The sequence below is a fragment of the Lates calcarifer genome, linkage group LG14 (assembly GCF_001640805.2).
Source record: "Lates calcarifer isolate ASB-BC8 linkage group LG14, TLL_Latcal_v3, whole genome shotgun sequence".
In the NCBI taxonomy this organism is placed as follows: domain Eukaryota; kingdom Metazoa; phylum Chordata; class Actinopteri; family Centropomidae; genus Lates; species Lates calcarifer.
This window is the reverse complement of record NC_066846.1, coordinates 7513010-7788910: the sequence shown is the minus strand read 5'-3', so window position 1 is coordinate 7788910 and position 275901 is coordinate 7513010. Positions and strand designations below refer to the sequence as shown.

Sequence of the window (275901 nt, the reverse complement as noted above, 5' to 3'; positions counted from 1 at the left end):
GTGTATACACATGGTGGCTGCCAAGGAAACTCTCAGATACACACACATACACACACTTGTCGACACAATGTATGTCTATAGCCAAACACACATAAATACATACAGGGTACATAGAGGCCACTAGATAGAAATACAGATGAGGTGATTTTATACTCTCTGGCCTTTCAATAAACGTATCTGTGTGTGTATTAATGCCTCACATCAGTGTGCCAGTCAGGCTATCTGTGTGTGTGTTTGCTTGCCTGTATCTGTGTGTGTGTGTGTGTGTTCGTGAGGGTCAGTCTGGGCAGCAGTCCAGACTGCTAAGAAGAAAAGGAGTGAGTTTCATCACAGGAGGTGGGTCTGGGCGCTGTGCCAATCAGCCTCACACACACACACACACACACACACACACACAGACAAACAGAGCCTGAGGCAGTGGCCCTGTGCTGTTGATGCCCGCAGGCAGGCCTGACCACTCGCTGCCCCCGCAGACACACCGAGGACACAGAGAGAGCTGGGGAGGGGAGGATAGAGCGAGACGAGAGGGGAGGGAAACAGAGGGAAGAACTGCGGGGGAGAGCAGAGAGAGGACAAGCTGATAAGGTGGAGACTGAGAGAGACACGGAAACAGAGGCTGATAATGATAGATGGAGGAAAACAGAGGGAGAAAGAGAGAATGAGGTGTCAGGAGAGGAGGGAAGATTGGGGAAGGGGAAAAGATGGCTAAAACAAATGGAAAAAAGGGAAATGGGATGATTGGGGTGGGATATAAGTAGGTGTGTTTGTTGTGGAAGGTGCAGCGAGGGGTCCAGACATGTGGAGGAGGGGGCGGTTGGTGGGGTGGGGGGGTGGGGTTGAGGGGAAGAATAGGGAGAAAAGGAGTGGAAAAGCAGTGGAAAGTGTTTTTGAAAAAGGAAAGGGGGGCCATAGACTGACAAGGGGTTTAGGGATAGTGGAAAAGGGATAAGATAAAGGAGTGCAGGCAGGAGACGTGTGTGTGTGAGAGTGTGTGTGTGTGTGTGCTTGAGAGGCAGAGAGGGGAGAAGAAAGGGTGAGACAAAGTGTGCTATACGTTAGTGGTTTGACAACATACTTTGCACCCTTTAATTGAACTGATGGAGAGATGAGAGAACTTGTATGCAAAAAAAAGAGAGACAGATGAGGCAGGAAATTAGGAAGAAAAAGAAACAGGAGGAGGATGGGATGTTAAGAGCCTGACAGAGTGGAAAAATAGAGATATTGGAAGCACAGAAATAATTTATAAAAAGAGCTGGATGTAAGAGACACGTCTTCATTGCATAAACATTTTGTAAAAATCCAACATCCACAGAGTCGTCGAGAAACACCCGACAGGCTTAGAGAACTGTATACCTTTTCACAAAAGTGAGCACTGTGTACACATGCATTGCAAATTATGGTAGCATCATGTTTTATGAATGATTGTCGCTTGCAAATTGCACATAAATTTGCAAGTGCTGCAGGTCTACTCTCCTCATGATGCACGGGTCGCTAGTATTGAGTTCGTTTTGATTCATGAAACGTGTCAAAATTAACGAGTTAGAAAATGATCTCGTGTTGCAAATTCTGCAAAATGGGAAAGAGGACCTGTCAGACGAAGAAGCATGGTCACTGGCTCAAACTCACAGAGTGAATATCCATCTGAAATTATTACAGTATAAATGAATAAGCAGACATATATCACTTCATCTTAGTTGCATTATTTGACTCTAATATTCCAGACACACGCATTAAGTGAAAATTGTAAGGATTCGTGTGCTTTAAAAATAATCTCTTAGTAACAGCCCTGGGGGGAAGAAATTACAGATACGTAAAGCTGCTAGTATCAAAATATTTACATTATCAGTGGATCAAATAATTATGTTTAATGTGAATGAGGTGGCTCGTAGTGAGGAACCTGAACCCACTGTTTAAATGTCTTTCAGTGTATTTTGGTTTTAAAGCCCACAACTTGACTTCCACGGCTCTAACCAGTGTCATTTTCGTCAGTAGGAGGCAGCCATTTTAAGCAAAAAAGCTTTAAAAATCGACTGTACACTACTTGCTCAGCACCAGACACACACACACACACACACACACGCATTAGCGACTAGCTGGGGAACATAGCAGTTAGTGACTAAAGAGCAAGATATTTCCCTGAGAAATCTGTGAAGATTAAACAGGTAAAAGAGAGTGAATATTGGACTTGCATTTGCCAGGTGGGCAGGAACATGACATGAAGCAAAACACTGTGTTGATGGGTAATGGAAAAACAATAGTGACAAGGCACTAACTTCTATATATCATATACTGTATACTGGAGGGTGTTTTGATTGTAATTTTTTGTAATGTCTGAGCGTGTGCCTCAGTAATTTTGGGCAAAATTCAACATATAAACAATATAAATAAGCTTCATAAAGGCACCACGGATCAGTAAACACAGGAAAAATAGTGAAAAAAGACAGCAAGAGAAATGTTTGGCATGAGGAGGTTTGAACTCCCAACAAGGTCATCACTGTTATCTTAACAGCACTGAGTGTCAAGTGTAGCTTTTGTTTTGTTGTTGCTCTGCTGTTGCTTTCACTCCTCTTCTCTCCAGTACAGGCAGGCAGAGAGGGGTGTGAGAGATACAGCGAGACAGGCAGGCTGAGAGAGAGAGACAGAAAGAGTGAGACAGAGGAAGAGAAAGAAAGAACGTCTGTGTTGGTGCCAGATTGAGGTATAGGGTTTCCTGAGACTTGTTTTCCTGACTTAGCCATTCTGTAAGCCCTCCATCTACTTCCCCTGAATATCCCTTGTTACACACACGCACACACACACACACACAAACACACACACTCATACGCACACGCACACACACACCTCGCCTCTCCTCAAATCACACTACATATCGCAGGAGATAGAGGCTTTTGGAAAACTGAGCCCAGTTCCCTTGGGCTAAACTTGTGCTCCGGTTACACCACCACGTTCCAGAGCGCAATTCCTCAGTGTTGGGCTGAGTTTACTTAGGCAGACGCCTCTCTCCTCAAAATGCTGCACAATCACCCCCAGAGCACTTAATCTCTGTTATTGGAACTCTGCCCCATCAGTCCCCTTCCATCTAAATATTATTGGAGGCAGAGATAATAAAAAGTTGCAATAAATATGTGAAATAACACTGGGAGAGAACAGCAAGTCCACTTCCTTAGCAGTTTACACTTGAAATGAATGTGTTAATATGTGAAGTGTGGATATGTAACCACTGGCTCAAAGGAATTGCTTATAAAAGTAAGGTTCTCCCCTCAGAATCCAATGTAAAGTGTTAAATGTAGTGTTTTGATGTGACTGACATTGAAAAGTCAATAAAAGGTTACTGTACTTCAGAGCAAGGACGCGTTTTATCTTGAAGCCATTAAAGATCCATCAGCTTGGCCATCATGTTAAATTGTCTGTGGTCCATTTATGGTTGATCTGATTGCTCGCTCTAAAAGATGGCTGAGAGTCAAAAGATGCATCATCTTTATGCAGCAGTCACATGGCTTTCACTGGAAAAGCAACAACTGGAACTGCAGGAACAATAACTGTAGACACAAAAAATGTGCTGCAAAGAACACAGTGTTATGTAATAAACCACAACTCATCTTAAGGCAACATATTTCTATACTTATGTGTTACTTCATAGCACTCTAAATGAGTGGTTCCCAACCATTTAGGCTTGCGGCAAACAAAACAATATGTTTATGATTTGTTCCCACAGTGGATTCATTTTGAAAAACAATCAAATATTTTACAAGAAGATAACATAGAGAAAAGCCTTAAAATAATCACAATTAATGTAGCAGACTGAACCCTTTAGGGATATTTCCCTAATTCCTAACCCGCATATCATCTTGTGATCCCTCAGCTTTATTCTGGAGCTGTTTCTTGAATATAAGATTGGTAGCAATTGATCTAAATGACTGTACGCAAAAATATAATAAAGTCATTGTCTTGTGAGTCACAACTAAGTCCCAAGTCTTGGCTATGAACTCCCAACTCAAGTGCAAAGTCCAAGTCTTAAACTTTGTGCCAATGATGTTGTTTGAACTCTCACCACTTTCAGGGAACTGAGTAGTTAAATTTGTCTGGGTGTGCAAGACCTTACAGATAACCCTTTTCCACCAACATGGAACAGGTTCTGTTGCAAGCTGAAAAGTTGGTTTCCGGCTGGTACCAAAAAATAGTAATAGTTTCCAAGTGTGAAGTATGACGGCATCAGTGGGCATGTCATTCTATAGGTTGGACAGAGTTACAGTGTGCAACGTCCTCTGGTGATCATGCATCCTTGATTACAATGGCTTTGCTCAAAACTGGTGGAAATATGGGCTGGTTTGCTAGAGAACACAAAGGTTCCAAGAGTCTTTAACAGAGCTGTAAGTATTAAACACTGGTCCACAATAGGTGCACCAGTAGTTCTAGTGGCACCTAAAGGACCCAACACTCTTAAGGCCCCATCAAATCAGCAATGAATTCCTGTACGATATATGTCTGACAGTTCATATTTCCAGATTTCAGATGTACAAATGCTGTTATTGCTGCAAAAACAAGACCTAAATTGCAATAAATTGGAATCATCCTTTAAGAAGTCCACGTAGATGTACTAGAACAGAAATACTTTGGATAATTAGTTTCAGTCCTCGCTGTCTGTGGTGTATGTGATATGTTTCACACTACATACTGTTGGTAGCAGGAGGGAGCCAGACATCACTGTGCAGTAGTGTGCATTAGGAATCCAGAAGCCACAAGTACAAGTTGGTTTTCCTTCTCTCTTGTCTTCCCCTCCTCACCCCCCAAGCCAAACCACTCTTTCTGATACCTCAGCCTCTGTCCAAATGATTCATTCAACCATCCACCCACTAAAGAAACACTGAAACAAAGAGCGAACGCAACATAAAACAGCCTATACTTTTCCGACCACATGCCTTCGCGCACAAGCGAGCAAACCCCCACACACACATATTGTATCATGCACCCGCTTGCATGCCCACAATATGAAACAAAAAGAAAGACACATATTTACTCATCCAGATACACAGCAAATACACACATACCAAAGTACACACAATTGTGTTCATCATATTTCACATCATTCCATCTCCATTCGTCTTTTCCTGCACCGAAGCCCAAAGGCAACACCATTCCTGCCACCACAGGTCCCGGACCACTTCCAGAGCCGACCTGGGATGACATCATTCCTCTGTCCCCCCCCTCGCTCTCCGTCTCTCCCCCCTCTGCACCCATCCTACTCCAACAAAGGGCTGAGTTCCAACACAAATCATCCAACCCTGTCCTTAATGACAGGGTAGAGCTAAGTGATGCCAGGGGGCAGGAGAGCTGGAGGTACTTTGGTCTGGGATGCTGCCCGTTCAGGATTCCTCCCTGAAACATGTGGTTTGTTCTCTCTCTCTCTCTGAATGGAGCAGGAAAGAAGGGATGGATGGATGAGGGGAGCAGGGAGCAGGGAAAAGGGAGACCACAAAGTAAGCTCATTGCCCAAAGGGAGAGATCATTTGTAGCTCAGGTGGGATATGATTCTGCTTTCATCTCGGGGTGGCTTTCTTCTGTAAATGGCATTAAATAGCAGAAGTATACCCTTTGGACAGAATATGAGGATGAGGTTTACGCGTGCAATTCAATCGTTTTTGCAAATTTCCTACTGACATCAGTGCATATGGGTGCTATTTAATCCTGTGGTTAGGTTTAGGGTTATGCACATGACATGACCAAGGTTTATTTTTGACCCTCCATTGCACGTACAGCTGAGGCAAACAAATGTAGGAAATAATGAAGTTCTTGAGCAGTTGTGGAAAGAAAATCCTTTCCAATGTTTTAAAGCTATTGAAAAGGATACAACATTACCATTTCCACAATCTTAACTTAAAATTGATGGTGCTGTTCTCAGTGGCTAAGATATCATGAAAACAATCAGAAATTGTGTTTGAGTCTTTTGAGGGGAAGGTCAACTTACATCTCAAGTCATTAAGAACAAGTCCAAGTAAGGTCAGAAGTCTTGTGACAGATGACAAGTCCAAGCCAAGTAATTTGATTCCAAATCAAGTCCAAATTAAGTCTAAATTCTTAAATACAGTGTCAAGTCTGTCATAGTAAGTTTCAAGTCAAGTCTCAAGTCATGTGAGACAAACCCATGTGAATTTCAATGTTGTGAGAGCAAGTCTCAAGTCTAGTCCAATCCAAGTAACTTGAGTCCAAGTCAAGTCCAAAGGTTTGTGATTAAGGTTAGTATTAAATCAAATCTGTCACACAAAGTCTCAAGTCAAATCTACGTTACTTAAGAACAAGTCAAGGTCAAGTCACAAGTTACTGGTGACAAGACACAAGTAATTTGAACAAGTCCGAGTCAGACTTTAAGTCTTGTGTCTCAAGTCTTGTAATGGTGACAGCCTCAAGTTAAGCCTCAAGTCCTCATGAACAGACTTTAAATCTCATTTCCTGACAGACGAGTAATGCAGACCATTTTGGGATTTTACAAACCTGACACTCAAATGTTTTGACATTCAAGTTGCAGATGTGGCCAAGTCTTTAGGGAACGAAGTCTCACAGCAGTCAGGTCCAAGTTAAGTCCTCATTTTTGTGACTTGAATTTATTTGCCTCATTTTCCCAGATCTGTGAGCAATAATGTGAAACATATCAGTAAGTTTTGTTTTTAGATATTCCACAGAAGTTACTGAAATAACTTTGCATGTTAGTCATCAGCAAAAAAAATCCAAAAGTCGTTCCAAAATACAAGTGATTCCTCATGGATTTTCCTCTTAAGAGCCTTAAGGATTTTTTGACTACGTGACGCAGGTAAATGCATTGAACAGATACAGTAGTTTCCCCGCCTAGGCAAAAATACAGATTACCAGCCTTGCTCATAATCAGGACAATCACGTTGTGTCAAATCTGCTCTAGCGCTCAGAGAGATCCTGGTCTCTGTTTGATATTAGCCACATGTGAGCTCCCCTGCCTGGTGCTGTGCTGTAAACCTGTCATTGTTCTGGGTCAGCTCCCTAAGGATGTCCTTAAGGCCCTCCGCCACACACACAAACACACTGCAACAGGATTCCTCCTCTTCCTCCTCCTCCTCCTCCTCCTCCTCCTCCTCGTTGGGGAGTGGGCCAAAAGCGGACAGCCTGTGTTCCGTCAAGGCGTCCAAAATTCCATGACTTTCCCAGAATTCCCGTCCCGAGCCAAGTCATATATTCTGTTGTCATCCACAAGGCCCTAATGAAAACCCACGAGGAACACAGAGGGAGATTGTGTCAGCTCACCCACACGCCATTTACACTAAAAGGAAAATACACACCACTGTAGATGCTAATTATCTATTAAAACAATTCCATTCTATACAGCTGCTGATGTGCCATAGGATATATGTTTGACTTACTGAATTAATTTTCTCTGCGTGTAAACCACTAATAACAGGATACAGTTCATCTTGAAGCATTAAAATAGCAGGGCATTGTGAGTATTTTCAACACTGTGAATCACTCAGCCCACTTGCACATAGAGTCCAACTAAAACAAGACTCTGTATGTCACATTAGATCATAATATTACACATTTCTATCAGTCTTTATTGCATTACACGCTGTTAAACAGCTCTGTGAAACTGCATACCTTCTGTATTGTTCACTACAATATAATTTTTAAATGCTGTCTCGGGGTTAAACTGTTTATTTTGATAAAGTCCCTCAGACTGAGGGGGAGTAAAGCGCCGTGCCAGGAAATATGAATGAAAACTGGCCCACCGGGTATAAAAAAGCGGTTTAAAAGAGCTTTCCATGGTTTTTTAATGTAAGCGATGGCTTTGATAGGCCGCAGACTTATTTTCACGAATGAACGTGTCAAGTATTAAGGTGCCTTATAAATCACTCTCCCTCACTTTCTGCGCCCCTCTTTTCTTAGCCTTTCTGAGAGGTTTGGAAGAACAGCATGATTGCCTACAGCAGCTGGCCCTCTTTGTCAGTAGCTTTGCCTAAATCAACAGTTCCCCTGCTGTTTTAGTGCATAAGAAATTTTTAAGATTATAATGGGACTGTAAAACGGAAACCTGCTATATAACGTGATTGACGGCAGAGGCTCGCACAGGCTCAGACAGCGGTGCTGTAATGGTGTATGTTTAGGATATGTGACAATAATATTTCAATCAGTGTGTACGTATGCGTGTGTGTGGTTGTCTGTTAATCAAACAGTTCTGAGTTAAATGCAATTGTGGTTTTCAACATTTTGGTTCCATAGAATCAGTGGAACATGGGACAACACGTTAAAAGAGGAAAAGATGGGTCTGCATGATGAGGTCTGTCCATAACAAAGATTTTCCTCTCCATTGAAAAAAAAAAAGAAGATGGAGGAAATAATAACTTTTTTCCAACCTTAAACTCCAACTAATTGCTTAAACATTTCCTCTACAGATCCATATGTGGACACGGGCCAAGAGACAGGATTTTGGCACATGTGAGAATTTCCTACTCATCTCATTCAGAGGTGTTGCTTAATCACATTCACTGCCGTGAAGAGAGAAGGCCCCATTGAGTTTAAGCAGTAGAGACACTTGTTCTTCCTTTTATTTTAGCATGTTTCTGTCAGCTTTTTTATGTTCTTGTTTACTGAATGTAGTTGTATCTCTTCCCACTGACGACACATCTGGTGATTTAAGTTCTCACCTTGCTGCTGTTATATGATAACTAGTGGGGTGTAACGATTGTCTTAAGGCACGGTTCGGTTCAAACTGTGATTTTTTGAAGCATGGTTCAGTGGTTCAGTGGTTCAGTTCATATCTCCTTTGTGGAGGAGGGGGCAAAATTCAGTCTTAGTTTCAGTCTCGGTTTCAGAATTATTACATCCCTAATGTTAATGTGAGAATGCTAACTTAAGGGATCCCCAAAGTTAAGCAAGGATTTCTCAACACCAGTCTCATTTAAAGAAAGAAATGAGAATTGCGCTAATTACTACAATATTGTGAAAATTACTATGTTACGAATGTTAACTCTTAATTACTAGATGAATGTTTCAGCTAAAAACAGACTCTAAGAGGCAGAAACCACATGACATGTTTTCACACATGCTTTGCTGGGTGGCCAAGTTACTAGACATACTGTTTATAACTTAAACTTCCTGTGAGAATCTAATTTACACACACAAATAGTAGACAAACCATCATTGCATCATCTGCCCTTTACCATTGGCTCTCTGTGCACGCGGCTTCAACTACGAACCAACACGCCACAGCAATGAGCTGCAATGCCTTCACGACTGGGCAGCATAGATGCAACCTAAAACAAACCATAATTATCTATTTGTGGTCCTGCTTTGGGCAAATATGAACATAATACAAAAGTGTGCACACACAACGAGTTCCAGTAAGTTCCACAACCACAGTTTAGTCTCTAGGGTGATACTGGGTTCCTCTTAGCTGAACTTCTTTGCTTTTTTTCCCTGAATGACACATGCGCACACATGCACGCTCAGCTCACGCACGCACTAACTGTAACACTAGCTCACTCCAGACCACACTGTCACTGGGGCAGCTTGCCTCGCCTGCCTGCTGCGAGCCTGGCCGGTGCCTTTTTTCCTAGACGCTGCTTCAGACTTATACTATCTGTTTCCACAGCCGTGCGCCTGCTGACCCAAGAATGTGGACAGTGCTCTGGTACATTGTTTTACAAGGCTAAGCAGTGTATTTGAGATGTGAAATGTAGACTCTTGCTTGTTTGGTGGGAGAAAACCAACGGTGCGTGTGTTTGCTCTTGTGTGCGTGTGTGCTGAATTTGTTTTTGAGTGATAATCTGCGATATTCTTGTTATTTTCACTTTTGGTGACGTCTTTGATCAAACAGACAGAGTGCAGATTATGGCGCTGAGTAGATCTTGTACCCCTGCATATGTATTCCAGAGAAATTATAAAAATTAAAGTTCACCTATTCTCTATGGAATTAGGTTTTGAAGGATCCAGTTTTAGACCTTGAAGGGGAACTCCACCAATTTTACACATCAAAGTCTGTTTTCTGGTTTTGGAGTGTACTATTACATATGCATAATAATAAAAACTTGTATAAATCCTGACGTCACTCCACTGGGAGCTGCACAAAATCAAATGAATTGCCTTGAGTAATGTCACTTGAGTGACCACAAGTTTGAAAGTGAAAAAAACTAGGAGTGAGGTTACCAGACCTCTGTTGCCTGCTCCTCATATCTGTTCGAGGATAGCGGCTCAAGGCTATATTAGCCACTGCTAGCATAACACACAGCTGTGTATAGTCAAGTGCACTGAGGTAAGTTGAATTTTGGGTAATGCAGGCGCCATGTTTTGACTAGGAAGAATGCCTACAATTGTGTTTACTCAGAAATATTATGCAGGAAGTCCCTTTGTTATCTATCCTTTGTAAAAACTCAATTATACTTAAAAAGGCTACGCAGCACTTTTGTAAATGATGCAGCTTTTTGTACATTGTTAAACCACTGATCCCAGCAGAAACCCAGAATCAAGACTATCAGGGCTGCAACTACTGGTTATTTTCTAAATTAATGAGTTAATTATTCTTATTAATTATTTCAGCTTTAGTCTTAATTTCTTCCTCTGGCATGATTTTTACACTCCTGTTATTTTGGTATTTGTAGCATAAATTCAGATTCAACTTTTGCTCCTCCTTTATTTGGCAGGTGCATATCTGTGTTCTTTTGCACAATAATCTGATTGTAGCCATCTGGATGTTTTTTATTTTGTACTTGCTCATGCTTATAATGTGGACATACTGATGTTGGAGTTATTTTTTTTATTAGCTATGGGCTGTATTTTATGTTCATGCTGACAGCCTCATGAGTTCACTGCACCTTAATGTGGGATATCCTTTCTTTCTTTGATGGGTAGCATACGCCTCATTAATTAATTGTGTACTGACAAATAAACAACAACAACAAAAAAGAAATCCCCCTTGCTGTAAATGAATACCACAGGTCTCTGTTTCCAATTACTGAGTGTGTCCTCAAGAGGCTCTTTGGAGCTCTCCAACGTTCTTGTTTTTGTTAACTTGTTACTTTCTGTTTCTATTTTCCACACTCGACACAGTGCGAGCGAGGCGCCTGCTCGTATTTTACATGCCATCCCGCCCCTTCCCGAACGCTCTCTGCTGTTTCCCCAACCCGGTGGCCTGTCTGTCAACTCTTGTTCCCATGGTAATTACTTAGGAACCCTTGGTCCAATTATCTGCTGCTCTTGAACACACGCCTAACAAACTGCTCTGAGCGACGATGTGCCACCACTCTCCAAAACCTCTTCAATAGCCTAGAGAGATTTGTGTGATGGGTTAATAGTAGGATAGTAAAAGTGCTGCGGAGGCGACATTGTTGAGTTCATAGTGCACTGTGACCCTATTGGGTGTTTTATAGTGATGGGTGTCTATCTACATATTCGGCTGAATGGGACAAGGGCCACATAAAGAGAGGCAGACAACACAGAACCATAAAAGCCTGGTACAGACTTGAGGCCTGACGCAAGGAGAAAGTGCATGTGCGACATGGAGTGTCACACTGATTCAAACTCTGATTCATGGCAAGACAAGACTGAAAAGCTGCGGGCCATGCTGCACAACCTGTTACACACTTTGCCAGGCAAAGTAACAGAGATTGAGTGTCTCTCTATTCTGTGTGTAGGTGACGTGTCCCCTCAAGAATGCGGTTCTCTTCCTCTCGCCGTTCACTTCAATTTCCCCTCTGGTTGCTTACTTCACTCACACAGCCGAGGAGCTGTCGCTTGAGGAATCTGGAAAACACCAGCGGGGAATGAGAGGAATTTCTGCTTTTCGTTTTTCCCTTAACCACCCCCTCACCCCTTGCTCTCTTTACTTTGGACGCCTCTGCACAGCCGGGCTCTTGAGTTTTCTCTTGTTTCTGAATGCAGCCCAACAATAACAACCTCTCATAAACAATGGGGCTTGTTGATTGGGGGGTTGAGAAGGAGAGTGGCCGTTGCTGGCCCGTGCAGTCGGTTTTGCTGGCAGCGGGCCTCACGAATGGTCCTAAAAGTCCGAAAGTACAGGCTACATCGAGGACTGTGAAAGATTTAAGGGCAACTTTAAAAATGCACCATCTCTGAAGGACCATAAACACATGCTTTAGTTCTTTCTTAATCTATCTTTCCTCCAAAAGGACTTTGATGGACCAAACTCTGAAAGGGGATGCTGGTCAATGTCAGGAAACCACAAAAGTACAGGGAAAAAAATGGTAGTTTTGGAATTCTCTGCTTTTACAGCACCCGTGGAATCGTAAAGGGAGTCTGGATCACATCGAGTAGGATTTTGAACAAGACGACCATGGAGCTCTGCCCCGTCCTTTCAGCCCATGGGCAAAACACAGCTCGAGTCACATGCCATTTAAAAAGTCGAGCAACAGTTAAACCCTGTGTCTGTGACGGGAAAATGATAATTCAGAGTGATGTGTCCTGGAATAACTCTGTTTCTACTGTTTCCATTTTGGAAGATGATGCTGCACATTGCTGGACATTGTCCCTCATCTGCTGAACCGTTTTTATGACTCTCGCATCAACTAAATCAAAATAAAATGTCAGAAGAGATTCTTCTGAATGGGGTGGGTAAACAAACCACTGTATTTTATTATAATTTCCTACAGGCTGCATACCAGAGCAAGGCTTCTGGAAATACAAGTTTTTTTCCAAAATATCTAAGATGCACAAACAAAACAATACACACAATGGTTTCTGTGTTCACAGGCAGGCATGGGGTGCCCCCTTGTGGACAAGTGACGACCAGCCTCTCGTGTTATTTGAAATTTTTGGACATTAAGCTCAGTGAGCTGGTGTTAGAGAGCACATTTGCTGCCATATAACATATAATTATTCCCCACTAAAGCAAAAAAAAAAAAAAAAAAAAAAAAGTCAAGAAGTCTTTAGGGAAATCTTGTTTAAGCTTTAAAACTTTACATTTTATTTATAGGATAAGGAATCACTTAACAGCCATAATTAAACACATTGTGGAAATTGTTCATTCACTCACACTCGCAACAAGCACTCATCAAAAAAGGCGTGCTCTGACAGCATCAGAGGTCAAAGGTCACTGCTCTTCATTTGCCTGTAGACTTGAACGGATCAGACCATATCTTCACACCTTTGGGGAAAAAAGAGATATTAAAACAGTGTCAGCAAGAGAAGATGATGTTAGAGAGCTGATAATGGCAGTTTTTCTCACCACATATTTTTCAACATTATGTGAAATTAAATCAGTATTGGACAGTGCAATGGGTTCCAGAAAGTTTACATTCAGGATATTTTGGATTGAACTTGGACAGAATAAAATATGATGAATATAATTAATATTATCCTGTCTGATACTCAGTAAATAAACTAATCAAGATATGTTGTCCATCTGTGTAGGACAGACGTGCTTAAGACATCCTGTAAATTATAAACTTTTAAAATCTCCATTAAAAGGTGCTATTAATAAGTTTTTGCTATCCTTACAAAGCCAACATTAGCATTAACAGCAATTTACTTACCAAGAGCTTCAGCCATTGTTGCATTTACAAGAGTTTTGAATACATCCTCTGAGCAGCGCTACTTCTTCATCCTCTCATGCTGGACTGAGGACAGACTGGACGCTCTAGTGACTCATTATCACAAAGTTTTATTACGAGACGGAAGGGGCTGGGGCGAGCTGCTTAGCATGCTAACTTCAGAAGAAGAAAAGTGTTAGGAATCGAAGCAAAACGAGAGTTGATATTGGTGTTGCTTTCCACCACTTGAAGCTCTTGGTGAATAAAGAAATGAAGTTTGATGTTTAACCTGCAACATTTCCTTTGGACTAATAAGTAAACAGTTGTTAACGCCATTGCTTTCAATGTAACGATAGCAAACACTTACATATTGCACCTTTAATATCAGTCAGTTAGAAAGTCCAATACATACTGACAGATTGCAAAAGCCCAGCACACTGTCTTGCTTATTGCTAGTACGTTCATTTAGGACGTTTCAGCCTACGTTACCTTCATAAAGTACATAATATACCTGTCATGTAGATAGACATAAATAAATGAACTGTAAATATACTACAGAAACAAAAATCAGCTCCCTGTTCAAATATACTACGTCCTCTTACCCACGGGCTGAACATCTGCCTGGTTGATTCCTGCCCGGTTTATCTTCTGGACTTGTCCTGGCAAAGAGAAAACAGCACAGTACATTTAGTAAAGGACTTTTGCGGTCACACTCAATGTCATAAACAGAGTGATTTTCACATTGCAGCTGGTTAGTGTCAGCCTTTATTGTTCTCTTTTGTCTGCACTGTCAGTAACACTAGAAGATGTTTATCCACAATTTTACTGTAGGTCCTGGACTGTAGCTTTCCATCTGTGCTGGCCAGAAATGGCTAGACATATGCTGAAACCACAACTATTTAGTTTAATGTATTTTCCTGGCATCATTTTTTATCTTTGTCTTAGATAGTTTTACTGCATATTTATGGTTTCGGAAGAGTGGAGAGGAAACCTCTCGGTGTGCGAGGTGGACACTACTTTTAACTTTGGCCACATTTAGCAAACAGTTGGTGTACCTTTTTAAAACGTATAATTCGTGAAGAGCTTTCCTTGAATATAAAAACCACATCATCTTTCAAAATTAATGCGAAAAGACTGAGAAAGTCTCATTAAACAGACGCTAGTTAACTAAGAAATGTGCCAACGCTTAACAACGTGTTAGCCAAAGTCTCCTAGCTTAAACAACTAGCTTAATTTGTCTTTGCCAAGTAAAGCAGCACGGACTAATTATTAGCACAATGCTCAAGTCTACATACGCAGCAATATATCAAATGACAGTAGGCTGGGCATTGTTAACAGACTGATAGAGTAACTGAGACTAAATGAAAGCTTTAAGCTACTTACTGTACTCGTCTTTATGCGTGAGCGGGTAGAAAAATATGGGGTAAAACGCAGCGGCAACAGCCGTTATAAAACCTCCAAATACTAATGCAATTCTCACGTTTTTCGACATTTTTGTTTTATATGTGAGGATACGCTTTCACCTCCAAAGGTGCACAGTGTTTACAATGATTGTTTCCGGCGTAAAGGTCACCGCCGGTTTTGTTTTTTAACTACTTTGGTCACTCTGGGCTTCCGTACTGAAACGTCAGAATCACATGCTACAGCACAATAATAATAAGGAAGTAGGTGTTTAGAGGCATTTTTCTTCTTCTTTACGGGGTAAAAAAAGATGAGATTTTCAACTGGTTTTGTGTTTATTTTTTGTTGCTGTTACACATATGGAGTAACAGGCGAAAACAAGCCAATACAGACATTTGTAATTCCTCACAGTCACATGGATGTGGGCTGGGTGTACACTATTCAGGTAGGTTTCTCTGCTTGCCTTTCTAATAAGGTGTTGAAGTTCTCAAGCATATATTATACAGACTACAGTTTAAACAGTTTCATTTCACCAAACTACTAAAAATCATATAATGTGGACAAATATGTTAATTTTCTGCATAAATATGAATCTGAATATGTTTATGTATCCATAGGAGAGTATGCACGCCTATGCAGCCAATGTGTACACCACTGTGACAGAGGAGCTGTCAAAGGGTAAAGACCGCAGGTTCATCGCTGTGGAGCAGGAGTTTTTTCGCCTGTGGTGGGACACTGTGGCCACAGACTCCCATAAGAAACAAGTGAGGAGGTCTATTGGGTCACTACTCTGTACTGACAATCAAATAATGCCAGATAGTCTCAGTAATAGTCTCTGAACTATGGGATTTAATGGTATTTTTTAATAAAATATGGGGATATGCAGGAGACAGACTACAAAAATAGTAGTCAAAATCAAAGCAGCAGAGACAAATATCCTGGTTTTAATCCCTGATTTAATCCCTGCACTTCATGATTAAAATCAGTGGACCCTTCACATTCACAGTAAATAATAAACATGTTATGATTTGGCTGATTTTCTAGGTGCGACAGCTTGTAAAAGAAGGCAGATTAGAGTTCATCATCGGGGGCCAAGTGATGCATGATGAGGCCGTGACTGATCTAGACGATGAGATATTGCAAATGACAGGTGGTACCAATCATTACCTGTCTGTGTAACTTGCGACTCTGGTGAGTACTCACTGTATGTAGTAACCCAGAACCTCCCTGCTGTTTCAGAGGGACACGGCTTCCTCTACGAGACGTTCGGGGTTCGTCCTCAGTTCTCCTGGCACGTGGATCCATTTGGAGCTTCCTCTACTACGCCGGTCCTGTTTGCCCTGGCAGGTTTCAATGCCCACCTCATCTCACGGATTGACTATGACCTCAAAGACACCATGCAGAAAAAGAAGGTATTAGTTGGTGCCTAAGTCTACATACAAATACGATGGAAAGATCTTGCTTTCTGTAAGTCAGTGGAGGAAATAAGTAAGAAATTCATGAAATAATCTATTTTTTGTACAGAACCTACAGTTTGTATGGAGAGGTTCTCCCTCTCTAAAAGAAAAGCAGCAGATCTTCACTCACACTATGGACCAGTTTAGCTATTGCACCCCATCCCACCTGCCATTCTCAAACAGGTAGACCATGTTTAGTCGTCACTGGTTCACATAATGCTCCCTTTTCTGTGTCTGAGGTATTACTGAATAGAAAAACTGCCAATTGTCACCAGAAGCGTTTTGTTCGCAGCTCTGGTTTCTACTGGAACGGAGTTGCCTTGTTCCCAGACCCACCCAAAGATGGAGTCTACCCCAACATGAGCCTGCCTGTCACTAAGGAGACAGTACACGCCTATGCCCAGACCATGGTGGAGAACATCAAGCAGAGGGCAGCATGGTTTAGGACTAACCACGTGCTCTGGCCATGGGTGAGTAAAGAAATTGTCTTCAAGGTTCGTTTTGTCTGAGATTCTTACACTCTTACTTCTTACATGTTCATTTGTTCCTCTTGTTTCAGGGCTGTGACAAACAGTTTTACAACTCATCTGTACAATTCAACAACATGGATCCTTTAATGAAGTACATCAACCAGAACAGCAAAGAGTTTGGGGTGACGGTCCAGTATGCCAGTCTAAGTGAATACTTCCAAGCCATCTACCAATCAAATCTTGTTTGGGAGGTTCGAGGGAGTGAAGATTTTCTGCCATATTCCACTGGTAAGAATCTTTATCTTAAGCATCACCTTCTCACCTCATCTGCTGTGGCTAATATGTTTTATTTCCTAGAACCATACCAGGCATGGACGGGGTTTTATGCCTCTAGAAACGTTTTGAAAGGAGTGGCACGGCAAGCTAGCTCCCAGCTGCACGCGGCTGAAACTCTTTTCACCCGGTACCGAATCAGCTTCCCTGATGGACCCGTAGCTAAAGACTGGGCCCTGGACAAACTGAGAGCGCTTCGCTGGGCTGTCTCTGAGGTAAACTGTCAATCTATTGGACTCCTTTATCACAAAGGGTCAACGTGAAATAAAGCAAATGACGTTAAAGCCACAAACAATTCCAACACCACCAAATGCTACTTGCCGTATGTCTTTAGGTGCAGCACCATGATGGTATCACTGGCACAGAGTCTCCCAAGGTGGCGGACATGTACCTGCAGCATCTCGTGCAGGCCATGATGGGGGTGGAGGAACTTCTCGCTGCTCTGTTTCTGCTTCCTCACAACCTCGACATCCCCAGCATCCTCGGCACCCGCCACCACAGAAAAGGCAGCATTTCCCCAATAATAAATAATCGTTGTTTTCACATGTCTGCTTGTGTGTGGATTAAAGAAACAAGATACCACATATTAAATAGTTAAATGCTAACACTTGCATCAAGATTAATCTCAAACAAGGTCACCATTTAAATAAATTGATGATTAATCTCCTTATGTCAGGTGTTCATCAGACTCTGGAGCAACATGTCATCGTTTACAACCCTTTAGCGTGGAACATCACCACTATCATCAACGTCACAGTAAACTTCCCCAATGCAGCCGTCTTTGATGATGATGGACAGCCTGTGCCAGCACAAGTATTATTATTTTCTTTTTTTGAAAATCTGATAGTAAGAAATGTTTGAAAGCTTAAAGCTCAACTGTGCTAACAATTAGCATCGATTTAATTTACACTATAATAATATCTTTCTGTGTCTGTGACAGATCCAGAGATCAGCACAGTCTAATGTGACCTATGATCTTTTCATCGTGGTGGACCTGGGAGGTCTTCAGCATAGAAAATACTCATTTAAGTTCTCTGACAACCCGTGCTCTGGGAGGTCCAAGTACAGCCGGACTTACAAAGCTAAAGGGGTTCTGTTTGAGAGACGCCGCGTCCAGGACCGGGCACGAACTGGGAGGAAGCTCCTGCCAGTTCTGAATGAATGTTACAAGCTCATGTTTGACCAGGATACAAATCTGCTGCACAGCATCACTTATCTGTAAGATCTGACATATCATCACACTTATTCCCTACCTTTTGTGATTCAGAAATACTGAAATTGTAACTCTCTGACCTTTGACCTCTCTGTCATCCCCGGTAGTGAGGAAAAAAGGAGAGTAAGGATGACTCAGGATTTCTGGGAGTACCACGCAAATGGAGATGTGAAAACAGGGCCCATTTCTGATAACTACATCTTCAGCGCCAACGGTTCAGCTGTGCGGGCCTATAAAGCTGTGGAGATGGAGATTATCCCCGGGAAGATTGTGTCTGAGATCAGGCAGTACTTCTACAGGTGAGTTAAAGGCACTTTTTCTTTTAATTAATACATTTTTATCTCAATTTTCAGCCCTAAATGTCACATTCACTCTTATAATTTAACATGGTGCGTGTTTTTAGAGAGGAAAGAGATGAAGACTATGCTTACTCAATCACCACCCGCATCCCAGAATGCTTTGGGACCAGACTGCGGTGTCACAGGCTGGAGCAGACCTATTCTCTGGGGCCCCTCCGTCTCAACACAGAGGTCGTCCTCAGGACCAGCACTGCCCTGAAGAACAACAGGACCCTGCACACAGATGACAATGGCTACCAGATGATGAAGAGGCCATACAGGAAGTTCACTAATAACACTTTAGCAAGAGTAAGTCCTCAGATAAAGCGGATTCTTGAGATTTAGGCTAGAGGGCATTTCCATGACTTAGATTCTGTGATTTGTCCTGTGATATGGAAAGTAATCCATATTAACATGTGTTTCACAGAACTACTTCCCCATGGTTCGGACAGCCTACATTGAGGATGACCTCAGCAGGCTGGTGTTAGTCAGCGACAGAGCCCACGGTGTGTCCAGCCAGGCCAACGGACAACTGGAGGTACAGCAAGCCAAAAGACAAGCACACAGTCGGTCGCAGAGACATATTAACATCCTGTGTTTTTCCCCCTCGAGGTCATGCTCCATCGACGTCTTTGGAACAACTTGGCCTGGAACCTCGGCTACAACCTGACCCTCAATGACAGTTCGGTTGTGAGGCCCACCCTGTGGATGTTGCTGGGCTCCATCAGTGCCACCTCCAGGCTTTACCAGAGGGAGGCAGTAGAGCTGCAGCACAGGCCTGTCATCATGCCCATAGACCAACCCCGTGAGTTCTCGATTTTATGTCTTTTTTTTGGGGGGGGGATTAGTTCACCAGTGCAAAATACAGAATATACAAGAGTTACACACTCTTAATGCACTTTCATGACCAATCTTTCATACACTCAGAGAGGCCCTGGCAGGAAAAAGAGCCCAGAGGAAGTTCCCCGGTGCGTTCAGTTGTTCTGCCGCCAAACCTCCACCTGCTCAGCCTCAACATCCCCGGATGGAACTACAGCTCCAATCACAACGTTCACCTTAATCACGTACACTCAGGTGAGCAGGGAGAAAATCCTGGGCGCATGATAATCTGTAGGTTTGACATTTGTTTGTCCTTGTAATCTATTTTTTATATGACATTGTTCTAGGTAAGGGTCTGCGCTCAGAGCCGGACTATGATCGCGTCCTGCTGAGAATCATACATCTGTTTGAAGAGGGAGAAGACCCTGAGCTTTCAAAGCCAGTCACCATAAACTTAAAGGTGCCGATAAAACAACACAAAAACTTAAACTCTTACACATTGAAACCCTTGGATTTTCCTCATTTTAAAATAGATTTTACTTACATCTTTTTTTCTTCAATGGTGGTTTCCTGTATGGGCAGGATGTTCTGCAGGGCATTGGGGAAGTAAAAGTGCTGGAGGAGCGTTCTCTCACAGGAACCTGGGATATCACCAGTCTGCAGAGGTGGAAGTGGAAGACGGCAGATAACTCAGAAACAAGTGAGAAGTGGCTCCAAACATTGGATCTATTTTCTGATTGTGCTCAGTCATGGTAATACACTACATTTTACTGTCACACACATTTCACATTGTCTGCCTTTTTCCTTCTTTTAGAGAACAAAAGGTGTTGGAGATGTGGAGATAAAGATTTTACCGTCACCATCTCGCCCAAAGAGATCAGGACTTTCTTCATTCACTTCAGCCCCAAGAACTTTTAGGCTGAACTGTCTTTTGTCTTCTGTGAAGATAGCCAATCTTTAGACATGATATGACAAAGCTTTTTAAGATTTGATCCTCTTAATTAACGCTCTTTTTGCACATTATGTTGATTTGTTACGAGGCACTGATCTGTTGATTCTCTCTGAATAAAGCGATTGTTCAAACGTCTGTCGGATGTCTGACTTCACTCACAGAGGACAACCAACGCTGCAGTAAAGTTTATCTGATGGGGCCAGTTGCATTAAATTATGGAGAAAAAAACATATTTATTCCAGTGACGGCTGCTGAAAAATTTCTCCTACTTTCAGTCATAGATGTCTACAAGGCAAACGACTCTAACTTTCTATCCAGGTATTCTACAGGCTTCATTCCTAACACACATGAAATATGCCAAAAATGAGGACTCATCCTGTCTGTAACATCCGCATGGTGATACATTTGGCTGCACTGCCACAACAACAAGGTGACAGTGATCATCTTTGCAGGAGTTAAAGATTTTCGTTTTACTGGAAAAGATAGTCTACCAACATGGCCGCTAGGGGGCTTCACACCCTCCATATTCACTCTGCAGCGGACAAACCAAAAGGCAACACCCGATTAGAGCAAAACCTCGGTCCTGTCTGTGCATCACTGCAGCAGTTATTGAGAAAAAGAAGTTAGAAATAGAAGAAATAGAAATAGCAGACTAATGGGCTGTTAGTGTTTGCATGCACGCGCCATGATCGCCGGGGAAGGAGACGACGTTCTCTGCAATTTAGATCAAGATGAGCGGTAGCAGCGTGAGTCCTGTTTTCTTTCAGAATGTGCTCTTTTATCAGCTGCAGGGATTCTGAATGATATATTTTTAAAGCAGTGTGATGCATTTTGCTGCATGCACGTTTACGTTTTACATCTCAGTCTGAGCACTGTCCCTAATTTACGTCGTTTAATACAACGAACAAAGTCTTTGTTATTGATGGAGATGCAGGATGCCGAGGAGGAGGCGTTGCTATGTGTTGCTAGGATACTAGACAGGGAGGGTGCTGGTGTCTATAGGGCTCCCCTGAGGTGCTGAAGGATTTTTAGTTCAGGCCTGTTGGATGCTGTATCTGTATTCTACCTGTGACACTGTCTCTGTGTTTGTGTTTGAACAGAAAAGAGAGAGGGAGCAGAAGAGGAAGCTGCAGCACTTTCTGAGTGACCTGGCTTTGCTTGGATCGTTACAGGTCTGACCACACTGGCAGTGAACGCAGGGGAGGTTAAAAACACAGTGTGCCAAGCAGTGTTGTGCAAAATGTGCTGTTTTCCTTACAGGGCTTTAAATACTTCCAGCCTTGGCTCAGAGGGAAAGAGGAGCTGCTGCTGACAGTCGTCAATGAGGATCTGGTTGGTTCCTGAAGACAGAATGTGTTTGTGTATAGATCAGTGTATGGAGAATATTCTGTGCCTCTTCCTCACCTGTCCATTGTCCCGCAGGGTTGGCGTTCCCCGGGCTTCGCTGTGTCCAGAGCCTCCTCATACACCTCCACCAGCAGCTGCAACAGCAGCGACGTCTCCCCCAGCAGCAGCTCCCCGAGCCTGGACAGCCGGAGCAGCTCTCCCCTGCCCGGCGAAGCTCCGGCCTCGCGAGACCCCCAGTCACGAGGGCCCAAGATGCAGCCACAGACTTCCAGGTGACTCATGCTACTGTGTTTGTGATTGTGTTTCTCTGAATTTCACTGGTTGACCTCTTTCTGTGTTCTTAGGGCCCCCAGCAGTGAGGAGCATCTTCTCCCAGCATCCCCCAGTGAAAGGGAGATAGCAGTTCCTGTAAGTGCTTCATCCAGTCTTAACTTAATTACAGGCAGTCAGAGAACTGGCCAAAGTGTTGGACACATTTTCCACTCTCCTCCTAACTTCAAACTTTAATATTAACTCGCTCACTCAACCTCCACTTTGTCCCCTTCCACAGGAGGTGAACTGCACTCTGTTTTTACTGGCTGGCTACGTCAAGTACGGGCGCCCCTACGCCTGGATACGCTCCAATCACGAGCGCCTGGTCAACATTGGAGGCACTGACTCGATGGTCAGGGACACGCCCATGAAACTCAAGTCCATCGCAGACTGGCAGACACGAGGTATGGAAACAATGTGAGGAATCCAAACAGGAGAAAGTTATTGTTTCACTGCACAGATTCAATAATTACACCAGTTTCCATGCACTAAATCAGATGCAGATGTCCTCGCTTGAGTTTAACCTTCTCAGGGACTACTGTTCAGTGCGGATTAGGTTTGTGGAAAAAAGCTTTAGGTGCTTTAGTTTTAAAAATTACTGAAGTCTGCTGGATTTAAAAATGCCTTTCTGTCCTTTTTTTCTTCAGGCATTCGTGTCTGGGACATCGTCAGTGAGCTGGTGTGCCTGTGCACTGTTCCCTCTCCTTCAAACCCCTTTGCCCTGGACATGCGTTACATCAATAGTCTTCCCCTGCCTGACCAGTTCCTCGTCACAGGTGCTCTCCTCAACTTTCCTGGAAACATATGTGGTGTACGGGAACCGGGATGAACTGCACTATGACAAAGGTATAATGGAAAATCATGGAGCGCAGCAGGTGGTGTCACTACTAAACTACAGCACATCATTTGGTTTTAATGCACTATTAATGTTAATACTACTGCAGCCAGCAGGTGGTGCTGTTTAGCTACATAACCAGTTGCTACATCTCAACTTGGAGCTCATGTTTTTGATGATTTCAGTTGTAGAGGAGGTGAAGCCTCTGAGGCGTCTCCATGTCCAGTCCCTGCTGGAGTTACAGCGACACAGAGAGACCTCCAGGTCGGGCAGCAGTCCGACAGCGCGGGGCTCTTCAGGAGAGGAGTGACCCTGATTGTTCGTATATGATCTGCATCAGGATGACATATCCTCAGTGCACTTTTATTAACTTCTTTTTGTAGAAAAACAGACACCAAATAGATTTACATGGGTGAAACCTCACACAGAAGGATTGCCTGTAGTTGAATTCTGTTTTATTTTAATGATTTTTTGTGCTTCGGTGTGTTTAATGATTGCAATGACTAGACTTGGGTGACTCACCATGAGTGTTTATGTAACCTGTACGAACAAAATGCCCAAGGAGAGCTCTTGCAGTGTCACGTACTCGCTGTTTGTTTCAAGGCTGCACTCTCTAGCCAGAGCTGCCTCTGCATCTTCTACTACAGTTGGAAGGTAGTCACATGTATCAGATGTTGTGGAAATGTGAAAACGCTGGACAAAACGACCCTGGGAAATGAGTCACATGACTGAGATTAAAAAATCCCAGGACCTCTCTGAGTGTCTTGCCCTGCCACCCTCCTCCCGCTCAAACCCTTCAATCTCAATCTCTTCCTCTCCCACACACACACACTCGCAGTTAAAGACAGGAATTCTGTTTTCATCAGGCCAAATATAACATTTTAAAACTTGAGTGTTCAATCCTGGAAACAGAATCATTTATCAGGGTCAGAGCTGCAGAAGTTAACCAACAACATGTAAAGACAACAAACAAAAACATAAAATCTTGTATAAAAAAAGTTTTAATAATTCATAAAATACATATTTAATTAAATATGTTCAATGACAAAACAGTACATTGATAAAATACATCTTAAAGCAGGCACTTTAACCCCCTTTTCTGAGATGGGGGTTCTGCCGTTTGTAAAAGATACATTGAGGGTACAAAAAGTTAAAATAAAAACCAAGTGGCACATCGGTCAAAAAACACAGGCACCTTTTCTGTTAAAAGGGTGACTTCTCTAGCTTAGTTTTGGTCAGAAAACACAAATGAGAACTGAATGGTGGGCCCAGGGTGCAGCTCTAACCCTCAAGTCTCTCATTTGTAAACCTTGGACAGAAATGGCCTTCATGAGAGCACATTATGCAATTCTGCACATATCAATGCCGATAACCGTCACTTTAAGAGGACTTAAGTAGTCAGGGCGACCTTTTATGGCTTTGATAATGCGAACGAGTCGAGGCTTCGAGACTTAAAAGCACATTGTAGCGTCTTGCTGATGAGGCCGCTCCAAATGCAAAGTCATGGCTGGACATGGTGAGGAATTTGGAGCTTTTTAAGAAGATTCTCCATCTCAGATTTCCCCCCATTGGAATGCAGGTGCACGGCCGCACATTCCTCACAGAGGCTCCATACTGGGAACACAGCGTTCCCAGTGTTCGGGACGCAAACAAACCCTGCGAGTCATGGCTGACCGAATGGGTTCTTTCCACATAGATGCAAATTATTTATCGTTGTGGAACAGGCAGGGTCTGTTTGTTTTTTGCAGGATGTTGCTGTAGTGCGTGAGGGGAGGATTCTCTTGACCCTGCAAGTTCTGCAGAGGTCTTTTTATTATTTATAATGCAGGTGCTGGGCCTGTCTTACAGTTCATAAGAGCAAATGGCCTCTTAAAATGCAGTCAGACATGGTAAAACTTATGGTTTCATGAGTAGGAATTAAACTGTGATGTGTTCACGTGTCAAATTTTACAGCTGGAAATTTGGAAAGTGCTCAGAAATTATCAATGGAGACAGTATTACTTTTCTATGACATGGCAGCATTTTTCTCTGTATCTTGACATCTACAGGATGTAATCTTGCAAACTCCCACAATAGCTATTAAAAGTTTGGTTTTGTCCATCCAATTTAAAAAAATGAAGAGAAACATACTCTCTAGTGCCACATAGGTAAAAAAACAAATAAAATCATCATGACCTGTCACAAATGTCAGTTAAATAAAAATCAGCCTTCAAAAACATCAAGACTCTCGTTGTCTTTTTCCAGTTTTGCCTGTGGATCATTTGACAGCATCACTGTTGGTTTAACTGTCTCTTTCCAACAGACCAAACCCCCTCAGTGGCCTCTGTATCGAGCAGACTCCTTAAAAACAAACAAGCCAACCGAGAACAGTCATGATGAGGTGAATCAAATCTGCTCCTCCCAGCGGCAGCCACTCACAAGTCCTCACATCCTTCACTGACAGGTGAACAAAGAAAGCCGTCAACGGCATCTCACGCCGCTTCGGAGCACCGCGCTCTGCAAAGAAAGCCGTCAGACGGCTTTGGCGCGTCACGAACCTTCAAGTCCACACACTCACTGATTATGGCAACATCCTTTCACAAGCAGAGTCCTCACACAGTTACGTCCAAATACAGACTTTCCCCACTTCCCAGTTGCGTCCCCTTTGTCCTTCCCTCTGTCTTGTCATCACTCCCTCCCTCCCTTCAGTGCTGTCATCCTTGAGGTTGTCATTAGATTAACATGGTCCCGTAGTTGAGGGGGTTTAAACCTGGGGGCGGGGCGTTCAGTTCCAGCTGTCGGAGGCAGATCCTCTCCTGGTGATGGCCCTCAGGGGGCTGCGAGACACAGAGCCTCTCTTCTTCCAGCGAACTGAGGAGGAGACACACAGTGATAGGTCAGAGATGTTAGCTTGGCAGCTGCAAACTAAAAAGAACACTGGTGTTTAAATATTAATTATGAACAGTCGGCCAACCTCGACTCTAGAGTGTCCTAGAGAGGCTATTCATTTACTACCAACTACTCCAGCACAGTTCTCTTAACTTCACTGTTTCTGTAATTACTGCTCTCTCACCTTTGCCCAGACTGGCAGGCAGGGTGGAGCTCTTCGCGTTGGCAGGAGAGTTGGACGACTCCTCTACCCGTTTCCCCTTCACCTCCCCTGGCAGCGTGGCCGAGCCGTCCTGCTGCCAGTCGCTCAGCGCCCGCTGGAAGGAGTGAGCCAGACAGGCCGTCATGTCCCGTGCCCTCTCCGCCCGGCTGCACCAGAACACCCGGCATTGCAGCTGCTGCCCGTGATGCTTGCAGATGTAGAGGAAGACGTTGGGCCGGTTGGCGTCAGCAGCGCAGTACGCAATGTCCTGCAGGTACGTCTTGGTGAGCTGCCTGCCCGTGCTCAGCTCCTTGACCTCGACGTATCTCGGGCGCACCACCAGGGCGTGATCTTTGCTCAGCTTCTTCCCGTTGGCAATGCCTTCCAGCAGGTGGCTGATGGCGTCCTGGGCCTGCTCCCGATCCAGGGAGAAGATTTTCTCCGTGCCCAGGTAGTGGACTTTGAAGAGAGGGTCACCGTGGGACAAAGACTCCGTGCGGTCGCGGCGGAAGCGGCGACGCAATGCAGCAGGGGAGTTCTTGAGGGTCTGCATGAGGTGGAAAGTGCTGAGAGACATGATGTGTTTCAGGTTGGGTTTGGAGGAGATTTTCGCTGAGGTGTAACTGCTGCTGGTCAACTGGTCCTCTTCAGAGCTTCTCCCACTCTTCCACCTTTCTTCTATAAATGGAGCGTAGTTGCATCCACTGCTTTTATCTGAAATGAGGCAGATAAAGACAGTGATGTTAGCGGGTCGGTTTCAAAGACGCATTAATAATGAAGCCAGACAGATGCTTAAGCTTTGTTCAGAGTTAAATAAAGTGAAGGAGAGATTACATCCAGGACATGGATTGTTTTGACATCAAGGATTTTCTTAGGAATGAAGAAACTCCTGATTGACACACATTTTGTGCAACTTCATGCTTACAACTGCTTGAAGCGTTGGGGAAAAAAAAAAAAACACACAGTCAGCACAACTTGTACCACAGCATAGAAAAAACAAAGGCCACCAAACAGGATCAGTTACTAAAGTGACGCATTCAGTGAGGAATATTCATTCACCAGAGACACCAGGCATTAAATATTTACAGTCAGGTTTGGTTTGGGCTTTGTCCTCAAAGCAGTGAACCCTTAAGAGACATACAAACACACTGACGAACTGGAAGCACTCCAAAATAAATGGAAGGTTATTGTAGTACACAGGTGATACAAAAGCGATCAGACAGGTACACAGTCTTCTTTAACCTCTAACCTCTTTAACCCAACACCGAGTATTAAAAACAACACTCATAACACCATACTATTATATCCTGGACTTAAAGACTTCTGTGACCTCGCCAGCTCAAGTCTTATGCAACCATATCTGGCCCCCCCATTGTCTCCCATCCTACAAAACTCACAGAACTGCCTGCTCTCCATTGTTTTGCGCTTTATTTTTTCCCCTTTCTCTTTTCTTGGCCATTCTTTCAACATCCTAGCTCCCTCCTCAGAAGCGACTCAGACAGAGAACCGCCGACTGTTCCAAGGTGGTGGCCATTGTTAGTGCAGGAAACAGCTTTGCATTCCCTCTCCTAAATATTTCTCCCTGCAAAACAATGGCGTGCCTCTGTGAGTGTGTCACATCACGAAAAAGAAGCAGAGCCCAGTACGATCCTGGACATAGACGTGTACCTGTGTAGGACAGGAACATGCAAAACACTGAAACAACAAATAAATAGGTACATATTTTCATTAAACCACAGCTACTGTACAAAACTGGTTCTAATTTACATCCAGGTTACGCCTCACGTGCATCAAATTCTCTGTGTATCCTAAAATACACAACTATCCCTCTGTTTTCTGACTGGTACAAAGAGCTGTCAGATCCAAATGCTTCATCCTGTTGTATTCTAGAGCATTTTTCACATTTCTGCTTATATTTCGATTCTTGGCCATAACTTTATTCAAAATATGTTGCAATAAAAAAAATAAAAAATGAGAGGTTATGTTATGGACTCATTCTACATGTGAAGATGAATCCTACTTAACATGAGGAGTAGAGTTCACCTAATCTCCTAACCTTCCCCATACAAAATAGCAATGTGTAGAGGAATGGCAAACAATATTTGGAAAGCTTGAGTTTTGTCCAAGCAATGTGCTCCTTCCTTTTTGCCGAATTAACTACTATAGTGTAGTGATTGTTTAACACAACTCAAACATATGATGTTCAACATATAATCGCAGGAATAAGCGAGAGAACATGAAATTGATAGATTTTTAAGCGTGGTTCGGCGTGCTCCGGAGCGAAATCCTCACTTCGGGGCAAAAAAGCTGCTTAACTTTGTCCTAAACCATTTACATTTCTCAGCAGACACTTCAAAGAGGAATAAAACAACTATCAAAGAACAGTATTTAAACTAGAACGGAATTTTAAGTGTGCTATTCAAATTATCTTCTGTACTTTTCCAAAACACGTCTTACCTGGGCACAGTTTCATGCAAACGATGTCCTCGTGCGGCTCAGGTGAATTGCAGAGTGCCGTGCTCTTTTTTTCAAATACTCCTGGGTCAGGTGGAAGTATCCTGCACGTTCACACAAAACTCAGGTTGTTCTCTGGAGCTCAGTGTCCCCCATACGCAAATAAACGACAAGTCACGCGGAGACAGTTTATGTACTAGACTAAATCATGCTCGCTCGCGCTCTCTCTCTCTCTCTCTGTCTCTCTCTCTGTGTTCGGCGTGTTAGGTTGAGTGAATCACAGAGCCCGTGGGAGAACCGTTTTAAACAGCGTAGGCGCGAGCTCGTCACACAGCGTGGACGAGCACTTGCGTCTGAGCAGTGAGGAGGCTGGGTGGTGTGCGCAGAGGGAGGTCTGCAGGGGAGGGAGGAGGGAGTTACTGTATATGGCAGGATGGGTAACAATTGACCTGACTTTGTTTCACTTACTGGCATTGTTTTAAGGATACCTCGCGTTCTGTTTATATAAATATACCTGTATATATTTGACCCTTTACCACAGTTTCTCCCGTGTGTGTCTCTTGGTTTCTTTGTAAAAGTTTGAGACTCATCTGGGGGCTGCAGTTTGTAATGACTGGATCAACAGCTAAAAAGCAGTTTAAAGTAAAGATTTAAAGAAAGTTAGGTTTAACACCAGTAATTTGTCACCATATATTCATATAAATAATTTATTGATTTTTGAGCTGAAAAGTATTTTTATCATGGATGAATCTGTTGCTTATTTTTCAACTAATCACCTAATTGTTTAATATTATCGAATTTTAGCAAGATGATATTTTCAAATGTTTTGTTTTGTCCAACCAAAGGTCCAAATCCAACCTACATATTCAACTTTTGGCCACTTTTGCTTTTTAAATAGACAAAATTAATACTGATAATACATTATGTCTTTGAATCTGCATGGCCAGTTAAAATGTTTGAAATGTAGGTGTTAAGTGACATCATTTCACAAGCCCAAGTTTCACATTCACAGTATTTAAGCATATGTGCAATACCATACTGAGAAAACATCTGAAACCCACTACCTCTCATTACCGTCGCATTGCGTCACAGCCTGTCTCTAATGGGGTTCGTTGGCCTCACTGGTTCAGATCTGCTTTGAGTGTTTATTCTGGGGGCATTTTGAACAGTGGCAGAGGAAAACTTTAAACGGTTCCATGTGTGTATGCGTCTGTGCGTCTCTACGTGTGTGTGTGTGTGTGTGTGTGTGTGGCTGGGTGTGCCTGACGTGGGGAAACAGTAGGGCCCCTGTTTCTTCTGGGTTTGGCCCAACAACAGTTAAGTTCTGGACGTCACACTCGCCTCAGTGCCTAGCAGGACACACTGGAACTATTCTTGGGGCACCAGTGACATAATGGACCATCTCAGACAGGCACCCACCCTCCCTACGTATCTCACAACAGGCAACAAGAACAGAGTCAGCATCCAAACTGTGGCATAAGCAGGGGTGCAGCTGCAGTTCTGGAGCTTATAAGAGCATGTTGTGGCATATTGAAATATAGCTGGTGAGAACCATTCAGCAAGTGCACACTTTGAGGTCTTAAAATGCCCATTTGATTGGTAAAGACTGTGGACGTCAAAGCACTGTTCAGAAGATATACCAATATTCATATAATGCAGAAAAGTGCTGGATACTGTACAGGTTTAATCCACCTCAAGATGTGTTTTCACTATTTTAAGACGTCAGTGATGCAGTTTGTATTTCCAATCCTACTTGGTTGTCTAGCCTTGCTAGCAGAGTGGCTCGAGGGATAACAGTATCAAGTAACTTCATAATGATTCGGTGGATAGCCATGACATTTTATACAGACATTTATGGTCCCCAGAGGATGAATCCTACTGACTTTGCTGTTCCCTTGACTTTTCCTGTAGTGCATGTTGACATTTATGGTTCAGAGTTATATCTTGGCAAATGCCCAATGGACGGCCATGAAATTAAATTTTTCACCCTCATGAAACCTTCCACTCATTCAGTGAAATATTTCAATATGTACCTGAATTGGCACCAAATACTGTACAAATATTTATGTAATTCCCATCAGCCTCAGTTGTATCTTGTGTTTGGTGCTAATTAGCACACTTTTGCATGCTAACGTGCCAAACTAAGATGGTGAGCATGGTGTGGCACCAAACTGTTTTGTGGTAGTACTTCCAGGAAATGATAATGTTCGTTGGTGCTTTGTTCTCTGCTGTCTTACAGTGATATTTCCTTTAAACATTAGTGAATTAGCAATGTCATTGTAAGCATGCTGATATTAGCATTTAGCTCAAAGCACCACCGTGCCCAAACACAAAACTACAGAGCTACAACTGCAGCAGCAGATTTTTGATGTTAAAAATATCACAGCAGCTTCCCTCAGAATCAAAGAGCAAAATCTCCACAATTAGCAGCAAGACATTATTATTATCAGTGGGTGTGGCTGATACAGACACACCCAATTGCTCAGAAACTAATTGGCTGCTATTAATTCAAATGTCCTGACTGCTACTTCAGACTGAAACCAACAAGTTTACAACCCTCTGCACAGGTAATTAAAAGTCAAAACAAACAAACAAAGACACTCTGAGTACAGCAGGCAGTGTGAAGGAAAGTGGGAGGTCCAAGCAATTTCACTTCATGACAAAACAGCTCCTTGAATGGTAAACGTCAACGCAGTTCACAGCTGAGGAGCTGGGAGGATATTTGAGGATTTTGAGGAAAAAAATCAGAGTGTACCTATAACAAGACAAGCAAGTAGCTGAGAGAGGGGGAATTAAAAGCTTGTTGATAAGATTCATTTTCAGTTTATCCTGAAGATAGACAGTAACTGACTCAGACTGGAGGGCTACTCCAACTCCACTGAACCGAGTCTCAAAGACCAGAGGCCTGCTCCAAGAAGCAGGTTTACTGAGTTATCTGATACACACTGTTGCTTAGAATAGTTGCCATTTTATGTACAAGGTTGTGACCTTTATTCTGAGAAGACAAACAGGGATGTAACACTGCTATTGTTGGAGGCAAGGCAAACAGAAAATTTAGGAAGTAAACTGACACTATATAAGCTGCCATGTATTCATGGTAGTGTTTTACACCCAGTTCTCTTTTCCTAAACTGCTGTAAATCAGATGTCACAGGCACTTACTGATGTGTATCTACAGTAGCTGGGCATGTCAACAATGAAGGCAGCATTCCAGTTTGATATATCTGAGTTCTATTGAGGCAAAAAGAACTTTACAATCTGTCCCTGGAGCCGTAACATCCAGTGCTATAAAAAGAATACTGCGAACTTGTACCTTCATTTGATAATTGTCAGAGCTGCCAATCGTTTTGAGCCACACTGGCACGAGGCTCTGTGAGGCTCAACAATGTTACTCAGATGGTCCGTTCAACAGTTTTGGTCCAGACTCAAACAACTATGGATTCCTATGAAATTTTGTACACACATTTCTGATCCCCAGAGGATGAATCCTAATGAGGGTCCTTTTGCCAAGCTCATCATTTCTGGTCATACCAGTTTTTGTTGTTGTTTACCAGAACACTACACACACCCATACGGTATGTGCCAGCAGAGCATCTACCTGTAAGGGAAGTTCGATGGGGCGTGGAGATATGAAAACAGGAATAGTGACTGTAGATTTATGGGTTGCACTGCACTGTTCTCAAATATTTACTACAAAAGATAACATGATAGTAGTGTGTCCTGTGTAACAAGTGTGTTAAAGCACCATCCGATACAAGTTTTGTAATTGCAGCAGAGGTGTGTTGTATAACTCTATCTGTCAATCTCAAGCTGTTATATGTTTTGATTTGGAGCATTGCAGTGCTTTTCCATAGCAAAGTAGAGCGGAAAGCAGTAACAAATTCTCTGTTTATGTCAAAATATATGCTGTGTTTCTGTGACGTGAAGGGTTATAGGCCTCACACTTGTCACGAATACAAGTTTGCATTGATCAGAAATGTGACATAACTAAAGTTATGAAGAATACAAATACAGGATGTTTGCTATCTTGGGAAGCGGCAAGAGCGTAAGTCAGCACGTACAACGCCATTGCTGATTAGCATACTTCCATGGGTTTGACCCAATCAAGTGACAATAGCTGCTCTCCCAGTGAAGTGAGGTGATTAAATCAGGAGGTGTGTAGATCCAAGTCTTTATCCACTCTCTGGTTACACCTTCCAGAACAAGTACAACAGGCCTCTGGTTTCATAGAAGGAAATGGCTCAGTTATTCAAAAGAAAAGTCATCAGTGGGGGTTTATTGTATCTGCTGGCCTCATAGTCAGTTTTCCTGTTATTCCCCTAAATTCAAAGGAATCAAATCGAAGGAAATGACTTACGCACAAGAAAGAGAAGATATGGGAGGCTTCCACATTTGATAACTAGGAAACTCAAAAGTACCCAATAAATTGTGAAGTTGTTTTATTGTTATGTAAAAACCCGCTTAATCTCACACACATGCGTCCCATTTTTTGGCTAAAGCCAAAGCTTTGATGCCTCATTGCAGAAGAGCTTTAAGGGAGAGGCAATTTCCTCAGGATGTTGCTACAGTAGCTTATGTGCTTCTGTGTGTTTGGAGTTTGCGGTACATGCACATCACAAGCTGCTGTTTTTTTGTGGAAATACAGGAATTTGTGGAGCTGATGTACAGCCCCTTGTTTGTTTACTGTTTGTGGTCAGGGAACATAAGAGAGTATTGTCTTGGTTAACAACACAGGGACAATAGTTGATTAAAAAAGAATTAAATTCTTGTGTAAGAGTGCCATTAGCATTTCTTACAGTTTATTTTCAGGACTTGTGCATAGATAATAAAACATCACCATAATATCTCAACAAATATTGACTGGATTGCAATAAAAAATGGTTGTAACAGACATTTATAGTCCCCAGAAGATGAATCCCGATAACTTGGGTCCTCCCCTGACTTTCCGTGAAATGTGAACGCACAGTATTTTTAACCCTCACACAGGTTCTTTGTTGTCTCTGCCATCCATCTCATATGAATCATAATGTTAGCATGCTAACATGCTAAAATATTATAACACAGTAAACCTTACGCTTGCTATATACCAGCATGTTAGCATTACCATTGTGGACATGTTTGTGTGCTAGCTTTAGCATTTAGCTCAAAGCACCACTGTGTCTTAGCCTTGCTGTTAGTAGGGTTGTGGACTCCAAACCTAAGCTGCTAGCACTGCCATGGACTCTTAGTCTTGTTTCTATTTGTTGACCCTTTTAGTGCAGTTTTCTCTGGAAATCCCTGGCTCCAATTTAATCTCTCCTTAGCTTCATCAACAACAACAAACAAACTGGGGCATATTTAGAAAGTTTATGTTTCAAAGTTTAATATGCTCTATTTCAGAAAGTGCTGATCTGTGTGCTTACCTGAGCAAATATGCAAGACAGCTTAACATTTGCACTGTAGCCTTAGGGCTACAGTGCAAACCCTATTACACTTGAAGACAATTCAAAAGTAATGCTTGTTTACAGAAGCAACAGGTTTACACGTCAGTCGGTGTTGTCTGTAAACTTGGTTGACCTCAGTTTTAACCTGCCCTCGAGGCTAAAAGTGTGACAGGAAATGTAACTTCTGCAAGTCACAGACCTGGGATCAAAAAGAGAAGCTGCATGGTTAATGGAGGCAGAATACAAATATGAGGCTTGTAAATGCCAATTTATTTGTTTGGGTTGTGAGTGAAAGGGTGTAATTTATCCCAGATTGATGACACAGATTTGATGTCTGCCAGCAGTTTACTAAAAGTGAACCAGGAGGTTTAATATCTGATTCATCCCAGAAGAGCTAACTGGATACTGACAGGGAGCTGCGCCAAAAAGAGAAACTTCTTTCTTTTCCTGACAGGAAAGCTAGCTGTCTATTTATCTTTACCGAAAATGTACCTGAAGTGTTATTGTTTAATTTTCTCCTGCACAATTGGCCAGAGTCCCATGGTGAGCGAGTGGCCAAGTGACCTGACCTTCACAGGAATCACATGACTCAGGCTTTTCTAAGGGAAGCAGAAAAAACAGAAAACAAAAAGCTACATCTGCCACCCTGAGCTCCTACTCACAGCTGGCTCCACATGTCCTAATAAGGCATGTTGATGGGCCCGTGTGGAGCAGAGGGAATGACACAGTGTCTGCTTTTTTCTCATCTAGTTATCTTTACATGTGGGTTGCGTCAGTCTGCTGATGAGCTAATTTCCTTTTTCTCATTTGTCTTACTGGGTGAAGCCGTTGGGTTTAAGCATAACATGAGCAGACCAGACAGGAGGAAGACCTTGTCTGGGGAAATTCCTTAAATCCAGGGGCTTATTTTCAAATTTGGTACACTCATTCTGATATTGAATTTCTTCTAATAGCGGACTATTGTGGCCTTTTTTTGCAGCAGGAAACCTTATGCCAAGAGAGACCAACTGATTATACAACATCCTAGAATAAATTCAAAATGTGACTTTTTGGACTCTCACGTGGCCACTCTATCCCCAGGGAGAACTATTCATGATAAGCTGAATAAAAGGCGTTGAGCCACTTGAATAGCTCTTATCACAATACTTTCCCTGAGCTGGGCGTTTCTTTGTATTCATATCCAGACACACACTAATGCAATGGAGTTCCTAATTATACAGGGCACTTGTTTTGTGAAAGCAAAATAATGTCCAAAAATGGAATTTATGGAAACTGTATGAGGAAGGGAGGGAAGTTTCAGCAGAGATTCCTCTTTTGTTTTGACTGTATTTCAGTCCCTTCCACTGCCTGTTTTATTCTGTACCTTTTAGGCCTTTTTGGATACTGATGAATGTGGTGTTGAATGCTTTGTTGTGGAAATGCTCTTGAGCTCAGGGACCAATCAGAATCTAGACTAAACAGGAAGAGGAGGCAGCTTCCTGTACAGGCCTGAAAGAGTTGCAGTTATATGTAACTGTACTGAATCTACTGGAATAACTTTCTCAAGCAGTCAGAGAGACAATGGCTTGACAAAATCAAAAATAATCCAGGTCAGATTGATGTATTTGAACTAAAAAAATCCGGTTACAGTCCAACAATGTGCCAAGCTAAGACTTTAAATAGTTAAACATTAGGGGAAATAGGCTTATTCCGTCTCTGGTTGAGACTTAAATGATAAGACTGATTGGTTAAATACAAAGCTGGAGTCAGGAGATGGTTAGCTTAGCTTAGCATGCACAAAGACTGGAAACGGGGGAAAACAGCTATCTTATCTCTGTCTAAACTTGCCTGCCAGCACCCATAAAATTCAGTTTGTTTAATTTGTACTACAACGGAAGAGTAAAAATGACAATTTATTGTTTTATAACGGGTTATGTGTCACAATTTCTTGGCTGAGATATTCATTTGGACATAGGTTTTTCCTCCTGTTTCCAGTTTTTATGCTAAGCTAAGCTAGGTGGCTGCTAGATCTTGGGATGAGTAAGATCATAACAGCATTCAAGCAGACCACGACAACGTCTTACATGACCTTTAACAACCTGGGTTTACCTTTTTGTTAGGAGGCCAGGATAGTTAACCCCACAGCACACTGGGTCATTTAAATGACGCTAACAGACTTTGGCTGTGAGGCTTTTTCCAATTTGACCCCTTAGTGCTGGCACAGAGGATACCATCTTTTTTATATATATTCTGAGGTGTGAATAATGTCAGTGTTATGTAATATGTGGTCTATTCATCAGCACTGAATAAAAGTGGTGAGACCTTGGCTTTACTCTTTTAGTGCTGTGAATTAGTCTGCATCATAGACGTGATACTGTGAATGACAACAGTATGTCCTGAAGTGACAAACGACAACTGACAGTGTCACTTCCTGTCACGTCCTGTAACAACCATGTATGAACAAAATATAAACTTTTCACAAGCTAGAAAAAAAAGAAGCTTCATAACAGTGTATTTTTCAGATAATCTAATAGATTCACTTAAAAAGAGTGATTTTCTCAAGCCACAAAGAACAAGTCATCCTTCAGTTACAAAAAATTCAAATGCCCCCTTTTGAGCTCTTGGTACAAAAATATAAAACCTCCAGGGCATTTCCTGACTTCATCCTCACATGTAAAGGAGCTGCTGGGTCCAGTTTCATATCGAACGGACAGACGAGTGCTCTTCTCATATCACTCTCTGCTAGAAAATCGAATGTGAGTAATTCTCAAAATACTGAATAGTTCTTGTAATGTGAAGGGTTTAGAATAGATATAATGATTTTTGATTTTCAGGCACACCCTATGGTGTACTTGGACATGTAAGAGATGTAACCTGGGGCCAGCCGGCCTTTCAACATCAAACACCCTCCCTCGGGGGACTGGCCTTGCTAACCCACAGATAACACGATTATAAAATCTTTTAACTGACCATTTCCTCCACAACAATAATAAACTTTAAGTGAATCGATATGACATCAAACACTCTGAGAACTGCGCTTTACTTGAATACCAACCATCATTTTCTCAGGGTTGTGTAGCATTTTTCAGCTGTGAATAGTCCAGTGAGAGGCTGCGATCTTTCTTACTCACAATCCACTGACTAACATCATCTACAATGTTTCTGCCTCTAGTTGCCTGTGAGTCCTCAAGTGCGTCTGTAAAAAAGTGTCAGGGGGAGTCTTACACACGTCATCAGCAGAGCTAGAGAGGCCGCTGATGAAAACGACGGCAATGCTCTGGTTTTTTCTGCTTGCGTCGTATGAAAGGAGCCATTAGTCAGTCTTAAAGAGCCACACCATCCTCCTGGAGCTATTAATAGCCGTATAGGCCGCCTTATTTTTTTTTCCAGGAGAAAGCTGGCCCAGCAAAAATCCCCCTTTCCCTGCTCATTTCCTCCCCACCCTCTACCCTGCAGAATGCCATGTACTGTGACAAATCTCTCACATAATGTATTTTTAGCCTCAAGCAACCACAGCCTCCTATTTATACTGCAACTTGTGTGTAGAATCAACACAAATCGGCGACCCTCTCTGAGATATCTGACTGCTGATTCACTTATCAATTATTAGTCTGAACCAGACTTCACACATGACTGTAGTTTTGGTGCAGTCTGGTTTCACAGACAATCATTACACTGCTTTAACTGAGGGGTCACACAGAAAAGATGAACTTAAGCAAAGTACTTGGGTAAATGTTTTCCACTGGGGATAGTATGGTTGCAACCCTTAAGCTTTATTTCTCTTTCTCCAAGTCTTGAGTGTTTTTAAACAGTTGGAGAGGTTTCATGTTTGGTACCTTTGCCCTGAGGCTGTGGGTGGGGTCTAAGTTTACACCCATGCCTCTTGAGGTACATAATTTAGCAGCTGGTATTATCGAGTGAGGTAAAACACGAGGCATTTTGACAGGATCATCTGATTTTACAAGCGAATGTCATTGTTCAGTCTCATGAAGTAGATGCTGAGTAATTCATTTGACAGGCTTCACTGAAGGAAGACATGTCATTCAAACCTTCACAAGATGAATAATGTTTCAATTAAGAGATACCAATAACATGTTTACAGATAGTCATGGCTGATTCATTCATTCATTCTTTCATGAGGTCATCTTCTGCAGGTCGTTACTTCTCATTTCAAGATGTTCTCGCTTCCTCTATCTTGGCGCTCTAATTGTTCGGGACTTGCCGTTATGCCTGTGTGAAACTGTAAATTCATGAAGTCATACTTATTTCTGGTGCTGAACTTCACAGTTTGATGACATGTCCACAGTGTGCGTCATCGCAGGCGTTTTGAACTAAATATAACCTGTCCAGCACTGACACCGTCTGTGAAATCCAGCCATTTTTAGTTTTTAACAACTCATAAATGTAAAACTGTGTAAGTCTAACCCACACAGACACATGAGGCCAATGGGATATATTAGCTTCATTATTAATAGGAATAATCCTCAGCTTGCGTTTAGAAATATTCACAGTTCAGTGTATCTGCATGCAGTTTGAGATTATGAAAAAACTGGCCTTGCTTAGCTAAATAACTGGGTCAGTCACAGCTCCACTCCAGAGTAAAATACACAAAACTCCTCAGAGGAAAAAACAGTTTTAGATTTTGTATTAATTGATATTTGAGATGATATGATATATTTTCCACAACTGATTCCACACACATCCATTAACTGATCTAATCAGCTTCACTTCAAACAGCTCAGATATAAGACCAGAGATCTAAAACCTTGCTAAGGCTCCATCTAGAGGCTAAAATGGTTATTACACCTCTCTAAAAATGGTTGATGGAGCACACAACTTTATCAGAATGTTAGGAGAATGTAAAGTTTATTTTGAGTAAAGGCAGTGAGGGTAATCAAAATTACAATTCATTCACTTAGGTATAAATCTGCTTAGCAAGTTTCATGGTAGTTTTCCAGGCAGAATTATGACTTTTCTTGTGTTGACATTTTAGCCCAGGGATAGTGCTCAACGAGAGTTCATGGAGAGCTTCAAATGGAAAAGGTTCATCTTCTTGGAAGCAGAAATGTGCTCAGTGGATGTCATGGCAACCTGCAGATCTGATTTTGATATACATATATAGAGATATACATATATAGAAAAAATTAGGCCTGATTGCAGCTCTGTGGATGAAGGTCAGGGGGTCAATAAACCTAAAATCTGGATTGATCCTCTGGGGATCATGAACACCCACAGCACATTTCATGGAAATCTGGCCAATAATTTCTGTAATAACTTGTGGACCAAAGTGTCAAGTCATGGGGAAGCCTTGACCTGATGTCCCATATGAAAGGTCAAAATGGTGTCACTAAATCATCCTCTGGGGATTATGAATATTTAACAATGTCCTCACCAATCTGTGTGTTGGTGTTCCAAGATATTTATCATTGCTTTAAAGATTTTAAAAGGCTTCAACAAACATGGATAACTATTTTTGTTGTATTTTTCTGTTTTTACTTTCTGGTATTTTATACATAATAAGTCAAGTTGTGAGAAATCCCTCTGGACGCTAAATATCTGCCTCAGTCCTGCATGACCACGTACTTTCCTGAACAAGAGCTGTGGTAGAACATCTGAACCAAATAAGCCATCAAGTCTACAGCTGCAAATAGAAAAACATTAATAAAGTTTCATGAGCATGAGTTTCTCATTTTCTAATAAACCATCTAGTCTGTGGTTGTAAATGTCTTTTATCGTAATTAATGAAGGATCTGTGGCTTTCTCATTCTCTAATGAGCCATCAGCAGAAGATTTGTGGGACATCAGCAAATATAAATGTTGGTGAGATTTTTACAATAATCTATCAAGTCTGTCACTGGTAATAAATTGATAGTAAATAAGTATTGCCTCATGTCCAGCTGGAGGTGAGGCTGGATTACCAACCAGGGAAAGCAGGCAACTGCCCTGAAGCCTAAGACTCTCAAGGCCCCTGAAGGCCCCACGTTTTATGTGTTTCAATGAGCTTGTTTTAATTTGTTGTTTTGCCCTGGAGCCCCCTAGAGGATTAACTTGGCCCCTGCAGGAGGATGATAAACACCAGCCGAAGAGATGTTCTTGTCCGTAAAGGGTTGGTAAATGGTTCATTTGGCTGTAATTATGCCATTAGCTGTCACTTAAAAACGCTTTATGGCGGATGTTTCATAATCCTTTAATGTACCTTTTAGGCCGCATGGGGAGTCAATTCCCCCGATCACCTCCTTCCTGGAGGAGGGCGCTCTCAGCTCAGTTTCCAGTCCAGCTTGGTCTTGGGGGGTACACATGCTACAGTACAGCTGCAGTCCCCACAGTCCTGTACCACGTTATATCTACAACCAGTAACTGAGCGGAGCACCACGGCACTGTGAGCCACATCCAACCCCGAGATGGAGTTCTCAATCCGTGCAGCCAACGTGGAAGACTGCAAGGACATCGCGCGGATGATCATGGTTAGCGGACACGTGTGCGCGTGCAGTCAGTGCGGCTGTATATGACTCGGAAGACAGTTAGCAGCCATGACTCTCGGGCTTACGTCAGTAGATCACTTCTTGGGAACGACGCTGTTATTACATTATTATGATATTATTGGATGAGCTGCGTCTTTATTAGAGCGCCTGATGTGTATGTACCTGTCAAAGTGTCACTTCAGGTCATTTGGTTCAGTGCATCTAGGATGTAGTACTAATAGACCGGCGCTAAATGGCATGTTTAATGTTTCAGGAATAGCAATAAATAATGTCAGCTGATGTTTTTTATTCCACAGGAACTGGCTGAATATGAGAAAATGGCAGACCATGTGAAAGTCACGCAGAGAGGTACAGTATGAGGAGCTGTGTTTAAAAAAAATCTGTTAAATGTACAGTCCTCTGCCTTGACCTTACATCAAAATTAATTTGACCCTTATAAAAACAAGATGAGCTTTAATGGAGATGCTGATATTATTGCAGCAGAGATGGAAAGTTAATTCTTGACCTTGGAAACAGTATTGGAAAAACCATCTCACCAGTGAGACCATTTAGTAGTTGCTTTCTGGATCTTTCGATTGCATTACTTTTCTTCCTTAGCAGATGGAGTTCGTCCATTTGGAGTATTTACTTGTTAAATTTGACATTTCTGTTTACTTTGGGGACTTTGTATCTAGTACTAACTAGATAATAAATGGACCTTGTGGCAACATTTTTGGTTTCCAAGGAAAACAAATAAACCTATAAACCTGAGAGGAAAGTTCTCAGCCTTTTGTTCCTAAAATGGCAACAACATGCCCAGAAATAATGTAATATTTGTGTAATAAGTAGAAATCTTACTAGGAAGTGAATTCAAATTTTGATCAAGAAAAACTTAATTCTGGTGAGAAAATACTGGATTAGGCCTAAAAAGTGTGCCACTTTCCAGACATGATCTCAATTTAGCTACAGCCCTGAGACAGTGAAAAGAGGCCATCAACTCTTTGTGAAACGACCAAGAGACATGTGACCTTAATTTGGGGGAAAATCTGTCACCAGTCTATTAATCATAAGTATCTCTTGTTTTTTTTTTTTATGAACAGACTTGGAGCAGGATGGTTTCTCCAAGAACCCGTTCTTCCACGGGATCATTGCTGAGGTGCCAGAGCAGCACAAAACCAAAGAAGGTGAGAGAGGACTGTCAGTAACACCGTCAAAAACCGGGTAACAACTGTGCATATTGTTCACATTGTAACTCCAGTGTCTCTCTGAGCAGTGATGTAATAGTCAATGTTTTCACCTGTTGTGACCTCACTTAAATTAGAAATCAAGCAAACATTATTTATAGATTTAAACTGTTTAAACTAGATGTAAATACTGTTATTTTGTCTTCTCCTAACCAGATTCCTTAACCCAAAGCCATACAATTTGATAGGAGGTCTAGGTCACCAGAATAATTATGTACTGCAGCAAAGAAGAAAAAACATCCATCTTATTCTTTTTGTGTCGAAAAGTTTGTAATTAAGAAACCAAGAGCAGAGAAACTTGAAATGTCCTGGTACTTTTTACAGAAATGGTTCAGCCAAAACTGATGTTTGTATATGCCAGCATGACTTACAGTATGGTTTCTGGCACACTGTTGCAGACCTAACCAAAACAACAAAAAAATGGCCAGTTACTGGGAAACATTTGAGTTCCAAAAAGGGTAAAAATGGCCAATTTTCTGCAGCTGTACACACAATGCTGAATTTAAACCTGCATATGTTGCAAACTTGTTGCCTGGAATTAGACATCTCCTCTTTTTACCTTACAGATAACATAAAATTAAATGCACTTTAATATGCTCATTTAATTATTTCAGATTATTTTTATTTCTGAATTTCTTTTTGCCATAAATGGCCCATATTATAACAATTAAAATGAGGTATTATGCGACACAGCAGCATTTAACCCTTGTTGTCAGCCAGTCACCAGGTATTTCAGCCCATATTCATGAGGTCTTTGTGACCTGATGTAACGGCATACTGCTGATGTGGCCTCTCTCCTTACACATCACTTACATAACAAGGCTAACACACTGCTTTCCCCTCTGAATACAGTAATGAGAACATTAACATACGCTCTGCTGCCCAGCTGGGCCTGTTTCTTCCATGACACAGGCCTTTTTCCATACAGTCATCACTGTCCACTATCCACTGGACTCAGACATCTGACTCCATACTGAGGAGTGTCTGCCTGTGTATGTATTTGACTTACTATGCCAGTAACCCATGACTCAGATAACCAAGCCTCTGAAGTTAAGACAGGATGAAGGTTAGCTTGTGGCAGATCAACCCAGTCTAATAATCACACTGAATAGAGGAAAAACAAAGATCTGTGGCAATTTCTACAGGTTAAAAAGATGCTAGCATGTGGTTACCATTGTGAAATATAACTGCTAGCAGCAACAAACTAGATTATAGCAACATGAGCAGTAAGAATGTACTAAATTGCCTGATATTTGGAGTTTTTCTGCTGGCTGCATTACAACATATTGTACATTGCCCATGTCTGGATGCTTTAGATAGATCAATTTAAAGCTGCACTAATCAATATTTTTATACCAACAATGTGTCAAATGACAGCGTGTAATGTAAAAGTGACAGCTCCTAATGACAAACTAACAGAGAATTATCACCCAACTCTGCAGTTCCTCTCAACTTTGTGGAGTGTTTTACTATCTTTAAGCTCATTGTTTTGATTTGGCGACCAGCTTTAATGTTTTGGTTTACGCTCATTGCTCTTATCAGTGTTGTTTAAGCAGTATCCAGCTGCTGTTTTCAGAAAAAAATTATAAACCAAGTGCGTGCTTCTTGCCCAGACCCAACCACAGACAGACAAAGCAACTAGCTAACACACCATAGCTAGTGGCTAACGGACGCATCTAGCAGCTAAAGAGCCAGATTTTTCCCTCAGAAATTGGTGGAGACCAATTAAAGAGCAAAAAGAGAGAAGTTATTTTTGCCAAGTGGTTAGAAGCACGTGTTAGCTAACACGTTAGCCATGTTAACGTCATGAGATAATAATATGTCAATGTGTTGCTTGCTCTCCTGCCCCCAAGTGGTCAAAATATATAAATATTGCTTTAAAATCATCAACCTGAAACCAAACTGGAGGAGTTGAAATAAAAGTTTGCTTAATTATACTGGCTGCATTGTTTCCTTAGACGTTGTATCACACCTAAATCTGTAGTTTGTCCAAACCAGCCAGGCTGCATTTTTCAAAGATCTGTGCCCAATAAGTCTCTGTGTGGACATGTTTGAGAATTACAGCACCAGTGAAATAATGAAGATAATAAATCAGGACTGATTGTGTAACAGCACATCTGTTATATCCTGGCTACTGAGATCAATTCATAAAATTCCAAACAGAAAATGTCAGAGAATGATATGAGAACACGACATGGAAAAATCATGCTGTAGTTATTAAAGAGTGACTTAAACTGTGATATGACAAATATTCTCTTATTTTCCATGTGCATTGATTTCACTCTTTTGACTGTTTGCTTTCAGGCCATACGAAGATAGGCTATGCACTTTACTTCTATTCCTACAGCTCATGGATGGGCAGAGCTGTTTATATGGAGGACTTGTATGTGATGCCTGAGTTCAGAGGTACGGTACTCTGTCTCAAAAACAGCATATCTATACAGTATATACAAGACATCTTAAGTAATAATGTGCTATCTGTCTTTTAGGGAAGGGTATTGGTAAAGCACTTATGAGCAAGGTAGCACAGGTGAGTAAAACATCAGCTATTTATTTGTGATTTGCACTGTTTGTAAATTTGAAATACAAAATAATGCATATCATGGCTTTGAGTTTGCATATATTGGTGAAAATTTCCTTCCATCATATCAGCACTGCAGTACTCAGCATTTGTCTTTTCATTTAACGTTGCTGTTCTGAAGTTGGGCCTGGCCGCCGGCTGCAACCAGCTCAACTTCACCGTTCTGGACTGGAACAAATCATCTCTGGACTTCTACCTCACCCAGGGCTGCTTCGACGTCACATCTACAATGGGCTACCACTGTATGCGCTGCGAGGGAGAGGCACTGGAGCACCTTGCCCAACCTTAACCAATGAGCTGGGCTCTCGACCTCTGCAACCATGAGGTCAACCCACATAGTGCAGGGATAGAGCGCCACTCTGTGGCCCCGTTCCAAAACTTGACAATCGCAATCGTCACACAGATTTCTCGAAAAAGTAACCTAAGCATCGCCACCCACCCAAGGATATAGAAGCAGGCTTTTGATTTCTAGCCAATGACTACTGATTTTGTGATTTTAACTGAAATTACAACAATGGCAGATTTTATCAGCTTTGTTTCGTTAACGCTAGCTTATTAGCGGATGCTAACTCCCTGAGTTGCAAGACTGCTTTTGTCTTGCAGTTTAGAGATATGTATAAAATATTATTTGTCTAACATAACCTGTTTGAATGCCTATATATAGAAAAGATACTTGTACAAGTGCAGGTTCCAGTTCAAAAAATGAGACTCGACTGTAATCCCACAAAATAACTTGTTAAATGAAGTGCTGTTTGACTTGAAAGAGCAGGTAAACACACTATTTAATCAATTCATTACAGTTCTTATGTGTTTGGTTTTTAAAAGACTGAAAACAAAAGACAGTAGCTCCCAAATTTTTATATATGAAGAACCACTCTTGTTAAAAACAAATTGTGGATAAATCCAAAGCTTGACAGGCCTGGGGTGTTATCGGTTTGGAGGAGTGGTTTAGCAAACAGTTAATTGGCTTGTTACTGAAATTGTCAAGGATGTAGTTCTAAGTATTGGAATGGGACCTTTGCAATACATTTACATAGTACATAACCAAGGCACTGAAATCTGTGTTTTCTGTTTTTTCCTTGTGATGTGTGATGACCTTTGCTTTTGGTCATAAATGGATCTGATAACCTTACCTCTCGGCCTAAAGGGTGAAAATATGATGAGATAGCACATGACAGGTGTGTACATATGTGGCGCAGGGGTCATATTTGTGGGATTTTCAGAGGATGTCTGAAAACAAAGTATAAAACATTATCATCCAGGAGTTAAATATTTTTTTTGCACAAAGATCCAGAAAAACTTTATGCATCGCAAAAACCAGGGTGTACCGTATGTTTCATTATACGACTGTTGACAGTTTTGGGTGTCCTATCCCTTTAAATTAATGATCAGCTATGACAACAGCAACCAAAGAGTCAGTCACCTCTCCCCTCGTCTTCCAGATGAGGAGCACTGTAAAGCTGTTGTGAAGCACAAAGTTGACATTTGCACTGTTTTCTTCGTTTTAAGCTACATACGTGGAGGGTTTTGAGGGTAATGAAATTGTGCACTAAAGGAATCAGTCGGTTTCAACCTAAAACCTCCTCCGCACGCTGCCAAACAGCAAACTCACAGGGCTCGGTTTCAAAGACATGGATGAAGCTTAGAATCAAACAGAAAATGATCCATCTGGCGGAATTTGAAAAATAAAAGAAAATCTTGGACTGGGCTCATTCCGTGTCTTTGAACCTGTCCAGCTAAAATGAAAGTGGCACAACTCTGGTCTGCACTTCTGTTTTATATCCAGTCTAATTTTAAAAAAGAGGGTTTCTTGTATCATTTCCAGCCATTTAATGAAAACAGTCTGAGTTGTGAGTTATATTTAGTTTGTTTTCTCTCACTCTAAACAAGTAAGAGCCACTGACCCTCCTTTGTAGCTTTTGCAATTTGCATTTAGTTTCATACTTTGTTTACAAAATAATTGAGTAAGGAATGTGCAGTTTTTTTTTCATGTCTGGGACACTGTGTTGTAAAATAACCATGTATGTTTGCTTCAGTGTGCAAAATCTACAGAATTCATGGATGTGGAAAAGTACATTTAATGCGTTGTCATTGATGTTATTACAGAGCGTGTGACCCAAAAATCAATATTGAGTCCACGGGAACATGAAGAGATATTAATATCCTCCCTCGTCTGCAGCTTCCCATCAGAATGCTAGACCCAGAGATACAAACTGTACGACTTGTAACTCTGTTTCCAACATGGATTCCTCAAGCTGTTTCAAAATGAGATCAAAGTTCAACCCTGATTTCCTGTTAAATCCACTAGGATCTTTGCAATAAATCAAACAACTTTAAAAAGGCAACTTTGCTTTCAGAAGACGAGAAAAGAAGTTTAAATGTTTAAACTGTTTATTCAGATTTTAGTGTGCAGGGTGTGTTACTACATAACAGTTTGTGTATGTAAGTAGACAAAACAAATATGCTGATGTGTTGGACTCATTTCCTTAACTCTGGTGCTGTTTAGTTGTCAGGACAAGTCTAATTGTGTGTTACCCAGTGTACCACACACGTTCATTTTCATGTGGTGAAATATTTCCAGTGTGTTCAATACCAGTGTTAGTGTGTGTTCAAATGTTGTGTGCAGTCATCGTCTACCATCAGAGTCACAAGTTTTGAGTCAGACGTGGTCTCTGAGATGGTTTCAAATAAAGGTGGTCACAGTGGGATGGAAGCCTTGTGAATCCAAAATGTTAACATTAAAGACCTTCATGGGATCAGCTCATTTAGGAGCATGACATCCCACATGGATTCATTGGTTTTTCACATGACATCTATGAAATGTTTGATGCCATTATTTTTTACCCAAGTGGCCACAAAAAGTAGCTTTTTAGAGTTAAGTGTCTCTTGCTCCTTGTATGTCAGAAAATACCCAAAAGCCATATTACAATTAGCCTAGAGCCTGCATGAAATTCAAATGTTGGTCTCATAGAAGTATTTTAGGCTTCCTGTTGTCACCCACTCATTCTTAAAAACCAAGAGTGTGTTTTTACTGTTTACTTGTTTGGCTGCTTTGTTTGGTAGCTGATACTGATCAGGGGAATAAAACCTGTCAGACTGCAGTTAAATAAATTGTTGTGTGAATATAAAGCTGTGTTGATTTTCACTTCTTCAGTCTGAACTTATAATCAGTTATAAATGATTTTTATTTTTCACTTTCATACACTTAACTAGAATGTGAATCTATTTTTTTTTTTCAGGTTTAGAAAAACTGAATTGAAAAAAAAAAATCAGCTTATCCAGTGTGAAATTATGGGCAGTAGGCAGTTGCATCTGGCCTCTAGGGGGAGCACTAACACAAAGTGTCCCTTCAATTCGAAAAAGTGTGCAGGTAAAATTTTTGTGACAAAAATGCGTGGGCAAGACTCAAGGTCAAAGTCTGAAATTCTTCCAAAAATTGGCTTTGCTGATATTTTTCTTTTAAAAATTCCACAAGGTGAGTTAAACACATCTCCCTCTTCTTGAAGAAACATTTTCATGTTCTGCTTCTTTTCAAAGAATAGTACTAGTACTAAGTGTAAATGTGGCAGTGGGGTAATTTGACATTAAACCTACAAGATACTGCATCATCTATTTCATAGAGCTGTGGGTCAGGATACCCGCACAGGGGTCACGGGTTGGGGTCACAAGGCAGTCAAAATAAAGAAAAACATTTTTACTTTTTTAGACTTTTTACTAAATTCCATTTGATTCTTTTATAATACCATACACTTTTGCCATCTCAGGCCTCCATAGACTATGTGACTAACACAAAGCAGCAAGAAGATACTGTTTTAAGGAATCACAGGGAAAACAGGTTTGTAAACACTGCTTTGGAGATCACCTCAAGCCTAAATCCTGTTAGAACATGAGGTTTTATGTTTCTAACACTTTTATTTTTAATATTTCCGTGGAGAACTGTATCCCACACTTCTCTTCAGTGTGTGGAGAAGGTTTTCCAATCACCTGTTGACGGCACAGTGGATAGAAGTACGTCATTCCTTTACCTATACACTACAGCCACCGTGTGGTTACAGGCGGAACTGTTACACGCGTGAATGGCACATATTTTCAAGGCATGCAAGTTGATGGAAGTGATTTGAGAAGCAGAGGAAGCTCCGGTACGTCTCGTATGTTTTCCTTGCGCTCACCTCGTTGATTTTTACGGCGGATGCCAGCTGGTTATCACAACATCCAGAGCTCTCTGCGGGCGCACAGAAAAGTTCACCTCCATGTCTGCGTGTGTGTGTGCGTGCGTGCGTGTGTAAATTCACGCTCCCGTGTGTGCTCAGCAGTCAGTTCTCGCTCTTAATAGAGTGACCCCCCAGCACGCTGGTTAAAGGGAAGACAAGAGAGCTGAGTCAACGAATCACAAGGAGAAGGATGCAACAGTTGATGTGCGCGAGTTGCACAGTTTTCTTGTATTTGGAGACGGCCTGCACACTCGGAGGATGGTGGCTTTGATCTGTGTGGAGGAAGGATCGGATGTTTTGTCGCTTTAAAACCCCTTCATCTGTCAGATTAACCAGAAATTAAACAGCCTAAAAAGCAGCGGGTGTTAAGTTACAGGCGCGTCTTTTTTTCCCCTCTTCCTCCAAAATGGACATTTGGACAGAAACGCATTTGGAGGGACTTCACGCTCTGCTGGAATGGAGTTGAAGTGCGGATTTCGGATGGTCTGCGGCGGCGAGTAGCAGCGGAGCCTTGTCTGCACCAACCATGCATCGGATTCTGCAGAGGAGGCGAGTGCGCAAGCTGCGGGTCGTCTGGGCTTCTCTGGCCCTGGTGGCTCTGTCTCTGGCCGCGTGCAGCGCGCTGTTCACGGCGTGGACTTGGCGACAGACTCGGGACCTGTCCCAGTCCTTTAAGATCTTGCAGGACCGACTGGAGCAGGTTTGTATCATACTTTAAAAAAAGAAAACAATCAAGACTGTAAACACCCCATCACCCCCCCTCCCCTCCTTTACTACACCCCCCTCCACCTCTGTGAATAGCATGCATATTTCTACCAACAGTGATATTTACTCGCCTGCAACTTTTTTACAGACCATCAAGTGTTTTGTTATGTAACTTCTTATGTGGCTGCGGTTACGGGAATCTTCGCGGGGGTTATGTGGAAAAATGCAAGTCCACGCTTCATCTCCCCCCGCCCCCCTCCACCAGCAGCACCACAACCAGCACCGCCACCGTACACGTACTCTATCCTGTTGCACTATTTCTCTGCTTGGCACTTTTATTGCTTACCAATAAGTAGTGCGGAGTTAACTGCTTGTTTTTGTGTCCATCCCCCCTCCCCCCCGTTGTGTCTCCCTCCCTCCCTGCCTCTTCCCCCCCGCCATGTTTAATTACTCTGGTGCCAGTAGTGCTCCAGTTTTATCTCAATTTACTGGAAAGCCTCAACTATTTGGTGCGTGAGCACTTTATGCCCGACTGGCTGCACCAGGGCTCGAGGCGTGAAACAGGGCTGGATGAGATGATTAAAAGTGTGGCAAATGTTAAATCATCTGCAACAATGCACAGCCCCCCACCCCCCCACCCCCCTTTTCTCTCGTGCACGGGTCATGCTGGGTTAAATGCATTTTGCATTTGGGGAAATCAAGTCTTAAATTCCTTGTGCAGTCTCGTGCAAAGTGCAAAAGCTTTTAAACTTCATGCACTTGCAGCAAAATGTTAGGACTCCAGCACGAGGGGTTGCATCACAAGGCGAAATAATTTCTAAAAAAGCAGCCAAAAGGAGCTGATGGAAATTCTTCTGGTTTCGAGTTCACAGTATTTACAAAACCAGGTTGCACTGGATTTGAGATCAGGGGGACAGGTTGGCTGTGTATCATGTTGACAGACCTGCACACACACACACACACACACACACACGCAAACACCCCAAAATTGGACACGTGGAGTGTTGATGCTGGAGCCTTTCCCATGGGGCCCCCATTCTGTCCATTTGACCGTTCGCCAGCTCCTGATGAGAGCCAGCGAGCGAACGTCTGGAGAGCGAGGAGCAACTCTGCTGCCTCCATTTCCACAGTAGCAGTAAATTTTAAACACACTTTTCCCCGAGCCCCGCTTCTACTCTTACTTCACATATAGGCCCTCCTTCGGTCATTCGCCGTCGGGCCCCCAGCCAAGGATTTTTAAAACTTTGCTGGCTTGACAAAACTCATTTCTTTCTGAAAAAAAGGGGGGGAGTAAAGACATGTGAGGAATGCAAAGCACTAAAAACATGCATTAGGTGTCGCAACCAGTCTCTGAGGAAGTGGTAGACCTATTCTAAAGCTAGAGCGACTGCAGGGGCAGGATACTGGAAAAGATGAGCCTGTTTATGTGGCTGGCTGGCTGGAAGAGGCCGCGTGGGATCTGTGCCAGAAAAAAGTCATAATAAACTTATTGGACATTCGTTAATAGTGTGGTTTTTCTCTCTCTTTCAACAGGTCAACACACAGAGGAAGGCCATTGTTCAGCTCATTCTGGAGAAGCGAGAGCTGCTGGTGGGGCAGAGAGTGAAGAGAGATGGTACTGCAAACCTAAAGCCTTCTAAAGCTGCATTTTCTCTGACTCCCAACGCCACCAATATGTAGCAGTTTTTGTGCTTTTTAGCCCGTCCAGATCACCACAGACACAATATACTTACCAACTGCACTCTTGTTGTTTTTTTGGGAAGAACATTTAACACAAAACGCTGGCCAGTCTTGGCCCCCACATGCCACACTATGGTCAGGTCTAGCGGGGCCGCAGGCACTACCCGCTGCTAAAAGTTGACACAGGAAAAAGTAGGCAGCTGGATGACTGTTCCAGAAATTACAGGTCTGACCAAGAACGGGCCTCGGAGCCCAGAAAAACCAGCTGGCGTGGTAGCGAGGCCTTGTTGCACGCTTTTGGGCAATGAAATTGATTTTTTTTGTCAAATCCCCCCTCCTCCCCCTTGAGCACACGACTGACACAGCTATGATTTGTTGTGAAAGCAGTGATATTTGATGACCTATCATTGCTGTATTTATAGCCTCTGCTTGCGTCACTGTCACAGGATTGCTTGATCGTTCACTTTCTGTCCGAGAGTGAACCCTCAAGCCCTCCTCCGTGCTGGATTTCAGTCTGGGGATGAACATCCAAATTTGACAAAAGGATTCATTTAGAGAACAGTGTGTCTCGCCAGAATATCTATATTGATATCCTGCAGGTATTGGCTTTTTTTCTTTGGTAACTGATATCTGATTTTGTCCTCCAAAACGCATTAAACACTGTTCAGAAATTCATGGCTATCAACAGGAAAAAAAAAAAGAAAGAAGCCCCAAACAGCTTTTTCCAGTTTGTGGAAAGTTGACCACCGCGGTGCAGCGTTTCAGCGGGACACTGCTGTTATGTTCTCTCCTGATGACTGACAGCTTAAGTCAGGAAAAGTCTGGCCAGCCTGAGGGCCCATAGCAAATCCTAAATCTACAGGGTCACCCACCTGCGAGTTGTTTTAGCAGGGGCTTAATATTCCTCCATGATGGCGGGGGCCCAGTCGAAACATAAAGTATGTACTTCACAGTTCATACATACAGTGTTCAAGTTGTATCTGTGTTTGAAATCGTTCCCCGTAGGCTAGATTGCAAAAGCTAAAATAAACCTTTAGTAAGTAACAAGAGCAGGCGTTCTTCAGCTCTGGCCTTTTAGCGTTGTGTTTTATTTATTGTATTTATCCGAGCAGGGGCCATAGCTGTTGCTTCACTCTGCTCTTAATCGACTCTGTTGGGTCACGGAGCAGCCAAAGACCTTTTTGACTCTCTTTTTACAGCACTTCATTTCTCTTATTTAGCCCTCTAGCACTTCAGGCTTTGTCTCACAGGCTACACTTTAATGCTTTCTCATCCATTTTCCCCCTGTCCATCTCGTCTTTTTCTGGCCCTCCAGCACAGCTCTCTATCCTCCCTCACTCCACCTCTCTCCTTTGTATTCAGTGTTTTCTCGATGACTTCGACCAGCTGGCACTAAGATTAGCCCCGACAGGAAAAAGAAAAAATAAAAAGGAGGCACACGCTTCTGACTGAAAATAACAGTTTGAGGAAATATATTGAAGCACGTGAAAGGAAATCCTTTGCCCATCTGCTAACCGCGTTAAAATGAGCCAGGTTGGACCTAAATGGCCACAAATTAACACACCATGTTATTAGACAGATACAGATGGGAATGATTGTTTTATCAAAAAACCACAGACGGTATTTTCTTTGCCATTCAAACTCATATTCTGCCTTTCTTTGCCTTCCGAAAGGGGGAACGCTTCGAGGGAGGAATGGAAATGGAAAGAAAGCGGCGTCTCATTTTGAGAGTAAGTGGCTTGGCAGATCCCTTATAGCCGTCTCATGTAGCATCTGCTGAAGTGGTTTCAATCATATACCCCTATACGATTGCACTCATAAAATCTTAATTGACTTTCCCTTTTCTTTCTCTTTCAATGTCTCTTTTACTTTCCACCAGTAACCAAAGTCTCCTCTCAGCAAGGTAAGAGCCATAAAAATGAAGGATGGAGGACAGTCTGTCAATCTTTCATCTATAAGATTAATAACTTTGGATGTGTGTGTGTGTGTGTCAGTGGGAGAAGGTGGTGTGATAAAGGGCTGGGAAGAGAGGACGCTGAATATGAGTAAAGCGGTGAGGTATAACAAGGAGCTGGGCACTTTCACTGTGGAGAAAGCAGGCGTCTACTTCCTGTTCTGCCAGGTGAGTTTGTGCTGGGATTTGTAGTTTATTGACAGTGTTGAACTACAAACCAGCTCAAAGCTACAAGATCATAATTCTCAGAATCTGTGCATTCTACTTTAGTCCGATTTCCACTTTAAAGCTGCACATATCAATATTTTTTATATTAACTATGAATTAAGTTACGACGTGTAAAGTGAAGAAGTAGTGACAAACCCACAGGGAAGCGTCACCTGACTGTGCAGGTCCCGCTTTTACAGAGTTTTTATTGTCTTTAAGCTCATTGTTTTGGTTTGTAGACGCGTAACTTAAATATTTTGGTTCATTGTCTCTGCACCACAGTTAGTGAAATAATCAATGATAAAGCCACTGTACACTATTTGCCTGGCAGTAAATGATAAACAAAGTATAAGTATGTTGGAGCTTTTAGCAGCTTAAGAGCTCCATATTTCCATCAAGAGGTGGAGGAGACCAAAAACAGAGCTAAAAGGAGAGTGAATATTTGACTTAAAATCATCAGATAGACACGAACATGACTGAAAATAAAAGCTAACGCTAAAGCTAAAGTGTTGGCTAACTTTGCCGTATGAACTTAGCTCAGCTTTGTCTGCTGCCCCCAAAAAATAAATAATGCAGCTTTAAATGACACCATATATTGATATATAGTAGCTAGATATCAAACTTGAATGTCAACCAAATTTATGTTAAAACTATTTCCAAATTAAATAACAGTTTTCCTAATTTGAGACTTATATTTCTCAACATGAGTCATCAAAAAATTGTGGTTTTGGTATTGGTACTGAAAGTCACGTATTGGATTAGGTTTTGAAACAATACAAGGTTCCAGAAAAAGGTTTGTACAAACGTAATCGAAAGTTAAAAACGTTTCTTGTAAAAGTAATGTTGAGCTTTAATGGTTAAAGTGAAACCACCAAATATTTGGAAATAGGGAAGAAAGATTTTTCTGTAAAATTTGTCTTCCTTTGTCTCCTTGCAGTGAGGTGATGAAAAAACCCGAGATCTGTCATATGTGCAAGTTGAGTGAATCAGCCACCATCAACCAGTCTTGTCATGAAACAGCTTTTTGAAAGTGTAGTGTAGTGTTGTGGCATGCATCATATTTTTTGGAGAGGTGAATATCAGGTTTCGGGTAATCTCATGTAGCCAGACCTCCTTCTTGTCAGGTTGAGAGAGGTCTGGAGAAAGTCGAGCCAAAAAGGAAAAAAGAAAAACAAATTCTGATAGCAGGACCTTGGACGGTCTGGTTAGTTTTCTGTTTGAGCAGGACCAAGTTCTACTTTAGCTGAAATCTCTTTGTAACTTTCCTCTCTTGGTAAGATGGAGCTCAGGTTTAGAGATGATCGTCTTCCTCTTTGTCTCCTTAGGTGTTGTTCAACGAGCAGCAGACTCCGTACGTGAAGCTGGACGTGGTGACCACCGGCCAGAGGCCTCAGAAGCTGCAGTGCATAGAGGGCTACGCGACGACCCCCTCTGCCGGGCCGCACTCTTTCCACTTTGTCAAGTCCTGCCAGGTGTCCGGCCTTCTGCGACTGGACAGAGGCACGGAGCTGCAGGCCATCACAGGTTCATCCTTCAGACTCCACACTGTGGGCAGCCCCTCCGCCTCGCCTCACGTCTTCAGCATCTTTAAAATCAACTGAAGCTCGTAGCTCATCTGATCTGGGTTGGAAGCTTTTTTTTTAAAAAAGTACATAAACTCATCAGAGTGCAACAGAACTTGTTTTTGTATGGATGAATTTTTTTTTCTCCATGGTAAAACAGTCAGAAGCAGTTGAGGGCATCACATCCTGCTACAGCCTCTTCCCAAAGACATTAATTTGAAAGACAAACCTGACATTTGTGGAAGCTGTTGTGGAAATTTTCTCTGGAAAGTGGTGCTGTTTTGGAATGCAAAACACAGACTTTGGATTAAAACCAAGACCCAAAGTGGACAAAAGGCCTCAATGGATGTCTGCCGGGAGAACAGATGTGATGGAAGCTGTTCTGTAGATAAAGGGCTTCATATAAAAAGAAAAATACTTGGATGTTCATCTTAGCCTTCGTATCATGTAATAAATCGTGCTTACACTGTCTTTATAAGACTGACAGTAAAGCTGTGCATGCACCTTTCACTTTTATATCACCGGTTGCCTCAAGAAGCTGAGAGCACATCTGCAAGCGTCAGATCTCGACACTATAAAAGCCTACATGAGTTGTCATTGATATTTTATACAATACAGCATCTGTGTGTGTGTGTGTGAAATCTAATGAATCAAAAAAAAAAAAAAAGAATCTTGTTCATACTGATTTTTATGCTCTTTTACAATTCAATGTACTGAGTGTGAAATTGCTGAAAGCCTTTTTAGACACTTTGTATATACTTCACACACATTTTACATATGTGCATATCAAGTTAGGAGCTGGCAAAGAAACATGGATGTGAATTTGTGCTCTTTTCTGAGGTCAGATTTGATTGTAAGGTATTTTTTATGTGTAGTATACTTGGCTTTACTTTTAAAAAGTATGTGCAAGTTATAGAAGCGTACATTTCCAAATGTAGCCCTGTCTTTCTTTTCCGACTTTGTTATATGTTTGATGACGCAACAAACATCACTTCCATGCCTGTATGTTAATCATCTGATAAATTGTTCATTATTATACCATTATTATCATTGAGAGGCAATCATTAAATAGACTTGGGGAGGCCCCAGTGCATTCAAGGCTGAAGTGTGAGTAAAAGTTGATGTGGAAATTTACAGATTTTGAATTAAAAAGGAGCATTGTTATTATTCTTTAAAATCAAGTTGTAGCAAAACACATGGAAAATGTATTTATGGAAATTTACATGATATACTCACTAATTACACTGTAAAATATCACAACATTGGATAGACTGTCATGAAATCTACATATTCATGGTCCCCTGAGGATGAAGAGTTGTAACTTTGGTGATTCCCTGACTTTTCATTTGGCACCATCTTCAGGTCAATGTTTTAATTTGTTCAATATTTTGGTTTTTGACCAAATACCTGCAAAACTAATGACATTCCCATGAATATCAGCTGTACTTTGTGTTTAATGCTAATAAGCAAAGCACGCTAACATGCTAAACATTGTAAGCATTATTCATGCTAAACATCACCATGTTAGCATTGTCACTATGAGCATGTTAGTATGCTGATGTTAGCACTTAGCATCGCTGTTGACTTCTTGTTGAATGTCACGCAGTGAGCAGACCAGTTTAGTAAAACATTCTTGTCTTTGTTGCAGTGCTCCTTTACACATAAAAACACTAATATATAACAGCACTAATAAGCAAATGTTAGCATGCTTACATGTTAAACTAAAGTAAATGTGAGCATGGTAGCATGCTAACATTAGCATTTAGCATAGCGGTAATTCAGGCTCAGAGAGCAGTTAGCGTAGATGTTATTTGCTCAAATTTTGGTTCAACTTTTTCTTTTTAAACTCAATCCCTAAAAGCCAGAAATTAATCCTAATTCCGAATCAGATGTTCGACCCCAAAGCACAACTAATTTTATATATACTTACATATATATATATATAGTGGGAAATAGTGTGATGTTGAATCACAAGTTTAAAAGTTAAGTTTGAAAGATAAAAATCGAAACAGCTATATGTCTATTTCCGAATTATTCAAGATTTGGTTTGTAAAGTCGTCAACATTTTGTCAGGGTCCTGCTTTTGTTCTGATTGTTTCTCAGTCATGTTGTAAGACTGTCACTTCTTTACTTTTTAAATATCTTTTTAAAAATGAAACTCCTTCCACTCTTTCATATGGTGCTGCTGCTGCTTTCTGTAATATTTCCTGCTACAATACAAACAGTGTGTATTTCTAGCAGTGGGTTTCAGCACTCCCACTCTTGTTTATAAGTAGTTTTTGTGGACGAACCGCATTGGTTTCTCCTCAGCACTTTACTGCAGCGAACAGTCTTTTTAATTGGAGCCAAGCATTCATGTTTTCAAATGGAAAAAGTGTAGACATTAGACATATATCCTGTTTGATTTCCTCATCGTTTTCCTCTTTCCTCTTGTGTCTCACTCGTCTCCCCCACCACCCCAACATCCCCATGCACCTCATATTTCCCTGTCAGCACCGATCAGACCGCACACACACACACACACACACTGAATCCCTTGAGTGTCCTCTGCACACACACCAGCAGCCATCTAAATTTTCACTTCCTGAATCTGAACCTGAACCACAGAGCTCAAAGTCTTTGAGGAAAAACATGCCTCGTCCCTCCCCCGTCGCCCCCACACACTTCCCTGCCCCGATTCCCTTTTTTTTTTTTTTTTATAAATGTCAAAGTTCATTACCACCTCGGAAAATCTTGTGAATTCTTGTGAAGTTTTCTGTAAAATGATGATGTATGCAGTGCCTTATTATTTCCTCTGAACTCACTCATCATAAATGTTGAATAAACTTTTTTTTGTTGTTTTTGAAAAGTTATACTTTCAGATGTTTTTTTTTTCTTTTTTAAAGCCTAGAAAACCAGGGTGTGTGTCTCCAAAAATAAAGTAGTAAGCTGTCAAAATGTGATAAACTGTCTCTGTGGATTAAACTAGACAGGATAGTCAGTACAGTAAATTAAAGCTGCACTAATCATTGTTTTCATATTAACAGTGGGTCAAATAATTATGTGTAATGTCAAAGGATTTTGCTTGTGATGACAAACCCACACTCTGTGGTTTCCCTCAGCTCTCCAGAGCATTTTAGCATCTTTAAGCTGACGATTTTGGTTTTGTGGCCAGCAGCTTTAATTATTTGGTTCTCTCACACTGCTCTCAACAGTGTTGCACAGAGCTGTTTTCAGGCAGCTGTTTTAAGCCCATCAACAAAACGCAGGCATATAAGATAAAGGTGGGCACCAATATGGGTTCGAACGCTAATGTGGCTAATGTAGCTAATAGTTGTCATTTATACATCAAGCAGATACAAATCAACAACAACTTTATAAGGCAACAGTGTGTCAGTGTTTTGTTTACAGCATGTTGCACGGCCCTCAAGTGGCAAAAAAAATGCTTCAAGAAGGCAGGCAGTTGTTTTGAACAATGTAGAAATAATCTATTAAATGTGCTTTCAGAAAATCTTCAGTGATAAAAAAAAAAAAAAAACAATAATATAAGGAACTGAAAACTACAGTAACAGCCCTTAAACTGAACAATGTATGCCATCAGATACAAATAGTACAGAATGGCTGTCATCTATGTCAACTGTATCAACTTCCCAAGTTAAACTCAATAAATAATGATAATTAGATTTAGTAAGCAGTATTTAACAAGAGAAAAGCTAAGGGACGATTTGTAATATAAATATGAAATCACATGACCCAGCTCCACTGTAATGTAATAAGCTTTTATTTTAGAATCTGTTAACTCTGCAGGTTTAATATTTATTTATTGCCATGATAGATAACAGTTTACTAAGTACATTGCAAATAATATAATTTGGGAGTATTTATGAGGCCTTTCATGATGTGGTTTAATAACGTTTTCAACAATAATCAATTAAATTTTCCTATTTGGTGACATGTAAGTATATTATCAGCTTTTGCAGTGACCGGACTAAGAAACTAAAGCACTGCCTCCAAGTTTCTCCACATAAAAACCATCAGCTCCATGCCTCAAACATAAATGTAAAATGAATGTACAGTACGGAGGAGCATTCTCCCGAGTCAGTCCATATTTTATCTATAATGAGCCTGTCAGTGTGCACTTAATGGGAGTTGACATAATCTCCAGACTCTTCCACAAGGAATCATAAAGCTGAGATAACAGTAAATACTGAAATGTGAGGCATCAATCTGTTCTGAATAACAGAGCGGGATGACTCTTCACCTTTAGTCATCATGAATCATTAACCATCTGCTCCCTCAAGGTTGTTGTCATATGTATGTGTGCGCATATGTACACGTGTATGTGTGTGGGAGATGGAGGGCGGTGTGATAAAGACGTGTGAAGAAAAGACGGTGAATCACTGCATCATTCACAGCCTCCCACATCGACATCTTCCTGTTTCTACACAGCAGTCACAGCCATCGGTGCAAACTGAGGTCAGCGTTTATTCTCTGAAGTTTACTGTTCTGTACTGCTTTGATTAGACATCAAGCTTTACTACCTTTATGTATCAACAAAAGCTAAAAAGACTACACACGTTTTGAGGCCTGTAAAACTTCATCTTCTCTTGGTGACTGATAAAATTTATCCTAAGTGGATCATGAATTTGAGTCTGAAATTTCACAGTGATCCATCTAATAGTTTCACTCAAAAACACAAATGTAAACTTCATGGTGGCACAAGAGGAAAGGTCAGATGTCACTAATGTCTTTAGGATTCATCCTCTGGGGACAATGAATTTCTGGAAAAATTCCAGACCACTCGCATGGCTATAAAAAACTATAACAATGTGTAAAAAAATAAATAAAAAAATCTTCCACACAGTTCCTTTTTATCATTTCATTCAGTTTTATTACAAACAAAAAAAAAAGAAAGAAAAAAAAAGGAGATGCGTCATCATTGACATGTTTTCACTGTCACTCATCATTTGATCGGCACCACTACATACACAGTGACACAAAATACCCAGAAATTAACACAAAAATCTGGAAAGAGGACAAAGTAAAAGTGAAAAAAAAAGAACTAAGTGCTTGATTTTGACGCAACATTTTAGTTCAGGGGTTGCAAAACTTTTATATGAAACAAAATTTGTAAAATGGACTCTGACTTCTTCCTGGGAGGATCAGTGTAAAATGTCCTGGGTTTTTGGGATAAATTAACTCCTATCTACCTTGTTTTTACTTTTGAATTTTTTAACTTAAAGCAGACTTTGACTAGGATTTACAGGTTGACATCAGGTTCTTAATTCATTAATTCATATTAATGACTTTACAATTGCTCAGTTATGTTTATTAAGGCGTTTTTAATGATGCAGTATATAAAATGAATTTCCAGCCTCTGATAACCGTGTATTTTTACTGGGGTTAGATAGTATACATTTTCTTTTTGCCCATAGAAGCATTTAGTGTTACATATGGCCTATTTTCTATATATGTATATGACATTTGCAAGCCCCAAATCTAAAATGTAAGCAAGAAAAATGAGTTTTCTTGTAATATATCTACTTCTGAAGTTAGCTCAACTTCTTCGTTTCAGTTCTCTTGTAATTATAGAACAAACATGGCAAAGAGGTGCATCGTGTGTCGCACATACTGTATCGTTTTTTCAGTTTGTTACAAAAAAATGTCTCTTTTGGTAGAAGCTCTTTCTCAAATAGCAATAGCGACAACAACAGCAACATCGACGACAACAATACTCATAATTGCGAGAGTAAAAACACAAGAGAACACGAATGAGCTGTTTAAATATGCAAAGTATATCACAGGATTTTGTAGAAAGAAATAGAAACTTGGAAAAAAAACAGGAAAAAAGATTGATTGAGAGGGGAGAGGAGGGAAGGAAGGAAAGGGGGGCGTCAAGAGGAGTGTCGAGGGTGATCGATAGGGTTTAATAACACTGACTTGCTTATGAAAGGTTATAAACATTCATAGGAGGTTTCTGAAAAATAGCGTTGTTGCGAGGCCTTTTCTGGAACAAACCCCCCAAAATACCTCAAAGCTCTGTACATAAACTAGAACCCGGGAAGCAGGATGGGATGTTGGCAAATACTTTATGTGGTCGAACAAGTCCTGAATATAGTTATCATTATCATACCTCACTGTGTGTGTTTTATCTAAACATGTACCATTGGAAAAAAAAAAGCAAAACAAAGGCTGAAAGAAACAAAACAAAACGCTGGAGCTGTGCTTGGAGCTGCTCGGACTGAGAAATCTGAGTTTCAGCCTCTCTCTCTCAGAGAATTAGAAACAGTATTGAAACGACTGTAGGCACAGCTTGATACCTTTTTTTTTTCTTTTTTCCTTTTCCACGAGACAGCATTACTGTGATTAGAGCATGCTTCAGGGGATGGAGTGCGGCGGCAGAAATGATTTTAGTTTCACATGCAGCTTCCTGTAGAGAGTTTAAGGAGCAGGGGAAGGGGGGAAGGTTACATGGTCTACTGAGAGATCTAAAGGTTTTTAGGATTGAGGTGCATCATATGGGTGTCTGTGTGTGTGTGTGTGTGTGTGTGTGTAAGGTGAGGTTAGAAGCATCCCTAGAGGAGGAGCAGGCCTGTGCGAAGAGGCCGTTTATGAGGAGTATAATGGTTTGAGGCAGACAAGAAAAGGTCACAAGAAGTTATGAGACAATATGGACTGTATGTACTGTAGGTGTATGTGAGTGTGTGCGTGTCCATGGACAGTAAGTGCACATGTGTGTGAGTGTTATATGTGTGTGACTGTAGTTTTTTCGGGGCGGGGTATGGAGGGAGTACCAGTCCACAGAGTAAAGTTTTAGAAGACTCTTGTGAGTAAAAGTGTGTGTTTACGTGTCAAATGAAGCGACTACAATCACTAGCAGGTCAGTAAGTTCACCCTCAGTCAGTCAATTAGTTTTAACACTGGGAGTGCGGTTCAACGGTGCCGTCTGAAGAGCATTTAACGCCGGGGCTCTACTTTCTTGGAGCGAAATCGTAGATTCATTTGCAGCAGATGGGTTTCAGTGTGTGTGCGCGAGTGTGTGCGTGTGTGTGTCTGCATGTAGTCTAGTCGTCGATACAGATGACCTCTCCGCTGCGCTGCTCCCGCCGGTTGACTAGCAGCTCTGCTTCCCGCTCCTTCTTTACAGACATGGGGGGCCCGTTCAGCACTGCAGGGGGAGAGAGAGAGAGACGCCAGAGTTTGAGTTCAGTTCAGACAGTTCAACGTGTTACTCATCTTTGTTCTCTACGAGAGAGAACAGAAAATTCTCTGTGATGAACAAAACTTTTTGAAATGCTTCCTGTGCTTGTGCGCATAGGGGAATACACAAATGCAAAAACACAAATTTGGGCATCTTTTCAATGCTGCTTTTGAGCATCGGTGGGCAAAATTGTGGAAGACAGGGTCAAAATTTACATCTGGCATCTGGCAGCACAATTGCTTGATTGTTTTTTTTTTTTAACCTCGCAGGCACTTGCATCAAATCACTGTCTGTCTATCACTGGCTGCAGCACAGCCAGGATTTTACAAGTATTGAGATCATGAGTCCAAGTCCTTGCAACACCCTCACAAATTCTGACCAGATTCCAAAAGCAAAGTCTCATATTTTCTTTTATTATTTGAGTTTCATATCCTTGCAGTTTTGGTGGGTTGATAGTCAATCTTTAATTGACTTATTTATTTAGTATAATAATGCTGACAGTGATTTTAGCTGAAGAATTCTGCTAATCACAAGAGGACCTCACAAACAGCAACTAATATCTTCATTAAGGTGGGAACACAGTGACCTTTAGGCACTCAAGGGCATAAAATTCAGGTAAACAACCAGCCTTGTGTATTATCAATGGAAAAATCACTTCCACAGTGAAAAGAAGAACAGAAATACTTTGAAGTGGAGCTGACGAGGTGGACGAGAACTAACATCTTCTTTTGCAAAACAAAGCAATATTGTTTGTGGGAAATGTGGCCTAAGTTCTGAGAAGCACAAGCACTAAAATATCTCTGGTGCTGATGACGCGCTTGTCAATAAACTCAATATTGACACAGTTCTTTTATGACAATTCAAGGAATCCCATTATTTTTACATTATTGTTCATGGTTTGTTCACTTAGAAATGGAAAAACCATGTCCAGGCTTGGTCGATGACACTGATCTTTTTAATGAGCAAACTTGCATATTACAGTACATCAACATATCATATTACATATACAGTATCAGGTTTACAATAATGATAAAATCCCAGAATGCATAACTGGTAACCTGGTGAAAGTGAGGCCGGCAATGAGTATAAACACACACTCATACAAGCATACACATCCTTGCAAACAAACACAACACAGACACATGAGGAAACAGACACACACAAGCACACACATGCACGAAAATTTATCTTCCTTCTACACGACTGCACAGCTGGCCAGCACAGGGATCTGTGCTTCCCACATTTGTGCGCTATCATGAATCTGCTCGGGGAGTGGAACAGCGAGTTTAGCACTCCTTTCAAAACAAAGCCAGGAATAGACGAACAGCGCACTTCTCTCACTCGCGCCACGGGGAAAGATAAACTGTCATAACACCCCCGTGCAGATCAAAGATGCGATAAGAAGTGTATTGAGTTTAGGACGTTTGGTGGGGAGGGGGGTACAACTGTGTGTGTCTAGAACCAGTGGGGGGACCACTTATGGGAAAACTTGTGGCATTTTGCCAGTGGAGGCCAACAGAGGGGATGAAGAGAGAGGAAGAGGAGACAGAGTAAGTGTGTGTGTGTATGTGAGTGTTGGGGGGGGGCAGACAAAATCTGATAAGAGCAAAACAAATCGAGGTAAAGACTGGGTGAAAGAGCGAGAGAAATTACGAGTGCATAGTAAAAAAAATGCAGAGGCAGAAGACAGAGACGTGGAAGAGAAAGGCGATAAACAAAGAGGAAAAAAAAAAAAAAAAAGAGTTGTCTGGAAGAGGACAAAAAAAAGGAGCTCGACCGATAAGTCAGCATGGCCAATATCACTTTAAAACCTAGGAATGCCAAAGATGAGTTTGCAGTAATTTAAAAACAGTGTCACCATTACATTAGTTGACCACCAGAGAGCGCTGACAAGTACATTTTCAGCTGTTATGTCATAATTTAGGTCACAAATTTAAGGAGTCCTTAAAATATCTGTTATGCCTTTATGTTAAAAAAAAATGAAAATAAGCCGCCTCCTTATAATCTTTGATATTTTTTAATGAAACCAAACCCCACTGTTGATACTACTTATGGTTGATTTTTTTTTCAGCATTAGCCATGTGAGGTATTTACATTCTGTAAATATCTTTCTATACAGTAGATTTAGTTTTAGAGTCCGCCACCCCAGTGCTGTTCTCTTAACCATAACCATGACCTCCCATTTCTTATTGCTGCTGCTTCACATTAAAATCATTACACTAGCAAAGTACAGGGTGGCTTTTATTGTGAAGCAGTCACATGAAACGCAATGTATTCAGTCAGTGATGTTAAACTGTTCATTCATGGTAATTTCAGCATTTTTGAAAGGGGACCAATTTTATTATTAACTGATTTCTTCACTAAAACAATGGGAATTAGTTTGGCTACAGTGTGAACAGACTCACTGATGTATTTCTACAAAGTAAACTTAAGCCTCAAGGTTTATAACTTTGCATATCAATATTGGTATTGGCCTCACAAAATCCCAGTATCAGTTGGGCTCTACCAAAAAGGCATATAAGGCAAAGAAGCCGTGAAGATAAAACAGGACGGAGGAATTCAATGAAGCACTTGTACTGTATTACACCAGATAACAGATTCCCTCTGCTTAGTCCAACATCGTACATTTCACTCTACTGCCAAGTTCATTCTGCAATACTTCACCTCTGTCCAACCAAACTCCTCCTCCTCCTCCTCTTTCTTCATACACATCACTTGCTCTTTAGCAGCCTGTCCATTACAGTAGCAGCAGACATTGTTAGACAGATAAACATTTTTGGTCCCAAATTAGGTTGGCAGTGATTTATCTGTAGTTTCAGTAAAAACATAAAGAATCCAACAACCCACACCTGGACAGATCTCTAAGAATTCCTAAAACTTCAAGCAATTGTATTCCTTTAATAGCCCGAAAACTCTGGGGCTGCACTGGATGGAGCATTTAAAGCCAGAGAGGCAATAAAAAACATTCCTGGCCAACATGTGAGCCCGTGTCTCTCCCCTGTAGGTCCTGCCTACTATCTGATAGAAGTGAAAGCTGCCATCTTGGCAGGAAACATTACATTTTTGCTTGCTGAAAAGCTTTGCGTGAGTGTATCCATGCCAAAACCATTCATCAGGAACAACCTTGTGTCTCTGAACTGTCAACTTTTCAGGAACTAAAAAAGCACAGGCTTGATTTTAGAATTAAGAGTCCGTCCAACTGAGACTTGAAAGCGGTTTAAGAAATCCTTGAGTTGGAGAAGTTTCTCAATCGATTGAGAAAGCAGTAAATGCTTCAGTTGGAGGTGAAATAATCAATCAAGGATTTCACTCATGAACTTGCATGCATGTCTATGTGTGTTTTGTTTTCTTTTACAGCTGCTAATCATACCTCAGCTCTTTTTTACTGATGGTTGAACAGCATCGACACATCCTTGTTAGTTGAATGGCTGATGTGTTAGCAAACTGTCTCTTTTTTATACATCCAGCAGGCATGGAACAACACAAACATTCATTTGGAGACACCTAATGAGTTTAAATCAGTATTCTCTCCTTTTAGCTCTGTTTTGGTCTCCACCAACCCCTGAAGGTCATATGTGGCTTTTTAGCTGCTAAATGCTCCACTGCATTCACCAGCTAGTTGCTAACTTTGTTTAATGCCTGCCAGGAAGATTAAAGTTTATCAAACAGCTGCCTGCAGCAGATTGATGAGAGTGGCAGGACTGAATCAAATCAGTAGAGTTGTGTCACAAAAACCAAAACAATAAACTCAAAAATGTTAAAATGTTCTGTAAAGCTGAGGGAAACTACAGAATTAAGTAACAATTCTGTGCATGTGTCAGTGTGAGGAGCCCCTTTCACATTACACATAGTAATTTGATTGATTGTTAATATATGATATTGATTAGTGCAGCTTTGAGTTATAATTTGGCTAAATTCACTCTGTATTATATTTAGGCAAAATTCTGATTTGTGTTAAGACAGAATTAATCTGATGTCGTTGAGAAGTTTAGCTTATTTTGTGCAGTAGAAAAAAGGTTTTTGTAGAAAAACATATTCCTCAAAGTAAGGTATCCAAAACAGTGTCTGGAATAAAAAAAGAGAAACTCTGCAATTATAATGCTACCAATATCGAAAATTTGATAAAAAATAGGACAAATACATGTACAAAAAAAAAAAAAAAAAACCACATTCACACGTATACAGCATTCCTCAACCTACACACTCAGTATATTCTCATTGCAGGCCACACTTTTCTGGTCTTTATGTCCTTCAAGCTTAAAGGGAAATACCACTCAATTTTAGCTTAAAAATACTCATACGTCCTTAAGAAGTCTGGACTGTGTCTCCTCTTTCCAGAAACGAGGCAGTAGAGTTCGTCCTGCTCCCCACTCTGGGATGTCACACTGATGTACAGCTCTACTGCACACAACACTAAGCTGGAAAAAAAACTATGACAGAGTCCAGAGTGTTTTATTTTCTCTGGGATCAGGGGACATTTTCCAGCGTGGAATCCATCACACTGTCACAATAAAGAAGCTCGAGGAACAAAAATGTCTCTTTGGGCTTCAAAGTGAAGTCTCCCTTTTTCTTTCGGTGACAGATTACAGTCTTTAGCTTTGGGGAAGAGCTGCTCATAAATACTGATTTTTGCTGTGATGAGACTTAAAAACAGGAAATGTAAATACTTCACTTGAGTGATATTCCCCTTTAAGTGACCCCTCAAAAAAAAGGTGCAATAGTAAATATGCTTTGTAATACAGTACATATTTCAATACCAGCCCATCAGATTGGGTCAGAGCAACATTGCTACTGATTGTTGGACAAAGGCAACGTCTCAGTTTTTCATATCTATGGTTCTTGCTTCTACGCTTGGTTGGACTTAGGAATGCTAGGGCAAAAAAGTCCATGGGAAGTAGTGTTTTATACTTAGAAAACTATTTTTTCTTTCTTTTCCTTTTTTGCAAGATAATCTAAGTCCAGTTTGTCCCTTTCTATTTCGAGGTTGAATCTCATCTGCTCGTACTCAGCAGATAAATTAGCTTCTTTGCAGGTTTTCAGGTTGTGTGTGAGGTCTAGAGTGTATGTGTGTGTGAGAGAGACTGAGAAAGAGAGACGGAGGAATAGAGGACTGTGGAGGAATGAGGGAGTACAGGGTCAGAGCGAGGGGACAGGCTTGTTCAGTCAGCCGGTGGATGAAGAATTGATCCAGGGGGAAATCTTTTCGTTTTTTTTTTTCTTCAGCACAGAGGGAGAAACAGAAAAAAGGTCGAGAAATCTGTCTGAGGAGGAATGAAAAAAAAAATCCATCTCTGTTGCATTTTTCGATTCGGCCCTCATATCTGAATTCCTGAAAACCTGTGATTGCATTAACATGCTGTCTTTTTTCCCTTCTCTCTTCAGTCCAGACATCTTTTCCTCTCAAAGTCAGATTTTTGGGCTTTTATTCAGTAGCGCCTTTTTGTCCTTTGCTTGAGGATCTGTTTGTTCCAGACAAGTCCATCGCTTCTTTTTTCTGTCTCTCTGCCTTATTTTCCCCCCACGCATCATTAGTGCTTGATCTCAGGGCCAGCTTTTCACCTCTCCCTTTGCAGTTTGGACCTTTCTCCCCCTCTCCCTCTTTGGTTGATTGCTTGTTTTATTTTATGAATCATAGTGCCACTATTCTTCACTTTTCATGTCCTCTTCTTTTTGCTCTCATCTCCAACCAGTGAGCTTTACTTCTCCCTTTATATTCCTCACTTTCCAGCAGTGTCATAGTGCCTTGTCTTTGGGTCCTTTTTGGATTTCCTCCTAATGCATTCAGGTTTTCATGTCTCTCCTTTTTCAGCTTCCACTGTCTCTTTGTCAGTCTCTGTTTTTGTTACATTCCAGGATCTTTTATCCAAATTGTCCTCTCTTGCTCCCCCTCATTGGGTCTCCCCCTCCGGCCTCAGGGTTTCTTCGGTCGTCCATTGCGCGGCAGATTCTCCACCGTGTTGCTGAGCCTGTACTTGACGATGATGCTGTGCACCGTGGACTTGGGCATCCTCAGCTCCTGCCCGATGGCCCCTTCGGACTTGCCGTCCTTCCAGAGGTCCACCACTCGCTGCCGCTGCACCACATCATGCTCCTTGGTCTTCTGGCAAACACCGGCAGCGGTTGGCCCTCCGGCAGCTCCCCCAGCAGCTCCCCCGGTGGCCCCAGCAGCGGCGGCGGCTTCTGTGGGGGCAGACAAGCGGCAGACTGTAGTGGAGACTCGGAGAGGGGAGCAGGATAATGTGACACTTTACTGGTCCCCGTAGGGAATTCTCTTTTAGTTTGCCTCCCTCCTCTGCAGGGAGGTCAGAGGTTAGGGAGGGAGCTACTGGAGCTGGCGGGAGTTCAGTGTCCTGCTCAAGGAAACTTCAGCAGGGCAGGTGCTCGCAGACATGTGTTCGACTCCATCTCTCTAATTTCTACGCCCCTAAAAGATGAAGTTCTGTCTAGAATGTGGGACTCCTTTTAGTGCAGATGAGTAGCTTCCTCATGGCAGTACTGATGGCTGAAACAGGTTTTTCCAAAATGCGATTCAAGATATTGAGCAAATGCTGAGATATTGCCATGTGTGAGACAGCACAAAACAATCCTTCATTGGAGCATTTGGTGTATCATTACATTTTGTAGCAGAGTTCACAGGGTGCAGCTAAAGTAGTGGATGTGTAGTTAAAGTGCCACGGCAGACATGCATATTTTTGGACATGTTTTGTGTACTCAAGTAAGGGAGCTTTTCTCAGGAGAGTGCTGTTAATGGAGGGAAGCTAGGAGGTCGCAAAATCAGAGGATTGTGTTGTTTTAACTCCGTCCATTCCTCCTGCTCAGTTTTTTCCCTCTCTGGCTGAATCTAAAAAGGTCAGGAACCAGCGCAACCCCAATCAAGACCACAAATGCGGCCTCATTTGCTGCATGCTTGTGCCCTGCCAGAGTTCAGGATGTTCAGAGTCGGCTCGGCCCATGCTCAAGCTCAGCTGCTCGCCACGAGGGCCCCCGCGAGCTGAAAAACCCACGGAGCGACACAACTCGCGCACGACTATTTCTGAACAGCCTGCGCTCGGGGCCCAGCCCTCCGCCGATTCACAAGTCACAACACGACATTTACACAACTAAACTCCTTCTGTGGTTTCTGTCCCTCTCAAAATACCTTGGTACAAAGTCCGAATGTTTTCTTGGCATGGCCAGACTCAGACAGGCTGAGCATAATGACATTTTCAGAGATAGGCTCTGGCTCTCTAAAATGCAATGCTTTTGACAGATGTCTCAGTCTACAATTACATAAATCAAGATACACTGAGTGAGAGGCAGGCGCAGCACTGAGAGAGAGGGCTGTTGTGGCTTTTAGGGCAAAGCTATTGGGGAATATCAGGTTTTACCAGTTATCTCTGCCACATCTCAGCTATCTAAACATCTCCGAACACGAATACACATGCAGAGTGAAGAGTGCGTCTGGCGAGCATATGTTGTTACCAAACTAATTATGAGAAAATAAATTCACAAACTGCCTGTGTGCACTGACAGACTGCAGGCAAGGGGGAGTTGGACAAGAGGCCAAAACAAAATAGAGTTCTCTTTTTTTTGTTTTGTTTTTATGATTTTAATTTTAAAGCTTTTAACTCAATAAGTAATGAGTGCCACAACGGGACTTCATAAGAGAAAATACACATGCTTGAAAAAAGAAAATACTCCTCAGGCAGGTTTTGATAGCACAGACTGTGCTTTTATTGTTGCACAATGTGTCATTACTGCTGAGCAGAGTATTGAGGTTTTGAGGTTGGACATGTTAAGAGATGAAAATGCCTTAATATAGCAGAGCAGCACGTTTGTATTTGATTTTGGTAATGTCTATTTCAGGTGTTTATCTGGCAGCCACATCAGAAACTCTGCTACAGATGTTTTTTTCCGATATGGACTCCGTTCTGGATTTTGACGGTTTCACAACTTAAGCTGCTCAGGGAGATAAAGTGCCTATTCAAAGTGGTTAAAGCAGTGCTGCTTTAGAAGCTATCAGGTAGTTCTTTACTCCACATATTAAAGGATTATATTGAAATCTAATAGTTAAATAACGCTATGCTTGATCACAAAACTAACTGTAGTGCATAGACATTTTCCTGAAATACCCAATTCCCACAGTCAGTAATTTTGATGAAGGCTGGATATTTTTTTCACTTTCTTTGCTGAATGTTTTTCCACAACAACATAACCATATAAAGATGGAATTCCTCAGATGATATCTTTAAATAGCAATATTTTGGCTGTGCCCATCATCAGCAAAAGTTGCCAAGTAATCAAATCCAGATCTCTACAGCCAAATTTGTGCGTCTCTGTCAGGGTGTCATGGAGCCGCTGTAGCTCTGCTGGAGCTGATGAGCACCCTCTCAAAAAATTTAACTACAATATGGCTGCAGACATACCACAAGAACTGTAATTGGTGAGCTTGGGCTGCTGGTGTTTACAAGTTTCTGATGCCAGTAAAGATTGTTGATGGTAAAGGGAACATGGAGAAGTTTGAAGTTATCTCTTGCTGTATGACAAATATTTTCACATCAAAATCCCTGACTTTTCTCTTCCTGTAATTACATTTTTATGACTCATCTGTGTGTGATTTGGGACAACTGGCTAACCTAACCATCATATAAAACCACCCTTGACCATTAGGATGTGAGTCATAGCAGCAAGAGGACTAGAAAGAGGCAGTGGTAGTAGCTAGCAAAGCAATATTTTAAAACCTGTATTTCCAAATTTAGTGGGTGATGTCTAATTTAATAACTTCTCCCCTTGTCCTCCTCCTTCTGAACTAACAACATGGGTTAGGGAGGTGTCGGTAAAGACAAACAGCCATGATATCCCGAATAGGATATTTGCAAAGTCACACCCACTTTTGAGCAATCCAATAAAATCTGAAAGTTTGTACGTCTAAACCCGCCTCATAAGTAGATCCCACCCACATAAAACAGTTCACTTGGAAATACACAACATTACAAAAGATGCTTTAACTTAAGCTTCACTGTTATTTTAAAAAGGGGCACAACAACAATTTAGTATTGAACTTTGACAAAGCTGAGACAGTTGATTCATTGACATAAAAATGCTCAAAATTGATGCAGCAGAGGTCAAAATGTTCCAACCTTTAGTCACTAGTATCAGTCAAGCTCCAAAAACACTAGATCCTACACTTCCCATAATGCAGCAGTCTTTCATTGCCTGAAATCATTTCTGTTAAGAGTAAATAATCTCCAAGTCCAAGCTGAGATAACCCAGATGACATCATCAGGGTTATTTTCTCCTCCAGAGCCTTTAAAGGCATTATACAACAGTACTTCTCATAATGAGTCAACTAAACTTCATGAAATTGGTGGAGTGCTCCTTTAAAAATGACTAAACACGTTTGTATTTACTGCTCTAGGGAGCAAAGTCTTTTATGGTTCAATCTCATTATCCTGACCCCATATTACCCATAACCAAAGAAAAAAAAACTACACAGGTTTCCTCCAGGTGCACAAAGAAAGCACAGCACGGCTTTGTAACATTAAATCTACCGTTGCTGTGGTGCTACAACAATCAACAGGTTATATTCTCTGCTGAGCTATAAATCAGTTCCTTTGCCAGAGGCAGGGTGAGTGAGATTGCAATACACCTCTGCAAAGAAACATAAATCAGGCTTAAATCACCAGCTTGCCAAATGTCAACCAGATCAAACAAACTGGTATTCTTCTGTAAATTACCTTGAATACTGCAATTATGACTAAGCTAATATCTTACGATGTTTATTACTGCTGATTTTAACACTTTCTCACACACACAGATTCACAGACAGAGCATTTGTACTTGTAGTTGAGACCTAATGTTTCCAAAATTCTCCTTAACTGACCCCTTGAATAATTTCAAAATATGATAAAACATTTTTCCACATGCAAACAGTGTATATTTGAACATGCTTGTAGTAGCTGTTCAAATCAAAAGAATCTCAGTTGAAATATTAAAAACCAAAACACCATTTTTAAATGGCTACACCGTTATATGAAGGGAAAAATTCTGTTGTCCAGATGTCTAGGGCATTATTTTTATAATCTTGATAATCTGTAACCTTGATAACTAGAAATTAAAACATGTGCTTGTGCTTGAGTAATACTTGTGTGTGCATAGCAGTTTTTAAATGATGGCTCCAACATCTTGCCATTGTTTATAGCAGAGGGAGATGTCAGTTTCAGTGGAGCTTCAAACACTGACCTGATATGAAGGATCCGGGTGGCATCTGACTGTAATTGGCCCCTCCCATGTGGAGGGCACTTGGGGGGGCAGGGGTGAAGGGGGCTCCATAGTTCTGAGGGGTGGCGTAGGGTCCGGGAGGTATGGGCTGTGCAAAGAAAAAAAAAGGCTTTTATTTTCAGGAATAATGCACCTAAGGGATGTGGATGCACAAAAACAAGAAAAATAAGACAAGCTGCTTTTTAGTTATGTAAGCTGACAAAAAAATTTGCTGACTAAGCAGCTGTGGAGTGAAAAAGCACAGGTGGGTGACAAGATAATGGGCTCGTATTTTCATTGGCTGTCCTCCATGTATTATTTTTCCACTGGGCGCAGGCAGCTTGAACGGGTTTCAACTTGTGAGTGTGGCTGTTAAAATGTGTTTGTGTGTTTTAATGTGTATGTGTGTGTTGTGTGTAACAGCAGGCTGCTGACCGGGGGTGTGTGCGTCTCAGTGCCCTTGCTGGCCAGTCGGCTGAGGATGCTCCTCTCGGACATTTGCAGGCGGGCGGCGATGGGCGGGACTCTGGACAGCGTGGCCGGTAGCCGAGTCACATCGGCCTTCATGTCACTCAGCAGCTCCTCCAACTGGTTCAACACTACAATAACAACAACAAACAAATAACTATTGACTCATTGGAGGAGACATAGTACTTCAATTTTGATCCATATTTTCATATCTTAGCCTTTACTTCCTGTTTCTTTTAGGTGTAATTAATTTATGACACTTTATTTTGAAGGAGCTGGTAGGTATTCAGTTACTTCAGTAGCCACATAGGGAAAGTAAATACAGGTAATATAATTTAATTGAATGTCCAGGGTCATTTCAAGTCAAGAAACCATCAGAAAGACACTAAAAAAATTATGTGGTCAAATATCATTTACGAAGTCTGAACATCGTCAGTTTTTGGGGGTTTTTATGTCCAAAGAAGCCCATTTCTCATTCTCTCTTTTGCAAGAAATTTCTGTTCCCATCCTTTATTATTTTGCCTTTTCAGTCATCACATCCCAAAATGGAATTAATCAACAATGACAGACTAGCAGCATTGCTTTGCAATTTGCTAAAAATGTTTATGAGCATTCATGAAGTTCAGCGCCATTGCGTGCAGAAATAAAAGACAAGAACAGTAGTGTGGTGAGCATGTTATCCTTTCGACAGAACAATATAAACATGGACAGACTTGCCGGGCAGGCAGTGAGGAAATGTTTGGAGCTATCACTTAACATCGTGTAAGCTTATCTACTTGGCTTAACTGAAGTCTGCTCCAGGCAGAGCGATATGGTTGCTGCGGCAGGAAACACGGTGATTGCACAACAGAGCTGGTGAGATGTGTTGATGATGTGTATCCCTTTCATTGAACGACTGTGATTATCTGTCCACTGATCTCTCCCATGTTCTCTAAATCTGTCGTGTCGAAATGTGTTTGGCTCTGCTTCACTGTTTGCCTTTTTCACACACTGATTTTTTTTTCTTTAATTAACTGTATGAGCAGATTTTAAAAACTGAAGATTTTGGCCCCATTTATTTATTTTGGCCTCTCCCCATCGTCCCTGACCTTTGTGCAGGACAGCGTTGGCTGGCTTGTTGCCTGCCAGCGACTCCTTGCTGAGGTGCTGGTGTGACTCCGCCAGGCACTCCACTTCTGCAAAGCGTGCATTGAGTGCCATGGCTGGGTGGCTGGGGTCCTGGGTCATGTTCAGGTAGGCTGCCCGCCGCAGCTGCTCTTCTATCACTAGTGCCTGCTCCAACAGCTGGAGAACAGGGGGTGGGGTGGGGTGGTCAGGAAAAGGTAGACAGGGGGAGGAAGGGAAAGCATTAAAGTAAAATGTATGTTGGTGTTTCTGTACACTTTGGGCTCAAAAATGGCAGTGCTGCATGGAAGATTTGCACTTCAACACACAGGTATTGTGTCAAAAAAAACATTACAGCACACTCATATTTAGTCCCAGTTGGTCTGCAATGCCTCATACCAACAGTTACTATGCTGTTTAAGTCTTCATTTTTATGAATTGTTAGAAGATAGCAAACAATGTATCTGCACAATCAAATCCTCCCATTTAATTTAGATTTTTCTCCCCCCATATAAAAGCTTTGACTACAGCTTCATCGTCAAAGGTGTTTAAAATACGTTTTCATATGAAGTACTAATCAATTCAGCTTGGAAAAAAAAAACTTTAGAAAAGCTTTGAAGACAGGAGATAGAAATAAAACTTTTTAGGTTTGATCTTTGTTTTTATTGCATGGGGAACAACAGTGTCCATCAACAGTGCACTCAAAGAACGGGTGTTTTTAGTGGTCTTACTGAGTTTGAGTATAATTTCTGATTTTGTCAGTTTTCCAGCGTGAACACACAACATACTCAAAACTGCTTCGAATTGGTACCACATGTCAGACTGAACAGGAACTTTAGTCTTAAGATTTGAAGCATTTCTCTCTGAACAGAGAGGTACCAAATCATTCATTCATCCAGTTCGAACAAACAGGGTGAATAAATGAGGCATCAAACAAGGGAGGCTTGAATGTTCCTTATCTACTGCTTTGACTTATTCTGATAAAAATCTTGCCAAGAAAGAGCAAGAAAAAGTAAGATTAGAAAAAAATTAGTTCAGGGAAGAAATATTTCTACCCAGTCTTTCCTCTGCAGGTGCTCCTGCAGACTGCACTTGCATTCAAAACATTTCCTGAGTCCCCACATCAAACAAACATTTCAGTATGTGCAAACCCTCCTCAGAGCATGAGTTCAAGAGACTTTATATAACTTAAGCTCCTCCTCTGCACAGCTGAATTCACTGAGAGGTGTCACAGTGCACAGCTGAAACCACTGATTGCACTGAGAAGTGTTCGAAGCTGTTGATGATCTGAATGAAAACTAGGACAAGATAAAAATCCAAACTTCCAATGAAGAAACTAAATTCACTATTAATAAAAATCATATCATGAGCTACTCAATATAGTGTATCATACAGGGTCCTCATTTTCACTCATCAACTGACTTTGAAGACTTATAATAAAGAATCCCTTCTTAGTTCGAAATCACGAACATCCCTAAACAATAGATAGAAATAAAATAAAAAATAGTACAGATTATATTGCATTTAAACAGATATATGATAATACTCTCTGTGGGAATTTTGTTCTTTACCAGAGACAAAAATGACAAAACGTGAGTAAAAAGACTGTGAAACACAAGTCTGTCTTCTTTGTACGAATCTTCCCCTTTTGTCCCCTCCTCTCAATCTGAAAACTATTCAAGTAAGTTCATTCTTTTTTCCGGTTGGCACAGCAATGGTAATGCAACCATTTCATAGGAAATCCAACTTCATACAGTAATTCAGTTCCGCATGTGTGTCCAGGAAAAAGTGTAAACGTGTTGCAAAAGACGTTTAGCACGTTACACAACCAATTACAACTATAACATACAAAGGGGAAATTGGTGTGAAATCTTTTTATTTTGTGCTGTCTTATGCATTCTTGATGTCAGATTTTCAAAAGTAATTTAGCAAGAGAGATAACAAGAAACGACAAGAGAGAGACAAAGAAAGAGATACAGTAAATGAGGATGTTGAGGGCAGGATCTGAAACATGTGAGCCAGTCAAAAACAGGATGAGAGCTCTTCCAGAAGTGCAGCGGTCAGCAATACCATCCAACCAATATGTGGGACTAGGGGCATCTGTCATCCGACCATCAAACAAGTCAGGTGATCGAAGACACTAAGATAAGTTACTAAAGTAGTTTGCTTACATAAAAGTGGAGCTTGATATTGCAAGTCTTTTTTTTTTTTTTGATAGAAACCAAAATGTGTCTCTAACACAGAGAAGTGAAAACTGTCAAGTGCCCAAAGATAGCTTTGAATGTCTAGTCACTGAGGTCCAAATCTACTGACTAAAAAATGTTTTTTTTTTTTTTGCCAATTTAAGACAGTTTTATCTGGGAAAAGTTATTATCTTTGACATCAGAAGAACTTAAGTATCTTTTGAAAAGGGTTTGCAGAAAACCACATTCATTTCTCAAAGAAGTAAGTAGTGCTGCCCAGAGGGCGTATACTAACCTCTTGTCTTATTAATACAAAGATGGTGGAAGCTCTTGGTAAGTGAGCAGATGTCAATGCTAATGTTGGCTATGTAGCGATAGCAAAAACTTGTATATAGCACCTTTAACTTTTAAAAAAAAGAAAGAAAAACCCTCTTTGTCTCTGCTTCTGAAAGTCAAGATGAAGCCATAGCTGTGTCCTGTCTTACCTTGAAGCGTCGAGCCAGAAATTTGTTCTTCATCTCTAAGAAGTTGCCTTTATTCGCCTGCGACTTGAAAGGCTCATTGACGATGGCGAACTGGGGATCGTTCTGGATGTCCTGCCACCGAGCGTAGCCATGACTGGCACAGGTGTCAAGGATTGTGAAACAGCAGTAAAGAGACAGTATGAAGCTACACTACCTTGGCTTTCCTAGCCAACTTCATGAATATAACATAGAGAAGTATTCAAATTAGCTTAAAAATCGTGTAAAGCAGTAATACTCATGCCTTCTGAGTTAGTCACGCCACAAAATGTGCTATTAACTACCCAGCTAAATTTGAATAGTTAAAAAAATCGGCAAATACATAAAATTAGGTTTCAAAATCATGATAAAATAAGCAGCGGTCTGCTCTGAGTCGCTGGGGGCGTGTCCGCTATAGCGCTGAACCACGCCCACTCTGACGCTGCAGCACACTGACCGTTAGCTCCCTGTTAGCATCCTGCTAGCACTCTAATAGCACCATGACCTGTAAAACAGATACTAGCAGCCCTGAACAAACGTTCATGTTTGAGCCACCAAAGGATACACACGTTAGACACACACAGAGAGACAGTGAGCAATGTGGGCGAGACAGGGGGCGGGACGGTGGGCACGGTCGGTTCGGCCTCATTAAAAAGTGACAGCAGATTACCGGTGGATTCCCGTCGTCTCCAGTGAAACCTTGTAAAACTAACCCGAGTGAAAAACAAAAGCCGAACAGAAGGAGCGCCGATATTAACGCAGCGCTGCTATTTATAGCGGTTATAATCTTAGGGGCGGGGTTATGCAGAGTGGTGGCTCCAGTGCCTCCTCGACCATTTGAGACCCGCCCATAAAATCCTGAAAATTAAACTGATGATAAATTGTGAAACGGTGGAACTCCACAGTGCAGTACCGGTGGATCCCCGTCGTCTCCGATGAAAACTTATAAACTAACCAGAGTGAAACAGTTACTTAATCCACCTCCTCTTGATGCCTTTGAAATTTTTAATGGTTACAGTGTTAGGGGCGGGGTTATGTTGAGTGGTGGCTCCGGTGTGTTATCGAGCCTCCGTTTCAGACCCGCCCGTAAAAGACATGAAGCAGGTGGAAAAAGTTAGCCTTAGCTAACTTCAAAAATACGCCTAACAGCCCCTCTAAAGCTCACTGACTACTCGTAAAAAAAAAAAAAAAAGACAATTTGTGTTACTTAGTAAGCTTTGGAGGTGTTTCCAGCTCCTTCCAGCAATGAAATAGTTTGTAATTTTGGAAAATATGCTTATATACTTTCTTAGCACAAGTTAGATGAGAGTCCATTCACTCACACTCATTACTGTCCGCTCAATATTAACAGCCCACCATGAGGACAGGAGAGAGAGAAACAGGTGGTCTAGCTCTGTCTGAAGTTAACAAAATCTGTTAGTTGTTTGGTGAATATGTTCACAAACAGAAGTGTGAGCATGTTAAGAAACAATCTGTATCCTTGGTAGGCAATGTCTGTGCAGAGCAAGGCTAGCCTTCAAATCCCTCCAGTCTTTATGCAAAGTTATGCCACAGACATGAGAGTGGTATCAATCTGCTCATCTAAAAGAAAGCAAATATGTTATTTCCCAAAATGTTGAGCAATTTCTTTAAGCTACATGTGGAATTTTTAGGGTAGTTTATTTAATTTTTATCTTAAAAGTAAAATTGCAGTTATTTTAGCACAACATGGATCTCAGGTGACTTCTGGAGCAAAGCATTTCTCCCCTCTTGTTTCAGTGTAACATGGCCTCAGCATTAACTTGCAGAATAATGAAAACAGAGTTTTATGTGAATGCTGCATGGCCTTAATTACCATAATAGAGAGAACAACATGAACTAAATGACCCACTACATCAGCTTCCAGCAGACACAGTTTGCTGTTTACTGAGCTCTGGCTGGCTTGTTGACTTATTACGCTGGGTTTCTGCGGGGCCGATAGAAAAATAAACACACAGGGTCATCGCCCGGGCAACTGCTGTCAAGGATACATCACAATTCCCGCCAGCAGCCAGAAGTCGTGTCTGCGGTGCCAGATCTCGTTCATCTTCCCCGAGGAGATGGCAGCCCGCTCTTCGTTCTGCCAAAGAGTGTGCAGCTCTGTGGGGGTGAAGCCAACACAAGGTAAAAATGAGGTTGGTCTCAAAGTGCTTAGTTAGCTAAAACCTGGCTCCAGGTGTTTCCACAGCACGCAGAGCTTTTCTGGGTTTGTGATCAAGGTGGAGATTATTTTGGCTCACTGTTGCATTTTGTACAGTAGCTCTGGAAAGTGAGGCAGATGGTTATTTTTTGTTTGTTTTAGTAGTAAATTTTCATGTTGTTTGGACTGCTTAGTGACTTGTTTGCTCAACCTTGAAAGTTATTTTCACCTTTTAAACTTAGTCTCAAAGCTAATCTTCTCAATCTTTAAATAGAGGTGTCTCTGCAACAATTCCAAGGCTGGGTTTTGAATAATTCAGTACAGTTTATATCTAATTTATCTTTTCTTGAAACATTAAGGTACAAGACACAACAGCACTGTTTGTTTAGATCTTGCATTTAGCACTTTTTGTCAGAAGCTGAGGGAAATCAGAACAAACCCTGACTGTAGGAAAGTCAGGTTTACCCTGCATATAGTCTTAAAATACATTGTGTACAGAACCATATAGGTCAATTTAATCTATTCCACATACACTGCAGGTAAATCAGTACTAACCAGTAAAGCCGCCATCTGCAATGTTGAACATGAAGCGAGGTCGCTCAGTCGGAGGCCTCCCGTTACCCTTGGGTGCCTCCTCCTTAGCTGCTTTGACATCTTTTCCAGCATCTTTTTCACCTTTGACTTCCTCTGTTATTTAGAAAGACAGGGAAGGTGTTATTTAGCAGAAGACTTGTCTTTATGTATTTACGGTAGCATATTATCACAGACAGTCAGAGGCACCTTTCTTCACGTCAGCCAAGTCAGACTTTTCCTTGGCATCTGTCACCTCTGTCGCTGTGGGTATGTCTTCGCGCTTTTCTTTGTCTTTTTCTCTCTCCTCCCCTGTCTTCTCTCCTTCTGCGGGAATAAACATCACAATTAACGCCAACAAGGCCTTGGTGCATTGTTCCGCACAATCCTGCTTCATCTGTTTTTGCACGTCAGATTAAATCTAACTGGGTTATCGACTTATCAAGTTTCTTTTCTTTTATGTTCTGTTGTTTTTACCTGATTTCTCTTCTTTGAACTCTGCGTCTTGCTTTGACGTCTGTTTTGTCTCCTCTTTACTCTCCTCCTGCACTTTATTCTCCTCTGACTAGTGGCCGCTGGAGCGTCAGTTGTTTCCTTCCTCTCTACCTCCTTCAGGTCGCTCTCGTCTTTGCCCTCAGTTTTTTGACCAGGAGACACACTGTGCAGTGCGTCTTTTGTTGAGGAGGAAAGCTGTGAACAGTAGCACAATTAGAAATCAGTAAGTTGGTATTTACTGTATTTTGCTGTTGTATGGTGAAAACCAGAAATCTTAAACATCAGGTTTTAATCAGCTTGTAAGGTACTGCATTTTATTTTATTTCTAATATACCACATCACACCAGTGTTTTGTGTGTTTTTGTCTTTTTGTTATTCATTTCATACACTTAACATCTTTGATAATCATGCTGTTGTGTTTTGATTGTCTTGTTCAACCTTCCAGGCAGCCGCATTTTTCCATTTTTGTCCATGATTTGGTATGAAAATGCAGCTGTCAAGTCAGAAAAGCAGATTAATTTGAATTTGCCATGCAATTATAATTTAATGTTTGACCTAGAATGAAGAAAAACATACACAAAAATAATGTAAAATAAATATGTTCTGCAGTCAGCGGGTTGACACATGCATGCAGTTTTACAGAGATGCAAAAACAGAAACTTAGAAAAAATTTAAATTAACAGCAACTGGTTAATTAAGCAAATCTTGTTAAGTGGCCACTCAAAACCACAAACTAGAGATGTTTTAGTTGCTGAGCGTCTTGTGTTTTGAGGACAGTGTCCCACCTCTTCGGGGTCTCCAGTCTTGTTGCTGTCCACCTCTTTCCCCTCATCCTTCTCCTTCACTTTCTCTTTCTCCGACGGGGCCTCACCTTCCTCTTTGTCCTCCTCCTTCTCTCCCTCTTTTCCGTTCTTTTCTAGCTTGTCTGCTGGAGCAGGGGTCGCTGCACATGGTCACACAAACACACACACACATATCACTGTAGGTTATATTCAACCCTGACTTAATCTGATGGCCTTACATGGAGCACCCCCTGCTGGATCTGTTGTATGTATGTTTCATTACCTGGCTTGGAGGTGCACGGTGTGTTGTTATAGCTGGCAGTCTGGGGTTGGCGTGGCGGTCTTCACTGTGGGAGAGGAGGCCCTGGAGGAGGATTTGTCTATGTTGACCTCAGGCTTGAGCTCTGGAAGACTCCACCGGCCGTTGATGTGCTCAAACTCCTGGATCTGAACACAAAAACACCAAACACTGAACAACAACAACAGAAAAGCTTGGCGCACACTTTACCTAATTGGCCCTTATTTAAGCTCACCACTCACATGCCCTTTTTTGCCTGGCGGTACATCATACACTCCCTGCGGCATAGATAGCAGATCAGGATGTTGACAAGTTTAAACAAGTTGGACTGAAAACTGGATTAAAGATGTTTGGATAAACTAAAATAAACTGACAAAGTGAAAGTGGCAGAACAATCACAACATCTTTTGAAATATATATTCCCTAGAAAAACATCCCTGACATTTTATTTAAAACCTGAGAATGACCTACTATTTCATAAGGACACCCTGCTGATATGGGAGTAATTTAAATTATAATCCTTAGGATTTTCAGAAGGTCAAACCTTATTTTTTGATACTACGTATAGTTGTTTTCAGAAAGTAAAACAACAGAAATTAACTTTCTGTGTAGCATTTGTCGCTGTTGGTGGCAGAGTCCGCCATTCCCGAGTTAACACTGTAATTTTATCCATCTCGCTGTTTACTGTTTACTCTGCTACAGCAGTATCAGAGCTGTATTAAGTTACTGCTAAAGCAAACAAAACACTTCCCTCTGCCGCTGCTTCACATCAAAGGCATTCAACCAGTGAAGCACAGTTTTCATTGTGAAGCAGTCACAGGAAAAGCAATGTACTTGACAGATTTGTCATGAAGGTGACAGGATCATTCAACAAAATGCATCTACAAAATAATACAACTGTCATTTTCAGCATTTTTTTTGACAGTTTTCAAGAAGGAGCAGCCACAGTGAGCTGTACATGAGTATAAGTATTTGCTGTAGTATTAAACCACACACGTGTTGTTGCCATGGTAACTGCCAGTGTCACCAAGTCAATAAGGACAGAAATCTTAAGGATCAGAACTTTTTAAGGGTCAGAACTTGCTTTGTTGACCACATTTGTCTTGACCTAGGAAGGCGAACAGCTTTGACCTGACCTTCTTCTTGACGAGGGACATGACGCCGATTCGAGTGAGGACCGGCTGGCGACACAAGCCCTCCCTCGGAACACCATCTGCAAATGTTTCCGCGCCGTCAGCCACTGGCTCGCACAAGTGACGCATAAAGAGGGACACGTAAGCTCTGGCAAAGATGAAAAAGCGATATATTAAGGTTTAAACAATGGCCACAAGAGGACACAATGTTTGAACAGTTTCTATCTATATTTCCCCTTAAAATCTGTTACTTACTTGAATTCCTTTTCAGTCTTGCCCCTGAGGTCTCTCACCAGCCACTGAGAGGAGAAGGCGTCCTGAGACGGCATCCCCCAGCGCATCACTGCGTTCAGGAAAGCTTTACGCTGGCGTGTGTTAAAGCCCAGCACCTATTGATGGAAATATTATGGATATTCCTGAGTAACACTGGCACTGCCTGGACAGTGGAAATAATACCAGAGGAAGAAAGCTTAGCAGACAACCATGTATTTCTTTAACTTCTCAAGGCTTTTATTGAATAGATCTGACTGCTTAATGATGCTAAAATAAACTCTGAATCCTAACTTGAACAACGTGGGCCATTATAATCACGTCCACCATTATCAGGATGATAAATGAGCTTGGAACATTCAGAGTTGCTGGAGATGTAATAGCTTTGCTGCCATCTCCAATTTAGGATTTGTTAGATTGTTAGAAAAATATCTGAGGTGCAAGTTCACTTCAAATTAAAACTGACAGATTCCAGTAATATCGCAATAAAAACTAAATGCCCGACATGAAAGCAGGATTGGTTCCACAGAGATGTACAGACCTCAAGGTTGCCTCCAACTCTGGCCAGAAGAGGAGGCAGAGGTTTATCCTTCTCATTCCTCAACTGGCGACGTGACTGCCTTCGACCTGTGGGTAAAAGCAGGCAAAGGAAACACTGTGAAAATACACAGAGGAATAAAGGATGTAAGGAGAGGGAGATAGTCAGTTTGCTGTTTGAACATTTTGCAGACTTGCAGTTTTCTTGACATTTTCGGTTAATAGACCTGCATCAACCAAAAATCAGAAACTTCTGAAATGCTTGGAGTGTTTTCCTGTCTGAAGTTGGAGGTGGATGGCGGTTTGCATTTTTGGCAATCTGACTTGTTCGACTCTGCCAAGCAACTGTAACAACTAAATCAATTTCAAACTGTAATTCAACACAGACCTGAGTGTGTGTGTGTGTGTGTTACAGCAGCCATCTTTCATCATTCATGAGCAGCTCTGCTTGATGTCTCTCTCCCTCCTGTTTTTAAATCTCTCCTTACCTTCTGGGCGATCGTCAAAGTCCTCGTCCTCCTCCTCAGAGCCCACTGAATACTCGGACTGGTTATCTGAAATGTCAGCATGCCACTCTGAAACAGCACATGGTGGTCTGTCAATAGGCCAGGCCCATTCACCTCCACTGAGCAGTAACTCAAACAGAAGACATATCATCTAGAATCCTACAATTTCTAGGAGGATCATATTATTAAAGCAATAAATTCTAGTAATAAATAAAAAATACTGTGTTTTCCTTTTGTACTGCTGTAGCAATAATTCTTAGGATCATGTGAAAGAGGCTTCATTTTTTAATTCTTGGCTTCCCAAAAGAATCTTGAGCTCTTCTTGTACTAACATGATCCTAATACTGAGGCGTCATTGATAGAAAACAATTCAAAGGACTTTACTCAGCTTACATGAGCTTTTTAAGACTACCAGCTCTAGACCCAAAGCCTACCTTGGTCTTCCTGTGCAGCGTCGTTGTAGTTGACAGGCTTGCGGTTCCTCTTGCCTTTACCCAGTTTGCTCGCGAGGTCCTCCTGTTGCTGCTCGTAGTGATGCCGCAGCAGTTTCTCCCAATAATCCGGATCCACGTTCTCCTCCTGTTTGATGATCTCCCGTTCGATCTCCTCGATCTGAAAGGTCAAAGGTTAGAAAAGGTGGAGATTATGTGGCTGACCAGTTAAGATCTAAAATCCTAGATATTTTGACACAACTCTCTGGACTCTTACTGGGCCTTGGGTCATTTGCTGTTGGGCTGCATCTTTCTTCCTCACAACAATATACAGATTTTTTTTATTGAGCAACTAATTATTTTCATTCTTGGATAATCTGCTAATTATTTAAACAATTAACAGTTTAATCACTGGGTCTAAAACTTAAGAAAATAGCACAAAAATGTTGGTCACAATTTACTAAATTAAAAACAAGGAAAAGCACCTTATCCTCCTCTCGGACCATGTACTGGGCCACTTTAAAGGAGCTGAGGTACTCGTTCATGTTCTGTACGTCCGAGTCGTCCGTGGCGTCTTGGCTTCGGTCCAGCAGCCTCTCGATGGCAGTGCTGTCATAGTGGATCACGTTGCCCTCGTCCTCAACTTTATCCCCCGAACTGTTCTTCATACCTGCCACATGTGGAGTAAAAAAGTGGAAATGATTGGTCCTGTTCCAGCCCAATTTCACAAATAAAAATGGTCTTGTCAACCAATAAAACCAGAATAAGACAAGTGCTCTACTCTGGCCAAATCCTTCAAGGGGAAAGGACATTGAAGTGAGTGTGTTTGACAAAATAATTTCATTCAGGAGAAGAAGCCTGCCAACTCCTCCCTATTAGAATCAATCTCTCTCCAACTTTGACCCAAAACCCAACATTATTACATTTTACTGAGGACCCTAATTTCATTTGACAAAAACATTCAGTGCAGCTTGTCTACTTCTAATTTTCACATTTAACAAAATCTGTTTTCACCTTCTCCCTCGTCCTTGAAGAGCTCTTCGGTTCCAAACTTGAGGATGTCGTCCAGTTCCTGTTTGGTCATGGAGCCGGCCTTGGACCCCAGGCCTGGCCGGACCACCAGGTGAGTCAGCATCATCTTCCTCTTGGCCACCTGGGTGATGCGCTCCTCTACGCTGGCTCGGGTCACAAAGCGGTAGATCATCACTTTGTTGGCCTGTCCGATTCGGTGGGCTCGACTAAACGCCTGTGCAGAAAGGGGCAAAGCCAAGAACTGAATACAACTGGAAGGTTTAAACTTTGATTCAAGGATGTTTATAAAGTGGATAATCATTCCCTTCCACAGCAACCACTGGTCTGTGGTACCTGTATGTCGTTGTGAGGGTTCCAGTCAGAGTCAAAGATGATGACGGTGTCCGCTGTGGCCAAGTTGATGCCCAAACCTCCCGCTCTGGTGGAGAGCAAGAAACAAAACTGACAAGCACCAGGAGCTGGAGGAAAAGAGAGAGTTTGAGAAACAAACAGCCAATAACATGAATACTCTTCCTTTAATGACAGAATCCCTTTGATATTAGTCATTTAATAACAAGAACGTTCCATCTTTCTGGTGTTAATATGGTTTCACTTCAGGGGATAAGTCAAAGTGGTCTGAGGATTTTGATATCAAGCCTGTTTTATAAATCTTTAAACTTGAGAGTCATTATCATTTTGTGTTTTTTTTTACCTTAACTTTTAAAAGGTTCTGGATATTTTTTAATTAGTTTGAAGTATTAAAAACTATTCAATTTAGATTTTTGGAACAGTTTTGAGTAAACTAAAATGTCTGAATTGAAACATTCACTGCCATATATACAACAGATGTTCAATCTCTGATTAAGAAAACTTTAAAAATGTCAGTTGACAGTATTTCACCAGTACTCCTAATGTCTAATTTAAAGTGATATCATACAGAACTCTTTGCTGAAAAGTTTTCTGTTTAGGTATTCCTATCAGAGAAGTTTCCCTGTGTGGCTCTAATGGCTTGTTACGATTTAATATTAAAGAAAAGTTTGCCTGAGGTGGTAAATGCACTCGCACCAACTTCACGAATGCATCACTCACCCACAGGCTATGATTCATAGTGTATAATTTAATGGCATTCATTGCCAGCAACTGTTTTGTGATAAGGCCAACTTCCACATGAAAACAAACTTAGCATGCGCCACAGTGTTCATCATCCTTTGCAATGCAAAGACATCAGCAACTGGTATCACAGCAAAAAGACACTCTGTCATTATGACACTAATTCTGCTAAACTGCAGGTAATTCTCTGTTCTCATCCCTTTGCCTGATTCCCCATCTTCTTCCATCATCTCCTTTCATTTCCCTCTGTTCAGCAGTGGAGGAGAATGAATGAATCCTCCATCACACTTCACATAATCTATTATCACCATATCAATTCATATCATCATACTATATTAATGTATATTTCAGGGTATAATGCATTTTCTGGGAAATTGGCTGAGAATGTGTTTAATTTCATTTTTCATTTTGGAAATAAAAAGACCAAATGTCTGTTTTTGACTAATTCGGCAATTCAAATATCTGACAAATCAAAGTACTTCATCACTTTGATGCAAAAATCATATAAAAATGCAATATTACCACGTTCTAATACATCCAGAGATATTTAAGATATTAACACGTGTGACAAACTCTCTACCAGATAAATTTAAGATGTCTAACAATATATATATATATATATATATATATATAACACCCACCCCTTCTACTATACTAACATCTTCAATCATCCTGCCAGGACGTTTAACAAGGTCTTGTTCTCATCAGAAATGTTATGAAGGATGCAGTATTACTAAAGTATTTTGTGTTGTGCTGTGTTACCTTCTCATTAGACATTTCTTTTGGATTTCTGCTTTGATAAGCTAAAGCTTCCCTGACTGACTCTTTCTGCATCTTTATTATTTCTGACTGAAGAGACAGTTTATGATGATGGTAGCCACCAGCAGAGGTCATGGACAACTTACTGCACCTTTAATGACTGCACATTATCCAGTATCTCACCATTAAAGCGGTCAATGGCCTCTTGTCTCAGCGCTCCTGTGATGCCTCCATCAATTCTCTCATACTTATAACCTTCATAATCCAGGAAATCCTCTAATAAGTCCAGCATTTTAGTCATCTGCGAACAGAGGAGAGAGAGAGGGAAAGAGAGCTGGTGATGCGTGTGTGTTTTCATGTATACTTGATTACCCACGCACACACGCACAGCTGGAATCACAGTCTGCAGCTGAGCCGTCTGGACGTGTCATGGGACTAATATACCATCTGTGAAGGGGAAGTGTCCATCTGGTGTGTGTTTGTACGCTTGCCTGTGCTTATGCATATTTTATGTGTGTGGCTGTGTATGTGTGACCATGCGAGTGTGTGTACCTGTGAGAAGACCAGCACTCGGTGCCCCTGCTCTTTCAGTTTCCTCAGCATCTTTTGCAACAGCAACAGTTTTCCAGAAGCCTTAGTAAGGGCCGACCCCTCGTAAGCACCGCTGGGTGTTTTTTGGGCTTCCTATAAACACAAGGAAACAGTGCCACAATGTAAATAATCGTACACGTCTTTTAAGTTTGTGCTGGCACAATGTGACAATTCCTGCACAACACTCTTGATAAATTAATGAAAAATAATGAATAATAAATAACAAATGACGGTCTGCATCTCAACTGTAATTTTAACTTGATACATCTTTAAACAGATGCGGTACGAAAGCACTACCTTACATCACCACAAGGTGTCACTGCTATGCAATGTAGGAGTGATACAAAGTAAAGCTTAAAAAACTGAAACACAACCAAATAAAAAAAAGTGTATTAAAAGTGTTTGTTTGTGTGTGTGTGTGTGTGTGTGTTTATCTCTTATCACCATGGAGGCAACAGGGAAGAGGTAGGGGTGGTTGCAGCACTTCTTTAGGTCCATCATGATGTTGAGCAGGGAGACCTGGTTTCCTCCGCCTTTTGAGTTCAGAGCCTCAAAGTTCTTGGTCAGAATCAGCTTGTAGTATTTCCTGTATTTAAAACACAACAACAAAATGATGAAATGATAACCTTGGTGCCATAACCATTCAATGTATACTGCATTTAACACAAAGATTAAAATAAACTTCCTTCCTTTGTTTCCTCTCTACCCTCCATTGTTCAGTTATTGGTGATAACATAAAACACTCCAGAGTTTGAGGAGGTGTCTCACTTCCTACTTCACAATATAAAGATATTAAAGGAACCAGCCATTATCCTGCAAAGGTAAGTATAAAGGACTCAATGAAGCACTTAAAACCATTAATCAGGAGCAAAAAGAAGATTTTTGACCCATGTCTTTTTCAGTTTGGGGCATGGTTCCCACATAATCATGGTCCATTTCTAATGAGCTGCAATGACTCCAAAGAAAATGTTTAGCTCAAACAGCAGCCACAGGGCCTTTTAAAAATCCAGTAATCACAGCTAATTAAGCATGGTTTATGTAATTTGGAGGTGAAAAGATGTCAGGGCTTCTGGTTTAAAAGTTGGCTAAATTTGATAGAACAAAATGTTTGTTTTAACAATATTCCAGTGACTATTTGAACATGGAACAGGTCGTATAATAAATCTGATGAAACCTGAAACATAGTCCTTGAATTGAATTGCTGAAATGATGGCTAAATATTAAAGCTCAGAAGGTTTTGTTCTTTAGGAAACACGTGCCAGAGTTCTCCACTGTTGGCCACTGACATCTCCAAGTGCTTAAGTGGCTGCAGCAGAGGCATGTAGTGTGGTTATTTCAAAATATCAATCTCCAGCCTATATCCGCATTCCCCCCCTTCAACTCTCCCCAGTGTCGTACTTCTGCATAGGGCTCAGCTCCACTCTGACAATCAGCTCGGTCTTGGCGGGCATGTTCTTGAAGACGTCGGCCTTCAGCCTCCTCAGCATGTGAGGCCCCAGCAGGTCGTGGAGCTTCTTGATCTGGTCCTCCTTAGAGATGTCGGCAAACTCCTCCAGGAAGCCTTCAAGGTTACTGCACAGAGACATGAACCGGATAAAGTGACAGGTAAAATCTGGTTGCACTGGTAGTAATTAGCACTTTGTTTAGGCACATAATTGTTTTAGATTCCCAAACTTGGCAGGAAAAAAAAACATAATTTTGCAGACTTCTTCTTGAATACCAGTATGTGTGTATTTGTGTGCATGTGTGTGTTTGTGAAGTCCTACTTGAAGCGGTTAGGCGTGAGGAAGTTGAGCAGGTGAAACAGCTCCTCCAGGTTGTTCTGGAGAGGAGTTCCTGTCAGCAGCAGCTTGTGGTCGATCTTATAGTCATTCAGACGCCTGAAAAACTGGAAACCAAGAGGGGAAAAAGATTAAACTCTCTGTCATACATCTAGCATTGTTTTGATATACTTCAAAATTATTTTCCTCCTCATGGGATGTAAAGATGCTACATAAGAATTCTATTTGTTAGTTATCGCCTCATTTGTCACTATTCACAGCAGTTACACAAGAGCTTAACTGATTTGATCAACACGCCGCAGACTGCTGCTGCTGTTTGATATGTTTTAATTGCCTTATGGGTTTATTGTTTTTAATATACTGTAAGAAAATGGTACTGACACTCTGTGGATCCAGTGAAATAAAGTAAACTGAAAGCTGAAGTAATAAGAAATTGCAATACCAAAACTCCTAGATATGCCACAGGGAGTAAATCTGAAAACAGCTTTTTCATTACATACTTTGTCCACCAGAGAGCAGTGACATTACCTCTGCAAAAGAGGTTGTGTTTTTGTTCCCGTGTGTTTTGCTGGTTTGTTTAATTATTTGACAGCAGGATTATGCAAAAAACACAGAACCTATTTGCACCAAACTTGGTGGAGAGATGAGGAATGGGCCAGAGAAGAAGCCATTAAATTCTGGTGCAGACCCAGTCAAAAGGGCAGACATGACAAATAAATAATTTGTTATCAGACTACTTCCTTTTTCTTTTTCTATTATGAGAGCTCAACAGTCGAGTTGGATAGTTTGGCCTTGGAGGAGTTATGGACTCTACTGAGCGCCACTGAGTTTTTCAACTGTAATATATTTTTCCTGTGCATATTATGTGAGGTCAACGATGGAAACAAGACTTCGTCTTGTACGTCTTGAGTGTTATGTCTTTTTTCAATCATCAGATAAATTAGTTCATTCATTATGGTCAGTTTTTAAAAAAACAAATTTTATGGAAGTGTCCATATATTGTTATGGAATGGTTCACCTATATATTATATTGACACTAATTAATGCACACACTGTAATACCTTGGACTGGTTGTTCTTAAGGCGGTGAGCCTCGTCCACCACCAGACAGGCCCAGTCGATGGACTTGAGCGCCGTCTGATCGATGGTCACCAACTCATAGGAAGTCAGCAGCACGTGGAATTTAATAGGAGCTTCTCTCTGCAGGAACAGAAACAAGGGAGAAAGGTGAGCAATGTCTTTGTTTTCTTACATTACAGTGATCATGATTTAAAGCTTTGTTTTTTGTTTTGTATGACATGTGGAAACATGCATAAATTTGGCAAATTAACAGAAAAATTGCTTGAAATAATTTTTCCTCATATCCTTTCTGGGCTTCTGTAAAAAGGCAATGATAGCACAGATCTACTGGCCTGTTGATCTCCACCTTCCCCCGTACTCATATCTTACTGTGTCATCTTCTCTTTCCTGTCCTCCCCTCTTCCTCACCCTCAGTTTAAAAGCCTTCTTTCCTCCTTTGACAGCAGTGTCGTCAAAGGAGAACTCGTTCTCTCTGATGATAGCTCGACTGTCTTTGTCTCCCGTGTACGTCACCACGTAAAAGTCGGGCGCCCACATCTCAAACTCCCTCTCCCAGTTGATGATGGTGGAGAGCGGAGCGCTGACCAGGAACGGGCCCTTAGTGTGACCCTGAGGAAAATCCAGACTTGGCTTCAGTATCAGCATCCACAAAGAGGTGGAGCAAGACAATAACAGAAACATGCAGTAGCAGTACCTCTTTGAAAAGTGAGTAGAGGAAGACAATGGTCTGGATGGTCTTGCCCAGGCCCATCTCATCTGCCAGGATGGTGTCTGTGCCCTGAGCCCAGGAGAACCGCAGCCAGTTCAAACCCTCCAGCTGGTACAGATGCAGCGTCCCGCCTGTCGATGTGACAAAGTCTGGCTGCTCCTCGTATTTTATCGTAGGCTGGGAGGACAGAAAAGAAGATGAGAGATTTTAAAAAGTTTCACAGTATCACAATTTTACAGGATCCACCTGAATTCTTTTCAATTACACTTGCTTTATTCAGTTCAAGGTAATTAGTTTTGTTCTACAAGACAAATATCAGTCCACTGAGGAAGTATAAGTGTAAGTTTTGAAAATTAACTGTACATTTTTTACAAATAAAGGGAATATGTGTAAAGAAATTGACATATAGGTAGTATACAAAAGAGTAATATTAAAAGTTAAACCAGAAAGAAAAACAATACAGTCACGATACTGAAACTACAGCTACAGTTAACTCACATCAGTGACCGGTGAGGCCGGAGACTCCTCTTCACCCTCCTGGTTCTTGTTCCTCATCTTCCTGGGTTTGTCTGGATCCTCCTTCATTATTGCATCCCTGTCGAACAAAAGACAAGATAGGTAAATATTAGTGATTCATGTGTATATGGGCGCATGAATCGAGTGTACTAAATAATTATACTATGCATTAACCTACAGTGAGTTTCCACACAACTCCCCTAATAAACCTTCAATTCAATGAAAACAGCTGAAACAATAGCATCTCTACAGCCTACTGGCTTCCTGTAATGAATGTGCCAATGTATTTTTGAAATATTTTGACTTCAGTTTAGAGTCATCATCACAGAGTGAAGATTAATGTCATCAGTCCTACCTGTGTCTCCAGTAGTTGGCCTTGTAAATTGCAAAATCAGGGATGTCCAGGTCGTCTCTCTCCCAGGTACACTGGTCATAGGTCAGGTCCCTCCACTTGACCAGGTAGTGGTACACCCCCTTCTTGTCCACACTGACAGGAAGACAAACACAGTATAGACAATCAGAACTCACATTGTGATGATTAATATGTACTATGTCAATCTTTAAACTTTGCGATAGGAATAGTTCCTTTTTAAGATACAGTAAGTAACGAGGTAACATTTGATGTTTAACAGCAACATGTGTTCATACATGCACACAGATTTTCGTTGTTGTTTACCTGTGATTGATGATGCGGTGAATCATCATCCACTCAGGTTTGATGCCGTATTTGTAGTACTTGTCTTCCAGGATGGCGTACTGGGGATCCTTGGCCCTCCTCTTTTCACTCTTCCCCACTCCGTTCTCGTCCTCTCCTCCCGAGCCGTAATCCAGACTGGGAGGCTCATCCATGTCTGTTTTCCTCTGGTAGTTTCTGTACATCACTGAGTGGAAGATCTCCAGCTGGAGGAGGAGAGAAGACAGGGGAGAGAAAGAACGAGTCTCCATGTGTCTTTCATAGTCCTCCGTTCTTGTATTCTTAAGTTAATTCTGCTTAAAACATTATGAAAAGAACTTTTTTCTCATTTATAAAAAGTTTCCGGTCTTTTCCTCACCTGGAGCTCAGTGATCCATGTACAGTGCCAGTAGGACTGTCCGACCAACTTGACAAAGAACTCCCTCTCGGCTCTGCCCTTCATGGGTGGTGGTGGTGGGGCGTCCGGTGGGGCATCAGGAGCCGGGGGAACAGGGATGGGAGGCGGAGGCTCTCCCCACCGCCAGTGGAGGATCTTCTGTACACGACCTTTGATTGGTGGACACTAGAGCCAGAATACACAAACTAATTAGATCCGAATATGGTCATTTATTTCAGACAGCTGACTTTATTGCGCACATGGGAGCATTTTGCCTAAGTCAGAACGTCCAATAATTTTAACTCATTATTTGCCTATCCTGTCTGAATATAAAGGCCTTGATGCAGTCTACCTCCATCATATATCAATGGGTGACTTGTAAATCCTACATTTGTGGGCCTGTAAATGGGTAAATCAACCTCTTATAGGCAATATAACAAGCAAACTATATGTGCTGAAATCAAACAGAGCAGAGGACAGCAGGGCAACTAACCGTGCATCGTGGACACAACCACTCTCCATTGGGGATCTCTGGCAGCGGTGGGTTCAGACAGTGGATGTGGTAGGATGAGGTGCAGGTGTCGCAGCACAACAGCTCGCCTCCGTCTTTACACACCCGACAGAACTCCATGTGGTCGTCATCCTCCTCCTCTGCCCCGGTGGGGATCCCAACCCCGATCTCTGATATCACTCTGTCCTCACTGTCCTCCTCAAAATCCTCAAAGTCCTCGTCCTTCGCTTCCCACTGGATTCCCTCTTTTTCCTGAGAAAGGATGAGAATAAAGTGATTCAAGTAAGAGTATGGAATATGTGAAGATCTAAAATGAATTAAACTGCTTTTGATAAAATAAACTGTCAGGGTGAACCCAGGTTAAAGTTAAGATTTCCTTTTTGCTTTTTAGAAATTTCAAATAAGAGAATTTGACAAAAGGCGGCCGAGCTGAGAGGCAGCTTATGATAGGAAAGAAAGAGGAGAAAAGTACCAAAGGCTGAAAAAGAGGCTATTAATGAACAATGTGTATTCATGATTATAACAACACTGCCAGAGGAATAGCTTACATATCTGGAAGATGTTGGGATTAGTCAATGTCTAAATCAGCCTGCTGACAGACAGAGAGCTAAAAGTCTGGGTGGGTGGGGGGGGCATGAAACTGTGGCAGCTGATGGACATTTCCTTTGTGTACAATAAAAGACAGATGTGAATTGTTTTTGCGAGCTTGTTTTGCAAGCATCACGAACACACAGACCCCAAACGATGGCTGCGTCAAGTTCCACAACTCACTGTTTCACCGTCTGATCTGCAGTTCCTATGAGGCTCTTGCATGAGCTGCTTGCATGTATGACATTTATTTTTGAAATGTTCAAAATGAGTGAGAGAGGAAATTACCTTGTGCTGCAAATTGCAACTTGCACGTTGCAGATTTTTGGTTTGATTTAGATGAAGATAAAGCATCTGAGCAACAACAGCAACCACAGATAACTGACAGCTGGTCATAGATCTACATCTTTGAATAAACTTGAACTTCTATTTATCTGTTTAATGGTGTTTCCTTACTGTCAAAACTGCCTAGTAAAATGCCAAAAGAAAAGCTTAAAAAAAGTAACCATTTGGCAGAACATGAACTCTGCCAAACACCTGCCTATACCACATTAAATCCATTATGTGGGGAATTTGAGATTTACCAACTTGGTAACCCTGTGATAGACGATGCGTACTGCACCCGACAAACCCACACACACCTGGAGACACTGAGAACAAAGGCCTTAAAGCAACACACAGAACAACCCTGTGATTAGCTCATAAACTCAAAGATTCAGTAATCACATAGAGAGCTTTAACGATTGGTCAGTGTTTCTTCTTCCTCTGGTAGCAGTGAAGTCAGCAGTTTCAGTCTGGCTTTCCTGAAGTGATGATATACTGCAGATCAGCTAAACTGAGCTGAATAATCAAACTCGTTTCGTCACAGGTTCAGTATAAAGACTGTGCTCTTTGTCATGGTAACCACAAAATGATCATTCAGTTTTATTTGTGACATTACTCAATAGATTTACACCCACAGCACCACTTCAGGTATCTGTCTTTGTCTGGCCAGGATTGTACGCCAGCTCTCCACTCTGATTTGTGATGCAACTACAAAGCTTCTATTCATCTAGTCGAAATAATAATAATAATAAAAAAAACATTTAACTGTTTTTTTACTGAGGTTTGACAAGTAGCCATGTTGCTTGGAGATAAATATGTGAATAAGGATGCAAAGCAGGAACATACGTGTTTTTGTGTAGTTGTACTCACGCAGTGCGGGCAGCTCCATTTGCCCTCAGGGGCCTTGTCCAGCTCAGGCTCAAGGCAGACGAGGTGGTAAGCTCTGGGACAGGTGTCGCACAGGATGATCTCTCCCCCCTGCTGACACACCTCGCAGTAGTCCTGATGATCAGTCTCATAGCCGTCCCCTTCCTCTTCACCTGGGACTGGAGGTGGGCGAGAGACGACACAGAGGGAAAGACAGGAGACAGAAATTAATAATTACTTAGATATGTCTGAAACTGAGTTTAACACTAAAAGATCATTTAAATCAAAAACATACATGGATTTTGCATGGATGTACACCTGTCCTGACAACCTAGTGATCGAGACAAACTGGGACCAAATAAGTCAAACCACTCTCTCCCACTTTCTAAGTATGGTGTAAATAAGGATCTTGTCACTTTTCACAACCATTTTATGTGACCTGCTGCAAAGCAGTTCTGTGTTTTTGTTGGTAGTTGCAATCTTATCATCAAGGGTCATAAAAAGAAGAATCCCAGAAACTATTTTCCACACCTGATAAAGACAAAATCTCCTGGCGATTGCATCACTTATTCTTTATTTTCTTTTTTTTGTGGAGAGAGAAGGTAAATTTTGCCACAATTCCCATATATCAGAATTTTTAAATTGTCATCTCCTCCCTTTGGGTGTTCACTCTTATCTCTTATCTCCTTGAAAACAGGGTTGTATAGGACCACATTCAGTGGGTCCTCACAGTACAAGAGTGCTCAATCCAACTGAGTTTTGTCCCGCAAAATGAAAATGAAATTCCGGTGTCAGGTACGGACACTTAATTCATTCACAGAGAGCAACAAGTGGTTTGTATAACCCATAACTAAAGCTGGAAAAATCATTATCTTTTGCCTTTTTCCTTCCTCATGTTAAAGCAACAAAGACCTGGTAGGTAAGAAAATGTTTAGTTAATGTAAATCTCTTGTATTTAGTGACGAATGGTGAAAAACATCCTTTCATAACTCTGCAGAGAACCATTTTAGTGTCTGAAACAGTTAGGTTGCATTATTCCTTTGGATTCCAAAAAGTTAAAGTAAACTTGACACAGGAGTTATCAGATAGATGTGGACATGCTAGGCTGCATATCATTTATAATTATGTGCTGCACATATAACAAGCAGTGTTGCTTACTTTTCTTCTTCTTCTTGGCAGGCCGTCCTCGCTTGTTCTTCTTGACACGGCCTGAGCTGTCAGAGCGAACCGAGGAGCTGTGAACGCTGGAGTCCTCCTGCTCAGACTCATCCTCGTCCATATCCTCACTCTGACAGGGAACGAGAAAAGAGTCGAAGGAGGGAGCAAAAAAAGGAAGGGAAAAGGGGCAAACAGGTCACAAAAACAGAGGAATGAGAACAAGAAGTGAGGCAATCTATTTATCTCCATCCATTGTTTTCAGTACACTGTAAAGTTTATACTCACTGAGCAGCTCTTCTTCCTCTTGGCACCTATGGGTGACAGTTTGATGCGAATGGGTGCCATCTTTTTAGCCTTTGCCAGAGCCTTTTTCTTGTCTGAAACTCGAGGGCTTTTACTGCGCTTCTTATAGCCAGGGCCTAGACAGATTACAAGATCAACATTTGACATTAAAGAGTGACAAAGTATTAGTACAGTTAGTTTATTGTCTTGTATTTGCATGAAAAGCACGACGTAAGCAAACAACAGCTGTCCATAAGACATTAGTATGTGTCAAAGATAGGTGTTGCTGAATCACGTGCCTCTGAAACTGCACACTATCCTGGTCTAGGGTCAGTCTTTACCGGAAACTATTACTGATATGTCTGCTTTACTCAAGAACAGTCGAAACAAGCACAAAACTTGCAGGGCTACAGTGGAGTTAAGACTGACCTTTGCCCTCTTTCGTCTTGGCCTTCCTGATTGGCGGAGGCTGCGGTGGCGGCTCAGGCGAGGCGGTTGCTGCAGAGACCTGCTCGGCAACGGCGATGGCGGCGGCCGCAGCGGCCGCCGCTACGGCAGCGGCATTGCCCTTGAAGGGGTTGTTAGAGCTGAACTCCCTCCATTTGGCCCCCAGGATGGTCATCATCTTTGACATGGGGATCTTAGGGTTCTTCTTGGCTATCATTGGCCTGGGTGTAAGAGGGTGGGATCATTGAAATGTTGTTGGGAGAGTTGATGTAACTATAGTCATCTGGTGGAAGAACTACTGGGACAATTTGGCTGAGAAGATGTTAGACTTTTTTTTGCATTATGGATTACTTCATCTTATCAGAGTCGAAGCAGGTATGAGTCAGCCATAGAGGCTGAGGCACAGGCTGCCGCTGACACACTGACAGCACTGCTGCATGGCTAGCACGACTAGCTGAGATGATGAAGACACAACTGCCAGAGGAAGACAGACTAAAATAACAGTGCTTGTGCTCCTTCAGCCCAAGCCTCCTGTGTTAGCATGCTGCTGGTAGTGGCCAGGTGAACAGTTTTCTGCCAGTCTGTGTGAGTGACAATGAGGAACAAAACATTAACTTCACTAACTTATAAAGTTAAACAGAAACAAATAACCCTCACAAACAGAAAGACCAGAGGACACCTGGAGAGGGAAGAGGCTTCCAGACAGTAAATCATTATCAACTGTAAGAAACTATTACAGTGGGCGTTTGTTTAGAAATCTTAAGTTGTGTCCTTTATCATCTACATTATTTTCACCATTATCATGAACACTATGATCAGGACAATCATATGTGATTCAGTAATGTTTTGAATATTCTGCTGTAACTATTAGTCAGTTTTGTGAACCACAAAAAAAGACATGTAATGCATATGACTGTACATACAGTGTAGGCTTTCAATAAGCAAACCTGACAAGCAGAAGCATAAACAACCTCACTCAAAACTGGCAACTTTTGCACACAATACATACAAGTACATGCAGGAACTGTGGGACAGGTTGTCTACACAGCTGAACACTGATGATCGTAGTTCTACAGAGACAACACACAGTCAACACAGTAAGCAGCTTTGATTCCTGAAATCCTTCCAATCAGTTTGTCTTGTTTTATCGCTGTGACTGAACTCAGCAACTCAGCAACTCAATCCTGCTCTGAGTTACCAGTATATTTAATAATACAGTTATTTATTAAAAACCAGATAATGTGAGACATTTAATCACCACACCCTCTACCTTTGTTGTTTTAAGTTGAGTCAAAACTCAACAAGGCCTGCAGAGGTTTGTTAAGTATGAAGACTAAACTGAAAGCGCAGCTTTTACTCTCTGTTTTATCCGTCTGTCCACAGAAACCTTGAAACAGATCTTTTTATAAACAGTCAGCCGAGCAGAAAAATGTGACATACCCGACAAAACATTTTCACGTAGACTGGGAAAAGTGAGCTTTTGCAAGGATGCCGTCAGCCTCACTGGGTGCTGCGTGGCAGTAAACTGGCCTCTCTGTAGTCCTTCATTTTAAATGTCAATACAGCCAATCACAAGCTTTGTCATTAACTTGTATTTATTTTTACTTGATCAAACTACTTCTCCATGATGAAGTAGAGGTTTGATTGACTGTATAAGAGGTTAGCTTGTCTGTTATATCATCACCATGTAAAAAGAAAAAGAGGGTACTACCTCATGAACTGGCTGAAGGCTTTGTAGTTGGTGAGTTCCCTGTAGTCTTCCTCTGTGAAGGTATGGTCAACATCCTCCAGACCCCACTCCTTCGCCAGCTGGGCCGAGGTCTTCTGCTCTATTGGTTGCTGAGAAGAACGCACCAAACATCATGACTTGAACTAGGATAGACTCGCCAAAGACGACGTAAGATGCGTTTGAGTAATCGTGCTTTACCTTTGTTGTTTCTTCCTGACTGCTGTCTCGGTCCCCATCATCTTTTTTCTTCTTCTTTGTTTTCTTCTCCTTCCTTTCTTTATGTTTCTTCTTTTTCTTTTTCTCACCAGATCCATAGTCGCTGGCTACGCTGTCTGAGTTCTCACCGTAGTCTCTTTCTCTGTCCGAGTCTCTGTCTACATCACTGTCCTGAGGAGGAGACGAGAGAGGAGGATATTGACAAATAATGAAGATGGTGTAAAAGAGCCAGCAAAGTGAGAAAATCCAGAGCGTGACAGCTTTACAAACTTACAATCTTCTTGCGTTTTTTTGCTTTGACGGGTTTCCCCTCTTTATCCTTCTTCTTCGCCTCCTTCTTTTTCTTCGGTCTTCCTTTCTTCCTGCACGGGACCTCTCTGTCTGATATCTCTACCTCTTCGTCTACGGGGGAGGAGAGACGAGGGTTAAACAAAGCGTGAAAGGAAGACGGCTATCAGAATCAGATGAACAATAATCTTCTCAAAACACTTCCCAACAAGCCGGCTAATCCCCGCTGAACATAATTACACACAACAAAAGCCGCAAGATAGCAACTGTGGCTTCAGCGACCTCTGACCCTGTCTGAATTGTGACACATGCTAAATTAGATACAGTTTGTCGAAGGGCTGTAAGTAGATTTGACAGCTGGTGTTGCTGGTTCCATAGCATAGAGATAATTGGTTTATGGCAAAGCAAAAGTGTGACCAACACCTTTGTAAACAAAACATCTATGATGGGTTTTTTTGTTTGTTTGTTTGATTTTTTTTTTGCTGAAAAATAATCTAACAGAACAAAATCTGGTGTGATTATATATGAAAAACTTTTGATTTTAGAGAATACAAATGAGAAAAGAGGTTTTTAAAAAAATCCAACCTATGTTATCACAGAAGACTTTCAACTACTGTACATTTAAAATACATGAGGATATCTCTGCTTTCAGGGAAAAAATGGTGTGAAAATATCAGGCCAGTTGTGCAAAATCACAACTACAGGGAAAGCAATTTAACCTGCAACCTGACCTGGCATGGAGTAAAGAGAGAGGCACAGAAAGACACAGGGAGATAGCTGCAGCCTCAGCTTTAGACAAAATGCAGCAAAGCATTAAAGCATAACCAAAATATGGGCTGCGGTCTCCGCCGTGCAACGAGCCAGTTTGATAGGCTACATTTCGTCGGATTTTATTGTCTGCCAGCTTTTGTTGGTGCGCGCTCCCACCAGCAGCAGCAGCAGCAGCAACAGCACCCACCCCCCCTCACTCCCACCCCATACACACACACACACACCCCATACCCCCGCTTCCCGCGCGTATCCGTGCAGCGTGCCGCCGAACGAAGACACGCCGGGGGCGGCAGCAGCACGCACGCAGGGCTCGGTGATTCAGAGGCCGACACGGCGCGGACGGCGGCGCGGTGAACTGGAACGACTTTCTCTTCCCGCTCTGCTGTTTAACCGCACCGGGACCGTGACCACCTCTGTGACCGCTGCCAGAGGTCGTGAGGGGGTTACGGTCCTCGACGGGAAGCCCGACACTAATCTGTCTGGCACGGCATGGCGGCGGGTCCGGAGCCGAGCTAATTACACCTAAAAGACAATGCAATGATTCCTGTAATATTCACATAGGAAATTACACTTATGCCCCGTTTATGTTGTTTTAACCTCATATTTTCCTCCTTGTGACACCTGCGCTCTTACTTTTAAATATCTCTATCACATCTGCAGTGCATCCAACCCTAAACATCACTTGTTATTTTATTCTTCTTGTGAATGAACTGCAGTAGCGCGATTAACCAAGCCACTACTTTCTGCACATTTGAGTTTCACAGCAACGACCCCATGCAACTTCACTGTCACAGAAACTTCCAGAATGCCATATGCAATCAGTCAGTCATCTCTTTGACATGAGTACATAGTGCTGCTGCTGAGTGGAGCAGCTCCTGAGGCGAAAACACTCAGTTCTGTGGAGTTAAAATAGAGGATGAACATTCATTTATAAACGTGGGATGGGGCTAATTAGTGAGCAGGTATGCTAAGCTACCAGAGGGAGCTAAACAGTCACACCTCTCTGTCCTGTAAGTGAGCAGCATGCAGCAGCAGCAGTGTCCTATTTTGACCTGTCATAGCGACAAAAAGAGCAGAGAGGAGAGGGGGGGGGCAAGTTTCAGTCTCACGCCACGATTTCACACTATCACCCGGCTTTTATGTCTGCACAGCAAAGCGCATCACCTCCTCTCGAGATGGGTTATCAAATATATGTAGCCTCCGGGCCAGTTGGAGTCCATGTTTTTTTTTTTTTTTTTTTGCCATCCTCATATTTGCCGTGAGGCTTTTTTTACCCTTCAGGGCGACCTTATTACCCCCGCAGAACCGAGCTCAGTTAACATGTCGCGCCATGTCCAGGACGCTGTCAAAAAGAGGGGTTTTGAGGGGGGGGGACAAAACAAGCTGCAACTTTTCATGGTGGAGAAGTGAGCTTGCGACGAAAAGCAGCTGTGACAAGTTAGCTTAAACTTTGTTGGGATGTGCTGGAGGTGAAGAGGAAGTGGAGTAAGGGGGGTGGATATGGGCATACACAAAAACAGAGAAACACATCTGGCCGGTTGGGTATAAATATGTTTCATTTTTTGTTACAAACTGGACTGGAGTTTGTGTTTTCAAAGCGCGCTCTCGTCTTTTTTTAACAGCCTGTGTTGCAGCTGCAAGTATGACACCTACAGCAACATATAGATGCAATAACTGGAGAGTATAGAGCGGGTTTAGGTGGTTGAAAAATGTGCCTGTTTTTTTTTTCAAAAAAAATCACGACTATTAAGTATGTTTCTATTTTATATGCGCGCGCCCGATTCCTCGCTGGGCTCTACTGTACCGAGCTGGACCTGGAAGCAGCACCGACATGGGGGCACAAAACTGCGGCTTTCGGCTACTTCCAACATGCCCTTTCTCCGAATCTTTTGCGCTAGTAAGAGTGTTTTTTATTTCGTGTGCGCGCTCCCGACTTGTCCGCCAGTTTTCTTACTGTACCTGGCGCGGCTGGTGTTGCAGTTTCCCGAGGCGCCGCCGGCGAGTTTATGTCGCTTGCGTTCTCGTCTAGGTCTCCGTCGTCGTCTTCTTCATCAAAATCTCCTCCCTCGGAATTAACCACCATGCCCTCGTCTTCCTCACAGGACCGGAGAGGAGAGGACATTATATTCCTGTCATTGGATCCGTCCTTGTATTCAAAAAAGCGTATTCTTGCCCGAATATATGATATTTATTTAATATTCAAATCGGCACAGAAAAAAGTGGGGGGCGTTTTGGAATATTTTACACTAGGCAGAGCAACAAAGATGGCCGCCCTCTTATATTTATTTTTTAACAACCCCCCCAATAAGAAAAAATCCCCTTACATAAAAAATGGCTGACTATATTATTTCAGAACGCACCCCCCTCCTCCTTTCTCTATCTCTCTCCGTCTCTCTTTCTCTCTCCGCGCGCCCCCTCCCTCCTTAAAAACGTACACATTGTTACAAGAAAAAGGGGTGTGTGACTGCATGTAAGTTACATTGTTACTTGTTTGTTTCTTTTCTGTCTGTGCCCCCCCCTCCCTCCCTCCTTTTTTCCCCCCTCTCCCTCCCTCCCTCCCCAAGTCCGGATCAGTCACGAATCCGACAGACTTGCCTGGTGTCACTGTCACTTGCAAGATCACACGCAACAACTCTCGCTTTCTGCATTGCAGAGCCCGACACAAATCTATCAAATATGGCCACCTTACATTCTCCGGAGCCCCCACCGTTGTATAAAAAAATTATTTTGGAGCAGCAGCAGCGGGGTTGCGTGTGTGTGTGTGTGTGTGTGTATGTGTGCGTGTGTGTATGTGTGTGCGTATGTGTGTGTGTGTGTGTGTGAGTGCTGGGGAGGGATTGAGAGAGGGGGGTTGGGAAAATCTGCCGCAGCCATGCCCAGACTTACATCAGATTGTATTGCTTAAAAATTAACTACTTGTGGTGGGGATGAAAACAATTCCTAATATGCAAACTACATTTCCCCCTTTATAAACCACCATATTAAACAGCTCAAAGCACAAAATCCAGGTCTAACACAGAGGTTTAAAAACAAACAGCAGACATTTTCCTGAGCACTCACTGTAAAAAATCAGTCTCTGGTAAGCAGGAGGCTGAGTCAACTGGATGGCAGTAAGGCCATGGGAATCCCTAGACCCCAGCCAACCCTCAGTGGCTGCTCAGGGCACTTTTGTTTTGACAAAAGGAATTTTGATTTGCCTTTCACATTCAAACCTCACAACGAAATAGGGGTCAGACTGCAGAAAGTGTGGCACCACTATACGCTTAAAATAGGGAAAATGAGTTGGATCGCATTGAAACATCTGCGTCTGGTTTTATGCATTCAGCTAATTTTAGTCACTGTAAAAAGAAAAAAAAGCAACTGCAAAGCAATAATCACATTCCTCATAATGACTGAATTTATTTACTCAATGCAGCAGAGGTCCATTTTAAGAAGTAAGAAGCCTTTAATCCCATGAATATCTCATTAATATCTTTGGTTGCACTTGACTCTGCAGTTCTTAAGTATCTCATTCAATGTTAAAGTTAATTCTTAACCTTGAAAATAGTTAGACAAAAAAAAACAAACCCTCTACTTATGAGCTGTTTTAGGAGGTTTTAGGGGCATGTAACAGCTGTGAGTGCAGAGAAGAAGACCATGAAATGTGGTTGAAAGCTCAGGAAAAAGCTGGTCAATGAGCCTTGTGTTAATATTTTATGTACTGGTCAGCACATGCCGAGGTCAGCGGGCCTTTTTCCTAAAATACATTTGGACATGTCACAGTAAGAAAAGCACAGGTGTAACTAATAAAATGGTGAATTCCATTTTGCTGCTTCGGTTTGAGGATCTTGTTTTTTTTTGTTCATGCGTGACTCACTCCCACACAGTCATGGCCGACTGGTTAACTTGAAAAGAACAGAGCAGTCGATAATGATATTAGTAACACCTGCGCTTTTCCTACAACGGCAGATGAAAACGTCTGCGGTGGAGAAGAGGCCTGTTGTTGAGGTAGAGAATAGCGCACAGGGTGAAGAGGTCAAGTGCTGCGTGTCCTTCATTTTGCTTACAGGTGCAGCTTAAAGTTATCTATTGTAAAAAAAAAAAACTTAGTGCCTCTTTCAAAAATATGGCTGTTTAATTCTGTGGATTTATGAACATTTCTTATTCCCTGTGAAAAATAAGGTGTTAAATACTGAAGTTTAGGTTTGTACGGACACACATTATACGTTTAGGCATAAACTGTTAATAAGAGGCTGAACTTGCTGCTACTGTGGCAAGTTCTGTCCATTAATTTATAAGATATTTCTGCAATTAAAATCCTATTGCAAGAAAATGTTATTTAAGTATACTTAAGAATAAGCATGGCTGAAACCTTATCTATCCAGGTGACATGTTGGATTTATGGTTTAAGGTATTTCTGTCTTATCAGACATGAAACAGGGAACAGAGCCGTGACAGAAGGTGAGAGCCTCGATTGAACCTGTTACATCTTGAGCACATGGCCGACCGCCCAGGCCTGCCGCGGCTGCCGCCACCACAACACCATGTAAAGCATGACTTTTGTTTTCTGTCCTCCCCGTGCTCTGTCTGTCTGTGTGGAACTCTGTCAGCTGCGGCTTTCACACCAATAACCGGATAGCATGTAAACAAGCATTTCAATTATGCTTCATCTGCTGTGTGCTCTCTGCTCTCTGCTGCAACAGGTGCCTGAGCCGCTCTAGCTCGGCTTCCCCCGCGCCCACAGACGAGAGGAGAGGAATTTGCTAGTGCCTGATCCAACGGCCACATCTGCCAAGAGAAGGGACGGTGCAATGCAAGACACACACGGGGAGGAGATGTGTGTGTATCTGTGCAGTGAAAGTGCATCTGAGTGTGTGACTGGAGCCCCCCCACTAAGCCCCTGGCCACTGAGGTGTCTGTTGTTGCCAGATTAGGTGGCTGGCGAGATGGCTGTGGTGTATGTGTGTGTGTGTGTTTCTCTGTGCATTTGTGGTGTGTGTGTCTGTGTGTGTTTGTGTGTAGTTTATATACCCTCACCCTGTGTGTGTGAGGTGTTTGTAGCCATGACTGTGCATGTGTCTCACTATGCATCTACATTCAAAAAAAAGGGGGGGGGGGGGGGGGTGAAACTGGCCAGGACTCTCATGTGCTGGAGGCCCTGACACACTGCACTACTGTGCTGTTGCTGTGACTACCCCCGCCCTCTTCCTTGCCCCTCCAAACACCCTCCCCGTGTCCGTTTGGCAGGGAGACATGTCGAGGATGAGAGGGAAAAGCGCCTCCCTTGAGTGCAGCGCTTGAGCTAACCCAGATTTTATGCAGTGTGACACACAGAGGAGAGGCACCGACTCATGTGCTCCGTTCAGAGCTGAGCTGTCTGAACCGTGGCGACCCAGAGAGCAGATAATGCTTAAATAACACTCAAGCAGTGGGGGCTATGGAGAAAAAAGTTTGCTTAACATATCCCAACAAAGTGCTTTAAGTGAAAGTCTGGCCTATCCTTGTGTTTAGTCTTGCATGAGTCACTTAATAGTCCAATTATGGGTCTTTTTCCCTTTCAGACTTCTGAAGGAGTTTCATTTAGTGTTTCAGCTGATGCATAAAACCTTCCTCAAACCTCACTAATTAAAGTTCATCCATATAGAGAAATTAAAGTGCAAAAAGGCAGTTAGATTCACTCAAAGTCACAGAAAGACAGCGGCCATTTACAGACATCTTTAAGGTTCTGTTTATCCCACTGAAAACATGTGTAGTGTCCATAAACAGTGTAGTCTTTGCTGTTTTTTGTTGTACGTTACTGGATAATTTACTGTTCCTGTGGCCCTCAAAAATTATTCAAATCAACTAGTCATAACAGTAAGGGGTCACACTGCTTTGTTTCAAGAGGTCACACTCCAATTTTCATTCTTTTATATGTCTCGTTGCCTCACACGAGGTCAGCAAAACAAACAAAATGGATGCAGTCCAATATATTGTAAGTGTATGCGTTGTGGAATGGTATTTACCTCGATCTGTAGCTCCTGTGATGTCAAGATGTTAGTCTGTAACCAAAGCTGTACCACCATTCACCATTCATCCCTCCACTGGAGCTTTCCAACATCACAGGCCCGGTCAGTTCGGGGGCAAGAATAGAGAAGGTATGAACAAAACCTCCTGTGAAGATCATGTAGGTTTGAGCCTGAAGAGAGAAGATGTCAAACGCACATGGGTGAATCAGGACTGTGGCTAAAACATGACTGGTGTATTTCCCTGCTCAAGATCCACATTCTATTTCACTTTATATTCACTTTGTGAATTACACCATGACCATTAAGATCAAGTGTCAACACACACAGCACACACAGAGTCGAAATATGTACATCTATATTATATTGCTTAAATGCATTTTAATCATTATAAAGTTAAACATCTTTCCTTAGATCTGTGTGTGTTTTGGGCTGTTTGACATCACAGAGTTTCACCCTCGTATCTTGTCTAAACTTGTCTTATCTTATCCTTTCTTGCCTTTCTCAGGAATGACACCCACATATTGTCATCTGAGTAACTATTGAACATTTCAGTTTCTTCTGGCAGTAGGAAAAACAAAAGAACTATATATATCTATATATCTATATCTATATATAACTTTTTTTTAATCAAGAAACAGAGATAAGGATTAGTCACACACCCAGAACAAAGGCTGCACGTAAAAACAGTTGGGAAGGAAACAAATACAGCACAATAGAAACTTTGTTTTTGTTTTTAACTTTGGTATTTTCCACTGTATTATTTTTGGTAATAACTATACTGGGTATCATTATCTAAAATGAGAATGTGTTACTTTAAAAAGTAGAAACAACAAAATCTGTCTCTTACAAATAACAAGTTGAATTTTCAATAATTAAAATGCACACTCAAGGTTCGTGTTGCTACAGTGCCACTTGGTCTGATATGACTATTGGCTTTGTTAGATAAAGCTGGGGAGGTATTGTTGTGTTTACCTGACACCCATAACACACACTGGACATGCAATACAGACACAAGCAGTTATGATATGGAGCAAATAAAACTCCAGCTTTTCTGGACAATTAATGTGTGCTGATAAGCAGTACTGTAGTGTTTCCTGATGTATCTGGTGTCTTGGCTTAATTAAACATTTCAATAATTTTATCACAAAAGTAATACAAGAAGTATGTTGATGACTTTAAAGCAAGTGAATCGGGAGAATATTTGGACGTGACAGGAAATTCAATGCGTCATTGTCTAATTATTACCACCTGTGGCCGCTGTTCAGCAAATGTTACAGCTTAAATATATATACTGTATATAAAGCATAAATATATTCTGGCATTCTCAGGATTTGCGTGAAAACAAAACATTATAATTATTTTTTCCCCCAAAATATGCGTATGTAGATAACGGTTGTCCGAAAGTTGTGACAAATTTAGCTTTAACGACGCTAGTGTCAGGTGTGAAAATGTACCTGCTTCTTACATTTAATAACGTTCCTTTCCGTTGCTTTGTTACCTCTTCATTCGTCTGTAATTTGTTATCGTTGTGGTGGTTTACTTAATTTTAAAATTTCACCCTGAACATGAACGTTAATTAGCCCGTCGTTCCCTTTAAAAACAACTGGATGCCGAGCTTCCGGTTTTGCTGGTCCGTCAGAAAAATCCCTCCGTGAGCAAATGTAGTGGAGGAAGAAGAGGGTATGGCGACAATGATTGAGGAAAATGGTCCTTCGAGTCATGTATGTATTTAGAGAAATAAGTTAGTAGTTTACATGATCGTTTGTGTTGTTTCACGTATCATACTTGAGAGAAAAACCGTTTACTTGACACATATTTCATCATTATCAAGGCTTCGGTTATAACTTAACGTTAGCCGGTGGCTAACGAATTAGCTTGTACAACTGTTAAATATATGTGGCGATAGCCTGGATTTACCAGAGAATACCTACACGCATAGCCTTAGCATTTAAATATGTAAATAAATAGTTTTCACTCAGAATATAGTTTTCCGAGCATATTTATCAGTAAAATGTGTTTATTCGATGCTAGCCTGACAGCAAATCCAGATGTGTTTTAGAAATTGTTGTTAGTCTGCAATAAAAATCTAATTTTCTGTATTATCAGAGCATAAAGAAATGTGGAAATATTGCTCAGTGAGTCTGACCAGAAGAAAAGACGCCCAGTATATTGATTCTTCAGTAATATTCAACAAAAAACCTCATGCAACTCTTGGTATTTGTTAATTGTAAGCAGCAAGTGTACAAAGAGTGTTACCTCTCTGTCCACACGCAGGAGCAGCCTGAAGTGTCCTCATCCTCCCAGGCTCGGCAGAAACTCGAGGGGCTGCTTAACAAGAACATGAGGATCCGCATGACAGACGGACGGACTCTGGTGGGGCTTTTTCTCTGCACAGACCGGGACTGCAACGTCATCCTCGGCTCGGCTCAGGAATTCCTTAAATCCACAGGTCGATAAGTTATTTCCATCAACTAATGAGCATCCAGTAAATCTAATTCTAAACACTCTCAAAACTATGGAAAAATTAAGACATAGAGCAATGTTTTTCATCTTTTAAAATGACCTCATTACTAAGTACCATAGGGATACAATTATTCATTTTCATATGTTAAATATGAAAATATAAAATCATATGCAGATGACTTTCTATACTCACTGTGTATAAAATACAGAAACATGAATGAATGAAAAATGTTAAATTTAAAAATGACCATTTCAAAAGGATCTACATTTGAGATTCAGAATCATTTCCCCAGAACCCCTGTCTTACCTGGATAATTCAACTGAATTGTCTTTTTATCTTCCTCTGTCTTCAGACACGTTCTCTCAGGGTGAACCCAGAGTCCTGGGCCTGGCCATGATCCCCGGTCACCACGTGGTGTCCATCGAGGTGGAGGCAGACAGTCTGGATGACACACAAGGATTCGGGGGGAACCACTGACGAAGCCCTGCCTGTTCGGACGACACTCGGCCTTCACGTGACTGACTGTCATGGAGCCAGATGTGAGGCTGCAGCTGAGCCTGGAGAAGAAACTGACATCTTCACTGGGAGCATTTTATCAGCTGCTCGGCACCCACAGATACAGAACTCCTCTGTCAGTATTCTGGATTTAACCAAGTCCCTCCATGCTTGTAGAGGGGTCATTCGCAGTGACAGCTGTGCAGTACAGCATGCGTGTATGATGAGATGTGGGCAAACAGCAGCTACCTGGATGTGTGTGGAAATGGTGTTTCATGGTGTGTACGGTAAACATCTTTGTTATAGTGTGTTTTAAAAATAAATCACTGTATTTGAGGCTTTGTGTCAACGTGTGTTTTACAGAACATTAAGTTTAGCACAAAATGGGTTGTTTCAGTATTTTAATACACTTGAGCATGTCAGCTGATTGTTTGGCAACAGAAAAATTGGTGCCTCTAACAACAGTAAACCCTAAAAAGAAAACCCGGAAACAAAACAGTCCCACTCGAGTCGATTTAAATACAAAGAGCCCGTCATATTGATTCACACAGTCGAGCAGTAGGTAGGATTCAAAGCAGTTACAGTCACCGTTTCCTTAAGCTGTTATTGACAAAATAATTTAATGTGTGCTCAAAAAACATCAAATCCTATGAAGAATGTCTTCTTAGCTTATGGTTAAACTGTTGTGTATCTTGCATGGCAGAAAAGTTGAGCCTTGTTTAAATGTAATGGTTTAGTTTACAGTTTGTGCCTCAGTGCAACCTGATGGGCAGATATAATCCCAGTACTTTTCATGACACAGTATGCTTCAAGTTTTCAAGCTCCAACTCAGTATAACATTCGACAAGTGTGCTTTTTTTTCTTTTCTTTTTTTAGACCTTTTTATATATGAAGCTATCAGATAGCCATTGAAGACACACTTGGTTTGTGAAGAGTCTTTGAGGGGCTTTTTGAAAACTTGCAGTAACATTTCAGGAGCGGAGAACATGTGGAGTGTTTTTTTTTTTTTCAAACAAAGGGTAAAAGTGCAAGTTCTCAAAGACATGCTTTGAAATGAGAGAGAGAAATACTACAGCTCTTGACTCAGTTATCAGTTCCCATGCTTTTGTCCTGTGAGTTTCAACCAACTCTTCAAATTTGGTTACATCTATAATGTTTGCGGTCAGATACATAGTCTGTTGAAAATGTACTATTTTCACTCAAATGCAGAATTCACACATTATTCCAATTAGAAAACTGTACAAAACCAATGGTTATTTAAAGCAAATCCAAAAACGATCACAGAGCGACTACACTGATTTAAGATCCATAGGATTTCAAAACTTTTACACCCACAAGTTTCATGTAATAGTGCTTAAGTCTCACCTATTTACCAATAATGTAGAAGCGCTCAACAACACATGTCTCTTGATGTGATTAAATACAAAGATTTTGGTTCTCTAGTGTAGAGATGTTTCGACATGGTCAGAAATATAAACTGAGATCAGAAAACATGTAATTCCTTTAAAAAATACTGCAACCAACTGACTGAGCGTCTTCTATGAAATATCCAAGCAAGAGCTACTGCATTAAAAAACATGGAGTCCCTCTGTAAAGTTTCATAAAATGGCACGAAGAAAGAAATGAGTAATCGGAGCTGACATCCCCCCCAAAAAAGAAAAAGTCCAATAATGACTTGCTTTCAACCATCACCTCCATCCCTAAGGATCTGAAATGTTGACACAAGACTTCATTTTCTTCAACCAGAGCGACAAGTTCGACAGTGACCACAGCTAGGTCCTTCGTTTTTGTGGTAAGAAGTCCTGTTTTTTCACTAAAAAGCTCAATCCTCTGCTGTCCACACACAGCATGAAAAAATCACAAATGGTTCAAGTAACCCACAAAACTGTGTCCAAGCTGAAGCACAAGTTCTGGAGGAAGACGTCTCCATTAATCGCCCCCTACAATGCCCCATCCATCCGAAAATCTCCCCACCCCACCCCCGTGTTCGTACAGTCCTCCTGGTTTGTCTAGTTGTACTGGAACTTGAAGTGGAAGCTGCCGCCAGACTCAAAGGGGTTGAAGTGAAAAGGCCATCCCTGCTGTCCTCCACCTCCTCCTTGCTGGTTTTCCGGGTCCAGGGGATCCTCACCGGCATCAAACTTCTGCCTCATTTCTGGTGAGATGACGGGAAGGACAGAGGCACAAATTTAAGACAGTGAAAGTTAAAATCGTAATTTAACGCAACATATATAAACAGGAGTCTGTCAAATACACAGTTCTGATTGGAGCCCAACCAATATGGATTTTAAGGAGGAAAAAAAAATCAGATATTCTTTACAGTTGTATCACAGTGTATTGTAAACACTGGAGTCAGGAGCGCACTCTGGTGGACAAACTACATGATGACACTGTTTCTAAATTACCCCCAGCATCTTTTTATGCATTACGTTCTGTAAAAAAAGTTTCCATATCAGCACATATCAGACACAAATAATATGCCAATACCAATATAAATCTGTGATAGGTCAATATAATAGGCCGAATGATAAATTAGTCTGGCTCTTTACCTGATAGAAATTTACTACTATTAAAAATAAAACAACCTCCTTCCATTTTCTTGAACAGACGACTACCTAGAAACACTCTGGCACACTTGTCATTTTTATACTTAGGGTTTTGTGCAAATTAAACAAATATAACAAGCGAATTGGTGAGATCCAAAAGTGCTGGTAGTGTACTTTGTGTATTCTCTGCACAGAGCCAGGCAAGCTAATCCAAGCTAACCAGCTGCTGACTGACATCAGTGTGGTAATGATCTACTCAACTGAACCTGCTCATTTGTTGAAACTCACTCTTAGTAAGTGTCTAGCTAGATTCCTGAAATTAAAATGCAGCAGCTGTCAGGTATATACTGTATGTAACCACGTTAGCTCCTCACCTGGGTCAGTGAGGACTTCTTTAGCTGACGCAATGTCAATAAATTTCTTTTCCGCTTCCTTCTTCTCTGCCTCGGACTGGAAGTTGTCCGGATGCCACTGCTGTGCCAGCTTCCTGTACGCCTTGATGATCTCCTGCTTGTTGGCATTCCTGAGGAAAGCAAAGCTAGTCAGTGCGATTTGCTCTGTGATCTATAGTGACTGGATTTGTTGTTTGAGGTCAATCCGGAGGAAGCAAACACGGTCTGTAGCAAAGCTGAGTGGTTACCTGTTGACACCGAGGATCTTGTAGTAATCCCTCTTCCGAGAGATTTTGAGCAGCTTCTGGGCTCGTTCCAGTCCCTCTCTGATATCGTTGCTGTCGCTATCAAACTCTCTTGCCTCCTGGTAGTCCTCCACCGCTGAAACAAAATTATAAAGGGTTAAAAAAGCATTTGTCTACCACACATTTGCTCTGATAGTATCGAGATAATGCTAAATTTGGATTTAAAAGCACTTCTATTTTCAGTCCTGGTTTGTTTTCTTTTCATAAAACAATGAGATCCCAAGAATAGCAAGACACCTGTATGTAACGAACATCTACATGACATCAGTCAAGTTTTACCTGGTTTTATTTTGAAAGGGTGAATATGGTGAATATGGAACAGCTGCTAAAATGGACTCATGCAATCCAACATCTTTCTTTATAGAAGTGTGTATAGTCTGAAAATGAAAGGCATTCACTATGTCTGCTCTGCTTCCTGCTGAACCGGTCTTTTAGGAACTGGGCTTTAGATGGTAACAAAAACTCTTTAGATGCAAACCAGTTTTCTGCAGTTTATTGTCATTGAGAAGGATCAGGCCTATTACCTTTCTCGTAGTCCTGGTTGAGGATGTACGCCTCGGCTCGGTCTCGGAGGATGTTGGCGTTGCGGGGGGTTCTCTGATGGGCCTCTGAGCACATGTCTATCGCCTCCAGAGCCGACTTTATCTAGTATGTCCAAGAAGCACAACACGTTTTAGCAGAAAAACTACCACTAAACATAACTAAGGGATCATTTAGCATAAAGAAAACTGGCCATTGCAACTCCAGAGCTTTAAAATGTACAGACAATGGTTCTCAATCTGTCACTCACCTTGACGAGGCAGAAGCAGATCCTCTCTTTGGCCAGGTTGGTGTAGTGTGCGACATTAGGCTCCGTTTTCATCACTGATTCATACTTATCAATGGCTTCCTGATACCTAATAGTAGGTGGAGAATACGTCAAAGGGGGTGAATTCATGAACTTAACTTTTAAGTGTGGATTTATATAGCTGTTTTATAGAGTGTCAGGAAACAAAAAAAAAAAGATGCTGAGAGAGCAGATATGACGAGCAACATGCAAATCAGTAATAAGATTTGAATGTCTATTTCAGTACAGTATGTGCCCTGACACATCAAACCATCAGCACAAGCATCTGCAAATGTCAGATATCCTAAGAAGATCATCATTTGGTGCACATGTCTTGCAGGAGTGCTGACCTCTCCTCCTGAATGAGCTCCTCTGCTGAGTCCAGCTGCTTGCTGAGTTTTTTCACCTGCTTGTAGTGGCTGAAACACTCCTTGTCATCCTGGTCGAGCTTCAGACACTCTCGGATGTGACTGTGCACAGAGGGATGGATAGATAGTTGGAGGGCGGACAAGTATATTTTGACCAAAAACAAATTCTGAGCATCAAGACTGCGCTGATGATGAAAATTAGCTGTTTTGCATGACTCTGCTGAGTAAGTCAGCGCATCTTGTTTATTCCAATGACAAAGCTCACTTGAGCGACTCGTGGTGTTCTCCGAGGCTGTAGTGCAGCATGCTGAGCTTCAGGAAGGCGGCGCGGTTGTCGTTGCGCAGCCTCGTTGTCGGCGTCAGATCCTGGATGGCTTTCTGCGGATCACCCATCCGGATGTAGCACTCGGCGCGAAGCTCTCGCGACTCTGGATCCCAGGGAGAGATCTGAGGAAAGATGGCAACTTTTATAAATAGTGAGCAAGAATGTGCAGACTAATTTACAGCAAAGATAAGAAGGTTTTCCCTGCTATTAAACAGTTTGAGATCCTCTCTGGAGGCCCCAGCTTCAGAGCCGACACACACCTCTATGACTCTCTCCAGCACAGTGATGGTAGCGCTGTAGTCCCCTTGGTGGTACATGGCATGAGCCTCCTCCTGCAGCTCCTCCAGCTCGTTTGCTTTCATCAGCTGGTTGTGAGCTTCCTCGTGGTCTGGAGAGCGCTGCAGCTGAAAAAAACAGGTAATTTCACCTTTAACGACATATATTATTCTGGCAAGACATCAATGGATAGAAGCAGTGATTTGGGATTGCAAAAGGAGCGGCATATCTTTGAACTTACCACTGCTTCAAAGTCCTCCTTGGCCTCCTGTGTGTTGCCCTGCTTTAACAGGATATTCCCTCTCTGCAGCCTGGCCTGCAAATGATGGGATGGGATGACAAGAAGAGGTGGTGTGAAAGAGGGAATCAGATACCCAGGGGACAGAGAGAAATAGGAGAACGTGGACACAAAATAAGGAGATGTAAACAACATTCTTGAGATTGATAATGAACAGGTGAACTTACAGCTAAAAAGTCTGGCTTGAGCTGGATGGCTCTGGTCAGGTCTGGCAGGGCAGATTTGGATTTTCCCATGGCCAGGAACACAGCAGCTCGCTTGTAGTAGGTCAGGTAATTCTTAGAGTCTCCCTCTGGAAAACATCAAGAACATTTTCAATTTCTATTTTGTCAAAGTACCAAACATCAGATTTCAAACTACTAATATTGATTTTGCAGCAAGTATGGGTAAAAACAAGCAACAATAAACAAGTATTAGATTAAGAATGCAAACCACTGGTGAGAATATAAATGTGTGTGTGTAACCTTACCCACAGCAGAGTGGTAGTGGGACAAGGCCTCAGCCAGCTGACCGGCTGCCAAAAGTTTGCGGCCCATCTCCAAGTGGTGCTCGATCTCGACATGAGTTGCCCCCAAGACACCTGTAACATAAAACTGTGCTTGAGCCTCGCTGGAAATACATCACTGACAAAGAGCGGGCGACAAAACTGTCACAGCTGACTGTGATGCACTTTAACTTTGTCTCTCTGTCTGTCAGGCTTTTAAAGATTTAAACGTCTCTTCACATTACGAGTCTGGCATCAGCAAAATTACAAATTTATGAAAAGGACACACAAACTATCAAAGAGGTTGGGAGCTGCACCTGCTAAACCGTAATTCTGTTTTCACATGCTCCGTGTCAATAACTCAAAACACAATCACCTCACACTCAAGTAGTTGGACCAATCTGAAGTACATTTCAAACTATTAAACATTATTTAACAGCCAGTTCCACCAGTTTGTGAGCGAGACATGTCTTAAATAAGATATTTAAAATAAGACAGAGGTCTAGACATGGCTACTTTCATACAAGCTCTGACAGCCAAGTCTATTCTGAATCAAGTATCCTAGCAGGAGCGAGGAACAGAGGCTCTGACTGCACCTCAAACTGACTCTCAACGTTATGAAAGTACATTTTGGGCTGTAGGTTGATGAATCTATTTATATTACATCTGATAAGAGTTGAGAAATAATGAATCATACTGCAAGAGGATACCAGAGATTGTGAGAGATCTCTAGTTGAGTCATTGTTCGAAATCAGTAGCAAATCATTGAGTAAGATCACTTTATTTTAGGATCAAAATGATGATGAAGTACAGTTATTTGTCAGGTATTTCATTTGCTTGAAATACGCAGAGATGGTGCATCTCAAGGAGTTCATCATCAATTGAAAAAATTAAAATTTCCAAGAGAATGAATTGAATTATTAAATATATATATTGACAGCACAATACAACACAGCATTCTCAGTATATGGTATGATTTTGTCAAGGCTTAAATGTCAAGCCAACTGACAAAATCATCTAAAAATCTGATAATCGATTATTTAACTATATACTGATTAATTTTTATTTCTGTTTAATGTATAAACAGAAATAAAAAATTTGAAATGCAAGTGGTATTGATTCCTGGTGGCAGGAAAGGGGCCCAAAACAGAAACTGTGGCTCATGGTTATGGCCGTCACTACACGCAGTGTACTTCAGTATTTTTTTACTAATAATAAACACCTTGTAAAGCTGTTACGTTAAGCTTTAACTGCCTAAATTGTTCCTAAATTAGAAGACGATGAGGCAGTGACTTTTATTTTGGAGGGGTGGGCCATAATGTAACCTATGTAAGCTAAGATTCCGTCACAGTTTGGGAAAGTTTTAACGGCTAGAAGCAACAAACAGGCTGGAAACCTCTAGAGGCGTCGATACTAGTGTTTGAAGAGGTTTTTAAAACTTGTTTTTCTGAAGGAAAAGCCGGTCTTACCGTCTAGCTGGATGTCCAGGATGACACACAGCAGTGACAGGGAGCACAGGACCCCGCTGAGTCCGGTCCGCCGACACGACTCCATTTCTGAACCCAGTCACTCTCTGACACCGGAACCTGCGAACTTAACGGCTCTGCTTTCACGTCGAGTGGAAACACCGATTTGTTTCATTGAAACGGTGATTATCGTTGTTAAATCCCCGTCGTTTCTCTCCGAGACACCGAAGGAGCAGCAACGATGGTGTATTTACGATCCCGGTGTGACAGTATTCCGTGTGGAAATGAGATACACCGCTGAAAGGTTCCTCCCTCTAAAAAAAAAAATTTCCGCCTGAAACGGGGAAAAACGGACTTTATATTAACTTAAAACACGTTAACGTAACATGGCGATAGATAAGTTACACAGCAGACGACCTGGACACTTTGTAAACGAAACCTTTAGTCGCCCCCTCCCTTTCTGCCCTACATTGCGGTGGTTGGTCCACACAGCGCACATCCGCGTTCGTCTAGAAACGTGGGCCGCTCTCATTGGAGACGCTATTTTAACTCTGATGGCACTCCCATGATATCTGTGCATGGTCCAGGCAGACAGGCTGTCAGGAAGCCTCTCCTCAGGGCATGAAATCAATCACTGTGGTAACTTATTGCAGAGTTTTTAAAAGTATATTTGCAGATAAACAGTCTTATTTTGTAGCAAATCTAAATGGTAGATTAAGTTGTGATTTCATGGTTTGATCTCTGAATAATCTGAATTATATAATAACATTATATACCTGCAATAATTTACTTTGCAATTGATTGTACAAAAAAGAATAACTTTATTTGCTACAGGAGCACAAAGTATAATGGAAATGTTAAGCATAACACATTTTATTGTGTGCAATTGTTAAAAAAAGAAAAAAAAACAACAAAACAAAACAAAAACTGACCATCAAAACAAAGAAAACTTGCCCTCCACTTTCTACGACAGGTACTATCTATAAAACTGTACAAAACAACACACATATATATCTGGATCATCACACTTTTGACCTGCCCCTTGCAAATATCTAGACGTGTGTATGCAGATCATCACATTATTGAATTTCTATCAAAATAAGAGACTGTATGTGAATGTATTCGTGCTAACATCACCACAGGAACATAAATAAAATCACTGTAAGCATATAGTATGGTTGTGCATTGAAACAATGGTAGCTCAGCTTTGTACAGCTTTTACAACATTGATGTAATCATCTCAATGTTATCATTTTCACAGGATACACACTTGATATTGTGGTTATATACAGTTCAGTGGTGTGTTACTGCCATGAGATTAGATGAATCTTTAGCTTTCTACACAGTCATGGACAAAAAAAAAAAGCTTCATCTGAGGTGTAAAAACTGAACACTAGGACATCAACAAAAACTGAGGTGATGAAAAAGTTTTACCCCAGCATTTGTAAGAGATTTGATCGAAATGGTTCTGTTTCCACAGCCTGCTCAAACATACGCATTTCGGCCATAAGTGCTGGCAGCCACGCTTCTGGTCGGAGCCACTCCAGAATATACAGTTCCCCTGGTTTGATAAGGCAGAGGGCTGCAAAAAAAAGAAAACGTCAGTGACACAGGGTAGATATCTAAAGCAGCTAAGTGGAATTCAGCCATCACTGATTGTATTATCCATGTTTACCACTGTGATATGTCAAAATGTCATCCATTAAAAGATCATGTTTCACAATAAAAGTATGAGAAGACCATGTTCTGTTTTGAATAAGTTTATCTCTGTTGAATTCTTGTGAAACTCTTAAGTAGTTTTCAGCCTTCAGCACTGTGTATTTGCTGCTTGTTTTATCATACCACTGGGGGGCGCCAAACTCAGACATTTTCATATCTTAAATACTGTATGTGGCTTTAACCTGCCCGACACCTCTATGCTTCATTTCTGACCCCTAACCTAGCGTTTTCTCATATCAAACTGCTCCACCCTCAATTTAACTTTATCCCCCGCAGATTTGTATGTGTGTCTGTGACTGTTACAGCTGTTTAAAAAGTAGGACACAGGTAAGAGGACTATAACTAATCAATCACCACATGCCTCTGATTTATATTGTAGTCACCCAACCCTTTTTGATATCACACTTGATTGCAATTTTATCAATATCATAAACACGTGTGTTTCGATGGGTGGGAATCATCAAGAAGGTCAGGTTCTCTGTTTGTTTGTGTTCTGTTTTTTACTTTTTTATGAACAGTTTTCAAGGTTCTCTCAGTTTCTCCTTTGACAATTTAATGAATTTTTATTACAAATCTTAAGTTCACTCCTACATTTAAGAGATTTTAACTAGAGAGTCATGCCAGTGATTAAAAAGCAGTTAATTGCATTTAATAACAAAAAAATCTTCCAAGCAGTCCTCTCAGCTCTGTACCAAAGTGACATGTTGCATTATTATTTAGCAGACAGAGACAGAGAGGGATCAAAGAGTTCAAACTGAACTTACTATTTTTCCTCTGTGCCCATTTTGCAGGAGCAGGTGAGACAGGCTCCTCCTGCGATGGCGAGCACAGCCGAGCACCAGCCGATGTAAAGCCCCTCTCCTATTTCGTACCTGCAATGCACAGCAGAGAGCAGTCAGCCGACGCTCATGTGAGCTTCAAGTGAAGCGTTAATAGTCATCACTTTCCTGCCCTCATACCTCCCCCACCCCCACGGCCACTTTCTTACCTTATCCCAGGGTAGAAAGGGTCAAAGAATTCCTGAGTGATATTGAAGGCGTACCAGGACACTGAGACCATTGTGCACACACCTTTTGATAGAAAATACAACAAATATTATTGTTTAATCAGAGAGAAGGAGTGTGGAAACTGTCAGGTGTGTTTTACAGAGGTAACAGGAGGACATTTGAATGACTGATTTGAATGAGCAGTAAAACATGATCATGATTTATCACCCCTTTGGAACTGTTCCTTTATCTCCTGAATTTACAGGGTAGTGTATTAGGAGGTCATTATTATCAAAGTAGAGCAGACATTTTCTTGACTTTGGACTCAATCTTGCTGATTTTCATAATTCTTTTTTTTTTTTTTTACCTTGCAGTATGAATAAGACTCCAGCGGTTCCAGCAATCCTCCCTTTGAGAACATAGTTTTCGCCTCCCGCCTTTGAACACTGTACTCCTATCAGGGCCGCCACCAGTCCAAAGGTGCCCAACACTATCGATGTGATCATCAAGGCACGAGACGCCTGGATGTAACCTGGAGATGGTGCGGAGATAAACAAACAGCCACTGAATTCACCATTTTTTACCTGCCATCTGCCTTTCTCCAAGGACCTTTAAAATGTTGAAATAGTCCTTTAACAGGTGCTCGTTAATGCATTATCTACTTTTTTCAGTTTTAAAAAAGTTTCTTGCATCAGAATTTTTAAAAATCTTAAACTGTACTATAAAAATTACTTATTGCCATTAGATGATTTTTTTAAATCAACATACCACTCAAAGCGAGCAGTGAGGGGAACTCTCTGCAGTTGTGAACCCCGGTCGAATCCGTCGCACATGACATCCACAAGTTTTCATAGATGGTGGAGGTGGTGATGACGTTCCCGTCCACGGTGGAGGTCCTCCAGTAACGGTTCGGCAGGGCGATCCCCACCATCACCCATCCGATGAACCCCAGAATCAAAGCCACAACTTCCACAATTGGATCCATTCCGCCTCCTTGGCCCGGCAGTCAAACAGAAGTGTATCCAGATTTCAGATGTTTATAAATGAAGTTAAAAGTTGTTATAAAAGGAGTCAGAACGTGTGGCTTTGGTGAGTGTGTGAGAGTGTGTGTTGTCCGTTCTGCCACTGTGAGATGTGTTCAGCTCAGCAGATATGTATAATGATTTATATGACTTGCCTTCTCTCCTCCCCCCTCTCACGCACACACACACACACACATGCATACACACACTCTGTCTTCTTCTTCTTTTTTCTTTCCTTTTTTTTTTTTTTTTTTTTGCATTTTACACCCCTGAAACTGAACAGGTGTTTATCGGCTCACTCTCAGGGTCCAATGGTCATGTGTTGCTCTTAATGACACTACACTGTGTATGTTTTCAGGTATGTTTATTGACCATATTCAACCACTTTTCCTTATGTTTTTCAGTTTTTTTCATTCAAAACTCGCAGAAAACTAATCACATTTGAACTGCTTTATGAGCAGATTTTAAAAATCAAAAATCAATCAAACTTTATTAGTAAATATGAAAAAAAAAGTGTTTTTTTGGGATGGAGCTTTCTGAAAAATATTGATATTTGCTCATTTATACCCCAGGTTTCATACTGAAGTGGCATTAAGCACTGCACTTTTTGAATAAAGCCAGCTGCACCTTGTTAGTTTTATTGTTTTGATTTGAATTTCTCAAGGCCATGAGACACAAGGACACAATCGCCTGGCGCCACGCCCAGCATTTTTTTAACATTTGGAAAGTTACGCAGTTCATCCTCTAGTTTCCATGTCTGTGTGTCTTCATTAATAATCCTCCTGATAGCTGCTGGGTCACTGTTGCCAAATCCAGGGCACACTGACCAAACAGGGTTCACCAAGCTGATAATAGTCAGATAAATCTTAACTCAGCGTCACGCACAGAGAAGCAAGGGAGCTTTAGAAAACAGCAGACTTATTTGTGTAAAGGTCAAGAATGAGGTTCCAGAAATAGAGGCACGGTTCACCAACAATAGACCTGAACCGAGCTGTTCATCACTTCTCTGTAAGGAAGTGAGAGGTGAAGTGTTTACAAAGGAAAGTTTGTTAACTGTGAATCAACTGCAGTGACACAGCAGTGGTTGTAAAATGTAATCAAAATCTAAGAATTAAGAAAGAGGGACAGCAGTTACTCAGCACAATAGAACTAGTAAGTAAGTAACCAACATATATGATTTGCATAATTATATTTTGATTCCATTATACGTCTATATGAGGCAAAATGATACTAGGATAGCAAGAGTCTGCTGTTGCTGTGCATTTATCAGTGTTGAAATAAAGAGACTGCAGAGAATGTCATCAAGGAAAAACATAATTTTCCTTGATAACAATAAAAACGAGCTCATGTAGTTTTATCTCATTCAAATGGATGTGCAGTTCTTAAAGATAAAATCCACCCTGTTTTTTGATTTAGTAAAAGTGGGGATTCTTCTGTACTCAACAAAGACTGTAATATCTAATATAAATATCTATTATTTTATTATTTTATTTGTGAAATGTTAGCACACTGATAATGGAAGTGTTTGAAGTGTTTTCTATATTGTCTTCTTTCTTTTAATTTTTGACAATCAGAGAGTATCTGGAGTCATTTTTTAGTCCTACAGGTTGGAGCTTCAGCTTTGTTATTCTAATGCTGAGAGAAAATCTGTCATGTTAACTAATACTAATGGAATATATGATCAAAATAATCTATTTTTTCCATCTGTTTATTAAAACAAAATAAATCTAAACTAACTGGCCTGCCTCGTCTATCTCACCTCCACCTGAGGTGCTCTGAAAACTGGATCCTGCCTCACCATAAACGTCTCATTTTATGGCTGAGCTGTTTGCAAAGCTCATTTTTACAGCTCACTTGGCTGAGGATCGGTTTGCTGATGAGTTTGTGTTATTAGATGTGGATGTTGCAATGGCCCTGTCTGTAAAAACAAAAAACTTTATGTGATTTTTTAAAAACGTGACACCTGGAGAGAACCCTATAATTTTTTTCATTTGCTTTCCAGGAAAAACTCATCACAGGGAGGTGGGATGAGCATGTCACGAGGAGAGACAATGCAGAAGACTGCACAGAAGACACAGACACAACTAGAAAGAGATGTCTCTGTGCATGCTGGTTTATGCACTGAAGGAAGTGTGAAAAATTTAAATGGACCTCTCAGTTCTTAAAGCAGAAATGACATTTAAGATGTAATCTAGAATATTTCATATTAGTTTTAAAAGTCAATAAAAGCAGACACATATATAATAAATAAGAAAAAAACTGCTGTTTCCCATCAGGACAGTGAAGCAAGTATAAACACATTCTAGAGAACACTGTTCATATTATCACGCATGACTGTAGAGATGGTTGTAGCGCAGTAACTACTGGATGAATTGGCTCAAAATTTGGCACAGACAATAATGGTCCCCAGAGGATTAACCCTAATGACTTCATGTTTGCTCTGGTGCCATCGTCAAGCCAAAAATCAAACTTGTCCGGTATGATGCTATGGTTTTAAACCTTACTTTAAACCTGATTCCATGGGCTCATGGGAGTTGAGAAGCGTTTTTACCTCTGTAAATGAACACGCTCTAAAAGACAAACTGTTGCCTGTTCCACTGTTGGTGTTGTTTTTGTCTACACACAGTAAAAAAATTGAAACAAATGGATGAATAATGCTGAAAAAAGTGTCTGAAAACGTTCCTATTTTTCTCCGCAGGCCTAGGTGCTCTGCTAGTAAAATCTAAAGTGCACTTAGTGCAATATGAAGATGGAAAGATGCAATTAAAGCCAGGAAAGGAATCTTATGAGCACATTAACTGCATATAAAAGTGTGACAAAATCCAAATTTATTATCTGTGTGTCTCATTGCCAGCAGTAATATATGGTGGCAGACAATGAACTGCTGTTCCACTGGATTATACAATAACTTCAAATTACTGTGTGATGACATGTATACAGGGAGTAACTTCACCAATACACTATGTTCCCAGGTGTATTCACTTTCTTCATGGTGATTACACATTAATGTCCCTCAGCCATGTGTTAAAACAAGTGGATGATCAATGAACGTTGGCCCTTGTAACTGAAACTCACTGAAGCTGATCTGAATTACACTGGCTTTGATAAATCATTGATGTTAAAGTGTGCATGGGAAGAGTCTGAAGACAATCCCAGCTCTGGTTAGATATTAAGTTTGTACACCGCTCCTCTGTTTAGACAGCAGATTATTTTTTTTTGGGACCTCCACACACCCACATGTCTGGTTTTCTCTTTGCGTTCACCCACTCGATCACCTCTTTCACACCAGAGAAGATTATTGTTGATATGTCCCTGGGGAGTTTCGGTGCTGTCAGGTGAGTTAATGAATAACACCCCACGAGGCTGATAACGCCACACACAACTGATAGCCTCAATAAGCCTTCCTGTCGTAAAAACTTTGCCGGGGACTTAAATCTCAAGATGCGAGGATGATAGACAGCGAGTGAACTGGGCCAGGCACGTTTTTTTGCACAAACACGTTCAACTTTGTCTTAACAAACACTTAGATAATGTTAACAATGCCTTGTCTTCCACGGTGACCACCAAAATTTCACTGTAAATTTAATAGAGTCAATAAATGACAGTGATAAGAATGGGATTGTATACTGGACTTTGCTCCGTTAATAAAAGATTCTTCCATGACAACATAAGACAGTGTCATATATAATAATGGCCATTCTATGCAGATGATACAGTTTTGTAAGCTTTTAGCTCATTGTCTTCTTTTCTAACAATGTCTGACATTCAGAAGCTAAAAAAAAAAAAAACTGAAATCAAAGCTGAAATCAGAGTTTTGTTAGGTTGCCTTACTTTTAAACCTTATGTATATGAATAAATACAAAGTTGAACTATGTGTTTAAACTGTGCTTAATATTATTGAATATTATTGATTCATATATTTCTGAAGTTCCAAAGTCTGATTACATATAGCTAAGTCTTTTTTCACAATGACATATTTATGTCTTTTTAATTCTTAATCAGGACAAATGACCTGCAACAATCTGTTTTACCCTGAGAAGAATAACATTTCATGTAACTAAGATCAGTTTTAAAGTTTTTTGGGATTATTTCACAATCCCATGTTTAGGTTATATTTTTGTTTGTTTTTATTAACGTCTCTCTCTCACAAAAGACAGGCATACCCGTGAGTGTGTTACTCCGACACTGAGGCAGCTGTCACTGAACAGCTCGTTAACAATAACCCGAGAATACAAATCTTCCCTCTGTTTGAAATAATCTTATTTATTTAACAAGATGGAAAACACAAGTCATTAAATGCAGCACAGATTAATGTTTGAAAATGCATGTTACATGAAAACATGTATTCATTTCCAATAAGTGCTTCACCTCCCTCAACTTAAAGTCGCATTCAGAACAAATTTTTTAAAAATCTCGTCCAAAATAAATGCAAACATCTGTCACTGCCCTCACAGCAGCAGGTGGGTTTATATTCTTCTAACAGCATTATAGCAGAATCACTGTCACCTCACCTGCAAACAAATGATTCTGTTCTTTTTGGCATTACAAACTATACTTCCTACTGCTTTAGTAACACTTTCCTTGATGCTTCTTTATGTCAAAATTAATGAAAAAGACAGTTACAGAACCACAACAGCACTTTTACAAAGACATTTAAAAAAAAATGTAAATGTAAACTTAGCAGGATTAGGCTGAGGTGCATACTAGCTAAGAAATGACATAAAACTGAGCTGCACCTTGTCTATTCTAATTTATTTACACAAGTAATATGAAAGTGCCATGCTATAGTGTGTCAGTAGATCACAAAGTAATCATATGTCTAGGTATAGTGAATTTCAAACCCGTTAAAATATGAAGAGGTTAATCACTGGCATTATTTTAACCCTTTAATGTGGTGCAGTTAATATTCAACTCAACCAAAATGTTACATCCTTCATGCTTTCTCCACACAAGTTTAATTTTTTTATGCGGGGGGAAGAGTATCAGTCCAGCAAAAAGAAAACAGGTCGTCTCATGTTCAGGTTAGGATTTGGCAGCTCCCTTTGACACGGCCAAGCCGATGAGGCCGGCTAGACCGGCCACACCGAGACCGATTCCCCCGACGATCGCCATGCCAACCAAACCATCTAGATGACAACAGGCGAATGTAAGGATTAGATTTATCCACCCCACAACAGGGTCAAATAACACAAACAAATTCTATTATCAAATTACAACTCAGGTGTATTCACTGAGAGTTTTATTCTCTTTTACCTTTCTTTAAAGCCTTGTCAATGAGTTTCTCCAGCTCCAGAGCCTGCTTGTTCCCCGGCTCGTTCTTCAGGAGAGTCCGGATGTACTTCAGAGCTTTTTCATATTCCTGGAGGACAAACAGGAGAGAGGAATAAGAAAGAACAGAAAGATAAAATGTGACAGCTGCGAACGAACACAAATGTGTGAGGCTCAGTAGACAAATATGCAACAAAAGCTTTCAGTTAGAAAAATCGAATGGAGTGACAACTTACTTTAAGTCTGTAGTTGGCCACTGCAAGGTAGAACAAGAAGTCCCGGGAGTCGTCCTTTGATGCTTTTTGAACAAGTTCTGCAAGACAAAATAGAACTGATTCAAACCATGACAACAGAAAACATACAAGCTAATATGTTACAGCAATTCTCATTCTGCAAAAAGTGATAATTTCTTATTAACACCCTGTCTGAAACTCTGTTATTTGTATAAGAATAGTATCATGTCATAGTATAATAATACTAGTAATGGTTACAAATGCTTGACTGACAACTACAGTATATGTTTGCTGATATGTTAAAAGAAAATACAGAAACGTGCTTAAGGCCATTTAGAAACAGTGTAATCTATAAAGGTTTGTCCACTATTACATATGTTTGTTTTTCAGCTGTAAAATGTCCAAGTGAATATGACAGGTCTGAACCAAAGTTAAAGGAGCCTCAATTCTGTATTCTAACATGTAGCTTTGGAAATAATAATAACACAACAAATATCGCTTTAACTTACCTTCCAAGTACACAATTCCCTTCTTGATATCGTCCGAGTATTTACTCCTGATCAGACACCAGGCATATTCAAACTTTGTTTCTTTGGAGACAGCTCCCTTCACCAGCTCGCTGTTGTATTTCTTCTCAAACTTCTGTCATAACAAAAAGCAAATATCGTCCGACGTGAAGCGAGCACAGAGCGACATTAGTGTAATATTTAATTAGATCATGTCCACAGGAAGCCGGCGAAAGGGAAACACTGAGCTTTGTCAACATGACATTTTAATTATAATGTGTTTTCTTTCCCATGGGGGTTTTATTACTGGTCATACATTATAGTTTCAGAAAATAACAAAAATACCTCGACCAGTCTTTCATCATGAACACCGTCGTTAGCATTAGCTAGCTAAGTGACGCGACACAGTACGCCTCGATACGTCGTATTTCATCAAAGTTTCATCTTTTAACAACTAGACAGATGTTATGAGGACCTCAGCGCGAGTCCCTCGTTGTTTAATGTTTATATTCGATGAAAAGAAGAGGTTTAATAAAGTGAAAACTTACTAAAAGGTCTTCAGGAGCTACCACATCACTCACTATAGCCTCCATGTTTCCGGAAACAGCTCTCAGGCACGCCCACTTTTATCATGTGACATAACAGGTTGCTACGTCATCTTTAGTTCTTCTGGTAACATCTCTGTGTCATCGTCATCATCATAATAATAGTAATGACAACAACAACAATAACAATAATAATAATAATACACAAAAACAATTAGACACGTGTTAAGGGGAATAAAAGAAGGTTGTTTATTTATGGGAAGTTTGATACCAACTTTGCAGTATTACTTGTGATAGAACAATTCATGAGATAATATTAGCTGTACTAAAGCGTCTTTCTTGTCCCTTTTTTAAATATCTAATATCTTATCAGTTCTTTTCGAGGTGTGCTGGAGAAAAGGCTAAAGGCAGCAGTTCGCTGAGGCTGGTTTCTTTGTAAGAGCCATCCGGCTTGGTCAGGTATACAATCCAGTCTGATCCAAACTAAAAAGAGAAATTCACAGTAGTGAAGGAGAAAATCACAACATGTAAGACAGGTAAACAGGCTTTATATTACAGGGTTTCTACAGTCTTAATTTTCCAGGTTAAATGTAAGACTTTTTTTAGACCTTTTTATGTTGGCCAAGGGATGATAGAAACTAGTGAGGATAATATTATTTAGTATTATATCACAGTTTCTCAGTATTTCTCGACAATATATTACAATATTGTTGTGAAAATAACAACAGAATCATATTGATGTAGAAAACTGTGTCTAACTTATCGATCCCAGTCAGTCCCTCTCTGTAAGGAAGTTAGAACATTTTATTATGGAAGATTATTAGTATCAGTGTCTGATATGCCTGTAAAATACAGTAACTCCTCCCACACACAACCATCACCTGATATAATATCCAAAGATGTGTTTGGCAGGGGAGGGCTCCTGGTTCATATACACTGCAACATGTAACCTAAGCACTTTTTTAATTAGTGAAATAATTTGCATTTTTTCAAATGCAAAATAAATCATTTAAAGTTTTTTCTTCATTGTAGTGCAGACTCATCTTATTCATCCTTGTTTCAAGATACAGACACTTGGTTCTAGAAAATTCTTTGGACAATCTGATTTATATTTGAAGTATTGTAAGTGCCCTGGCGGATTTGTTTAAACTTGTTTTAAGAAACTAAGGGGGTGCAATTATAGATGATAATAACTTGCTCTAACTATAATCTGGGGTGTTTTTGCAGTGCATCATGGACTGATCATGGGATAATGATTGTCTACACTGGTCATAAAAGACTTGTCTCACCTCCATAAGAACCTGTCGACATGCTCCACATGGCCCAACAAAACGGTCTTTGATATCACTACACAGAGGAGGAGAGAGTGAATGCACAGGAATATGTGAAGACATGTGAATATATATTAATGTGTTATTATACTGAGTCGCACCATGTAACAGCGATGGCTGTGAACTGTCTGTGTCCTTCCACAACGGCTCTCTGGATGGCCGTCCGCTCAGCACACACTGTCAGACCATAGGAGGCATTCTCCACATTACAGCCTGAAAACACACAGAAATATTTAGACTCTGGATTATTTCTCCTCCCTCTTAAACACTTTGTGATTTCTGTTTTGAACTTTATAAAGTAACAAGACCATTGTGTAGAAATTTAAAATTACAAGTTAAAGTACTCATTATGCATTAGAATGGCCACTGTATAATTTAGATTATATCACTATTTTATTACCGCTGCATTTGTGTGTAAGCAGTATTTCAATCGTGTAGCTGATCTAGGTGGAGCTAATCTTAATTTTTTTATGTACATGTGAGTAATGATAGTGATTTACTTTATAACAATGTATCAAGCTTAATCATTGGATAAGATAAGAATAGATAAGATAAAGTTGTATATATAGTTATAGATTAATAACTTAAAAAGACTACACTGTGAGCATCTACTGCATACACAATTAAGAACATAATTGGGGGGTAGATATAGAGTCTCTTGTGGCTACAGATAGTGTTAGAAACATGCAGTTTTTATGATAGTGCTTATGTAAATGTACTCAGTCAGTTTCCACCACACTGCAGTTTTCAGTTATTTTTGATGGGTGTGTCTCAGCTGTAGAAGACAGTTTGAGATCTTTTACTTAAGTAATACCAAACTAATAATACCAAACGGACAGCTTAAAAAACTCAAACACAAGTAGAAGTCATGCATTCAAAAACTTAAAACATAAAAACGTAAAAATACAAAAATATAATCAGTAAAATATTCTTGATGTGAAAAAAAAGGACTTGCAGAAGAGTCCCCCTTGACTGTACTTCAGAACAGTACCTGGGTAAATGTAGAGTAAAGGTTTTGACCCTACTTCAGAGGAGACAGCTGTTGGGTTATTACCTGTGATTATAGCGCCATCTGCTGTTAATATGGCAGCACCGACAGGGAACCGGCTGTATGGACAGTATGCCATGTCCCGAGCCTGTAGGCACTTTGAGACGAGCTCTTTAACTTTATCTGCACCAAACAAACAAATCAGGATTTTAAAAATAAGGTTTTTGCATGAATGATGAGTCAGATCATGTCAGCTGTAATAAAACAGGTCTGTAATGGACCTGCCTGAGAAATGGACTTGCCTGTCATTGCAGATGAAGACTGGTCGCAGTTTTTGGTGGTGGACAGTTTTGAGTCACCTTTTACAGCGGGGCCGTCACGTGACAAACAAATGGATGAACCGTCCTGTTAATGTTTTCACTTTGATTTTTTGAGTCAGGACACCAGGTTTGCTGACGGCTGCCAGACAAGAACGAGACCAGCTGGTATTGAGAAAGCTGCATGCGCATTGTTTACCCTCACGTTATTGGCTGGTTAGACGCGACGTCATCGACCAGTTTGGCACTGTCATGACCAGGTGGGACATGATTTTTGTCCAACTTTATCGCGAGAAAACAAAACCACCCCAACGTTCAATAATAAAGCAAGTCGCCATAATCTTTCATTAACTCTCAGCCATGGCTCCAAGTTTCGACAAAACTGCACAATAGTGTAGAAAACGTTTATTTATATTCATATGATATTTGTGTTACATGTAATATGAGCTTCAATCAACATCTTTATTTAAAATACAGGACGAATTTTGATCTAATATTGCATAATATGTACAAATAAGGCAATTGACATACAAAAAATGATAATAATATATAACTAAACTATATACAACACAGGTATAAAATAATAACAGCCTTACCCTTTAATGCAAAGACCTATAATGGTTCATATTTAGAAAGAAACTACAAAATGCACAACAAAGATTCTCCAACTCTGAATCAACATCTATCAAATTACAACAGAATAAAGACAGGAAAAAAGGAAATGATAAAGCAACTGAGCTTCATAGTCAAAGTGCAAGGATTAATGTAGATCATTAAGCGCACAATTATGCTCCATCTGTGCGTCACACATGCCCATAAAAGTCTCTGTGCGTTGGTGCAGGTCTCGCTATCACGTAACACAGCAGCCCTTTGCAGAGTTTGGCCAGGACGACCCAAATCCCATAAATCTCATATACTGCGTTCCAGAAAGCAAACGTGTACAGGGTCTTATTACAGTAAAGACTATCCGCTGCTGTGGGATCATAGTTGGGCTGATAAATTGAAAAGACCCACACGATACCTTTAAATGCAGGTGAGAGACAGGACAAAAACATTTAGTCACAATATGTTGTCCTTCTTGGAAGAAAACACTCAGTTGAAAAAATTCAGTTTTTCTTAAAGTAGCATCTCATATTTTTTACCCTTACCTGCCAGATTCCAAATCCAGATAAACAGGTTTATTAAAAAAACCAGACAGGCTTTGCAACCAGTGGGGTACTCCTGCGGCTGAGCTGCTTCGGTCTCAAAGGGGAGGGTCACAAATGGTATCATTAACAGAGGTATCAGAGCCAGCCCCAACAGGTAGTTGGGTATGTTGGGCTGCAGAGGGCAGTCTTTGAAATACACAACACCTGTGGACAGATGGTGGTGAGAACAATGAGACCAAGTGGCTGAGGGTTGTTGAAAGACAATATAGCAGATGTTGAAGGAAGAGCATATTTACCAAAGATGATTCGTGCCAGAGTGAGGATAACAAATACTACTGTGACCGCAACTACAGAGGCAAGATTAAAAAAAAAAAAAAAAAGTCACACTCAAATGGTTATGTATAATTGTGGATTTATTTCAGGACTGTTGCATTAGGCTGCATTAGTTTTGATGGGGGCACATGACTAGCAGATTAGAGTATATTACCTGATAGTCTTGGGGGTCTAGGTGGTGTAGGTTGCAGACGAAACCTCCATTGAACACCTACAGTTATTGTCACTGGATTGCCTGTAGATGGGGGTAAGAGGCAAAGATATAAACTGGTTCTATTCTCAAGCAGTTTTTATGAAGCAGGATGTCGTAATAGTAACACTAATTTACACTGATGGCAGTCTTCTGGAGGCTGAGAGAACACATCTGTGTTGTTATATTGAACAGATTTCAGCATAAACTTATGCCCAAACTATTAATGCAGACTGATGAGTAACCTTCACTGTTACACAAAGCTGACATACAAAATACTGATGGTAAGAACACAGGAATAAACACATGTTAAATTGTATAAAATTACTTGTTAAGCTCAGGTACACGGGTTGTATCTACAGTTAAAAACATTTTAATACAATTATACAAGAACAGACTCACCTGCCATTGCTTCTGAATGAGTTTCCTCTCCCTGAGTGCTTCATCAAATTACTTCACTAGTACACTTTCAGAGGCTTACAGGAACAGCTGGGGATTTCTGCAAGCTAATGTTTTGGTACTAAACAGGATGAGCCTGTCAGTGGGGTGGTACATCGTGCCTTCTTTAAAATGTAAACAATGCAACGAAAGTGAAAGTACAACTATTGCCTGCATGATTCTTACTTTCTGAATCTCAAATAAAACAGAGTACATTCTGAATAATTACAATTAAATTTATACAGAATCAGATTATTAAGAAACTGTATGAAAGTACAAAAGCTCCTTCATACAAAAAGTTCACAGTACTGAATATACTGCTATTAGTTAGGAAATAATAAATAAAATTTCTGAGATATTATTACTATTATTATCCCAAGTTTTTATGTTTTTTTATCCTCTGCTCTGACAAATCTCAGTACATCGTGTACATATCTTGTTGCCATACCCACGTAGTGATCAGATACGGTGCACGCACACAGCCGCCTCGTATTTTCCCCAAGCGCCCAGAAACCAACCAGTACTTCTGTGCTGGAAGATGAGCTACCCATTTAATTTGTGGTAATTTGATTACATTTTTTTTTGGAACACGAACCATGGAAGCATACCTGAAGTAGTTAACAGCAAGATTTTGACACTGGGTCACTCTACAGGGTGTTAAGGAGCAGAAAACCTCTCAGTTGCTATCGTGCCTTAGTGTTGCAGTGCACTACTGTGATTCTCTAGTTGGCTGTGACTCAGCAGATTCAGCTGCTTGTCTGGTTTGTTGACATAATCAAAGAACCACCATGCTGATAAAGATTTTGCAGTAACAAGATAGTTCACCTCACTCACAGAGACACAAGCAGTGATTAGATGAGACAGTGGGCGATCTTGGTATAATATAACATCTTTGCAGCATCAAAGTAAAGTTTTTTTAGGGAGTTATTTCGTGACTTATATGTATGTACATGAGGTGTGGCAGGTTAACAAGTTTTGGTCATTCTTGCTAACAAAATCACCCCTTATCCCCTTTAAAATTACCTACTAGTTACAAAGGGATAAAACCCAACACTGCAAAGAAAAAGCAGTAACATTAATGTTAGTGGCCAAAGTGGGCAAAGCCACAGTTAGCTATATAATCACAGCCACATACATTATGTTACCTTTTACAAGGTGGTCGCTGTGCACACAAGCATGTGAAATGTTTTTATGTTTTGTGAAATGCCACCGCATAAACCAGTTGGTTGGTTACTGTACTTTGGCAGACAGAGCACTTATTAAGCCAAGCCTTTTCTTGTGTTTGTAAAAGGCCATAAATTAAACAAACCGATATCATCATCAGCAGGTATCAAAGGGCATCTGGCTAGATGATAGAGCCCACTGAACACACACACCACCCACATGTTTGAACATCTGTCTTTGTGAAGATACTCACTGACGTAATGTATTCTCCAACCCCTTTCTCTAACTTCAACCGCCACAGCTGAACCCTAACCTAAACTTAAGTCTAACCTGAACCCTAAAACCAAGTCTCAACTCCCAGACAGCCATTTAAACTTATACAGCATTTAAATCCCCACAAATCTATTGGACCTCACAAGTGTAGTCAGCTGCTGGTTTTCAGACCCCATAAGTGTAGTAAAACTAAATCAACCACACACGCGTTCTGGAGACTTATTCTAACCATAACTATCACTTGCCTAACCTGTAAACATGTCTTCACTTTAATGGGGATAAGTCCCTGTAATTTGACTGTGTAAACACATTTAGGTCCCCATAACATGAGTAAAACCTGAATGACATACACAGGTAATACTCTCATTTAAATTTTATGTTCATTTTATTTAAGTGTAAGAAATAATTACCTTCAAATTAAAAGGTTATTTTCTGCCTCAAGTATTTTCATGTTTATCTGAGACCAATTAGAAGGTACACAGGTCTGAAATCAGATTACAGGCAGCCACACCAATACTTGGCCTTTGTTCCCTCTCTCCTTCCTGCTCTAACTGTCACTGGTTGTGTTTGACTTTCACAGTGCGAGAGGGTGAGCTGTCAGCAGTGAGCTTCTCACTCTCATTCACCTCCCTCTTTTTTGTTTCACCCCCTTTTTACTGACTTCCTTCTGATTTTAAGAAGACGGTGAGATCCTCTGAGCGAGAGTAGAAAAAGAAAGGGAGCGGAGAATAAGAGAAGAAAGGTAAAACCATGTGTTGTACAGGGAAGTGTGCCCGCCTGGTGGGCCTGATCCTGCTGCCTTCAGCCTTCATCTGCATGATCTCCAACTTGCTGCTGTTCTTCCCCTGACGGGAAGAGTTTAGAAAATGATCAGATCTCCCTCCAGGTCTGGCTCATGGGGGGGCTCATTGGAGGAGGCCTCTTTGTAAGTAATGAATCATGATCTGTGTACATCTAAAGTGTGGCTGAATGTTTTATTGTTTGTTTTATTGTGTTTTTCAGTCATTTACTCAGCCTTGTGTAAACCTGTAAAATTTAATTGCTTGCTTTTATTGAGTTTAATTGAGTATTATCATTTTGGGGGAATAACTGTAGGACTGTTTTTTAGAGATATAACATAATTTTGTCATTTATTCAATTTTTTTTGGTTTCATCTACTATCATTTTTGTTGGGATCTTTCTTTTTTTAAACCAGTGGCCGTATCTGGGTTTTGACTTCATGTGGACCTTAATTACTTGAAAGCCACATTCATCTTAATCTAGCTATCTCTTAGATTGTACCTGTGTCAGTGGGTCATTACTTCAAAGGCGTGTTGAGCAGTCAAACAAAGTCATGACTCACAAAACATTTTTTAAAAATTTCTAGTCCAGATCATTAATCATCTAAAAATAAGAAAATATATCAGGCTGAATTACAGGGTATGTGGGATATTGAGAATTTTCCATTTGATGTCATGGCACAAAAAACATCCTCACATTGAGCATTAAACTCAGCGTGAGCAAGATTTCACTTTGAAACAAACAAGGAACAAACTATGTTAACTCAAGTACAATTTTAAAGTACTCATACTTTTTCTACAGTATTCTCACTTTATTCTTCTATTCTGCTACAATCTGAGAGAAATACAGTACTTTTTACTCCACTGCATTTATTTGTCAGCTGTAGTTACTTTACAAATTATGATGCATTGCTACAGATTAAACTACCCAACATATATAAAATCAAATTAGCTCCACCTCGACTAAATATAAGTATCTGTGATAATGATTATATAATATAATACGTAATGGTAGAACACTCATTTAATCTGTGTTGGATACTTTTACTTTTGATACTTGTGGTACAGGAGAACCTTTAGGTAAACTAACCTCACTGGACACTAAGTGATAAAACATGGTCTGATCTCATCTGTACCTCGTCACCAAGGACAAACACACACAAAGATCTGATTGTGTAGGTTTCCACTCACACTATCTTGGCATTTGACAAGGGCAATAAATAATTCATAAATACTTAATCTCACAAAATGCATCAGAGGGACCTTTGAGTCTTGAGGAAGGGCACATCTTTATCTCTGTAATAATACAGTTTGGAACCGTGACAAAGAGATTTGGTCTCTTTCCCATCTCTAACTATGGGATGTCACTGCCTGCTGAGACAAGAGAGTAAAACTCCCTTCAGGATTCACAAATATTTGGTTTAAGAGATAAGACAGTGCACACAGACGCGCACGTGTAAATGCAAAACTGCAGGTAGATGTGTGCACCTTTATGTAAACAGAAATACACACACACCAAACCTACATATTAAAGGCAACATTTTTCTTTCCAGATGCTGTGCCCGAGCTGTTCAGCTATCAGGGCTGGGGGCAAGGGTTGCTGCGGAACAGGTTGCTGCGGCAACCGTTGCAGGGTGAGTACAGTCATTTGAAAGATTTGAAATATGCATGTTGTGGCCGGGACAGGACAAGATAATGATGGATGGCAAGAGGCAAAAGCCAAAGGACAAACTAGAACCATGTGTATTTTATCAGCACTACATCATAAAGACCTTATGTTATTAGAGGATTATATTTATTGTACTGAAGTAGTTTTTGAGTTTACTAAAAAAAAAAAACCTATTTAAAGTCATTAAGTTTTGCTTAATATGATTTGCAGAAGTATATCTCTTAAAAAAGAACTAACTCTATTCTCCTCTTGCATCTTATTCAACAAGAATGATGTACATGAGTATGTTTTTAGTCTTAAATCTCATAAGTAACAGGTATTTGTATGGCCCTTGGTTACTATAACAACCTAATTGGATCCCAAAGTCCCACATTAGAAAGATAACATTGTCAGACAGGGAAAAAAATCAATGGGTAAACAGCAAAAACTGGATAGAGCCCCCTGTACAGTGAACCCATTTCTAGGGCTAAGAGATGCCAGTCCCTTTTAGACAGGACACGACAGCAACATAATGATGCAGCATTTTCTCATCTTTCCTTCAGATGTTGAGCTCTGTGTTCTCTTCTGCATTTGGCCTGGTTGGAGCCATCTACTGCACCAGTGTGGCCTCAGCAGGTCTGGCTATTGGACCCAAGTGTCGGCTGGCCAATGACAAGTGGGAGTACCCTTTTGAAAATCTGGGCACGTGAGTGTTCATCACATCATTGTAGTTTTAAATCTGCTTTTCATTGCCGTGCTCTTCAGCGTAACAATAGAACATCTCCTGGTGCTAACAGAGCTGTGACAAATATACTGCAGCCTCAAACAGACAAAAAAACTCTCATATCTCCTTTTGCAGTTCCTCCTCATTCTTTCAGGTATATTGCTGTGTATCTGTTCTGCTGTTATCTCTGTTATCTTCTCATCAGCTATAAGGGACTTCCCTATCTTTCTTAGAGAAGCTGATCAGTTTTATCTCGCTATAAAAAATAGGAATGTAATATCCTTAAATTCCACTAGGTGGCAGACTGAACCAGCCCTATCTGTTTGTATCATTTGCAGCTTTAGTCGGAAAATCTGTTTTAACAAATCTGGGAAGTCAGACTACACAACCACTCCACTTCATAGTGCTATTGTATTTTTAAAATGCAGTTTTCAAATGTAAAATAACACTAATGTAAAACCGTAGGGCTTACTACTGATTGGAAGGAAATTACTTTGATATTGTCAAGTTAAGCTACAGACTGTGGTCACTGGCTTTTTCACTAGAGAAATACTCAGTCTTGTACATATTTTATCTCCTTGCTGATTCCAAAACAGCATGACTTCAGGTAAGTCAGAGCCAAAATGATATTGCCGCTGGGATAACATGGTTGGCACCACTGAAGCATTTTACAAGCTCAGACAGGCAGAACTGAATCACCTGACAGGAACCCATCAGGTGATTGGGACAATGGTTAATATGTTATAATATGCATGTTGTTAATATGTAGGCTATTGCTGATCCATGATGACAGCAGTTTAAAGGGCACTGGTGTTCACAGGGAGGGAACCAAGTTTGATTACTCAGTGCATGGTGGGATATTAATATTCAACCTCGGTTTGTCCTTCCTCAAGCAAACCTCAGTTTCCCCTTTTTTGTTTCTGTTTTTCTACATGGTTCTCTGCTATGATGATCTCCTTTTTACCAAACATGCAGTGGATAGATGTTAACTGAAGTTCAATCCACTTCATCCTCCATGCAACAAAAACAATAATCATTAGAAAGATCAGTTGAATGCTGGAGAATGAAAAAGAGAGGAAGAGTGAAAATATTTATCAAAATGTCAAACTGTTCCTTCTGTTTTCCACTATTAATCATTTGAATGCCACTTTCTTCCAACAAAACTCTTCATATTTCCACCCAGCACTTCTCTCTCAGTTCCTCTCCTTTTCATTTTCCATGTGCTTTTTTTCCCCATTTTTTTTTTTCCATTTGTGTCCTTACTGACACATTTTTCCTCACCTTAGTCATCACAGCTTTTACTTCCTGCGCCCCAAACCTGGCCCACCTCACATGTTTTCATTAATGCTGTGTGTGTCATGTACAATGCTTATGCTCTCATTATTGTCCTCCTGCTCAGGGGTAACACCAGCTACCTTGTAAACCAGACCCTGTGGACAATCTGCACCTACCCTAACAATGTAGTGATGTGGCACGTCGTGCTCTTCTCCATCCTGCTGTCCATGGGTGTGCTGCAGATGGTGCTCTGCGGCATCCAGGTGGTCAACGGCTGCTTGGGATGCATCTGTGGGGACTGTCGCGACAGCAAAGATGTAGGTGAAATCCCAAAGTAAACAGAGTTAGGACAGGAGGAGTGGAGGAAGGCAATTATTTGAAATCACACAGTGACTTTGGAACAGGATTTGTGTGCCCCAGAGGACACAGAGAGGTTTAAAGAAGAGGGAGAAATGTAGTTTTAGACTATTTTATCAAATAGGACCACATCAGTATGAGACAACATGTTCTGTACTGACTGGTTTGGTTGCTGGAAGTGAGCCAGCTATATAAACCAGTAGCTTAATGTATGATTTTGCATGTATGATACACAGCACCCAAAACATTACTTAGCATTGTGCTACACTCTGAGCGTTTCTCAGGAAATGCAGACACATGAGCAAATGTCTACACATTAACATGTCACTCACATTTATTTACAGGTCTGTCAGTCATCTGAGAGCTGAAAGCTTCCTGTCCAAAACTTACATTAAACATGTGACTTCTGTCCCGTTGCAGGATGATGGTGGGTTGTAAATGTGAAGAAGATCACCCTGCTCTGTGGGTCCAGGGTCCCTGTGAAGCATGATGAGATTTTCTTTTGATACTCCTTAATGCTTAAGCCTTAAGCCTTACTCCATTATTGTGTGAATTTTATTCTTGCTGATGGTTTGTGTGTATTGCTTGACTTTCCTCTTGACTTCTTCATTCAAACAAATACTGAATTAGCGCTGTTGTGAAGGGTTCACAGGACAGATATGGCACAAACTGTAATTGTAAATAATTGTTTGCTTTATAGACACATCAAGTGACTGTGATGACACAAGGGGATGAATTTGAAATTTTCATTAAATGTTATTTGCTGTTTTGTAAGGATTGGATTTGTGTATCATTAGTAAAATGTGTCTGACCATCAACATTAAAAAGAAATTCTCAATTACTTTGTTGTTTAAACTTTGCTGCAGTTCTTTTTTCTTTTATGGAAACCTCTGCTCTGACTCTGTCACTGAGTAACTCTGATTATCCAGCTGAAGACAGTCTTCAGAATCACTGAGAGATCTCTGTCAATTACTCACTGCATGCAGTGACTGTGCAGCCAGACAGCCAGATCTAACAGGATTGTCATGTGTCCAGACAGTGTCGAAGGTCAGAACGCCCCCTGTGGACACAGTGAACACTGCAGCTGCGTAAACAGTACACAATCTGTACCAGTGCCTGTTAGCATAGGTGCAGGTTAAGCCCATAATCTTTTGTTGCCATGGAGCGACTTCGTGGTAATTGTTACCTAACTTTCAAGTTAAAAGCCTGTTGCAGAGCTGCACCCAGGTAAATATAGATGCAGTCTCCTGAGAGAGACCAACCAGCGCTCTACAGCTCAAAGCTAAAGACAAGCCTCCCTGGCAGGACAAATAAATACATTTAGGCCTGCTTCAGTGGCCTCATTTGCCTCATTAATACAGAACATTTTTCACCCTTTCTATTAACAGCCTTAGCCAGAATGATGTATGTGTGTGCAATCAGCTGAAACACAGTTTGGTTTGGAAACAGTACAACCTGTTGCACTTTTCAAGTGAAAATGATCTCAGACTGTTCCTGTGTTCAGATACTTCCAGGACAGGGCGGGGAAATTATGTAGCTGTGGAAATAAGGCCTGTGCCCAACACCATGACCAATCGATAGCCAAATGACTGGCTGGTGTTATGTAGCTCTCTTATATAATGCACAGCACAAAGCAAGGAAGGAGCATAAGTGAGAAGAATTTGGAATAAAAGAATGGTGGGACAAAGGGAGGAAAATGGGAAAGGGGCCCATTCTCTGCCACTTCTCATGCAAATCGCTCTGAAAGAATCCAAGGAGGCAAAGAAAGTGCTTTTTAATGGTAGATGGACAAACACTGACGTAAGTGCACACATGCTCTGGGGGAGACTGAAAAGACGGGGAAAGGTCCTCGAAAAACAGAGAGGAAAGGACTTGAGTCAAAAAGAAGCGCAAAATTCCTCTGTTATTTGCACACTGTGCACTCATTTAGACCCTGTGGTGAGGCCTTTATTTAGAAATGTACCCCTTTCCCAAAATTAGCCCCTCCTTTCTGCTTTATCCCCGCATTTCAGGCTTCACTGACATAAAGTGAAGGCAGAGGGAAAACAGGACATTGAGGCAGTATGGCCTGGTGACAGCAACATGAGGATATTTAATACTTTAAATTAACCTGCTGCTTATATAAAAGCATGTGTGTGCTCCCTGTTCCCTTCAAGATCTTCGCAGTACACCAACAACCACAGCCTGATAAAAGCAACAGTCATGCTGTAGCCGATGACCAAACACAAACTCACGACTCAGACACGCGCAACTGATAACTCAGCAGGTGTCCACCACCCAGTCATTATGTCAACCACACTATGAATGATCCAAGCCAAGCCACAAAGTAGACAGTCAGGCACATTCAGCACGTCTGTGAGCACTTAACAATGTCATCACTATGTCCAGATCTGATTCAGTCTTTTACTACTTTTTACTTAAATTTCACACGATTTAATTTTAATTTTAAACATCTCTGTAACCAGAATTTGTTGTTTTTGACATGTTTGATACTGAGTTTGCCCCCTGTGAAATGAGAATGTCATTTCAGAGAAGGATCACAAACATCATCATATATAAGTGAAGCTTCTTTGTCAGTCCTTGAATATGAGTCGAGCAGGAACATTTTCCTCCAAGGTAACAATTGCTTAAAGATGCTGACAGTGCCTGTGTTACTTGCACTATATTATAACACTGAGATGTGACATTTTACACTTGGACCACATATTACCAACAAGACATTATAGAGTCACTTATTATAGAGTATTTTTTGCATCATAGCATAGTGGTAGCATCCACATGAAAGGAGCTAGAGAGGAAAGGACTTGAAGTGAAGCTGCAAATCCACTATAGCTCTGTGTTGTTGAGGGGTCAGGTTCAAATCAACTCATGCACGTGGAAACGAACATCCCTAATTTTTCCTTTAAAATGACGTATTTGGTCAAACTGAGTTAAGACCTGTTTTGATTCTTTGTTTGCCACATAGCGGCAGCCAAATAACCATGTAAAGCAGGAACACTATAGCCTAATGTTAGCTAGCTGGTGAAACATAGTTGGCTTTTAGCTAAAGCTAAAGCTATATTTCATAATTTATTTTCCCTAGCTGTTATCTGTAAATAAAAAATATCAATTTTCACAAATAACACAAAAATGCAGGAGGAAGAGGAGTAGAGACAGTCAGCTGTTCTTTGCCCCCAGACTGTCTATTTAGTACATCAGCATTATCAGCTGATTTGCATGATATGTAGGTTACAGCTGTGATTAGGCATCCCCCCGTGCACTTCAGGATTAATGTAATCACTGAGAACAATAAATGCACAGGAATTTCTACTGCTGACATAAAAACTGGACATTTTACAGAAGCATGAGATAAGTGACATATTGTACTGTACACAGGAAGGGGCAGACTGAGGAGAATAAAGGACTATGACTGAGGCTGGAACCAGCCGAGAGCGACCTCAGCCAGTCGGTCCTGGTCCTGGCTCCACAGAAGCAAGCCAACATCAACAGAAAATCAACAAACCCTGGGTGTGGGAATGTCTGGAGGTTTGAGGGAGGAGGGAGGGGGACGAGAGGGGAAAGCATGGACCCAGGGTGGGGAGCAGTAAACATTCACAGAGGACTGGACTGGTTTGATCTTGCAGAGACTTGATTTTAGTTTGTTTACACAGAATTTCATTTGGTCTCTGATTTTATTCATCCTGAAATATTAATTTTAACATCTGTCCTGTTTATTTTTCTTTAACTATTTTCTCTTTAACTGTAGATGGAAAAACATTTTTAAAAATCACTCCAGTGCCAGCAGGTTAGTGCTATATTTGTCTCAGAGGCATGGAAGCATTTAAAAATCTAATTAGCCTTGTTTTAAATGTCATTACATGGGTGTGAGACAATTCCCAGTTTTGTAACTCATAAACTAAGTAACTCTCAGTGTAAACTGTGCTATTAAACCTCCCTTTTCTGATTCATCATAAGATCACATCCTTCTCAAGTAAATAAGATGGTTTAGGATTTAAACCAGGGGTTTTCAAATTCGGGGTCAGGACTCCATAAGGGGCCTCTATACAAATTTAAGGCGTTTGCAATGAATAACAGGAAAGACAGGAAAGAATAAAGCTACAGAAAATAATGCTTATTTTTCTCTGACTTCTCATAATGTTTGGCTATGGTTGAGGGTTGAACAGGTTGTAAACAGGTGACTTGAACCATACACAGACAAAATGTAACAAAACAGTAAACTGCAAACACACACAACTCCAAAGAGGAATCGTTTTTTGTATTTAAATTGTAAACTGTTTTTTGTTTTTGTAAACTGGTGAGGCCTGAATGAGAGAACAGATCCCAGGCCCTTTTTATGAAACATTTATTTTAACACAGTACAATCCTTGCATAACACATGGGGCTGATAACCTTTGTTTACTTTTTCTTTTATTTTGATTTTGAGGGGAAGTACTTTTTAAATGAAACTCATTACCACCTGCCTGAGAACACACTCTATTGAAATGAATGTATAAAAAGCTCAAACTGACCTCCTGCTTTGACCCCTATAGTTGTTGAAATTGTTATTTTTTAAGTATCTCATGACTTAGTCGTGCAACTACTTAACTGTACTGTATATGTAATGTAGCCCTTTTATTGCAGCCATTTAATTTTATTTACCAACTGAGCTACAACAAATCATATTTTCCTTCCACTATAATATATTTCTGAGACATACAGCACATCTGTACTTCTACCAGTTGTTTTAATAGATTTTTTTTAACCTCTGACTGAGGAGTTTTACTTATGCATGGTTTACTTTAAGTCAGTGATTTGAGTTGGAGCCACGTACGTGACCCCCTCTCTATGTCTCTTGTTCTTTTTCTGTCTACGTCCTTGCTGCACGTTCACAGCCCTGCTATTCCTGTCTGTCGGCCAATGGAGCAGTGCCACTGAGGGATTATATTACCAGAGGGACATACAATTCACAAGGGATGATGTCAGTATTATGACAATGTCATTTTCCACTTGCCATCTAGTTTGTCCACCTTCAATACCCCCCCAGCTAAAAGCGCCTGATATCATAATGGCACTTGAGGCCAGCGGGATAGTGGGAGTGGTTCAGTTCCTGATATCTGAGCCTCTGTGTGGGTACGCAGGAAGCTACCGTGTTGCCTCACAATCATATTCTGGCCACCAGCAGACTGGCAGGGACACTCGTCACCTTACAAGGAGAGGAACAAGTGTGTGAATGCACAGAGGTGACTCTGCTGAGGGACCACTTGACTTTCTGTGGAGGCACGACAATAACCTCAGAGCAAATTTGGAGTGTGTTGCATAAAAAAGAAAAGGGGTGTTGTTTAATACGCTTTCATAATAAGAAGTTAGTCACTTAAAATTAGGGTCTAATAACTAACAGTACGTCTGTGCTTCAAAATCCAATCAATATTTTTCTTTTTTGATGCCATTAAATGTTGTTTTTTATGCTTAATTCAAAACCATGACTTTGTACAACTGATATCATCCAAGTCTGCTGCCCTGCTATTAATCATACACACAGAGCAGATTTAAAATTAGAGACAATGTCCCACTGAAGTATGTCTGTCCTTCACCCACATCCACAGGTGTAAATCTGATGTGTGATGTGAATGTGCACACCGCACGTCTCTGTGGGGTAGCACTGGACATTCGCACAGATGGCAGAGATTTTGAGGCCGCCATAAAACATGCAACAGTTGGCGACATAACCTTTCATCTACACTGACAGATTGTCAACGATCAGCTTCAGTACATCTCTCGCTGTCTGTACAAAAAGACAGATCTAACTATCTGCAGCCTAATTTAGTTTTTTATCTTCATTTGCAGTTTGAAACTGGGGCAAAGCCAGGATTTGATTCTAAAATCACCTTCTGGATAAAGGGTCTTTTGAAAGGCAAGTTCAGCTTCAAAGCCCTGCCAAATGGTCCTCTCGACATCACCAAAGTTATTTGCATTTACTCTTGATCTGAATTTGTCATTATTTATATAATTTATATATATAATATTCATACCAATAAGAGGACTTGATTTTCTAAATTTCAAAATTTATGAACCACCTTAAAAATATATACTATATTTTGACATAAGCAAAAGCACATCAGAATTATAGATTGTAGGATTGCTTTGACAACCATGTTATTCTGTTTTTGGTGATTTAAATTTAATTTGAAACAAAATGTCTTATCAGGTATAATCTAATCTAATAAATGTATTACAGACCATATTCCTCTCTCTAATCAACGAATGTGATTTTTTCCAACAGACAAAATTGGTTCAGTACAGTGACACCACATCAGAATCACTGTTGTTGCCTTAACCGAAATGCATTTTACAGTTGGTACACATCTGATTTTGTTTTACATAACAAAAAGTTATTAAGTGAAATGCATGTAAAAATATGTGTAAATACCTTCCATATCTGATCCTGACTCATCAACAGAGACAAGGTCCTATATTTGACATTTTTACTGTTCCATTACAAACTCCTACTAAAAACAGCAATAGATGCAGGAAAATTTTGTTTGTTGATTTATTTTTTGGTTGTTTTTTTTTTGTTGCTTTGCTTTGTTTGTAATTTTGTAGTCCCTCCATTCACCTCTGATGGACATGTCATTGAATAGATCCTTTTTGTAACAGACATCAGGAGCAGCACAGGTGAACATCCAGTGAACACCTGGCTTTTCCTGTCAAATGTTAAATTAGACCCAAATGTCCCCCATGAGCAAGCACTTTGGCAACAGTGGCAAGGAAAAACTCCATCTAACTCCATGTAAAGAAAGAGAAGAGAAGAAACCTTGAGCAGAACCGGGCTCATGGTGGGCGGCCATCTGCCTCGACCGGTCTCATGTCGGCTTTCAAAAAGGTCTATTTTCTAACAATGGGTGAAGGAGGGGAAACCAGCTTAGTCGCTGGTGGATGCAGGCGCCGCTGACTTGTGGCACCTCTGTCGTCTTTTCAAGCCCAGAAAGCGGCAGGCTCTCTTCCAGGCTGATCTCTTGGTGGTTGTCTCCTTGGGCTCAGATGTTCCAGGCTCTGGATTCTCCTCAGACTTCTGCTCTTTCTCCTCATCTGCTTCAGGCTCCACGGAGAGCTCAGTGTTTGGTGAGAGCTGAGCATTGAGCTGGGCTTTCAGGGCCTCCAGCTCTCTCCGCAGAGCCACTTCTTGTTTCGCAGCTTTCTCCTTGACACATCTGATTTCCTCCGCAGTTTTTTGTTGGAGGGCGTCCTTGTCATCCATCATCTTTTGCACCAGGAGCTTCAGATCTTTTTTCAGAGCTTTGTTTTTCTGTTCTGCTACCATAATCTTATCCTGGGAGAACTTCAGCTCTTCTTTCAGCTCCTTGTTCATCTCTCTCTGTACGTTGAGCTCTATCACGTACCTGTTATGGCGGAGCGTCTTTGCGTCCATGCGATCCTTGCGTGCCTGCTTCTCCAGCCAGAGCTCAATCTCAAACAAATCGTTGAACTCAAATTCGTCCTCGTCCTCATCGTCTCTCTGTGCCTGACGCTCAGCCAAAATCTTAGCCTGGAGCTCAGCCATAAGCGTAGCCTGGCTGAGCTTCAGTTCGTCGATTAGGGCTGTGTTTGAACGTTTCTCGGCCTGGAGCTCTTCTTTTAGAGTCAGATTTGCTTGTTTCTCAGTGTAGAGCTCAGTTGTAAATTTGGTCTGGGTACTCTTCAGGTCTTCTCTGAGAAACGTGATTTTTCGCCGCTCCAACTGGAGCTCAGCCATTAGCTTAGCGCGGCTGAGCTTCATTTCCTCTTTGAGGGTCACGTTTTTCAGTTTTTCCGCCTGGAGCTCAGCCATGAGCTTCGCTTGGCTGAGCTTAAGTTTGTCGACGAGTGCCATGTTTTTTTGTTTTTCTGCCTGGAGTTCCGACTTAAGTCTAGCCAGGTTCAGCTCATCTTTAAAATCCTGGTTTGTTAGCTTCTCTGCCAGGTTCTGAAGTTGACAAATTACTTGACAGAGTGCATTGTCCTGGTACATACCTGTCACCTGTGTAGCGGCCATCCCATTTTGGGGTACAGTAGTAAAACTCGCCATTTGTTAGGTGATTTGGTCAGGTTTGACTTGTTTTTTAAGGTTGCAGTTTTCGTGGTCTGCCTGTGTTTGGAGAAATGTCCTCTTCTTCAGTAGTGGGTCACTTTCTGAAAGGTTCCAAATAACGTGGCATTCTGAAGAACTGCCGTCTTATATACAGTGGAGACCAGTGATGTCTATGATGACATCATAGTCCTATCATTTTGACATTCTAAATGGAATGCCTTTGCTGTTGTTTACATTCAAAACTACAAATCAAAAATCTGTGATTCAGATGATGCTATAAAAAGTTTCATTTCCCTGGATCTTTTCCCCTTTTATTACATTTAATGGAAATCATGGTTACCATTAATTTTTTCACAAAATGTACAAAAAAAACTCTTCCATGTCCAAGTGAAAACACATTTCTACAACGTGATGTGAATTAATTAATTAAAAATATATAATGTAAAATAAGTGACTGTATAAACATTCAGCCCCTTCAAGTCAGTATTTACTAGATGCACCATCGGCCACAATCAAAGCTCACAGAACAAGTACAGGAACAGCTTTAGAAATGTGCCTGCTGCTACACAGACTGTTTCCTGGGTGATTTCTCACCAGCAGGCTCAGACTCACTCTGAGAATTCATCTGGGTAAATTTCCACCAGACCACATCCCTGCAACCAATGGACTGGCCTCAATAAGCCTTAAACCCAGGCCAGAGAGCTAATAAACAGCAATAAACCATCTAATGAGCCAAAAGGGAGCCAGGATTTCATGTATCTACACCTGACTTCATAGGGTGGGTATGTGGGAAGATTCCCATTTAGAGCTGTCAGGCTCTGAAACAGTGTCTTTTAAGTCATATTTAATTTTTTTCCCCAAGTTTTTCTTCTTGACAATATAACAAATAATTTGGTTTCCAGCCTTACGTTGGCTCACACCCACATGGTCTGCAGCTACAGTGTAAACTAAGCTGATGTTGAGGCAATCTGGGACATTTTGAAGTGCTGTGTGTTCACACGTACTGTACATTGCATATACACATGAGGGCAAAGCAACGTCAACCAGCTGGCTGCAACCAGCTCTGTGTGACTCACTCACTCAGCATCGGGCCACACCTTTATTCCTTGAAAGCATGATTTACCTATACTGAGAAGGTTATATTTGTTACATTGTATGACTGTCACTATAATATTTCGAAATGTTGAGTGGGTGTTTGGCAGACATGAGCCAAGAAACAGGTTGTAAGATGTAGGATTTCTTCTCAAAGTGAGATCTGTATGAGCAAGAAATCTGTTTAAATGAAGATTCAAGTGCTCTCAGAGTAAAAGTGGGTTAAAAAGGTAAAACGAGGCAGACCAAGAGAGTCCCACTGTCACCTAAAGTATCTGTGACTGCTAGTGGTTAATTCTTCTCGGTAGGTTTGATCCACTTCAGACTAAAACCCTCTCACTCTAACAGGATAGGGATTTCCTTCCACAGCTAGGTGTCCCTTTCTTCCATTGCTTAAACACTTCTGTCTCACATTCACATCTTTCAGACTGAACATTATGTGCTTTAAATAGCCAATGAAAGACACTGTGGTGAGGGTCATGCTGAAGTTTTGTTTGTGGTTAAATAAGAGAAAGCAGGAATTTTGCTTACATGCGTTGGGAACTGACATAAGGTGAAGGTAATGTGCATTCACTGTCCCAGCTTCCTTCCTCTTGTCAAATTATGTCTGATCTTATGACCTTCATGTCACATTTTCATCAAAGAAAGCATCATTTTCTTGCTCATACAGGCCTGGATGTGTATTTTAAGGCAACTTGCACATGCAAAGTTTTATATTATATTTATCCAGTTGTTTTGCGATTAGATTAGCTTATTTAGAAATATGACACAGTCCCATAATAATGATAATAATAATAATAATGGTGAATCACTTGAACTTTACAAAACTATTGAACAACCACTACAGTCTGAAAAATACATTTAAATATAGGAGGGAAGAAAAACGCAATCCTACCTGTACCAGGGATGATGTCTTACTGTTGATGGTGACCTCTGACCTCTCTAAAAAGGACAATGAAGAAAGAAAAAAAAGTACTTACATGAGTCAGAATAAGGTTAAAAGATTACTTTATCAGTGATTAATACTCTTTTACAGCAAACAAGAACTCCTCTTGATCATAGTTTGAGAGGTTAAATCACCTTGATTCATGATTTCAAAGAGTAATTCTGTTTGCACACGACATTTACTCAACATTACAAGGAAGGAAAGCTATTTATACAGCTGAAGCTATTTCTGATTAACTTGTGCTGTCTGTATCAACAAATATGTGGAGGCAAAACAAAGCAACGCATGCAGGAGAAAGTGTGTACAGTATGTGGGATGGGTGAGAGGCAGAGGAGGAGGAGAGGAGCCCAGAGGGAGGGAGAGCAGACAGGAGGAGAGAAAGCAGGAGGGAGAGAGGAGAGGGGAGGGGAGGGTGAGAGAAAGCAGGCGTGTCCACTCACCATGCTCCGGGGATTAGCTATTTAAAGTTCAGTCGCCCCGCGCCACAGAAACCTTTCCATTGCCAATAAGGACGCGCCAGGACGTGCAGTACCGGGCAGCGCTCCGAGGACACGCACTGTACCACATTTTAATGAGGGAGGGACACTCAGATGAAGGGACACTAGTCGTGTTGTAGCTGGGGAGTTATCAAGAATACCCGTTTCCAACTGCCTGTCTACAAGGTTGTTCCACCAGGTAGGTAATACCATCTAACATATAAACCTGGATTTAAAGGGTCTTTTTTTATGAAACTGCAGCTTTCTGCATGCTACTTCACTGCGGCTCAGGATTTCTAAAAGCTCCTTTAAAGCGAGATAAAGGCTCAGGATGAATATAATACTTGACATGTAAGTCTCTCTTATCAAAACAGCTCAAGTGTCAAGGGTTGCTTTTTTGGTTTTGGAGCAGGAGGTGTGTCAGTCAGTGGGAGGGCTCCTGATCATAAATAAGCCAGTCTGGTATGCTCTGCCACTGTTTGTGAAAACCACTTGTCAAACTTTATCCTGCTCGCTTGAATACCTCACCTATTGTTCTCTAACTGTCCAGACTGCCAGTTTAATTGACATCGAGCAACGCGATGTGTCTCCTTCAGGCTGCATTTCACACTGAAATAAGCGAACGCTGCAATCTTCCACTTCCTCAAATTTCAATTGTGTCAACAAACAAGTCTTTAATAGTTTATCCCAAGGAGACAGAGGAGAGACAAGTGATGCGTAGTGATCTAGAGGAAAGCTCAGATTAGCCTGTCTGGCGCAGCTTCTCATTCAGCCTTCCACACGCACGCGCACAAAGGCCTCCACGTCCCGCGCGCACGAGCTCTTCAAGTTTTGGCATTACATACATGTGTAATGTAGCATATTAACATGCAAATTAAAAGTGTATTAATAAGACAAAACGTGCAAATCCAGCGGTGATAATACCACAGTGTGCATATAGGCAGCTCAATTACAGGTCAGGGACTGTACGAAAATTATTAGGGGGTACAGAGAGGTAAGAAAAGGGGGCGGGTGCTGCTTTCATTTTTTTTCTGTATGCCTTCTTCAACAGGTCTATCTTTGTATATAGGGTTTTATTGTTGTATACAATGATGGCACAAATCAAGAGGTTCCATTAAGTTTACACTGAGGCACATGATTAAACAAGCTGCACCAACTTTATGTTCTTAGGTTATTTTAACATGTTATGGGGAAGATGTCAAGAGGAGGTTTCACCCTGTGGGGGGCATAGAGTTATTTACTGAGTAAAACATTCATTCAGCACCCCAATCATTTTCATACAGTCCCTAACCACCCTGCATTCATACTTACTCTTAGGTAAAGTACAATAATATCAGCAAGTGTAGCTAGTTGTGGTAGAGCAGATTTGAACAACTTTGTTTTTTACTGTATAGTTTAATCAATAACAACAGATTATATTTTATACGATAGTGTTATGTTGCATAAAAGTACAAAGTATAAAGTTGCATAAAATGAGTGTACAAGTACCTTAAATGTGTACTCAAACACAGTACTTGAGTAGATGTACTTAGTTTCTTTCCATCAGTGACATTAACTCATGGCCATTATCTGATCAGTCTGTTGTGTTAGAACTCCAAAAATACATAAAAGCTGCTTTATACAATGTCTGCGATGAACATAAATGAAAGAGGACTGCACTTTTTTCCATAAAGCCCCCAGGGACTGGCTGTAAAAAAGGGTTGGTTGCGTGGAAATGTGGAGCTGTGGGAAGATTCTTATCGCGTTACTGTAAGCATATGTGCTCCACTGCTTGTTTTAACATTGTTTACAAAGCTGATAAGGAACTTTAGAGTGGACAGAGGGGACAGCTTTCAGGGGTTTGCTCAGACAAGACTTGGACTGATGTGTAAAAGTAGGGGAAATATATGCAGGGATCATGCTCAACAGGCATGTTTAAGTAGCTTAACTCCCCACAAATGTCCCTTGCAAACATACACAAGCACAAACATGCACTCAAAGTGATGAAACCCCACTGCACGTGACACAACACAGATAATAAGTCAGAAGCAAAAAGCCACTCACTAATATTTCTCTAGAGGGATTGCACAATTTTTAGCTCCATTAGCAGGTCACCACTGATTAAACAAGTAAAACCGCATTATTCTGGGGCTGCACGTTGCTCACATCGGCTGCCTGAAGGCTGAGGCCTCCAGTTTGAGAAAAACATGGAGAAAAAGAGGTCAAGTTCAGAGCAGTATTTTTTGTCTTCTTCTTCTCTGCTTTTTACCCATAACCTCAGATCTATCTCTTCCTCTTCTCTTCTAGTTTTTCTTTCTGTGGTCAATGTGGGTACTGTCTCTGAGCTTTCTGTGTGTGTGTGTGTGTGTGTGTGTGTGTGTGTGTGTGTATGTGTGCGTGTGTTTGCCATCTGAGGTTGTTTTTCTCCTCCAGGCTCCCAGGCTGCTGCCAGACCCCCACAACCAATCATGATCTTAGTCCAAAATTCCTCACCACTGACCAGGGCCTTAATATTGTGTGTTTGTGTGTGTGAGAACTACTTTGCACGCTAGTTTTGATGAGGAAAAAAGTGTAGGATTGCCGAGTTATTACAGCAGGGAGAATTACTCATCTCTGTGCAATAGCTGGGAAAAACCTGGTCAGTCTGTACCGTCCTTGTTCTTTCTTCTTTACAATGTGTGCTATACTGTGAGTTCTCATCTTACCAGCAGAACTTCTAAACTGACCCTACTATAATAGATTCAATGTGTCTGTAAATGGGATAAGATTTCAGAGGCACACCTGAGTGAAACGGAGAAGGGAGGTGCATTAGATGGTTAAGAAATGGAAGAGGAAAAAAGAGCTTTTCCTGTGCGAATGTGAAATTAGAGACAGAGTTTTTCACTTACTGGACACAGGTCTCATTTGCAATGTGCTGCAGCAGCTCTGTGACTCTGTGTGTATGCGTGAGCCGTCACGTCTCCGTGAAACTGCCTCGCCGAGTCGAGCAGCACGAGGAATCGTCAGTAAACATTGAGAAAAAAGGAAAAAGATGTTAGCCCAACAGTGCTCTCCTTTATGTTGCAATCACAGTTTACTGTTTGTCATCAGATATCCACATCTTTCCCTCTGATTATTGAACAATGGTGCTCTGTGGGTTATCACACTAGACTGACAGATTATTTCAGACACTGCTGGGTAGGAAGTGCACTAATGAATTTAGTGCCGTGACAAACATTGGTAGATGCAGGGGCAGATTTAGAAACTTTTGAAAGGGGGTGTGGGGCCTTTGTGCCTCTGTAGTCATTTTGTGTCTCTCCGTGGTTGTTTTGTGTCTTTTTTTTGGCAGTTTTCCATCTTGTTTTGCATCTCTTTACAGTCCTCTGGCTTTTCTTTATGACCATCTCACATCTCTCTGTAGTTGTTTTGCAACTCTTTGTAGTTGTGCCACTCCTGTCTACTTTTGTGGCAACTCCCCCAGATAGATAATGTGTCACTGTTGTATATGAATATACATGTGAGAGTGTGTGAGTGTGTAAAGGGCATATTTCTTAAATAGAGGCTTTACAAAAGAGAAAAAAACTTGGACTTAACAGTTCAGGTCCCATTAAGGAAAAACCTCATTTTGTAACCCATGAGTTATTTATGGTTTTTTTTTATAATGGACTTAAATGGTTTATACAGTGGGTTATGCAGTTGTTATAACTGTTTATTAGACTGTGTCTGAGACTTCTGATGTTTGATCATGTAGATATACATCAAAGTTTTGTTAATATGCAGTAGAAGCTTTAAATCTACACTTCACATTTACAATAGAAACAGTTGAGATCCATCACTTCGCTCTGCTCCATTTCCCCTGACCTATTTCTTAACCTGATTAGACTATAATAAATACTTTTTTTCACTCTCAGCAAATACAGCTTGGCACTGTCGTGTGGCCCTGGCTTTATTTTATCACTCAGAGGTGCCACACATAGAAGGATGATTCTCAGGGAAATAAGGACATTTTTCTGTGAAGTTGCTGAGATCCACATTACCTGCAGTGTTAAATCAAAGACTGGCTGTATTTTCAGGGCAGATTTAGGTCTAGATCTGCAGTAGGATGGGTCAAGGTTGAGTACAGATGTAAAGCAGCTACTGGCTGAGTCCTGCTTGATTCTGCGGGTTGAATGAACTCCCACAATGCAAAGATTAGTTGCTGGCTGAGAGGGAAAAGTATGGGGACAAAAGTTTTTAGTGTTCTTCAAATGGAAAAGTTGAGGAATCCACTTCTCTGCGTTAATCATTACTCGCATACATCAGATGACCTCTGTGTAATCTGTGTTTGGTTGTCAGAGGAGGGCTTATCAATTTCTCTGCCTGGTGTAGCCCATTGACGTCCTTTTCCAGGATTAGACGGTGCGCAGGATGATGATGATGATGGCACTGTTAACAGTGACTCACTGGCTGGCTGCTGGGCCACCATGCCATTCAGTGATACTGTCAGCTTACATTAGGTGATCCTGTCGCCAGAGTACAGGATCATAATTGCATTAAACTGCAACCTGGTGAGGAGATGAGGAGCTGTCAGTGGGCCTGGAAACTCAGACCTGTGATAAGGCATCTTAAATGTGGGCTGTAAGGGAGCTGAGCGTGCTGGGAAATGCTTTATTATGTATTCTAATGCACTGTTTACTTCATATTTGAGAGTATGTCACTCTCAAAGGGAATGCTGTACATTTTTTGTTGATTTAGTTTTTGCCACCTCTTGTATATTTATTTATGAGTTCACTCTCCTCTCTTTACAGACGTCTCTGTCATGGGTGTGAAGATGCTGCAGTGTTTTCCTTTCTACAGACGCTGTAAAGAGCGCTGCAAGAGCAGGCAGTGCCCCCCGGCCTCAGGTGAGGAGCGGCTACAGTCCGACTGTTCAAGAAAATCAAATGTAGAGCAAATACACAGCCATGTCATGATAGTGCGGCCTGATAAAGCCTGACTTTCTGTCTTCCATCCCTCAGTTCCCATTGAGGAGATGAAGCCCCGCCTGTCCTCCTACGACATCCTGGGGTAGCGACAGTGAAGGAGCAGGAAGCCTCAGTCGGGGCTCCCAAATCTATTTCTCCACCAAGGCCAGGCTGTCTTTCAGGCACCAGCTGGACAGCAACATCAACGCAGTGGATGCCACCTACTGAGGAGGACGGGGGGCTGCAAGAGGAGATAAAAGGACTCCAGTATCAAAGTTTTCCATCGCTCACTCATGCTCGGAGCCTGTGGCGCGGAACCTGGGCGTCTGATAGCTGAGCAAATCCATCTGTCGTCGCCTTTAGATGTGATCAACACAGTTAGTTGCGAACAGGCTGCAATTTGCATTTTAACCCCTCGGTCCTTGCTTCCAACAAAAAACTTGATGATGAATCAGATTCGACAAGGGACAGGTGAAAACAGACTGAAATGGACTCGGTTTCCAGTCTCAGTGCATTAAGATTTCAGAAGACTTAAAAGGAGTGGACCCACTGTCCAAGTGGACATAGTATTGATGAAAGAGAAGACAACATAGAGACTTGTTTACAAAATTTCACTACCAGGAAGTGCATTATTTTTTTGTGTTTCTTTCTTGGGGCGGGGTTGGTGGAGAGTTTTTGTTTTTCTACTGTTTGAAAATTACAGTTTTATTTCAATTTGGAGATGATACAAAACCCTGCACACTAATAGTGAAATATTACAGAACAGAAACAAATTAGCTTTAGTATCAACCCGAATCCTACCACATATGCAAAAGGGTCATGTTGAGGCCTTGTATAATGTTTGCAGGTTTTAGGATGTTCAGCTGCTGCCTCTAGTTAGCTCCTCTCTGGACAAGAATAAGTAAACTAAGCTGCACGGAGTATTACATTTCTATTGGGTATTTTGTGACTCATACTTGGCTTCAGCTCATTCTGGCTAACTTCTTTTTGTTTATATTTTTGTAATTAAAACACTCCAGATTGCATTTGATATTAAAATGTATTAACTTTTTAACAAACCCTAAGTGCAGAGTTGTGTGATGAACTGGGTTCTGTATTCGCCTCAAATGAACAGATATGAATGTAAGTGCTGATCCCAAATGACTGTGAAAAACCTGCTGAAATTTGAAACGTCAGTGTTGATGCAAAACCAATTATCAGCTATTCATATCCACAGTAAATCAAAAGAAAAGTATCTTTATTCTTTACTAACAAAATAATAACAATGTACATTAAAAATGCCTCCTGTGTTTTTATTGGTGGTGAATGTGAAGTGTTGCAGCATTAAATATGGAGATCACATACATTAATGCACAGAAGTGATGAAAACTCCAAAAGTAATTCACATTGCTTTTTCATGTGGCTTCATCTGTTAACCAAGACAATGTATCTTGGTAACAATATTTATTTTTTTTAAAAAATCAGTACGCTGGTATAAAAAATAAACAAAAAACTATCTATAGACAAACTTCTCCAGACCTGTGACCACAGATGATCTCATCACTGCATGTTTTTGGGTTTGGAGATGACGCCGTCTGGATATCGCTTCTTGAACCGAGCCACAACCTCAGGATCCAAAAGGTGAATGCCATCAAGCTGGTTTCCAAGAGTTATCCTAGAAGGGAAGCAACAGGGGGAAAGGCACGATTAGTACATGTATAACATGTAGAGCAGTTTTCTTTCATATTAAAGCATGACAGTATGTTACCAGTTGGGCTGGACGTTGTGGGGTCGACCGAACAGCTCAATCTTCCTGGTGCCGGGTGAGAGTCTCTCTATCATGCCATAGATTTCATCTGGTTTGTGACTGGTGGAGCGAACCTGGGAGAGAGAGTGTGTGTGAGTTTAATGAAGCTAATTTTTCAGGCTTGAGGAGTCATATGGGTTAACTGCAGTATGTATGATAGAAGATACAGTCATGTACCTCAGCCACAATGACATCGCAATCCAAACCTCTGTTGAATCCCTGAGGGTTTCCCTTTACACCCACCTGAGGAGAAACAACCCACATGGTCTGTTGTTCACTGCAGACATGCACATATCAGACACGCTTTGGCAGGCATGCTCACAAAAAATGAGATTCCTTTCCTCAAGAGGTAAGACGGTGCAAGCTTGGAGCTGAGTAGATTCATGCACTTGTAACTGAAACAGATTAAAATCTAGTATAAAAAATGATGTAAACATACCAGACAGTGCTCCTTCCCGTGATTGAGCCAATGGCCGGTCCTCCCAGTGCGAATGATTCTCTGAAGCTGATTGGTTTTTACCCATATGATTTCATCCACACGCTCGTAACTGAGAGAGGTAAAGAGAGCAAATATGCAAACAGTGTCGTACCAAAATGATGATTAATGGTGGGAGATGCACAGGAGGAAAAGACTTACCCCCAAAGACTGAGGCACTCCCTGCCCAACTCCATAGCTCTGTAAGAAGAGGAGAAGAAGGGCAGATGATGAGTTTGAGAGAACAAATGTGCAATACTTGTATACACACTCTATTTTTCTTTCAGATTATGTATTGGTTCTACAGGACATTTTGTAGCGTATAGAGCAGAGCAGAAAAACTAAAAGTCACAGCTGAAGAAAAAAATCTTTCTGATGTTCTTTACAAACCAGATAAGTTAGTGCTTGGTGCAAGTGCTTGTCATACTGACACCGTGGGACACCAAGTTGTGGATGGACACACGGAAAAACTTCCTTGCTGTGGTCACATGAAGACCTAGACCTCCCTGTTAACCAAGGTTATAACCACTAGAAGGACATTTACCCCTGATCTTTCCTGCTGCTAAATTTCTAGATATCAAGAAGCCGATCACTCGCTTCCTGAACTTGTTTTAGTTACCTGCCAGTGACCCAGAGGAAAAGGAAGCCATCGTCCTGCAGTATGGGGATGTTGAGTTTTCTCATCTCGTCATCAGTCAGTGTACCATAGGGCAGCTCCATGTGGATATCCCAAGGAGGGTCGGCCATCACAACAGCAAACTTACCCAGGATGGAAACGTCCAGGTAGCGGATATCACAGCAGATCCACTGGAAATTAAAACATATATGAAAACATCAAGATCCATCTATTTCTTGCTCTCTTACACGCCTTCTTTCCTCATCTCTCCATCCTCTTCCTCACCTGTGAAGGGAACAGTTTGCCCACGTTGCTGTCGGCGTCTCCTGCGTGGAGGCCGAGCTCCGCGGTGCCCGCCTGGGGCCCCAGCAGACTCCCCTCAGCCTCTGGAGGACTGTCGATCTCATAGTGGACGTATTTGCAGGTGTCCATGTGGAAACAGGTGTTGAGGAAGGAGCAGTCGCCGAGGCTCTCGTCCGTGTGTTTGTTGATGATGCGACTGAATGAGAAAATATACATAACAAAATAAAACACCCTCATACACGTTTGTGTAATGTCATTTGAATTAAATTCAACAAAAAATGCTCCACTACTTTGTAACAAAATGAAAATATGAAATATAAATATGAAATAAAAACATGGAAGGGAAAAAAATTACTTATGAATGATTTTCCCTTATTTTGTTTACTCCACAAATTATATATGTTTTAGACAAATCCAAAAAACAAGATGCAATATCTGTCTTTACCTTGATTACAGTGCCCTCTTCAGGTCAAATTGTTAAACACTGATGTTCAATTCAAAATCATTATCTAAATTGTTACTAATCTTTTTATTTTTTTATTTTTTTTTTTTTAATTTTAAATCATTTTTAGCAGCATGTTATATGTAGGTTGTTAATGGCAGGATAAAAAAACAAAGTCAAAATCAGTCTGAGGTATCTGCTGTAAACTTTCTGATAAAAGGATTTCACTGTGTCAGCTGAGATAAATACAGAGGAAAGAAGTTAAAAATGAATGCTGAGGAGCACTGACCGGAAGTGTAACTTAGTGCATGGCTGAGGTGTGTCCCCAGAGCGTACACACTCCTCTTTGGTCCCGTGGTCACAGAACTCTTGGACCTGAGCTCGGCCGCGAGACCGGAACTTCTCCACGATGGACTGCTCCTTGGCTGTGCTGGCGTTGAGCAGCTCCAGAATCTCTCTGCTCACCTACGCACAAATAACATTCACGTGATACCGTAATAGTTATCAAACCTCCAAATTTGCCTGATCATAATCATCGCTCTTACCTTCTTGCTCTGCTGCTCTTTTGTGGACTGTTGGTTCAGGAGGCTCTCGATCTCCATGTCCACGTGAGACGACTGGCTTTTACTGCTCCTGCCCTTCTTCTCAGCCCCGCTCCCTGACGCTGAGGGCCCTGCCAGCTGTGAGGAGGACGCCGGCGTCAGGGAGGTGGAGGAGGAGTGCGGTGGGGAAGCGGAGCTCTGTAGTGAGGGCGAGAAGCCTGCTGCTCTTTTGTTGTGGGTTTGGTCTTCTGTTTTCCTCTTGACTCCGGTCCTCTGGGCTCCAGCCCCAGACCCAATCATAGCCCATAGTTTTGTGTGGTCCACGGCTATGACAACTGTGGAGGAGGAGGTGGAGGAGGAAGTTGTAGAAGAGGAGGCCAAGGTGGACTGCCGCACCTCGATGAGCTCCTGAGCTGAGAATTTGAGCAGCAGACTCTGGATGCATCCATGACTGACAGCTGATTCAGACTGTGAGCATCAAAGAAAAAGAAGATGATGAATTGATAAGGCAGCAATACTAAGCTGTTAATATGATACAGTTAAGATGGCTTTAACGTGACTTTTCTATATTAAATTCTTGGACTCACAAACAAAGACTCACACTGTTGAGTTCATTTGTGATCGTGAGAGAGATCTGTGGGCAGCGAGAGACTCAGATCAGACAGATATCCCAGCAGTCTCTTCTCCAGTTCTGGGTCTGGTGGTTTTTCTGTCTCCTCCTGTGAGGTGAACGGAGCTGATGGAGCCGGGCTGTCACTCCTCGCTGTGGAACAGTCTGTGCTGCCGCCGCCTTCTACAAAACAAAAGAGGGAGGGACAAAAGAGGTTAAGGAATAAGCAAAGTGAAGCCATTTTCAGAAGTTTCAGTTGTGACCATGTCAAGAAAAACGTGAGTAAAAATAGAGAAACATGTAGAGCATGTTTCATTTTATAGAGCAGAACTACCAACGAATCATAACTGAGGATTTAGCCGATGGGCAGAAAGTAACATATAACTCACATCTGGAGTAAGTTAAAGTCTGACAGCTTCCCCATTGTTGTGATCATTTTTTGATTGAAAGTTCACAGTATTACCAATTCTAGTAAAAGTAATATTAAGACTGTGGCCTCTGGTGACAACTTCACATTTCTCTCCACGGCAATAAATTGAGTCAATAATTAACTGGATTGATTCAATAACTAATTGATCACTAATAACGAAAACAATAACTGTATTTGCCGCCCCGCTGGTACCCGCTGTCCGGTCTGAACGTACCCGCGGACAGCTGCGCTGGGTCTTTCCGCCGCCTCTGCAGCCTCTCCCGCAGAGAGTCCAGCTGCTTCTTGTGCGCCTGGATGTTGCTCCATGTGTCCGACATGACGAACTGGGTTCAGCAGCGACAAAAACACAAACACCGGCCACACTGGACGGCTTCACGGCAGAAATTAGCCGCTGTCCGCCCTGTGATGATAGAAGAATGTATGGTGCGCGGCGAAAAAGTGTCGGACCAGCAACTTGATTGAAAAGTTCCGACTGAGGGTAAGTCGATGCCCCTGGCGGTTACACCAACGGTATTAAATAAATTATCACTCTTTCACGCGTCTGTATTAAAGAATGTATTTTAAGAAAATAAAATTGCACGGTAAACGTTTCACAGTTATTTTTTCTAAGGGGTTTCACTGTCGGAATAATTACAGTGCGGACTACTCCAACTTCCGGCGTCACTGAAATTAAAAGCATGTTTCCTCTGTGTTAAAACTCCTTGTATTCGTGGTAATTCGCAAATGACTGTTTTCTGCCAGAATATTAACAGCAGAGCTTTAGGTTTGATACTTGACCCGTAACTCAGGTGCGCTTTGTCCCACTCCATCAACTACCAGGCTATTGCTGCTGAGAGCTAACGCAAAGATGGCGGAAGACGAGAAGAGCGGAGAGCCAGTGAAAGACAAAAACGAACTGCAAATTTTCAAGGTAAGTCCTGTCAGTTATATCATACAGATATTTAAATCCACAAAGTGTCTCGAGTCGTCGTGTTTTGTTGACTTGTGCGGTAATTATCGAGTGTTACCTCTCACTCTGCTTGCTGGACACCTCCTGAAAGACTCGTTACTATAACAACTGGCTGCAACTGTCATGCTAACTGCAATTTTACTCTCTTTGCACGAGTGTATATCACACTTAATGTTAAAGGCGTAGGGCCACTTCAAATCTTTAATTTTACTTTAAACCACCTGAGAAATATATTATAAGAAGCGTGCTTTGCTTTAATCTGTCCCACTACTTCTTGCTGAGTCACCAGATTGTATGTGTGCCCCAAGGCTTAATGCACCAAGCATGAGCACTAGACAACAATTTTCTACATTTATAACAATTAAAACAAATACTGGTGCATAAATGGTTGTGCCTTTCAGAAATAAGACATGATTAAATTTTATTCCCTAAAACTACTACATTAAGTGTATTATGTTGCTGATTTAACAGTTGCTAACACTGGGTATTCCTGTAATGCAATTCAGTAGCTTCTTTCACAAGCCCCACTCTGGTGACTCTCTTAATAGCACATGATTGTCCTAGTTCTTCACAAACTCTGTAGTGTACCACAGGCAGATGTGCCTTTGGTCTAATTTTATCTGTTAACAATTTATAATTTATTTTTCACATCTACCCCCTCCCTCTCCATGTCCTCCCATTACAGGAGCTTGTGGATGAACTGTATAATTTCAGAGATTGCTATTTTGAGACTCACAGCGTGGAGGAAGCTGGAAGGAAACAAAGCGATGTCGCACAGGAAACGGAGAAGACACTGAAAAAGCTGGAGGAGAAAGAAGGTGAGTGTTGAGTTCACACCACAGCATTGCATCTTCCATTTGCAGAATCATCATTTTTAACACCTACTGTACCTCTGTATTTTTGATTTACCACAGATAGCTACAAACACAAAGCAGAGTTTCTGCTGCAGAAAGGCAGGTGTCTGAACGTAACTCCAGACTTCAGTGCTGTAGCAGAGGAGTGCCTTTCCCGGGCTGTGAAGCTGGAGCCTGGCCTGGTCGAGGGCTGGAATACACTGGGGGAGCAGTACTGGAAAAAAGGAGACCTGATCGGTGCCAAGAACTGCTTCACTGGAGCCCTGCAGCAGGTACAGTAAAAAGAGAGGGGCGGATGTGTTTTCACTTAGTCTTTTTGGATTCAGTTGCTAAGCCCTCACATAGAAAGCCACTAATCACATACCAAGCTGTGGAGAAAAGGCAAGGTATTATGTTATAGTAATGGTAAAATTACACAAAATCTGGGGTCATATCCAATGAACTTGCTGGGCGATGCTGGTTCACTTATTAACTCATCTGTCTGTGCTTTATCTTCGACCTCTGTAGAGCAAGAACAAAGTGTCACTACGTAACTTGTCCATGGTGCTGAGGCAGCTGCCGGCAGCAGACAGCGACGCACATGGCAAACAGGTGCTGGAGAGCGTGGACATGGCCCGACAAGCTGTCCAGCTGGATGTCACAGACGGGACGTCCTGGTGTGAGTAGAGCGTCAGAGTCTGGGGATGTGGGTATAACAGTCATTTCACAAATTATAAGATGTCCTGCACATGAATGAACAAAATTGTATTTTATGTTGGTGTTTTTACAGATATCCTGGGAAATGCCTACGTGTCCCTGTTTTTCACCTGTGGACAGAATCCTCAGTTGTCTCAACAAGCTCTAAGTGCCTATGCACAATCTGTGAGTACGCAAATGTAACTGCACAGTTAAAATCAATCGGCCCTAACTGCACTGTTGTATTAATATTTTACTCCACTCTCACCTTTTGTAGGAGAAAGTGGACAGAGCTGCTTCTTGTTACCCGGAGCTGCATTTCAACCGAGCCACTCTGTTCCAGTACGAGGAGATGTTTGGGTCTGCGCTCGGCGGGTACAGCCGAGCGGCAGCACTCGACCCGGGCTGGGAGGAGCCTCCAGAGAGAGAAAAGCAGCTGCTGGAGTATCTAGAGAAAGTCACAGAACTCATACAGAACAAGGTAACACAGCAGAAATCCTGTGTTATTTGTTATGATGTAATTATTATCAGCCACTGTTATCACAACAGTATTTACAGTTTTAATCGTGTGTGACGACAGCCTTAGATTTTTATTTTACCACAAGGTGGCAGCAAAGTGCAGCCATATAATTCTGGATTTGCTCCTAACCATCAGTCATTCCTCTTCAGGGGAAGGTGAAGGCGCGTCGGTTACGGACCATGCTCTCTAACCTCAACACGTCGGCTCTGGGCCCCTGCTCCTCCCCTCAGTTCCGTTCTCCCACAGGCCGTGTGGGCAGCCTAGAGCCTCGGACTCTCTCCTCCCTCTCACACGGCCACAATGCCGGGGTGGCCGCCTTAGGCAAAGTGGTGTTCAGCCTGGCCTCTGAGGGTCGCATGGCCTTGTGAGTGCAGTTTCTTTTTCATCATTAACGGTCCACTTATCCTCAGCCCTGGTGTGACAGCAGAGGAACAGGTCTTGTTTTTTTGGAGTTGTCTTGTAAAAGCTTGGATTCTCTTATCCGCAGTACGTTTGGTATGGTGGACAGCGAGGAGATGTGTATAGTCGTGATGGTATACAACACAGCAGACAGCTGGGGCGTCCTGATAGGAGACACAGTAGTCATTCCTGAACCTCAGGTCAAACGACACAGTATAACACATAAAGAAAAGGTCAGTGTTTCATGCATGTAGTGAAAAATTTACTGAACAATGTCTTTCGGGTTATCTGACTTTTACTTTCCCTTTCTCTGGCAGTCGTTTGACTTCAGGAGTATACGAGTGGACTCTCCTCTGCTGCTCATCGTCAACGGCAAGAAACAAAATATTCAAAGTCAGATCGCTGCCTCTGTCAGCTACAAGCCCCAGAGTGAATGAGCCGTGGAGGAGGAGGCAAGAGAGGACCAAGTTTTCTGCTGGATATGGAAGTTTGAACAATTTGGATGATTATGGAAATTTGAAGATTCCAAAGTTTGTGCCTGTTTTATGTGTTGTTTTGTATATAGAGGCCATCATGTTACATTGTCTTTAGAGTGACAGCCCGTTTATATTTATAAATGTTTCTTTTTTTGTATTCTGTTGTTGTGGGGACAACATGGAGTTGTTTTTGTAAAGGAATGAACCTGTGATGACTTCAGTTTATCCTTAAAAAAACAAAAAAAAAACTTTTGCCTTAAAGGTTTTGTTTTTCATTCTTGGGTCTAGATCAACCAGTTAACAACCTACTTTGGTTTTTTGTTGTGCAGTAACAAACTTCACATTACACACACACAACACAAATGCACTATACAAATGAAGGAAATGTGATATTCTTTATGCAGACCTGATGTGGCAATAACACCACCAACCTTTTGGTGGCAGAGTGTAGCATCTATTTCTGAACTGTATGATCTCAGTGCTATTAAAATGTGTATGGAGTATTGTGATATTTTTTGGCACAGAACCAGCAGTCCCTTTTCTCTTTTTCAGTTACAGTGAGACCCTGTCACCCTACACTTGTTATATTTTTAAGATATTATTCACATATGAAAATACTGAAAGAAAAAAAAGGCCATACTTCTATGGTAGTGTCCCCCTGAATGCGTTATGTCTTATAAATCTGACATAATCTACATAATGAAGAAGACTAAAGTAGGCAGTACTCTGTGAAAAGACAATGTTGTATTTTTTCTACTCTTATAGGACTTAAAACACAAATATACAAAGACAGGACTAAGATATCATAGCTAAGTTCAACTACAATTTTAGCCCAGTAAGGTCCAAAAACACATCTATGGTTCAAAATGACAATAAATAGTACAAAAATGCACTTAGGCCAAAAACCTCCAACTGAATTAATATTAAACCTGAACAATTTGGTGAAGTGAATAATATCACTTAAGTTAAAGTCACTATGAAACCTGCTCATCTCAGTGCTTCTTGATGAAGGGCCGGCCTCTCTCCCTGGCAGGGGAGCTGAACTGGAAGAAGGTCTTGGCTCCATCGGCCTCCAGGCAGGAGAAGAACCGACTGTCTGCTTCGGAGCCCAGGGAGAGGAACTGAGGGCTCCTCTGGGGAGTCGCCTGTCGAGCCACCCCTGGGTGTGAGACACAGGAGGTTTGACGGATGTCCTTCATTGTTGCACTGACTAAAATTCCCTTACATAGACAATCAGCTCATTACTCCCACTGTTCTTTTTTGATGACCTCTTCTTGACTAAACACCCACAGCTGTGTCTTCCTTTGTGCCAGTTAACATTATTCTTGCTGAGTTTCCTTCCTCCTCTCATTAATCAGTGTGGGCAAAATAAAACTACTGATAAAAGCATTTAATTCTCAGGCAGGGAGAGGAAAACACATTCTCGTCTGTTTATTTTCCTATGAAACATCCTATTTTGGGCCACAACTAATTTATTTTCATTATCAATTAATCTGTCACCCAATCAATTAATCAATATGTCCTTCAGCCTAAAATGTCCATTACAGGTTCCCAGAGCCCAAGATGAAAGCTTAATAATGTAAACTTTTTATCTTGTAAAAGCATTAATCTAAGTTCAAACTGTTGCTCTTACCAGTGCTGTAGTCGTGATGTGCTGGTTGTGGCAGCGTGTCTCTTTCCCCAACACCCACCACCATGTTTCGCAGCCTCAGAGAGTCATACAGCCCCTGTAGTTTCTGGTACTGCCTGTTCCTCTCCATCAGCCTCTCTGACACCTCACTGTACTTCCTCTTATACTCCTCCATCACCTGATGGAAATACAATTTTCAATTTTTTATACATTCTTGTGAATTTATACAGCTTTAAAATTACAAAACAAGCCCTAATGTAAAGGTTAACATGCTCCTGGACATCAATGCAGGAGTACTGAGAGATAAAGGTTGAAAACATGTGGTGTATGAGGTGTTTTACTCCTAAGATCGGTAAAAGAGTGGGAGATAATGTCTGTGGATATTCCCCTCTGTCACCTCTTAAACTCTTCGCACACTCTTATCTCAGATGAAACAGATACAGTGTGGCAACAGAGCAGGTCAGAGAGCATGCTGGGGCAATTTACCCACATAAAGTAATTCTGGCACCTGAAAACAGTCTGAGGGTCTCATTTCAAATGAGGTTACACATGTGCACTTGTGGGTTAAAAGAGTTCTGGTTTACTTTTTTCAGTGAAGCGATTTCTCCTCTCATGGCGGTGAGCTCCAGTTCTCTGCTCTGGTTCTGCTGGGTCAGTACCTTCTCCATCTGCTTCAGCTGCGCCTCGGCCCGTGATAGACTGTACTCCTGGTACATACGCTCCTGATGGACCTGTATACAAGAGACTGAGCTGGGTGTTTTATAAGAAAAGACAACTGGACTGATACAGACAATTCAAGGTTCACAGATGCAGAGCAATGCCAAGTTCACACACAGACAGACAGAAAGATATTTGACCTGATAGCTCCAGAAGGCCAGAGCACGGGCGCTGATGTCCAGAACTACGTCTGGTCGCAAACCTGCCAGCACCATGGCTTTGTACTCCTCAGAGGGAGACAGCTCCGTCCTCACAATGTCCAGCTTCCCAGACAGCGCAGAGGAGCAGGCCGGGCAGATGGCGGGAGAGCGGCTGAACTCACCGGACCCGTGCTGATCACAGAAAACGTGTGAGCACGCTGTGACCCAGGCGAAGCCGCTCAGCTTGGTCCGGCACTTTGGGAAGTTACACAGGAGTGTGTCATCACAGAGGGACATGGCTGTGACTGTGGGAAGTACCTTTACCATATGAAGATAAAGCAAATAAAAAGTTTTTTGAAAGGTCAAGCATTTGTTCTCAGTGACTTTAACCCTTATTTAGTTTAAAACCCTATTTAGTTAAGTTTATGGACGCAAAATCTCCAGGTCTGGAGATCAAAATAATATTTTTTATGAATGAGAATTCAGCTACTTTGTGGATTAGATCTCCCTCTCAATCCTCTCTTTAAACTGTAGAGCTGGAACTTTCAGTTTTAATCGTCAGTAACTCATACACTTTCAATGTCACCTACCTTACTTTTAAAACCTTATTTTTTTTTTAATCTTATGTTACAACTTGAATGGATTCGTGTTCATGTTTTCTGTAAGTTTAGTCTTGACTGGTTTAATAAGTTATATGAAAAAGTAATACTCCTTTGTGTTAACTCTTCAATATTAAGTGAATGGTAAACTTTAGCCTACTTTCCAGTCGCCAGTTTAACATCAACTGCCACAATTACTAGCATTAGCATTACCAAGCTAGCATTAGCAGACTAGCATTAACGAGCGACCAAGTAAAGTGACGACTACTTTGAAAATAACAACAACTTTGACTTCTAATACTATTTTTCCCCTGTTAGGCTTAAACACATTAACACGCTGACCTGAACCTAACCGTGATTTTATGGTTAATTACCAAAGATACAGGACTTACCGGTTGAGGCTACTTTTTCCCTCTGCAGGTGACAGCAGGTGACGGTAATGAATGGTGCGATCTGATTGGCTGATTGTAACTCACACGTCACGACTACAAAATGGCTCAAAAATATTCAGGAGAATCAAAAATTCTTTATTTGAAACATAGATAAACCATAAAATCTATTTATCCTTGTTATGTAATGTATGTAATGCTGTACCTATAGGATACAGGCCTAATTCATGTAAATATCATGAATTTCAGGATATTTTAGAATATAAACTCCCTCTGTGTGTGTTTTGTGTGTTTGTACAGTTAAGGATGGTAGAAGTGAACATTATGTACATATGTTTTGAAGATATGTCAACCCATTGAAAGCCTAATGACATAATGAAATAAATTAACTCCACTTATGAAGCCTATTCTACTTTTTACTACATGAGTATTTGCATGCTGTGATACCTAGTTTATACCTCCACTGTGACTCACTACAGTCATATAACAGCTGTAGTTACTTAGTTAAGATGTACATCTAACATATATGATCACCTTAAAAACCTGATGCATTTTATGGGTGAAACTACTCAACTAGAAAAGGTTAAACTTTGTATTTATCAAACTACCTACAATATTAAAATGCTTATATGTTAATGTGCAAATAGTAATGATAAAGATGTCATAAACAAATAGTAAAACTTTGCAACTCTCTGAACAGATTAACTTTGCATATGGATGAATCCTTTTCTTTTTGTACTTTACTTTATGTATTACATGAATTACACAAGGTGGTTTTGCATGTTTACATGACGAAAGGAATAAAAGAACCATCATCCATCATTTATTAATTACTTCCCATTTATTTCTCATTTAATGCTAATGAGCTTGAATAAAGTCAGACGCTTTTTGAGCATCCCAAATTGTAACCCTTTATATAAATATGGCAGTTACTTCCCCCAAGTCAAATAATGCCCTGTTTTCTTACACAGCCTCTGAGTGGATATATGTATAATGTGAGACACCTACTTAAATATGGCCCCCCTTCTCCTCCTCCCACTTTTCTCTCTCTCTCTTTTATCCATTTCTCCACGTGGTACAGGAGTAAAGGCAGGGGGTGAAAGAGGGGCATTGTGCTGTGCAGCAGTGGATCCGGGGGTTCATAGTGAGAGAGGGGAGATGCTCACTCAACTGTGTCCAGCACGCCATTGTCAAAGATTCCCATCTATTCTCTGCCTTTTAAATAGAGCTCCAGTGTAAGATGCTTTTTTGGGTGGGATGGGGGGGGGTGGGAGGGGGTTATTGCAGTTGGCGATAACACACAAAATACATGCATGCATGTGGAATGGCTGTGTGGCCCCACTTGCACACAACAGCCACTCACTGCACTGTTGTTGGTAATTGGCCATATGGAAATCAAAGGGTTAGAAAAACCGCCTGTACTCTCGTCATTTGGCAAAATAACACCGCTGTGAAGACTGATTTCTGACTCTTGTTGATGGAGACCACCTGCCAGTCAGTTTTTATAGCCATAACTTTTTATGCATCCACCTTGCTGACGATTAAAAAGTAAGCGCAGTACACCTGGGGGGTCCTAAACAGATGTCACCTGATTGATATAAATCACCTGTTAGACTTCTTTTATACATGTTATTACATCTGATTTTGACCCATGATGATTTTGTTTCCTCCCTGCACAGATTAAAACATTTATCTTCAGCAAACAGCCAATTCTTACGCCCATTTGAATTTGTTTTTAGGCATCCAACGGCTTTGACATCTCATTGTCATGTTTTAATGAAAGTTTATAGCTGCTGTGTGAGTGTGTAAAGAAAAATAAAGCTGGGGAGAAAGAGAAAGAGAGAACCAGGGAGGCTGTGTGTTACACGCCATTGAAATGCAAATATCATTGAAGAACAAGGAGTGGTTCTGTGTGTGTGAGTGTGTATGGCGTGTGTGTGTATATGGTGTGTGTGTGTGTGTGTGTTCCCTGTATGTGCATGCAACGGGGCAGCAGTGGGAGAGGAGGGGCGCAAATTGGACAAGTTTTTTGGGGGGGAGAAGAGACTTTACAAAACAGCCACACACACGCACTCACGGCAGATTCATATGACACGGTGCAGACCTGCGGATTTGCAAACATATGTCCTCTTTTTTAGGCTTTCATCCATGAAAGATCGCTCTTTCATCGTTTTAAACTGACTGCACACATTTTAAAGTTTTATTTTTTTATCCAAAGGCTTGCGGGAATTGCGCGACTTTTATACTTTTGGATGCGTGGATGCTTTCAGGAGCGCGTCCAAGTGCGCAAAGAAAAAAAAAACCGTGCCTTGTGCCATTCAACCGACTGATGCCCCCCTTTCTGCTGTCTGAGTCGCCGTGAATCATGTCACGCCGGAAGCAGAAGCGACCCCAGCATCTCGTTAACGCGGATCCGGGTGGCCCGAGGCTGCTATCTCACGGTAAGAAAACATATTTTACGAGTGAGTGTGTGTTTTTGTCTGTTAGAAATTCTTGAGAGAGAGGCTGGGTATCCTACAACACGGTGCTCATCACCGCATGTGGAAGTCACTTCCAGTGTAAAAAAAATTCTTTCAAGAACTTTACAAAAGCAAATGTATGGGTTTAGGCTGACGCGGTTTATGTATGGCTTCTCTTTGAGCTCTCTGATTTTTCATAAGTTTATGTATGCATGGCCACATTCCAGCAAACGCACCTGATTTAACAGACTTAAAAGTTTAAGATCTGAGTTTGTCAACTATAGAAACCCCTCCTTTTCACTGTAATGGGCCCCACTAAATGGGGGCCTCGGGCACTTTGGTCAGGGCCAATAAACTTGTCCCTGTGAAGTGAATAGAGAAGGATTAACTAACATACATCTGTGGCCATTTTCATGTGCTGCGCGTCCTCCAGGAAACCAACAGGCTGCTCAGCGCTGACTGCTGGAGGTCTTTGATTAGTATAGAACACTCTCTTATTTGTTAACAATAAGGTGCAGGGGTAGGGGGAAGGGAAGGCAGTGTTTTTGGTAAAGATTAATCTTCCACCCCTCTTTCTCTTTTGCTCTTCTTCCATGCTTTTTCTTCCTTATGCACCCCTCTCCCCCCATTTTCCTACCTTCTCAATATACTTCCCTCCCCTTTCTTTCTCCCTCTTTCTCATCCCCCCCTCTCACCCCAGCCCTATTGACTGTATACTCCTACGCAGTTGGGGGGTTTTCAGATGGATGGGAAAAAAAGATTCAGAGAGGATAGAGAGATTCTCTCGCACTTGTACTGTGTCGCAGCTTCAAGTGCATGCACCTCAGTCAGTCTCTCCAGGTAAACTTCCACAAATTAAACTGGAAGTTTAACTGGACTTATTTATGTGTTCCCTGCAGGTTCAGGTTTGTTTATAAGTCACAAGGAAGGAATTTTACTGAGGTACAGTCTTTCATTCCATCACTATACCTCTCCAGGAGGGAATAGTTAGTTTGTCTCTCCATTGTTGTTACCCTCCCCCCTTCTTTTTCTTTTTACTCTTTCTCACTCTGTGCTCAAGATTCTGAAAGAATTTGACCCCTGAGCGGCAGAGGTCAGATTAGTTGACCAATCAGAGTGTCTGGACAGTGCCCAGAACCCTTAGCGTGGCCTGACCCTTGACCTCCACTGTGACGTAAGGGGGGAAGGGTGAATAGAGAGATGAAAGACGTAACTGCTACAGGGAGGGGGGTGGGTTAAGAGGGGTTATGGGTTGTCTTGGTGATGCCCATTGTCCTCTAAAATGTGTTGCCATAGCAGCAAGGTGGTCTGTAAGCTTTTTTGTGTGCGCAAGATGTTTGAGGAGTTTTGCTGCGGAGAGCACAGATTGAGACAGGACATTACAAAGGCTCATAGACTGCAGAGTTTTCTTCCACTTGTTTATTTGCTTGTTCAAGGCCATTTCCTAGCAGGCATTTCTTCAGAAGTTGAAACAGGATCTTTTGGTCTGCACACAAATTTGAAAACTAAATTTGTAAACAGTAACTGGAAACAATGAAATAAACAAACTGTAAGTGAAGCGGAAAGTTTTAATGAATTTACATACCTGGATATTTGAGATATTGCATAATAATGCTCCTACAAGGAAACACACAGGTTTCTAAGTCTAAAAAAGTTCTTAGCATTCTTCCTTTTCTGTCAATCCTCAGATGATCACCTGGGAATTAAGTCACCATCCACGTCTCTGGGCTCCGAAGTGACGTCATCAGGGTCCTCTTCCTCATCCCCCACCTCCCTCCAAGACTGCCAGCCGCCTTTGGCCCCTCGCCCATCCCCCGGTGGGCTCCACGCGCCCTCCTTACCCAGCGAGAGCTCGCCTCCTCCCCACTGGCCCAGCCACATCGCCCCCTTCACCACCTCCCTCCCCAACACCCACTCCTCCCTCTCACCAGACTTCCCTCACCCCTCGCTGTCATCCCAGACTCACTCGCCTCCTCCCCTGGGTCAAACCTCGGGTTCCCACAGCCTGTCCCACCAAGGAAACTCTCACTCCACCATGACGTCACCGCCAATGGGCAGTTCGGCCACCGCCACTACCTCCTCCTCTTCCTCCTCCACGTCTTCTCAGTGCGTGCCGCCTCACCGGGACAGCTCCAGTCCAGGTCAGCAGCAGTCCTCCACCTCTCCGGGGCAGCAGGAACAGATCCAGGTGCCTCCAACCCTGGCAGTACTCCTAGAGGAGCTGAGGGTTTTGCAGCAGAGACAAATCCACCAGATGCAGATAACAGAAGAGATCTGCAGGCATGTTCTAAGGCTTGGAGGGGCTGTCTTTGGCCAAGATAATAACACACAGGCCAGTGGTGCAGAGAGCAACCAGAAGTCTTCAGGAGCAGCGTCTTCATCACCAACACACCCTTCCACTGCCACTCCAGTGACCACAGCCTCATCACTTTTGACTGGCCTTCCATCCTCCCTCTTCCCCCAGCCAGCCGTCTCCAAATCAGGCGTGTCACATGTTAATGGCAGCAGAGCTTCATCCTCCTCTACCTCTTCCTCATTATCCTCCTCTTCCTCCTCATCTATTTCATCCACTATCAGCTCATCTGTTGCCTCTCTACACCCACTGTCCCTGTCACTGGGCCTACCGCCACGCTACCTCCACGAGAAATCGTCTAACACCTCCTCATTCAGCCACAGCAATGGCGTCAGCTTCCCTACTCCTCCCCTCCCCACCACCAGCCACTCCCAGGACCTCCAGCCCAGCTCCTCTGTCGCCTCCGCCTCGTCATCAGGACGCCCTCAGCACGTCTGCCGTTTTTGTGGGAAAGTGCTGAGCAGCGACTCGTCGCTCCAGATCCATCTGAGGTCGCACACGGGTGAAAGGCCATACCAGTGTCCAGTCTGCTTGAGCCGCTTTACAACCAGGGGGAACCTCAAAGCTCATTTCCTGCGACACAGAGAGCAGAACCCAGAGCTGTCCCTCTCCCTGCTGCCACCAGCGCTGTCCGAGCAAACACAGAGTGGATCTGCCCCTGGTGCCATCCAGAGAAGGAGGAAGCGGCGGGCTGATGATGATGATGCATTTAACGGAGTGAAAGGGAGCATTCCCGGAATGACAGAGAACATGGCTTTAGGATTCCTGTCTGGTGGTTCTGCTCGGCCCTCGCCCTCGTCTCTACCTCTGCCCCCCTCGGTGGACATGGCGCTGCTGTCCACAGCCCATTCACTGCTACAGCTGAACAGAGCCTCAGCTGCAGCTGCTGCCAGTGCATCGAGCACTGCATTGCCCTCTTCTTCCTCATCCTCGTCTTCCTCCTCCTCCATGGGAAGCCAGTTTAAAGGAGCAAAGCAGCAGCGTTTTGATGAGAACACACCTCCTCACTCTACCCTCCATACAACCTCCCCATACTCCCAGCTGGCCCACCTCCCCAAGATTCTCTTCCCCGGAGGTACCTCCCCTCATCACCTTGCACTTCTCCGGCCCCCGGGCCACCCATCCACCTCCCACCTCACTTCGCCTCATCAGCTTCCGTTCCCCTTTCCTCCTTTCCCCAAACCGTCAACCTCCTCTCCCTCCTCATCCTCTCCCACCACCTCTACCCAGACCTCAGACACCTCCAAGTTGCAGCGGCTGGTACAGAAGCTTGAAAAGCAACCACAGGGAGGTTCCTCCACCTCCTCTCCCTCCACCTCCTCACAAACACCCACTGAGGCCAATGGGGACACACATGGCCACGACCTGTCCACCTCCTCCAGTGCCTACCGCAGGGAAATGTTGGCTGCACTCGGGCTGAGTCCAAGTGCCAATACTGCTGGACTAGTGACCAGCCAGGGAGTCTCAGGTTCGGCCACTACAACTACCACAACTACCCCCTCTCTGCCTACTGCCCAGGCTGCTAACCAGTGTGGTGTCTGCTTGCGTGTCCTCAGCTGCCCTAGAGCTCTGCGTTTGCATCAGGCCACACATCTTGGAGAGCGTCCATTCCCTTGTAAGTTGTGCGGTCGCTCCTTCTCCACAAAGGGCAGCCTCAGGGCCCACCTGGCCACTCACCGCGCAAGACCACCAAATGCCCGCGCCCTAAACTCGTGCCCGCTGTGCCCACGCAAGTTCACCAATGCCTTGGTTCTTCAGCACCACATCCGTTTGCACCTAGGAGGGCAAATACCACCTGATGAAGACATGCCACCTGAGGACGGTGCAGACACGGAAGGTGCTGTCTTCGATGATGGTGAGAATGACTCCATCAGCTCCCCATCTAAAGCCCAACAACTCCTTCCCTTGGCCTTAACAATAGGCTCCAAGTCTCCAAACGATGTTCTCAACTCAGGGTCCACCTCTAAGCAATCCACAGCTGCTGATGTTACTTCTGTGAAGACTGAAGAATCCGAGGGCTCAACACCCAGCGTTAGCCCACCCCTGGCCCGTAATCCCCCCTCAGCAGGAGCCGAGAACCCCCTGCATCTGGGAGACAATGCTGTGGCTGATGGTAGCCCCATTAACAGCTCCACGTACTCCGAGGAGGAGACCCACGCTGACCTGGGCAGCACCGGCCCTTTCAAAGCACCCTTAGCTAGTTTGCATTTGGCTGCAGTGAATGGAGATGCAGAAGTGGAGGACACCCCTCTATCCCTCTGCGTTTCGAAGCCTGCGGTAGAAAATAATACGCTGCACAGAGGGGTTAATAATGATGAAGACTGCTCCACTGACGAGCCAATGACTAGCAATGACTCTAACCCAAAACCTCCAGCTGCAAATTCCTCACCTGCACTCACCCCTCCTGCCAGCCCCAAAGCTAATCCAGAAGCAGAAGAGGCCTGCGGCAGTGTACCACAAGGGCCGCAGGAGAGAGATGCTGCCCAAATGAATGGGAAGGGTGAGACTACCACACCCAGAGAGCCTTTGCATGTGTTGGATCCAGAACTGGACAAAGACACTCCAATGGAGGAGGGTTATGGCGTGCCAGAAAATCCTTCAGAGGACCCAGAGCCCTCTGTCCCAGCACCAGCACCACAGAGCCAGCCTCCCCGCCCAGACAAACCCTACAGCTGCTCCCACTGTGGAAAGGCATATGCCAGCCGTAGTGGTCTAAAGGTACGAGTCCAAAGTCAATGAGTTCAATATTGTAACTTTAAGATGTTTAAAGTGTGATGCATTTTAATGTCATGTTTGGTGAGATTTTGTATTTTTGGCTGATTATTGTCTTTCTTATCAACAGGGACATATGAAAACTCACCCTGGAGCATTGACCAGCGCACCCTCCAAGGCTCAAACCAATGACAGTGACGTTGCGGAGGATCGCAGTTCACATTCAGCCAGTAAGAACCTGGGACAGCAGGATGAAAAGCAGGGATTGGCTAAATCCCCAGAGAAAGGTGACAGCACAGATCCTCTACCAGTCAGTGTTGGTTCTGATGTGGCGGGCGAGCCTATGGACACTACTGTGTAGAAAGTTAGTAATTGTTGAATGGTTGCAGTCAGTTTTTAAAGGGTCCTGACAAGGGAATGTATTTTTTTAATAGATTGAGATTTGTTGTTAGAGTTATTAATTCAACTTCACGTTTACCTTTTGTATTAGGAAGATAGATCTAGTTTATATTGTAGTACCATTACAAGAGACTTTTGAATGTAGTATTTTAGCTATGTATTTTTGTATTTCAAAGACCACAGTGAGGCCTTATCTTACACACTTCACAGCATTGTCATGATGAGAATTAATTGTTTGTGCTAATTGTTTTTTTTCTGACACCAGTTCAGCACATACTGTATAATATCAAACCAGTATAAGCTGATTTTAAGAAAGTGGAGGGTCCAGAATTTTACAAAATGAACTCCATACCAAAATAGGCCAAATTAGTAATGGCCGACATTTGTAAATATGAGCTGCGGTTACATTTTATGCCTTTTTATTGTTACTTTCTTCTTTCCTGTTTTTTAATGCGATGCTGCTGAATGCATGTTTTGATGTGCTGAGTTGCACTGTGAGTTGCACTGTGTCCTGTGCTGCCGAAACATCAACTGGAGCAAACACATGCTAGCGATGATGATAACCACGACGATGATGATGATAATAATAATGGCGATGATTGTGTTAGATTATCTGTACTTTTGTGAACAGTCCCATACTTATAGTTGTAAACTTTGCTAGCAGCAAACAACCGTACTCACGCTGATGATTGTAAACTGTTTTTCTTGTTGTTGATCTGCAGTGTCAAACCGACAACAAGGATGAGCCCCGTCCGTTAAAAACTCCCCCTCCTTTACCCCACCCACCCCTTCTCTCCTCTCCTCTCTCAAAGCACTTGAGAGTTTTCTGCTCCTGCAGAAATTGTCTGCACTCACTGCATTCCTGCTTAGCCCAGTTTAGTATTTGTATGCTTTGCTTTACCCTTTGTAAACCCTTTTTTGTAGCAATGACAAAATATGTTCCCATGCCTCCCATGTGATGTATAAAAGATAAATAAAACAATGGCGATGCGAAGAGGAGACCTGTTTGTTGCTTGTCTGTGGTTTTTTAGGGCTGGGGGGGGGGTTGTATTTTTTTGTCTGGCTTCAGTTTAAGCCTGTGTCTCTGTGAATTCATTTATCTGTTTAAGTATTCTGTTTGCATGACTCTCATTCTGTGCGCGCCTGCATGTATGCTCAGTTTTCTCGTGTTTGTTCCAGCTCTCTGGTGTGTCTGGATTGGGGGCTCCTTTGTCTGTGGCGCTGGGCTAGCTGTCTCTTAATTCTGCCTTTTTTTTTTGGCCTCAGTGTCTTTTAGTATGTTTCAGTTCCCCAGCACTGTGTGTGTGTGTGAAAAGGATAATCAGAGCCTGTATGAGTGTGATTGAGGGTGCAGCTGTAGAGGCCGCCACCACCCTCTGTCCCTCCCTCCCCCTCCTCTGCCTCTCCCTCCCCTCTCTGTGTCATACTCTCTTTCATACGCACTCTCTTTCATTTTCTCTTTCATTTCTCTCCCTCACTCTTTCTACTCACCCCCTCGCCCCTCATCACCCCTGTACTCCCCTCCCTCCTCCCACCCCATGTAATGAGCTGACACACAGGAAGCTCTAATCCTCACACAATGCCACCCCTCTTCCCCCCAGAGTGACTGGGAGCGGGACAGGGGGCAACAAGGACCAACCTGGCCCAGCTGTCCCCAAAATGGCCGCCTTTAATCCCTCCAGTTTTTAGCCTACAGGGGCTCCTGAAACCATGACAACCGGTAACCAAGGACAAGAATTGCCAGGGCAGAAAACAGGACAAAAGGAGTGAAAGGAGCCATGTGTGAGAAGTTTGTCCACATGCGTTCGTGAGCGACAAGGGACGTGTCTCAATCAAAAAAAAAGAAAGAGAGACAAAAAAATTAATAGTTTTCAATTTAAGAAAGAAGCAAAGAGGGGGAGGTGCAAACAAAAGTCCACAGGTGTGATGGCGATGGTTGCAGACTCTAATCACATGCAACACATTAATCACTCATCAATAAGCATTAATCATCTCTGTGTAGACATCAGTCATCCTCAGTAGGAAGGACAATAGTCTCTTAAGGTGTTAAAGGTCATGTATTATGCATATTTAGCTCCCATTAATGAAGAATCAACAGCTATTAGGAAGACAAAGAAGATGTTTATTACACATTAGCCATTAACTAATGTGATTTTTGGTAGTTAACTGCCATTTACCTCGGATGTGACTACAATTATAGACAATCAAGTGTTGTGTTAATCGGTATGTTTTTTTAATTATCTGTTCATCAGAGAACAAAGTATTTAAAACACACTAGTATGTAGTTGTAAGCCAACTTATTAATGTACTGACATCCATAAGTGGCAATATAGTAAAACACAGTTACAGTGATATGTCTGCACAGGAGAAGTTATAATTGCTAACAAATACTGCACATTAATAAACACTTAACAGTCTCCTTATAGGTGGTACAACTACTTTATATTGTGCTATAAATGATTTGTATACTGCTTTAAATGCTAAATATGGCTGCTAAAGTGTAAAGAGTAAAGTGTTAATGAGTCACACAGTTGACAGACAAAACAGGAAACTGAGCGTAGTCAGTTTATAGACTGGACTTTCTGTAATATGTTATATTAAGATTTATATATATCTTATAAATCTTAAAATGACACCACACAAATATCTCAGTGACATTACATTACATTTTAAAGTTCTGCTTTCTGATATCTTTATTTTAATTAGTGTGTCTGTGTGTGACTAATGACTGCTCTGTGTGACTGACACTGACTTGACCTGAATCCACCACACCTCTCTCATCAAAGAGACCCTGATCTCAATGAGACATCCTGAATAAATAAAGTTTAACTGGACTAAAAGTAAAAGTTGGATCATGAAAAAAACTCTTTGGGGATGTTACATGATATCTCTGATATTTATATGTTTAAACAGGTACAGTAAGATCACTGGAAACTATAAAAAAGCATCAGTTATAGGGAGAAAGACCACAAGAGGGAGCTATGGTCCACAGTTTTGTTATCCAAACAAGAATAAGTGTTTGACAGCACATACTTAATCATTCAGAAATAATTATACCCGTTTACCTCTGCTTATGTTCATTTAATTTTACATAATTTATATTATTGGTATTATTACAGTAGCCTGTAATTAGGTTGCTTAAGAAATATTTTCCAGGTAGTCTATGTAGAATCTTCCGCACATTAGAGTCAGTTTACAAAACTAACTCAGTTTGTATTGAATAATAATGTCCCTAAACACGTTGCCCAGCTTTTATTTTCCTAGTTACATTTATCAAAGGACTCCTGTTAACAGCTCCTCTATCCATGGTGATAACACCTGTTTGATGTGCGCGTTAATTTAATTAAACCCCATAATTTCACAGCGAAACTCCCTCAGGAGATACAATGCGAGGCAATAAAGCCTCTCCCCTCCTCTCCCTCCTCCCCACCTCTGACTCGTTTCCTTAGTAGTAACGCGTTGGAAACCAGAAGTACATAAAAGCCACAAGTGCATCAGCTGAGGAGCGCAGTGGTGGACCCCAGAGCGAAGTCAAAATAAGAGGAAGCGGCAGCGCAAAGACAGGAGGAGGAGGACGCACGAAGAGGCTTAGTACAGAGAGAAACAGAAAGACACGACGATGACAGGGGATCAGGCGAGGAGAGGTGAATACATAATTTAATATCACACTTTTTGTGTGTGATCAGTGAAGCTGCTGCTGCTGCTGCGTTTTGGACCCAAACCGAGCGCATCTGGAGAAGGTGAGCGCCCCCCTCTAAACAGCCGCTTGTACATGACTGTCTCTTCTCAACACTGCTCTGCTTTTCCTGGTGATTCATGTAGCTGAACCAATTACAGAGGACAGCTGTAGCCTAGTTTACAGCTCAGCCTCAAACGTGTATCATTTATTAACCTGTAATATCATCCCACGTGTATCTGGATGTCTTCTAGTAACTGCCTTAATGATCATTGTAGGAAGAAGAGGCAAATCAGAACAAGCCTTTTCAGTAGTCAGGGTTATGCAGGAGCTGGACATCCTGCAACCAGCTGAGTGTCATCTTTCAGATCTTATTCACACATTCATAAACAAACTGCTCATGATAGTAAAAGGTTGACGGGAGAGGATTCTCTGGATCCAGGATGTAACCTTGAGTAACTCATGAAGGACTACTTATCAGCAGCTTCTGGACCTTGCTCCCTCTTTCAGTACGAGCCTCGCCTCTCAGTGTCTCCGGCACGCGTTTGATCACATGCAGGGACACTCAATCTACTGTCCTTCTCCTTTGCACCTTTGCAGTCACTTCCTTCATGAACCCACGTGCTGCTGATCTCCTGCAAGCTGCCGCCGCCGCCACCTCAAGGTATCTGAACTTCTCAGTCACTCTTAACCTTCAAACTTCTCTGTCGTATCTGTTTTCAGTCTGAATTATTAAATCTACAGTAAAGTAAAGTATGTTCTTGTGCCTGTTCATATCAGCTTATCTAACTTACTTTGATGACCCTCTCTCCGCCTGAGACTCTCCTGTATCTCTCCCACTGAATTACTTATTTTGTGTCTTCTGTTTACTATCTTGGGATCAATTTTTACATCTGAACACCTCATTGTTCTTCTTATCTAAATCACTGGGTTCCTGTGGGTCCACGCTCCAATTTTCCACAATCTAAGCCACTGTTCTTAGTTGTTTGATCAGTCTCATGTGGTTTTTGGTGGTTTGAAGTCACTTGGGTTAAATTTAGATGTACTGGATAAAAAAGTTAAAAGTTAAAAAGACACGAAAACTCAAAAATAGTCCTTGAAATCACCTTGAAACCAGTTACATCTAAACTTTCAATTTTTATCCAGATTTATTCTGGATCCTTAGACGTCTTTCTAGCTGTAAATCACCCAAAAAATGTGTGTTTTTGAGCCAAACACACATTTGTCCTAATGTAACATCACTGAAAGTTTGGCCTTGACAAAGCACCCTTTCTCATTCAAAACCTCATTAACCATTAGTTAAATTTAAGTCCATTAATATGTAAGTTTTACATAAGATTGTGGCGAGTTAGAGCCTATTGACACACAGTGACACTGACCTACTGAAGCCAGTCATGCAGGGAGGTGAATCAACATGCTGCCTAACATGTCTGTGGCATCATCAAACTCCATACATGCTGAGGATTATGAACTTTGGAAAACATGTGACCAGCCACTCTGCTGACTCCCTCAAACTGTGTGTGTGTAGGTGGATTGGAGGGTGACCACGAGTCAAAATGTGTGCCTCAGACTGTTTTTGTTCCTTAGCTTATGGTTACTAATGAAGAACTGGTGTTTTTAGGCATGCGGCGTGTTTGCTCCGCTCCCTCTCTCTCTGTAAATACACTCAACCTTAAAAGGCCATTTGCTGTGCAGCCTAATGGCTCTCCAATCCACAAAACCACACTCAAATACAACAGTGTCCACACTAGTGTCATATATATATTTTTTGTGCGCGTTCGTCCCTACATTAGCACCTGTGGCATGTGAATATGTTTTTGTTTGACTAGATTTGGACAGGATTGAAACAACACAAGTATTTGCTGTATGCTTGCTGTGACAAATTAGTTTCCATGGTAACAGCATCACTGTTATGACCCTCTGTGTTGCCTCCACAGATGGCAGGAGATGATCATAGATAACTGAGGGAAACTTCAACACGAAAGAGTCCTCGCTTCTGACTGAAAACTTGTACAGTTCCACGCTTTTCCAGTTGATAAATAAACTATTAAGACACGAACAATGGCATCCTACAAACCCGCCTCAACACAGGAGGTGACCAATGGCGGGCCTCCGTCTGTGAAGTCCGAGGGCTCTGAGGAGTCCATGAAGCTGAAGAAGGAGATCTCCCTCCTGAACGGGGTCTGCCTGATCGTGGGCAACATGATCGGCTCGGGAATCTTCGTCTCACCCAAGGGCGTCCTCATCCACAGCGCCTCCTACGGCCTCTCTCTGGTGGTGTGGACCGTTGGCGGGATCTTCTCCGTGTTCGGGGCCCTGTGCTACGCCGAGCTGGGGACCACCATCACCAAGTCGGGGGCCTCCTACGCTTACATCCTGGAGGCCTTCGGGGGTTTCCTGGCCTTCATCCGTTTGTGGACGTCACTGCTGATCATTGAGCCGACCAGCCAGGCCGTCATAGCCATCACCTTCTCCAACTACATGGTGCAGCCCATTTTCCCCACCTGTATAGCTCCATACTTGGCCAACAGGCTGCTGGCTGCTGCTTGTATATGTGAGTACACATCTGGAGCGTGTCAGTGTGTCTGTGGCTTGTGTGGGTAGAATGAGAGATTTAAAAAAAACTGATAGATGAGTCAGTGGATGAGTGATTAAGTGAATTACAGAATAAGGAATCAGTGATGATATCTGTAACAGCCAGATCTAGACAAAGCACGTGAGCTTTAGGGACTAGAGAAGTGAAAAATGGTGACACCACAGCTGAAGTCAGCAGGTCTGCAGCAGAAAGACTCACCCACATCACATGAAAGAAGAACTGACCAACCCAAAAACTTAGGAGAAGTAAGGGAAAATGCCATTTTGCTCAATATCAGAACAATGATTTAGAAATCCCAGCACTGTGTCTTGCAAACATGGACTTAAATCACTTCTTTTTTGGTCTGGGAACAACAAGAAACTCATCATAAATGTAGAGGTAACCTTTCTGTATGGAAGCAACCCAAATTGCTGAGGTAACTGGAACACAATGGAACGAGAAAGAGCTAAGCTGACAAACTGAATTAATCAAACTAACAAGAAATTCACAAAATTGCTCACCGAGGCAACTGAGCACAACTTTAGAGGCAGAGAAATACCAACGCTCAGGCAACCAGACACTGACACAAGAAGCCAAAAGCAGCCAGAGAGCTTATTAAGGCAATATCTCACAGATAAGCTCTGATATTCAAGATAAAAAAAATACACACACTGTGCTCGTTTGCAATAAACTCATTGCTCATTCATCCACCCACCAACCTGAATGGCAGCCGCGCACACACACTTCAATACAAGCACATACACACTTAGGCCACGCACCGATAAGCAGTGCTCAGAGGAGGGCTGAGTCCTGATAGCTGTGAGGTAAAGTCCTTACTACGTGGAGACTCTGACCTGAGAGGCTAACATGAAACTGACAGCTCAGCACAGGAGTGAAGTTTAAAACCAAACTAAACCTGCTTCCTGTCAGTGATGGTCCGAGAGGGACTGTAGTTCCTCTGTACTCCAATTTTATTCTGATTTTGTTCAAAGCTCATTTTTACATAATACTTTTTCTTAGTTCAAGGTAGATGAAAGTTTTTTAGCTTTAGCAGAAGTTGGTCCAATTTTTATGGAAGTGTATTTGTGCCAAGAAAAGGAAAAAAAAGGACATAAATGTTTGCAAGATAAAAATAAAAATACAAAGTCAAAATCAAAATCATGAGATAGTAAGACAGAATTAGGATAGGTTTGACTTACTATGTCTCAATTACAACTTAATAAGTAAAAACATCAAACTTTATTTTGAGTCACGTAATTATTGACTGAGTACTTTTCATCTTTATCAGGTCAAACTTTTTATTTGCCTTTTTTCCCTTTTCTTAGTGGAAATGTGCTGTCATGGATCTCATCGTCATCTTGTTCCTTGTGTAACACAGATACTGTGAAGGACCATCATTCATTCAAATGATCTCAAACCTATGAGAAAAGTTGTCCATGAGGCAGAATTAAAACCTTTCCCAAAAAGCATAAAAACATCTAAGTTTGTATCCAACAGCAATAAGAAAACACCACCACACACAATTCTCTCCTTAACAGCTGATATCTAGAATCGAGGAGTCGTTTCACACGTGAGTTCACAGTTAGTGAACCAGTGAAAGAGTTTTTAAAGATTCCCATTTCACCTCACATCTGGACCATGTTTGACCTCTGCTACCAGTCAGCCAGCCTCCTAAACCCGATCTCACACCTCCCACCCTTCTAACCTTCCACTGTCAACACACTGCGCCTCTACTTCTGTGTGGCACAGTCTTCCTCTCCACCGCTCATCGCCGGTCGCCTCTGTCTGAGGCATTGTGTTTTGTTGTGTTTGAGCGGACGTCCTGTCGGGAACAAACTTGTTATGATCCTCTACCTATCAATGTGGTGGAAGATGATAGTGTTATGAATCGCCTCCCTTTGCTGTGGCCGGAGGAGTTTTGGTGGTCAATGTGGAGGAGAGAGCGGTGATGTAATTCTGTTTTGGTCTTTTCTTTAAACGTCTGGGTGATGTGGAGGTCAGCGTGGACTGATAAGTGCAGTGTGTGAGTGGGAATGCTGTGAGTCTGAATCTGTTGTAGATAAAATATGTCCATGTCAGGAGGATGACTTACACAACAATCAAGGAGTTTTTTTCACAGGAATAAATCGCAATATGATTAAAAGTAGTGTAAAATGTGTGAAGCTTCAAAACAACCAGAGAATTAAAAATGAAAAAGGCATTCTCTGCTCTACTATCTCCACATTTATGAAGTAGGAGGGATCATGTGCTGATAAAGAGGCCAGAGACAGATAAGTCACAGGGAGAAGCACAAAAACATGTTTTCCAAGAACATCAATGCTGCTCAAAGTGAAGGAGGGCAATAAACACAAAAATAGCACGCTGCTTTTCCCATCAGTTATCCAGGCTGTGGGTCAGTAAGTGGGACACCATAATCATCAGCGGTGGTTTCACAACTTTCCAAGTTAGTCTCACTTCCATGACTGTACCTGTGTGGCCTTCTGTGTGTGAATGTGTGTGACTCTATGTGTGTGTGTGTGAGAGAGGTTGTATGTGCTGCACTCAGCTGTTTCCTCGTCTGAAAAACAACAGGCCAGTCTGCTTGAGTCAGCAGCCGCGTTTCCTTAAATCAGCCATGCTCTAACACGGAAACATGCTGGCACACACTTAGTTTACAAGACAACGGTGTGTTTCTCTCTCTTTCCCTGTACATGTGTGTGTGAGTGAGAGAGAAAGTAATAAACACATATTTATGACCTTACTGTGGTTCCTCTCTCTCAGGTTTGCTGACCTTCGTTAACTGTGCCTATGTGAAGTGGGGCACCAGAGTCCAGGACTTCTTTACCTATGCCAAAGTCATCGCTCTCATTGCTGTCATCATCACTGGCCTGGTGAAGATCGGACAAGGTGCTGACTCTACCACTGACCCTTATCTTTAATCTTAAATCCTCCATTACACCCTAACATGTTAACATTATTAAAACAAATGCTTAGATGACACCTGCTGTTGGTTTAAGAACTTGATGATTAATAATTATTCTCTAACATTATTATATGGTTATTAGGAAACTGATTCAAGCAATTTATTAATAATAATTAAATAAAGGTTTTGTTTTTTTCCAGGTCACACTCAGAACTTCGACGGCCTTTTCGATGGCTCATCTCAGGACCCAGGGGACATCGCTCTGGCTCTGTACTCGGCTCTGTTCTCCTACTCTGGATGGGACACCCTCAACTTTGTCACAGAGGAGATCAAAAACCCAGAGAGGTAAGACGGACCATCATAAAGTTATTTTTTGAGGCCAGTACAGCCTGTTTTTATGGTACCAGTGTGTTTGATGATGGATACGTGATATCACTTCATAGACAGTTTTTATTGTCTGATTGTCAACACTAGGAGTCTACACTCATACTAATGGCTCTGTGAGGCTGTATGTGTCAGCATGCTAACATGCTCACAATGAGTTTTAATATACTGATGTTGGGTGCCATTAAAGTATTCTCTCACTACATTTACCAAAACCATACCTTACCCTTCCCTTAGACATAGATGAGTTAAAGGTATTTATAAATCTATAAACATCATCCCGTTTTATATCAAACAATTGTTACAGTTAATTTCATGAGACTATTTCTGTTCTATGCCGGTGCTGCTGTGATTTTCTCATCTGCTGCACTGCCCCAATAAGAAATCTGAGTAGCAAACAACACACACAGGTGATAGTTTGTGATGTTTCTTTAGGAAACCACATTGAACGTATGTGTGTGTTTGAGCCTTTTGCTGTGACTCACAGCCAAACACTGATCAAACGAAACAAGACTTCACACGTGATTGGATCACAAGCCTTTCCCAGAGTTCCCAGGCAGATTAAGTGACAAACACCCCCCCCCAAACTTTATCCCAATCCCTATCCTCCCCTCAGCCACGAGGTTGATTGGTTCTTGACCAGGAGATTCCTGATGAACCACCTCATCACTTGAATGCTCTGTCTAAGACTCAGCCTCCACATCTCATCTGTTTTGCTTCCCTCTGCTGTTTCTTTGTGTGAATTACAGGAACTTGCCGCTGGCTATTGCCATTTCCATGCCCATAGTGACTGTGATCTACATCCTGACCAATGTGGCTTATTACACCATCCTCCCCATCAATGCAATCTTAGACAGTGATGCTGTAGCTGTGGTAAGTGCCTATAATGCCTGATAAATCCCCTTACTTTAGCTTTAGGTTTTTGTTTAAGAGTCCTCTGTCTTTTCGCTCCAGACGTTTGCAGACCAGGTGTTCGGTGTAATGAACTGGACTATTCCCTTCGCTGTGGCTCTTTCCTGCTTCGGAGGACTCAACGCCTCCATCCTGGCCTCCTCCAGGTGAGTGATTCTTCCCTTTTTCTGGATGACAGTTGAATGCTTTGTGCCGTCACTTCATCCCTGTGTTACGAAAACCCCGCTCATTGTCACATGTGTCCATCAGCATCACTCATCACCGCTCCACGTTGCATATTCTTGTGTCTTTAAAGGCTGTTCTTCGTGGGCTCCAGAGAGGGCCACCTACCCGACTCCCTGTGCATGATCCATGTCCACCGCTACACTCCAGTCCCTGCCCTGCTCTTCAACGTCAGTCAGCCCTCCACATCCTTTAATTTCCTGTTATCTGAATGTTTAATTTAGTTGCCAAGGGTTCTGTCTTTCCATTTACTCCCACATTTCCTAGCTGGACTCACACTCTTTCTTTCATGTCTCTGCAGGGCATCATGGCTCTGATCTACCTCTGTGTAGAAGACGTCTTCAGGTTGATAAACTACTATAGCTTCAGCTACTGGTTCTTTGTGGGTCTGTCCATTTTGGGGCAACTGTATCTACGCTGGAAGCAGCCGGACAGAAAGAGACCCCTGAAGGTAACAGAGTTTAATATTCTGCTGACAAGGAACATTGTTCTTCCTTGTCAAAACCTGGCGCCTTCATTCCCCACAATGCAACTTGATGACCTACACCTCTTTCCTCTCTCTTCCTCCCACAGCTCAGCCTCTTCTACCCCATCATTTTCTGCCTCCTCACCATCTTCCTGGTGGTTGTGCCGCTCTACAGCGACACCATCAACTCCCTGATCGGCATCGGCATCGCCCTGTCAGGAGTGCCCGTTTACTTCCTCTGCTGCTACACTCCGGCCTATAAGAGGCCACTGTGGCTACGGCGCTTCATCGGTAAGCGGTTTTCAATGACAGCTGGATTCAGGTGAACAACAGAAGCACAAGTCGCTCTAACCTTTGCCCTGTCTTCGTCTCTTTCAGCTAAAACTGGCATACTGATTCAGAAGGTGTGCTACTCCGTTCTAACTGAAATGGATGTTGACAAAGTGGAGTAGAGACGTTCGGCTTTCACACCCTGCCGGAGACTGACAAAGCACAAACACAAGAGGCTCAACCTGAACTCATCTCGCTGCCACCACACGGCCTCGATGGACGAACATTTGGGCTTGAGCTGGACCCGGCTGTCTGACCTGTCTGTCATCACCCAGTTAAATTGTGAAATGTATGATGCCTCCCGGGTGCTTGATGGCAAGATTTCACTCTGCAACTTCAGAGAGAACGTTTTAATGCACTCCTGAAGAAATCAAACCCTGTTTCTATCACAGAACAGTAGAGGGCATTATTTAATTAATATGTCAAAACAAGTGTTGTGTAAAATTACTCATATGTAATACCTTTTTGATCATAATGGAAGGTGGCAAATTAGTATGGTTAGATTGTTTAAGTGGACAGGAGAACATCCTTGAAACTGAAAGCTGCTGACCACAGAAACAGCCTTGGTATTATTATTAATATCATTTGCACAAAGAAAAACAAGCAGTAAAAGAGATTAAAATGCATTGTGGAGGGAAAGGTTCATGAAGTTTTATACATCTGTGAAGTGTAGTGAAGTAAAGGGCTATTTTTACACAAAGTAACTCATTTTTTTCTGAAGTGTCTTGATTCAAACACAGGCTGTTAAATGTAAGTTTGAGACAGTTGAGCTGCAAACACGTATTTATAATAAAATTACTTGTGGACAATATGAACGACTTCTTTCATGTATTCCTCATGTATTGTGTGCTCCAATATAAAGACAACAACACTAAAGTGGATGTTTTGAGGCAGATTTTACATTTTAATTAGAATAATACATACACTGTCACAACCCTTTCCCAACCTGTCTGCTCTTTCATCCATAAATATGTACATAAATCATAATATTATCGAGCTATAAGCCAGTCTTATTTATCCAATTATGTCCTTATATGGCTTTGCTTTGCCAGGAGCTTGCTTGTTTTTAGATGATGCTGCAGCCGCGGTAGGGGTCTGCTGGAGAGGGTTGTGGGCAAACGTCTGCCTCAGTGGACCTGTGGAGAAAATTGAACAGAATGACTTTCAGAAACGATGATGTTTATGATGTAAACACATCCATAGCAAACACTGCAAAAGAGATTTTATTTACTATGATGTAAGCAAAATGTTCACATTTGGGACACTGGAAAAGTAAATTATTGACAGTTTTACTAAAATGTTACATTACAGTGAATGTGAGGGATCAACTACAAATTATTTTAGCTCGAGTCTGACAATAAAACAACATTAAATGCAACAAAAAAAAGCAATAGTAAGATACTCACTGATTGCAGTTGCTGCAAATTCAGCTTTAAAAATTACTGTTTATTCCTCCAGGATTCCAACTTAATAAAGGATTTCTCCAAAAATTCATATCAGTCAGAGTTTGACTTTTAGGCTCTGTTGACTCAACAGCAGCACACACACAAATCTGCAGCACTGAGACCGTGGCTGCTGCAGAGTTCAAAATGTATTTCTGTCTCAGTGTGTTTATTCAGATTGTAACTCATCAGGAGCAAAGTGAATATCCAGCAAGAAACATTTTTTAAGTGCAGCCGTCTTCTGTAATTGTTTTGAAAATAAAAGTTTTCCACTCAAGGCAGGTATTTGATTATTGATCATCAATAATCTCTTGTACACCTGAATGATCTTTGTGACATGTGCGTAAGTAGAGTAGACTTGTACGAAGAGGTATTTGATTTGATTATTCCATCAGTTTGCGCTCAGTGCAGACAGCTCAACAACAAAGACGGAAAACACTCAGAGCCACAAGGGGAAGCACATGTTCTGCAACTGCGCGTCGAGGCATAAAGGATGTGTTATTGTTTTATATCCTGGATATTATTTGGGCAAAACAGTTGCCAGTTTTTTTTTGTTTTTTTTTTAACTAAAATCTTAACATTCAGATTTGAATAAACTGTTTTGTAAGAACTTCTAATTGATCAGTTCGTTTAGAAATTTCAGAAAGTTTTTTATACAAGACATTTTTACCCCTCAGTTTTTAGGGTCATGAAATTGTGTACTTTTTATTTTTAGGATTGAATTCATGAGATAATGTCATATATTTTGTCAATGTCAACATTTTTAAATCATCCAACATCCATTTTCTACTTTTTTGTTCCTTTCATCTCGTTTAGAAACGACTCCAGCCAGACTTTCTTCTGCAGTAACACATGGCTAAAATAAAACCAAACGTGGATGTCAAGCTTTGTTTGGGTAGTGGGGGGACTGACCTTTAGCAGCGAGGTCCAGATGATTTTTGATCCTCCTTTCTCTCTCCTCCAGCTGCTGGGCCAGCTGAGCGTTATTCCAACCTGGAAACCCACGTGTGCCGAGACAGAAATAATCAGTGTTGCAATTTCCTGATATTTTTATTTTGAGAGAATCAAACAATGAATGCCTTTGTGGTTGAACATCATTATCAAAAACCAATCCATCATATGTCCTGGTGCTTTAGTTTAATATTTTTAACACCAACCCTTCTTCATGCTTGCAATGAAGCCGTCATTCTTGGGCATAGCAGACTCGGGGTGTTTGATCCTCTCTGGGATATTCAGCTTCTTTCTGACTAAAGGATGTCTGAGCAGGGCGACTTGACCCAAGGAGAAGCAGTTCGAGGTCAGCCAATAGGTAAACACCGCCTGAAGAAGAATTTAATATTAGACAATCAGCAGAGTGGTTAAAATGTTTTAAATGTGTTTTCTTGTACTAAGTGCCCTTTTGCTGTGATGTGAGGTGAAGTTAAACCGGTGATGTGAGTGAACGGTAGACTGACCGTGGGGAAGTTAATAGTGAGCGGGAGGATGACAAAGGGCATGATCCTGAACACAGTCTTCATGGCTTTCAGATTGGGGTTGTCAACACCAGACTCTGCACCCAACTGAAAGAAAAAAAAGATTAGCAAGGAGAAGCACATTAACATCCAAGATCACACAAATTCAAAACATCCAATTGTAGTCCTATGATTCTCATAATTTAAGGTTTGTGTTGATTCTTTATTCTGGTCTGCTTGAAAGTAATAAAAAGTATCTGGAAAAAAATACGAGTTAAGAGGGCTCATGTCTTCTCTTTCTTTCTGACAAGCCGAGTAAAAGCTGCCTCACCTCCAGGATGAAGAACATGGTTCCAGTGACGGCTAAAGGTAGAATATAAAAAGGATCTCCTGCCGTCAGGTCTGGAAACCAGAGCAGACCTCCCGTCTGCATGCTGGGCACCGGCAGATACGCCATCTTCCTCAGTGCAATGAAGAAGGAGATGAAGATTGGTGCCTGAGGGAACAAACAGAGAAGTGATTTGTGATTTTTGTGATCAACAACTGTTGTAAAAACTTCTTTTCTTCTTCTACTTTAGTCATTAAGATTCATACTGTGCTCTGAGCATGACTGGAAATTTGAGATTCATAATTTTTAACTGACCAAAAATACTAAAAAGACATTCTTCAACTGTCATAGCTCAGTAAAATATAACGGGGAACTGTTGAAGAAATCAACTCACCTGCACCATAGGAACCAGGAAGCCACGGAGAGGATTCACATCATGTTTCTTCTGGAATAAGTTCAGGTCAGTGTAGGCTTTGGCAACTGCAACATAAAACAGCCATGACAAGTTTATCAGACTTCACACACACACACAACACAGACAATTCTGAATTGTTGTATTGTTTAATGGAGGGAGAAAGGAATGAAAATTTACATTCAAATTTGTTTCCACTCTGTTTGGCCTCACTCATCCTGTTGGTGAGTTTGGTCATCTCAGGCAGCACATTGTTCAGCTTGGCTGCCTCTCTCTGACCCTTCACCATGACTGGAAACACAACCATACGAGCCACCACCGTTCCTGTATGAGAGTGAAAGATTAGTAGAAAGAGGAAGAAGAGAAAGAGAGGATGCATTAAACATACATAGCAAGGTCAGATACTGATTGATACTTTGACTCAAAAAGTTTTTGTTGAGCTGTTCTTACCTACAACGATGGCCCCCCACCAGGGCAAACCGAGGTCCATGTGCATGAACTCTAACAAGTTCTGGATCAGTCCCACAGGCGTGTGACCGGCCAATCCCAATTCTGCTAAAGTGGCTTCTGTGGTCGCAGCTTGCAGGACCTCTACCGCGGTCGGTGCAGCATCAGCCACCTGCTCTATGACTGGCTGCGTTAAAACAGGGGTGGGGTCAGCGGACGTAAGCTCAGGGGGGAAATCCAAGACTGGAGGAGGAGCAGAGCTGTCTGCCACTGATGCTGCCATGGAAACGGTCTCAACTGGGATCTGAAAATATCAATGAAAATGGAAACACATCATTCAAGTTAGAAGGTAACTGACGACCTGTTGAGGATTTAATTTCACATGTAGCCTCAGCTACCTGTTCAGTGATTGGTTGTGTGAAAACAGGGGCGGGGTCAGAGACAGGGGAGGACTCCAGGACTGGAGGACTGTCAGGAGCTTCCACCACTGGAGCTGCCATTGATCCATTATCAGGTGGAATCTAGAAATATCAGGTTAGAAAGGTTATAACATAGTATGGGTTGTTTTGGGGTGATATAATTAGATATACTGTCGGGGGATAGAGATTTTCCTGCATTCTCTCTGCATTTTGATTTGAGCTCCAATGACGATGACCTGACTTTGACACGTTTCAGTGAACGACAGCTCTGGTGAATCAGTCACCAGCAGCTTCGGTGTGAGTGAATCACCTGTGAGCTGTTGTGTCTGACTGCCACGGCGTTCACCCAGAGGAACTTCCCATGATGTCTGCGGCCCAGCAGAGTCCTGACGGCGGGACTGTGACACTCAAACACCGTGTGCAGATGGGACCTCTGCAGCAACCGCTGCTCAGAAAACAGAGGGTCCAGAGTGTTAGTTGGGTGCACACTTTACACAATGAACCACAAAAGATGACAAACATGCATCGAACTAACTTGGCAGTAGTTTATAGTGGTTCAGTTAAACTGGAATTCGGATTTACACTTGAGAATCTGTTTACGTTAAACTCTATTACTGAACCTGAGAAAACCTGGCATTTTTTTAAACAAACATCTAAGGATCATAGTTAAGAAGCCTCTTAAGTACCAACCTACTTATACTACTTGATCTTATGCATTGTTATTATCCTTATTTTCACTTGAGTCCAGCTTGATAAATAGAGGTCCAGGTGTGCAGCAGGTTTAAGTTAAAACCTCCTTGAATGCAGTATTTGGGGGGTTTAAACAGGAGTCAGCAGCTGGATTTAGTTGGCTAGGTTCAGGTGTAAACCCATCCTGACCATCAAACCACAGCTAAGCTTGTAGCAGAGCAGCAGCCACAGTGTCTTAACCCCAGGAGAAATGTTGTAGCACAGATGTGGCAATAAAGTCATAATAAACTTGGCCTCTGTTTCTGTGCCTCTAGTTAAAGTGCTCGTGTTGTCCAGGGTTAAAAGCCATTAAAAGCCTGGAGGTTTAAGAGTTATGTGTCTTTTCCAGAGAGGCTCTGACTGTCAAAGTCACACAGAAGGCATGCACTCATTACTGCGCAGCGAGGATGCTAACCGGCTAGCGAGTTAGCCGGAGAAAGTCGCTGTTTCTGTCTTTGTTTCAGAAGCGGGAGTAAAGAAGCAGCCGTGAATCTGTAAAGAAGACCTACGTGGCTCCAAACGTCTGAAAGGGGATGTGTGCCTCGGCGTGGTTTTCCAGTCGGTCTCAGGAAACATCTTGCTAGGCAGCCCGGAGTCACCCCGCTCCTGATGGCAGCCATGTTGACTTGGTAAATGAAGACCTGCTACGGAAAGCGCGAGGAGTCAATTCTTGGCAACGGACTTCGCCCATTGTATGTGTCAGTAGGAAGAAAGGTGTGTGTTTGTTTTTGTTGTGTGGTACGTATTGGAAGAGTTCGAAGGAGGGTAGAAATATAAATTACATAGGTAATGTAATAAGTTACTTTATGCAGTGGGTGTTTAAGTATGTTTGGTACTAAATCATTTCCATTTAATGCTACTTTATCCCTCAACTCTTTATTTATTCTTCATTTTGTTTCATTTCTGGCAACAGCAAGTTAAGCAACCTGCCCTTTGTGTCAAGTTTAAAGACTAAACTGCAGTTTGGACAAAGAATACACATAAAACACCTCATATTTATATGTGCAATAACGAGGCAAATTATAGAGCAGTAATTTGACTTGATGATGTGACATAGAAGTCAACTAAATAACAGAAAGAGAAAAAGCCAAAGAAACTGGATATTTCTATCAAGTGGGGAACATTCACATGTCATTTTTTAAAAGAGCAAAATATAAGTTAGGAATGAAACAATTACAACTTACTTCTCTTTGTTATCCATCTGGAGTGGCTGGTGTCAAGCTGTGGATGAAAAGATTAACCGATGGCTGACTAAAGACAACACCTAAAACTCTTTCTATTTAAATCCTCTACCCAGTTCCACAGAGGTTTGAATGCTAACTTACCACTGAATCACAGAAATCTGAAACTAGACTGAAACCAAACAGTAATGCTGCAGCAGGTGTTTTCATTACCTGTCAAAGGCAAAACACCTGCGGCTGTGACATCATGGACCCTGGGAATCAGGTGCAACATCAGTGTAAGTTACAGCACCATCACTAGAGGGCAGTGCAGTAGCATTTTTCTGACCTGTGTGATTCACTGTTGAATTTATGGCAGCACTTTCATGTCAATTCCTGTAAGTGTTGAGCAAATGTCAAAAGTGAAAATCAAAAGTGAAGATTAAATATCAGCGCACATCATTTAGAGCAGGGTGGAGGCCAGGTGCTCGATCCTTTCAGATATTTTTAGTCTCTCTGTAACTCATGGGTGTCTGAGTCAGATACACTGGTATCTGTATTTCAGGTATATTTCCTGGTACAAAGAGTTCTGTCAAAGTCTACATGATCTGATCAGTGGCACAAACAAAAAGCTTCTGCGAGAGTCAAACTGACTATGGGGAAGTTAGTAACATTAAACAGTTTACAACAGTGAACTGTAACCTGACAGTAATAAAGATGTTTGTGTGATTTAAAGGCCATGAAAAGATTTTCTCTCTCATGTTTTATTTTAGGAATGTTACACTGCATATAACTGCATATTCATTTATTGTAAAAACTTGTTTCTCTGTTTTAAAAATCCAACACAACACAACTGAGAAATCTCTCCTACAATTAAAAATCTATCCTACAAAAACATCTAATTTTAAAAGATCAATATTATTACTATATTATATATTACATTAATATTACTGATAAATTATTTAATACATGTACTGAATTAATAGAAAAGATTTACATTTGAAATTCACTTCCTCACATTTTGTGGCATCCATTCATGTGTAATCTTTGAACAGTCTGGCAAAAAAAAAACATGAGGTCAGCACATTTCTTTAATCTGCAAAATGTAAATCTGAAAAAAACAAACAAACAAGGAAACAAAGGCGAAAAGGAGAAAGGTAAAAATTATGATCAGTCAGTGAATGTAATTTCACTTAAGTGTGACCTTGTTTTCTTTGCCTTGACATTTTCATGTTAGTCTTTTTGTGCTACCTTCTATAAACTGATGCAATAAATCATCACTTTTATCTAAAACAACCCTCTCTCTCTCATTAAGCCTTTTATGTTTGCTGCTCAGAAACAATCCTGTGGCAAACAGGAAGTAATACAGATTGAACCAAACTGAACTAGAGAGCACCACCAACACTGAAACACTCAAACATTAAAATATGTAGTATTACAGTGCTATCTACGGTGCCTGATTACTAACTGATGTCTAACGAGTGCAATGTTGCAATTTGTGTTTCCCTGGACAAAGTGTCTTCATCTTATTCCTACCCTGAATTCTTGTTGGCATTTTTCCGTTTTTTATTGAATATAGAGAAACATCCAGTAGTTTTCTTCTGTTTCATTTTTGTTTCCTTTCTGCCTCTCATCAGTGACAAAGGTAAACGCCACCATTTTCTCTTCCCATGTGCACCTCTTTTTACCACGTCATGTGTTCTTCCCCCAGGTTGTGTTTCTGCATCAGACACTTTTCCCATTTTCTTTGCATTTCTAGTGAATATTTTGTGTCTGCGTTTCTTTAACTCTGGCGAAGGCGACTCAAGGTTTATACTGCAGATGTCCTTTGTTACAGTGATCTCTTCATCTGTTTTTGAATCAGATTTTCTTTCAATACTCCTTCTACTATTTACCCGACTCTTTATGGTGTCGTGTGAGATTTTCTCTACAGTTGTTATTCTTGTGTTTTTCATCTCACTGCCTCTTTGGCTTTCTTTAACTTCCACCCTAGCTTCCATAACTCCAGGTCTACCTTTAGCTTGAGAATTCCTCGGCCTTGTCTTTTCAACGCTGCCAACTCTCTGGTTCTCTGCCAGTCCTCCTTTTCCTGCCAGTCCTGCTCGTCTAATAGAAGAGTCCTGTCTGATTTGATTATGTTGAGAATCTCTGTTGTTTTTCTCACTGACTTGTTCTTCCACACCAACATTTTTATGCGTAGCACTGATGTTCTGCTCTGGTTTGTTCTGTCTAACATCAGCTAATCTTCTCTTGTTCTGATTCTCTACATCCTGATCAAAGTGTCGTTTCTCTGATGATCTTCTACTTGGTGCAGGCTCATCGTCTCTTCTCATTTGCTCCTTGTCTCTCTTAACACCCCTCCTCTCCTGTTCACAACTTCTATACGACCTACTACTGCCTCCCCTTCCACCTTCTGGCCTGTTGTGTTTTCTATCACCAACTCTTTCATTGTTCTGAAGCCCTTGACAGTAGGGCTCATGTCTTGTCCTGTGCTTTCCTCTCTTTGATGATAGTCTGTCAGGTCCAATCTGTCCTTCCCTGTTATCTACATCTATGTCCATCTCCTCATTTCCTTTTTTGCCCACACTAACACCCTGAGAGCCATAATCTTGTCCAACTTCCTGTTTACCTCCCTCACCTTTATTAATATGTCTAACATCGTCTAATCCTTCAGCATCCTGATGCTTTGCATTCCTGTTGAGATGTTTTGTAGAGGGTTTTTTCTTTATTCCTGACTGTTTGTCACCATCCTCTATATTTACATACATTTCCACCTTTTCCTTATCGCTCAGTGTGTTCACACAAACCTGTTGTTTCACATGCATGTTTCTGACTTCCTTGCCCGCCAGACCCTCTGTCTGCCTTACATTATCTTCTCTTCCACTGTCAAAGCCCTGATCCACTACTCTCTCTTCAAGTTGAGTTTCTGTAGGGAACAGCCCTCCCTTTCTTCCCTTCTCATCCTTCATTTTCCCCTGATCTTGCTTTCGTTTTTTGTTTTGAGCGTCTAGAGGAATAACACGTGAGTCACTCCCTTCCTCATTACACCCCTGAGGATTGCGTGGTCCTCTCTGCCTGTTATCAGCTACAGACCCAACACTAACCAGGTCTTTAATTCCTGTTTGTTCATTTCTGTCAGTGGAAACAGCAACATGACCCTGGTTATAGTTAACATTGGCAGCAGGTGGGAAACCTCCATTGGTGGACACCTCCCTGTCGTCTTGAGCACAAGTATCTGCAGCATGGACTAGGAAACAAGTAGAAAATAAAACAATTAATAAAGGAATATGATGCAGTCATTCATACTACATGAGTATTGTCAGTGTATGCCTCTTACTTTTCTTTTTTCTGTAGAAAAGAAGATGAGCGCTGCAAGATCTGGTGAAAGAAATGTGAGAACATCATTTTCATATTCAGCAAAATATAAAGTGAGGAAGGAAAGACAGATAAAAACTTACCTCCCAGGGTAATTCACCTGGTGTGACTGGTAACCAAGCTGTTGATGAGAAAGAACCAAACATTAGATGATAAATAAAAAAAACAGATTAATTGTTGACCACAATAATACTGGAGTTGAGGTAATAAGTCTTACCAATGTGACTCTGTCATCACTGAAGCTGTACCATCTCTCATCAGCCTGGGACTTGATTGTTGCAGTGTAATGTCCACTTCTAAGATCACCAAAGTGGTCCACAACTGCATATAGTTCATACGTCTGATTCTGAACACCAGCAGGAAAAATTAGGGTCAGGAGTGAGGAGGAATGACATCATGATTAAACCTTAAAATATAAAGTGTATGCATGTATACCTCTGGGATGTGTAGGGTGGAGGGAACATCCACAACACGGGGGTTTTTGACATATGACATGCAGCAGTAGTCAAACTGAAACCTCTTCAGCAGCAGCGTCAAAACCTCTGGATGATGCTTCATCACACATTTCTGAATCAAACACATGTGGTCATGTTATTGTAATTTCCTCAATGCACATGAATGAGAAACATGTTTTCTCATTACTCACCACAGTAGCATCAGATTTGGCATCACACTGGTCACAGTACATCTGGTTTTCTCCACTGAAATTCAAATCTCTGAAATACTCCTCGGTCCCATCCACCTAATAAAACACACTCATGTCATTTGTATCTGGAATCAGCTCTGTCACAGATGTCCTGACCACTTTAATGGATGTAAAGTTTATAACGGTCTACTCAAGGAGGAAGGTTTTAAACGTGACACCCTTCAAGTCAGGTTCTTACCACACTGTAGTCTTCACTGTAGGAATCCACCAACTCAAGAGGAAGATGCCAAAACAGCCCATCTCTGTTTTTCTCTGCACGACATGTGGAACATATGGTCACATGTGTCAACTGTCCGTGGAAGATCTGAAAACACAAAAATACAGACGCTGATGAACAAGTGTTATTTTTTTATGTAGCTTACAAATTTCCTACAATATTGATGATGCTCTGACCTTTGATGCTTCATGACTGGTCTGAGTTAAAATCTTCTCATAGTACTCAGCAGCATCTCGCTGTTCATTCACTGAACAGGAGGGAGGGGGAACAGAAATCAGTGTTTATGCACAATTTTTTTGAAAATGAATACAATTACCATTTTAGCTTATAGTCAATTGGTCTTGATTATTTAAGTGTTTAAGATACTACTCCATGTTAAGTTTAGTAAGCCTCCTCTAAGGCTGTTGTTCTATGTACCTCTGTCGATGCCCAGCTTCTTTGTGATGTTATAAGTGTATGTTGTTCCTTTCTTCAAGTCTTCAAACAGGGCTTGAAGATGATGATCAATGAGATCAGAGCCACAGGTGAACCTAAACAAGATTCAGACATAGTGGCCATTAGTGATACAAAGGTGCACAGTAGCCCTGACTTAAAACAGACACATCATATGACATGAAGTTGGACTTGGTGACGAACCTTTCCACAGCCTCTCTGAAGTCTTCGGTCATGAACAGCACCTGCAGCACACTGTTCAAGTAACACGTTGCTCCTTGGTTTAACAGGCCATGGTACTTTTTATTTGCTGCTGGGAGGAGATTTTTTCAGATGCATGCAAACTGTAAAAATTACTTTACTGTGGCTGATAAACCTGCCTGACAGCACCTATCTTACCTGGAGGAGCGAACACCTGTAGATCAGTTTTAGAGTGACTCATTTTGCCTCTCCACCTCCACAGTTTCCACCTGCACGGAGGGGTTTGCAGTTCAACAATAAGTTGTTGACAATCAATCGCGACGGTGTCGCAACCGAATACAAATACACGAAAGCAGATAAACATAAGCCTACCTTCAGCTGATAGATTCACACCTTCAAGACATTCCTGCAGACTGTTTAAAAATAACTTCCCTGTTTGTCATCGACTCACGCGAACAGTACTGCTGTCTCATGTCCCTCTGGTTACTTTCGCTTTCACTTGTCGCTCTTTGCTGGGATGCTGCATTCACGATCATATGATTCACAAAGAAACTGAATAGCATTTTATTGCTAAAATGGCGCCTTACTGATGATCGCTGTAAAATAAATCACTTTCTATTGTTTCTGTTTTCTATTTATTTTAAAATTAAGGTAAATTTAAAGACATCTGGGAAACATTAAGATAACAATTTAACCAGAGATAATAATCCTCATGTCAGGTTCATCAATGCGGACATATTTTTATTTATTCATATCAGTGTCAGAATCTCTTAAGTGACACAGAGGTGAATCACAACACAAAGGTCTGCGTTAAAAGAAAAGAAAATCTTTAGGATCTTTGTGGCAGTTTTGTTTAAAACTGTCTTTTGCTCGTAAACAACACTGAGACCAAAAGACAGCACATCAAACGTTCAAATAAAATATCACAAAGATTTACATTTGAGTTTCCACACACAATCTTTTGTCTGAAACCAAACTACACATTACATTCAGTAAATACTGAAACTAAGAAGAGCAACTAAAGACAAAGAAATCATCATTGATCATTCAGTTATTTCTGTTACTGATAATTTACTAATTAAACCTTTTACATTGGCTGTTCTTTACACACAAACAATCCTGTGGTAAACAGGAAGTGATGCATTTTACATCAGCAAAAACCAGCAAAGGTCTGTTAAACAGAGGAGAGAGCTACCAACACACACTCAATAATAAATATAGATGCAGCCTACAGCCTGTCCATACTGCTGGATAACTACCAGATCCCTGATCAGTGCAATATTGTTAAGTACTGACAAGCAACAATTAAAAACTAGAGGTACAATCTTGTGGATCACCACAATGACCACAATGCATTCTTTTAAAATAGTGATTTATATGATCCTTAATCTGCCTTTGAGGCTTGGTCTGCATTTTTCTGGCTTTTCCCAAAAAATGAAAAACAAACATCCGTCTTATTCTGTTTTTTTGGTCTGGTTCTTTTTTTCTTTCTGTCACATAACACCATCCTCTCCTCCTGTGAGCACATTTTTTCTTTCACTGCACGTTTTATTCCTGCAGCTTGTGTTTGTGAATCAGACATTTTTTGTATTTTTTTGGCACGTGAACAGATTATATTGTTTGGATCATTCTCCTCTTCGATGACTCTTTTGTTTCTGTTTTGTGGTTTTGATAAAAGTGACTCATTCATATTTAAACTGCTAAAATTATCAGACAAAGCATCATGTGCATCTGTTTCTGGATCTGATTTTCTTTCAGCAATCCCCTCATTGTTTACCTGACTCTTAATGCTGTATTGTGAGATTCCATCAATGGTTTTAATTATTGTGGTCGTCATCTGACTGCTGCTTTGAATACCACTAGGTGTTTCTACTACCTCAGTTATCTTCACATATATTGTTTTGTGCTTTGGCCCACTTATACCAGTTGTTTCATTTGGATTAGAATTCCCCAGTGTCGTCTTTTCAACTTCCTGGTTCTTTGTAAATTTTTCCATTTTTTCCAGTCCTGTTTGAGAGCAGCCCTCTTTGTTGTCAGTTTGTTCATCCTCTTTATTCTCTTGACCTTTGGCTTGTTCCTCCACATCGACATCTGTAAGCATTGTGTGTTGAACACTGATATTCTGCTCTGGTCTGCTCTGTCCATCATCATCTGATCCTCTCTTGTCCTGATCCTCTACACCTTCTCTTGGCTGAGGTTCTGTTGTGAATGTTCCTGTTCTTTGTGCATATTCATGTCTTCTATTTTGTTCCTCCTTTCCCTTAACACCCCTCATCTCCTCTCCCTGTTGCTCATGTCTTTCATTTCTGCTACTGCCTCCCTGGTTACATCCCTGATCATCCTCTGGCCTGTTCTGTTTACTGTCACCAACTCCTCCATTGTTCTGAAGCCTTAGATGGCAGAGGTCATATTTTGTCAGGAGCTTTCTTCCCCCTGATGTCAGTCTATTAGCTGCAGTCTTTCCTGCCTTGTCACCTTTAACATCTTTTTCTATCTTCTCATCATCTCCATTTTTGTCCATTATATCAGGCACATTTTTGTGTTTACACCTCTGGTTTTCTTCTGACATGTTGTGTTTACTAGACTTGGGAAAGCAGAGGTCATATTTTGTTAAGAGGCATCTGCTCTCTGATGTTGGTCCATCGGGTCCAGTCTTTCCTTCCACTACATCTTTAACATCTATTTCCCTCTTCTCCACGTCTCCCTTTTCATCCACGTTAACATCCTGACAGTTATAATCTTGTTCAACTTCCTGCTTTTCATTAACATCATCTAATCCTTCACTGCCCTGATGCTTTTCATACCTGTTTAGGTATTCTGTCAAGGATTTATCTGTATTTTCTGACTGTTTATCACTTTCAGTCTTTCTATCCATGTCTGTCTTTACATCAGTTACTCTCCTCTGTACACTGTTCATCTCATCCTGTGTGTTAAGTTGATTATATCTTGCATGCCTGTCTCTGACTTCAGGTTTAAAATCTGGTTCACTCTCTCTACTATAATCTGTTCCTACATTGTCATGGCCCTGTTCATCAACTCTCTCTCTAGGCTGAGTTTCTGTAGTGTACAGCTCTCCCTTTTCAGTGTGAGCATCTGGAGGATAATCACCATAGTCTCTGCTTTCCTCATCATTCTCTTGAGGATTGTGTGATTCTCTCTGCCTGACATCATCTACAGACCCAACAGTGACCATGTCTCTAATTCCTGTTTGTTCATTTCTGTCGTTGGAAACAGGCTCTACAGGGTCATTACCCACTTTCTCCTCTGTCTTCTCATCTTCCTCTCTCTTTCTAAACTGTTCAGCATCTTGACCATGGTCATAGATGACACTGGTAACAGGTGGGACACCTCCACTGGTTGACACCTCCCGGTCACCTTGAGAACAAGTATCTGCAGAGTGGACTAGAAAACAAGATTCAAATGAATTCAAAGCAAAGTACCAAATTTGATGCAGTCATTCACAGTAAATGTGAGTGAAATTGTCAGTGTATGCCTCTTACTTTTCTTTTTTCTGTAAAAAAGAAGATAAGCGCTGTAGGATCTAGTGGAAGAAACATGAGAAGAGACAAAGTTCATTTTCAAACACATTAGAGAAACAGTCTGCAGCATGGTGTAATACAGTCTTTCATTATACTTATATGATATATTCAAGTGAACTCTTTTGCATCTTAGCCTGACTAATGTGAAAGTTCAAATAACACACTTACTTCTCACTGTGATCCTCCTGTGATGGCTGATAATCAAGCTGTTGATCAAAAGAAAAACCAAACATTAGAAGACAAATCTTCTTTTTCCACTGTCATATGTAACTTTACATCAAAGTGGTTTGTGAACACTGGAGTTAAAGTTCTTACCAGTGTGACATTGCTATCATCAAAGTTGTACCATCTCCCATCCTCCTGGGACTTGATCTTTGCAGTGTAATGTCCACTTCTGAGACCACCAAAATGCTCAACCACTGCATACAGTTCATACGTCTGATTCTGAACACCACCAAGAAAGGTGACGGAAATTACTGTCAGAAATGACCAGAAATATTATGATTAAACCTTAAAATATAAAGTGTACACATGTATACCTCTGGGATGTGTAGGGTGGAGGGAACATCCACAACACGGGGGTTTTTGACATATGACATGTAGTAGTAGTCAAACTGAAACCTCTTCAGCAGCAGCGTCAAAACCTCTGGATGATGCTTCATCACACATTTCTGAATCAAACACATGTGGTCATGTTATTGTAATTTCCTCAATGCACATGAATGAGAAACATGTTTTCTCATCACTCACCACAGTAGCATCAGATTTGGCATCACACTGGTCACAGTACATCTGGTTTTCTTCGCTGAAATTCAAATCTCTGAAATACTCCTCGGTCCCATCCACCTAATAAAACAAACTCATGTCATTTGTATCTGGAATCAGCTCTGTCACAGATGTCCTGACCACTTTAATGGATGTCAAGTTCATGATGGTCTAAGTCAGGTTCTTACCACGCTGTAGTCTTCACTGTAGGAATCCACCAACTCAAGAGGAAGATGCCAAAACAGCCCATCTCTGTTTTTCTCTGCACGACATGTGGAACATATGGTCACATGTGTCAACTGTCCGTGGAAGATCTGAAAACACAAAAATACAGACGCTGATGAACAAGTGTTATTTTTTTATGTAGCTTACAAATTTCCTACAATATTGATGATGCTCTGACCTTTGATGCTTCATGACTGGTCTGAGTTAAAATCTTCTCATAGTACTCAGCAGCATCTCGCTGTTCATTCACTGATTAAAATGAAATAAGTAAAAGGTAAAATTACCACATCAACCAAATATATAAAAACACTATGGGTATCTGTAGGTCTTAAATGAACACTTCTTGACCACAGGACACAGGACAGGACAATCACATTATGTTATTTTAAGATACTACTCCATGAAAACTTAAGTTGTTTGGTCCTTCATGAAGCCTCTTCAAAAGGCTACATGTTGTTCTATGTACCTCTGTCGATGCCCAGTTTCTTTGTGATGTTATAAGTGTATGTTGTTCTTTTCTTCAAGTCTTCAAACAGGGCTTGAAGATGATGATCAATGAGATCAGAGCCACAGGTGAACCTAAACAAGATTCAGACATAGTGGCCATTAGTGATACAAAGGTGCACAGTAGCCCTGACTTAAAACAGACACATCATATGACATGAAGTTGGACTTGGTGACGAACCTTTCCACAGCCTCTCTGAAGTCTTCGGTCATGAACAGCACCTGCAGTACACTGTTCAAGTAACACGTTGCTCCTTGGTTTAACAGGCCATGGTACTTTTTATTTGCTGCTGGGAGGAGATTTTTTCAGATGCATGCAAACTGTAAAAATGACTTTACTGTGGCTGATAAACCTGCCTGACAGCACCTATCTTACCTGGAGGAGCGAACACCTGTAGATCATTGTCATAGTAATTCATTTTTCTTCTCTTTTTGGAGACTCGATCAGTCCACCTCCACACTGTTACCAGCTGCACTGGGGTTTGCAGTTTGACAAACAGTTGATCAATCAATCGTAAATGTGCTGCTAGCGAATACAAATGACAGTACCTACATGACAGTAGGTAAATATGTGCCTACCTTCAGCTGATAGAGTCACACTTTCCAGACATTCCTGCAGACTGTTGGAAAATAACTTCTCTTTTTACTATCGACTCATACGAGGAGGATTTCTATCTCCTGTCAAAGTTAAACCCCAGAAACACTTTCTCTTTCGTCCCTACGTTTCCTGGAGTGCTGCGTTCATGGTGTATCGGAAATATGGCTTTATTTAGCAGAAGCCTCACATGACTAACAAGGAAATTGAACATTATTGCGTATATGATAGATGCTGTTATCTGTTATTGTTCAGCAACTGAAAGGAGTTTTGTGTCAGACATTTTGTGACGTGCAGAATTTTGTGTAGGACCTGAATGCAGCACATACAAACCCCACATTTCCTAGTTGTGGCTCATGTATTTAAACACAATTAATATATTAATTAATCTATTGCATATTACAAAATCCCCATAAAAACAAATGTAGTTAATATTTGTTAAAATCATACCCCCACATGAAAAGATTTGGAGCCTCTTGATGTATTGAATTATTCAGCTTAATGTGATTTAAAATCAAACTGATTGACAGTTTTAGGAAGTCTTTAGGAAGAGTCTCATCCCCAGGATATATAGCAAATTATTTGTTAGAGACCTGAGACTGAGACTTTTAATGCCTAGGTGGCTTAGATGTAGGAATAAGTGTGCACACATTAATCAAAGACGAGGTATTAGAGAGAACCTGGTTTTATTTTGTACAACAATGAGTGATTTTTTTCAAAGATATTCCAAGGAATCATGAGAATGATAAAGGATTATTGCAAGAAACTATCCCATACAATAAAGCTGGAACATATGTAAACAGTTTTCATCAGTGGCACTGGTGGTGGCGATAGAAGGAGATGGTCTCTTTCAGGCGATCAGTCCTCCAGGAACCCTCACCACCATCTGGATGACGGACATGTGCTGGATTCCATATTCAGACAGCAGCGAGGAGTCTCCGTCCAGCATCTTGTCTGTAAAGATGAGCCGCAGGGCCTCCTCTCCTACACACACACACACACACACACACACACACACACACACACACACAGGAAAACAACAGACAGAATAAAAAGTTAAGCTCACTTTGGAGGTCACGTTCAATCACTAGTTGCTACTCTAGGACTGACAACCTGTTTTTCCTCAGCTGGTTGTTGAGTATGAAAGTGATGGTGGAAACTTATATAACAAAATAACACTCAGAGCAGAGTCATTCTGGATAATGTATACTTTCACTTTTGATACTTGAGGTACATTTTGTTCTCAGCACAATTCAAATGCAGTATTTTGCAGTGTTTTTGTGTTATTACTTCATTCTCATTAAGTAAAGAATCTACTTCTTGCAAGTTGCAAAATGCCCTTGAGGATTAACTTCACAATCATTTCATGGAAAAAAAGAAACTTGGGATATTCTGCTATTAGACTCACAACAGGAAAACACAGTTTCAAAGATTATACTCAGCGTCTTTCTCGGGCTAAACATGAATCTCTGACTGTCCTCAGCACTGTTTGTCAGGCTTTATTCACCTGCGGTGTCGGGAAGCCTCTGCGCGATTTTCTCCTTCAGTTGCAGCACTGTCATGCTCTGCATCTGCTCCTCAGTGTTGCACAGGTCGATGATCATCTTCTCGCCTCTCAGTCCATGAACCATGACTTGGTAGATTTTCCCCATTTCGTGATGTTTCTGTGTGCGGGCTGTTTCGCTTCTCTCGCCTCTGTCGCTGAGTGTTAGTGGCGCTTCTGAGAGTTGTTTGGACGAATCAAGAGGAACTGACGTAGGACAGGAGCTGAGGACACTTTTACTTTCAGTTATTATTAACAACATGTACAATGGGTTCAAATGTAAAGTAAAGTGAACGTTTCTTATTTTATGTGTCATTGGTTGAGGTGTTACACTACACGCCTTCTGAACCTATCAGCTCCTTTATCGCCTCTTTCACAACAGCATCAAGTCTTTCCATAAATCTGGACACTTTTTGACCAAATGCGTCTTTTTTAGTTTGTAGTTTCCATCATAATGCCTGTGCACTATTTCCATACAGCTGAAGTTTAATGTAATTAAAGTGATAACTGGATATTCCAGCAGTGCTGCACGTGACCAAAGTAGTGTTTGTTTACCTGCTCCACATTTAAAATGTCAAAACATTAGTGTAACAACTGCACAAATTAGGCCATAAACAAAAACATGAGCTATCAGCCGGTGAAAAAACAAAAACACTCAACTTATAAAACTCAGACCTGCCGTCATGTGACTTCTTGTAACTGCCAAGCCGAAACTAACAGTCAGTGAAGGTGACACAGCAACAGATCCAGCCTCAGTCCTCAGTGCTCACATCCAGAGCGCAGACAGAGAAGACGTTTATCGACGAGGATCAGACGAGCTGAATCAAAATGACCACGCGGGGTGAGGGGGAGAAAAGATACGACCCCAGAGACACCACTCTGAAGTTTGTCAACAGACCAGATGATCTGGATCCACTGCGTAAGACTTTGATTATAAACACTTTATACTGTCGATCAGGTGCAGGATTACCTCAGGTCATCTTTGTTTCTCATCATTTCCGCATATAATTGCTTTATTAATGTGATGATTAACTTTCCAATTTAAGTCAGTTAAAGGAACTAGATGCATTAAATCACTTTAATGATATGTAACGAAAGATATTGTTATTCGACGTATACGACGTTCTCAGTTATTGATCAGTTGTTTCCCTCCTCAGCAAGCTATATGTGACTTTGATGGTGCGTTCAATGTCTGCTCTTGTTGTTGTTTTCCTCAGCGCCAGAGGAGGGAGACAGGTGTCTCCGAGCAGAGATGTCCTGCGGCCATGCCGTCACCCCGGAGTCTCTCACTGGGTGGTGCCGCAGCCTGCTGGATCAGGTACTTTCCACCATCTCATTAACACAACACAGAGGAGTGTTTCTGCTCCATGTCAGAAGAATTAACGCCTAAAAAATTAGTTCCCAATTATTTCTGCATTTTGACAATTTATTAAACTTAGTGAACTAGGAATATTCCCTACAGATCAGCTTACTGACTAAACAATCATGTTTCTCCACTGTTTGGTAACAAGTTCATAAAATAAACTGAGATGTTGTGTTCACAACATGTTTCTACTGCCCCCAAGTGGCCAGAAGTGTTAACATTCAGGGAGTACTCATCTGCCTTTTGTAAGGCAATCCAGTTTGGTTCATCAAGTCTTTGACTGGCGATAAAACACAATCTGGCCTTTTAATTTCAGGGCCAATACAAGTTTAAGTGTCCCGCTTTAAAGAACGGCACCCTGCAGAAGTGTGACGCAGTGTGGTCTTACCAAGAGGTGCGCAGGCTGGCAGTGCTGACCTCTGACGAGATGCAGCACTTTGAAGAGAACATCGCTCGTCTGGCTGCCATTGAATACTGTGAATTCAAAACAGTGAGTGTAAAAAGATACAGTCTGATATATTTATGAGAGAGAAAGAGTGATATCAGTCCCCTCATCTAACTCTCAGAGTAAAAGATGTTGAATTATTCTTCTCCAACAGTGTCCTGGGTGCAAAACCTATGTGGAGAGAGAGGACCTGACAAACCTCAGTGTGCAGTGCACAATCTGCCAAGCAGACAAGAAGGAGGTGTACCAGTTCTGCTGGCAGTGTCTGAAGCCGTGGAAAGGTAAAGCTCCACGCGCCGACCGCTGCGACAACGACGGCTGCGTCAACCACGACCTCCAGCTTCTCAAGAACTGTAAGGACACCTCTCTCCCTCAGGTGCAGGGGGTTGACAAGTGTCCCTCCATCCGGGCCTGTCCCACCTGCGGTCAGCGGGTGGAGCACGACAAAACAGGCTGCAAGAACATCATCTGCCCTCGCTGTCAGGTTGAGTTCTGCTTTGTGTGTCTGAAGCTCACTCCTGAGTGTCTGAGGACAAGCTCTTACTTCATCCCCTGCAGCACTGGAGTGGCTCCCAGACAAACCTCCATACCTGTGTGGCACAGAAACTAAAAGAGAGTATGCACACATTCACTACTCATGATGTACACTTACAGCCCCCTCTGTCACACTTTTCCTGTTGAGTTTCACATCGTAACTGAAGACAACTGTTGACTTATAGACCTGTTTGTTCATGTATATTAACAGCATTAAAATATCTGCTGTGTTTTCTCATACACTGTTTTAAAATTGTCATTTTAAATGGTTTCTTCTTTAATCTCTGTTAGTTAAGTGAATCCATTAATAAAGTTCCTCATTACATGAATACAGAAAGTCTATTGGATGTCTGACCTAGACACATGAATGTGAGTAAATTCCCTGTACGTTGGACAAGATAAATGTCAGTAAAATAGTAATATTTATCCACATATAATAGATATTTTACACACAGTATAGACATGTAGTCAAGATGGAAACTGGTCAATTTTGCCAATATAGGTACAGAAGTGTAAGAAGATCATTCACATGGAACAAAAATATATAGTCAATTTTGATTTAAAGGCCTAGAAGGAGCTGTAGCACCCTCTACAGGTCAATTTCAAAACAACACTTTAAAACAATGATGTGGATGACTTGCGGATGTAGATAAAAAGAATAGTTCTCCATGACATGATGTAGATAATAAAGGCTGTGCGCTTTAACTTATGAGTCTTCATATTAAATTTCCTGTCCACACTAAATGTCTTTATTATTTTCAAATCTACTTAAAAGTCAGATTGAATTTTGAAGTTCCTGAGTGCTCAAAGATGAGCTCCTACTTCATCCTCTGCAGTGATGGTGTGCCTCTCAGACAAGTCTCCATACCTTTACAGAAACAAGGACAGACCACAGACCACATTTTCATACTGCTCATGATGCATGCTCACAGTCTTCCTCCAGACGTTTCCTGTCCAAATACTCAGGAAATATTAAGTGGCTGAAAGGTGGATTCATTGCAGAGAAGTTTGTAACTGAGAACGACTTTAGATTTGGCTTTGTCAGTTAGTGAATCCAGAGGCAGAAGAAGCAGAGGAGCTGGGGTTCTTGTACTGCAGGTGATTGTTAATGGAAAGCAGGTGAGCCAGGAGCAGTGCCACACCTACACACACACACACACACACACACACACACACTGACAGACAAGAGGGAGGAGACCCAAGAGAAGACAGACAAGAGAAAAACACACAAAAAGAAAAACATCAACAGTATAACAGTTTATTAGGCACATTAGTGCACCTACTTATTCATACAAATATCTAATCAGCCAGTCATGTGGCAGCAGTACATGTAGATACAGGTCAGGAGCTTCAGTCAATGTTCACATCAAACATCAGACAGTGATCTCTGGCTCAGAGTGGGTGGAGCTGACAGAAAGGTTGCAGTAACTCACTTTTTATAACTGCAAGGACTAAATGAACACACTATAATATACAATACACTGCTGTCAGAGAGACATAACTACACGATCAAAGAGGACAGGTTCTCTCTCACATTTGAAGGCCTCCTATGATTAGATCACAGACTTCATATTGACTTTTTACACAGTATGTTTTCCCTTCTTTTGTCTTACTGCATTACTCCAAGTTACTGTTTTCATCTATTTTAAAACTGTAAACTCTAATCTACTGAGTGGGTACATACATGAGCTTCAGTCTACCACATGTAGCATGTTGAAGCCTTAAAGGCCTGATCCTGCTCTTACTTTGCCCTTGGACAGACACTACCTACAAACATGGATGTGTTTCTATACATACACAATATAAGTATGTGGACACATTCCACACATGCACAACCTGTAACAGCTGGGTGTTTTAGATTTAAAACATCTTACGAATGAACAGGATGTGAATCCTGCAGTAACGGTGTGCGAACTGAGTCAAGAGCGTTCGTGAGATATGACACAAAGCAGCAGCAGGAGGAGGTGGTGGTGGAGGTGGAGGTGGAGGTAATGACGGCCTCCGTTGCTCTTTGTCCAGCTGTCTGTCATGCACCAAGCCCCCAGACCAGCTGGAGAACAGACTTGTGCTGGATTCCATATTCAGACAGTGGGCTGCAGTCATTGTCCAGCTTCTGGCCTTTGAAGGACAGCTGAACATCATCCACATTCAGCCCTACACACACATGCAGAGAGAGGGAGATAGAGAGTTAAATATGTGATGAACATTCATCTCTCTTAAAATGCCAGTTAACATTTAGTTGATCGTGCAGCCATGACTGGACAACAAGTTCTCCACCACTCTCTGTTTTTATATTTCTTACCTGGGATGATTGAAAACTCCTTCCTCACTCTCTTCTTCAGCTCCTTCACTGTCGTGTTCTGCACCTGCTCCTTGGTGTTGGACAGGGGGATGTTCTTCATTCCACCTGGACACCAGTGCACCATAACTGATCCTTTGCTCATTTCTTCGTGTGTGAGGTTCCTTTCAGGTTCGCTGTCTTGAAGGCTATGACAGTAGAAGGCATTGTCTCTTGCTTATAAAGGAGATCCAACAATAGAGGGTGGATATAAACATAGTTGCACCAGTGCAGCCCATCAGTGTTGCTGTGGCCACTGGAAATCACCCACAATTCAAGCAGCAGTTGTTGGAATAAGACCAGTGATCAGCAGTCCTTCCACTTTCTGTTTGTCTTGTAACAAGCTGATATGAAACAATTGATCAATCCTGGTGAATTGTCTGGGTTTTACCTGCAAATTCAAAATAATGCAACAACAAAAACACAAAACACTACAGTACTCAAACAAATAAGAAAATAAACTCAGGTTGTCAGCAGAGTATTACTGTTTAACAGTAGGCTAAATAAAATAACAATAATGTGATGTAATGTGTGTGTGTGTGTGTGTGTGTGTGTGTGTGTGTGTGTGTGTGTGTGTTTTTGGGGGGGCCCAAACCCATCATCTTGCATTCATGTGATTTCTTGTAAATGCAAAAGAGAAATTGAAAGTAAAATTGATAAATAAATAAGACATCTTGTTGCACCCTTACATGAATATACAAACTAGTAACATTTATCCACAAACAGTTCAAACATGTAGTGAAGCTGGAAGTTGGTCAATTTTGCCAATATAGGTAAAGAAGTGTAAGAATGTGATGAGCTGTGAGACCATTCACACAGAATAAAACCTAATCAAATTTAATTTAACAGCCCAGAAGTATCTGTGGCACATCTTTTCTAAAATACCACTTTACAACGATGACGCTTATGACTTGTTGCAAGCAAGGAAAAGAGGTTTAATGGATGGCAAAAAGAACAAGCAATTTTTGTGTACATTTTAGAGTTTTAAACAAGCTTTTCCTTTTACCTAGTGCTCATATTATGCATATTAAAATCCTTCAGCAACAAAATAATCATCCATATTTGTGTTCTTGTACAGTCAGATGGTTGTTTATTACACAGCTTCCCAATCAGTGCATAGACCAATCATCAGGCAGAAGACGGTATGCTCTATATATAAAAATAAGGGAAACTCTTCTATACTCAGGATTAGGTGAAGGGTTTCTTGTGACATTAAAAGAGGAGTGGTGCGGCACTGATAAAGCTGGTGGGGAGGAGCAGGGTCTGGCAGCAGGAGATGATGGGGATGACAGACTCTCTTTTCAGGCTCTCTATCCTCCATGAACTCTCTTCACCACTTGGATGACAGACTCATGCTGGATTCCATATTCAGACAGCCGGCTGCGGTCATTGTCCAGCTTCTGGCCATTGAAGTACAGCTGCACATTATCATCAATCGGCCCTACACATGCAGTAGAAACACAGAGAGAGGGGGATAGAGAAGAGAATCAAAATATGTGCCAGTCTTACATTAAAGATGAACATTCACATCTCTGTGAAAAGCCAGTTAAAATTTAATTGGGAGCTGAGTATGCAACCATGACAGGGAAACAAATTTTCTGCTACTGAGCAACATTAAAGTCTGTTATTATTGTTGGAAACCTACACATAGGCTGGAGTGCAGCTAAACAGGATAGCAGGCTGTGGTAAAAATTGCTGGTGGCAGTGAGTTAAGAAATACTTAAGAACAAAAAAAATTCTTGTAACATGAAACAGAAAAAAATTACATAAATTGAAAGAAGAAAAAATTCTATATTCTTTAGTCTATATTAGCTATATATAGCACTGTACATTTTCTTATGTGTTTTAAGTATATTTATTACCTTGGGTGTTTGAAAATGCCTTCATGACTTCCATCTTCAGCTGCTTTGTTGTCACGTTTTGCATCTGCTCCTTGGTGTTGGTCAGGGGGACCTTCCTCATCCCCGCTGTATCACTGTGCGCCATAACTAATCCCTGACACATCTCTCCGTGTGTTATGCTCCTTTCACGCTGTCTTCATGTAATGAGAGTTGAAGGCATTGTTTTTTGCTCATAACCAATTTCAACATCAGAAAGGGGATGTCACTCACTGCAATATAACAATATCTTATCAGTGTTGTTATGGTCACTGGAAATTACCTGAAATTCAAGTAGCAGATGCTGGCACTTCACCACGGTTTAACAGCTCTTTCACTTTCTGTTTGTCTTATAGCAAGCTGGTATAAAACAATTTATCAATCTCATTGAAAAAAAAGCATTTTGTTATAGAGCTTTTTTTTAATTATTATTATTGTTGGGGTTGTACAGGTTCTACAGTACACCACAAATAAGAAAATAAACCCAGATTGTCAGCAGAGCAAAACAGTGGACTAAGTAAAGTGAAACAACAAAAAATGCAGCTTCTGGGAATTCAGAGCCACCATTTTGCATTCACACTATTTCTTGTAAACTGCAAAGAAAGTGAAAGTAATAAAAGATAAATAAACAAAATATCTTGCTGCAGTCAGTGTAGGTGACTGTGTGAAATTGCTGCACACCAAAGCTCATTAAGGTCCAACAGCTCTAAGGATCAGGGCAGGAGGACCCTGTTCACTGGCTTTGTAGATTGAGGAACAATATGTTGTTAGTTTAAGAGCAGATTTCCAGTGAAATGTCCCTGCATGTTTAAAATAATGACTGTGTCTGTGCAATCTGAGCTTGGATTACACTTTTATGTCTATAAAGTGCATCTTTTAGGTTAGTTGAGACTCAGCAGAAGAGGCAGTGCTTGCAAGAAAGTGTTTTTGTATGATTATTTTCTAGTCCTGCATCTTTAAAAACAGTGCATTGTGTTGTCATTTCTGAAGTCATATTATGGACACTCTGAAATGACAGGCTTGAAAAATATTGTGTGCCAATTATCCTACTTCTTTGATGTTATGTTGCTTTTGATTCAATCTCAGGTTGATTTGGACTCCTAACTTGAAGTTATATGGTCTCCGTTTTAGGGTAATGTGGGTTTTGACAGCAGCATTGCATATTACATTATATTTTATATTATTATGTCTTTTGTTCAAATTATGATTATTTAAAACCACCAAAACTAGATATGTATTGTTTTGTTTTAGACACATGAAAAGTTCTCACCTCATACAATACGTTACAAAACTTCAGCTCAGGACAGCAGGACAGTGCTCCCCCCACGCCGCAAAAAAATGCTCAGAAATAGCTCGAATAAGACAACAAAGAGGCCAAGGCGTTGACATGGCGTCCAAATTCCCCAGATAATAAATACAAAGCCGGCAAGCTACGCTGCGTTCACGTGACTTCGTTTAACAGCCGGGGCGGGGGAGTCACTGAAGGTAACGCGCAAAAAATAGAAAGTGCAGTCAGGGTGACACAGGAAGCCTCGGCGTTATTATTTCCCGAGTTCGCAGGAGAAATTAAAACATGGGCTCAAATTTAACATCTGATCAGTCGATAACAGCTGATCAAACGATAACAGCTGATCAGTCGATAACAGCTCATCGGGAGATATCAGCTCATCGGGAGAAGTGTTACGACCCTCGCGACTTGACACTTACTTTTGTTGATAGAGAGGATGAGTTGGACTGTAAGTATGTACAACTTTTATATGTGCATTATACTGTGTGGGCTGTGTTGTGTAACCGCGCGTTTTGTTTGTGTGTTCCTCAGTTTTGTGCGAAGGTTTCAGGTCTCGCAGAGCGTTGATGTCCTGTGGACACGCTGTGACCCCGACGTCTCTGACCAACTGGTGTCGCAGGTTGTTGGAACAGGTGGGCGTTAAAACCGGACATTTTCACAGCAGAGGTTTAGACATGTTACAAAAAGCCTCTCCACGATCATCTCTCATACACACACCCTCTCAGCTTGGGGGTCTATTTAAGCTGCAAAAATTTCCCATCTCTCCCTTTGCCTGTCAATGACACCGCTGCCCTGCATCAGTATTGCTGCCTTGTGTCAGCCCCTTCACCACCCCAGCATCCACCTGTAGGCTGTGGTGGGTGGGTGTAGGATATTTGCTCATCACTCCCCAGTATCTCTATGTTAACATATTTGTGGGGAGTGAGGTTGAAGCTTAAGCTTAAGCTCATCTAAAGGTTCAGATCTGTGATGCTGACATTTTTGGCTGACAGCAGCACCGGAGAGTGGCTGTTATTGCAAAGTCTAAAGAATTTGCATTGTGTTTAGTGGCTTGTTTTGTTAATTAATTTACTTTTCTATATTTCAATAAAGGGTGAGAGCAGATTTGTGTGTGGAGTGTACGGTTGTAGTGCTGAGTGGTCTTGCATGGAGGTTCGTAAAATGGCTCTTCTGACCAAGAAAGAAACTGCGTACTTTGAAGCAGCCATGGCCTACAATACCAAGAATAACTTACAAACCAAAATAGTAAGTGTCTCTTTGAAACTGTGATATTAACCAGCTGCAGCCTATTTGGAAATTAAACATTTCTCTGCATGCTCATAAAATGTTGAAATTAAAAATTCCCCCTCTGTTTTCCTTCATCTGTCTTTACCCAGTGTCCTGGATGCAAATCTAATGTGGTCAGAGAGAACGAGTCTGATCTGAGAGTCCGCTGCTCAGTGTGCACAGCTAACAGAAGATGGCCTTATGAATTCTGCTGGCAGTGTTTGAGGGAATGGAAGGGTCGGGCTCCACGGTCAGACCGCTGTGACAATGACGGCTGCTGCGACCAGTCACTGATATTACTTCACACCTGTCCAGATATCACCTTTGAGAGTGTAGAGGTCACTGGCTGTCCCTCCGTCCGTGCCTGTCCCACCTGTGGCCAACTGTTGGAGCATAACAAAAGAAAATGCAAACATATCGTCTGTCCCCGGTGTAGAGTGGAGTTCTGTTTTGTGTGCCTGAAGCTGACAAAACAGTGTTTGAAAACAAGCAGGCATTTCATACATTGCTCCAGTAGTGTTGCCCCTAGACAGACCTCTATACCTGTGTGGAGGAGAAAATAATGTAAACAACACTATGTGAGTGCTTCAGTTTGTTTTGATGTGTTTTTTCTGCAGTAATACAAGTGCAGCATTGCTGTGTTTTTCATGTCTCTTTATCTGGTAAGTATAATATTTTTGTTTTGTTTGTGAGAAATGTCATGGTCATCATAACTGATGTTTGCCTGAAATATAAGGCTGAGAATGAATCTGAAGCATTTATCAATTCATAAATTTGAAATTAGGTGGCTATATGTCCTTCCATACCAATCATATCATTTAATTGTGTAGTGCTTCTTTAAGACAAACACATTGCTATTTATCCCCTGTTGTCTTTATGGCACAGCAGGTAATGTTTTCCTAATAAAACTTTGCTGTTTGTTCTCACCAGCAGTCTGTTATTCACATGACTTCTTGTAACTGCTGGGAAACTGAAAGTAACAAAAGCAAATCTTGGTGCAGTCAGTGAAGGTGACACAGCAGCCAGTGATGGAAATATGTGTTCAGCCTCGAATGAGCAGTTTCAGCATCATGTTTTAAGACCTTTTCCTTGTATTTCTTTGCAATTTGCAATTGCAAAACTTATAGACCTGTTTGATCATGTATATTAACAGCATTAAAATATCTGTTGTGTTTTCTCATACACTGTTTTAAAATTGTCATTTTAAATGGTTTCTTCCTTAATCTCTGTTCAGTGATAGTTAAGTGAATCCATTAATAAAGTTCCTCATTACATGAATACAGAAAGTCTATTTGATGTTTGACCTAGACACATGAATGTGAGTAAATTCCCTGTACGCTGGACAAGATAAATGTCAGTAAAATAGTAATATTTATCCACATATAATAGATATTTTACACACAGTATAGACATGTAGTCAAGATGGAAACTGGTCAATTTTGCCAATATAGGTACAGAAGTGTAAGAAGATCATTCACATGGAACAAAAATATATAGTCAATTTTGATTTAAAGGCCTAGAAGGAGCTGTAGCACCCTCTACAGGTCAATTTCAAAACAACACTTTAAAACAATGATGCGGATGACTTGTTTTACAACTGGAGAAGTAGTTTAATATTCAACAAACTCAGAAAATGAACAATCACACACATTTCAAAAGATCTTAGGATTAAAACACTTGCCCCTTTGACCCATCAGGCTCCAGTCCAATCACCAGCTGCCTACACCTCAACATATTGGTGTTTAAACTTGTTTCTGGCTGGTTTAGAAATAAAATATTGATACGTGCTTTTTAATGTTCAGCTGATCGGTCAGTGTTTTACTGTCAATTGTTCATCATTCTACAAGAAATACAATGCTATTCTGATGTTCATTCAACATAAAAATACTTTAAAGATGTAGATAAAAAGAATAGTTCTCCATGACATGATGTAGATAATAAAGGCTGTGCGCTTTAACTTATGAGTCTTCATATTAAATTTCCTGTCCACACTAAATGTCTTTATTACTTTCAAATCTACTTAAAAGTCAGATTGAATTTTGAAGTTCCTGAGTGCTCAAAGATGAGCTCCTACTTCATCCTCTGCAGTGATGGTGTGCCTCTCAGACAAGTCTCCATACCTTTACAGAAACAAGGACAGACCACAGACCACATTTTCATACTGCTCATGATGCATGCTCACAGTCTTCCTCCAGACGTTTCCTGTCCAAACACTCAGGAAATATTAAGTGGCTGAAAGGTGTATTCATTGCAGAGAACTTTGTAACTGAGAACGACTTTAGATTTGGCTTTGTCAGTTAGTGAATCCAGAGGCAGAAGAACCAGAGGAGCTGGGGTTCTTGTACTGCAGGTGATTGTTAATGGAAAGCAGGTGAGCCAGGAGCAGTGCCACACCTACACACACACACACACACACACACACACACACACACTGACAGACAAGAGGGAGGAGACCCAAGAGAAGACAGACAAGAGAAAAACACACAAAAAGAAAAACATCAACAGTATAACAGTTTATTAGGCACATTAGTGCACCTACTTATTCATACAAATATCTAATCAGCCAGTCATGTGGCAGCAGTACATGTAGATACAGGTCAGGAGCTTCAGTCAATGTTCACATCAAACATCAGACAGTGATCTCTGGCTCAGAGTGGGTGGAGCTGACAGAAAGGTTGCAGTAACTCACTTTTTATAACTGCAAGGACTAAATTAACACTATAATATACAATACACTGCTGTCAGAGAGACATAACTACACGATCAAAGAGGACAGGTTCTCTCTCACATTTGAAGGCCTCCTATGATTAGATCACAGACTTCATATTGACTTTTTACACAGTATGTTTTCCCTTCTTTTGTCTTACTGCATTACTCCAAGTTACTGTTTTCATCTATTTTAAAACTGTAAACTCTAATCTACTGAGTGGGTACATACATGAGCTTCAGTCTACCACATGTAGCATGTTGAAGCCTTAAAGGCCTGATCCTGCTCTTACTTTGCCCTTGGACAGACACTACCTACAAACATGGATGTGTTTCTATACATACACAATATAAGTATGTGGACACATTCCACACATGCACAACCTGTAACAGCTGGGTGTTTTAGATTTAAAACATCTTACGAATGAACAGGATGTGAATCCTGCAGTAACGGTGTGCGAACTGAGTCAAGAGCGTTCGTGAGATATGACACAAAGCAGCAGCAGGAGGAGGTGGTGGTGGAGGTGGAGGGGGAGGTAATGACGGCCTCCGTTGCTCTTTGTCCAGCTGTCTGTCATGCACCAAGCCCCCAGACCAGCTGGAGAACAGACTTGTGCTGGATTCCATATTCAGACAGTGGGCTGCAGTCATTGTCCAGCTTCTGGCCTTTGAAGGACAGCTGAACATCATCCACATTCAGCCCTACACACACATGCAGAGAGAGGGAGATAGAGAGTTAAAATATGTAATGAACATTCATCTCTCTTAAAATGCCAGTTAACATTTAGTTGATCGTGCAGCCATGACTGGACAACAAGTTCTCCACCACTCTCTGTTTTTATATTTCTTACCTGGGATGATTGAAAACTCCTTCCTCACTCTCTTCTTCAGCTCCTTCACTGTCGTGTTCTGCACCTGCTCCTTGGTGTTGGACAGGGGGATGTTCTTCATTCCACCTGGACACCAGTGCACCATAACTGATCCTTTGCTCATTTCTTCGTGTGTGAGGTTCCTTTCAGGTTCGCTGTCTTGAAGGCTATGACAGTAGAAGGCATTGTCTCTTGCTTATAAAGGAGATCCAACAATAGAGGGTGGATATAAACATAGTTGCACCAGTGCAGCCCATCAGTGTTGCTGTGGCCACTGGAAATCACCCACAATTCAAGCAGCAGTTGTTGGAATAAGACCAGTGATCAGCAGTCCTTCCACTTTCTGTTTGTCTTGTAACAAGCTGATATGAAACAATTGATCAATCCTGGTGAATTGTCTGGGTTTTACCTGCAAATTCAAAAATAATGCAACAACAAAAACACAAAACACTACAGTACTCAAACAAATAAGAAAATAAACTCAGGTTGTCAGCAGAGCATTACTGTTTAACAGTAGGCTAAATAAAATAACAATAATAAAATTATTAATAAATATAATGGGTGTGTGTGTGCACGCACACGTGTTTTGTTTTGGTTTTTTTTTGGTTGGGGCGGGGGGACAAACCCATCAACTTCATGTGATTTCTTGTAAATGCAAAAGAAAAACTGAAAGTAAGATCGATAAATAAATAAGACATCTTGTTGTATCCTTACATGAATACAGAAAGTCTATCTGATGTCTGACTTAACACATTTGTGTATAAAACATTTATTCACATATAACAGATATTTTACACACAGTTCAGAAGTGTAAAAATGTGATGAGCTGTGAGACCATTCACACAGAATAAAACCTAATCAAATTTAATTTAACAGCCCAGAAGTATCTGTGGCACATCTATTCTAAAATAACACGCTGATGACTTGTTGCAAGCAAGGAAAAGAGGTTTAATGGTCAACAAGGTCTGAAAAAAAGAACAAAATCACACATTTTTCTTATCATTTTAGGATTAAACAGTTGATCCTTTGACCCCTCAGGCTCCAGTGTGAGAACAGCACAAACATTCACATAGTCGCTTTCAAATACAAGTTATGGCTCTGGGTTTTAACAGAATATATCATGACACATTTTAAACATTCCTTTAAGTCTCTAAGACTGATGATATTTCATGAGAGCAGTTTAACACTAAGACCTGGAAAGTCCCGTGTGTGCATGGAAAGCACGTAAGTATTAACTGGTAGAATGGTACGGACCATGTCATGTTTTCAATATAAATACTGAAATGTCAAACAAGCAACGTTGGGGTACATTTTAGAGTCTTAAACCAGCTTTTCCTGAGTGTTGTTATAAACGGTTACACAAAATGGTTGTTATCATTTCATCAAACGAGTTAGTGTGAATATATTGATATGTGCTGGTCAATATTCATCTGATCTGCCACTGATTTGCAGCCATGTCAGTTGGTCACATCACTCTAGTGGACAGATGCTGGTGAAGAGGAGCAGGGGCTGGTCGTCTCAGTCTCACAGTCCAAAGGATTCAACAATATTTCATACACACAGATAATGAGTCTCAACCATTACATGAGGTGTTTGTTTTTAGGTTGCTTATAACAAATTTGAATGGTGAGTGAAGAATAAATTAAATTCTGAATAATTAACAGTGCACAGCTGTGTAACATATGCTGATTTATATAGCGAAGAGGGGACTGTGGGTAAAGCACTCAAAGATGTTTGTTTGGGCTCTGATTGTTCAGCAGGAAAGAGGAGATGATAGAGGGTCATTCAGTCTTCGATGCTCTTTGCCAAGCTGTCTAGCCTCCCTGAACCCTCAACACCAGGTGGACCACAGAATTGGGCTTGATTCCGTATTTAGACAGCAGGCTGTAGTCACTGGTCAGCTTCCGGCCGTTGAAGGACAGCTGCACATCATCCTCATCCAGCTCTACACACACAGTAGAAACACAGAGAAAGGGAGATAGAGAATTTAAATATGTGTCAGCCTTACATGAAAGATGAACATTCATATCTCTTAAAAAGCAAGTTGAATTCAATTATACGCTGACCAAGCAACCATGACTAGGAAGTAAATTCTCTGCTACTGAGCAACATTAAACTCTATTGTTATTGTTGGAAATTTATACATGGGCTTGAGCACAGCTAAACAGGACAGCAGGCTGAGTTATGAAATAACTCAAGGCCACTTACTTTTCAAGAAAAATAAATTATCGGAAGATGTTGTGACCGGAAAAACTACTTGACAAATTCACAGTGCCCCTTCATGGGCTGATCAAGATTCAATATACTGTTGTTATATATTAGCTAGATATTTTGAAACAACCAAAAATAAATGTTTTAAAAACATTTGGGAAAGTACATAGTTTCCACTACATGTTCAATCATGGCATTGTAGTTTCTTCTTTTATCTGTTTTAATCATATTTATTACCTTGGATTTTGAGAAGTGCTTCCATTGCTTTCCTCTTCAGTTGCTGTATTGTCACTTTTGACATCTGCTCCTCGGTGTTGGACAGGTGAATGTTCTTCATTCCATTTGGATAATGCAACAAAACCGATGCGGCCATGTCTTCGTGTGTGAGGCTCCTTTCAGGGTCACTCTCTCAAAGATTATGAGAGCAGAAGGCAGTGTTTGTTGGTGTTGAAGGTGGTTTAGCGTCAGAGAGGGGATGTCACTAACTGGAGTATGATAATATCAGCGTCTCATGTTGTGGTCACTGGAAATTACCCGAAATTCAAGCAGCAGCAGATTTTGGCACATTACCAGTGTTGAGCAAGTGCTGAGCATTACTGCTTAACAGTAGGTTAACTAAAATGAAATATGAATACAATATAGACGGGGAATTCAGACCAGTCAGTTACATGATTTCTTTTAACTGTGAAGAAGAAACCGAAAGCAACTAAAAACTTGAATAATAATAAAGCGTCTTGTTGCAGTCACTGTTGGCAACTGAAGACAGCTGTCTACCCAATGTTCCACTGGATAAAATCCCAAAAAGATAAAATGTTTGATAATTAGACATAAGCAGGGTGAATCATTAAACTATATGGTGGACTTTTTGGACAGATATTTATTGTCCTACAAGGGGAAATTATCTTTGGAGCAAGGCAGCTTCAAAACACATGCCAATAAGAACATAAAAACATAACAATAAAAAGCAATAGAATGAAAGAAAGAAAAGTGCTGGTACTATATGTGCTATTCAAACACTAGTCTAAGGAATGTCAAAAACAGGGAAAATGGAAACAAGACAATCAGGATAAGAAGAATAAAGAGCTAAGCTTTAAATCAAATCACCCAACTCTAAAATGAACAATTAGATTTTCTTTTTTATAAAGGTAAAGAAACTCTTCACTTGTCTTTTCCACTGGAAATTTAAAAAAATAACTGATAACATACCACTCATGCATTAACGTGTACGCAACATTTTGTACACGACTACAAGTGATGTTTCTATTTTTTTAATTCCACAGGTAAAACGTCCACGTGACTTCTTGTAAGTGCTGGGGTAAAGAGAAAGTAAAACACACACACACATACACAGAAGTGCAGTCAGTGAAGGTGACACAGGGAGCTGCAGTCGCAGGAGAAATCAAGACAGCGACGAGAGATGGATTCATATTTAATAGCTGGTCGGGAGAAGTGTTACGACCCTCGCGATTGGACACTTATATTTGTGGACAGGGAGGATGAGTTAGACTGTACGTATGTCCTTGGTCCGTCGATTTCAAAATTACTGGAAGAAGTGTATGAATGTCGTCTAAACATCGACACAGCCTACAGTGAGTGACTGCTTTGTTGTGTGTTTCTCAGTTTTGTGCGAAGGTTTCAGGTCTCGTAGAGCGTTGATGTCCTGTGGACACGCTGTGACCCCGATGTCTCTGACCAACTGGTGTCGCAGGTTGTTAGAACAGGTAGGTTATTGTTAATGAATGCTACGACCCACATTTCAAAAGCACTCATTTTCACCAAAGACATTTGACATGTCACAATAGCCAGGGGGCTTTGCTCCAAAATTAAGATTCCTCCCTCTCATGTGATGTGACTCACTCTACACAATCATTATTCTATACACAGCTGCAGAAATGTCCCATCTCTCCCTTTGCCGAGTGTCAGTATTGCTGCCTGTTGTTTCAGCCCCACGTGAATCCCATAGCGCTGGGTGCAAGATATTTGCTCATCACTCACCAATATCTCTATGTAATCATATGTGTTGGAGTGATGAGGTCAGATCCTAGATGCCAAACTCCAAACTGATTTACAAAGTCTTTAAAAAATTGCACAGTGTCTAGTTGCTCATTTCTAAAATGTGATAATTTTACTAATTTACTTTTCTATATTTCAATAAAGGGTGAGAGCAGATTTGTGTGTGGAGTGTACGGTTGTAGTGCTGAGTGGTCTTGCATGGAGGTTCGTAAAATGGCTCTTCTGACCCAGGAAGAAACTGCGTACTTTGAAGCAGCCATGGCCTACAATACCAAGAATAACTTACAAACCAAAATAGTAAGTGTCTCTTTGAAACTGTGATATTAACCAGCTGCAGCCTATTTGGAAATTAAACATTTCTCTGCATGCTCATAAAATGTTGAAATTAAAAATTCCCCCTCTGTTTTCCTTCATCTGTCTTTACCCAGTGTCCTGGATGCAAATCTGATGTGGTCAGAGAGAACGAGTCTGATCTGAGAGTCCGCTGCTCAGTGTGCACAGCTAACAGAAGATGGCCTTATGAATTCTGCTGGCAGTGTTTGAGGGAATGGAAGGGTCGGGCTCCACGGTCAGACCGCTGTGACAATGACGGCTGCTGCGACCAGTCACTGATATTACTTCACACCTGTCCAGATATCACCTTTGAGAGTGTAGAGGTCACTGGCTGTCCCTCCGTCCGTGCCTGTCCCACTTGTGGCCAACTGTTGGAGCATAACAAAACTCAATGTAAAAATGTCATCTGTCCCTGGTGTCAAGTGGAGTTCTGTTTTGTGTGCCTGAAACTCACTGATGACTGTTTGGAAACAAGTGATTATTCAGTACATTGCTCCAGTGGTGTTGCCCCTAGACAGACCTCTATACCTGTGTGGAGGAGAAAATAATGTAAACAACACTATGTGAGTGCTTCAGTTTGTTTTGATGTGTTTTTTCTGCAGCATTGCTGTATTTTCCACATCTCTTCATTGAAACATCCAGTGAACAATGTTCTTGTTTTGTTTGTGAGAAATTGGCAGCAAAATGTGACCATCATAGCTGATGCACACCTGAATTATAAGGCTGAGAACAGTGACATCTGAGTCTGAAGCATTTATCACTTCAGAAATTTGAATTTACCTGGAAAATATATCTTCTTATCCTTCCATACCAATCACATTTTGTTATTTGTTTAATTGTGTATTGCTTTCCTGTTCGTTCTTGTTAAAGTGAATATACATATATACAATTCATTTGAGTGAATGATTATTATTATTATTTCTGTTTCACATTAAAATAAGAATGTATCCCTGGATTAAAACAAGCAATGCTCTGTAAAACAGAACGACACAAAGACAAAACTTAAAATGCTGTATAGGCTGTTAGCTCTGTCATCAGTTGAGAATTAAAAATATGTCTGCGCCACTGTATTCTCAGCTATATTTCAGTGTGTCAGATGGCTATATGTTCAAATGATCACTGGAAATTACCTAATATTCCAGCTCCAGTCTTTGGTGTGAGACTACAGCTTCACATCCTGCTTGTTTTATCAAAAGCTGCTGTGAAACTATTTGTTTATTGCAACGCAAGTTTGTTCAAATGTAAATAGTTATGGATTATATTTTAGCACAGAAATGTTATTTAGTTGTAAATATCTGCCTTTTAAAGTATTTTATAACAACAAGGACAATGATGGCTGTGGTTGGATATCCCTATTTTTTATTAGTATTGTTCCAGATGTCACAGGTGCCCTCTGCTGGACTGTAGCATGAACTGCACTTGCTGAGTAATACAAGTTCCTATTCATAATACAACTGTACTGTTTGTGTTAATGATAGACTACAATCTAGTTATGGAGAAATAAAGAGGTGACAGAATTTCAATTGTCTCCTTCATTCTTGACTGGATGCACTTTGTGACTAAGGAAATTAGGAAGAGATGGCCTCAGTGTTGACTGCACTCAGGAAGTGCAGTAAAGTTTAGGTACAGAAAAGCAGAGGAGCTGATGTGAACCAAAATGACCACACAGGGTCAGAGAGCAGATGTGATGAAGATTAGGAGAATGAAGACAGGCCCTGATATTTAGATTGTCAATCAAAACACAGGAAGTCAGGATAGATAACTGTCACTCTTCAGTATACAATCAGTCACATACAGCACAGCAAAGCAAACCCAGATTCACAAAGATTATCTTCACATGAGAAAAATACTTAAAACCAGCTTAGTGTTGCTAAAAATCGTTACACAAAGTGATTATTATCGTTTGAACAACAGAAACCGGGAGATCTGTCTGCAAACATGTGTTTTGACCAACTATTAGCATGCAATTGATAATTATTAACTTTGCACGTAATCCAGTTCATGTAGGCTTTTAAAATATAACGAAACTAAACTGAAAGGTACCTGGTTCCAGGTAGAGTGTGAGGGTTCTGTGCAGTATCTTGTTGTTCTGGATCACTACATCGATCACCTCTGTCTTCTTCTGTTGTTTGTCGACCAGCACGATGTCTGGTTTTTAGCTCGGTTTAACTTCTCAAACACCTGAAGTGGCTGATAAGTTTCTCTGGACATTTTCAAACGCGGTTCCTCATTTGTAAAACAGGAAGACAGTTTACCTGCGCACATGCGCAGTGAGTGTAATCGCTCTAGTTCGTCTCTGATTGGAGGAATTCAAGGGGTAATGACATGGCACAGCTCCCTCCAGTCTCACCAAGGGAACAGATACAACCTGAGTAGATTTAAAAATAAGAGAGCGTTTCCATACTTCGGTTTTTGCCCTCTTTGTCCCCCATGCCGCCATCTCCCTTCCCCGGGTCAATCCCTCCTCCTCCTGGCACCCTGAGGACCACCATAATGACGGATCGGCGCTGGATTCCATATTCACACAGCAGGGCAGAGTCTTCATCCAGACTCTTGGTCGTGAAAATAAGCCGCAGATCATCCTCAGCTATATTCACAAATGAATTAAGACATCATTTAATTCTCAAAATGTAAATCTGGAGTGTCTAATATTGAACCTACAGATCCTATAAACATGAATTTGTGTTAAATAGATAAAAACTTATAGTTAATGTTAACTGTATGATCTGGACTCAAGTGTCAAGTAGCTGTTTCAGTCATGGACATGTGTGGGTCACATCATGTGTAATCCAAAGTGGTTTTACCTCCGTTGTTGTAACATCCTCTCTCTATCAACTTCTCTATTATCTTCTCCTTCAGCTGCAGCACTGTTATTTTCTTAAACTCCTCCTCAGTGTTACACAGGTCGATCGTGACCATGTCCCCTGTTATTCCATGTACCATGACCTGGAAACGCATGTTTGTGTTGTTCTTTTGCGAACTTGTGCCGCGATCTTCACTTGTTGCGGATTTCAGGACTGATCCTCGTGGTGTTCGCCAAACACGGAAACAGATGACAGGGATACGCGACAAAAACTAGTTTCACTTTCGTCCTTAAAGGAGAGGGAGAAGCTTCAGCACCAGCCTTTTACGTAAAGAACATTTAATATCAGTTGTTTTGATGTTTAAATCTCTATGATTGGTCTTTACGTTGTTATAATATATAATTATTCTACAACTAAAAGAAAAACATTGCTATTCAAACGTTACTTACACATTTAGCATAAAACATACGTGTAGATACAAACTTGATGTAGATAATAAAGTCTGTGTGCTTTAACTTGTGAGTCCACATATTACATTTCCTGTCCACACTACATTTCTTTATTACTTTCAAATCTACTTTGAAGTCAGATTGAGATCTGAAAGGACATGAAGGTTTCAGTAGAAACTGGCCAAGGAGCAGAATATGTTCTGTATAATGTTGTCTTTGAGCGATAGTTTTTAGACTGTTTTCCTAATCAAAATTAACAACTGCATCATTTAATACAAAACAACAATCGCTGATAACTTTTTATTTGTCACAGTTGATTGCAGCACATGATTGACAGCCCATAGTGTCAGAGTAGCAGGTTTGCGTGAGTCTTGTTACAGATGTAATGAAACTAACCTTATTTTCCAAACATGGATCGTAGCATAACAAGCATAAACATGAGGGAAAGTAAGGAAAATAAGGAAAAATCAACCATTCATCACTTAAAAATACAGATATTATCTCTATTATTTCATCACCTTCATGCCTCTCTTTTAACTTTGTTCTCACTCATTCAGTGTAGTTGAATATTTGACTCATTAACAAACATTATAAAGTGTATTTTGTATTTTTCAATATCTCTTTACATTTTAGACTCAAAAACCATCGACCCCTCTAAGAAGAGACTCTGTCTGAAAGTGATGAGTCTAATGTTTCAGTTACACATTAAGGCCTGAAGAGGTTTGAAGAGATAAACCAAACAGAATCAACTGTACTTGTGCAAGTGCTATACTATTCAAATCAGTAATGTAACAAAACACTGTTTTCACATGTATGTTTGAACACAGAGAACCACTGATGACACCGGATTAGGAATATATTTTTAACAAGCTACACTCAAGCGACACAGAAAAGTTTTTCAGTGGGTTTTAGTCCCTTTAATACAATGTCAGCATGGTTCTTCATAAATATAGATTCCAGTCACCTGCATGTCTCTAAGTGGGGCAGGGGACTGTTTTTATTCTGGCTAGGTACTGAGTATCACCAGGTCACATATGATGTATCACAGTCAGTTTATCTTTCACAGTCAATAAGAACATGATAGACAGACAATTGTGTCAACATAAAAGGTCTGCATGAGTCCTGCTGCATGATAATAATACACAGACATGATCTTTATCTAATCACCTCCATGGCTCTTGTTTGACTGTCTCCTCATTCTTTTTAGTGTTTTTTGTCTTTCTTGGACTTGTAGCTTTTTCTGCTTTCATCACAACTTGCTGCATTTTCTCATTGTGTCCCTTCGAGTTGGTTGAACTTCTGCAGGGGCTGGATGACAAACGATACTCCATTCTTTCATCCATTCTACAGTTACTGTGAGAACGCCTTGTCCGGGGTAGAACTGAAGCCTGAGAGCAGCCATTGGAGGAAACATGAAATGAATTCACAGCGGAGTCACGCACACTTACTCTGACATCAGCCTCAGTTCTCTGTTTAACACTCACCTCTGCTACTGACGGCCTTGTATTTTTCACACCTTTAATTTCTGTATTCATGACTCTATTTCTTGTACAGCTTCTATCAGTCATGTGTTTTGTTTTTTTTCTGTTCATTGCAACAGTGCTGTCCTGTCCTGTACTGTCCAGTTATTAGGCTTTGCTTTTGGGAATTAATTTGCTCTGAGTTTGTATTAAGATGATGTCTGTTTGGCTCATGATGTCCTGAAGTCTGAGTCTTTGAAAAATATAACTTTTGTGTTTGCAAACTGTCCCCATCTGCTCCAGTGTTTGTCTGACGCTGTATGTCTTCTTGTGGTGTCACACATGCTGCTGTCTGGTCTGGTTGTGTCTCCAGTTCTTCAGAGTCCGTATCATCAGTCATCTCATTTAACACGTCACCATTCACATGCTTCAAGTTTTCATCCCCAGGACATCTTTCCTCCTTCAGTTGATGACGAGGAACAGGAGCCTCTCCTCTCTCTGCCTCGTCCTGACCTCCTTCATCTACTTGTGAGCATTGAGCTTCCTCACTGATTTCATCAGTTTTTTCCGGATGGGTGCTCACTATGAAGACAACAAAGGGAGGTTAAACACAGACAGCACAAGTGCACAGACCAGACAGGTGTCAAACTACATTTCAAATGAGCAATAGCAAAGATATTTTTAGGGCCAGGTGTGTAAAAAAAACATGCAGAATGTGACTTAAACAAAAATAAATCTGTTAACTTAGAAGTAAATGTGGGGCATTTACTTACCCCTCCTATACATAAGAAGGTATGCTGTGCGGGACCTGGATTGAGAGGAAACAACAACAAAAATTCAGCTCAGCAAATGACATCATGACCACTGAGGAAATGACGCTCATTTCTGATTAAACTGAAGGAGATATTTACTTTGCAGAGGTGTTTCCAGACCTAAATAACGGCTGTCTGACCTGTAGACGTGAAAAATATCACAGCAGCTTGAACGCTGAATTTTTATAAAACTTACTGTTGTAGTGTTTAACTGTGAGATGAAATGTGACATATAGAAAAATGAGCCTGCTCACCCTGTCAACAGTGTCATCGTTAAAGTGATACCACTCTCCAGTTTCAAAAGACTTGATCTCTGCAGTGTAATGACCTCCTGACAGGTTACCAAAGTGGTGGACTAAAGCGTAGAGGTCGTACTCACAATTCTGAAGACAAAAAACACAGACATACAATTTCAGAGATGCAAAAAAGAAAACCAATTTTCCAGTGAATGTAAATTATCTACAAAGAAATACCTCTATGTGCAAAGTTTGGGGCACATCAACTTCACAGTGAAGCTTGATGTAGCAGTCCCACTTGTAGTCAAAGGTAAATCTCTTGAGCAGGAGAGTCAGAATCTCTGGATTTTGTGTCATCTCACAGTCCTAAATCACACAGTGAAAACATCTGCTTTAACGAGGGACAGTCACAAAGTCACAGTTATTCTAATAAAGATCACATTTATAACTCACAATGTCTGCATCTTGTTTTTTCTTGCACTGGTTGCAGAACATCTTGTTTTCCCCGCAGACTTTTTCTTTGTTGAAGAAAGCCTCCAATCCTCTCTTCTGTAAACATGGTATTTATTTATTCTGCATGTTATTCTCTCCCTCAATATGAACGACACATAAGTCTTATTCTTGTTAAAGGAGAGCTTAATACCAAGCTGTAGGTCTGACGATATGAATTTTCCATTGCCAGTGGCAGAATCCAAAAAGAGCTCCTGAAGTTGTTTTCCTTTTTACACTCGGCACATTTGGTTTTATGACTCAGCTCTCCTTTGAATACCTGAACACAAAGGTAAAGGTAAAAGTAAGTTAGCTGCAGCCCTAAATTAAATAGATCAAACTAGCTCCACGTCAACTCCAGCACATTATGTTCTTAAATGTTAGCGTTGATTAATGCAGAGTGTCCCATATAAATAAATACATTAATGTGTGTGGACCTTGGCCGCCTCTGGACTGGTCAGACACAGGATCTTCTCAAAATACTCTGCAGCATCATGTTGCTCATACACTGAATGTGAGAGTGAGTAAGATAATATTATTATTATTCTGCATGATTTTAACAAACTACTATAGCTGCAGTGAAATGTCTCAAATCTAAACTTACCATCTGTGATCCCCAGCATCTGTATGATGTTTTGAGTTTCAGCCAAACTTCTCTCTAAGTCATCAAACAGTTTTCTCAGGACTGTGTCAATGGTTGCTGAATCTTCACTGCAGCATCTGAGGCACAAAGGAAAGAACATGTGACTTTATTTAACATGGAGCCAATGACACAAAGCCAGATTATTTAACATGATCAAGTTACAAACCGTTTTATTGAACCCCGGAAGTCTTCAGTCATAAAAAACACTTGGAGCACGCTGTTCAAATAGCATGTAAGACCTGGACTGATGAGACCATGGTAATCTAGAGACACAACAGTGACAAAAACACACACATTATCAGGAATGTATGAGCCATAAGATAAGAGCACAAGTAGTTTCATTATGTCACTGACTTACCTGAGATTGTGAAGTTGTCTAGTTTCTCCCTGAATATTTCTACACGGTCATGATTCATAGTGATGTCCTTTGAAAGAGAGCATTGACATTTTTAGATTATTGAACTTTTTGTTTTTTAGATGTATGGATTCAGCCTGTGGAAACAACTGACAGATTTCTTCCCCAGCTGATCACTGTTTATGTTTTCTGTTGCAAGTTTCATTTATTAATAATGGAGATGGAGTAGTTTTATATTGTGGAATTGTTACTGTAAATACCTAAAAGACCTCAGTGCCTCTTTTATCAAAACGTCTCTGCAGCAACTCAACTCAACAGGAGCAACACACAAAAATCACAATAAGAGATCAGATCGATTCACATTTGAAATGGCAGTAATCATACATAGAGACTTTAAGGATTTATAGTCGAAACACAGCAGAAAGTGATTTTACATACATTTGACTAAACACTAAAAGGGGTCAGTGAAAGCAGCTGTTGTGTTTGGGTGTTATGGAAACTCGTGCAGCGTCTCAATCTTCCATGTCCCCGCGTCTCAAAACGAGACTTTGAAAATGAGAAAAATGTGCAACAGTAGCACAATAATAAACCTCTATAAAGCGACACACGTACACTATAACTCTTACGGCTCAATAACACACATGACTTTTTAGAGTGCGTAGTAAAATGGGAGGGTAAAACACAGCGAAAGCTCTACTCACCGTGCAGCATATCTGATGTTGATCCGGCCCTGCAATCTTTCACTTTCGATACCAGCGACAGGTTGAAGGAGGAAGACACCGCGACACACGGAGAGAGTAAACACACACACATCGGGACTCTCACCAAATATAAATCCAGGATACTTGATGGAAAAGCACAGAGTATTGAATCTGAGCTGAATAAATCTCCAGACTTTGTGTAGTTTCAGGCGCGGGTGTAGACTACACTGCTTCCTGTTGAGAATAAAGGGGAAGTCCTTAAAGGAAACTACAGCTGTCACACCAGGGTAAAACATAATATTCTCTTTTTTCTCTTATCTATGTACTTTGAATGTGATATACAGATATAGGTAAGTTTGATTTATCACTGGGGGTCATTTAAGCTTCATTATGTAGTGAGAGATAAGACTCATCAAGCTCATACTTGTGTATTATTTGACATATTAAATGTTAGAACTGTATTAAAGTGCATATTGATTAAACCTTTGTCTTGGTTAACAGTGGGAACACTCTTTACCAGTCTATTCATATTCTTTTCTTTATTAATCTACAAATAAATGTGCAAAATAACCACAATAACATTCAAGTAACATAAAAGTAACTTTGTTTATTTGTTTTACACATACACTGTGTTTTACTGTAAATATATTAAAGTCAGTGTGAATCAGGTGGAAATTCCCTGAGTAGCACGTCAGTGAGGTTTAATTATATCAGCTCAGTCACGCTGATAAAATGTGCTGAGCCATGTTTGTTTTGTCAACAGTAAAACTCCAACACCTCAGACCAGAGGTGTTCAAACTTCAGAACGTGCTTAGGAATCATCACGTTTTCAAAGTAATCCAGTGTAGTTGTTAGTACACTCACGAGTACACTGCAAAGCTAATTCAGCATATTTTTAATGTTGTCCATGATGTGCCAAAACTCCCACATCATGGGCATTTAAAGATGAGGCCTAAGCCCCTAATCAAAGTAACACAGTGAGCAATAATAGAAGTTACGAACTCCACTGATATGACCCTGTTTCATGTTGTATTATCAATATGTATCAATAAGACTCAGGATGTCCAGTGACCACTGACATGGTTAATATTTGAATCCCCCTAGATGACATTCATGATAGTAAGTCTGTAAACTGGAATAAAGTGTTGATGTAAATGACATTTTTCAGTGATTTTATTATCGCTAGATGTTTTTTTTCCCACTCAGGATCAAAATGAGCATTCAGGAACAGGTGGAGAAGAAATATGACCCACGAGATACCACCCTGAAGTTTGTCGACAGGAGGGATGACTTGGATCCAGTGTGTAAGATTCATTTCTTTTCTTGCTGAACATGGAGTTATGCTGTGGTTTTGACATGAATTACTACAGATTATTGATTCCTGACAAGTCAGCAGCTAATACACTTATTGTTGTGCACCTCAGTTTCAGAGGATGGTGATGGATGTCTCAGAGCAGAGATGTCCTGCGGCCACGCCGTCACCCCTGAATCTCTAACACTGTGGTGTCGCAGCCAGCTGGATGAGGTACCTCATGTCTTGTGTTGGAGAAGGGAAAGTTACAACAGTCGCACTGTGTTAACTGCTGTAACACAGAAAAGCTGTGCAGCAGCTACTGTTGTTTTCTGTGACCCTAAACTGGTTCTTCTCTTTGTTGTTTTAAGGGGATTTATACATTCAGATGCCCTGCAGTGGTTGAAGGTACCACACTGTGTAATAAACAGTGGTTGTACCAGGAAGTGCGCAGACTGGCTGATTTGTCTGTGGAGGAAATGGAGCACTTTGAGGAGACCATGGCCCGCCTGGCTGCTGCTGAATACTGTGAGATTCAGCCAGTGAGTGCTCCAGTGTTGAACGTTGACTTTTCAAAAAATAAAATCAAGTACACTTCTTATTTTCATATGTTGTGGTTGTTCATATCTCTCCTCACTGTTTTCCACATCAGTGCCCACAGTGCAAAACAAATGTGGAGAGGAAGGATCTCTCCAACCTGTGCGTCCAGTGCACCATATGTACAGCTGATCAAAAGAAGAACTATCAGTTCTGCTGGCAGTGTCAGAAGCAGTGGAAGGGTCCAGGCCCTCGATCGGACCGCTGCGACAACGACGGCTGCGTCAACAAGGACCTGCAGCTTCTGCAGACATGTAAGACCATCAGTCTGCCCGAGGTGGAGGGCGTCACCAGCTGCCCCTCCGTCCGAGCCTGCCCTACATGTGGCATGAGGGTGGAACATAACCGACAATACTGCAAAAATATTAACTGTCCTCGCTGCCGTGTGGAGTTCTGTTTTGTCTGCCTGAAACTAAAGCGTGAATGTTGTCAGAACAGTTCACCATATAAAATCTGTCCCAGTGGTGTGGCTCCCAGACAAACCTCCATCCCCGTCTGGAAGAGAAAATGATGGTCTGTCTTCACTTAATGAGCAAAAGAAATTCAGAATAATTAAAAACCAAAAACAAAATGAAAGCATTTATATTTAAAGGTATTAATAGTTATATTATCCTTTAAACTCTTAACAGTTGTTTGATATGTACAAAATATTTGAGCTGTAACTCAGCACCAAAAGACATGGAAGATTTTACCTAGCTCAGTGTAGAAAAATGTATCTTGTAAACTATAGATGAAAAACAAAAATGTGAAATGTGAGAAATATAGTAATTAAAAAAAAAACATTTTGAATTTGTTTATTCATATTTCAGATTCACCCAAATAGAGCTCATATGCATCAGTATCTTTAAAATGAGAAACTGAACATCGTACACATGCACAGACACTTCATTTTGTCACAACAGTTTGTCACATAATTGTCATCTAGTTTAATAAATGGAAGACAAAATTTAAGAAGCGAAGTTGATTCATAATTATAACATAATCACATTCTTGATTACTCTGATATCAGGTTGTTGATAATGTTAGTGGCTCTGAATCCACAGGCTACAGTAAGTGCTAAAACAACCACACCATCCCCCTTGGATCAAGTGTGGGTAAGATTATAAAAGGGTTGCTACTAAAAAGAATGTCACAATCAATAACCAACAAAAAATTAGTGTGATAAGAAAATGTATGACAAGTTGTGTATCCCATCTTTGATGCTCCCTCCTGGACATGTGAAGAATTCTCACCTGGTGGAAAAATAAACCAGAGATTCATTTCCTCAGACAAACACATAATATAATAATAATTAAATGTCATAATTAGGATCTGGCTCTCTCAATGTTTAAGAAGCACTTGAGTATCTGTTGCACATCCTCCAATCTATTTTCATCTGTTCCCGACTCTTGTAACTTGTGTATTCTCATCTATTTCTCTACTCTCAATGTCTATTTCTCCCACTTTTCTTTTATGGTCTACTTTGTCTCCTTCCAGTTTGTCAATTTGTTGTTGTTCAGCCTCGTCTAAATGATTTTCTGAACTGGTCACAATGGATGTAGGAGTCAGAGATGAACCTATTTTCTTTGCCTAATATTTGGGTTTTCAGGTTAACTGTCACATCTCAGAGAAGAGATTAATACTTACTTGATTGCTCTGTGTATTCAGTTCTTCATGCAGCAGATGTAGTACCTGCTGTACAACAAAAATAAATAATTGTCAAAGAATTTAAAAACATTCATTTGGTTGAACAAGGCAGGAGAAAATAAAATTGTACATATGATCAAACCATCTAACAGATAGAATTCATCATAAACAGCCGCGGCTGAAAGCATTATGGGTTTGGATTGTCCGTCTGTCCCATTCTCATGAACACGATATCTTGAATTTCATCAGATTTGGTACAGACGTTCACTTGGACTCTGATCAGTCAGCAGTCAAAGGTCAAGGTAAGGGTGACCTCACATTCTTGTGAACGCAATATATCAGGAACACCTGGAGAGAATTTTATCAAACTGGCACAAAGACTCAAGGATGAACTGATTAGAGTTTGGTGGTCAAAGTTCAAAGGTCAAGGTTACTGTGACCTCGAAAAACACATTACATTACATTACAAACACACACATTGCCCATAACTGAGGAATTCAACTTCAACGTGGTAATTCTAGTTCTTATGTATTTTTTTTGTCATGTATCCATCAAGTGGTCTGCAATAACCTTACCCCTTGAGAAAGGCACCAAACACCCCCAACTACTCGCTAGGTGTCTGCAGCACAGTTGCCCGTTTCTCCAGATGTGTGTTTGTGGGCTCATTGCTCACTGCTCCTAGTGCATGTGTGTATTGTGTACTCTACTCATGAATGAGTTAAATGTAGCAGTCACATTTCCTGTATGTGTAAAAAACATACTTGATCAATAATGGAATCTTCTTCTTCTTCTTCTTCTCCTTCTTCTCCTTCTTCTCCTTCTTCTCCTTCTTCTCCTTCTTTTCTTCTTTTTCTTCTTCTTCCGCTTCTTCTTCTTCTTCTTCCAGCCTCCTGCATTACCTTTTTGTGTCCTCTTTGACCCCTTCTCCATAACCAGACTGAATTCAGTTAGGTTTTCTCTTTGATTCAATGGGGTATCATCTTCCAACTTGCCATTTGTGTTTGTTTGTGTGATATTAGACTGAGCTCTGGCTTTACTTACAGACGGATTTTCCTGTGCCTCTTCATATCTGCTTCTTTTTGCCTCACTTGGTACTCCACAGCTGTTGCCAGTTTCCACATCAGTGTCATGACTTGTTTCTCCAACTGATATATCCTCTCCTCCAGCCTGAAGACTGGGTGTCTCTATCTTAAAGACTGTTCTTTCCTGTAACTTATTCACTTCACTTGGTCCCATCTGTCCGTTTTCTTTTTCACCAGTGTGCTGGTTTTCATTTACCTCATTTTCAGAATTGGTCTCAACAGGCATCTGAGAAACTGTGGATTTAAAGAGAAGAAAAAATAATATATTTAGCAAAGATCTGTTAGTATCATACTCATAGCTCAAATGATTTCTTTATATTTTTTAGTGTTTCTACCTCTGTATGTGAGAAGATAGACAGTCCCAGAGCTGGTGAACAATAAAAATGTTATAGTTTGCATAGAACAAAAAAGTTAACAACAGCAGTAAACACATTTGAATAGAAAATATGTTAGATTTTACTAACAGATTTTAATAAACACACCTGTAAGGCTCATCTTCTGCAAATGATTGTCTAACCTGCATCATTCAGCAAAAACAAATATGTCAGATATTGTTTGGTTGCATGTCGTACCACTGACTGTGGTAAATTCATTCTCACCTCTGTGACCCTTTCATCATTAAACTCAAACCAGGTGTTGTTGTCACAGGACAGGACGGTGGCAGTGTAATGTCCACCTCCAAGATCACCCATGTGATTCACCATCCCATAAAGTGTGTACTTCTTCTTCTGCAATAAATAATCAGATTTACAACAAATTTTAAAAGACTGTGCTGTGCCCATATTTACAGTTTTCTGTGGTGTTATTTAAGTGTGAATAAAACACAGAGCAGCAGATGAGCTATATTGAACCATATAGAAAATCTAACTTTTCTATGGGACAAACTGGGGGTTTTATTAGTGGCACACACCACAACTAAATCCTAAAGCAGCCAGCCAGCAGCGGAATAGCCTAGAATAAGAAGAAGATGAGGAGAAACGGTTTGCCTGATTACAATATCCACCTACTTGCACCTTTAAAACTCATTAATTAATGAGTCATTTATAAAATCTGTACCAAACCCAAGCCCAAGCCCAAGTCCAGTCAAGAAATAGTCTGCCACCTGGAGCCCACTACAACCCCTAAATTAAGCCTTACAGTGCTGACCTACACATTAGAAGGCAATATGTTTTTTTAAGCATTCCTATTTATGAGTTAAGTTACTGCTCCTTGCCTCTCTTTGTAATGTAAGCGGCACATCTACACAGCGGTTTGATTTGACATGTGACATTGTGTAATGGTCAAACTCAAATCTCTTGAGGAGCAGAGTCAAAATCTGAGGCCATCGCTCCATCTCACATCCCTGAGAAACACAAGACAGATTATTAGATAGTATATTTGATCTACAATATTGTAAACCAATATTAAGAGTTCATTTGATTTGAGTACAAAATGTGACCAGTCAATAGTAATTTTTTAACTTTAATCCAGTGCTCACACTTGTTGCCTCTGTTTTCTTTTTGCATTCATTGCAGTACACCAGGTTGTTGCCACTGTATGATTTTTTCTTGAAAATTCTTTTAAAGCCTTTTTCCTGTGAAAACACAGATGTAATAAATTGGATTTCTAAGATCACAGCATCATAAAAACACCAAACCCAAACTCTTCACTTTGGCTGCTGCTTACCACACTGTATGTTGTATCATCTCTATCTTTCAGTGACAGTGGAAGAGTCCAGAATGGATTTGTCTCTTCAATGATGATGTGACCCTCAAAGCACTTTGTTGTCTCTGTCAGCTTCCCTCGGAAAACCTTAACATCAAAACATTACTGATATGAATCATTCTGATCTGTTCACCTGTAAATAACATTGTAGATTTTATATGTGCTCACCTCAGAGGCCTGTGGGCTGACTTTCCTTAAGATCAGCTCCAGGCATTCAGCAGCATCACGTTGTTGATGAACTGAAAATTATACAATAAATTTAAATCCAGTATAAAAATTCTAATAAAGCATTTCAGTTTTTCACTTGATTATTGGCCGACTTACCATCTTTAATCCCCAGAATCTCTGTGATGTTTTCTGTCCCACATGTTGTTTGTTTCAGCTTTTCAAAGATGTTACTCAGCTCTTTATCTGTACCTGTGATCTGTGACTCATCCAACTGACGCAACCTTTAGGACAAGAGTAGTTTGTTGGTGACTATTTACTGTTTAATCTGTAACATCATCACTAATAGAGAAAATCTGTTTGGAAATCACCAGTCTCCAGTTCCTCATTGAACAGTAACTCTCAACAGCTTATATTAATATGCACACTGATGGAGTTTTATAAGACTGAAACACCCAAATAAACCCAAAACCCAAATGACTGACTTAATAAAACAATGTCTCTGTTACTATTTTACATTATATTTCTGTTAAATTTACATTGCTCTCTTAGTACTTATATTTGCAACAGATAAAGCAGCTGTTTCAAACCTGTCATGGATCTCAGGTGTCATGAAGAGAACTTGCAGGACACTGTTGAGGTAACATGTGGCTCCTTGATTGTACAGGCCATGATGAGGTCTTTGTGACTTCATATCTTAAGAGAGAAAATCTGTGTCAGAATTATTCTTTTATGCCTCTGCCAACCTGTCCAGTTGCATGACAATTCTTGAATTATGGCCAAAAAATGCTTTGTGAGGTCACATTGACCTTGACCTTTGACCTTTGACCACCAAAATCTTATTAGTTCATTGTTATGTCCAAGTGAACGTTTGTACCAAATTTGAAGAAATTTCCTCCAGGTATTACTGAGATATCGTGTTCAAGAGAATGGGACAGCTAGACAATCAGAAAACATAACGGCCTCTGGCCATGACTGTTGCTGGTGCAGAGGCATAAATACTATTAAAATACACCATAGCATTTTTATATGGCTAATCAATGTGCTTTCTTAAAGATATGCTGATTCTCTCCACATTCTTGTGGCATTACTGTTGCTGAAATAATACTTTATTATATTTTAAGTATAAATAAATTCTAAACCTGCTCTGAATGTATTCTTTATCAAATTATTACCATTTTTTCATATTGGTAATTTTCACAATTGTCTCCAAAATGTTCTATCAGACATCGACTTATCTTAAAAGCCGTAAAAACAGGTAAAGAAAAATCAAGCATAGAATAGATTAAGATTCAATGGAGCATTTTCTTCTTTCACTTCACATGTCTGTGTTTTAAGCTTTTCATATGTCATTTAATACAGTTTTAGATAAGGTTAGGGGTTAGTCTGTGGAGAACTTATATTTGATGATTTCAGGAAATTGGCATGGTATTCATTGGCCATTCAGTGATACCAGAAATGTGTTTATTTATTTATCTAGGGAAAATATGTTGATGTCAATATTTTTTTACTTTGGTGAGCATTACTAACCACTTGACTTAAAATACTCCCAAAAGTGCCAAAGTGCAAGAGGTCTTCCCCTAAAAAAAAAAGATAATTTAATGTTAAAAATTTGGAAACATATTTGGTTGAATGAAATACAGTAAGTGAATGTTAAACAATGTAAATGATCAAAAGGCTTTTAGTTTTTTCTGCATGGTATGGTGCTTAAGGGTCACAGGGGGTGGGGGTGGGATGGCTGGAGCTGATACCAGCTGTCATTGGGCAAGAGGTCGGGCACACCCAGAGCCAATACATATAGACAAACAACCACTCACACTCACATTCACACCTACAGGCACCAGGTAGTTTAGAGTCACCAATTATCCTAATGCATGTGTTTGGACTGTGGGAGGAAGAGAACCCATGCAGGCACAGGGAGAACATGCAAACTCCCTGGACATCAGAATGATGCCAGAACTTTCTTGCTGTGAGGCAACAGTGATAACCACTGAACCACCGTGCCACCGTCTTAATTTTCTATTCTACAACTACTAATAATAATGATAACAATAACAATAATAATAATACTTTAATGATAATAGCAACTTTCTGTTCTTCTTCTGTCCTGTTCTTACTTTTATCCACTAAATTTTCACTTCACTGTTTACAGACTCCTCCACATGAAACTATAACTCTGGAGTGTCAAGTGGAGTGGCCAGGCAGCCACTGCCATGGGCCATCCCCCTGCCACTGCCACTGGCAGGTTGTTGAGCTTGACATTAAGTAATCTAATGTTTCCAAAATAGAATGCATTGCTAAGACCTAAAACACCATAGTCAAAGCTCCAAGACTTTTGAAACAGCCTCCCAGAAGAGATCAGGTTGGCTAAGTCTGTCTCATCTAAACAAAAATGCTTCTTAAAACACATTTTAAAAACTAACTCTCCTCTAGTCTTTTACTATGTCATCTGAAACTTTTAAAACCCTGTTTTAGAAAGGTGGGGAATAATAAAGGTTATTATTATTGTTAAAACTGTTATTAAATTCTGTAAAGTGTACTGCTTTTGGTTACAGAGAAGCACTGCAGTCACCAAAGACAAAAACAAAATCTGAAGACTATTTCATTTAAAATGAATTCTGTATTCTGAATATAATCTAGTGTCTCTTTTTCAAAAGAAAGTAACTCATAATTACGGTATTTCTTTACTTCCACAAAATTGTGAGATACAGAAGTTAATACTTCCTCAGTTTTTGTCTTTGGTAAATGTAATGTCCTTCTTTACTTAAACTATTACAGAACACAGGTAAACAAAAAATAAATATCTGTTGGGCTGCAACTAAAAAAATTGCTGTATGCATTACTTTTAAGGCAAAATTTGAGATAGATCTGGTAATGCTTACCATTGCTTGGCCATCATGTCATGAATCAGTAATACCAAGACACTTAGGAGGAGCTATATATTACGAGTCTTACTTTCATTTTCTGCAGACGGCAATTTGTCAATACATGGTCACACAAAGATAACATTCAGTGGCTGTTAGATAAATCTGTAGAATACATGCTATCCAAACACACACACACACACACACACACACAATTTGGGGACAGAATATCAGAAACACCTCTGAATATAATGTAGTCCAGTAAAACACTATCACTAACCATGACCTCAATGTTGCATTGATATTTAACCTTAAACTCTGAGTGAGCTCTGTCAGTGTTTTTCAATATTTTCTGCTACAGAAATAGCAAGTACATATAAGCTACAATTTTAAGTCACGTATCTTCATAAATGACCTTTGTGATGCATAATGTTTCATTTTCGTTGAAAGAGGATGAGGTTTGTGTGCGTGACAGTTAGAAACGTACAGTTTGAAATGTTCCCTGGGAACGCAGCCACAATACATGCATTTTTTTTAGACAAGTTGTTTTGCAGGAAGTTCACAACTTTGTCATATCTTTTTTTTAAACTGTAGCGTGACATCCTGACTAACCACAAACTTAAGTGAAAATGAAACAGTGCAAACATATGTGACTTAGGCATTTCTTGTCTTTCAGCATGGATATTATAGACTTGTTTCAAATTCTTAGACCTATTTAGGAAATACTTACCTGTAGCAGCTATAGCAGGATCTCATGAACCACAGACAATTCAATGACAGATAAAAGTTTGTTTGTTTGTTCCTGAGCTGAGGTTCACCCCAAAAACTTTATGGGAGAGCAAATGAGGGCTTTTAAACTTTTTCTCCTCACACCTAAAACCTTAAACCTGATTTATATGTGCTTTCATTCATCTCTTGTGATACAAATAAAGGCTCCTACACAAACACTTCTCTGTTCTTCTAATCAAACTGGGACATCACAGGCCACACACAGCTGGTTCCCTATCTTCTTTTCATCATTTTTTCAACAGTGGACCAGAATCATTTACCAGTTAATGTGTGTTTTGAATTTCATTGGTGTGCTGTGTGGCCCACCTACAGTACCTGGAAACACTCACCTGTGACTTGTATGTTTCCAGTAAGCAATAATATGCAACCTGTGGCATCATGTCACCACAGGTCATGATGGATATTCAGACACACTGCTCAGGTAATATATCATAAGTTATTGGTTACAGCATTAGTTTGTTTTAATTGATACATGCTAGGAAAACAAAAACATGTCTGTATTAAAACAGAAGTTGCACATATACTCTAAACTACTAATACTATATGTTTGGAGTGTATTTTTGCACAAAACAATGACTGTGAATGTTGTCCCCAATCACCTCTATTTGCTCTAGGAAAGGCTTTGAAAGGCCGGCATGAACAGTGACAACATTTAAAACTTGTTGCATACATGGACGCCTGATAATTGTTTATGGACACACTTGTGATTCAGTCTTTTAAGCCCCTCATCAGTCTACAAGAGTCTGTGCTCATATCACCATGAGTAAAAGTCAATGCAGTTGTGTGTCAAAGAACACGCTCTAAACTTCAATTAGCCGACACTGACTAATAGCAGCCAATTAGCAGCTAGAGAACTGCCGCCTGGGCCCCTGGTAGTTTATAATGAGTCATGGATGTGTCTGCTTCATGACATGATATTTTCATATCAGCTATTGCACTCTCCACAGGTGAACTACATCTACACACTTACCACCCTTTCATTACTTAAATGATCTCTTATTATCAAATTTAAATATTAAATTATCATGTGACTGTTACCTGTGTCACTTTTTAATGGATACACCATTATAGACAATTATAGACATTATTTAGTTTGATGAATAATGAACAAGTAGCATTGTTCAGTGTAAAATAAAAATAAATGCGTATGTATTGTAAGAATATTTTTTGCTGAATTTTGCTTCAGCTTCTTTAAAGTGATCACACTGCTGTGGTATGTAATCATCTTGATCTCAATTATATCTTTATTTCGTCTATTTCCCATTTTGTTGTTTTATCATTGTGTGGTCTTTCTACTGTTTATTTGTTCAATGTAAAATTATAACATATTTAAAACATAAATACTTTTCCTTTGAATTATTTATTTCTAGTTCTGCAGTGATGCAGGGAATATTATATTCTGTCTGTGAACTGGCGTGTTACTGTAGATTTAAAGACCAAATGTCATAAGAGAACCCATAAAATGCTTATAAAAGGTGCTGTAAGACGTTTTGTCTAACATCATTATCACAATAATCGTGATTAATAAGATATTGATGAAATCACATTAAACAAATTACGGTATTAAACGTATTCGGATTATTTATTTATCTAGATGTACGTAACTATTAGTATAAAATGCATAAAGAGGTGTGAAAGGCCAGTATGAGCAGCATGCAAAACTTGTTTTATTGTCTAGGTGTGCACCTGATTGTTTATAGACACGCTTGAAAAAAATCTTTCTTTTAAGCCCCTCAGCGGCCTGCAAGAACTGGTGCTTATGCTTATTTCGCTCATTTTTTACAATCCTGTTGTGCGTAAAACTGCTTTGGTACCACAGACTGCCAGCTCATGCTACACTAAGCTCTCTTTATCACTCTCTTTACTACCTCAACAAGCACTAAACGTCAATTTGTCAACACTAATCAATTTTTTGTAATTTGGAATCTGAAGGTGAGGCGATAATATTGTGGTGTTCAAGTCCATGCGCAGACACAGGACTGCCGCCTTTGCGCAATGCCGCAGCTATAGATACTATTCTGGGTGATGAATAACGAACAAAGAGCAAGAAAAGTTAGGTCAAAATGTCTTTATTTGTTTTCAGCATTCAAACACTGATTTCGCTCCTTTGATTTGTGTTGTTGTTGTTTAGAACCTCTGGTCTTTTTCTTCAGGCTGTCGTCCATCAGTTCAGATGCCTCCGGGCAGTATCAGCACCACATGAATGGTAGACATGTGCCGGATCCCATAGTATGCCAGAAGGGTCTTTTCCTCCATTGTCTCGGTTCCGAAAATCATCCGTATATTATCGCCTTTAAAATAAATAAATTGCACATAGGTCACGCACCAGGCGTAGCCGACCAACCCACCAGTATAAGCGCGTTTCTGTGGTACAAAAAAACTGGAAAAGTTGTGAGCTCCACTGTCATCTAACGTGATTTCAAAGATACTGCCTATGCGCACACAAATGTGACCATAAAAATCAACTTCATGTGGAGGTAAAAAGAGAGTCGGTAGGCTACAAACCAAAGACTATATCTAAAGGGTACACCCACCTGTATTTAGTTCTTTAGCAATTGTCTTCTTTAGTTCTCCAGCAGTCATACTCTGTATGATGTATTCTTCATTTTCGCACAGATCGATGATCTTTTCTTCCCCGCTGGGTGAATTTACTTTAACTTGGAATCCCATTTTGACAGCCTGAATGTATTAGGTGATCAGATGAATTTAAGGTACAAACAGGCCAGTTTAACAGAAACTAAAAGTCAGAGATATGAAAAGGGCGTTCCGATAACCAACTTTTAGCCATCATTTAAAAAGATGCGTCATATAGCCCATAGCGATTTATGACCACATGACTGCGGGGAAACACCAATAGCGGATGAGGCCAAAGCTATATAGACAATTGTAATCGACTAATATTTCATAGAAGAACGTGAATACCAGGTTACACCGAGTCGATATGGGCGGCAGGTCGACAAGTTTACGCAATTCTCGACAAAAAAGTAGTAGTACTGCAACAAGTGATTGTCAGAGGAATTATACCACTGGACAACACGAGACATTTATTCAGCAGAGAAGATTCAACACCGAACAACATGAGACAGCTACTCGGCAGAGAAATCCTAATGCTGGAAAACAACATTATGAGACGGATATTCGGCAGAGAAGTGTCAATGCCATACAACGGGGTACAAATGCAACTAAACGGGAAAAGTGTTATGACCCTCGGGACTCGACACTTAAGTTCGTCGATCAAGAGGACGAATTAGACTGTGAGTTGCCAAATTTCCGTTTGGGTGGTGATCTAAACAAATAGCCTTCGAATTGCTACCTTATATCTAGCCAAGTGTTTCTAAACTATTCGCATCTTGCGTCTGTTCAATCTTGTTATGTGTCTCATAGTTTTGTGCGATGATTTCAAGTCTCTGAGAGCACTGATGTCCTGTGGTCATGCTGTCACTCCCATGTCTCTCACCAACTGGTGTCGGAGGTTATTGGATCAGGTAATAATTTTACATATTCAGCTCGCACACATTTTAAAGTATTCAGGGACAAATTTCACTTAACATGAATTTCACTCAACATGAATGGTACAGAACATGGGCCAAATAAATGCCAAAAATCTCAATTGAAAGATTTACTTTAGTTATCAAATATTCTAAAAAAAAAAATAAATAAATTAAATAGCAGAAATATAACAAATTAGGTGACAGAATATCTTCAAAGGGAGAGTAGTGATGGCTTAAAGATAAAATTATTTCAGTCCAACAACCTTACACAACAGTGAGTGTGCACAAATTGACTTATCTCCTACCAAAGGGTCATTGCAGATTTGTTTGTTTGCTGTTTATAAGGGTTTTGATTTTCTTGTGTCTCTGCAGGGTAAAAATAAATTTGTGTGTGGCGTGTACAGCTGTGATGCAGTGTGGTCATATGAGGAAGTTTGTAAAATGGCTCTTCTGACCCCCAAAGAAAAGGAATATTTTGAACAGAAAATGTTTAACAATGCCAAGAAATACCTGAATATTAAACCAGTAAGTATCTTAACTGTACTATTCCAAGCTCCATTTATTTATTAGTCATTGTATAAAAACAACAAAAGGCTATGGAGGTTATTTTTTAAAAACCTTTTTTTTTCCATACAACTACATAACAGTGTCCTGGCTGCAAGTCTCGTGTGATGAGAGATGATCCCAACAACCTCAGTGTTGAGTGCACAGTGTGCACAGCAGAAAGAAAAAGTCAATTTCTCTTCTGCTGGCAGTGTTTGAGGGAGTGGAAAGGTCCATATCCACATACAGATGGCTGTGAAAATGAGGGCTGCAGAAACCTGATAGAAACACTGAGACAATGTCCAGATATCATCTTTGAGTCTGTGAAAGAGGTCACTGGCTGTCCCTCTATCCGTGCCTGTCCCACCTGTGGCCAATTGGTGGAGCATAACAAAACAAAGTGTAAAAACATTGTCTGTCCCCAGTGTGAGGTGGAGTTCTGTTTTGTGTGCCTGAAGCTCACGAAGGACTGTCAGAGGGCAGATCCAGAATCATGGTACAGGGTTTGCTCTAGTGGTGTAGCACCTAGACAGACCTCTATACCTGTACGGAAGACTGAATAAATCATGGTGACTTAACACTGTGGTCTCAAGAAATATTTTCTTTTCTCTCTTTTTTGAAAAGCTTTTTCACAATCTTCATAGCTGTTATTCTTCATAGGAACTCAGACCTAAACATAAGAGCCAAATATGTATTTTGTACAAATACTAAAATTTTCAATAGTATCAGCACATGAAAATGACAAGTGAAACATATACACAGAGAAACAAATATGGTTATTAACGTGCCTTATGACTTTTTTAAATATTTGAAACACTGCTGATTGTGTTGTTTTAAGAATCATTTTTGCTGGATTTTGCTTTAGCTTCTTTAAAGTGATCCCATTGCTGTAGTATTCATTCATGTAGTAATTTCTCCATAATATCTTTATTCAGTCTTTATTCTGTTATTTTCACATTTCTGTGTTGTTTTATCATTGTGTTGTGTTTTACTGATTATTTGTTCAATGTAAAAATAAATCAATACATATAACTTTTCCTTTGAATGAATTCTTCCTAGTTCAGCAGTGATGCAGGGAACATCTCCTGTCTGTGCAGAAATCTAAAACCTGGTCTTTGCTCTGTAGATTTAAATATAACATTAAAGATGATGCTTTAAAAGTCAAAAGAGAACCAGCTAAATGCTTGTACAAGGTGCTGTAAGCAGCTCTGTCACTTCAGTAAATCATTGTCACATTAACTGTGATTAATAAGATATTGTTGCAATCACTGTAAACAAATTACGGTGGTGGAAGACATATTGAGATCATTTATTTGTGCAGATTTACAGAAGTATTAGTACAAAAGGTAGCCTATGAAAATATTGTGAGGTGGAGGGAATTTGAACTGCACTGTACTTTTTGGTAGTTTAATCTATAACAATGCATCATAATCTTTATGTAAAATCTGAATCTGAAAAGTAATATTAATTATAGGTCTCAGATAAATGTACTGCAGTGAGTCCATCTGAGCTCCACAGTCATTTGAATGTCACGACTTTCAACTGCTTTATGATGGCACCATCTTCTGGTTATAGTTCTTAATAGCACATCACCTTAACCTCACCCATCCTAAGAGCTTTCACTTTGCAAAACAGCTTCTAAATTTTTAGGAACTGCTGTGTTTCCTCAGTTTCACACAATACATCCACTCAGACCAGATCCTGGTTTGAGTGGATGTCTCTCTCAGAATCACTGGTTCGAAAAAAAAAAAAAAAAAAGTCAATGTCCCCCACTACATGTCTTCCTCCCTTTCTTACCTCAACTACAATTCTTTCATCTTGTCTTTATCAGCTGATTCAGTCAAAACCAGAACAGTCTCATTTCAAATCTCCTTTATCTGGTAACTCCACAAAATAAAATACAGGAGTCACAGCCTGCGCACTTCCTTCTACACTAACACTACACTATCCCACAACAAGTTACAGCAATTTAAGGCTCCAGTTTACAGATGTTTAATAAGGATCTATCAGGCTTGACTTTCCCATCAAGACTCAACATCTTAATGTGTCAGCTACTGAGCTGTGCAGGTTGAGAGGTTGGCTCAGCGGTCTCTCACTGCCTGGGTCCTTTAATCATCATACCATTTCTGCACATAAAGATATTTATATTTTTGTCTTCAGTCAGGAGGGTGCTCAGTGTTTGCAGGATATCCGGCCCCTGTATGAGAAGGCCTCATATGCACCAATGAACTGGGTCCAAGCAGCAGCCCTCTACCTGTCTGTGGCTGAAGGGGGACAGGATGATCAACATCCATAACTGCCTCATTTAGACTTTAAACTGTAGAAAGACTGCTGTGGCCAAAGCTGCTTTCAACCAGAGGCTGTGTAGTTCACTGGACTGACACTTTTCTACAGCTCAGTGTTGCAGGCATGGAAGCATGGACAGCTGCTATCATTCACAACCCCTGTCTGGACAAGTTTCTAAATTTGTGTTGAGGTTCTGAATCTGCGGTCTGGATGTTTCCCTTACTACTCACACAGCCTCTCCCACTACGACCATTTTAACTCCTTTTTCTACCCTGCACTGAGGTCCCCTGTTGGACTAGGGTGAGTGTCAACAGACCTCACTTACATAGTGTCGCAGTCCTTTTCCTTCTCTGTCACAGAGGAACTTCAGTGAGGGGTTGTAACATGTTGGCAGTTCATGCTATCCCCTCTCAGATCACACCCAGCCTTCTCACCAGAGCATGGTCATTTAATCTAATAAAGTAATATAACTGAGTTTAATTCAACTCAGTTCATCAGTTAATTCAAAGGAAATCAATTCAACGACACTAACATGAAGTCCATTCAAACAAATAAGTCACAACCATCATTGAGAACAATGGCATCCACAATTATTCAGCACATTTAGGCACCACTTTATATGATCAATGTTTAATACATTATTAAACTCGTACTACTACTTCCTCCTTTGTTTTGTAATATTTTATCAGGTCATATGACAACAAGAGAATTCAACCTGATACCGACTTAGAACAAGATAATTTATCTGCACATATGTTAAAATGTGGAAGTATCAGCTCAATATGTTTTCCAGTGTAAGTATTTACATCTTTATCTCTATTATGTTGGTGTTTTATTTACTGTTTCCTTGTTTGTTTATACTGAAAGCTTTTAAAGGTTACCGTGATCCTCTGGGACCGTGGGGACCCTGACTCTGCAGGAGAGACACTTCCTGTAAGACACTGTGAGAGCAGCCAGGAGACACACAGCAGCAGTGAAGCAGAGCGCTGTGGCTACAGCGAGCTCTGTATGAGGTCTGAGGGTCGACCAGGTCCCGTCCTGAGCTGAAGGAGACGTCTCACTAACAAAAAACAGTAAGGTAAGGTTAGTATGAGTTACAGGTTAATATAAACCAAGAGTGATTTTTTAAAAATCATACTTGCCTTGTGTGAGAAGAGGGAAATGTATTAACATCATCTGAGGGAGGGTTAATGTCAGGGTACAGGCATAACCTCCTGTCAGGGCAGAAAACTAAACCCTGGTATCCTTTTATCTGAAAAATAAAAACAAAGAAAAGCAGATAATACATTGTATTAAATCACTTAAAGCATATCACTATATACACTATAGTACAATATATATATACCACTGCTACTTTATTCTACTATATTCTTCATACAGTCTTTATTAGGCTACATATCATGGCTGGAGATGCTTTACTGGGCTTATTATGAACAAACATTTGCACAGTTCACTTCTTAATGTGTCTGTGTAGGTTCTCAGTCATCCAGCTCATGGTAGTCTTAGAGGCTAAAGTGCTAAAGCAAATAAAGCAAATAAAAAAATTGTTGCGGCTTCTGTAGTTATTACATTGATAAACTTATTCGAAACAGACGCTGTGTTGCGTAGTTACTCACAGTTTGAAGGTGCAGGGGTTTAAATGGCTGCTGACAGATGCTGCTTCAGGCTAAACTGCTTTGGCTAACTGTTGTAAACACGTTACTCAAAATAAACAGGCCTTTAAAAATACATTAAATAAGTTAATATCTAAAGAAACTGCAACGAAGTTGAGAACTATCTCGGTGGCGTCCTCTCACTTCAGCACACCTGCTTTAATTAAGAGGTTCCTGAGAGGTGGGTCACGTGATGCGCCTAGTTTAGGTTGTTATCAAACCTACCACTAGGTGGCTCTAGTGCTTTATTCATTCATTATTTTTTGTAGCTGCTATCAAAGTATATTTTAACATTCAGGATCATATGTGGTTATTTTACCTGAACTGTGTCCCCTGATGGACAGTCCACCCACTCAGAGCCATACACCTGGATTTGGTACCTGTTTGGTCCAGTACACCTGTGTCTGTAACAGCGACCCTCCACAGAGCTGCTAGACACAAGAGACTGATGTATGTATAGATGTAAAAGACAAGTGGAGAGAGAAAAGAATAATGTTAAACAGAGGATACAGGTAAGAAAACATTGTCATACATGCACACACACCTGTGTGGTCAGGTTGGAGAAGAAGCAACGGCTGTCGAGGCCCAAAATCTCCCCACTCCAATCGTCTCCAGCTGTCTGCCTGGTGTTGTCCTTTTTCCAGCATTCACTCTGAAGGACAAGAGGAAAAAGACTGAACATTTGGTGCTGCAATGGCAGAATAATACAAATAAATGCATAAAATACAGATATTACTGATTTATAGAGCTGGAAATCTCCAAATCCAGAGCAGATGTAAAGAATGTGCATCATTATGAAACTAATGAAAAGATGTAAAATTAGTACAAAGGGTGATTATGTTTGATGAGATTCAAGAAAATCACGATAGGAAATGTAACTTACTGCATTTTTGAGGGGTTTGAACACACCACATCCCTCCAGGTATGGATCAGTCTGGCACTCCCCCTTGTGGAGGTGAAGAAAATGACACCCAACTCCACTGAGAGAAATTAAATGAACATTAGTGCTAGAAATGTGGCATGAAAAGAAAAAAGGAACCTGTAATCCTCTTAAAAATTAGTATATATGTAAAAATTCATTGTGTAGAGAACAAATATGTGATTTTAAATTAACCTGCCAGTGCAGAAAAAGAATGAGGAGTTGTCTTGGCAGGTTGACAGGGAGCCAAACATGGCTCCTTCACCTACAAAAAACACACATTGTCATTAAATTATGTATTTTTTCTTCAAACAGTTTTACGACTCAGAAGTCAGGTGATTTTAGTTAAATTAAAACTGTAGCTGATGTTTTCTACTATTCTGTTTGTAATTTCTTGGTAAAATATCTACACACTTCATTCCCTCTTACCGTCACCCCAGACCAGACTCTGTGCCCGGCTCAGGTTGACAGTGTACCAGCCTGTGTCTTGTAACGCAGCTAAAGTGATTGGGTCGATCCGGACTGTGGTGGAGTCCTCCAGCACCGCTGCCATGATGGACCCCCGCAGGACCCGGGACTCCCAGTGAGAGGACACTCTACCTGGATGTACATCCTGAGGGGAGAAGATGTGGTGGACAGGTAGTTAGAGACAGATCAAGGAGAGGTTCTGTTGAATCTGTTAGAGAGTTTGTTGAAGTTCAGCTGCTCAGTACCAGGTTCTCCAGCGGCCCTCCGAGCTCAGGGTCAGTTGATGCCAAGTGCCTCTGCAGAGCTGAGATGACAGACGGGGTGTAAATCCTCATCTGGCCCGATCCATCAGAGTGAATCACTTTCCCCCGAGGTGAACATCCAGCACCCACTGCAGCACAAATCAACACAGTTTTCTGAGTCTTCTTTTTAATGTTCTTCTTTAATCTTTCTTGTTAGGTATTAAATTCTATTTCTTTCTATATTTCTATTTCTATGTTATCATCTTCATGTTTTAATGTGAATACTTAAAAGCTAATTAAAGGTACAGTGAAAAAAAGATATTACAATGAGCTCAAAAACCTTGAGAAGAGGAGGAACAATCTCTCCAGGTGTGGAAGAGATCTTTAGAGAAACCAAGTGCATGAAACAGCTCATGGATCACAGTCTGGAAAATAAACAATGACACAGGTTCATTATGATTGCTGCTACTTCTTATGTTCCCATAGCACCATCATTTATTTCATTTTAAAAATGTATTATTAATATAGTAAATCACACCTGTACTGTAGCCTGGTGGTTGTACGTGGATTCTGTCAGTCTGCAGATGACCACCACCCCAGCCACAGGTCGCCCATGGGTGTCTGTCTGGCAGTGGACAGCGTAGGCAAACACATCAGGCTGTGTGCACAGAAAGAAAGCATGTAGAATGAGAAACAGTAAAAGCAGCTAAAATAGGGTTTCATCAGTACAGACATATGTCTTCACCTCTGCTCTGCACTTGTCAGTGGACTGTGTGTGGAGGTACAGCAGGAAGTCAGTGTCAGGGAGTCCAGCACCTTCAGGTCTGAGAACAGTCCTACGAGGTGAATCTGGCTCTGGGTAAATGTCACATCCAACCAGGTGATCATCTGGGATCTGTTCATAGCAGGGATGACAAACAATGGATTTTAAGGAGCTTCTGTGTCATTCATAGAAAAGGAACAGATACAGGTTCATACTGTTAAAATCGTTCAGACTGATACTTACCGTCACATCCAGACAGGTCTCACTCCTGTAGTTGTTGTTGGCTCGACCACACCTGAAGGAAGAAATCTGTTACTTTTTAAATCCACTTTCATGACATTTCTCCTTTAGTTAACAGTGCTCATGACAGAGGAAAAGATGGCTGATACAATAAAGAACTAAAGCATTTCAGTGCTAATATTTCTACTAACCCCCGTCACTTTCTCTTTAAAAGTGATGTAGAAAGGTAACTGTTCATGACTGTAATTTGAACACTTTGTTTTGACTTGAATTTGTGGAAATCAATGCATACACACCTGTTGTAGTTGGTGTTTCTTGAATTGCTCCAGATAAACTTGCAGTATTTGTTGACGTCTCTGCTGAGCAGCAGAGGACCCAGTACTCTGTTCACTATCAAAAAAGGTCATAGAATAATTGATTCATATTAGTCTCTCTGTATGCAAGTGTGTGTGTGTGTGTGTGTGTGTGTGTGTGTGTGTGGTGTCTTTTCACCTGATAGTAAAGAAGACACCACCCTCACAGCCTCGGCCACTGCTGACTTCAGTCTGTCTTTCTCTGCGTCTGATAGGTTGTCGTTCTCTCTTGGAATCCAGGTGTGGATCCTGATTGGCTGTGGAGAGGCAGGAGGGGGCTTCACTGTCCTCCATCCTCCACCATTGGTTTTGTTGCTTAGAGGGTGGCGGGTGCTCTTGCCCGGTCAGGGATCTGAGTCTGGGCTCGTTGGGTGGGCTGTCTGGGTGGATGGGTGCAGCTCTGACCGCTCTGACCTGAGCCTGAACCTCATCAAAGATGCACTTCTGCAGGACTCCAGGGAGCTCAACCACCATTACCACCAACATCCCACCCACAGTCTCTGGGATGGAGGTAAAGCCATAATTATGGCTGGAACCTATTTAAAAGTCACACAGGACGACAGTGAGTAGTTTTTTAATCGAATTCTTTGAATTGTTTCACCACCAGAATTGTTTTCCCAGCAGTGTAAAACTTTTATAATTGTTAACAAAATTCTAAAGTTAACTGAATAAAATAAATGTAAAGGTTGAGGGTACTTACTGAATTCAAAGCTGACTCAGCAGAAAATGTTTTAAGCCATGCTATCAGTCTGTTTAGTTTTCTTGTTTACTGGCCGAGGCCTATTTTGAATCACTTTTTCAATATCAAGCATTTGTCAAGATGTTTTTTTTTTTTTTTCTTCTTTTTTTTGTTGGTAAAATGTATTCATAATGGTGCAAAACCTATCAGGACATTTTAAAGGTGCATGTAATGTACTGGACTCACAGTATGATTCCTACTTTCTACAAATAATAAAATATACATAAAACACACAGTAACTCAATATAATTCAAAGATTATCATGGACTACTTTTTATCTGTGGGGTCTGACTTTGCTGTGAAAAAACTAGGCTGTGTGCCTGCCAAAGCAGCTGCTAAATGTAAAGTGAAATTCAGCAGTCACTTACCTGCAGCACTGAACTATTAATTAGTTATTAATTAATCATTATAATTACCTTGAAGGTTGATGCAACATCAGTCTCTCCATGTAGTTTCAGTGTTCAATGGTACAGCTTGATTTTCTCTGCACTCACCTTTTATCCTGTGCACCAGTGATGATCTCAGCTTCTCTCCAGGACACCAACTGAGGAGCTCTTTCAGGAGTCTGTGAATTTCTACAGGAGTTTTGAATACAAAGCACAAAGCGACAGCTCTTTCATCTGTTACTGAGGTGTCAGCCGCTCCTCACACACTTTGCTTAAAAAACACAGACAATACACAAAACCTAAAAGTGCAAATTGTTTAATCTCAGCCACATTTTTACTTATATACCAGTGAAGATGACCTAATAAATCATAAAATCACTTTCTCTCTTATTTATCTCATTACACTGCAAATTTAAAACTTCTGGCTAGTCCACATCGACCCTAGTACATTCAACAAAGCAAGGAGAACAACCGAAAGAGAAAAAAAAAGATAAGTAACTTGCAGAAATAAAAACTCCATAAAATGTACAACAATACAAATGGCACACCACAAGTCTGTTGTGTCAAAATGTGACAGAATGCGATCAATTCCCCTCAGGGGCTGAAGATTCAAGTTGAGGTTATTTTGTGATTTCGGGGCCCCTTTCATCACCAGGGCGCCTTATCTTCCTGTGCACACTACACACACATACACACACATCTAAAATCAGGCACCAGAGAGATTGTCTTTTGACACGTTTGCTTTTGTAGATTACATACATTCACTTAGGAAGTGTACACGTGTGTGTACTTTAACACGCATATATGTTACGTTGCAATCGATGTGCACTAAAACAGGGGTCCCAAAAAGTTATTGCCAGCTTGCAGAGTAGACATGCATCTCTTTTCGTGTTATAATAAAGTCACTGATGTGTCGATGCGTGCTGTGATGTAAGGAAAACGTGCCTTTGTGTGTTTTCGTGTGCAGTGTGTAACTCAGGAATCATCTCAATCACCTCCAGCCATCTACAGGAAACTCCTCAAAAGGCACTTAAATAGGGGAAATGTTTTTTTTTTCTATAATATCTGTGATATAACGTGAGACTGGATGCAAGTGGCAGAAGTATGTGGGGACAATCCACATCTACAAACATACTCCACTGTCTATGTAAGACTAAAATGCAAATGCATTCACACTGTTGCAGCCATACAAACACAATTATTTTCCATCATAAAAACTCTAATCATTCAACTGACAGTAGCCTGCCTCAGTATCTGGATAGGGAAGATTCTTCTGTGCAAAAAGTTTACCTTCAATGTGCAGCCCAGCGTTAATTAAGTGCACAACCAACACTCACCTACACTTACTCGCCAGCATACATCAGCCATGCTTTTCGTCTAAAACTTACACTTTCTTAAGGAAGTCTTTAAAAATGGTCAAATACTTGATTCCATAAGTCAATAAATCCAACTCAAAGCAATTTCAAAAGGCACCAGACTTGCACAGTGAGGGTGAGTCTCGCTGTGGGCCACTCCTGTGCTTAAGTTCAAACAAATGTGGAAAGACTGGGTTTCAGTTATCAGTGTGTCGGGGGAAAAAGGAGTGGTGTGGAGTATTGGGTGGTGCGGTCATTCAGTGAGCATGGCACATCATCCTCTGAAGGTGTCTTCAGAGAGGGGATAAGCAGCACCCTCGTCGTCTGAAGAGGACGAGGAGAAAGACGGGGAGGCGGAGAGGGGGCATGGAGTTGGTGGAGGAGGAAGAAGGCGAGGCTCTGAAGAGGGAGATGCTCAGGCCCAGCGTGTGGAAGATGGAGGCCAGAGAGGGGCTGCTCGGAGGGACGGCTACAGGAGGAGTGTGAAGGGCGGCCGTGGGAGGAGCTGGGGGAGCATACGGAGGTGGAGGCGGAGAGGAGACAGGCGGAGGGGGAAGCGGCAGTAGAGGAGGTGGTGCTTCCTGCTGCTGCTGCTGCTGCTCTGACTGAGCCAACAAGCCAAGTTTCTGAGGCACCGGCTGGTTGACTGCCTCCACAGCCGACGAGGAGCTTGTGGAGTGGAGTGAGCTGGTTCCTGACCGGAGGAGCGGCGTCCGACTGCTGCTGACCAGAGCTTGATGCCTGAGTCGGCCTGGAGGGAGGTCTGGGGATGAGACCCACCTCCTCATGCGGCGAACGGCCCGGCGGACAAATCGGGGCCTGCGTCTGCGATGCGGGGAGCTGGAGGCATCCTGACGGAGGAGCTGGAGAATTCCCCTCAGAGACAGAGACGAGGTCTGACATGGAGGAACAGGTGAAGAAACAGAGAGTGGAAAAGAGAAAATCAGTCAAAATACACTCAACAACTCTTGCTCCATTTCCTTAAATGGTATTAAAATCATCCGCACTACAAAGGTTTGTATTCACAATACACTGATCCAAGTTTAAAGAGCAAGCAGGCAGCTTGGGCATTTCCCATCAGTACATGCTTTGTTTTATACAGTTAATACGTCTGCCTCCATCACCTTGGCTGTCCTCACCAGCTAATAATAAAGCACCTTAGTGTGAACTTGCATGGCAACAGCACATTAGCTCTATCTCAACACTACTTCAGGCCACAGTCTGCTGCTGGGGATTAATAAGTCTGCTGAAGTGGAGCACATGACTTCAGGACAGACGAGACAAGAACCACTGTGGACTGTAGTGTACTCAACGTGCCTGAAGAGTCAAAGATTGTGCAACTCAGCAATGTGGCCTCTTTTCCCACGACTAATTCTATCATCAGTGCTCCCCATCTTCAGTTTGTGAGCGAGTGTTTTCATACTGACTCCTTTGATTCAAACTCTAGAGCATTACATTAATTTGTTACGGTCCTTTGAGGCTCAAGCTTACGTTTGATTTCCACATTACTGTCATGTGCTTTAAATTTAGGTGCAAACAAATAAGTCAGTGTCACAGCTCAACACTGGACACTGAAGTGAAGGAGGCAAGACTGAAATTTAGCCTGCATGTACGTAAATGAACTAAGGTGACTCCACACTTTTTTGTTGTTTTTCTGTGACACTGGTATTTTTTGGCCATCAGAGACTCCTGTCGGTAAAACTGAGCTTCCTAAACACTTTAATGAGACTAAACAGACATGAACTCACTAGCTTAGCAACAGTAAGGCTACAAACAATCCATAATGCAACCAACACTGGAGGAGCCTGTGTTAAACCTCTGCCTTCATGACGTTGGGATGCTGACTATATAAACCCCACTTTTTCAAACTAATTTCCAGAAAAGTATCAGTCAATAACTGCATAGAAATATGCAAGCTGTACTATGATAATGTAGAAATGTTCCAAAAACACTGCAAGCTGTGCACTTAACAGGACACTATACAGTTATCAGCTGAAATGACTCTAGGGTTATTGATTATCTGACACTGATAAAAAGTCATATTCATCCTGTAAGCAGATTCTTGTTCTTGTGACGCTCCTCTCTCTCACCTCGTTGGGGTTTTCTGTGGGAAGTCTCCACCGGGCGGGGGATGATGCCCTGGCAATCAGCTGACCGTAGGATGGAGGAGCCTGTTGCTGGATCAGCTCCGCTTCCTGACGGCTGATTGGAGCAAACATGCTGGCAAGAAACAGACACGTTTAAGATGCATTCATACGCACTGACACTTTGTTACACACTACCAACATGTTTTGGTTTTTGTCGTGGAGGTTCTTAACAGATACAGTATACACTCCTTTGTCATACTTCTTATACTAAATTACCCTCAATAATTGCCTACAACCCAAACACCACACATGGTTTATTCTTGTTGCATGAATGTTTTGACTTCATAAAGATGCTGCAAGATAGTTTAAATTTGGCTGAGACAAATCACACGTGGGAAGCGGACTGTTTACAACAACCTGGTAGTTTATGGTAGGAGGGGAAAACGAGTGAGTACGATATGTACTGGCTGTGTTGTGGGAGGTTGTGAGGTGTTTGAGAGGTGCTGTCTGGTAGTGTTGGCAGCGGCTGAAGCTAGCAGTTAGGAAAACAAAGTGTGCCTCTCGTGACTCACTGTCTCAGATTATCAACACAAAATGTGGCTGAAGTAGTCACAAAAAAGCCCATTATGCTGGTTAAGAAGAATCAAAATAATCTCAAAAGGCAAAGATGGGAAACATGGGAAGCAAACATGTTTGTAACTGAGATAAGATCCTGTACCTGTACTCCCTGGTCCTGAGCGAATACAGTTTACAGGTGCAGCCCATGGCGATCACCAGCAGGAGTCCACAGACCAGGCTGCCAACCGTTGCCGCGGTGATGACCTTGCGGGGCAGGATGACGGTGCAGTTGAGCTCATCCGTGCCGTCCTTACAGTCCACCTGGCCGTCACAGCCGCCAGCTCTCAAACACGCACCTGCAGACGGGACAAACAATGGGCCACTTGTGTGTTAGAGTATGCAGGAATAATATGAGTGAGAGACTCAGTTGCGCATGAAAGCACATCCGGATGCCTAACCCAAAATAAAACCATTAGATTGTAAAGCATGGTAACAGCACACCAGATACTGTGACAGTTGTGTTAGAACGTATAGTATTTTACTAGTTAATGTGAGGGTTGTGTCCTAAAGTTTGGGGCTCTCAGTTCAATACATGCAATACATTGAATAATTCACCATGAATTTTATTAACATCTTTCACAATTTTTTGTTGTTTTGTTACATAATAATGAAGAGGTTTTTAGTCTTATATATGCAGCTGAGTAACTACTCTTAACGGGTCACAGAACTCCTTTTTTCCATTCTCAAGTTTAAAATTAAACTTTTATTATGCTGATACAACAGAATGGGAATGTGTGATATGTACCCATTTTCAGGCACTTCTTCTTATTGGTTTAACATTTACAGAATTGCTTCACACCATCATGAGTGCAACCCAACTGTAAATCCACAAAGTAAACCAAAACCAGGTTCTGTACTTCAGAAAAATGTATTTTAACTCTCATGTTGTCAGGTTTCTGTACACACCCTCTGACTCACACACTTTACATTTATTACCCAGACACACCTTGCACTGATACTTAGCTAACCTGACCACAATGAAGACACAAACCATTTGACAAAACATATAAAAACAAGCAAACAGTAGCTGAACAGCTACTAAATGGACCTTGAAGAGAGGCTGTTTTGTCAAATCCTGTTTTCAAGGTCATGAATAAGCTTTGAACATCAGCCTTTAATCATCCTAGAGGTGAAATCGCCTCAAGGCCAAAAGTTTGAACTAAAGCTCCATGGCAACAGCAAACACAACCTGCTGATACAAGCAATTTAATGTGGTCAAAATCTCCAGAAAAGCTACTGAATGGACCACGAGGTGAGATGTTTTGTTTACTGCTGTTTTCAGAATCAACAGCCACTAAAGATCTGGGAACAAGACAGCTGTCCTCTCCGAGCCAATGAGATAATCAGGTTTTCAGTGTGAAAGTACCTTTAGAGAGACTGACACAGACAAAACACACACACTGACCTGTCGCTGTCACAATGAAAGGTCCCTGGCTGGCACACGGTGCAGTCCGCTCGTCGCCTGCCATCGGCACAGTACAGCTGGTAGTTGCATCTCTCTGTGACTGGGTAACACACGGGCCTGCCAGAGAAGTGGCTGGGCGGCAGCGCCCTCTGTCCCGTCATCCCACAGGCAAACTGGTTCGGACTGCAGCCTCTGCATCCCTCCTCATCCTTCCCCGTCTCAGGGCAGTCCCATTTCCCGTCGCACCTTTGCTCCTGGGTGAAACAACCTCCTGATGCTCCCCCACACCGACCCTCCCATGGAGGGCAGTAGCTCCCGACGTGGAACGTGGCGTTAAAACCGCTCCCCTCTGAGCCAGGAAGTGTCTCGTAAACCATCGACAGCAGGCCAGTGTGGGATTCCACTTGGACTGACTTGTAATTGGAGGTGCTGGTGATCTGTAAAATGCCAGAGAGGGACATTATGTTACCATAAGAACTGTTTTATAATGCTTTTTAAAAAACTGTGAATGTTTGGATACATTTTCCAATTAAAGCAAACTCACAGTTTTAATTACGTCCCCATTGCCTTGCTCTCTGTTGTAGATGGTGAGTCTGTCCCCATGTCCCAGCACCAACTGCTGCAGGTCCAGTCTGAGTGGCCTGGAGTCCTGAGGGTCCAGAGTCCAGACACAGTACAGAGCAGAATTCCGAATGGCTGGAGGGGAGAACGTCCCATAAAAGGTTTGGAGGAGCCCTCCGCAAGGCCACTCGATGGGAGTGGGTGTCACAGCCATCTCCTTATGAGTCTGAGGTTGCTCTCGATCCACCTGGGACTCCTCCTCCTCCCTGTCCTTCATCGACTGCCACAGTTCAGACTCACTATTTCTCTCAGCTGACCTGTCTGAGCTCCAAGTTTTATCTACTGGCTTATGTCTGTCCGAGTCCCTGTCATGGTTTATCTCTGTATATGTTTCTCTTTGGGTCTCCTCTGCCTGTGTGCTGCGTCGCTTTGGGGGTTGTGGAGTTTCCACTTCTGCATCGCAGTCCTGTTCATCAGTGCCGATGCCAGGACCTTCACCGAGACACTCCACCTGGCCATTACAGCGCCAGGAGAGGGGAAGACAACGACCCCCCAGGCATTCAAAAGATGTCACTGGGCATTCACCTGAGTCTGAATGTACGGAAACAGAAAGGGATAAAACAAATTAAGATACTTTGATGAGAACAAACTTAAACATGCAGCAGAAATGCAGAGCCATTTATTTTTTTGACAAGGCACAAGGAGACAGCATTTTGCAAGAGTTTAGAAAAAGATGTTTATGGAAAAAAAACACCACATCATCATACCTCTGGCATAGCTCAACAGAAACGATGACACAGGGAACAGATGCGGGAGGAAGTGGTGCATCACTGTAATATTCCCCCCTGGGAATTCCATGGGCGGCGGCAGCTTAGAGCCGCAGAGGACAACCGGCTCACCACCAGTTGATGATTTTATAGACACCCATTCCTTCCTACACCGAGCTGAAAACTGGGAAAAGCTGAAAAAAAGATTTAAAGTAAGAAAAACGAGGGATTGGCAATAGGAGGCGGACTGAAAACCTTACTTTAAGAGAAACTGCAGCACCTTTGAGACAAATGTTGAACAATATAAACTGTAAGAAATGCTGTCATAAAATTTACAGTATTGTATCGATCCCTTTTAATATCTCTGGGTGTGTTATGGCCTTTGCATCAGACCTTCCTGTCTGATTATTTCATCCACAAACTGTTTCTCAATTAATTTTACAGGACTGATTTTTATTCATATTGCCCACTTCCAGGCCACTCATAATACATTACATTCTTACCACAGAACATAATCAAGTACTCCAGAAAAACAATTAATACAATGTACAACTGGTCTGCAAATATTTACATGATATTCAGCTCAGTCTATAATTGACCCAGAAGATATCCCACATCTGACTGACAGCAAATAATTGGGAGCAAACTACTCAACATCTTTGAACTCTGAAAGCAACATCCTGTGTCTCTGGTCTTTTATATTCTCTCAGCATCTCTACCTGAGAACGACAGGTTCTCCCTCCACACCCTTGATGATCCAGCAGTCATAGGTTGGGCCGAAGCGGTAGGACCAGCTGTGGTAAGCAGAACTCCTGATCTCTCCCACTTGGTTGTCTAAGACTTGAAGTGAATGCCCGCAGTGGGCTAAGATACAACAAGACAAAAGACGCACAGGTTAAGATGTTAAAAGTCAAGTGTTACTTTATGGGATAAAACAAATAAGGTGTGTATGAAATGTCAGCAACCTGACTGTTTCTGCTTAAAGTTTATTACATCACTCTTCCCTCTCCTAACACCTGTTTTCAAACTACAGGTGAAAGTAGGTGTTTAGGGAAGTAAAGAAAGTACTGTTAAATATGCTCTGCCTGCAGCCTGCTATTACCACTACTATTACACATTGTAGGTTACAGGAAGATATGAAACAAGAATGTGACATTGAAAAATCCTTCCATGGTACCCATGGACACAACATGAGATAAAGTGCTGACTAGCTGTTTCCTTACCTGAACAGAGGGCGGGCACAAAACGGCTGCACACTGCAGAGGAAACAAGCAAAAACGGTACAAGTCAGGCCAGCGTTTAATCACAACAGCTGAAATCGTAAATGCTGTCTGACAAGAGAAGTGCAAACATGACCTTTGCTTGATAAACATTTAAAGCAGGAACCTTAGAGACGTACACAAAAACAGCACAGATGTAATGTATGTGTATTCACTCACCTGATATGGTGAAAACCAGGAGGGCACAGAGGTTGTAAGTGACTGTCATTGTGATAATGTTTCTCCTCCAAAAAGCTGGAAATTATTTTAAAAAAACAAAACAAAAAAAAAAAAAAACAACTGAAGACTTAAAAATTGAAATAAAATGTCAGAGAAGCGCCATCTTAGGAGATTTCATTCAGGAAGACTTCACCTGCAAAGTGAGGAAGAAGATAAATTAAAGGAAGGAAATTAGACTAAAAATAGTCTTCTATGATTACTTTTTGGGTATTTAGCCATTGGTTGAACAATAAAAGAAAATACTCATAATGCTAATCCATTTTGTTCGTTTCATTGATGTTTTGACGCATTTGTTTTACAGTCTATCTGCGCCCACTTAAAATATTATTACATACTTGTCAGACCAGAACAAATAAATGAGTTGTTTTACCCGAGAGCAATTGTTACAGCACCAAACAAGTGAGCACTGCATTAAAAGTAGCCATAATTATACGTCCTTCAATTCAATATCGTTATATATCCAGGATAGAAATTAATATATCTCTATGCTCTTGAAAACTGAGGTTATTTTGATCTCTTACACAACATTTACACACATACGCAGCACACACACATGGATTTCCTTCCTATAATCTTCTCAACAATGACGCCAGGATGGCCACCATTTCCGAGATAAAAATAAACTGTTTCAAAGTCTTTCTATAATTCCCGGTAAAGTAAAACTATCTGACTATCGGGCTCAGGTCGATTAACAGCTCGTTTTGTTCCCTTCAAGTTTACATAATGTCCTGAGATAACGCTGAGTTAGTTTCGGTTTGAGGGAGAAGGAGGGAGCAGCTGCTCGTCGTCTTTAGAGCGTCTTTTAACAGCTAGCTTCCTGGCGAGCTAACCGCTAACATCCTAACGTCCCTGTTCGTTTATTCGCTTCTTCTGGGCCGCGACACCACAAGAAAACGGCTTCGACCACGACACTTAGTGTTTTAGTACCCAAAGAAACCATAACATGTAGGTTAGAAGCGGCAAAAAGGCAATAAAATGGTTTTAAAAGAAAGAAACAGGAGCCAAGTACGTTACCATGTCAGTCGGCCTTTCTTGTTGACAAGTTCTGAACTACTTCCGTATATTTTAGCTCATGACAGGAGGGGGCGGGGCTTGTGATGTCAAACTGTTTTCTTTCATTCATAAAAAATACACATTATTCTCCTTCAAATGTTTCAACACAGTTCTAATCTTATTTATAACACTGTAAATTCATACATTAATACAGGGCGCGGCCAAAGTCTGAAGGGAGTCTAAAAGGTGAAATGTTTATTTCCAAACACAAGGTGTCAGTGTCTAACATCAGTTTTAATTCACAAAAAAAGGACTTCCTGGGCTCCTCTCAAAGACTACAGTAACTAAGTACATATATGCAAGTACTCTGCTTGTTTATTTTGAGTACAGTATTTTCATTTAAAGTTACTTTAAACCACTGTTGCACCAAATTTCGACAGCAATAGAAGAAATATGATGCATTGATGTAGAAAAACTACCTAAAAGTATAAAAAAAAAAGTTGTCAAAATTACATTGAGATCCCTTTTATATATTAATGCACCAAAAAATAAATATAACACTGAATGGTGCAAAGTCAAATTTTACTTTTTTATAGTATTATTTTGAATGCACGACGTTTACATGTAATGGAGTATTTTTATTCTGAGGAATTAAGTTTTTTTTTTTTTTTTTTAAAGAAAAAAAAAAGCACGGCTTCTACCTCTGATAATATCTGAGTCTTTCTATCATTGATCGATACACTGATAAATCTGGCCCGCTGTCGTCACGCAACCGTGAAAAAAATGACGTCTGCACATCTGGAGGAGGACCCAGAGGAAAATCCATCTCTCTCTCTCTCTCTGTCTCTCCCTCCCTCTCTTTCTCTCTCTCTCTCTGACCACGTCCACACACTCTACAGACAATCCCACTGAAGGGAAAAGAGGCCAAACTATGAAGCTTTAGCGAGCAGCAGCTGAGCGTTTGTCACAGCCACCTGATGACTTTAGGGTTGTGTTGGTTGTTTTCAGCTCAGCTCTGAGGGGAGTCGCTTTTGTGCAGAGAGAGAGAGAGAGAAAAAAGTTGTCTGCTGCGCTCGAAGTGTCCATGTGGATACCACCAAGTTTTCTGCCACGCTTTTAAAAACAGAGCGGAGTTGCATCGAGCCTTGTTGTGTTGATTCTAACTTTTTTTTTACTGTCAGGACGACGGAGCTCGTGTAGAGAGTTAGTTTTCTGAACTTATACTTTTTGGGGGGGCGGTAGTTTGCAGATACCAGAATGTTACCCCAGCTCCTCACCCTGGCCTGTGGTCTCTGCTGCTTTGGTTTTACCTCCGTCGCTGCAAATGTACTACAAGCTGAGGTAAGTGGCGTTAAAAAAACAGGATTAATTTACCTTAGACAATGCTTAAGTACATGTTTAGATATTTGTATTTGCATATATCTGTTGTTATAATGTGTCAACAATGTGTATTTTCCACTGTACCCATTTTCTCACACATGTGACTCTCATAATTAAAGTTTTCTACAGTAGTGTTTGTTGTACATTTACAGTGTAAAGCCTGGATTCTGCAATGGAGAATTAATTGTGTCACAGGGAATTGAAGTTTTGCTGTTATCTGTGGTGTCTCTACTGTTTAATAGGTTTTCTCTAGTCTTCCAAAAGCAAGGGAGGAACTGTTTATATTCCCCTCATGTTTATTCTTCCCCCCTCAGACACTCCTGACCTCTGTTTTTCTCCACTAAGAACTGTTTAAAAGAGTCCATCCGAGTAGAAACTGTAACAAGAGATGAAACTTCATCCAGAGGAAGAATGTCATGAGTCTAAACTTTTGTGGTTTTTTGAAGGAGGAGGAGGAGGAGGAGGAGGGGGGAGATCCAGCCATGCAGGGGCAGTGTACAGTTTAGAAAACCTCAGCTGAGCTGCTTTGTTCTGAGAGGGAGAGAGGGAGAGGGGGGGTAGGGCTGGTGGTATGGGGGGAGGGGGTTAATGGTTTTCATCCGCCTGTGCAGACTGCACAGACAGCAGGGCCTGGAAGTTGGTCTGCCCTTCACAACAAGCTGGACGTGGGGCGCTCCCATCTGGGAGTCTTGAGGCCTCAGGCGTCACGCTATGAATCCCCTCACCCCCGAGCCCCGGAGACACTAAAGTGCAGCTTAACTCCCATCTCAACAACATATTTTGTCATCAGGTCTCGTGCAGCTCTGTAAATGATTGGGTACGAGCACCCAGGGCGCCTCCAGTCTCTGCCAGTTTTAGATTTGCTCTAAAGGTAGTCCTTCATCCTTAGATGATCCAGTTCACAGTGTAGATAACATCAACAACAACCAGTGGTCATAAGTGCATGGAAACACAGAGGGTGTTTAATGTGGCCACATCAGTGTTTGGCCACATTCAGACACACAGACAGAAAGTGCAAATACAAGATGTTTCTCTGTAAAAGACAGGATGCACCACTAAGAGCCAGCTGTTACAGGAAATTGATTCACAAAGGGAAAAAGTCCATTAGCTCTGACTGTAGAGTGAAAAAAAAACACCAAACACATACATACTGTAGCTCTAAGAGGAGACAGGATGCATGAGGGAGCGAAGGAGGACCTTAGTCACTGACCACAACCTGCTGGCATGTGAGTCAATCCAGACATGGTGGATAACTCAGAGAAGTCAGACAGTTTACAAGACGCCACAGGTCGCTGCTGTCCTGCGGCGAGCGCACCGCCACAGTGATGAATGTCTGTAAACAAAGTGAGAAAACACGACTGTTTACTGCAGCGTCGCCTTTAGCAGCTGCGGGAAAACATCTCTAAGAGCACTGCAGCAGTACATCACTTTAGTGCTATAGGAATAATAACATCTTGTCTGGAGATACAGATTGTGTACAGTGTTTTATCTGATGGTGTCAGACATACCAGTCAGTCCTGATGCAGAGAGAGGATAAGCTTTAATTATGGCTTCAGGATTACATCACCTCAGAGCTGCATATGAACCCTGTGATCAAAAGATAGACTGGTCTGTGTGTGGAGAAAGTAGAGTAAAGATAGGAGAGACAAAGACTGAGCAGCAACTGAGTGACTTAAATGTTTAATTAACGCTGATGGAGTTCACTTCCAGGGGGTCAGGAGGATTGAGCAAGCAGAAGTCAGATGGAGAAACTGAAGTTAGAGGAATTTTGTGGTTTATCAGAGTTGCTCAAGATCTGAACATCCCCCTCTGAGCTCACTTTGACAAACTAAATCCACGTAATCCAGGCTGAGTGAAAAAAGAAGCTCCACCAATAGAGAAATAAGACTTCAACTATTCTCTGGAAATGAAACTCCTTCTGGTGAAGCTGACTACCTTCCTGCATCTGTTTTCATTCTACTTCTTTTTTTTTTTTGCCTTGTCTAACCTTTTTTTCTGTTGAAATAAAATGCTTAGTTGGACCTTGTGAGGAAAGGAAGTGGGCAGCAATGAAAACAACAGAGTCTAAAACAGGGTCTCTCCATATCTGGCTACAAAAAAAGAATTTGAAGATTTCCCGTTGCCATCTGGAGACACGTGTCTTGTGATCACAGCGGAGGGTTACAGATCTGGTCAAAACACATCTGGGTCCAATTCCCTGTATCTCGACTTTAGAGTCGCTGTTGCTGTAGCATCAAAGAGGAGCCTCGCTCGGGCTCTGGTGCACACTGCTCTGACAGGCAGCGGCTGTCACTTAAGAAATGTCAGACATAATCAGCGGGTCGGCCTTAATGAGAAACCGATGAACTTCAAGGGAGACACTGGGAGCTTATCTTTGCTCTACAGCTGAGAAAATGCTCCATCTTGGTAACAAAGAAGACATCAAAGAGAGAAAGTTTCCACCATGACGTTAGGGAGTGCAGAGTCACAAGTCTTTGTTGAGACAGATACATTTCTGCCACGGTTTTGATTTACATTTGAACTGTTTTTGGCTCGGCTGGTTGGATTTGACTAAAGTTGATCGAGCATAAAGGCTGATTTCCTGTGAAAGACTGACTCCAGGGGTCTAAGGTCTTCTTTCTAGCTTTTTCTGGAACTTTTAGCTGTGGTCTTCATCAGCAGTTGTCAGGGAGATGGCTCGGTTTTCATCACACCTCAGCTCCAACTCAGCATAACCAAGTCACTGCATCATTAATGATCTAAAAATGTGATGCATAAATGATACTGCGTAATGGGAACTTTAAAGTTGGATACTATAGTAATTTCCTGTTAATACTGTTTCTTTTTTTACAACTTTTTTGTCGGGTTTGAGGTTGTCCAACTTGTACAGGGTGTACCACATCATCTATCCTTTGACCTTCATTACAGATAAAGGAAGATTCCCTCTAAATAAGAATTTAAGGAGAAAAAAGAAGTATACAGTAATACCAACATGCAAACACAGTTCATTACAGGTGAAAGTACTGCATTCAAACATCTACATAAGTCAAAGTGCATGAGTTTTATCAGCAAAATGCACTTGAGCATCAAAAGTAAAAAATGTTTGCAAAGCAGGATTTACCAGCCAAAAATATGAAGTATTAATCTGCAAAGTAACTAGTAGCCACAGCTTTCAGTTGCAGTTTAGTAAAAGTAATATAAGTAAGTAGTAAGTAGTATTTGTATGTATTGTCCTGCAGTGCAGTTCATCGGTACAAGGTTTCATAAAGCAGAATAAAACCATCCAGTTGTCGTATTATTTGACCTGTTTGACCGAGTAGAAATGTAAATGTAGAGAAAATATTACACAGCACAGGGTGTGAGTGCTAACTGGGTCAGAGGAGCCAAGAAATGAAGGCGATGTGAGATTCAGCCCCTCATGAGCAGAATTCTCTGTTTTTTCCGTTGGCACCGAGCGAGAGGAACATCTGACTCAGTCCCTCAAATTTAAATTCAGCCATACTCCTAACTCTTCTCCCTCCCTGCTTTTCTTTTACCGCTCTTCCTTCTAATGTCTTTACCTCTCCTTCTCTAATGTAACTCTGCACTTTAGATCATCCTCTGCTGTCCGTCACCCTCCGGTCTGTTATTTTTCTTCCCTCCGTCCTGGTGAATTAAGCATCCAAATCATTTCTAAAGCTAGAAAGAAAAAATGATTTAAAATGAAAAGCTGTGGATCTTTCCAAGAGGCAGTTTCAGTTGTGTTTTGACAATTGGCAGCATTGCCACACAAAACAATGTGCACATTACCGCACTGAGAAATGTATACCCGGTCAAAAATGCAAAATAGCTCTGCTCACAAAATCACATTATTATCTATATTTAACTTCTATTTCCTTCCATTTACTTTTAGTAGATATTGCATAAAAATGACAAGCACCCACATGATGCTCTTTACTGGCACAATGACAGTTTTGCTTCCTGAAAATGACATCTATAAAATCTATAAAAGCACAGGGGATTTTTTTTATTTTGCTTCTAACTCTTGTAGGAAGTTGTGGTTGTTTATTTTAAAAGAACACACAGACAAAAACAATGGGTGTAATGGAAATTCCTAGAATCATGTGTAGTCTAATGTGATTGTGCTCTTGCCAGAATGAAGAGGTGTGTTGTCTAGCCCACTTGATACTACAGTGTTTAAGTTACTGGGGAATGAAATACAAAGGAACCTCCCTCCTGTGCTCTGAGACTGTTGGATATATAAATATCTGCACAGAATACATGTCTGCAGTTTTAGTTTGAGACGTTGAGACGTAAGAAAGATAAAGAAGGACGATGAGTCTTAAGCCTATGGAGAGACATTACCAATTAAGGCAAGGCAGAAAAACAGACTGATATTATGATTGAAAGCATCCTGTGTTAGTTGCTGGTGTGTGCTGTGTAGAAATATCATTAAGAACTGATCTGTGTGATGCTGATGATGGCTCTGGCTTCCAAGTACTAATTATCTATAGATTCTATTAATACTGCAGCAAATGATACTTGAGCCCCACCTCTCATCTGCACTATACAAGAACTGATTTTCAGTTTCCATGATGGGACACTGAGACGTGACATACACACTGCACTGCAACGCCCCATTCTTTAAGAATGGATAACACAAAGTTCAGCCATATGTACCACTAAGGTTCAGTATCACCTAACATATCTTATCTTCTTAATTTATCGTTTTAGCCACAAAAAGTCTGAGAATGAGCACCCACTACACCTCTACTATTCAATATTGTGGCTTTACCACTGAAGTTATGACATGTAAAAACTCAAAGATGCTCAGTTTCTACTAGAATTCAAAGCAAGGAAAACCATTAAATTCTTGCATTTAACAAACAGAAACAATAGGATGTTCACCTTTTTTGGTTTAAACATTACACAAATGGTCGAGAGATTATCAAAAAACCAATGAATTAATAGTTTAAGCTCCACATATGGCAGTAAGGTCACAGCAGGGTCACAGAATCCATGTATCCACCGAAACAACCTGTCCTACTATATTTACATCACGCTGGTTGTGTTTCACTGTGCGTTATACATTCAGACCTCATGTCACTGCACACACACTGCACACAGACCCAGGGGTGTGTTTACCAAACCAGCAGCCAGCCCTTTGACCACACATGGCTGCGTAGCGAGCTACCTCGCTCCTTCTGGGCCAACAATACCAGCCATGTACAAGTCTCAATAAATAGAAGCTTTGATGGTGGCTGCTGGGAGTTCCAGGGAGGAGGGGTGTATGCTGGGATACCTGGCGTCCCAACCGGAGGTGGTGGTGGTGTGTGGAGTAGTTTGGGCCTAGAGGAGAGAAGTGGAGGTCTTGACGGTGTGGGGGAGACTTTTCATGGAAGTGTTTTTATAGAAGCAGACGCGTCACCACACTGGAGCCACAGGGCACACTAGCAGCAGTCAGCGGAGAGGCAGAGAGAGTAAATTTGGTCGGTGTTAGAGGCAGATTGACTCAGAGAGAGTCAGGGGATAAATTAAATTAACTAGATGCTTAAATGAATCCAGAGAAATCTTGAAGAGATTGTGAGGGGGGGATATGCAGACATGGAGAGAAAGGGGGGATAAGTCGCCTCTCTGCAGGTCCTCATAAGTAAACCTTGTTCTCTGGCCTCTCTGCCCACCACATGACTAACAGTAGCTGTGTGTGCACAGGCAGTATATGGGCAGGTAATCCTGCCCAGTCGCTACATTTCCATCCCTCCCCCTGCTTTTCCCTTCACTTGTTGGGGAGGATGGCCTGAAGAGAAAACCAGTGCTAATGGTGGAACAAGAGAGATATCTGAGGTTTAGATGACGCTAACGAAGGAATTCGGGGTAATTCCACTGACTTAATTTGTGGTGGAGATGAAACTGTGCGTGTTAACTCTGTGTGTGCAGATACATAATTGGAAACATGCAACTAAAGACGTACCTAAGCCTCAGCAACTCCAACAAAGGTCCCAAGAGATGAGACGATCAATAGCACTCTCATGTGTATCTGTTAAATGAAGCTACAGCTAGCAGCCAGTTAGCTTAGCTTAGCATAAAGACTGGAAACAGAGGGGAACAGCTAGCCTGGCTCTGTACAGTGCTAAAAAAAAAAAATAGGTCTACCAGTAACCAGCTCATGAATCATGTGCAGCATTGAGCTAAATAAATGCTCTTCCTCTGGTGAATGAAAAGAAGAATTAGACATGAAGGTGGTATTAATCTTCTCATCTAACATGTAGAAGAAAGTGTGCAGGCCAAAAATGTCACACTAGTCCTTTAATAGTGTCTCAGTCCAGTGTTAGACCACCAGCAGCAGGCAGTGGAAAGAATAGGCTGGCCTTTCATGTGTAAAGATAAATAGTGGTGGTTTTGGTTGACATGAGGACAGACAGAGAGAGGAGGAGGACAGACAGAGACAGCGGCAGGAGGATCTTAAACTGAAGCTTTGAGGAACCCGAATGTTGCTGAAAATGTTACTTTTTCCAGCGTTATGACCGCCAGTTGTCTTTGGCTGCGATAGTCTAGACAGAGTTCTGGGTCATTGTGACTAAAATGACATCAGTGTTTTCAGATCGTGTGTTTTATTTGGCTTTCAGTTCCTCTCTCATCCCTCCTTATGACCCCACAACAAAGTTTCCCCCAAATGAGTTCAGCATAAATCAGGGGACATGTGAGGAGCTGGTGTTGGTTTTAAAGAGTTTGTAAACGGGATAATGTCACAGTCACATGAAGAAAAGACCATAAATCTACCGTGCTGAGTTACCTCAGTGTGTGTTGGCTGCTGTAGAGGAGGGTTAACAAGTTGGCTTGGCATAACAAAACCCACTCACACACACACACACATCCTTGTCTCCATTATTCACCATGCTATCTGTATTTCACTGCACTCGGAGAAGCAGGTCCAAACAAGCACTGAACGTTGACTGGAAGGAGTCGAACACCCACAAGTTCGCACAAGTGGCCAATCCCCTCTTTTTTTGTTGACTAAGATGTTTTCCTGTTGATTCTGGCATGTCTGACTGTGACCCGTCTGAGTGACTGAGAAATTCACTAAGAAAGTAAAACAGAGAGAAGTAAACAATAATTACATGTTGGAATACTCCCTAATAACTGCCTTGTATAAAATAAAAACCCTCGTCGTAGTATTTTAGCAGCTAAATGTCATTTCACTATCGGTTTTCTCCTCAATTATTTATTTTTTTGTTAGCATTTTGCATGTTTGTATTTTATAGAAATATAAAGTCCTGTACCAAAACATCTGTAAACTTTTTTGTAAAGGTTTTTCAGCTTTTGTCCCTCAGTTTATTGTACAGGTTAAACTGTCTGGTTGTTCAGTTGTTGAAGCAAATCTCTCTCAGCTATTGGAGATTTTTATGTAGTCATAAAAGAAAATAACGATACTTAGTGAATGCACATGTTGCCAGTAGTTAAATCTTATTACATTGGGTCCTCATTTATCTGGAAAATATATTGAAAGTGAATGCATCGTCAAATTTAGATGGTCTATAATGCTGATTTGGGGTTAAACAAGGTTTAATAGTAGTGTTTATAAAGGTCTGTGACACAATTAATCTGTCCAAAACTACTGTCCTAAAATAGTCAAAAACCAATGCATTTTATTTTTTGCTTATCTACAAGATAAGAGATCTGTGTGTGTCAAGCCATCCCACAAACAAAAATCTTAATTAGTATCTAAACAAATAGCACATAATTTTCCCTCTCTCTCTCTCTCTCTCTCTCTCTCTCTCTCTCTCTCTCTCTCTCTCTCTCAGGCTTGGCTGCAGAAGTATGGCTACCTGCCTCCAGGTGATGTCAGAGCCCAGGCCATCCGCTCACCAAAGACCATCGCAACAGCGATAATGGCCATGCAGAGGTTTTATGGTTTGACTGTCACCGGCTCCATAGACTCCAACACATTAGAGTGAGTCCTGATTGATGGCAGTGATTTAATACCACAGAACTGCTCGGTCTCGAAGGTTATAGATTCAAATGTCTGGAGATTTGATGACTTGAGGAAAGCTGCATGATGAACTAAGAGAGTCTAAGAAAGCAAGGTTACTGCTCACATAAAAATGTGTCCTTCAAAGGCGTCAAAATATTTTACATAGCTGAAAATAAGGAATTGGATTCTGCTGTTGCCAGGGCGATGAGCCGGCCACGGTGTGGCGTCCCTGACAAGTTTGGCCCGGAGCTGAAAACGAACCTGAGGAGGAAGAGATACGCCGTGCAGGGTCTGAAGTGGGACAAGTCTGAGGTGACCTTCAGGTCAGAACGCACACTCAGCACAACTACACTAATCAACAGTTTGACTTTACCACTGAAGTCTCACATGTGGATATGATTTATACTGTTGTGTGTAATTCTGGGTGGCAACTAATGATTTTTACAACTTCCAAGAGCAAAAGTTGACATGTTCAGATGGTTGTTGTGTCCGATCATCAGTCCAAAACCAAATATTCTGATTTAGTATCACAATAAAGCCAGCAAATATTCACAGTTTAGAGTCTAAAAGAAGACTGAACTGTCCTAAACCCCTGTCTCTCCATCTTTTACAACAGCATACAGAACTACACCCCTAAAGTCGGAGAACGAGCCACATATGAAGCCATTCGTCGGGCCTTCAAGGTGTGGGAGAGTGTGATCCCGCTCACCTTCAAAGAGATCCCCTACAGCCACATCAGAGGCAAGGTCGACAAGTTCGCAGACATCATGCTGTCCTTCGCAGAGGGTTTCCACGGAGACAGCACGCCGTTCGACGGCGAGGGCGGCTTCCTGGCTCACGCTTACTTCCCCGGAAACGGAATCGGGGGAGACACGCACTTTGACCTCGCTGAGCCCTGGACCACGGGGAACGTCGACCAGGGAGGTAAGAGACAGAGCAGATGGTGAACGGTAGATCAGACTACAAACTAAAAAACAAAACAGACTAAAGTTTCTCTCCCTCTCTCTCTGAAGGTAATGATGTCTTCCTGGTAGCCGTCCATGAGTTGGGTCATGCTCTGGGTCTCGAGCACTCCAACGACCCCTCCGCCATCATGGCCCCCTTCTACCAGTGGTTTGACACCGAAAACTTCCAGCTCCCCGACGACGACCGCAGAGGGATCCAGGCAATTTATGGTGGGTTGTTCTCCTGAAAGAACTGGAAATTAATTGGCAGACATTTGCAGTGATGTTCCCCATGAAAGACTCTAATTAATCCTTTACTGCAGAGGTTATAAAACAGAGACCTTAAATATATGATGTCTCTCTACTTCAAAGCAGTCTGGCAGTCCAGCAGTGTCATTAATCCCTGAAAACCTAATGTCTGAACAAACAAACCACTTGTTTTAATTCACTCATAGACAGACAGTGTTTAAGGCCTAATCCACTGTTTCTTTTATCAATATTGATGAACTTTTACAGATAAAAGAAACCCACATGATACCTGAGTTTTCAGTTTTACTTTCAAGTTGTGTTTCAAGGTTTATTTGTCCTTTCAACTGCAAAAAATGACTGAAATGTAATATTGTTTCTTCAAGACCAGGTTGTAAAAATAAGACAAAAAGCCAATAAAAATCTGATGTGTAAGCGTAAGGCAATAAAAGATCTGTGTATGTGCAAAGAAAGCGAATGATTTAACAGTTTAACAAGCCTCATTTGAAATATTTTGGCTACTTTTACTGCAAATCAACCATTTCTTACTTTTTTTTTTACCACAGGAACCAAGTCCGGGGCTCCCCCTCCTCCTCCTCGCCCCACAAGGCCATCCAACCCCGACAGACCGGATCACGGCCCGGACATCTGCGAGGGACACTTTGACACCATCGCTGTCCTCAGAGGGGAAAAGTTTGTATTTAAGGTACAGGAGAGACCAAAGCGAAGGCCAACCCGGCAGACATTTTGACTTTCACAGCAGGAAAAGTACAGGTGTTACTAATAACATTAACGATGGACCCTGATGCAGCTAAATAGAACGCAGCCATCCTTAATTTACACCTGTGCTTTTTGTGCTGTGACATGCAAAAACAAGAACGTATATTTAAAAGTATTAAAAGGAAATTACATTACTTTTATTAGATTTCTTATCAGTCATGTGAATTATTGGAGACATAAAGTCTGAATAAAATCTCCATGTGTGTTGCAGGATAAGTGGTTCTGGCGTGTGCGTAACAACAAGGTGTTGCCAGGTTACCCGATGCCCATTGGTCACTTCTGGAGGGGCCTGCCTTCAAACATCAACGCTGCCTACGAGAGGGATGATGGGAAATTCATCTTCTTCAAGGGTAGGTTCCACATGTGAGATTAGACTGAAACCAGATGATGAATTTCACGTGGTAACGATAAATGACTGGACCTGTTTGATCTCCTCTGATCGTCTCTGTTTTCAATTTCCACTCTCACATCTTTCTGTTTTTATCTCCAGGTGACAGGTACTGGGTTTTCAGTGAGTCCACCATGGACAAGGACTCCCCCAAGAGCCTGAAAGACCTGGGTACTGGTCTGCCTAAAGACAAGCTCGACGCTGCTCTTTTCTACACACCGACAGGACAGACGTACTTCTTCAGAGGCACTAAGTGAGTCTGTCCTTTTACCATGCTCATCTGTGAGCAACATTTCAGTCCTTTGACTCACACTCTGTCTTTAATTAAACTCCAAAATGAATCAACTCTATCCCAAGAAGCAGCATAAATGTTCTTTTTAAAATATATTTTTGGCCATTTGTTGTCTTTAGTTAGATATCTGACAATAGAGACATGATGGAAAATGAGAAGCGAAGACAGGAAGGAATCAGAATCTGACTAAAAGACATCCATTTCTGTAGAATATAAATGTCTTTCAGTTTATTAAACCTACAGCCCTGAGCTGTTTCAAATCGTTTCTCATGCTGCAGATCTTTAATCGTTCTGTCTTTGTGTCATGTGCAGGTACTACCGTTTCAACGAGCAGACCCGCACCGTGGACAATGGCTACCCGAAGCCCATCAGCATGTGGAGCGGAGCACCAGACAACATTAAAGCTGCCATCATGAGTGAAGATGGATGTAAGTTTTTGTCATTAAACAGAGTGTTTGGATCTCTGTATTCCATGATTTTGTGTTGTTGACATTTAGAGTTGAAACATAGAGTGAATTATTGAATTAAAATGTATTATTTTGACAATTAATCAATAGTTTAAGTCATTTTTTCAAGCATAAATACCAAACGTTTCTTTGCTGCTGGTTGTCAGATGTGAGGATTTGCTGCTTTTGTTTGTCATAAGTGATAATGAATTGGATGTCTTTGAATTTGGACTGCTGGTCAGACAAAAAAAGCATTTTCAAGACATTACCTCGGGCTTTAGGAATCTGTATCAGGCATTTTTCACAGTTTTCTGGCATTTAGTAGACAGGAGGATGAGTCCATTTATCTTTTAAGGCTGTTTGAGCCCCTGAAGATCAGCTGTGCAGTGAAACTAACCTCTGGTTTCTCTCCATTTTCCTCAGCTTACACATATTTCTACAAAGCCAACAAGTACTGGAAGTTCAACAACCAGTACATGAAGGTGGAGTCCGGCTACCCCAAGTCTGTGCTCAGCGACTGGATGGGCTGTGAAAGCGAGGAGCCCAAGAAGGGTCGGGAGGAGGAGGTGATCATCATCGAGGTGGACGAATCGCAGAGCGGGGTCGGGCCGGTGGCCGTGGTGATCCCTCTCCTGCTGCTGGTGCTGGTGGTCGTCACCCTGGGAGCGCTTTTGTTCTTCAGGAAGTACGGCACGCCCCGACGCCTCCTCTACTGCCAGAGATCCCTCCTGGACAAGGTGTAGGCAAAAGCGATGGGCGATTGACAAGACTGCCGCAGAGGGACAGAAAGAGAGGGGGAGAGAGAGAACGAGGGCCGGGTGAGGATGGAAACTGAGAGGGGGGAAGAGGTGAAAGAGGAGGCGAGAGCGACTGGAGGAAAAAGACAGAAGAAATGGGGGATAGATGTGTTAAGTTTTGGGTGGTTTGTATGTGCCACAAAAGAGGAAAGAAAAGAAAAAGGCCCTAGAAACTGAAATCAGGAAAATGTGTATTTGTATGTTAACTATTTACATGTACTGTTCTGTGTTCAGAGGTTAAAGAACATACCCACAATCTCACATAGAGAAGGGAAATATACAAAGACTCATCTTCATCGACCTCCGTCCCGCCTCTCCTCTCTCACATCCCAGGTATTAAGAAAAACCAAAAACACATCCCTCCTTCCTTCCTCTGCTTTAACTGGACGACTCCAGCTGAACTGCTGTCTGACTCATTCGTTTCACTACCAGAAACTTTCCTTTAGAAATCTGTGTTTTCAGTTTGGGTTTTACTCAGAAATTCTTCACCATTGTTACGAGTTTTTGCTCTGGAATACATTTACTGTCAAATCCATGGGGGCTTTTTTGGGGGGGGGGGAGTTTTACACAGAAATTAATTGTTTCAATATGACATTTGCTCTTAAATCCAGTATTCTGGGAACGTTTTAAAGTTCAGCCATGCAGTATCGCCTGTACTTTGTTTGATTTTTTTTCTACCACTAAGTAGGGCTGGGTATCGAACCTCAGACCTCTTTAGTACTGCCAGAAACGTGTCCACAACAACAGATAGTCTTGTCAGCTTCATTAACTTGTTTGCTTGTTTAGCAAATCCCAGATTTAAAACACATTTTGCTGACTTTAGACAGTTTAGTACTTGTACTGTTGCAGACATTTAACATTTGAAAACTCTGACTTCTTTTGCTCATGCACAAAAGAAGGATAAATGTTCATATTTCCGTATTGTTTTGGTGTTGATACTCAGGTATCGTATCAGCACTATTATGGGACATCTTAAAACAATACCCAGCCCTGCCACTAATAGGATTCCCTGCCATCTGCTAAACGATGCCAAAGATGATCAGTTTTAGTTATATTTACTTCATTTTGGGAGCTGTAAGTATTAGTATGGATGAATGCAGACTTTCGAACAAATGCACAGGGGATTTAGGATTTGTTTAACCTGAATTAAGTCCACAAAAGTCAGGCTTCACATGAGGCTGCTGGAGATGGATAGAATTGATTTTTATGTCTGCACACAACCACCTGCAGGCCAAACTCTTCTTTCAGTGCAAGCAGTCAGACGGAAAAAAAGTTGTTTTTTGTTTTTTTTTAAACGTGACGTTTTATCTCACAGATGACAGTTTTGAAACATTCCAGTACATTTGTTGTTGAATACGAGCGGAGCTGCTTGTCCAAATGCGGTACAGTTTCCAACAGTATGGTGCAATTTTTAATAATTATCGTTGTTATGGGAATTTGTTGTTATTATAAGTATGGTTATTGTTATTATTGTTCTCCTGGTAAAGTTATAATGACTTTCTTCTTTTTTTCTTTTGTGTATTGTCATTTGGAGTCCTGCTGGACAGAGGCATAACATGACAATGATGGAAATGAATCCCAGTTTACATTCAGCGTGTGGTGAATTAGATCAGATCAGAGGAGGAAATGTGAGTTCAGGGAGTTTCTGTTTGTTCTGAAACACCCGAAATTACTCAGACGTCGGCACAGAATAACAAGCAATACTATTTATGAACTTTGACACAGATGGTGCTCAATGTTTTTCTTTTTTTTTTTTTTACTCAAATCAAAATTGAAGGTGAATTGATTTAGTTAATAACAATGATAATGGTAATGATATTTATAATGATGATCATATCAATAAAATGGAATGAGATTTTTTTCCTGCCTGTTTTCACTTTTGTATTTCAGTAGATAAAGTGAAATTAAACTATTTTCTACAAACAGTCATACTTTTTCAGAGTCTTTTCACCAGTGTATGAATAAACACACACACACACACACACAGACACAATAGGCTAAAGCACAACATTAAATGCTACCATTTTGGACATTGAATTTTGTCTGCCCAAAAACAGAAATAAGAAAAAGAGAAAATACTGCAGGAGTTTGACAAGATATTAAAGGGAAATGTCACTGCAACACACCACTAGTCAGTCTATTCTTATTGATTAAACACTGATGTGTAACAATATTCACCAGCTAACATCATACTGAGCTGAAAACTTTTTTTTTTTTAAACTGTCAAATTTCATGATTCACTCCTGATTCTTAGGAAAAAGCTCATTTCTTGGAGGCTGTTGTTTGTGTGGAAAACATAATTTGCTTGGGATGATTACATCATCATCATCACCCAAGTCAAAATCAACTACTGCATTTTTTATCTGGTTCTTGGCTTCATTCCCTCCAGTATGTGTCGCTCTGGAGAATAGTTATGTCCTTCAACCCACTTCTTAAAACCAGTTTTCTAGGATCTTGAGATGTAATGTCAGACTTTTCAAGTGAAATGTGGATTTCAGGATGCGAGACATCAAAGACAGACCAGGACAGACCAGGTTTGGAGGGCCACAGATGGAGTAGTCTGGATACAGTTACATCGCTGGCTGTTTTGGACACGCAGCCAGGAGTCATGTGTTGAGGAACGAGTTGGAAAAAGTGATAGAACGGTCACATTTTTTGGAGAAGTGCGTTCCAGCTGAGCATCTGGTATTCTTGAAACATCTGAACCTCTTGGACAGGTTCGGCTGTTGTCTCTGTTTGTGTGTGTGTGTGTGTGTTCAGGTTTATGCAAAAAAAAGTTTACACCCTGGCTCTCCCCTCTTAAAATTAAGTGGAAAAATGTGTGAAGAGAAATAGCTTTTTAAAGAAAAAGAGGCGAGAAAGGAAAGGTGAGGTGAGAGAAGTGAGCGGGGCAGTAAAACAGAAATTATTTTATTGGTGTGGGGATATTTTTCCCTCTCTTCAAGCAGCCTTCTCTTCCCTCTCTCTGTTATTTCCTCACCCATTGCAAAATTGTTCTTTTTATGAGGCTTCAGTCTCAAACCACTCCTCCTCTTCACCACAAGTATCTCTGGTCTGTTTTTGCTCTTTTCTCTCTCTGCCCTTTCCTCCCCCCTTCCCCTCTTCCCTCATGCTCTCTGCTTTAACTCTTCACATCCTGCACACTGTGAGCTTAACAGTAAACAAAAACAACCTGGGTACACCGCAAGATCAGGACAAACAACCACCGGCATAAAAGGAAAATGGCTAAATATCTTGTTGGTTTGCAATTATGGTTTAGTCTCTCACGTAGATGACATTTTTTAAGGAGACATAATGACGATTAAGCTACTCTTACACATAGAAATAACTCTAAAAGTTCTTATCACATTGTGTGACTTTAGTCGTTCAGCAGTTAAACAGTTTTAAAAATCCAGTTTTATCGTAGCTTTAATTGGATCTTAGCCTGTGGATGCTCTGCCAGCTCCAAGGAAGTTGTTTACAGCCGACCTCTGACTTTTCAAAA

General features: G+C 41.2%; 32 protein-coding genes and 4 long non-coding RNA genes across 52 annotated transcripts; 16 read left to right on the top strand and 20 right to left on the bottom strand.

The window, feature by feature from the left end:
• Positions 1–12908: 12908 nt before the first annotated feature.
• smim20 (small integral membrane protein 20) lies at positions 12909–15094 on the bottom strand. 2 transcript variants are annotated; one of them, XM_018704391.2, is made up of 3 exons: positions 14886–15087; positions 14105–14161; positions 12909–13117 (listed from the first exon to the last, which is right to left on the bottom strand). In XM_018704391.2, the coding sequence occupies exons 1-3, from the start codon at positions 14992–14994 to the stop codon at positions 13074–13076; spliced, it is 210 nt and encodes a 69-aa protein (XP_018559907.1). In that variant the 5' UTR covers positions 14995–15087; the 3' UTR covers positions 12909–13073. The 2 variants fall into 2 exon arrangements, with proteins under 2 accessions (XP_018559907.1, XP_050931434.1); XM_051075477.1 differs by lacking the exon at positions 12909–13117 and adding an exon at positions 13549–13589 and having other exon boundaries at positions 14886–15094.
• A 36-nt stretch (positions 15095–15130) lies between these two features.
• Positions 15131–20620, top strand: man2b2 (mannosidase, alpha, class 2B, member 2). The gene is made up of 19 exons (XM_018704382.2): positions 15131–15348; positions 15521–15667; positions 15948–16053; positions 16143–16315; positions 16428–16543; positions 16653–16830; positions 16920–17118; positions 17188–17378; positions 17498–17669; positions 17840–17976; positions 18104–18381; positions 18484–18675; positions 18780–19023; positions 19142–19252; positions 19327–19519; positions 19642–19788; positions 19881–19993; positions 20116–20233; positions 20348–20620. The coding sequence occupies exons 1-19, from the start codon at positions 15214–15216 to the stop codon at positions 20449–20451; spliced, it is 3054 nt and encodes a 1017-aa protein (XP_018559898.1). The 5' UTR covers positions 15131–15213; the 3' UTR covers positions 20452–20620.
• Positions 20621–20684: 64 nt separating this feature from the next.
• si:dkey-19b23.7 (uncharacterized) lies at positions 20685–25197 on the top strand. Its single transcript, XM_018704371.2, has 8 exons — positions 20685–21231; positions 21586–21657; positions 21746–21817; positions 21908–22104; positions 22177–22240; positions 22383–22548; positions 22792–22990; positions 23165–25197. Exons 1-7 carry the CDS (start codon positions 21217–21219, stop codon positions 22971–22973), a joined length of 768 nt encoding a protein of 255 aa, XP_018559887.1. The 5' UTR covers positions 20685–21216; the 3' UTR covers positions 22974–22990; positions 23165–25197.
• si:dkey-19b23.8 (low density lipoprotein receptor adapter protein 1) lies at positions 23963–28785 on the bottom strand. The gene is made up of 3 exons (XM_018704360.2): positions 28507–28785; positions 26032–26763; positions 23963–25829 (listed from the first exon to the last, which is right to left on the bottom strand). Exons 1-3 carry the CDS (start codon positions 28520–28522, stop codon positions 25744–25746), a joined length of 834 nt encoding a protein of 277 aa, XP_018559876.1. The 5' UTR covers positions 28523–28785; the 3' UTR covers positions 23963–25743.
• Positions 28786–40161: 11376 nt separating this feature from the next.
• sat2a.1 (spermidine/spermine N1-acetyltransferase family member 2a, tandem duplicate 1) lies at positions 40162–44797 on the top strand. Of its 2 annotated transcripts, none has more exons than XM_018704338.2 (6): positions 40162–40368; positions 40683–40734; positions 41466–41549; positions 43914–44015; positions 44099–44139; positions 44312–44797. In XM_018704338.2, exons 1-6 carry the CDS (start codon positions 40306–40308, stop codon positions 44477–44479), a joined length of 510 nt encoding a protein of 169 aa, XP_018559854.1. In that variant the 5' UTR covers positions 40162–40305; the 3' UTR covers positions 44480–44797. The 2 variants fall into 2 exon arrangements, with proteins under 2 accessions (XP_018559854.1, XP_018559864.1); XM_018704348.2 differs by lacking the exon at positions 40162–40368 and adding an exon at positions 40400–40540.
• Positions 44798–48132: 3335 nt separating this feature from the next.
• tnfsf12 (TNF superfamily member 12) lies at positions 48133–57357 on the top strand. The gene is made up of 6 exons (XM_018704326.2): positions 48133–49101; positions 50640–50721; positions 52460–52516; positions 52666–52689; positions 52781–52908; positions 54273–57357. Exons 1-6 carry the CDS (start codon positions 48928–48930, stop codon positions 54546–54548), a joined length of 741 nt encoding a protein of 246 aa, XP_018559842.1. The 5' UTR covers positions 48133–48927; the 3' UTR covers positions 54549–57357.
• Positions 57358–62626: 5269 nt separating this feature from the next.
• chd3 (chromodomain helicase DNA binding protein 3) lies at positions 62627–101691 on the bottom strand. Its single transcript, XM_018704275.2, is given in 42 exon segments — positions 62627–67869; positions 71911–72037; positions 72364–72527; positions 73485–73680; positions 76169–76301; positions 78193–78301; positions 78897–79028; positions 79122–79238; positions 79389–79472; positions 79475–79601; positions 80192–80349; positions 80472–80508; positions 80510–80635; positions 81623–81767; positions 81875–82008; positions 82431–82516; positions 82915–83001; positions 83367–83544; positions 83849–84033; positions 84378–84609; positions 84729–84853; positions 86427–86544; positions 86796–86927; positions 87279–87420; positions 88233–88406; positions 88601–88722; positions 89677–89814; positions 90103–90303; positions 90389–90580; positions 90902–90998; positions 91275–91406; positions 91596–91819; positions 91972–92175; positions 92483–92752; positions 94283–94458; positions 95438–95567; positions 95723–95856; positions 96149–96387; positions 97878–98005; positions 98094–98282; positions 98386–98513; positions 101130–101691. Coding segments are annotated over 42 exon segments (6384 nt in total). The 5' UTR covers positions 101293–101691; the 3' UTR covers positions 62627–67600.
• A 5062-nt stretch (positions 101692–106753) lies between these two features.
• naa38 (N-alpha-acetyltransferase 38, NatC auxiliary subunit) lies at positions 106754–108453 on the top strand. The gene is made up of 3 exons (XM_018704309.2): positions 106754–106878; positions 107432–107606; positions 107974–108453. The coding sequence occupies exons 1-3, from the start codon at positions 106840–106842 to the stop codon at positions 108096–108098; spliced, it is 339 nt and encodes a 112-aa protein (XP_018559825.1). The 5' UTR covers positions 106754–106839; the 3' UTR covers positions 108099–108453.
• Positions 108454–108500: 47 nt separating this feature from the next.
• Positions 108501–115555, bottom strand: dnajc3b (DnaJ (Hsp40) homolog, subfamily C, member 3b). The gene is made up of 12 exons (XM_018704287.2): positions 115406–115555; positions 113922–114032; positions 113620–113744; positions 113396–113470; positions 113139–113282; positions 112819–113000; positions 112536–112655; positions 112150–112255; positions 111884–112004; positions 111303–111435; positions 111037–111185; positions 108501–110271 (listed from the first exon to the last, which is right to left on the bottom strand). The coding sequence occupies exons 1-12, from the start codon at positions 115488–115490 to the stop codon at positions 110126–110128; spliced, it is 1497 nt and encodes a 498-aa protein (XP_018559803.1). The 5' UTR covers positions 115491–115555; the 3' UTR covers positions 108501–110125.
• On the bottom strand, positions 115475–119277 carry cldn15a (claudin 15a). Its single transcript, XM_018704296.2, has 5 exons — positions 118876–119277; positions 118475–118639; positions 118110–118191; positions 117886–117993; positions 115475–116984 (listed from the first exon to the last, which is right to left on the bottom strand). The coding sequence occupies exons 1-5, from the start codon at positions 119090–119092 to the stop codon at positions 116888–116890; spliced, it is 669 nt and encodes a 222-aa protein (XP_018559812.1). The 5' UTR covers positions 119093–119277; the 3' UTR covers positions 115475–116887.
• Positions 119278–123372: 4095 nt separating this feature from the next.
• On the bottom strand, positions 123373–125809 carry fis1 (fission, mitochondrial 1). Its single transcript, XM_018704254.2, has 5 exons — positions 125685–125809; positions 125140–125272; positions 124634–124710; positions 124383–124488; positions 123373–124255 (listed from the first exon to the last, which is right to left on the bottom strand). Exons 1-5 carry the CDS (start codon positions 125727–125729, stop codon positions 124152–124154), a joined length of 465 nt encoding a protein of 154 aa, XP_018559770.1. The 5' UTR covers positions 125730–125809; the 3' UTR covers positions 123373–124151.
• Positions 125810–125906: 97 nt separating this feature from the next.
• On the bottom strand, positions 125907–132278 carry zgc:103586. 4 transcript variants are annotated; one of them, XM_051075510.1, is made up of 9 exons: positions 130391–132278; positions 129953–130033; positions 129762–129812; positions 129466–129669; positions 128303–129338; positions 128067–128183; positions 127114–127225; positions 126971–127028; positions 125907–126164 (listed from the first exon to the last, which is right to left on the bottom strand). In XM_051075510.1, exons 5-9 carry the CDS (start codon positions 128307–128309, stop codon positions 126051–126053), a joined length of 408 nt encoding a protein of 135 aa, XP_050931467.1. In that variant the 5' UTR covers positions 128310–129338; positions 129466–129669; positions 129762–129812; positions 129953–130033; positions 130391–132278; the 3' UTR covers positions 125907–126050. The 4 variants fall into 4 exon arrangements, with proteins under 4 accessions (XP_050931467.1, XP_018559766.1, XP_050931468.1 ...); XM_018704250.2 differs by lacking the exon at positions 130391–132278 and having other exon boundaries at positions 129953–130370; XM_051075511.1 differs by lacking the exons at positions 129466–129669; positions 129762–129812; positions 129953–130033 and having other exon boundaries at positions 128303–128459.
• Positions 132279–132434: 156 nt separating this feature from the next.
• Positions 132435–137487, top strand: tm4sf5 (transmembrane 4 L six family member 5). Its single transcript, XM_018704240.2, is given in 6 exon segments — positions 132435–132706; positions 132708–132788; positions 134196–134276; positions 134854–134996; positions 136414–136606; positions 137067–137487. Coding segments are annotated over 6 exon segments (609 nt in total). The 5' UTR covers positions 132435–132613; the 3' UTR covers positions 137085–137487.
• On the bottom strand, positions 137200–151927 carry LOC108902417 (uncharacterized). The gene is made up of 3 exons (XR_007814525.1): positions 150072–151927; positions 146678–146724; positions 137200–137706 (listed from the first exon to the last, which is right to left on the bottom strand). It is a non-coding gene; the product is annotated as an uncharacterized LOC108902417 (long non-coding RNA).
• Positions 147209–153385, top strand: LOC108902413 (uncharacterized). The gene is made up of 3 exons (XR_001964070.2): positions 147209–147403; positions 151950–152045; positions 152160–153385. It is a non-coding gene; the product is annotated as an uncharacterized LOC108902413 (long non-coding RNA).
• mettl3 (methyltransferase like 3) lies at positions 153326–157747 on the bottom strand. Its single transcript, XM_018704194.2, is given in 12 exon segments — positions 153326–153759; positions 153853–153965; positions 154069–154134; positions 154331–154439; positions 154529–154567; positions 154986–155173; positions 155268–155481; positions 156017–156192; positions 156273–156737; positions 156871–156900; positions 156902–157062; positions 157524–157747. Coding segments are annotated over 12 exon segments (1779 nt in total). The 5' UTR covers positions 157627–157747; the 3' UTR covers positions 153326–153644.
• Positions 157748–157768: 21 nt separating this feature from the next.
• Positions 157769–161708, top strand: ttc5 (tetratricopeptide repeat domain 5). Of its 3 annotated transcripts, none has more exons than XM_018704210.2 (10): positions 157769–157787; positions 158129–158219; positions 158944–159076; positions 159173–159384; positions 159620–159770; positions 159882–159973; positions 160065–160268; positions 160457–160671; positions 160795–160939; positions 161024–161708. In XM_018704210.2, exons 2-10 carry the CDS (start codon positions 158157–158159, stop codon positions 161141–161143), a joined length of 1335 nt encoding a protein of 444 aa, XP_018559726.1. In that variant the 5' UTR covers positions 157769–157787; positions 158129–158156; the 3' UTR covers positions 161144–161708. The 3 variants fall into 3 exon arrangements, with proteins under 3 accessions (XP_018559726.1, XP_018559719.1, XP_050931465.1); XM_018704203.2 differs by lacking the exon at positions 157769–157787 and adding an exon at positions 157913–158021; XM_051075508.1 differs by lacking the exon at positions 157769–157787 and having other exon boundaries at positions 157936–158219.
• Positions 161378–164742, bottom strand: LOC108902362 (E3 ubiquitin-protein ligase CCNB1IP1). The gene is made up of 5 exons (XM_018704222.2): positions 164661–164742; positions 163670–163987; positions 163397–163543; positions 162816–162990; positions 161378–162341 (listed from the first exon to the last, which is right to left on the bottom strand). The coding sequence occupies exons 2-5, from the start codon at positions 163964–163966 to the stop codon at positions 162175–162177; spliced, it is 786 nt and encodes a 261-aa protein (XP_018559738.1). The 5' UTR covers positions 163967–163987; positions 164661–164742; the 3' UTR covers positions 161378–162174.
• Positions 164743–166464: 1722 nt separating this feature from the next.
• On the top strand, positions 166465–173940 carry si:ch211-212k18.5 (sal-like protein 2). Its single transcript, XM_018704182.2, has 3 exons — positions 166465–167098; positions 168805–172187; positions 172312–173940. The coding sequence occupies exons 1-3, from the start codon at positions 167023–167025 to the stop codon at positions 172540–172542; spliced, it is 3690 nt and encodes a 1229-aa protein (XP_018559698.1). The 5' UTR covers positions 166465–167022; the 3' UTR covers positions 172543–173940.
• A 2101-nt stretch (positions 173941–176041) lies between these two features.
• slc7a7 (solute carrier family 7 member 7) lies at positions 176042–184858 on the top strand. 2 transcript variants are annotated; one of them, XM_018704160.2, is made up of 11 exons: positions 176042–176320; positions 176857–176920; positions 178194–178810; positions 181592–181717; positions 181934–182078; positions 182867–182990; positions 183072–183175; positions 183325–183421; positions 183553–183702; positions 183825–184008; positions 184096–184858. In XM_018704160.2, the coding sequence occupies exons 3-11, from the start codon at positions 178318–178320 to the stop codon at positions 184167–184169; spliced, it is 1497 nt and encodes a 498-aa protein (XP_018559676.1). In that variant the 5' UTR covers positions 176042–176320; positions 176857–176920; positions 178194–178317; the 3' UTR covers positions 184170–184858. The 2 variants fall into 2 exon arrangements, with proteins under 2 accessions (XP_018559676.1, XP_018559685.1); XM_018704169.2 differs by lacking the exon at positions 176857–176920.
• A 68-nt stretch (positions 184859–184926) lies between these two features.
• On the bottom strand, positions 184927–189919 carry oxa1l (OXA1L mitochondrial inner membrane protein). Its single transcript, XM_018704148.2, has 11 exons — positions 189785–189919; positions 188857–188991; positions 188526–188648; positions 188131–188431; positions 187861–188004; positions 187663–187748; positions 187272–187436; positions 186944–187048; positions 186647–186809; positions 186402–186482; positions 184927–185183 (listed from the first exon to the last, which is right to left on the bottom strand). The coding sequence occupies exons 1-11, from the start codon at positions 189893–189895 to the stop codon at positions 185062–185064; spliced, it is 1536 nt and encodes a 511-aa protein (XP_018559664.1). The 5' UTR covers positions 189896–189919; the 3' UTR covers positions 184927–185061.
• A 1262-nt stretch (positions 189920–191181) lies between these two features.
• LOC108902281 (uncharacterized) lies at positions 191182–195883 on the bottom strand. Of its 2 annotated transcripts, none has more exons than XM_018704076.2 (12): positions 195739–195883; positions 195565–195635; positions 195370–195478; positions 195151–195263; positions 194910–194980; positions 194695–194820; positions 194457–194552; positions 194246–194377; positions 194028–194156; positions 193894–193931; positions 193773–193813; positions 191182–193682 (listed from the first exon to the last, which is right to left on the bottom strand). In XM_018704076.2, exons 2-12 carry the CDS (start codon positions 195605–195607, stop codon positions 191968–191970), a joined length of 2613 nt encoding a protein of 870 aa, XP_018559592.1. In that variant the 5' UTR covers positions 195608–195635; positions 195739–195883; the 3' UTR covers positions 191182–191967. The 2 variants fall into 2 exon arrangements, with proteins under 2 accessions (XP_018559592.1, XP_018559622.1); XM_018704106.2 differs by having other exon boundaries at positions 195370–195475.
• Positions 195884–196081: 198 nt separating this feature from the next.
• On the bottom strand, positions 196082–201139 carry LOC127143240 (uncharacterized). Of its 4 annotated transcripts, none has more exons than XM_051075524.1 (12): positions 200979–201139; positions 200776–200874; positions 200581–200689; positions 200362–200474; positions 200074–200144; positions 199859–199984; positions 199656–199751; positions 199445–199576; positions 199221–199349; positions 199074–199111; positions 198867–198907; positions 196082–198768 (listed from the first exon to the last, which is right to left on the bottom strand). In XM_051075524.1, exons 2-12 carry the CDS (start codon positions 200816–200818, stop codon positions 196751–196753), a joined length of 2916 nt encoding a protein of 971 aa, XP_050931481.1. In that variant the 5' UTR covers positions 200819–200874; positions 200979–201139; the 3' UTR covers positions 196082–196750. The 4 variants fall into 4 exon arrangements, with proteins under 4 accessions (XP_050931481.1, XP_050931483.1, XP_050931482.1 ...); XM_051075526.1 differs by having other exon boundaries at positions 200581–200686; XM_051075525.1 differs by having other exon boundaries at positions 200776–200869; positions 200979–201132.
• A 524-nt stretch (positions 201140–201663) lies between these two features.
• zgc:194655 (uncharacterized protein LOC794380 homolog) lies at positions 201664–203346 on the bottom strand. The gene is made up of 3 exons (XM_051075394.1): positions 203213–203346; positions 202502–202714; positions 201664–201978 (listed from the first exon to the last, which is right to left on the bottom strand). Exons 1-3 carry the CDS (start codon positions 203220–203222, stop codon positions 201845–201847), a joined length of 357 nt encoding a protein of 118 aa, XP_050931351.1. The 5' UTR covers positions 203223–203346; the 3' UTR covers positions 201664–201844.
• LOC108902271 (uncharacterized) lies at positions 203308–205119 on the top strand. Its single transcript, XM_018704053.2, has 4 exons — positions 203308–203456; positions 203755–203855; positions 204217–204390; positions 204500–205119. Exons 1-4 carry the CDS (start codon positions 203366–203368, stop codon positions 204953–204955), a joined length of 822 nt encoding a protein of 273 aa, XP_018559569.1. The 5' UTR covers positions 203308–203365; the 3' UTR covers positions 204956–205119.
• A 5485-nt stretch (positions 205120–210604) lies between these two features.
• On the top strand, positions 210605–212934 carry LOC108902237 (uncharacterized). Its single transcript, XM_018704003.2, has 4 exons — positions 210605–210830; positions 210914–211014; positions 211475–211627; positions 211759–212934. The coding sequence occupies exons 1-4, from the start codon at positions 210668–210670 to the stop codon at positions 212209–212211; spliced, it is 870 nt and encodes a 289-aa protein (XP_018559519.1). The 5' UTR covers positions 210605–210667; the 3' UTR covers positions 212212–212934.
• A 5366-nt stretch (positions 212935–218300) lies between these two features.
• LOC108902243 (uncharacterized) lies at positions 218301–221297 on the top strand. Its single transcript, XM_018704014.2, has 4 exons — positions 218301–218942; positions 219055–219155; positions 219592–219744; positions 219876–221297. The coding sequence occupies exons 1-4, from the start codon at positions 218852–218854 to the stop codon at positions 220326–220328; spliced, it is 798 nt and encodes a 265-aa protein (XP_018559530.1). The 5' UTR covers positions 218301–218851; the 3' UTR covers positions 220329–221297.
• Positions 221298–224049: 2752 nt separating this feature from the next.
• Positions 224050–227878, bottom strand: LOC108902184 (ubiquitin carboxyl-terminal hydrolase 47). Of its 3 annotated transcripts, XR_007814530.1 has the most exons (13): positions 227730–227878; positions 227032–227098; positions 226840–226936; positions 226635–226750; positions 226468–226538; positions 226185–226310; positions 225995–226090; positions 225779–225907; positions 225560–225688; positions 225405–225445; positions 225267–225301; positions 224518–225075; positions 224050–224421 (listed from the first exon to the last, which is right to left on the bottom strand). XR_007814530.1 is itself a non-coding variant. In XM_018703939.2 (12 exons), exons 2-12 carry the CDS (start codon positions 227087–227089, stop codon positions 224594–224596), a joined length of 1380 nt encoding a protein of 459 aa, XP_018559455.1. In that variant the 5' UTR covers positions 227090–227098; positions 227730–227878; the 3' UTR covers positions 224050–224593. The 3 variants fall into 3 exon arrangements, 2 of the variants coding, with proteins under 2 accessions (XP_018559455.1, XP_018559467.1); XM_018703939.2 differs by having other exon boundaries at positions 224050–225075; XM_018703951.2 differs by lacking the exons at positions 224050–224421; positions 225405–225445 and having other exon boundaries at positions 224932–225075.
• On the top strand, positions 227868–230571 carry LOC108902210 (E3 ubiquitin-protein ligase RNF19B). The gene is made up of 5 exons (XM_018703984.2): positions 227868–228016; positions 228936–229033; positions 229154–229254; positions 229392–229562; positions 229673–230571. The coding sequence occupies exons 2-5, from the start codon at positions 228943–228945 to the stop codon at positions 230126–230128; spliced, it is 819 nt and encodes a 272-aa protein (XP_018559500.1). The 5' UTR covers positions 227868–228016; positions 228936–228942; the 3' UTR covers positions 230129–230571.
• On the bottom strand, positions 229992–245239 carry LOC127143242 (uncharacterized). Its single transcript, XR_007814532.1, has 3 exons — positions 245049–245239; positions 244493–244620; positions 229992–230112 (listed from the first exon to the last, which is right to left on the bottom strand). It is a non-coding gene; the product is annotated as an uncharacterized LOC127143242 (long non-coding RNA).
• Positions 230396–235769, bottom strand: LOC108902219 (ubiquitin carboxyl-terminal hydrolase 47). Of its 3 annotated transcripts, none has more exons than XM_018703991.2 (13): positions 235725–235769; positions 234785–234890; positions 234354–234478; positions 234198–234268; positions 233991–234116; positions 233803–233898; positions 233539–233667; positions 232925–233053; positions 232808–232842; positions 232661–232692; positions 232285–232559; positions 231244–231291; positions 230396–230849 (listed from the first exon to the last, which is right to left on the bottom strand). In XM_018703991.2, exons 2-13 carry the CDS (start codon positions 234886–234888, stop codon positions 230718–230720), a joined length of 1302 nt encoding a protein of 433 aa, XP_018559507.2. In that variant the 5' UTR covers positions 234889–234890; positions 235725–235769; the 3' UTR covers positions 230396–230717. The 3 variants fall into 3 exon arrangements, 2 of the variants coding, with proteins under 2 accessions (XP_018559507.2, XP_050931485.1); XR_007814529.1 differs by having other exon boundaries at positions 230757–230849; positions 232005–232559; XM_051075528.1 differs by having other exon boundaries at positions 230765–230849; positions 231244–231288; positions 232005–232559.
• Positions 239901–240616, bottom strand: LOC127143241 (uncharacterized). The gene is made up of 2 exons (XR_007814531.1): positions 240382–240616; positions 239901–240138 (listed from the first exon to the last, which is right to left on the bottom strand). It is a non-coding gene; the product is annotated as an uncharacterized LOC127143241 (long non-coding RNA).
• LOC108902202 (uncharacterized) lies at positions 240680–242913 on the top strand. Its single transcript, XM_018703975.2, has 4 exons — positions 240680–241101; positions 241232–241332; positions 241711–241863; positions 241986–242913. The coding sequence occupies exons 1-4, from the start codon at positions 240789–240791 to the stop codon at positions 242442–242444; spliced, it is 1026 nt and encodes a 341-aa protein (XP_018559491.1). The 5' UTR covers positions 240680–240788; the 3' UTR covers positions 242445–242913.
• A 60-nt stretch (positions 245240–245299) lies between the features above and the next one.
• On the bottom strand, positions 245300–249278 carry LOC108902166 (ciliated left-right organizer metallopeptidase). Its single transcript, XM_051075745.1, has 14 exons — positions 249219–249278; positions 248944–249139; positions 248748–248841; positions 248455–248506; positions 248194–248343; positions 247987–248106; positions 247789–247873; positions 247452–247597; positions 247168–247351; positions 246934–247003; positions 246703–246799; positions 246364–246471; positions 246139–246264; positions 245300–245419 (listed from the first exon to the last, which is right to left on the bottom strand). Exons 1-14 carry the CDS (start codon positions 249276–249278, stop codon positions 245300–245302), a joined length of 1608 nt encoding a protein of 535 aa, XP_050931702.1.
• A 2280-nt stretch (positions 249279–251558) lies between these two features.
• Positions 251559–258354, bottom strand: lrp10 (low density lipoprotein receptor-related protein 10). The gene is given in 14 exon segments (XM_051075744.1): positions 251559–251648; positions 251650–251957; positions 251960–251995; positions 251998–252060; positions 252063–252180; positions 253375–253504; positions 254090–254262; positions 254264–254285; positions 255395–255831; positions 255939–256546; positions 256723–256916; positions 257442–257586; positions 257946–257978; positions 258162–258354. Coding segments are annotated over 14 exon segments (2406 nt in total). The 5' UTR covers positions 258211–258354.
• A 1719-nt stretch (positions 258355–260073) lies between these two features.
• mmp14a (matrix metallopeptidase 14a (membrane-inserted)) lies at positions 260074–274346 on the top strand. The gene is made up of 10 exons (XM_018705125.2): positions 260074–260555; positions 268355–268503; positions 268725–268847; positions 269141–269448; positions 269538–269699; positions 270281–270420; positions 270706–270844; positions 270985–271135; positions 271487–271602; positions 272044–274346. The coding sequence occupies exons 1-10, from the start codon at positions 260472–260474 to the stop codon at positions 272361–272363; spliced, it is 1692 nt and encodes a 563-aa protein (XP_018560641.1). The 5' UTR covers positions 260074–260471; the 3' UTR covers positions 272364–274346.
• Positions 274347–275901: the final 1555 nt, after the last annotated feature.

Coding starts and splice junctions, on each gene's coding strand:
- smim20 (XM_018704391.2), bottom strand. CDS start 14,994: ATGTCGAAAAACGTGAGAATTGCATTAGTATTTGGAGGTTTTATAACG. Junction 14,162..14,885: donor CACGCATAAAGACGAGTACA/GTAAGTAGCTTA, acceptor TCTCTTTGCCAG/GACAAGTCCAGAAGATAAAC. Junction 13,118..14,104: donor GGCAGATGTTCAGCCCGTGG/GTAAGAGGACGT, acceptor TTTTCCCCAAAG/GTGTGAAGATATGGTCTGAT.
- man2b2 (XM_018704382.2), top strand. CDS start 15,214: ATGAGATTTTCAACTGGTTTTGTGTTTATTTTTTGTTGCTGTTACACA. Junction 16,831..16,919: donor ACCACGTGCTCTGGCCATGG/GTGAGTAAAGAA, acceptor CTCTTGTTTCAG/GGCTGTGACAAACAGTTTTA. Junction 19,520..19,641: donor CATGCCCATAGACCAACCCC/GTGAGTTCTCGA, acceptor TCATACACTCAG/AGAGGCCCTGGCAGGAAAAA.
- si:dkey-19b23.7 (XM_018704371.2), top strand. Junction 22,241..22,382: donor AAAGGGAGATAGCAGTTCCT/GTAAGTGCTTCA, acceptor CCCCTTCCACAG/GAGGTGAACTGCACTCTGTT. Junction 22,549..22,791: donor CGCAGACTGGCAGACACGAG/GTATGGAAACAA, acceptor TTTTTTCTTCAG/GCATTCGTGTCTGGGACATC.
- si:dkey-19b23.8 (XM_018704360.2), bottom strand. Junction 25,830..26,031: donor GCCTGCCAGTCTGGGCAAAG/GTGAGAGAGCAG, acceptor TCTCCTCCTCAG/TTCGCTGGAAGAAGAGAGGC.
- sat2a.1 (XM_018704338.2), top strand. CDS start 40,306: ATGGAGTTCTCAATCCGTGCAGCCAACGTGGAAGACTGCAAGGACATC. Junction 41,550..43,913: donor GCAGCACAAAACCAAAGAAG/GTGAGAGAGGAC, acceptor GTTTGCTTTCAG/GCCATACGAAGATAGGCTAT. Junction 44,016..44,098: donor TGTGATGCCTGAGTTCAGAG/GTACGGTACTCT, acceptor TCTGTCTTTTAG/GGAAGGGTATTGGTAAAGCA.
- tnfsf12 (XM_018704326.2), top strand. CDS start 48,928: ATGCATCGGATTCTGCAGAGGAGGCGAGTGCGCAAGCTGCGGGTCGTC. Junction 52,690..52,780: donor CAAAGTCTCCTCTCAGCAAG/GTAAGAGCCATA, acceptor TGTGTGTGTCAG/TGGGAGAAGGTGGTGTGATA. Junction 52,909..54,272: donor TCTACTTCCTGTTCTGCCAG/GTGAGTTTGTGC, acceptor TTGTCTCCTTAG/GTGTTGTTCAACGAGCAGCA.
- naa38 (XM_018704309.2), top strand. CDS start 106,840: ATGGCGACAATGATTGAGGAAAATGGTCCTTCGAGTCAT. Junction 106,879..107,431: donor AAAATGGTCCTTCGAGTCAT/GTATGTATTTAG, acceptor GTCCACACGCAG/GAGCAGCCTGAAGTGTCCTC. Junction 107,607..107,973: donor GGAATTCCTTAAATCCACAG/GTCGATAAGTTA, acceptor CTCTGTCTTCAG/ACACGTTCTCTCAGGGTGAA.
- dnajc3b (XM_018704287.2), bottom strand. CDS start 115,490: ATGGAGTCGTGTCGGCGGACCGGACTCAGCGGGGTCCTGTGCTCCCTG. Junction 113,283..113,395: donor AGGAGGACTTTGAAGCAGTG/GTAAGTTCAAAG, acceptor TGTTTTTTTCAG/CTGCAGCGCTCTCCAGACCA. Junction 111,436..111,883: donor CAACCAGGACTACGAGAAAG/GTAATAGGCCTG, acceptor ATTTTGTTTCAG/CGGTGGAGGACTACCAGGAG.
- cldn15a (XM_018704296.2), bottom strand. CDS start 119,092: ATGGATCCAATTGTGGAAGTTGTGGCTTTGATTCTGGGGTTCATCGGA. Junction 118,192..118,474: donor AGTCTTATTCATACTGCAAG/GTAAAAAAAAAA, acceptor TTCTATCAAAAG/GTGTGTGCACAATGGTCTCA. Junction 116,985..117,885: donor ATGGGCACAGAGGAAAAATA/GTAAGTTCAGTT, acceptor TTTTTTTTGCAG/CCCTCTGCCTTATCAAACCA.
- fis1 (XM_018704254.2), bottom strand. CDS start 125,729: ATGGAGGCTATAGTGAGTGATGTGGTAGCTCCTGAAGACCTTTTA. Junction 124,711..125,139: donor GGGAATTGTGTACTTGGAAG/GTAAGTTAAAGC, acceptor TTTGTCTTGCAG/AACTTGTTCAAAAAGCATCA. Junction 124,489..124,633: donor TGGCCAACTACAGACTTAAA/GTAAGTTGTCAC, acceptor TTTGTCCTCCAG/GAATATGAAAAAGCTCTGAA.
- zgc:103586 (XM_051075509.1), bottom strand. Junction 129,813..129,952: donor TAGACCCCCAAGACTATCAG/GTAATATACTCT, acceptor TTGCCTCTGTAG/TTGCGGTCACAGTAGTATTT. Junction 129,670..129,761: donor TCTGGCACGAATCATCTTTG/GTAAATATGCTC, acceptor ATCTGTCCACAG/GTGTTGTGTATTTCAAAGAC.
- ttc5 (XM_018704210.2), top strand. CDS start 158,157: ATGGCGGAAGACGAGAAGAGCGGAGAGCCAGTGAAAGACAAAAACGAA. Junction 159,385..159,619: donor TCACTGGAGCCCTGCAGCAG/GTACAGTAAAAA, acceptor CGACCTCTGTAG/AGCAAGAACAAAGTGTCACT. Junction 160,672..160,794: donor TCTGAGGGTCGCATGGCCTT/GTGAGTGCAGTT, acceptor TCTTATCCGCAG/TACGTTTGGTATGGTGGACA.
- LOC108902362 (XM_018704222.2), bottom strand. CDS start 163,966: ATGTCCCTCTGTGATGACACACTCCTGTGTAACTTCCCAAAGTGCCGG. Junction 163,544..163,669: donor TGGCCTTCTGGAGCTATCAG/GTCAAATATCTT, acceptor TCTTGTATACAG/GTCCATCAGGAGCGTATGTA. Junction 162,991..163,396: donor AAATCGCTTCACTGAAAAAA/GTAAACCAGAAC, acceptor TATTTCCATCAG/GTGATGGAGGAGTATAAGAG.
- si:ch211-212k18.5 (XM_018704182.2), top strand. CDS start 167,023: ATGTCACGCCGGAAGCAGAAGCGACCCCAGCATCTCGTTAACGCGGAT. Junction 167,099..168,804: donor CCCGAGGCTGCTATCTCACG/GTAAGAAAACAT, acceptor GTCAATCCTCAG/ATGATCACCTGGGAATTAAG. Junction 172,188..172,311: donor CCAGCCGTAGTGGTCTAAAG/GTACGAGTCCAA, acceptor TCTTATCAACAG/GGACATATGAAAACTCACCC.
- slc7a7 (XM_018704169.2), top strand. CDS start 178,318: ATGGCATCCTACAAACCCGCCTCAACACAGGAGGTGACCAATGGCGGG. Junction 178,811..181,591: donor GCTGGCTGCTGCTTGTATAT/GTGAGTACACAT, acceptor CCTCTCTCTCAG/GTTTGCTGACCTTCGTTAAC. Junction 184,009..184,095: donor GTGGCTACGGCGCTTCATCG/GTAAGCGGTTTT, acceptor CGTCTCTTTCAG/CTAAAACTGGCATACTGATT.
- oxa1l (XM_018704148.2), bottom strand. CDS start 189,895: ATGGCTGCCATCAGGAGCGGGGTGACTCCGGGCTGCCTAGCAAGATGT. Junction 186,810..186,943: donor TCACTATTAACTTCCCCACG/GTCAGTCTACCG, acceptor ATTCTTCTTCAG/GCGGTGTTTACCTATTGGCT. Junction 186,483..186,646: donor CATTGCAAGCATGAAGAAGG/GTTGGTGTTAAA, acceptor GTGGGTTTCCAG/GTTGGAATAACGCTCAGCTG.
- LOC108902281 (XM_018704076.2), bottom strand. CDS start 195,607: ATGAGTCACTCTAAAACTGATCTACAGGTGTTCGCTCCTCCAG. Junction 193,814..193,893: donor CAGGTGAATTACCCTGGGAG/GTAAGTTTTTAT, acceptor TTCTTTCACCAG/ATCTTGCAGCGCTCATCTTC. Junction 193,683..193,772: donor TTTCTACAGAAAAAAGAAAA/GTAAGAGGCATA, acceptor CTTGTTTCCTAG/TCCATGCTGCAGATACTTGT.
- LOC127143240 (XM_051075524.1), bottom strand. CDS start 200,818: ATGAATTACTATGACAATGATCTACAGGTGTTCGCTCCTCCAG. Junction 200,690..200,775: donor ACAGGTGTTCGCTCCTCCAG/GTAAGATAGGTG, acceptor ATCTCCTCCCAG/CAGCAAATAAAAAGTACCAT. Junction 199,985..200,073: donor CCAGTCATGAAGCATCAAAG/GTCAGAGCATCA, acceptor TTGTGTTTTCAG/ATCTTCCACGGACAGTTGAC.
- zgc:194655 (XM_051075394.1), bottom strand. Junction 201,979..202,501: donor GAGGCTTCCCGACACCGCAG/GTGAATAAAGCC, acceptor GTGTGTGTGTAG/GAGAGGAGGCCCTGCGGCTC.
- LOC108902271 (XM_018704053.2), top strand. CDS start 203,366: ATGACCACGCGGGGTGAGGGGGAGAAAAGATACGACCCCAGAGACACC. Junction 203,856..204,216: donor GCCGCAGCCTGCTGGATCAG/GTACTTTCCACC, acceptor TTTTAATTTCAG/GGCCAATACAAGTTTAAGTG. Junction 204,391..204,499: donor AATACTGTGAATTCAAAACA/GTGAGTGTAAAA, acceptor CTTCTCCAACAG/TGTCCTGGGTGCAAAACCTA.
- LOC108902237 (XM_018704003.2), top strand. CDS start 210,668: ATGGGCTCAAATTTAACATCTGATCAGTCGATAACAGCTGATCAAACG. Junction 211,015..211,474: donor GTCGCAGGTTGTTGGAACAG/GTGGGCGTTAAA, acceptor ATTTCAATAAAG/GGTGAGAGCAGATTTGTGTG. Junction 211,628..211,758: donor ATAACTTACAAACCAAAATA/GTAAGTGTCTCT, acceptor GTCTTTACCCAG/TGTCCTGGATGCAAATCTAA.
- LOC108902243 (XM_018704014.2), top strand. CDS start 218,852: ATGGATTCATATTTAATAGCTGGTCGGGAGAAGTGTTACGACCCTCGC. Junction 219,156..219,591: donor GTCGCAGGTTGTTAGAACAG/GTAGGTTATTGT, acceptor ATTTCAATAAAG/GGTGAGAGCAGATTTGTGTG. Junction 219,745..219,875: donor ATAACTTACAAACCAAAATA/GTAAGTGTCTCT, acceptor GTCTTTACCCAG/TGTCCTGGATGCAAATCTGA.
- LOC108902184 (XM_018703939.2), bottom strand. CDS start 227,089: ATGAATCATGACCGTGTAGAAATATTCAGGGAGAAACTAGACAACTTC. Junction 226,751..226,839: donor TTCCGGGGTTCAATAAAACG/GTTTGTAACTTG, acceptor TTTGTGCCTCAG/ATGCTGCAGTGAAGATTCAG. Junction 225,446..225,559: donor ACGATGACACTGTTGACAGG/GTGAGCAGGCTC, acceptor TCACGTCTACAG/GTCAGACAGCCGTTATTTAG.
- LOC108902210 (XM_018703984.2), top strand. CDS start 228,943: ATGAGCATTCAGGAACAGGTGGAGAAGAAATATGACCCACGAGATACC. Junction 229,034..229,153: donor GGATGACTTGGATCCAGTGT/GTAAGATTCATT, acceptor TGTGCACCTCAG/TTTCAGAGGATGGTGATGGA. Junction 229,255..229,391: donor GTCGCAGCCAGCTGGATGAG/GTACCTCATGTC, acceptor TGTTGTTTTAAG/GGGATTTATACATTCAGATG.
- LOC108902219 (XM_051075528.1), bottom strand. CDS start 234,888: ATGAAGTCACAAAGACCTCATCATGGCCTGTACAATCAAGGAGCCACA. Junction 234,117..234,197: donor TCAGCCCACAGGCCTCTGAG/GTGAGCACATAT, acceptor TTTGATGTTAAG/GTTTTCCGAGGGAAGCTGAC. Junction 232,843..232,924: donor ATGATGAAAGGGTCACAGAG/GTGAGAATGAAT, acceptor TGAATGATGCAG/GTTAGACAATCATTTGCAGA.
- LOC108902202 (XM_018703975.2), top strand. CDS start 240,789: ATGGGCGGCAGGTCGACAAGTTTACGCAATTCTCGACAAAAAAGTAGT. Junction 241,333..241,710: donor GTCGGAGGTTATTGGATCAG/GTAATAATTTTA, acceptor GTGTCTCTGCAG/GGTAAAAATAAATTTGTGTG. Junction 241,864..241,985: donor AATACCTGAATATTAAACCA/GTAAGTATCTTA, acceptor ACTACATAACAG/TGTCCTGGCTGCAAGTCTCG.
- LOC108902166 (XM_051075745.1), bottom strand. CDS start 249,278: ATGGTGGTTGAGCTCCCTGGAGTCCTGCAGAAGTGCATCTTTGATGAG. Junction 247,004..247,167: donor GAGTCTGGTCTGGGGTGACG/GTAAGAGGGAAT, acceptor TGTTTTTTGTAG/GTGAAGGAGCCATGTTTGGC. Junction 245,420..246,138: donor CATCAGGGGACACAGTTCAG/GTAAAATAACCA, acceptor TTTATTTTTCAG/ATAAAAGGATACCAGGGTTT.
- mmp14a (XM_018705125.2), top strand. CDS start 260,472: ATGTTACCCCAGCTCCTCACCCTGGCCTGTGGTCTCTGCTGCTTTGGT. Junction 268,504..268,724: donor ATAGACTCCAACACATTAGA/GTGAGTCCTGAT, acceptor TGCTGTTGCCAG/GGCGATGAGCCGGCCACGGT. Junction 269,449..269,537: donor GGGGAACGTCGACCAGGGAG/GTAAGAGACAGA, acceptor CTCTCTCTGAAG/GTAATGATGTCTTCCTGGTA.